Source organism: Capricornis sumatraensis, chromosome 23, assembly GCF_032405125.1.
Source record: "Capricornis sumatraensis isolate serow.1 chromosome 23, serow.2, whole genome shotgun sequence".
Classification (NCBI taxonomy): Eukaryota; Metazoa; Chordata; class Mammalia; order Artiodactyla; family Bovidae; genus Capricornis; species Capricornis sumatraensis.
The window spans coordinates 17,321,814-17,532,863 of record NC_091091.1 but is presented as its reverse complement, the minus strand read 5'-3'; the positions used below and the strand labels follow the sequence as shown (position 1 = coordinate 17,532,863).

At 45.8% G+C, this 211,050-nt stretch overlaps 1 protein-coding gene and 1 non-coding gene across 2 annotated transcripts; both read left to right on the top strand.

Annotated features, from left to right (window-relative positions):
* Window positions 1–39,329: 39,329 nt before the first annotated feature.
* Window positions 39,330–210,619, top strand: SORBS1 (sorbin and SH3 domain containing 1). Its single transcript, XM_068961240.1, has 28 exons — window positions 39,330–39,404; window positions 88,611–88,660; window positions 96,924–96,992; window positions 102,301–102,429; window positions 112,667–112,779; window positions 122,979–123,123; window positions 127,023–127,052; window positions 133,456–133,628; window positions 135,222–135,285; window positions 148,361–148,408; window positions 148,527–148,656; window positions 150,780–150,894; window positions 157,188–157,271; window positions 161,763–161,828; window positions 162,422–162,523; window positions 166,630–166,679; window positions 173,896–174,068; window positions 174,628–176,094; window positions 176,756–176,841; window positions 179,894–180,061; window positions 184,013–184,059; window positions 186,004–186,118; window positions 186,261–186,386; window positions 188,014–188,208; window positions 189,800–190,576; window positions 201,796–201,986; window positions 205,466–205,578; window positions 207,349–210,619. The coding sequence occupies exons 2-28, from the start codon at window positions 88,651–88,653 to the stop codon at window positions 207,414–207,416; spliced, it is 4,854 nt and encodes a 1,617-aa protein (XP_068817341.1). The 5' UTR covers window positions 39,330–39,404; window positions 88,611–88,650; the 3' UTR covers window positions 207,417–210,619.
* On the top strand, window positions 49,526–49,598 carry TRNAR-UCU (transfer RNA arginine (anticodon UCU)). Its single transcript has one exon. It is a non-coding gene; the product is annotated as a tRNA-Arg (tRNA).
* Window positions 210,620–211,050: the final 431 nt, after the last annotated feature.

The window sequence follows — 211,050 nt, the reverse complement described above, 5'->3', positions numbered from 1 at the left end:
TGGTCTGACCCAAAAGGAACTGGGACTTCGAGTTTGCCTGTGTGCCTAGCCCTGCTCTGCGTGTCTAACATTCCATTAGAGCAGTAGTTCTTCCAATTTGGGGAGCATCATGATCCCTTGGGGGTTCTTGTTAAAAATGCATATTCCTCCCCAGGGGGGGACCCCAGGAATCTGTATTTTCCACTCTGTCCCCTAGGTTTGTACAGGTTCTCTGAATATTTTCAGCTGCAAGTTACAAACTCCAACTCACACTGGCCAGCAGTAGGGAAACTCATTGTCTCTCAGACAGGAGGGGGTGCTCCACACAGCTGCGTGACCCGCTGTTCACATGGCCTGCAGTGTGACTATGCCCCCCTCCCCTGAGCTGTGCTGTGGGGCGATTCTGAATCCAGAGGTGGGGTGGGCCTTGGAGTTGACTCAGGGGCTCCGTGATGTCAACAGGGCCCCAGGTTCTTCCCATCTCTGCCATCTTGGATGCTGGTTTCATCTGCTGGCTGTGGCATCTCCAAAGGTTTTAGTCGGACACAGCCACATCCAGAGGACGAACGAGGACACAGGTCGACTCCTGGCTCCCCCAGCTCTTTTCCACCATGCCGCCTTGGCTGGAGTGGGCCAGTCACTGTTCACTGGGGGTGACCACACTCCTGGAGCCATCTGGAGCAGTGGTGGGAATCCGGATACAGCAGAGTCTCCGGTAGGAAGGAAGAAGGACTAGGGGCTGGGGAGGAGTCCATCAGCGCCCAGCACACAGGTGGTTTGCAGATCACAGACTGAGAAACACTGCCTCCCATCACCCTGAAGGGCTCGGGCTGTGGGTAAGGTTATCTCTGTCTTGCAGATGAGGAAATGAGACTCAGCTGAGCTCCAGTGACTTGTACATAACACACCGCCAGAAGGTTGTGGGCTGGGAGTGAGGGAGCTGGGGTGTTTGTGAGGGCTTTTTAGCCCTAGGAGAGTACGTAATCATCCTATTTTGCCTTCCTGAAGTGTCAAAGCAGCCCTCTTCATTTCTGATTTCTCCTCCGACGGCAATTACACGTGGCAGGGGGCCTGTAGGAAGAATTCTCTGGGCACCAGGAAAACTGTATATTGTGCTTCCCCCACGTCCTCGTGGGCAGTGCCTGAAAGCAGTTGAAAAAATAATCTCAGCTCCAGTTATGGGGGGCTATGCCTGTCAGTCCCTGTGCTGGGTATAGTGGCTACATCATCTTGAATTTTGGCAGCAACTTCGTCAGTTAGGTTGTGTTATCTGTGTGTTTCTGGCTGGGGACCCTGAGGCTCAGGAAGGTGAAGCTGGTGGGTCCTAGCGGTGGTGGTGGCAGAGCCAGGACAGTGAACACCCAGCGTCAGAGCAAGTGCTCCTGCTCCACGCTGCGGCTTATCAGCAGCCGCCAGCCCTGTTACGTCCCTGAAGGCAAGTTCTCAGGGAAAGGGGTTTCAGAGTCCAGACAGCTTCAGAGGAGCCGAATGTTTCCTTCAGGAATAATTCTCAGGGCATTAGGAAAAATATCCTGAGCATAATAAACACAAGAAAGAAACAGGAAATCTGGTTTTGTTGTATAGCCACTAAAATGAGAATAGGATAAACTCTCCAAAGAACCCAAAGGCTTGTTGGATTTGAAAATGGAAGGCTTTAGGGACTTCCCGGGCAGTTCAGTGGTTAAGACTCCACTCTTCCAGGGCAGGGGCATGGGTTCAATCCCTGGTTGGGGAACTAAGATCCCACAGGCCACGTGGTACAGTCAAAAAAAAAGAAAAAGGAAGGTCCTGACTGAGAGGGTAGGAGAACCACCCCGGCTTCAGGAGATGGTGTGTCAGTGGTGGTCAGTGTGGCAGCAAGGAGAGCTGGCTGCAGGGTCTGAGTGTAAACGCCTTGCTTTCCCCCCGTCTTGCTTTCATGCTGTGTGACCTTGGGCAAGTCACTTAGCCTCTCAGAGCAAGATGGGGTCCTAGCTGCAGCTCCCCAGGCCGAGGGAGCAGAGAGGTAAAGGGTGGGGCAAGCCTTGCCAGCTGGGCTTGTGAAGGTGAGAGTGTCAGGGTGTCAGAACAGAGTAGAGCTTGAAGTTTTAACCTTAGTGCTGCTTTAAGGTGGTGAACTGTTAGTCACATCCAGCACAGGGATGCCTCACAGCGGGGGGAGGGAAAGTGTCTGGCTGTGGCCTCATTTCAAGGAGAGATCAGCTTTGCCTGAAAAGCCTCCCTTTTAAGCTCTGGATGTTTGGAGTCCCTCCAAGGGTGTGTTGCCTGGCCTGTGCCTTGGGGAGTATTGCCCACAGCTGTCTGGGAGGAGAGGGCAGCAGGACCAAGTGGGCAGAGGTGAGTGCCCCAAGCTCTGTCCAGAAGGTACAGACCATGAGTGGTGCAGGAGGACCCTGGGGTCTCTGGAAGCCATGGATACACTGGGAGGAGGGAGCTGACTGTGTGTTGAGGATGGACCACAGGTGTGTGTGGGATTGGGAGAATCGACAGGTGAGGCTCTTTCCCAGTGCAGCCACCACGCCTCTCTGATGGTGGTGGCACTGGAGAGACAGTGACTTGACTTTTCAAATATGAACAGAGGAAATAATAGGGATTTTTTTTCATTTTCCCATGGAAGTACATCTGCAACTTTGTAGGGTTTTGAGTCTGCAGCGAAGTATTTCAGATTCCTTTCTCCCTCTCATCCTTCCGGCCCCTCCTCCTTTGTTGACACCGTCTAAACATTTGTTTAGAACATCTTATGCTTGGCAAGCTGAGCTTGGGGCCCAGGTTTCAAAGACCAAAATCATTGCCCTTGAGGAGTCTCCTAGGTAAACAAAGGTGATTACAAACCTGGGTGCTAATGGGCATCACAGGGTCCTCTGGGAGAGGTAGGAGGAAAGGACAGTTACTTCTCAGAGGCTGTGATACCAGAAAGGGGCTGAAAGCTGGGCAGGACATGTGCCAGGTGGCCCAGCCCTTTGGAAGGCATTCTAGGCCGAGGTGGGTAATAGCATTCGTCTGACAGTAACCAAGCTCATAACCAAGTTCACCCTATTTAAGAGGGTGATGCACAAGTGGAAGAGACTCAGTCCCTGCCCTGCAGGTGCTCACAGGAAATGACCACGCAGGTGACGGGACAGAGTCCTGTGGGAAGATAGGCCCTCAGTCATATAACTCAGCTGGATCTGCCTATCAGTCTTCCTGCCGGGGGTCTCTTGGCAGGTTCTTTCATAACTTCTCACCAGTGAAAGGCTCTGTTTAAGAAACTAGCTTGCTGCCTGCTACCCTCAGGGTTGACTGTACCCTTTCACAACTTGTGGCATCTCTTTGTACTTACGGATCTGTTCCTGGTGGAGCCAGCCCTGTATTTAGGAAGTTGGACTTGGGCAAGGTACTTCACCTCTCTGAGCTTTACTTTCGCTTATTTAAAAAAAAACAAAGAAACAGCAGTTGGATTAGGTCAGGTTTTCCATGCAGCAGCCTAGGGATCACCTACCTTAGAATGTTAGGGTGCTCCTTGACATACCAAGTCCTGGGGGGTGGGGGTAGCGCCTCTCCCCATTCATACAGTCAGACTCTTGAGAGTGGGGCCTGGGATTCTGCTGTTAACAGGCTCTGCAGGTGATGCCTGGACATCTTAAAGTTTGAGGAGCTGGGCTCCATGACTTCAGCCTCTATTCTTTCCAGCCCTAAGCTCCTCAGCCATAGGTATGGCCACAGGAACAGGAAAAATAAAATGTTAGTTCTCTGGATGTTTTATCCTAGCTCTGATGCCTTCAGCAAACTGCTGCATAGTTTAGGTGTCCCGAGTCTTGACGGCGTGTGCTTGTGAGTGGATCAGCAGGCTGGCCTTGATATTCCTTGAGGAAGAAAAGCCCTATTGACATGCACCTGAACGTGGCTGTCAGAATCTGTTTATGAGCTGAATCATTACAGTAAACACCCACCTTAACTTTTCATCTCTGGCTTTGGAGTGTTTGCCCGGCTTCCCTCTTCTGAGTCATTCTCCCTTGGCTCCTGCCTTCTGACGGGGTCGTTCGCATTGTCTAACTTGGAGCCAAAGGCTTCATCCTCTGTTTGACAAATGACATTCTGCTCTGGGTCGCCTCCGATCATCTTTGGAGGTTTTTAAGGGAGGGTCACACGGCTTTAATAGCAGTCCTCATTCTTCTGGTGATGTATCTGAAAACACAGTTTTTAGTGTTCAAAGCCAGTAACTAAGGGCTAGTAATAGATGTCTGCTGGGAGTCTCCCCCGTTTTCTTATCCTTTCCCCGTAGAAATCTCCTAAAAGCCCCTAGGATGTCACAGTGTTGGTAATTTTGAGAAGCTGCTTCCTGAAGACATTCTCAGCCTGACTGCTTCATATCACTCAGATGTGAATACAGTGGTCTTAAGTGAGGACATTGTATTTTATTCCATCATAAAGATGAAACCTTGACACCTAGTATTTTAGGTCTTAAAAAATTAAAAGCTTCCCTCTGGATCTTAGTTCATTTCTCATCTTGTTATTCTGTGCTGTGGTTTTCTTTGTCAAAATTGATCTGTAAACACAGAATTTTACACTAGTAAATTATGGTGACGCCCTCCACACAACCCAGCTGGGAGAAATGCAGAGCTGTCTTGAAACTATGAAAGGAGGTGGATGTAGGCGTGTACCCCAGAAGGCAGGGCTGGTGTGACTCTTTCCTGTGTTCCCCAAGGGTCTTGCACAATTCTTGGCCCACAGTGGATGTCCAATAGGTGGCTGCTGGAAGAATGGATTTAAAAAATATAATAGATCAGTTGTTAAACTGACAAAGGCATGGAATTCAAAGGCAGGGGGAATCAGTTTGATTTTGAATTTGCCCTTGGTTCTTTGTGAAGTTTAATTTTCATGGAAATACCAATTAGATGCCAGATTAGTTGCAGTGCAGAATGGCGGAGAGAAGAGGCAGACGTTGTATGCATTCTAAGTACTTTGGTACATCTGTTCATTGTCTATTATTTGCCAGTCTTTTTGTTAGATCATGCTGAGGGACTGACTGACACACCCCTTCATTTTGTGTCCAGGGAAACTGAGGCACAGGAGTGAAGTGACTTCCCTAAATTTACATAGTATAGCTGTTGGCAGGCTGCTGCTACTAAGTCGCTTCAGTCATGTCTGAGTCTGTGTGACCCCATAGATGGCAGTCCACCAGGCTCCGCTGTCCCTGGGATTCTCCAGGCAAAAGCACTGGTGTGGGTTGCCATTTCCTTCTCCAATGCATGAAAGTGAAAAGTGAAAGTGAAGTTGCTCAGTCGTGTCTGACTCTTGGCGACCCCATGGACTGCAGCCCACCAGGCTCCTCTGTCCATGGGATTTTCCAGGCAAGAGTACTGGAGTGGGGTGCCATTGCCTTCTCCGGTTGACAGGCTAGTTGACCCATAATCAAGAAGGATTTGGAGAGCTTCCCTGGTGGTCCAGTGATTAAGAATTCCCCTCGCAATGCAAGGGACACCGATTTGATCCCTGGTCCGGGAAAATTCCCCATGCCTCGGAGCAGCTAAGCCCGTGTGCCACAATTACTGAGCTCAGGCTCTACAGCCCGTGCTCCTCAACAAAAGAAGCCACTGCAGTGAAAAGTCCGTGCATCGCAACGAAGAGCAGACCCCTCACACCACAATTAGGAAAAGCTTGAGTGTAGCAATGAAGACCCAGTGTAGCTAAAAATAAATAAAGAAATACATTTTTTTTTAAAGAAGGATTTAGAGGGTACCTCTTCTTTGCTGGAATGCACCAGAATCAAAATTTAGCTTTACAAAAGTTGTTAGAGATCAAGGGGGTCGCCTTGGAGTGTAGAGTTGCTTTGTGACATTTCTGTGCCTTGGCCTTTTGGTTTCTGCTGGTCTCTCTGAGGATGGGGAGTTCACTGTTCACTGAGGCACTTCATTTAATTTTTGAATACTTCTAATTATTAGAATTCTTTAATATGAGCTGTCATCAACTTGTCTCATAATTTTCTTGTTTGGGCACCATATCTCAGTGTACCTACACACCGTGATTCATTACTTCATTCATTCAGGCATATGTGTTGAGCACTAGCATGGTTTCAGGTTCAGAAATAAGAGTAAACAAGAGGTTGGGACTTCCCTGGCGGTCCAGTGGCTTAAGACCCCACACTTCCAATGCAGGGGGCATGGCTTCAATCCCAGGTCAGGGAACTAGATTCCACATTTGGCAACTAAAGATCCCGCATGCTGCAACTAAGATCCACTGTAGCCAAATAAATCAGTAATTTAAAAAATCATTTTTTTAAAAAAAGAGTAAACAAGAGACAAGGTTCTTACCTCCTGGAGTCTGATGTTAGTGTAGTAGAAGGATCATTAAACTAAATGTCAGCAAGTCAAGGCAGAGACATTTACTTAAAACAAAAAGGAATGAAAGTTTTGTATCACTTGCAACCTGTATGAACTTGGCTAAGACACTTGAGCATCTGTTCTCACTTCATCTTGCAGAGAATATTATCCCATTGGACCTTCCGAAACAGTGGAAGTTCACTGGGGTGATGGTGTCCTGTAAAATGTTAATTGCTGTCTATTACTAAGAGCAGTGGTAGCTCTTGCTTCTAGAGCAGCAGTTCTCAAAGCACTGGTCCTCCGGCCAGCAGCATCAGCATCACTGGGAACTTGCTAGAGCTGCAAACTCCCCAGCACCGCCCCAGACCTGCTGATTCTGAAACTCAGGGCGGGTGGGGCCTGAGTTTTTATGAGGGCTCCAGGGGAGTCCGATGCCCGCCCCCGTTGAAGAGCTACTGTAGACTAGGGCAGTGGTTCTTAGTCTTGACTGCGCAGTGGAGTCACCTGAGAGGAGGGCATTTAAGCCTGTACGTTCTGTGTCCTGACAAGTCAGGTCAGAATCTGGGCAGGGCTCCTGTGGAAGCCACTCGTGTGATTCACTTGTGCAGCTGGAGCTGGAGGAGCCAGAGGTTGGGAGGGTGAGGAGCACGGATGGGGGAGCTGCCCAGTTTGGTGTGAGTGCCCGATCTGCCCCTTGCCGGCTCTGTGGCTTTTGGCAAGAGGACTCTGGCCTCAGTTTCCTCGTTTTCATAATAAGGATAGAAATGCTTATCTCTCAGGGTTGTAACAGTCAAGCGAGATGATGTGTGTTAAGTCCCCGAGGACCTGTTCGGGCTGTGGTAAGTGAGCTAGGTTGGAATTTCTTGGTGGTGGCCTTGGGTTTTTGAAGCTGATGGTACTCATCTCTCTGCACTAAGCCTCTTTACCTCTTGCTACATAATTTCCAGCCCCCTCTTTTGGAAAACTCCATTTTGTCCATGACTCTCTTTAAAAAGCAATGTCCCATATTCCAGCTTTTGAGATTCAACTTTGACACCAACCAATATTTTCTCCATACCATAAATACTCAATAAATCTTGCAGCTACTCAAAAAGATTTTTTAAATTAATTAATTTATTTTAATTGGAGGCTAATTACTTTGCAATATTGTGGTGGTTTTTGCCATACATTGACATGAATCAGCCATGGGGGTACATGTATTCCCCATCCTGAACCGCCCTCCCACCTCCCTCCCCACTCAAAAAGATTTTATAAATTAAGAGGGAGGGAATATACTTAGAGCTGATTCATGTTGTTGTACAACAGAAACCAGTACAATATTGCAAAGTAATTATCCTCCAATTAAAAATAAAATTTTAAAAAGATAAAAAAAAAAGCAGTGTCCCATTTGACTATATCCATCACAATTAAAAATGCATCCACTTTTTGTTCTTGTAATTCCAATTCTTTGTTCTATGACTATGTCCGCATAAGTGAGAAATGATGTTTGTTTCTTACAGTGTGGTTTACAGTGGCCCAAGGCTGGGATAACGTAAATGCTCATCAGGCTAGGGTCTCCAAGCAGGTGAATCCTGTGCAGCCACAGAAGAGAGTGAGACTGCTTCTCAGGTAATTGCCGTAAAACTATGTAGGATATATGTGTATATATATAATATATATGTGTATATATATAATTAAGTATCTTTAATATCTTCATTTTTTTATTTTTGGTTGTGCTGGGTCTTTGTTGCTGTGTGTGGGCTTTCTTTAGTTGCTGTGAGCAGGGGATGCTCTTCATGGTGGTGTGCAGGCTTCTCATTGCAGTGGCTTCTCGTTGGAAGCACAGGCTCTAGGCATGTGGGCTCAATAGTTGCTGGTGCACAGGCTTTGTTGCCCCTTGGTATGTGGGATCTTCCTGAACCAGGGATCAAACCCACATCCCCTGCATTGGCAGGCAGACTCTTATCCACTATGCCACCAGGGAAGCCCTAGAATATGTTTTTTTTAAGTGAAAAAGGCAGTGTATGGAGCAGCATATATGGGGTGCTGCCATTTGTGCAAAAAGAGGAGGGTATGTTTATTTGCTTACATGTGGATGCTGTGTGTTTGGAGTACAGAAGAAATGGGTAATGTTGGTTGTCTCTGAGGAGGACACTAGGGGACTGCTGGGCTGGGTGGAATAGAGAGTTTGCATGATAAACCATTGGGTGCTTTTCAAATTATGTGATTTTAAACCATTAAAGAGTATCATTAAAAGTGTGACATCTTGAGCTTAATCCTGCACTTGAGCCTGACCACTGTGGGGTACAGTGGGAGTATTACCATTTTTCCGTGAATTGGACACTGGCCTACTTTTGATGCCATTTAAGATTGCATTACTCTTGGCACTGTGGGCTCCGATGAACCTTACAGTCAGAGACGGCACCAGCTCTGTTTCACATGGATGGTTGCCCGGGCAGGTCTCATGGATGCGAGGAAGTTTCAAAGTGCCCCCACCCAGCCTGGACTGGCACAACCGGCTTTGTTTTTGGCCCAGAATGCTGGGCTGTCAGGATCGTTTGAATCTTGATTCTGCCATCTATATAGCATTAACTCTTTTTTCCTGTCCTGGGCTGTCTGGGGCATTGATGAACCTGCCTCTTGGGTCTATCTTTAGTCAAGTCATTGCTGAGAAGACATGGACAAGGTGTGGAGAAGAATAAAACACTGTGTTGTGCTGACAGCTTGTTTCTCCAGATTATTATCAAGCCTTTGGAGACACCAGGGTACACATCTACAGAGTGCTGCTGCCGCCAAGTCGCTTCAGTCGTGTCCGACTCTGTGCGACCCCATAGACGGCAGCCCACCAGGCGCCACCATCCCTGGGATTCTCCAGGCAAGAACACTGGAGTGGGTTGCCATTTCCTTCTCCAATGCATGAAACTGAAAAGTGAAAGTGCAGTCGCTCAGTCGTGTCCGACTCTTAGCGACCCCATAGACGGCAGCCTACCAGGCTCCTCCATCCATGGGATTTTCCAGGCAAGAGTACTGGAGTGGGGTGCCATTGCCTTCTCTGATAGAGTGCTGACCCCAGGGCTAATAGGAAGAGAGACCAGGAGCTCATCCAGGTGTAGTAAGTGCTGTGAGACATACACAAAGTACAGTGACAGCCCAAAGAGAGAGTGATGAACATTCTGTTGGGGTAGTTGTTCAGCTGAATGAATGGTCAAGATGCTTGACTATTTCACTAACTTAGCCACAAGTGAATCATGGGACTTTTTTAAGATGCTTTGCTGAAATTAAAATATATATATATATAAAATCTCATTTCACCTGATCTGTGAGCTTGGTAATCACAAGAAACAACTGGTTGCATTTTGATATAGCTTGGTCATTTGGGCATTGTGGACCCATAGACCCATAGTACCTTTTCCCAAAGTTCATTCCTTTCTAAAAGCCCTCAAACCATTTGTTCTGTAGTTGTGCCAGAAGTCATTCTTGGTTTGTAGTTACCAGGGCCTTTTATTTGTAGGTGTCAGCATCGCCTTCCTTCTTGCTTTGAAATCGGGACATTTGCCCATGTCTCATGGCATCTGGGCCCTTTCTCCTTTGTCTGATTTTGAAGTTTATCAGTTGTGGTTCTAAGAAAGTTTTATAGTCAGTTAAATATGCATGAAAGAAATTATATGTTATCTAAGGGAAATTTGGAACCACATCAAAAAATGGAAAGAATGCTAAAACAAATCGGTCATGGCACGACCCTGCAGCTCAGCCCCTGTTAACATTTTGGTGGTGTTTCTTCCAACTATGTGAAAAATAATCAAAGCTTACAGTCACACTGCTTGAAATGACTATGTGGTTTATAGGGGGAGCCTGATGTGTAAGCTCGTTAGTAAAATTTTAGAGGAATGTGACTCAGGTGTGTTCAGAGGGTAGTGGAAGCATCGAAAGAAAGGGATCAGCTTCACCTGGGCAAGGGGATGGCTAGGAAAGGCTAAACAGAACAGGGGACCCTTGATAGTTAAGCAGAAGTGGTGGTAGGTGGAGAAACAAGCAACAGAATTTTATGTAAGCTACAGTCAGAACCATGTGCTAAATGTAGATGAAAAAAGCTGCCAGGAAATGTCCCCAAATAATACCACGATAGGAAAGTTGGTTTTATTTTCTCTGGTTTCTCAAATGGGAGTATATTGCCTCTTGTTAGTATTTTTTTTAACACCATGCACATGTGCGCAGTCTTCAGCAACTCAGGGTTGTAGAACTTGGCTAGAGACCTGCTGCAGAGTCAAAAGCTGGGAGTCAGGCTGACAGCGCTCCTGCAGCTCTGTCGTTTCCATCGGTGGGACCTGAGGTTGAAGTAGAGAAGCTAATAATGCAAGGTCAGCCCTTGCTTCTCTGTGCCGAAGTTTTACAAAGCAAGTTACTTTCAGGATGTTCTAGTGTTAAAGCTTGAGATAAGTGGGGAGGTAAATGACGTCACTGGGGGCACAGAGAATGTTTCCATGCAGATTTCTCCTTTTCTCCTTCCCTCACTCAAAAATCATGAAAATCGAACAGGTATTTACTGCTGTCATTTCCCTTGATATTTCTAGCATGCAGATTTCCCACCCCCAGCATTGATTTCCACTGACGAGACCCACACACAGGAGGGAGGGGCCCCCAGAACTGGGAAGGGTCTTGCCACATGTCCTCCAGACATTGAGTCCTGTCTGATTTTTCTCCGTCACCAGGAAGAGAAGAATTGTCGGACTGTCCTGCATTCACATTTTGGCTTCTCTTCTTACTGGCTGTGAAACTGTAAGCAAGGTCTTTGAGCTCAGCTTTTCATCATTAAACTGGGCTGATAAAGTTGACCTCACAGTTGTAAGGATTGAACCAGGTACTTAAGCACTGGTCTAATGCTTGACCTACGAGCAGGTGTTGATACATGGTGGCTGCTCTTATTCATTATTATTATTTGATTGCCAGGCACTCAGGTGTGTCCTGTATGTGGTCATGCAGAAAAAACCCCGGGCCTACGCTCATTATCAGCACTTTGCACCCACGATTCTGAATATTGACATAAAGTTGGCAGGGAGTGGGGTGCTAGTAGTTGTGGTCCAACATAAAATAGTGTTTGGCACAATTTCACTTCAGAGGTCAATTTTTTTTAAACAAAAGATTTTCTACAAGATCCCCCAGGGGCGACTTCACGATGTTTCAGGTGTTCCCTTTACATCAATAAAAGCTGTGTTAAAATGGGAAATGTGCATGTTTAAGCCTCAAGAACTATGTGTTGCTTGATTAGAAAAAGAAAAACGAAAAGGGGAATAATTAGCAATAGAAAAGGGAGAAAAGGAGGCCCCCGTGGGTTGGATCTTGGGACATGGAAAAGATTCCTCCTTCCTTGCTGTCTCTCTGAGCTGCCACCGCATTGCGACCTGGCTCTAAGCTTTGAGGACTGGAAGCTTGTCTTGAAGTTAGTGATATGACTTCACACTCTTTACTGGATCAGCCCCAGTTTTCACTTTTCTGACACCGAGGTCCTGCTGAATTCCAGAATCAGTGTTTCTGGTGACCAGAAAGAAGATAAAACTAGGGAAGGAAGGTGTGCCCTTCATCAGGAGAACCTGAGAAGAAGATTGGCTCAGAAGCTGCCAGAGAAAGGATGATGGAAGAGTTAACTCATCTCTGTTTGTCTTTCTTTTAAGATGAAAAAGTCATCTCTAAATTAGGGCTGACCTATTCAGTCGCTGGAGCTCTGCGTTTGCCTTCTACCTCTGCCTGCTGTTAAATATCAGCTGTATCTGAAGGCGTGGTGTGACCTTCAGCCCTCTCCCTCCATTCTTACTCCTTGGAGACTGGGAAAATAAGGGGTCAAGCAAAAGGGGGAATTTTAGCTCTGAGGTCTGGCACACAATAGCTGTTTAATAAACATCTTCTGTCTCATCCAGTGCAGGACCCATCTGCGGTGAGTACATCAGATTCAGGGTGTGGATAGAACTGGAACCATCCTTTTTGTTTGTGTCTTTTTTAACAGAGTAGGTGGTATTTGGAGTATTAAGGTTAGTGTGTGTGTATATATATATACACACATATATATACATACACATAAACACGTATATATACATATAAACAAACATGATCTTTTTGTAGAAATGTCAATTTTAACACATTTTACAAAGAATGAACTATCTGGTCTCGGTTTAGCTGCCTACTACCCTTTCTCTTAATTTGCAGAATCATATCTTTAGATCTCATAAATTAGATCTATCCTCAGTCTTACTGCAGTCTCTTAAACCTTCCAGCATTTATTGCAAAATGCTTTTTGCTTTTTCATACTCTTCACTGTGCAAACATAATGCTTCATTTGTTTTTAAATAACTTAAAGTGTTTGTTTTATAAATCAAGGTGTATTTTATCATTCCATTTGAAAGGTTTTGCCTAAGTCTTTGTGACCCCATGGACTGTCCAGTCCATGGAATTCTCTAGGCCACAATACTGGAGTGGGTAGACTTTCCCTTCTCTAGGGGATCTTACTGATCCAGGAATTGAACTGGGGTCTCCTGCATTGCAGGCGGATTCTTTACCAACTGAGCTATCAGGGAAGCCCTTGCCTAAGTATATTTAGGCATCTAAAAGCTTGTTTTAGATGCTAAAAATGTCTTGGAACTCTGTGTCTGGTATCTTCCTGGGTGGTGGGTCTGCTCAATGTTTGTCAGTTTGCTTTTCTTATTTTGCGGGAGATTGGGTGCTGATGTCATGGAGTTGGTTGGTTAGGTTTGTTATGTCTTTGATGTCTGCTGTTTGGCAGCAAGGCTGAGGGCAATCACACACTGCTCTCTTGAACAGCCTTGGTAAGTAGGGCTAGGGGAGCAAGACCAAGGCTACCGAGGCAGCGTCAGGTGGGGGCAACTTGACACTAGGCTTCCTGTTACCATCATTCTCCTCTTTACTTTTTATTCTCTCTCTCTGTGTTTTTTTTTGGTTGCATGGTTTTCAGGATCTTAATTCCCCAGCCAGGGATTGATCCCAGGCCCTTGGCAGCAAAAGCGCAGAGTCCTAACTGTGGACCTCCAGGGAACACCCCTTTCTCCTTTGTTCTTGCTGTGTGTCCCTTGTTTCTCCTACTTTTCCAGCCGCTGCAATACTTTGTATACATTATTGGACTTCGTGCACCTAGGCTTGTGGTAAAGAAGGGGGCTGTGCCTGCTTTCACTCCCCCTTCTGCTCCTCCTCATAGCTCAGACTTTATTTTGATGAACATTTTAGATAATGTCCTTGGCCGTTTCCCCATGTCTTGCCATACATGTAGAAGTCAGTATGGGTTTTGCAAAGAGGGTGATGGCTCAGGGGTCAGCAGCCTTCCCCAGGATGGATGCCAGCTGCTTGTGACTCCTATTTTGGTGCTGGGAGGTGACTGTGCTCACCCTTGGCGGGGACCGGCCAGGGGGTGGTGACTTTCACCAGGGCGGGCAGCAGCACAGGCTCGAGTGCCGCTGAAGCCTGGCCAGCTGGGCTCCTTGGCTCCCGCTGTGTCCACCGCTGACTTCACCTTCAGCTCTTGTATTTTGGCTCCTGGAGTGTCGTTCGTACTGGCCATTTAGTCTGTGCTGTTCCACAGCCTTTTCATCATTGGAATTATGCAGCTTGAACATTTTTGACCTTGTAAGGCTCTGTAGAAGAGACTGTAAATTCCAGATCACTCTCTACGGCCGGGGCCGACGCTAGGGAGTGAGGTGGCTTGGGTGGATGGCCTTGGTCTCTGAACGCTGTTCTGCAGTAGGTCTTGAGTGTATGTTGAACACATCTCAGAGGGAGCTGATGCTGCATGGAAAACTGGTGGGTTTGAGCCCAAGGGAAGCTTGGGGATATATACCTGCTTTTTTCACAGCATTTTTTTTTTTCCCTCAATTTCCTGCTGGTTCCAGTGATTCTGGCTTAATTAAGTGTATGGTAAACAGTCTCCTTTAGCTTGTTGCTTGAAAGTGAAAAGAAAGTGTTTCTGGCTTTGGTTTGTGTCCAACTCTGCTGCCCCATGGACTGTACCTGCCAGGCTTCTCTGTCCATGGAATTCTCCAGGCAAGAATACTGGAGTGGGTAGCTGTTCCCTTCTCCAGGGGATCTTCCTGACCCAGGGATCGAACCTGGCTTTCCTGCATTACAGGCCGATTCTTTACTATCTGAGCTACCAGGGAAGCCCCAGAGTCCCAGCTTGTTGCTTATCCTTGCTTTATTCCAAGTCAGTTTCAGGGGACCTAGTAGGAAAGTCTGTGGCCTGTCATTCCTTCCATCCCCACCTGAAACCTCAAAGTCTCTAGTTAACCTTCATTTTGGGTGATGGAGGGCTGAGCCACAGCATGGTGGGCTCGTGGCAGGGGCCAGGCAGATGTGATTTTGTGATAGGTTTTGACTGATAGGCATGGTTATGTGCTCAGTGGGTCTCCTCTTGTAATGACCATCCAGCCCACTTCAATATTACTGGGGAAACAGCTTCTCTGGGGCCCAGGCAGGTGAAGGACTTATCCTGGGTTGTATAGTCATGAAAGAACCCACAACAGTTGTCTTTCTGCAAGTGTATTTTAACCATGTTGCATTGACTCACCAAAGCCTGTATACCCTTCAGTCTGGAGAAACTTACACTCAGTGTGGGGAGAGGAACCTGAATATGGCTAATAGCAGACCCTTTGCAATCTAATTTGGGTTCTGATTCTAGCTCTGGTACTTATTAACTATGTGATCATGGTGTGTGCCTGACAGACGAGGGTCTGTTTCCTCACCTGCAGAGTGGGACCCATACCTGCTCCATTAGGTTTTGAGGGTCACCCTGGACTGTTCCTGGATGTAGCCACTGGGTACACTGCAGCTCACAGCAGCATTTCCCATGCCTTCAGAGTTCAAGCTAGGATGAGGTTGGAGTCATCTGTCCCTCTTTCACTGATCCTGAGGAAGGAAGAGCCCCAACAAATTCCAAACCTGCCTGGATCTTGACTTCATTTAGCACTTGCCCTGTGAACAAAGCAAGGCCCTGGGAGATCTGTGCCCATTGGAAGAGGATGCCTGTGGGTTTAAGAGCATTGTAGGTTTTATAATCAGCCTTTATTAGCCAATTGATTTGGCAGAGGCAGATAGATTTTTTTTTTTTTTTTCTTTTAACTGGGGCCGAAAGAGTTGTATGCTTTTCAGGTAACCGAGTCAAGACCTTGTGACTTATCTGTTCATGTGCACAGCCAGCTGAACATAGACTGGTATGATTCATTTCTCAAATATTTGAGTGCCCAGTGTATTCCAGACACAGGACGGAGTATCAGGGAGACACTGGGGAGCAGAAACAGACCTGGGCCTTGACTCCATGGGCTTTATGTGGTTATGGGGAAGACAGGCTGTAAGAAAGACTTCTTCATTGCCTTACAGTGATTAGAACTTTACCCTTACAGTCTAGATACACTGGAGAGAGTTAACCCAGACTGGGAGGCCAGTAAAGGTTCACAAAGAAGTGACAATTGAACTGAGCTGAAAAAAGACTAGGGGAGTGGATGGGATTGGTGATCTGACCTTCTGTGACACCCTCTGAGCCTGTCACCCTCCCTTTTTCCGTTGGTCTTTTAGGAGGCAGTTAATCCTCCCACAGTCAGTCCTACTGTAATTTCAAATGTATGCTATATATATTTATATTTTTGGCCACATCTCTTAGCTTGCAGAATCTTAGTTCCCTGACCAGGGATTGAACCCACGGCCCTGGCAGTGAAAGCACGGAGTCTTAACCAGTATATTGCTAGGGAAGTCCCAAATGTATGCGTATTTTTAAAAATTGCATAGTTTTCAGGACAATGATATAGTATGGCTACTGGTTTAGGAGTTAATATAATCTTCAGGCATTTGTTACATGTCTGCTCTGTGGCATGCATATGATCTACTCTGTGGTTTACAAACATTGTCATCTAATCCTCTGACCAACCCTGCCAGGCGAGTCTTATGACTTATGGGTGAAGAAATGGAGGCCTAGAAAGGCTCAGTGACTTGGGGTTTGTCTCCTTTTGGTCAGTGATGGGAAAACTGGGGTTTAAACCTTCTGGCCTCCTCCCAGATCTGCTTGTGTGCTCTTCTGCCTCTCCCTCTGTGGATGGACTTTGGTGATTCCATCTTGAGGATCCAACTCCATCTCTGCAATCTGGATTCCAGCCTTCCAGTCCGTACAGGAACTTTTGGTGCATGGTCCACTTACCAGTTGAGGATTGCTGTCTGTGTCAGGTCAGCACTGAGACTAAGTGAATTTGGCTTGTGGTGTTTTTAAAATTGCTTTTTGAGTTCAAATCCAGAATGAATGGAGGGAGGTCATAGAAATAGTCACTTGAAGTAAGTGACAGTGGACTGGATAAAAAGTAATGTCGATATCACTCCTGCTGCCAGCAGTGTCCCTGTGGGCCATGGGAAGAAAAATTGGTGTGGGCTGGTAACTCTTAATTACTTAGAGGTGAATCTTGGTGACTTCCCGGTGACTCGTCAGTGAGGGCTCTGGGTAAGGTAATCTGTCAGTCACCCCATCTCTCAACCTGAATCCTTTTGCCTGTAAAATGAGATACTAATTCTGCTTTATCTACCTCAGCACTGCTATGAAATTCAAATGAATTATAGGATCTTAGGATTAGAGGAGAGCAGCCCTAAGATACCACATTTGAAAGTGTTCTGTAGGCTTAAGTAAATGAATGTCACTTTTGTTGACTCACCATTATGCTTCATGTTAATAGCATACCATACTTGTTCTCAAACTTTAGCTATATTAGAATCACCTTCAGGGCTCATTAAGCTACAGATTGCTAGGCTCCTTCTCCAGAATTTCTGATTTACTAGCTCTCTCTCGGGTGGGGCTAGAGGATTTGTATATCTAGTACGTCCCCACACGATGCTGATGTTGCCATACTGGTGACCACACTTTGAGACCCACTGGCACATACCGCCCAGACCTGGAGCTGCTTAGCTCTGCCACTGCCTCAGGGCTGTCACCTCATGGCAAATAGATGGGGAAATAGCCGCAGACTTTATTTTTTGGGCCTCCAAAATCACTGCAGATGGTGACTGCAGCCATGAAATTAAAAGACGCTTACTCTTTGGAAGGAAAGTTATGACCAGTCTAGACAGCATATTAAAAAGCAGAGACATTACTTTGCCAACAAAGGTCTGTCTAATCAAGGCTATGGTTTTTCCAGTGGTCATGTATGGATGTAAGAGTTGGACTATAAAGAAAGCTGAGCGCTGAAGAATTGATGCTTTTGAACTGTGGTGTTGGAGAAGACTCTTGAGAGTCCCTTGGACTGCAAGGAGATCCAGCCAGTCCATCCTAAAGGAAATCAGTCCTGAATAGTCATTGGAAGGACTGATGTTGAAGCTGAAACTCTAATACTTTGGCCATCTGAGGCGAAGAGCTGACTCATTGGAAAAGACCCTGATGCTGGGAAAGATTGAAGGCAGGAGGAGAAGGGGATGACAGAGGATGAAATGGTTGGATGTCATCATCGACTCAATGGAAATGAGTTTGGGTGGACTCCGGAAGTTGGTGAGCGACAGGGAGGCCTGGTGTGCTGCAGTCCATGGGGTCGCAAAGAGTCAGACACGAGTGAACAACTGAACTGAACAGAGAGAGAGATGGGAAATGGTGAGTGTAGCTGTCAGTTCCAGGCCGTGTGGTAGCCAGAGCTAAGTGGGCATTGGCAGGTGGCTGTGATGTGTGGAGTTGGGTGGAAGCAACTTCACTGTTCCCTTGGATCCCTTTGGACTTGGCAGTTATGCTTCTCAGGACTGCGGTGTGTGGGGCAAAAGGTACTTAGTGCAGCGTGCTTTGGGCCTAACTTGGACAGTCCCATCCACATTGGTGAGCTCCTCCATTCTTGAGGCTGGCCCAGACCCACCCACACTCCAGCCCTTTTTGGTGCCTGCAAAGAAATCACCTTCTTTCTTATGATCTTCCAAGGTTGCAGGGGAGGGAGAGTCTCCCTGCTGGGCTTTATGGCTCATCAGCACATTCTCTCTCTGTCCCTCTAAGAGATTCTGATTGTTCCAGCCTCTTCCCTCCCTTCACATGTGTGGTTTCTGTTTAAACCGCTTTCCTAACTGAAGCACCCAGCCTTTTCCTAAATTACTCCCATGTCAGAAGAGGACAGGCTGGAATAGGCTAGCAGTAGTTCTCACACTTTGTGGGCCATGTTGAGTGTCTGGTTAAAAACGATTCCCTGGCCACGCCCTCAGAGACTTTGATTTCTCAGGTCTAGAGAGATTCCAGGGATTCTGATGCTTGCATTGAAGAATGATACTTAAGGAAATAACTAAAGAGATTTTAACCTGCTTTTTAGTCTGCTAACGTGTGGTGGGCACCATTTTTATTCTAATCACCCCAGAGTGCTGCTTGGCCATCTGTCCTCCTTAAAGTCTCCCGCTTTTAAATCTGTATTCTAGCTCCAGGAGACACTTGCATCTAGAAGGGGATGCGGTTTGCTTAATGGTTTCTTTCTTGGTCGACCAGCAGATGACCTGGGCTGTAGCTTCTTGGAGTAGAAGAAAACCTCAGAATATTGGTTTTGTCCTCTTAAGAGAGGTCTGTTTAGTTCAGTCGCTCAGTCATGTCCAGCCCTTAGTGGCCCCATGGACTGCAGCATGCCAGGCCTCCCTGTCCATCACTGACTCCCAGACCTTGCTCAAACTCATGTCCATTGAGTCAGGGATACCATCCAACTATCTCATCCTCTGTTGTCCCCTTCCCTTCTGCCTTCAATCTTTCCCAGCATCAGGGTCTTTTCTAATGATTCAGTTCTTCGAATCAGGTAGCCAAAGTATTGGAGCTTCAGCTTCAACATCAGTCTTTCTGGTGAATATTCAGGGCTTATTTGGAGTGTATTTCTTAGTGCAAAGTCTGCTGCTGCTGTTAAGTCGCTTTAGTCGTGTCCGACTCTGTGCGACCCCAGAGACGGCAGCCCACCAGGCTCCGCCGTCCCTGGGATTCTCCAGGCAAGAACACTGGAGTGGGGTGCCATTTCCATCTCCAGTGCATGAAAGTGAAAAGTAAAAGTGAAGTCGCTCAGTCATGTCTGAGTCTTCACGACCCCATGGACTGCAGATCACCAGGCTTCTCTGTCCATGGGATTTTCCAGGCAAGAGTATGGAGTAGGGTTGCCATTGCCTTCTCTGAGTGCAAAGTCTGGGTGACCTTTGTAGCCCACATTTGCTCCATTCTCACAACTTTTTGTGACTCATAATGGGTTTTTAAGTTTTTCTTTATATGGCTGTCTGATGAGCTGTCACTGGACTGATTTTTATCTCAAACTATAAGCCTCTTAGAAGCTATGATGTGTGCATAGTGATGGGCATACAGACATTTAATCAATGGTGGGGTAGGTAGCTTTTCCATGATGTTTTTGGGCTGGTCACCCCTTGATCCTTACATTCAGCTCGTAACCATGGCAATAAGGGTCTAGAATTGCCTTGATCTCCACAGTGCCTCTTAGCTGGAAAGCCATTTTTAGTACAGGCTCTTGAGGATTGCTGTCATCAAATAGTATTTCCAAGGAGGGAGCCTCAGGCAAGTCTGGTCCCTAACTGAAGACGAAGTTTTTAACCAAAAATAGACTAGCATCAGAAAGGGAGCTGGACAGACAACTCTTCCACTGCACCACTTGTTGGCAGAGGCTGCTGGCTATGACAAAGCTTGCCGGGCATCCACCATGGCAGTAGATTACTCATAAGGCTGGTTGAGTATGAGTTGTTGTGTATGAGGGAGAAAGAGAAAAAGTCCTTAATTCAAACAGCATTCTTCCTGTGTCTCCCAAGGATATATTTTTGTCCTCTTAAATGTTTGTTTCTCTTTTCCACATAATAGTCAGTGTTCAAGATTGTGGAGAGGAAATTCAGGAAATGTCCCAAGAACCCAGTTTTCAAAAGGGCCTGGGCAAAGTCTCAGCATTTTCTAAAGGGCTCTTTCTCCTCCGGATCCCTTCTGTGGTGGCGTGCCAGCTCCCTCCAGCAAGATGGCCGGTGCTTGGCCCATTATTTGCTCTCAGTCTAAAGTAACTTTTTGGTTCACTCTAGTCTTTTTTAATTTGTAGCTTATTGCATCTGGGTTACTAAATTTATAGTGAGACCATGGCAGCAATTCAGTACAACCACAGACCCAACGACAGAGCTGTGAGAGTCCCTTGTGGGTAAACCTGGCTAGCCCACAGAGATCTTGCAACCACGTGCTGCCAGGGTCTTAAGCCCAAGTCTGAATTTAATATTCTTCCTCCTGCCCTGAAACTGCCATTGCAAAGCTCCTGGTTTTCCTCTGCTACTCCACACGGCCAAACTGAGGTGTGGCTAGTAGAGAGAGAAGGGTTTCCAGGGCCGAGGTGGATGGAACCATTTAAGTTCAAGGAGACTGATGAGGAAAGGGGTGGTGTTCTGATTGCATTTTTAAATGGGTTGGGAATAACACTGGCTGGGAAAACATTATCAAAAATCTGCAAAATCAACATTCTTTCTTCCTGATAAATATGAAAGCTCGGCAGCTGCACCTCCCTCTCATGTGTTTGGCCAACTGCTGTTTGGGACATTGTGCCTCCCTTGGCGGTGTATGGGGGCTGATTGGAGCCAGGGTTGGCATCCCAGCTCTTTGCTGGATGGATCAGGGTGTTTCAATGCTCTCAAAAGCTAGACAAGCTCAGGTTGTCACTGGACTTAAGGGGAGGCTAGGGAGCGGGGGACAACATCCATCCATCCATCCAGGGCTACACAGACCCTTTGATATCCCTCCACATTGCTAACCAGGTTTTTCGAGTTGAGACACAATGCAGGCATGAGGTGATCTTATTTAAAGTCAGAGGTGATTCGTGGGTGACTTCCTTTCCATCAGGATCTTCACCCTTTTAATCACCCCATAACCTCTGTTATACAAGAGGATTTTGTTTATTTCAGAGAATCGGCCCACACACAGGTTTGAAGCAAGTCCAAAAGGATCATTTGCCACCGTATAAAAACTTGTCTCGCTGCCCTTTGAGAACCGAACTACCTCCTCTGGTCGCCCCTCTGAGCCCCTCCCCCAGTTTCCGGCTTCATTTGCCAAAAACTCACGGTATGGGAATTACTGGTATACCTCTCAGAACAGGAGCCTTTTTTCAGGAAATACTTGGGGGAAAGCAGAACTGCCCCATTTATGTTCCTTTCTTTCTTTAAAATATGTTCATATATCTTCACAAGGAAATGGCTTGGAACTGTTACCAGGAAGAATGCAGCAGTGACTAAGAACCATTCTGATACTAGAGTGCAAGCCTGTCAAATGGAATCTATCCCTTTCTTGACATGGACTCAGGGACCTGCAGTAGATGCTATAACTACTGTGTATGTGACCCATGTCTGAGCTCAGTGAAGGGGAAGGATCCCATTAGGAGCCTAAAACTAAAATGGAAAGTGAGGGCCGGATGATAAAGCTGCAGGTGAATTCACTGCTGGCGGGGTTATCAGATCAGATTTGTATTTTCTATGGGAGGCCGTCCTAGGATTGTGCCTGGTCAATATTCTTTTTCATCAGACCCTTGCAGCTGTTGAAGTCAGCTGTGTGAAGTATGCAGTTCTCTTAGGGCTGGAAGAGAGAACTTACAGTTTTTCAGATTAATCTGAACCAGAAAGTTCTTTTAAGATGTATCCAACATCTGAGTTACAAAAGCCCTATATGTATAGGATGAGGGTAACCTGACTTTAGAAGAAGCTCTTGTAGGGGAGAAAAGACTTAAAACGTTTTGGATGATCAGAGAAACATGCAGGTCCTTCTCAGAGGGATGGAGGAGTAGGTGGTTCTTTAGCTCGATACCCTGATGGTTTTAGGTTTGCCTTTGGGTGGTAGTTTAGTTGCTAAGTCATGTACGACTCCGGCGACCATATGGGCCATAGCCTGCCAGGCTCCTCTGTCAGTGGGTTTCTCCAGGCAAGAACACTGGAATGGGTTGCCATTTCCTTCTCTAGGGGATCTTCCCCACCCAGGGATTGAACCCAAGTCTCCTGCATTGCAGATGATTCTTTACCACTGAGTCACCAGGGAAGCCCAGGTTTGCCTTCTGGATCTATTGATGTCCTCACAGGGGGTGGTGCTGGGTGGGGGAGCCTGGCCCTTCCTCTTGCAGGTCCCCAGGGGAAGTGTGAGCTGACTCTGACTTTAGTCCCCCTCCCTGGCTTCTCTGGGAAACTCCCTTGCCCACACAAGGCCCGTTCTGTGCCTACACTGGCTTTCCCAGAGAAAGGGTCAAAGCTCTTATTTCTGAGGGTTTTCTAGTCAGACTTACAGCTGCTTTTGTTCAAAAAAAGGAACAAAAAAGGCAGCAGGGACCTTAGAAAATGGATGAATGGAATGTTTTATGTTACTGTTTTAAACTTAAAGACAATTCTGCAAATGCAAAAAGTAAGAAGAATATGACTTCAGGTCCGTATTCCGTCAGGTTTAGGGTGTCGGGGAGAATGGTATAGGTGTGAGACGGATGAAACAGGAAAGTGGTGTGGAGTAGGGAGGAGAGCTAGTGACCGTGGGCAGGGAGAGAGAAGCAAGGCATGCACGGGAAGAAACCAGGCACACGGGCAGAGAGCTGGAAAACCCTTTGAGGTGAAACCAGTTTTCAGTAAGGCTTTCACCCCACTGCTGCAATTTGATGTCTAAGAATTCTGAAAGTTGCCACACTGCTATCCAGAAAGTGCTTTTTTTTTTCTTTGTTAATGCACCCTGTAGTCAAAATATGACAACCTGGCATGCCTGTCCTTAAAATCTTAATTTTGACTAATAAAAGAAGCAAAGGCCTAAGTTACTTAATGCTTTAAAAAATAAAATGTTCTTTCTCCAAAATAAAACGAAAACTTTATGGTCATTGGATAACTCCAGAGAGTTAAAGCAAATTCTCTTTTTACTGATATATGTACCTATAGACATGTATAAAAAGAAACTACCTCCAAATCATCCAGTAATTCTCTCTGGAGAATGATTGTATAATTATTTTTCCTCCTTCTCCACTTTTGGGAGGGGGTGTTACTTTCCAAGTTTTTCTTACAATGAACAATATTTCTTTAATCAAGAAAAAGTTACTAGAATATAATATTCTGGTTAGTAAATATGGAGAAACAACAGTTAAGTGTTGTTTCCCTTACTAGAATATAATATTCTGGTTAGTAAATATGGAGAAACAACAGTTAAGTGTTGTTTCCCTAAAGTATTTAAGTTGGGAAATACATGCATCCAAGGTACCGTAGTCCCACCCCCATTTTCTTCTTTTTATAACTTGTAGTTTTGTCAAAGAGTGGAAAAGACTCTGATGCTGGGAGGGATTGGGGGCAGGAGGAGAAGGGGACAACAGAGGATGAGATGGCTGGATGGCATCACTGACTCGATGGACATGAGTCTGAGTGAACTCCGGGAGTTGGTGATGGACAGGGAGGCCTGGCGTGCTGCAGTTCATGGGGTCGCAAAGAGTCGGACACAACTGAGCGACTGAACTGAACTGAACTGACACATGCATATGGTTTCATTTGTGCTTCCCAGGTGGCACAGTGGTGAAGAACCCACCTGCCAATGCAGGAGATGTAAGAGATCTGGGTTTGATCCCTGGGTCTAGAAGATCCCTTGGAGAAGGGCATGGCAACCCACTCCAGTATTCTTGCCTGGCGAATCCCAGGGACACAGGAACCAGATGGGCTATAGTCCAGGGGGTTGCAAAGAGTTGGACACGACTGGAGCGACTAAACACACGTGTGTGCGTGCATGGTTTCAGGAACCAGATGGGTCTTACAGAACTATTTACTGCCTCACTTTCACCTGCCACGGCCCAATGGCATCACTTAAAAGTCGTAGCCACTGTCTTTTGGTATTCCATGTTTTTAATAGCTTGCATGTTTTGCTACTTCAAGGTATTATCTGTTGACTCCTCCTGAGGATTTTGCTCTTCTTCTCCACCCTGTGTGCTTTGCCCCATGCACTTTAGTTTCAGAGGAAAAATTCCTGTCTTCTCCAAAAGTCACAAGTGTCATACCTTATTCTAAGGGACATGGAGGGTCCTTACATGGAATAACACGCAAACCTTTTGGCCTTATATGATTTTGCCAATGAAACTTTAAAGTTTGTCCAAAATTCTAAGTTTTAGGTTTTAATTGGGCCATGTGTTGTTACTAGGTCCGTGGATCAACTGTAACCAAGGGCCAAGAAGCTGGGTTGAATTAGGCTGTCTTCTGGATGTGGTTTTTTTGGACCAATAACTATTTTGTTACTCTTTGTTTTTACTGTAGATTATAGAGAAAACACACCATCCCAGTTAATTGCAGGTCATTGTTTGCTGGGCCTGGTTATTTTGGGGGTCTTAGGAGGCAACTTTCTTGAGCTCTGAGCTTCTGGACATTCTCAAGGAAGTGACTTCTGCCTATATTTGGTGATGTCTGGGGTTTGTGGGGCAATGGCAGAGCTGCCTGTGTCCTGGGGACCCAGAGCGATCTGTATTAAGTGCTGAAAGTGCTGCCTTTTCCGGAAAAGCTGTTGCATATGGCTTGTGGACTCCCAAGTCTTGGCATTCCACTCTGTTTCCAGAGCCACCCACAGACACCTCTGAATTCTTTGTTCATTCTTAGAGACCATTCTTCTGGGCCAGCCTGTCTCCTCCAGGCTGGGAAGTGACCCCCGCCTCTTGTCCTTGTCTGTCTCTGAGGCCCTTCTGAGTTCTGGAAAAGACCACTGGAATCCATGCTAGTGATCTTGCCATCTTTCTCCTTAATGTGGAATGAGGGAAGGCCACAGGGCAGTGCCCTCTGAAATGAAGACCGAATCTTAAAGTTGCGAGGGACCTTGGAAGCCACGTGGTTTGTACAACTCTGCTTACAGCCTGCAGCAGTGAGAAGCTTGCTCACTCAAGGAGCTGCCCTGTTCCAAAACTCGGCGCTCATCTATTGCAAAGTCCTTTCCTGCTGAGCTAACAACCTCGTCTGAGATGCCCCTCCAATAAACAAATGGGGGCAACCTTGAAACTTGTCAACAAATTATTCTTCCTATTTTTTTGGCATAAGTGATATTGGAAGTGGTTTTAAGAGGGCAGCCATGAAAGATGCTGGTAAAAACATGTTTTCTAAGCACTGAGTGTGTTTGCCAGAGAGGTTCAGTTTTGTTTTTCTTTATTGTTATGATTTTGATTTATTTGCGTCTGATAGAATGGTATCAGTGTCATGAGGAATAATTACATATCTTTTGAAATTCTAGCCTGGAACCCCACCAGGAACTGACTCAGATTTGTGCCAAGGAACACATCCTAGGTTTTGGGTTTTTTTTTTTTTTCCAATGTGTATTTAAAAAACACTTGTTTGAAATGCTAGACTTTTTGATACTTAAAGAGCATTGTTTTAGTGGGTGGAGTTCTTGTTTGATCCTCTGAGTTTAAACTTCTTAGCTCAGGGGTGGCCACAGCGACCATCCTGTGTTGTAAGCTCGAGAGATCTCTGAGAGGCAGGTCTTACACGTGTGTGTGCGTGTGTGCACGTGTCTTGTGTCCCTTTTGTCAACTAGTTCTAAACTTTTCTTGATTCTTACAGCTTTTACTGATCTGCAGACGTGCTGGCTATCTTAGGAAAGCCATAGAATATCATTCTTTGAAAAAGATTTGACTTTGAGAAACAGGCAGTGATAAATCAACATGGTAATGCTGGGGGTTGGATTATCATTTCCTTTGAGATTTCCTTTGTTTTCCCAGCTTTATAGGATAAACATGTATTGCTTTTATATTGGAGGAAATTATTTGGGAAGGCATGGTTGCTTCCAAACTTACTCCTTGTCTGCCAGCAAGGTAGCAAGGTAGAGAACTCAGGAAGGATGACAGATTGGAACACAGAGATGGTGGGAGCCGGGGCTGCCCTGGGAACTGATATCCCCCAGTCTTTCTTACTGTCAAAAAAGTGCCTCTTTTATTTTTACATGTATTTAGTTTTCTTCTAAATGTCCCTTGCTTTAAAAGATTTCATCTAAGCCAGTGTCGTGTTTGTTAAATAGTAATTCCCTCATTGTTGATCAAAGACTAAATGCCTATTAGTGAGTTACTGGGTTATTTTGTGAAGTGGTGCTGTTCCCACTGAGGGTAAAGCGTGATGTTTGAGGCCCTTCGTTAGGCACTGTGTTCTCCACCTTCATTATTACCCAAGGTGGGCTGGGGTTCTGCAGTTAGAGCTCTTCTGTATTTTGGGTTCAGGACCCTGTGTGTCCCTCTGGTACTGGTAGTTCTCCCCCCACAAGCCGGCCTTGATTTTGTATTTAATACAACATGTGAACAACAGTAGGACAGTGAGAGTTCGTGGCCGTGCTCACCTTTGTCTGCCTCCGCCTTCATCATCCTCATCCTCCTCACGGTCATCAAGCTGAGTGAGCACTTCCAGTGTGCCGGATGTGTGTTAAGTGTCTGCACTGATGACTTCATTTGACCCTCATAACGCCTCTGAAGCAAGGATTGTTAATTAGCACCACCCCCTCCATTTTATTGACAGGGAAGCTGAGACTCAGAGGTTGAGTAACATGTCCAAGGTTGTGAGACCAGAGAGCTGCCAAGCCTGGACCCGAGTAGCTTCCGGTCTCTCACACTTTCCTTTCATCTCTTTCCTCCTCAAACTTTTCTTTCTCGGCTAGGGCCTCAGCTTCGGATCTTCTTGGCGTCCCATCACCTTGGGGGAAGTATATCATCTTGTTGCGTACCTGGAGTTAGTGGTTTCTCTCTTCACAGCTCCCTAGCAGGGGGTATAGGAAAAATGGCCAGACATCTGGGATGGAGGGGGGCCTGGGCCACAGCACCTGTAGCCCTCCTCCTGCACCCCAGTGGGTCAGGACAGAGTGGGCTTATTCCCAGCTGTGTAGAAACTGGAGTTGGGGTCTGGTCTTGTCCTTTTTAATTTCCCACTGTTAGGGTGGGGCCTTAGGGTCCGAGGAGGCATTTCCCAGCCACAGAAATGCTTATTCAGTTCACCAGAGTTCTTTTTCTCCTGCTCTCCACGAGTAGGAAGCATAGAAAGCCTTGCATCCCTTCCTTCTGGAGCAGTGAGGAAGCCTTAGGAAGCTAGGGGAGAAACTTCCCACAGGATGACCTCGGTTCCGTTCCAAGGATAGCACATGGAAGAGGGCTGATGTTAATTTTTATTGGGTCTGAGAAGCTGATGAAAACTTTGTGGACTCTTCCCCAGAAAAAGTACAGTGATAATAACTGTAACATTTATGTGGTTGTAGGCATTGTGCTAAGCACTTACGTGTATCACCTCCTCGAATCCTTCTCATAACCCTGTGAGGTGTAGAGTTCTATTATCCCTATTCTACAGATGAGGAGACTGAGGCCCTGAGATGTTTAATGACTTGCCCACGTATGTGCATTTAGAAAGTGGTCAGATTTGCATAGGATTTCAGTGGGACCCCAGGATCTGGGGTACCTCAGTCTAGAGTACAAGTCACCACGTGCATTGCTGAAAGACGGGATATGTATACACATGTAACGGGATATGAGATGGATACCGACCCCTGCAGCTGGTGATGACCCTGCTTGTCAAGGAGATGGAGGAAGGAGAGGCGGCTCCTGGCTCCGCCTTTACAGGATCCCCCCCACCCTCTTAGGCCAGTCAGGTGCGTCTGCGTGGAGTTTCTAAGTGTCCATGCTTTGCAGGGCTCCCACGCAGTTTACTTACTGGCATTTAACAGTAGGTGTGGAGTCAGACAATCTGGGCTTCTCTCCTGGTTCTGCCTCTCCAAGCTCAGTGACTTGTGGGGAGGCATTCTGCTCATTTGCCAACTAGGGAGCTTGATGAACTCTGACTTTCATTAGGACAAGGAAGGGTCTCACCCCTGTGGGAGGAAGGCAGTGCTCTTAATGTGTCTTCAGTGTGGCCCATTAGCAAGCAGCCTACTCAAGGTACAGTGCGCATGTTGTTCTGGCATTATGGGGCTAGAAGCGGACCTGTGACTCTGACCACGCTTGTAGCTCTAGAAGGTACAGTGAGTATTTTCGCAGAGTGACAGTGATCCTGGTAATTCAGATTTTTGGAATCGTTTGTACTCCTTGTCCTGCCTGCTGTGCTGTTCTGTTCTCCACCTGTTCATGACCCACATGGCAGGTATCCTTAAAATCAGAGAACTGTGGAACATCAGTGCTGGAAAGGAACACTGATCGCCTACGGCCAGTCTTCTCATTTTGCAGGCGTGGAAATAGACTAAGAGAGGTATAGGAAGTTGCCCAAGGCCACACAGCGAATCCTTAGCAGAGCCAGGCTGTAGGTTGGCATTCTTTCAGTTGTGCCTGCCCAACAGCTGTCCTATCTCTCTTCTTACCTTGTTCATGAGCAGACATAACTCTTCATCAGTTTTGACCTTGTATAGCTCTTATCCCCTCTGGTTGTTTCCTTGAAAGCAGAGGCTGGGTCATTCTCATCATAGTTTCTCCGTCTTCCACCTTGCTGCGTCTGATGCTGCCTCTGTGCATGGTGAATGAAGGCACAAAGCTGTTGCATAAACAGAGCTATCTCTGAAGTCCTTTATATGGTGCTCGGCCCCCTGTTCCACACATTCAGGTCATGGTAACTTCTCCAAGCACCAGGATGACTCTCTGCTGAAGGCAGAGACCTCAGAACTCCCCCTCTCCATTTGCTCCTTTTTCCCATTCATATAATGATGGATATACACAGTCAACATGTGCTGGAAGCTTTTAGAGGTCAGGGTGGGCTGGCTTCTTCATGGCTGTGCTGGGCTGTCTTTCCAACAGAGGTATTAGTATAATCTGGGTGTCAATAAAGAGCATCTTCTCTGAAATTGGGCTGGCTGGTTTAAGGAGTAACATTTAACACTCCTTGGCCACATGCCACTGTCAGTGTTCATGGACTTTCTCTTCTCTCTGCTAAACAAAATTGTTGTCTATTACTCAGCCTTCCCAGTTACTCTACCTTTTAAGGAAAATTTTCTCCTGGTTAGCTCAGTTCCTGGGCCTTTTTCATGTAGAGTGGAGGCTGTGCTGGAGATGGGTCAGTCAGAGTTTGTGTGAGTGTGTATGTGTGAATGTGTGCGAGGAGGGCTTGTATTTGTGTCTGAAAAGGCCCAATACTTGTGGTGAGAAGAAGAAACAGAGGCTAGAGAAAAAGAGAGGGAAAGTGTGTACGAGTTGGGGGTTGGAGGGAGATGAAGAGGAGAATCTCTAGAAGGGTGGCTACTGGCTGTGTATGGGATACTAAGTGGTAGAGAAGGAGAAGGGGTTTTAGAGATGTTTTCCAATGTATTAAGAATTGCATTCCCTCCCACTGGCATTCAAGAGATCAATAACATTTTGAATTTTGTTTGGGCTGGATTGTAATTATGATTATGTGATTGTGAGTATGACTCCCAAGTGAGACAAGGCTGCATGGAGACAGTTACGTTCATGCTACTCCGGCACGTTCTGTCTGGGAGAGGGAGGCTAGCTATGGAGCAGAGGAATGTGGGGAGCAGACTTGGGGGAAGTGATCTAGGAAAATGCTCTGTGGTTTGGGTGCAGGGGCTTAGGGCTGATGTGCCAGAGTCAATGTGTAGTTTGTATTACAGTGAACAAACCCCGGATCATTTTTCTGCATTGAAAAATTTAAAAATGTATCCGAGTTTTCAGATTTGGTGCTTATTCACTTTGTACCCTATTTCCAAAAAAAAATATGAGACTCAGTGGGGAAAATGTAGTGATTCATTCACATAGTATTTTTCCCCCCTATAGAGAGATTTGCCCTAAGAAGGAAGAACAGGTTGAGTTTCATGGTCATATTTTACTGACAGAAATACTGGGAAGGATATTTAAATTTTTGTTCTTCAAGAATTACTCTTTTGTGCTGGTTTGAGACAGAGATGGCTTAGCACAGGGGAGGTTTTTAATCCAAGGGAAGGAGCAGTGACTGTTTGGTTGAGATAAGGTGCTGTCTTCTGCCAGAGCCCCTCCCGGGTTGAATTGATCCATGTGCTCTGCTGTCTAGTGTTTCTGTTCATTAGGATGACTTCTTCCAGTGACTGAAGGTATCAGAAGAATAAAAAGGCTGCTGGAACTTGCAGGTTTGTGCATGGGCATCCTGGCGCCTTTCTGGGCTCCTAGGAACACGGGAGAAACACTTCTGCAGAAAAGCATGAAGGGTTGGCCTGACATCCGAAGGTTCTAGGAAACATTGGTGTTTTGGGGACCAGGCAAGGACAGAAAGAAGACCTGCCCTGGTCCCTCTTGTATGTTGCTGGTGGAAGAAGGGCACAAGTGTTGAGTACCAGCTTCAGGAAGACATCAGTCTGATGCTTCCAGATACTCTTATTTTACTTCCCTGGGCCCAGCGTGCTGGGTGTTCTCATGCCTGTATCTGGGGAGGAACTGAGCTTCAGAGACGTCGAGAACCTGCTGAGTATCATGTACTTGGTAGGCCTTGACAGGCCTGACCAGAGCCCTCATTTTTTTCCATTAGGATTCTAATCCCCACCCTAGAACGTTGAGTGTCTCCTCAAGTGTGGCTGTGTAATAGATGTGAACTGTGTGTGCCATTTAATGTTTTCTATTCCTCCAATTAAAAAATAAATTAAAAAATGTTCTAGTAGCCACACTATAAAGGTAAAAAGAAATAAAATTAATTTTAACTGTATACTTGTAAATCTGGGTTTCCCAGGTGGTGCTAGTGGTAAAGAACCCTCCTGCCAATGTAGGAGACATAAGAGACACAGGTTCCATCCCTAGGTTGGGAAGACCCCCTGGAGAAGGGCATAGCAACCCACTCCAGTTTTCTTGCCTAGAGAATCCCATGGTCAGAGGAGTCTGGTGGGCTGCAGTTTATGAGGTCGCACAGAATCAGACATGACTGAAGTGACTTACCATGCATGCTTGTTTTAACCCAGTGTATTTAAACATTATTTCAATATATAATCAGTACTTTTAAAAATCAGTGAGCTATTTTATGTTCTTTTTCCATACCAAGTCTTCAAAATCCAGTGTGTAGGTTTCTTTTACGTCTTAGGTCACACCAGCCACATTTCAAGGGCTCAGTGGCCATGTATGCCTAGTGACTGCCTTACAGGGCCACACAGCTCTGGCATCTCTTGGCTGGAGAGGTGTGTTCTGCCCTGGTGCCCAGGTTAGTGAGGGGTTTTTCTAAAATAATAGTTTCAAAACACCAAGGGATGAATCAGTGCTGTGCCTGTCTGCAAGAGTGTCACCTGAGGAGCATCGTCTAGAGCCCCAGGTGACTCTCTAGCCTGACTGGAAACGGCTGCTCTGAAAACATTCACTGGGCAGTTCACCGGGGCTCTGTGCCTTGGCCCCACCCCCTTTCAGGGACACTTGCATTCCAAGCACGTTCCTTTTGGGAGGTGGTGGTGGAGGTGTGATGGGAAAGGTGGGGGAAAGGCATGCCCCAAGGGCCTTTTCCCTCCCCTGCTGAACAGAACTGCCATTTCAGTGGAAAAACAAAATCCTGCTTATATATCTGGGTGTGATTATGCATAAGAGGTAGAACCTTCTTTTTTGGTGGCTGAGGGCAGCATCTTGTGTTCTCAGGAAAGGTGAGATGAGAGAACCAAAATATTGATATTTAGGGCAAAAGGGGATACTGTGTATTTAAACTGCGTTCTTTTCCAGTGGTTTGGTTTTTAAATTTATTTGCTGACTTACAGTAAAAACTTTGATCCTAGAAAGTTACAGTCCAGGGTCCAAACCTCAAGTGCCTCAGGCCGGGCAGGTAACATGCCATGAAGGGTGGAGGGGTTTCAAATCCAAACTTACGGGGATGTTTTTCACCAAAATGTGGCAGTCTCTCTTTTTTCTGGGAGTAGAAGACCCTATTGGCCTTTCATTTCCCTACTTTTGATAGAGAAATATTTCTAGGAGAAAATGCAGTGCAGGCACCCCGAGGAATAGCAGCTGACACTTGGCTTTGGTGTTTGGGGAGAGGAATCTGAGAGCTCTGCCCATCTAAGGGAGGACAGTCACTGCACAGCCCCGTCTGCCGTTGTCTTGAAACCTAGTATCACCAGATCGTGCCATTTTTAAGGAGAAACCACAAAGCTAGGGTATGTAAAAGGTAAAAAATTGTTGAGGGTTTTAAAAGAATTTTAAAACTTAGAAATACAGACTCATAGGAAGTTCCCCCTCCTCCCCACTGCAAAAGATGCAGGGTTCCCGTGTGCCCTTCCGCCTAGTGGTAGCATCTTACATAACTAGTACAGCATCCAGACCAGGAAGTGGGCACTGCTGCAGTCTGCCCTCCTTATTCAGATCTCACCAGTTTATAGAGGCACTCATTTATGTGTGTGTGTGCGAGGTGATTTAATTTGGTGCACCTTGACTAAGTGCCACCCATGTGCCAGGTTTAAGGCCAACAGGGATGAGTTAGATTGGACCCCAGTGATCAGGGGACAGTCGGTCGGGGGAAACAGACTAAAGGATTTCAGGATATATCACCCTGGGATAGAGGGGAAGGGCACTGGGCACAACCAAAGGGACCTTGAGGGACAAGAGGGAGCTAACAGCTGCTAAGGCAGCAGAGTTTGCCTGAACAAAGGTTTCTTTATTTAAAAAAATTTTTATTTAGCTATTTTTGGCTGTGCTGGGTCTTTGTTGCTGCGTGCCGGCTTTTTCTAGTTGCAGTATGCAGGCTTCTCATTGCACTGGCTTCTCTTGTTGCTGAGCGTGGGCTCTGGGACCCATGGGCTTCAGTAGTTCCGGCACGTGGGCTCTAGAGCCTGGGCTCAGTAATTGCAGTGCAGTGGGCTTAGTTGCTCCGCATCATGTGGGATCTTAGTTCCTAGACCAGGGATTGAACCCACATTCCCTGCATTTCAAGGTGGATTCTTAACTACTGTACCACCAGGGAAGCCCTTGAGCCAAGGTTTATTAGACTGAGCTTAGTGGTCTTGTGGAGGTGCATGGAAAGCTGGGTACTGGAGAGACGAGCTGGAAGCGTCTCCTTGTAGGTGGCCCAAGGCTCGTTTCCTGTGAGTCTCTACATTTGCTCCTCCTGTCTGCAAAGCTCTTTACCTGTCTCTTATTGTGGCTGGGATTTTTCTCACCAGGGAGATCTCAGGTCAAATATCGCTTCTTAACTAAGCCTAGCCCTGACTTGGAGAAGGCAATGGCAACCCACTCCAGTACTCTTGCCTGGAAAATCCCATGGACGGAGGAGCCTGGTAGGCTGCAGTCCATGGGGTCCTGAAGAGTTGGACACGACTGAGCGACTTCACTTTCACTTTTCACTTTCATGCCTTGGAGAAGGAAATGGCAACCCAGTCCAATGTTCTTGCCTGGAGAATCCCAGGGATGGCGGAGCCTGGTGGGCTGCTATCTATGGGGTTGCGCAGAGTCGGACACGACTGATGCAACTTAGCAGCAGCAGCAGCCCTGACTACCTAACTTCAATCCTACCAGCAAAAACTACTTTCAATCCATAATTATCTTATTTATCACATCCTGGGAGCAGGAATATTGCCTGACTTGTTCATTGTCAAGATTTTCCCTGGGAGCCCCCAAATCCGAACAAGTGTCTTGTGGAGATATCTTATCTTAGGAGTGGATGGGAAGAAAGGAGGGTCCCACCACCTTTGGGAGGAAGGAGAGCATATCCCAGTGGAAGAAAGTATGAAGTCACTGTGAGTCATTTAAATAAAGTAGGTGTGCTGTTTTTTTTTAAAGGGAGCTAAAAATCATTTTGCTATTTTTTGACTAATTTTATTCTACTTTAAGAGCTTTGTGTCATTCAGAGGACTTGGAAACTTCATTCTCCTTCCTACTGAATCTGTGGAGTAGGTGGGAGAGCTATAAAAAGCTCCCAAAGATCTCTTTCTTCTGCCACTGGGTGTGGAAGGGGGACAGTTGGGCAATAAGACCAGAGGTGAGCAGGGTTTGGGAGATAGGAGCCAGCTGAGTACTGAGCATCTTGGAAGCTTCAGTGGCACTCAGGTCCTGAGGGTGTGGCCCTGGACCCAGTGGGATTTGCTTTGAGAAGTAGGGAAGAGCTTTCAGAGGTCAAAACAGTTCGTTCCGTATATGTTAAAGACATCTTAAAGTAATAAATACAATATGATTTTTTAAATCTGCATAAAAAGGAAAGATAACCATTGTGGTTTGTTTCTTTCCTGAACTGGTCAGCCTCAAGGCCAGCTGGGGATTGATTTGTCTCGCCTGGACCATCTGGGTTTATTGATGGAGGAGTTGGAGTTTGTGAGGGTGGAGAGTCTCCCATGAGCTTGGGAAGAAAGTTGGGCCTTGGAGTTCGAGTTACCTTCAGTGGACACTCCTGTGTGCCAGGCTTTGGAGGGGTGTGTGCAGAGGGGGTAGAGCCAGGATCTGGGTGAATGTCATGGGCAGGATGCCTCAAGGTCAGGTGGAGTTAGGACACACACGAATGAAGTAGCAGGGTTGGGGAGGGCATGAAACCAGAATTCCAGGCAATGGTCAGGGACCCAGAAGTTCACAGGAGCTGAAGAGTAACAGGAAACAGTTCTGGCAATCGAGCAGTCCCAGAACTTTGAAGCTGTGTCATATCATGCCTCATAGCCAGAATTATGATCAGATTCCTGGTGGGAGATAGGAGCCAGGCCCCACCATCCCTCTAAGGCAGAGGACAGGTGCTTTCAGCATCAGGTTGAGGGTTAGGATCCATTAGGAACCTCAGATTGCATGTCTTGACTCTTCTCTCCTCATCACTTGGTAAACCTTTCCCTGCTGACTTCATTCAGCCTTTGCAGTTGAACTTGACCTTGGGAATACAACTGGATTAGTACTTTACCAATCCTACATTGACCTTCTGAGCAAGGTCCTCCCTAGTCTACTGAATTAGTGGACTAACTGATGGATGTGACTAATTAGATTCCGGAGGCCAGACTCAGCGGTTAGGGAATGGATTGACTTGGTCATCCTTTAGTTGGAAGGCATGAAATTTGTGGTATACATTGAAGGAACCTAGAGAGTTTGAAGTCACTTGGGATACAGAGATCACCAGTCAAACAAACAAAAGAGCTTAAACAACAACACAAAGACAAAACAGACAGCAGCATGGATCCTTATCCATATGTTAGTGGGAAAACAATATAAAAATAAATGATTTGTGCTCTGAAGGAGACATATGCGGTAGTTATGAATGTGTCCAGAGAGGCTTTTGTTGGTCCAGAGTTGGTTGGACGGTCTGGATTGGTGTTGAGTAGGAATGAAGGTGGCCAGGGTGACTTTCCCAACATCCAGGATTGTTTAATGTTCTTGGGTTGGGCTAGAGATGGGGATATAGATGAGGGAGCTGATGGTTCAGGGTATTTGGCAGGGCTTTGGGCAACTCTTGTGGTGTCTTTTGGAGGGTTAGGTCAGAGAAAGCTCTTGTTTTATGCAAGGATATAAGGTACTGCAAGAAATTTTGGATTGCTTATCCCCCCAGAAGCATCTGGTGCTTTTGCCAGACTTCCTGCCCCACTGGGCCCTTCCAGATTTGCATTATGGCCAGAGAGGAGAGCCCTTAGACTGAAGGGGCTGCTTGTCTCCTTGTTTTGGTAAAGGATACGATGGATTGCTGCTGGGCCTTGCAGCCAGGGAGACTGACCTTGGTCAGCTGTGGTTTTCTCCAGTGCTGGGCTGTTTGAAGGTCACCCAGTAGCATCTGTTGATGTCAGGGAAGAGATCTGTCTAGGCTGGTCCATTCAGGAAACAGGCTTCCTCCGATCTGTCATCCTTGTGGTACACAGCATTTACTTTGCCATTCTTGGCTTGAGATTGTTCAGGCCGTTTCTTGACCGCAAGTGGGAATCTGGGAAGAGAAGTGCTGGGCCAGCTTGGCAGGTTTCCAGGCATTTCATTGATCTGCAGTGTCCTGCTCTTTGGTGGGCAGTAGGGACCTGATCAGAGTACTGTGTGCCTTGGAGCTGTTCTTCAAAGGCCATGTTGGTGATCAGATGCTCCCAGACCCTTTGCTCTGTCAGGGTGAGCCGACACAGGTGTAAAAGGGCTCAGATTTGCTGAGACTGGACAATTCCAGTAGTCTGGGTGCCCTGGCATTGGGTCATGGTATACAGGGATTAGGGCAGAGAGGGAGGCTGGCTTCATTTACCCAGCTGCCATCCTGGCTGCTGCCATTCTATTTTTATTTAAAGTAAAGAGGAGTTAAGTGGTCGTGGTGACAGTATGCGATAGGGATAGTAATAAACAGACTAAGGATGTACAACTCCCCCCAAGCCTGCATTCTTGAATCCTGCCAGAAAGATGCTCAGCTAATGCCCTTGACATTGTTCTGAAGGGTGAAAGGTTGTTCTGGAAAAAGGTGAGAGGCAACCCTTTTCTAAATGAGTATCAGAATCTGGGCATCAGAATCACCTATATAATTCCTAGACCTCCAAACCAAAGATTCTGATTTGATAGGTCTGAGGCCCAAGAAGCTGTTTTCATTTTCTAAGTGATTCTAATTTTCAGCCAGATTTGGGAACCTGCCCAGCAGGTACAGATCCAGAGATGCGTCCTTGTTTCCTTGTACCGACCTTGACCCTGAACCCTAACCATCGCCGTGTGTTTGGCCTTCACTCCTCTTTATGTCCCTTTCCCAAAGCTTGTCTTTTGGGGATGCTGCCCTGGCTTTGCCACACCTGGATCAGGGCTAGCGGCTCCTCTCTTTCTTATCTGTGAAGAAAGGGGGACCTCCACTTGGGCATTTTTTTCTTCTTTTTTTTCATTGGAGGATAATTGCTTTACAATATTGTGTTGGCCTCTGCCATACATCAGCATGAATTGGCCATAGGCACTCCTGTGTCCCTTCCCTCCTGAACTCCCCTCCCATGGCCCTCCCCATCCCTCCCCTCTAGGCTGGTTGAGCTCCCTGTGTCGCATGGCAAATTCCCGCTGGCTATCTGTTATAACATGGTGAGGCATATGTCTCCGTGCTCTTCTCTCAAATCATCCCACCCTCTCCTTCCTGCACTGTGTTCACAAGTCTGTTCTCTATGTCTCCATTGCTGCCCTGCAAATACTTGGGCATTTTGATGGGCAAATATTTGGGAACGTTTTCTCACAAAACTTGCTGCCTGAGTCTCGACTGCATAGTCGATTCTGGCTGTAGAAATCCAGGTCTCGAGGTAGAAACAGGACCATCCTGTGAAGGCACAGGGAAAAATCTGTTTACTGTCTTCTCAGACATCATGGAGGTTCTGGAAATACAGGAGGGTTGAGTGTTTCGACCCCTTTACTTCTAGGGTCCTGCAGACTCTGGGACAGCATTGATTGCCCTGAGGGAGTGACAGAGGGCATTGCCTGGCAGCAGGGCTGAAACTAGTGGCATTTTTGATCTGGGCACTTGGCAAGGTCAGCTTTCAAGAGAGCACATGTGGGCTGTGCATTAAGTCTTGATAGATGCTGCTGGGTCAGGTGGCGTAAGGTGGAGTGTTTTAAGACCTGTAAGATAATACAAGGTCTGGACAGTATAAATCGAAGGGGCTTTCATAAGTTTTGCTCCAGCCCACACTGTCCCTGTCATTCCCACCTCCCCTTGATTAGCCAGCCCCCTGCCTGCCGCACTCCCATTCCTGCTTCAGGCTTTCCTCTGACCCCTGGCCATGTTAGGGTGCGTCTCTCCCCCTCCGTTGCGCTCGGAGCCCCTACTCAGGGCTCCCGTGGCACCTGCACCTGCCCAGATCTTTACATCCGCCTGTTGTTGTAGAAGTCTCTGAGTGTCTGAATCTCTTGCCCAAAGAGAGCCTTTTCATGTATCCATCACCTCGCCTGCTGCCTGGCGTGTAATAGGATTCAGTAAATACCTGCTGAGTGAGAGAATCAATACATTCTTTGAGGGGAATGATATAAATAACTCCCTGACCTTATAGTTGAACACTGTTCATTTATTACAGTGCTTGTACCTGTATATAAGCTTATGGATAGCCTTGCATTCTAGATGCATATTCAGGGACATTTTTCTAGCATAAAGAGTGTTTCAGACAGTTTGGAATGTTAACCGAGCACTTTTGAAGTAGCCGGTTCATGGTATTTGTGAGAACTACTTCTGTACTTAAAGCAGCACAATTGTATTGAAAATGTCACAGTAGGAAACAGGCCCATAGGGAATCTGATATAACTTACTCTTACATTCTTTGGCAAATGAAGGTATGGCAAGCGTTTTAGTACAGAGTAGATTGGCTACTTCAACTGTGTTTCCTTGAATTGAGTATTTAGCTTTGAGAGAAACACACACATACCCCTGTGTGTATATGTATATATATAAAATTGACTTTTTGCTTTGTAATAGAAGATGCTATGCAGGGGGGCATACTGAAAGAGTCCTGGGTTGAACTTTAGTTCTAGAGACAGAGCCAGTTCTAACTGTAGGAGTAGGTAAGTCAGTTTCCTCCTTTCACTTATGTAAAATGGGAGTGATATTCTTGTTCAGGGGTTGCAAATGTCTACAGAAATGAGGTCACTAACTTAAGTTGCTATATGTGCTTATACCTTTTTTCCCCCTCTTAGAGCTCAACCCTTTAGAACAAAATTTTCCACTTTTGTTAGAATCATAGGGAGAGGGAAATATTTCTGTATCTCAAACAAAATAACACAAGGACAGTGATCACCACAGCTTTTCTCTGTGTTGAGACGATGGGGAGCGATAGGGACTGTGGCATATTGGAATAGCCAAGCCTGGCTGTGAAGGGCAGCTGTTTCTTAGCACCAGCTGATTATTTTCAGACATGAACAGGGGCCATGTTGACAGATTCTCTCTTTTTTTGAAAAGAGAAGCCAGAAGTCTGGGATTTTATATGACAGTTCTTGATTTTTGAATTTTTGGCTCAAATTTTCTAAACATATCCTGCAGATTACTATAATACGTCTACAGGCTAGAGGTGACCCACTTGGCACCTGTCATAGATGGTCTCAGGCGCTTCCTTCTGCCTGAGATCCATCGATTCTCGCAGGACCTTTTCAGCCAGTGAACTAAAGATTCGGCTTCTACCAGGGGAGGTCAGGGTGAGAAGGAAGTGGGGCTGGAAGATGAGGAGGGAGGTTTTGAGTCTAAACAGAGTGCCTAGCCACTGGTATTTAGAAGGCCTCCTTGGAGAGAGGCCACAGGGCGCCTGCTTCAGGTGTCTTTTATGCTTGTCATTGCAGGAGTGGCATTTGCTGGAAGAGTTTGTGAGACCTTCTCCCTGCCCAGAGCCCCAGGACCGATGCACCTTTCCAGCACCTTACACCACTGGTAAATATGTGTTTTATTTTATTTGTTGCTGCCGCTGCTACAACGGAGGCCCATATTTTCAGTGGACTATGGAATGGGATTTTCAGAGAACCACACTGCGTTTTCTGTCATAGAAGGAAGGAAACTGGGGCTGGCCTAGGCATATATGAGTTCTGCTACCTCCTTGGTTCTGCTGTTTTTTGTGGGTTCTTAGGTGCAGTTTTTTGTTTTTTGTTTTTAACCTCCCTGGGCCTGCAGACAGTGAAATGACTCCTGCTCTGCTGAAAGATTATATGAAAATGCTTCCGAGGGAATCAAATGCTGAGCAAATACGGAGTAATCCTGTTTGGTTCTGAGATGTAGAGCCGGGTGATTCTGTGCTAACAAGTTGAGAAGTAAACGCGTATGTTAGAAACATGGATTTTGAAATACGTATTTCAAGTCCTCCAGAGTGGTTCTTCAAGGGATTTGCATTTTCGTTTTTTTCCTTCCTACCACTCCAGCTGCCATCTTTTAGAAAGATAAATTAACTCTGTTTCACAATTAGCTTCATTTTTATTTGCCATCAGATAATTTCACAGTTAACAAATGGTCTTCCGCTTTCCAAAAGAAACTTAATTACTCATCACAGCAGGTAAATGTCTTGCATCTGTGGCAGCTGAAAGAGGCAGAAATATGTCCTTAACACCAGTGGGTTCTAATGCTAAGAGTGCTTGGAGGCATACTAGCTAGTTGATGGTGAAGGTCTCACGTGAGTTCTGAGCTGGGGGGACCATGAGCCAGGAAGGCAGTATGACCCATGTGTCTTGATTCCAGGCATTCTTTATTGATTGAGAGAAGCTGATTTGTTTGCTGCTGACTACCTGGTCCACTCCTAACTAGGTGAATCAGATGCTCTTACGACCCAGTGAGACGTGACCTGGAGGCATGGCCACCTGGGGAGTATGCAGGTTGCTGGGGTGGGGTGGGAAACAAGGGCAGTTGGTCAGGCCCAAGGTTAGGGACCCAACTGAAACATGGGAAGCTGACTGTCCCCATTATGTGCCTAAAGGGACACAGTGGACATTCTGGCTTCCTCAGAGTCCCATCTTTGAGGAAGAGGTCTATGGTGGAGTCTTCGGGGAAGCAGGTGGTCTCAGGTGGGTGGGACACTTCCTCCGTTCAGTAAACATACATGAATGCCCACTCTGTGCCAAGGCACTGCTCTGGGCACTGGGGACTCAGTGGACTGACGCTTGGATTTGAGTGGGGTGACAAGAACGTGACCTCCATGAGGGCAGGGGTCTTTACTTATTCACTGCTCTCTACCCAGCTCCTAAAAGAGCACCTTGTACATGGTGGTGGGTGCTCATGACATAAGTGTTTTATGAATGAAGGAAATAACTAAATAGATAATAAAACTTCAGGGAGTGATAAGTGCGATAAAAGAAGTGTGGAGTTCTTTTTAACACCAGAAGCATTTTGTATTGGGGTATAGCCAATGAACAGGTTTGTGATGGTTCCAGGTGAGTAGTGAAGGGACTCAGCCATACATGTGCATGTATCCATTCTGCCCCAAACCTGAGGGGTTCCTTTTGAAAGAGGTCTAAGAAGGTCTTTGTTTGGAGAGGGGTGGGTAGAAATTGTGTGCAGAGATCTGAATGTAGTGAAGGAATCTGGGGAGAAGTGGTTAGCAGGGGAAACAGAAGGCAAAAAGAAAGGCCTTGGTGTAGGCTGAGCTTGGCAGGATAGAGGGGCAGGAAGGCAGCCAGTCTGGCTGGCCTTGAGCTGGGGAGTGGTTCTAGGGAGCAGAGTGATATGAAATGAGGTCAGTGGTAGATCTTATAGGCATGATAAGGAGTTGAGATTTACTCTAAAACCTTGTGTGTGATTGGATACCTTTTGAGAAGTTTGAGTTAAATAGTGATATGATCTTCTTTGAGCTTTAAAATTATTTCTCTGGGTTCTGAATGGGCAAGAATAGAATCAGTAGGTGGCCCTTGTGGTCTAGGCAAGAGATAAGGGCATGGCTTGGATTAACATGGTGAATATACAATGATGTGATCTGGTCAAGCTCAGTATATTTTGAAGATAGAACTTGCTGGATTGAGTGTGTGGTATGAGCAAAAAGGAAAGTGGGTAAGTCCAGTGTTTTTGGCTAGGTGAATGGTGGTGTTATTTACTAAGATGGGAAACAGAGAAGGAGGTTTGGGGAGGACCCTGAGAGTTCCATTTGGGCATTTTAAGTTTGAAATGCCCATTCAATAGTCATTTAGAGATTTAGAAATTCAGAGTTGGCTGGAGCTGGAAATGGTACCTTTGAGAGTCATCAGTATGTAGATGGTATTTTAAGTTATGAGACTGGAGATGATGATTCAGGGAGAGAAGGAAGGGATAGGTAGAATTTGGACAAAGAAAAGAAAGGCAAAGGGTCGATTTCCCATATAAAATTCCTACTAAGAGGTGAATGAAGACACATCCCTAATGAATAAGGGATTTGTTCAGTCACCAAGTGGTGTCTGACTGTTAGCTACCCCATGGGGTGCAGCACACCGGGCTTCCCTGTCCTGCCCCGCACCATCTCCCAGAATTTGCCCAAGTTCGTGTCCATTTAACTGGTGATGCCATCCAACCTTATCCTCTGTCACCCTCTTCTCCTTCTGCTTTCAGTCTTTGCCAGCATCAGGGTGTAAACTGCTGAATAAGGGATAAGTTCATGTAATACAAATAAAAATGATTCAAGTGAGATGACATGAAAATAGTAATAAAGCCTCACCGTATGTTTTTTTAAAAAATGGAAATACAGTGACTCCTCCAAATCAAGAAAATTAGTTTTAGAATTGCATGATTTAAAATCTGGCCAGCTGAGTGAATTATAAACTGCATTTATGCAATTGGCACATGGCTGTCTTTGGCTGGCAAGCAGAAGGATCCAGCATCCTTTGCCAATAATAGCCTGTAAGTTACACTGTTCTTTATATGCACTAGAACTTCGACAAGCCATTTTGATGAAGTTTAATTCACTGTTAGTTAATACATCGCAGATTTTTTTCATTCTCTGATCACAAAATTTCATTAAATGAAGGTTTGTTAAATGGAAAGCAGTCCCTGAAAATCAGTAATTTGGTGGTGAAAGTTGTGATATAATTTTATGAAAAAGCCAAACAGACAATCTTGATTTGCAGGACCATAATTTATGAAATATTTTGATATCTTTGAAATACCAAAGATAAATGCTACAAGATAATTGCCTTCTCTGCTACAAGATAATAAAGCAGCAAAAATCGACAGTGATGGTTATAGTAGATGTATGTGTTTCAGGACCACCCATACACCTTTAATCGTCAGCCACTGATATGAGAAGATCATTTTTTGAGCAAACACATTTTCCATTTTCATCTATTTGTGGGTTTCTGGCACAGAAGACAGCTCTATATTGTTTTTGTCCTCTTCCCAGAGAAAACACCCCACTGAGCTTCCTGCATATTCTCCCTGGGCTCCTTGGTTTTTCTATTCCCACATTACCTGGGAAATCTCTAGTCTGGTTATCTCCAGACCCCAGAGACACTTTTGCCCCCTTTCCAAAGTTACCAGCTCAAAGCCTGTCTGCCTCCTCCCTCTCCCAGGTTTAGAGTCCCACCATCTCTGGCTGCCCTGTGAGCCTCAGGTTAGCCCTCCCCAGACGTTCTTGGATATCTTCAAGATTCTCTTCTTTGAAACATTTCCACTTTTTCTCCAGGCTTGGCTTTATTTTTTTTTTATTGGCTTTTTGTGCAAATGACAAAAGCATGGAAAACTGTGCAGCTGTTGAGGGCAGTGGGCTAAGCAGCATGCTGAAATGTGCTGTTTCCAATTGCCCAGGGTGCCTTCACTTGCATCTCAAGACCCTTGTGTTTCAGTGAAAATACTCTCAGTGAGCCTTAGGGAGTATCTAATCTCTGGAAAATGAGCACTTATTGGGTAGCGTTCTATGTCTGAAACCACTGATTTCTGGCAAAAAGAAGGTTTCAGTGGAATGTTCATGACGATTGACAGCAACCCTGGTTTTCACTCGTCATCTTTTCTCAGAGTGGAACCTAAATAACATTAAAAAGAATGAAACCTACTGGCAGTCATAGGGTGACGAGTTCCCCTGTTTCCTTTTCAGTAAGTGGTTTTAGGAATGAGGGGAAAAAAGTGTTTTTGGTACCTTCCCATGCCCCCAGAGACTTGAGTGGTGGGACATTTAAAAATGGTACTATCTGCCTTATGGTTTTTTAAAAAAGCCAGGTGTGCAGAATAGGGCTTCATTGCTCATGTGCACGTGGGCCATCTTAGGAGGAGCTGCTGGAGATGAGTAACCTTGGAGGAGGGCAGTGGTATGTGAAGGGAACTTACTTTTCAATCTCCACCCTTTTGGTTTATGTATTACCTTTCAAAAGAATAATAGTACCTCTTCTGGGCTTAACAAATGACCTCGACAAATCTAAAGTTCCTTCACTACTTGTTTTTATCGGGACTCTTGCTTGATGTGTATGTTGACCAAGGTCACTGCTGGTTCAATCTCCACTGCCTTTATTTGTTGTAACGCTTCATGTCATCATCAGCAACTTGGTGTGAGGCTTTGGGAAGAAATTTTCCTTTACTATTCTAGGTCCTTCTGACTGGTCTAAGATTTGAACTGACATCAGACAGATTAACAGGAGAAAACTAAACAAAAGTGTAACAACCTGTATGCAAGGGAGAAACCCAGGAAAACTCAAGTTAACTCCCCTAATTGTCCAGTACTCTAGCTTTCGATACTGTCCTTAGCTAAAGATAAAAGAGGATGAGAGTCAGTTATGGGAGTTGACTGTAAGCTAAGGTAAGGTTGTTACGTAGATTAGTCATCATCTGATCCATTGATAAGAGTTTCTAGAGGTCTGATCATCCTCCTCTACCTGGTACAGCAGGGAGACACCCTTACAAATGAAGATTTACCTGTAAATGTTTCTTCTAAAAGGGTCACTTCTGTTTGGTTTTCAGAATTTTTCCCATGTCTGTTGTTTCTTGGAAACTATAACTGGGTTAAAATAATTAATATGCCAAAGAGATATGTTTTGGGGTGGCAAATTCTGTTCCCCTACAGCCTCTTTAACTTGACCTTCACATTTCTGTGTGGTACAAAAATGTCAATCAGGCCAATTTCATTTCCTCTTTCCCTCTTTCAGAAAGGAATCAAGGCTGTTTCTGGCTAATATTTTACTCAGCCACCTTAGACAAATGTGAATTCAAATGGGGTGTCGTTGCCATGAGTTGAGGCACAAATTATACTCGTTTCAGTGGGCCATCTCCCTGCTGCCCTGTAGAGCAAAGTCTTACTATTGCTTTGTGGATCAGAACATGGGATTTGGAATCTGTTGTGGTTGATAGTTCCTAACCCCAGAGTTCATTCAAAATGATCTTCCCAAACTCATTTTCCTTGTTTTACACATCTCAGTACCTGTCAGAAAATGTCAGTAATTTGCCCAAGTTATAACTTTTTTTGAAAGCAGAGACTGAATCCAATGTCTAGGACTAATGAGTGGATTGCCACACTGGAGTGTGTGATCTTTCGGGGTCCGTTTCTACAGGGGTCATTGTCTAAAAGTATCTTCCTGGGCTACCATGTTCGTTTGTGTTCCCAGAGGTTCATGAAACTGTTTTCCGGCCAACGTTTTTGTGTCCTACAGAGCCATGACATTCGTTCCGTGCAGCAGCCACATTTCTTAGGTGTTGATGTTTCTCCAAGAGATTCACACATTTGATTTTATACTTTTAAAACAAACAGGGAGTTGTATCATGTTTGCCAGCCAACCATGTGTAAAAACAAGATACTTTCTCCTTTTCTATCTAGTCACTACAAATAGTGAGATATTTTTCAGTCCCTCATCCTCCTCACCAGATTTGGGGAATAAAATGTTAGATTGTGCTTGGGGATGCCACTGAGATAAGGCCATCAACATCACCTCCAGTGATCACTGAATGTCACGGAAAGAAATGATCTTGATTGCTCCACTGACTAATTTAGACTAGCCACCACCTGATACCTGCTTCACAGCAGTGCCCTCGTCCTGCAGTCTCTTATCAGCATAGAGATGACTCACTCTGTTTTCCTCAGTAAGAGAGATTTTCTCCGGTCTGCTGATTCCATCAGTGATTTAAAAGTAAAAAAAAAAAGGTTCCTGCAGGAGTGTGTTTGAAAAAAAAAAAAAGACTACATTATTTGTGCTTGAACTTGCACAATTGAACTTTCACTTTTCTAATCAGGTATTGATTCTTAGGCTCTTTTGTGAGAGGAAAGGTCAAGAACACCCCCCCCCCACCCCACCCCAGATGCACATGTACCAACATAATTTGCATAGATAGTACTTTCACATTTTAAATAGATGACATTCCCCCATCTGGTTATCATGCCTTTTAACTTACTCACATAAACTATTAGCATACCATTATAAAAATGGCTGCCTCTGGGTGGCATTTCTGATTAGACAAAAAGTTTAGGGAAAATTGCTATGTTCAAGGCAGCCTGACTCTGATGAAATGTGCAACTTCTGGAATTGTCCCAACATGGACTCAAAAGCTGAAAATACTCTTAAATGAATTTCTGTTGTTTTAATTAAAGAAGGAAGTAAAGGTATCTTTACCCTTCTTGTTTTCTAACAGCTAATTTCAATCTTTTCCCTCAAATTTATGTATTCTCCCATCCTCATTCCCCTTGGGCAAGAGAAAAGCTATTATAAGGGAATAATATAGGTTTAAAGAGCATATTAAAAAAAAACAGTGATATGAATCCATTCTTCATTTTCCAATAAATTTGTGTTTCTAGACACTGAATTTGCTTCCGTGAATTAATCATATTTATAGCATTTTGTCCTTCAAACTAACTGTCTATGCTGCTGCTGCTGCTAAGTCGCTTCAGTTGTGTCTGACTCTGTGCAACCCCATAGACAGCAGCCCACCAGGCGCCGCCATCCCTGGGATTCTCCAGGCAAGAACACTGGAGTGGGTTGCCATTTCCTTCTCCAATGCATGAAACTAAAAAGTGAAAGTGCAGTCGCTCAGTCGTGTCCAACTCTTCGCGACCCCATGGACTGCAGCCCACCAGGCTCCTCCATCCATGGGATTTTCCAGGCAAGAGTACTGGAGTGGGGGTGCAACTGTCTATAAAACACCAGTATTTAAAAAATTTTTAAAGTTAAGTGACCAGAATTTTCAAAGTTGGGGAAGTTTCACATGATTGGGTTTCTAGCTGCTGTGCACAATGAGAATATCTAACAGTGCTGCGCCGTATTCTTACATGGAACAGTATGGGCTGGAGTGGAACAACCATTGACCCATCATGTGAGAGCGTCTGAGTCCCAATTTGTTGCAGTCCCCAGACCATCTTCTGTTATCTGGTTAGCCCTCTCAGCCTGTATAACTCCAGCCTTTGTAACTCCTTACTTTCAGTATCAGTTTAAAATCTTATCTTGACAGATCAAAGGATCTTGAGGTTCAGCAAAGAATCATTTTGGTATCCCCCTTTTTAAATGTGGAAACTACATTTACAGTGATAGAAAAATAGTTGTCTGTGGAGTGAAACATGTTTTTTTGTTTGTTTGTTTCCTTGAAGAGATTTATGCCTTTTTAAATAAGAGGGGAAGGAAAGACAGCAATAATGTAATTTTTCAGTATTCTTTACAGATATGCAATCATTATATTAATTTTGAAACATATCATGTACTCTGTATAATGTGGTTTGCTCATAAAATTACCATGTTGGAAACATTTATACAAATCTACTAATTATATTTACTCTTAAATAGTTCCAGTTTTTATTTTTTCTTTCTTTCAAATGGAGCTGAACTACTGAACTTGAAGGAACTTGAACATTTCTTAGTTTCCCTTTTTATAATGAGCAGACAAAAATATAAAAATGGATGACAGAAGTCCCTGATGTTTTGGTGAAGCAGAGCTGTTCGGTTTTTGGTCCCTGGTACCTTATAGGAAAGGAGTGTCATACAAACAAAAGCCAACAAGCAATCCTAACACTTTAATAACCATGTGAATTTAATCTAAATCATTCCCATTTTACAAGCTATTGTGATCAGTCTGTTTCTAATAACACCCTTTTCCTCCTAAAATTATTCCTGTAAACTTCCGAAAACTAAATGCTAGCCAGAATGGAGATAGCCTCTCAATCCTTTTTCATTTTTAGCTGCTTGGCTTTGGGTGAAAGCTCTTCGGACACTGTTGGTCTGCTGGACTGGTCAAGGAAGAGACAGTAGTTCTCATTCTGGTAACCTCCTGGGCCCTTACTGGCCATCTACCCTGGGACAACCCACCCTTCCTAGGCTTTGTTTCGTATATGTAATGAGACTGTGTTTGAATTTCACTCAAACCCCAACAGTCTAGAATTATCATGTTCTGTCATGTGCCCACACACGCAGAGCTGCACATGAGTTCTGGGAAACTCTGGGGACCAACTACATAACCAGTTCTAGGGGGTTAGAGGACCAACATCTCAATGTGAAACCATTAGGTGGTGTTTCAGAAAGTGCTGAGGAGCTCCAGTTCTTTATGTCTCAGCGCAGAAAGAATTCAATGAGAAGCAAAGTGGTAGATAAGAAATGAATAGCATGTTCATGTAACTTACAAGCCATCAAGGTGAGAGAGTGCCACACCCTGAAAACTTTCCTTTATAATCAAAGGAAAAGCAGGGAGGGGGAGAAGACCACCTTCTTTCTCATTCTTGAGTAGACATCACACTTTCATCATTAGCTCCTCCTCCAGGTTGAGCAGGGGAGTTTTCTTGTCTCTATATGGTCAAGCTGATACTATCCTGGCTGTGGACAGGGTCTTTCACGCTGAAATGTCACCTTTCCATAAATTTGGTTTTCATGTGTGCAGCAGCATGATTTGGAGTCATTAACTTACTGAGCTCACTGGGCAGGATGTGGGGCTCATGCCACCATTGTTTTTGGGCATGTCTTTTGCTTCTGTTGCATGGTTTTGTTGCTAAGCAACCCTGCTTTTGGAGAAGGCAATGACGACCCACTCCAGTACTCTTGCCTGGAGAATCCCAGGGATGGCGGAGCCTGGTGGGCTGCCGTCTATGGGGTCGCACAGAGTCGGACATGGCTGAAGTAACTTAGCGGCAGCAGCAGCAACCCTGCTTTCCTGAGTGTTCATTAACTTCAGGGGTCTCCCATATATTTTATATATATATATATATATATATTTTTTTTTTTAAATTTTCAATTCCTTAGTGGAATTAACTATTTAATCACCTATTTTGTCCCTTAACTCTGTCCCTGTAAAATGGAGGAGGATTCCTAATGCCATTTCTTCCTCGTGGTTACCTGGAATAAACACGAGAGAACAATGTATAAGGAGCTCTGTACTCAGGAGCTCACAGTGTCACCCTGAGCTTGCAAGAGAGTTCTCTAGCTCTGTTTAGTAGATGGTGTGGGCAGATGGATTTATCTTCCTGGCATTCTATAGAGTATTTCCATTGATCAGCTCCCAGCCTGTAAGCTGACCCATGTTAACTGGTCAGTCTCTTGGACACTTGAATTTACCAATCCTGAGTGATGCTTTTCCTTTATTTCATGTTAGCAGGTCCAATACCAGTTGCGAACCATCTGTTGGCCATTATGAGTCAAAATTGTTGACCAGAACAAAAAAATAAACGAGTGACAGACAGATGTTAGTGGGGTAAACATGTTAACACAGGGCGATGCCCTAGAGGCCGCTAGGGTGTTTTGCTTGGGGCTGGATCAGCAGTTGGCTCAGGCCGTGCTATGCTGTCCATTGGCTGAGAGCTTATGCTGGCACCAAGAACATGGAAAAATAAATAACTATACACACAGTTTAGTCTAATATACATACAATATATGGAACCTATAGGAGTATGCTTTTTATATTACAAGCATTTATATTGTGTTTTTAGGAAATTTATTTCAGAACTAAGTGGCACTACCATGATTCAGTGCTGCTTGGGTTGGCATTAAATGGACTGTGTGTGTAGGAACAAAGCAGGGACCAGCTGGTGAAGGCCTTGGCATTGTGTTAATACAAAGGATCTTTTTGGCAGAGTCCTAGGCTATGTTCTTGGTTCACATGACTGGAGATACTGTGTATTTGCAACTCAACATCTAAATCTGTTTACTTGTTTGGGGACTTCTCTGGTGGTTCAGTGGTTAGAACTCTGTGCTTCTGCTGCAGGGGGCATAGGTTCAATCCCTGGTCAGGGAACTAAGATCCCACATGCTGAATGGTGCTGCCCCCCACCACCCCCAAAAAAAGTGAGCAAAATCTTGTTTACTTGTTTCTTCAAGCAATGGTTATGGAGTAGTTAATAATATTTGCATAAAACCTTTTGGCATGTGGGTACACACACAGACCTCATCCCACTTAGGTGTGCTGTTTCAGAGTCCAGTCAGAAGCATGGGCAACAGCCTGCATGAATGGATGACTGTGGTTTCTATTTCCTTTTACTTTCTTCTGTATTGATGAGCAGAGGTCCCCACAGCTTGGCCCAGGCTATGTAGGAAGGAGCTGAGACAGGTGGGCAGAAAGGCTGCTACAGAGCAGTGCTTGGACAGGCGTTCCCAGGAGCAGAGGAGGTGGGGAGGGTGGTCTGCTGAGCATGAGTGGGGTGGGTGGGCTGCGGCCGTGGCTCTGAGGAAGATGGAAACTATTTGGAACAGCTGCTGTGGGTTGGGCACCAGGGACCGAGCAGGAGTTGAAAGCAAGGCCTGCTGTGTGACAGGGAGGAAGCCTGTGTGTGAAGCAGGTGTGGCTTGGCCATGTGACTCAGGGGAAGAGGGACAGGCTGGGGGCAGGAGTTGGATGGTTGCTTGGTGGACTGGCCTTGTGTTGGCATGCGCTGACCCTGAGAGTGTGGCTGTATAGGGAGGTGTTAGGATGAACGGCAGAGGGCTGTAGGAGCTCTGGGGTGCTGACGGTAGCTTTTCTTACTACTTTATCTCTGAACTCCCATCATGCGTGCCCTATTGGGCCATTCCTCTCTGGGGATCATTTTGTACATAAGAGTCCTTTTTCCCTTTCCTTTGGTCTATCAACTACTGGGCTGGGCATCACTTCTGGGAAGCTGTTCCTGATTGCCCTCTTTCTATGCTGGGTCAGCTGACTCTTTGCCCTGTCCACATGTCTCTCCCTGCATACTGTAGAAGCTTGTTTACAGGCTGCTGGCATAAGTGATTGGATGGTTCCTTGAGTGCAAGACTGTTCTAGTACTCAGCAGAGCACTGGACATACAGAAGGATTCAGTAGAAGGGGACATGACTGGTTGAGCGGCAGTATTTAGTATAATAGTATAATGGAATGTTAGAACTGGAAGAAAACTATGATGGCAGCTAGTCTAACTCTTTCATTTAATTCTGTTTTCTTATATACATATATTCTTTCCCATCCAGGATATTGAGTATAGTTGCCTGTGCTGCATATACAGTAGTACTTTGTCGTTTATCCATCCTATATATAATAGTTTACATCTGCAATCCCCAAATTCCAATCCTTCCCTCCCTCCACCTCCTGTTTCTATTCCATAGATAGGTTCATTTGTTTCGTGTTTTAGAATCCACATATCATATGGTATTTGTCTTTCTCTTCCTGAGTTACTTTGTTTAGTGTGATAATCTCTAGTTGCATCCGTGTTGCAGCAAATGGCATTTCATTCTTTAAGACTGGGTAATGTTTCATCGTATGTCTACACCACGTCTTCTTTTTGCACTTATCTGTTGATGGACATTGAGGTTGTTTGCATGTCTTGGCTATTGTAAATCTACTCCTTCATTTTACAGTTTGAGTGCCAGGCTTGATGTCACACAGCTTTGCTGGAGGCAGAGCCGGGACTCAGTCACCTCTTCCGACTTCACATGCTACGTTCTTTCCGCTCTAACATAGCAACCTCCAAATTGTCTGCGGATGACTTTCCAGGGTGTGAAGGTGGTGAGTCTCTGCGTCTGCTTCGCGCCCGGGTGCAGCCTCTAATCACTATTCATAGCAGTCATCTCATTCTTCTTGTCGGCAGGAAGACTGCGTCCTGACAGCGCTTTTCCTCCGCGTGCTGCCAGCTTTACGGCAGCTCTTACCTCACTGCTTCCCCTTCCCTTTCCGGGTTTGTCCTTGTTTATCTTTGGGGTGAGCATCAGCAACTGTTTCTAAGTAAACAGAGGAACTGCAGATTCAGGGCTTGTGGTTTCAAATACTCAGTGCTTTTGCTTCAGCCTGTCCCTCCTGGCTGTTGTCAATCCTGCGCCTGACTCCAGATTGCCCTCAACGCGTGTTGAAGACGGGTAGTACCGGGTGGAAGTTTCCTTCTTGGAGCAAGCAGAACCGTCAGGGCACTGAAAGGAGGCGCCTTGGGGGAAAGAGAGAAAGTTACCTCTCAGTTTCCAGACCCATCCCTGGAGTATGGGATACCAGGTGGAGTGTCTAGAAATGCTTGTTTGTATATTTTCCATCTCCAAAATGTGTCTCTGAGCTTTTGGACGGTATCAGAGATTTAGAATGTTCTTTTTAGGGTTAAAGTCTCGGAGCGACAGAGGGTGGGGTGTGGCTAGTTCCCTTACTGCCTGTTCATGAATGATGCAGTTTTGTGAGCTCAGTTTCAGTTCACTGCAGATCGGCTGAACTCTCTGCCCATCTCCCGTGGTCCAAAGTATCTCAGGGTCAGTTCCAGGAATGGAAGGTCCAGTCATTGAGCACAAGGGATGGGTTGACCGGTTTGAACCTTTTGGTTCCTCTGTTAACTAACCAAATAGTATATGATGAAAAAAAAAATGCTCATTTTTGAAAAGTACTCTGAAGACCAGGGTCTTCAAATTCATTACTTTAGGGAACTCTCCAGCACTGCCTTCCACAAGCACCTCCATATTCTACCCCCCCACTTTTAATAGTAAGAGCTAGATGGTGTCCAATGCCCCCTTTAGCCCACTTCAGCTCAAAGGTTCTTTGGCTTCAGATGAGCCCAGCGTCTTTGATATTAGAGGTTTATGAAGTCACTTTAGACCTTCTTGGCTCCCAGCCACTTGGGAGTCTGTTTCGGATTCCCTCTGGGTTGGTCTTGAGTTCCAGGTATTGAACTGAAAGTACATCAGCCAAGGGTTTGGACTGCGTCAGAAGTATTTTGATTTGCTGTATTCTCTGCTTAGCATCTACTCATTTCCTTTAGGGACGTCCCCTTCCTTGGAATAAATGACTCCCGAGGTGCTTGTCTCACTGAGCTAAGAAGACATTCCAACCAGGCGTTTCCATTCAGGGATCTTGGCTTGTCAGTCAGGGTCACTGGGTGAGAAGGACGTCACCAAATTTGCAACGCTCCTGACACTCACTCCTCCCTCTCCCATCCCCTCATCAGCAGTGGTCCTTATGCTGGCCAGTTTTGAGAATGACCACCTTGAGACAGAACCAGCCTTGACGATAGCAGGTGTCAATTGGCAGGTGTTTCTAAGGTGTCAGTGTCTCACTGCAGCATCTCATCTTACCTGAAGGTGTATCCTAAGAGGTATCTCAAGTGGGGGCCTCTCTGTAGCCCCAGCCAGAGCTGAGCTCTCCTCCAAGAACTCCCTAAATGAGAAGGGGCTCTCTTGCAGTTCCAGAGCTGTGTTGGTTGCTGAAGCCAAAGGACCTCCTACCCAGAGGCTCTCTGGGGTTCATCATAAGGACCCTGAGATAGCCAAGACTTGGCTGCCAGTTTTGGTAACCACTTCAGGCTCTTGGTCACATGAAGCATATGGTCAGCCAAAGTACTGCCCCGTCTCCAGTTTCCTCCAAAGAGATGTAGCCTTCACGTTTTCACCTTAATTTCATTTTGTTAGATTTGATTCATTTTATAACCTATGAGCAATTTTATCGTCTTACAAGGTGATGGTCCCTCCCTCATTTGTGTCACCTCCAGATGCATGTTCTTGACCAAAATGAAGAGGGTCGGGCTAAATCCACATGCGGGTGACCTGGTGGCTCAGTTGTCTCTATATAAACCCGCCTAGTTGCTCACATTTCTTTGATGGTATTTGCAAGGACATTATGGGACTCAAGTGAAGTTACACTCAACTGAACTATGAGTCTAATCTAATCTAAAAGGGAATGGTTAATTTGGTTTTTATTCCTAGTGACCCTGTCAGATCTTGTGATGTCTCCAGGCTAGAGATTCTCTGGGTATCTTCTAGAACCTTCCTCTTGTTAATCACTTCCTCATCTTTTAACACCATTCCTTTCTCAGAGGTTTCTGAAGGATTAAGTGATTCATGTCTGACATCTGCTGATACTTCGACTGTGGCTGTCGGTTCTGTGGCTCTGATTCATCTGAGCCTGAAGACCTGATTTGACTTAAAGTGGCTGTGGCTGTGCTCCTGGCTCCACGCCTGTCTTCAGTTTTCAGTCGTTCTTACCAGAGGTGCTTCTTCCTGGATGAGGAACCACCTCTCAGATGGAGGAGGTGTGCAGTACCGGTCGGCAGCTGTTTCTCTGCCTGCTGTCGCATTACAGTAGCTTCCCTAAGCAGGCCTGTTACTTCTTTGCTTTGCTTCTGGCTCTGATCATAAGTTTAAAAAAAAAGGAAAGGAAAAAAACCAAAAACCCACCCTTCACAGTTATTCACATTTCTCCTGTGTTTTAAGTCATTCCAGACATTAGCCTCTGGACTTATCTTCTGACAAATAGTACCATCCTTTTGTTCAGTGTCTAAGCGTTCCCTCCTCCTGTGGCCCAGACATGGAAATTGAGCATTCCCAGTGCTTTGCAGCCCTTTAAAGAACTTTCCGGGGCTTTCCTGACTCCAGTCCTCCCCACCCTTTGGGACTGCAGGAGTTTTCCCTCCGAGCTCAGGTAGCCGACCGCTGCCTTCCCTGTGTGCCCTCCTGAGAAGTTTGCTTCTTGCTGTCACATTCTCTCTAATTTTAAGTGGTGACTGGCTGCCTGGGCTGCCTGGTATAACTGTACAGGGCTGGGTTAGTGACTCACGACAGGGTTCAGTCCTGCTGACCACCCAGAACTTTTATTCCCACCCTGACTCCCCAAGAGACGAACTTTTTGGAACACCCACCCAGGGCTGGGCTGGCCTGGGCTGGGTCCACGGAGCCCTCTGCCAGGGTTGAATTCTCAAGGAGCATCTGGGCCTCTCCTTGAGCTAAGGCACAGAACCAAAGCTGCCAAGCCCCTGGGTCAGAACCAAAGGAAGGGAACAGACCAGGGATGGGCCAGCAGAGAGAATGGACTGCCTGAGCTTGTAGCAGGGCATTTGAGGAAGGGAACAGAAGGGGAGGTTGGAAAGTTTGCTTGTGATAACTTTGAGGGCTCTCTAATCCAGGGGGATGCAGGTAGGGGGGGCATGTCACTTTTCTGGAACTGGGTATTGGAAGAGTGCTCTGAGGCGCATGCTATTTTGGGATGAGTAAGTCAAGGAGCAGCTCTGTCCTGGCGCCTGTAAATGTCTCCCCCTTCCTCATTTTAGGCTTGTCATTCCTGTAAAGAAAAGCACCTTAACTCCATTATTACAGATTCAAGCTAGATTGAAGTTTCTCTTTACTATCTATGTAAAAGGATTTACAGAAAAATCTCAGGGATGTCAACCTAGGGGAGAGCTCTTTTAAGGGCTTGTTTAAAAAAAATAAAGGGCTCGTTTTTTTTTTTTTTTAGGAATGTACATTTGCATACAAACAATGAAAGTGCTAATTAAAATGATTCTCACATAGTCCTTTTGCCGTGTGGGAACTGCTGCTTGGCAACTCTTGTGGAGTGCGAGTGCGTTGGGAGTAATAAAACACTGCTCCTTCCATGCATCTGATCCACAGTGTGAGTGAGTGCCTTTTATTTGCAAGCACCTGTGCTGGAACCAGGGGTGTCGGGGTGGAAGGCCAACCTGATATTTACCCCTCCAGGGTGACATGAGCCCACTGGGGAAGTCCAGGGAGAATCAGGATGAGTTGGTCAGCCGGCTTCTGCAGCTGAAAGCTGAGTAGGAATTAACAAAGTACCTACAAAGTTCCCACCTGTTAGCTTGGTCACACCTGTTCATCTTAATAACTGTCAGCATTCTGACCTGTAGGGCTTTTTCCCCTCCAGGTTGAGGAGTCTAATTCCCCTTTGAAACTATATGCCAACACTTGAAATACTCCTGTCATCATCTTCATCCTCAGTGGCATCAGCTATCGCTGGGCACCTGCTGTGAGCAGCATCTGGACTTGGTGAGCGTGGGTGGGGCTAGTTTAGTACTAGGTGATAACAAAAGCCTTTTGGTTCCACCACCACGTCCTTACCATTTTAAAGAAGTGTGTTAGAACACAGGAGTTGCAGAATAAATATTTGTGGATTGAAATTTTTTAACTTCAGTAAGAGTGCAGAGTCTGGGGAATATCCTGACAGTCCAGTGGTTAGGACTGTGAGCTTCTGTTGCAGGGGGCACAGGTTTGATCCCTGCTCCAGGAACCAAGATCTCCTTACCTTGTGGCATAAAAAGAAAAAAAAGAAAGTGCAGGGTCCGGAGAGGCACAGACCCAATTTCAAATCCTGGCTCCTTGCCATGCATTCTTTATGATCTTGGCTTGCTTGTGACTTAACCTCTGAGCATTCTTTTCCTCATTTGTGAAACTGGGATTAAGGGAAGGAATTCATGATAATTATGATGGGCTACATAGTACGGTGTATAGCAGCACGTACTAGAGACTCAGGCTGCATGTGTGTGCTCAGTTGCTGAATCATGTCTGACTCTTTGCGACCCCGTGGACTGTAGCCTGCCAGGCTCCTATGCCCATGGGACTTTCCAGGCAAGAATACTGGAGTGGGTTGCCATTTCCTCCTCCAGGGGTCTTCCTGACTCAGGGATCGAACTCACGTCTCCTGCATTGGCAGGCAGATTCTTCACCACTGAGCTACCTGTGGAGCCCTCACCTGGAAAGAGTTAGTCTGCCAGAGCTCAGATCCCACCTCCTAGTTGTGCAACCAGAAGCACATTATTGAGCCTCTGTTTTCTTATCCTTAAAACAGGGATAATAACAGTACCTGTGTCAGCAGTCTGTTAAAAGTAAGAATTGTCCAGCACCTTGTGCCTGGCATATAGGGTCATATAAATGTTTGGTGAATTTTAAAAAACTGTAAAACTATTTCACTTGAGTTCTTATAGAATTCCTGTGAGGTTAGACAGGGCACGTATCATTCCCTGTTGCTTATTTGGTTTTTTAGTTATGTTTGAGGGGAAAAAATGAAATTCTTTTGGGTTAAAAGCGAATCTGGCTGGTAAATATCAAAACTGGAACCCACGGTCTTTGCCATAAAAGAGCTTATGGTACATCTATATGTATTTGTCAAGGACACATGGATGTACATGCAAATTTAATACTTCAGTATAATTTCTAGACAGGTGAATAGCAGCTATCCCTCTGCTGCACCTCCTGGCCTCACTCAAACATGCTGTGGTTCCTGCCATGCTGATGTTCTCTGTGAATTACAGCATTGAGCCTCCAGTTTGTTTCTGGGACTTAATGTTGCCCATTTAAACCTCTTCCGGATGCTCACTGCCTTACTGTTGCCTGCTCCCTGGCTGGGCTCCTTTTGGAGATCCTACTGTATTTATGTACCTGATTTCATGAGCCATTTCATTCAGCAGAAGCCCTGGCTAAATAGGAACACTCCCCCTTCCCTTCCCTTTATATTTGCTGTTGAAACTCTTCATTCTTTGTGAGAAACTTAATTATGAAAGCCGTGGATCAGGGAATGTAAAAATAGCTTTAAAATGCTCACATTTGCCAATCTCTTGTCAATCTGTAGGCAGAGAGCTTTAGATTGAAATGTTTTCATGTCTGTTCACAAGCATGAGCACTTCTTAGAACTGCCACAGTGGAAGGGGTTAAAACATAAATAGGATCCTGTATGAGCACTGAAAGGTGCTTTAATACTCAAGTCCTATTTTTGACCTCTGGAATTCAGTTCCTTCCTGTTGCCAGCTGAACCTGGGACTGATGTATTAGATGAAAATATATTCCTATCTTCAAACATAGACAACAGGACATTCTGTCCTCCAAATTTCAGGGTTTGAGTTGGGTGTTGCAGGAAACTTGGCACCCTTTCTTTCTTTTCAAAATAATAAACAGAGATGATGTCGCCTCAGGTTTCATGTGATGGGGCTTAGATACGATTGCCTCATAAAGGCTGATTCATAGACAAATGTGAACTAATTATAGTAACTTAAAAATAATGTCCCTGGTTAAATTTGGCAAAGCAAGATGCCTTGCATGCTTTGTAGGACATGAGCGACTCCGCTTCTTTAGTGGCATGGAGGTGACATGCCCACTTCTATTTTGGCCACACCACAGTTGTGCTGGGTCTCTACCTGTGTCATCTTTATTTTTTAGGGATTTCTCACATGCTCTTATGCACACCCCAAGCCCAAGCATTGAAACACCTTTTATTGCCAGCTACACAAAGAATTCTTTATTGCTACATGTCCACTGCATTTTTAAGAAACAAATGTCTGAGTTGAAGAAAGTGAATGGTGTAATTTTTTTTTTTCTTTCTTAGTTCTAAGCATTTCAGAATCTCTATTATGAAAAATTGGAGGAAGTTATTCACTTCTCTCTATGGAATGAATAGAAAATTGTCAGAAAGACTGTTCTGATCCCTTTTTGTTTACTCACCCTTCCTTCCTTTCTTTTTCTTTTTTAGTTTTAAGATGACTTATTTAAAAAATTTTAATTTTATTGAAGTATATGGTTGATTTACAATGTTGTGTCAGTTAGTTTCAGGTGTACTGCAAAGTGATTCAGTTATACATATACATGTATTCATCCTTTTTTAGATTCTTTTCTCATATAGTTTATCCCAGAATATTCTACTTACCCTTTCTACTGGGAATTAGGTTGGAAACCGTTTCACCATGATTCTCTTCAAATGATCTTTGTTTTTGAGTTTGCCTTAAAAACATAGATATGACCATGTTCAGAATTCAAAAATTAGAAAAAGATTTGTAGTAAAAAGCGAATCTTCCATCTCTTCCATTGTTGTTTCAGCATCAGTTGTGGGCACCAGTTTCTTGTGTACTATTGTGGAAATGTTCTCTGTGTTTTAAATATGTATGTATGTATATTTTCCTCCTACAAAGGACAACATACTGTCCACGGGGTTTTGAACTTGGCTTTTCTATTTAATCATCATCTCAGAAATCATTCCATCTTGTATTTTGAGCTACTTCATGATCTGTTATTTCCATTGAATAGATGTCATAACACACCAACAGTGGCCTGGGAATGTCGTTTCGGTTGTTTTAATCCTTTGCCGGTGAAATCATGGAATAGCGTTATCTCGTACATCTGCTGTAGGATAGGCAACCTGTCTCAGTGCTGATAAGTGTGGGCACTGAAGCCCAAAGGCCTGGATTTAAATCCTCCTTTCTCCATTTACTGTTGAACTATTTTGTCTTGGTTACTTTATCCTTCTGTGCCCCATTTCTAAGAGAGTATTTATCTCATAGGTAGGAGGTAATGATTAAAGACACTGATTTATGTAAAGCTTACAGACCAGTGCTGGGCATGTAGACAGGTCTGTATTTAGTAATGTTAGTCATTTTGAGTGATGTGGGAACACATGGATCCTGTACTTACCTCTGCATGTTTCTGAACCACTCCTAGTGGCTTTCAGAAGCATAATATAGTTTTTGAATCTGTGGGTTCCTTCTCTCCTAAGTATACTGAAATGTTCACCCTTCCCTCCCTCTATTCTGTGTTGCTTTTGTGTAGTATCCTGGAGGAGAAAACAGAAGATTATATTTCAGGCTGTTGTACTAATATGTCCAAACCCCTTCAAAGGCATAAAGTGTATTGCCAGTGGTGATAATTTTTAACAAATGGTCCAAACTTTCCCCTCATACATATCTAATGTAGAGCTTAACGAATACTTACATTTTACATTTAGGCAAATATATAGCTTGTGTGTGTCTATGTCTGTCTGACTCAAATTTATTTAATTTCAGTGTATTTTAAATTATAAGTCCAATCTTTGGCAAAGACTGGAGCATATACTTACTCTGTTTTAGTTGACTTTGGAAGTCACAGGGTCTGTGTTACCTGTACATCTTACATCATCGAAGGCCACCACTTTTGGATTCAGACAAGCCAGAGCTAAAACCCCCATGTTGGCGTGTGACCTGGGGCAAGTCACTTGTTTCCTTCTCTGTAAATGGAAGCATTGATCCACCATAGAGGACGTTATGAGGGTGACAGAGAGTGGGCAGGTGCTCATGAACCATCTGCCATCCTACCATCCCCTCCTGCATCCCTCTTCTCACTCCCCTGGAAATCACCACCTCCACCCTCAGCTCTTCATCTTCACTCTCCTCAGGACTTGCCCTCTGATTTATCCCGTGTTTTCTCTGCCTTAACTGGAAGGGCAGTTCGTGTCTCAATTGGCGTCCCTTGCATCCTGTCTTAGGTTCACTGAATGTTAGGAGGGAAAGGCCGTCTTGCTGCATCTCTACCCCAGTGAGGGCATTACTGTTTCACTGGAAGCAGCAGCTAGGGACAGCATCGCAAGACCGGAGTTAGGGGCCACATGGACCTGATCACAGAGGATGGCATTTTCACTCTTGCACATTCCTTGGAGCAACTTTGCTTTAGCCAAGTTCGGAAGCTTATATTCCCAGATAGTCTTTTATTGGAAGGGTGGGGGGTGAAGAAAATGTCTAGAAACTTGCATGTCCTCAAAGCCCCATTAGAACGGCACTTGCAGCAGTTTTGACTGTTTCACACCCTCTAAGAAAAGAATGAGCTTGCAGTCGTAGTGGCCAGCTGACCTTGGGCTTTGCTTTAATGTCCTGGCGGTGGGCTGCTGGGTACCAGGTGAGAGGATGAGCACGGTGAGTGAGCGGGAAGACCTTTGCTGGGTCCTCCAAATCACTTACTTGGAGGGGAGCTTCTCTATCTGTGTTAAGTGTTTTGCTGTGGATTTTTTAAATAGCAGTCACACCCATATTCAAATATAAGAACCAGGGTGCTCTCCAGAGATATGAGACCAGGTCCCTTCCAGCTACGAAAGGCTGTGACTCTACAAACAAATATTTGGGCAGTACCAACTATCGTTGCCACTTGGAATGCTCCCCTCCTCCTTTTTCACTTGGGCCTTCCTGTCCTTTAAGGTCTAGTTTAGCTCCCAATGTCCAGTTTTTCAGTCTGGACTCTGGGCTGTTGGATTTGCTGTATGGGTTAGACGTAGCCTTGTGTGCTGAGCTGTTAGCTATTAACCTTGTGGCCGTTTAGGCGTTTTCCTGTGTTTATGCCCTGGCTTCCCCACTAGGTCCTCAGTCTCTGGGCCAAGGCCCTCTTCACCCTTGTACCACTACGGGTGGGTGTAGTGCAGGGGTTCTCACTGCTTCGAGCATTGCCTGAAAGCTACTTGGAAACCCATACCAACCTCGCTGAATTAGAAATTCTAAGTGGGATTCGGCCATCTGCAGTTTAACAAGCACACCTGGTGATTCTGCTGGGCAGTGAACTTAGCGAGCCTCAGCTGTAGTGGGAGGAGCAGAGGTTTGGGGTCTGAGGCGTGGGTTTGAAGCCAGCTCTGCCCTTTATAACTGACCTGTTTTTAGGAAAGTGAATTTTTCCTCTTTCCCCATCCTGGGGTGTTTTTCAGAAATCTGTTCTGCACGATGTTAATGGATGCTCTAAGAATAAGAATGGGCAAGGGGTTCTGTGGCCAGATAAGTTGGTGAAATGCTGTTTTAGTGAATTTCAACAGGATTCTTTATGACAGTGCTTCTCAGATGCCTAAGTGTCATTGAGGGTCACATGGAAAGTTGTTGCAAACTTGTTAGATTCTGTAATACCTTTTCTTTTACATACCTGCTAACTTCTCTGGCAGTGGCGTTTTGTGGGACACGTTTTGGGAGATGCTGGTCTAGGTGATCTATACCTCAAGGCTGGAGATTTTATGGCCCTGCCGATCTGTGAGGAATTCAGAAGCTTGAAATAGGGGTCAAGCTGGCCATGATGACAACTTATGGTTTGAGTCAACCAGACTTACATATCATGTCAGTGTTCAAGGTGTTGTGTAACTACATGTTGAAGAATACAGGGTTGTATATTTTTTTAAAGCAGCAAGTTCTTCTCAGGGTAGAAAGCCAGATATCAGGGGAGAGCAAGGGAAGACGAATTAAGGAAAATGTCACTTACTGAGCATATTGGAGTCCTGGCAGGAAACACACCACAGTCAAATCGGGTAATTTAAGAAGATCTAAATAAGTGAACTATTTATAAAAGGTGTGGGCAGAGTTTGGGAAAAGCGGCTTTGGTCAGTGCAGGACTTGGATTCCTCTGTGTATGCAAGGTTTATGTATGTTGCATTTAGTCCTCATACTGATCTCAAGGATAAGTTCCTATTATTTCACACTTTGCAGAGGAGGAAAGTGAAGCTCATAAAGGCAAGGCATATTACCCGGAGGTAGCAGCTGGGAAATGGAGGCAAACTTCACACTGCCCTGCCAGCCTCTCAGCCCCCGGGTTCCGCTCCACGCTTCTGTAGGCAGAATATCCCCTGTGTCGTCAGTCTTTCTGCATGTGGGGAAGCTGATGACACTGCTCTCTGAAGCTCATGTTCTGAGCTAGAACCAGCAGACGGGAGAAAATAGTGCTTTGGACAAATATATAAATTAATAAGAAAAGTATGCAGATTACATATATGGGCAAGAAAGATGTAAACCTGTAGTTTCCACGTCTAGGTGGGTTGGGGCTATGGAAGTCTGTCTTCCATCCTTTTGGGGGATCCGTCCCATTCTAGAAAATGTTTTGGGGGGATATGGGAACCATTGGAAGGGCATGAATGAGACAGCTTAGCTTGAAGGGGCTAGGAGGAGGTAGAGGAACGTTCAGACATATGGCACAGCTTGGGAAAGGCTTGGCTGTGGGAGTGGAAAGAAAGGGCGCTCTATTCATAGGTGCCTTATCCAAATGGAGATGGTGCCAGTGGTGGGAGGTGGGCAAGTGGTTGGGAGAAGCAAGAGATGTCATGAGGGCCTCTCAGGGTGCCCCTGGCTCCAGTTTTCATATTGGGGTCACACTGGTCCAGTGAAGTCTCTTTAGTCTAATACCTTTGTTAGAAGATTGTAAAGGTTGACTTTTCTAAGAACTGACCTTTTACTTCCTTCAGGAAGTTTCAGAGTACGTGAATGTCTCATGTCTCTAATGCCCGAATAAAATATAAAAGTCATGTCTCTGAGGAGGTTCCTTTCTTCCCTGTCGCTTTGAATTTGGGCTGGTTTTTAATGCTTAACCAGAATATAGCTTATGATCAAGTCCCCTTTATTCCAGAAAACAAAACCACCTCTCAAATAGTGTGCACAACACATCTGGTAAAAATAACAAGTCAGTTGGAAAACTGTGATTCTCAGATGCGCCCTCCGCCCCTGCATTAGCAGGGAGTCACTGGAGTAAACCTTTATTTCCTGTTGCTTCCACACAGCAGTCCTTCACGGAAATATTTCGCATGTTTCCTTAGGCAGCAGGGAACCTTGAAGGGCAAACAGTGCTGAGGCCCCAGATAGGAATGGAGATGCTGTTTGCCCAACAGCACCTCAGGTTGTAAAGAGAGCCTGCCCAGGCCTCAGAGCTTTGAAGCAGCGCCAGGCTTCTGGCTCCAGAACTGCTAAAATCTTCAACTCTCCCCCAGGCATGAACGAGGCTGAAACCTGCCGCACCTCCGGCTCCTCTTACAAGAGAGATGTTTTAAAATGGTCTTAAATGTCAGATGTATTTTTTTTTAACAACATGGCACAGACTTCTCATAAATTATTCCTCAGTAAAATTTTAATAGGAATGCTTAGGAAATTCTGAGTTCTAGTCAATGGAGTTGTTGGTAACTTGGACAACTGTTAGCCCCAGATCTTCCCACTTTTTCTACCCCAGAACTCACTGAAGAAAGTTAGTATGAAATAATCTTCCTGAAACCATACTTGAGGGTTTCAGGAAAATTATTTCTTGATGATCGAGATCTTGGGTTCTATCCTTATAATGCCATATGTTAGATCAGTGTGATAATCCAATACTTGACTATTTTTGAATTAAAAGAGCCATTGAAATGGTTCAGTTTGGTAATCATAGAAAGTGTAGCAGCTGGAGTTCAGTGTTTTCTGACTTCAAAAAAAATATCTAGAAACAATTTTTTTAAAGAAATCCGTGATACCTTGTCATTTGCTTCTTTCTCATGGAAATAGGTAATTAAAGATTCTGCTTGGGGAATCTACATTGCTGCTCAAGCTGGGTCTGCTGTCACCTTGGGTGTACATGGAGGGCTTTGACAGATAATGTGTTGCAACTACAGCCGTCCACAGGCTCGGTTCTAAGTTCATGGGTGGATGCTGCTGGGAGTGAGCTTGTGAGCTTTCTCTTTATGGGTTCCCCATTGTTTAAATCTTATGTTTATTTTTAATTAAAATGCTTAACTGATTTCATTTAGTTACTAAAAACTGGAATCTGGGTGGACCTTTACATTGTGAGTTGGTACAAAGAGAAGATTGCGGACTGTGCTGTCCTAAGAGTCTGGAACATATGACACAAGCCAGGATTGTCATCATCGCCTAAAGTAATGCTCTCTAGATACCTTCTGGCCCATAGAAAGGAAATTGTACTGAGGATGCCAGAGTATTTAATTTCATAATATTTCTTATTCTTCAAAAGTTGGACTTCTTCATCTTCTTAGGCTGCTGTAACAAAGTGCCACAGGCTGGGTGACTTATAAACAGCAGACACTTACCTCTTACAGTTCTGGAGACTAGGAACTTCAAGGTCAAGGTTCCAGCAAGGTCTTCCACCTGGAAGAGGGCCCTCACCTCTTCCAGGTTGCCTGCTTCTTGTTATTGCCTCACATGGCAGAAGGGCTGGGTGCTCTCTGGGGCCTCTTTTATAAGGGGATTAATCTCATTCATTAAGGCTCTGCCCTGAATCTAAGCACTTTCCAAAGGCGGCACCTCCTAATATCATCACCTTGGGTGTGAAGTTTTCAACATGTGACTTTTGCAGGGAAACAGAACATTGCAAATCTTAGCAATCAGTATATTTCACTATCTAGAGCATTCTGTTATTTCTTTGTATATAGAAAGTTAGTATCATGAAGAATTTTTCATAGTGAGGATATATTTCTTAGTATCATTTGCATTTTTTTTTGGCTGCATCACACGCAACATGCAAGGTCTTAATTCCCCCACCAGGGATTGAACCCGGGCCCTGGCAGTGAACGCGCCTGGACCATCAGGGAATTCCCAGAATTTTGCTTCTCTTGAAACGTGACATTAGCATGACACTGAGCTTACCGTTTGGTCTGTAGAACGGTAAAGCAGGTTAGCTGTGGTTTGACTCGGGGCAGTATCTTTCGGGGGAAGCAGTGCTGAAGTGGGAGTTAAAAGCCCGAGTTTCATTCCTGTCTGGGTCACAGACTCACTCTGACATCATGGGCAGCCTTCTCTTTCCCCACCAAAACTGTTTTCTCATCTAATACAGTAAAGATTATTTCCAAAGATTCTAAGGTCCTTCATAGCAAAACAGACCCGATGATGATTTTTACTGAATGCTTTACACTATGTAAGGTACTGAGAGAATTCCAAATAAGTGTGAGTCTGCTGAGAGTTTTAAAAGGTTCTTCCTTGTTAGATAAAGCAAAAACTCAAAACATCTGTTGACCATCCTGCAAGAGGAGATCCCTGCAAAGAGCAGAGAAAACGCCAGAATGTGTATAGTTCTCACCTCTCCCCCTTCAGAGAGTCATCTCTGCTTTACAGAGGAATAAACGATACAGGAGCTGTCACGTGAGTGGGAGAAAGAGTGGACAAGACTGTGGGTGCCCTGATTCCCGAGGGACCATGGTCATTGATCAAGCCTGTGCACTGTGCCTGGCTTTGTGCCAAGGGCTTCACCTGTATTATCCCAATCAAGTCTTGTGGTAGCCACTTGCGATCACCCCGTTTTGAGATGAGGAACCCAGGTAACTTGCCCACGGTTGCACATCCACTAAGTGGAAATGATAATTGTCATTAAGCCTATATTCTTTTTTAAAAAGATTTAATTGATGTATAGTTGATTTATAGTGTGTTAATTTCTGCTGTATAGCAAAGGGATTCAGTTATACAGTAGGACCTTCTTGTTCATTCTCCGTATAGCAGTTTGCATCTGCTAATCCAGACTCCCAGTCCATCCTACCTCATGCTCCCTCCTCCCTTGGCAACCACATGTCTGTTCACGATGTCTGAGTCTGTTTCTGTTTTGTAGATAAGTTTATTTGTGTTGTATTTTAGATTCCACATATAAGTGATGTGTTTGTCTTTCTGAGTTCACTTACTGTGTCATCTCTTGGTCCATCCATGTTACTGCACATCGAGGCTGCATTCTTAATCAGTGCCTCTGAGGGAAGGCAGGGGCGTGGGTAGAGAGGCAACAGGCTTCTCATTAAAGAGAAGCATGGAATTGCCAAGAGTTAGTGGTGGGAGGAAATGGGACGTTTATGACCATGGGCTACCTACACTGACCTATTACGTTAGGGTCCTCTTCCCTTGATAACTGGTAACTGCCTTGCTGGGCTGTAGGGAATACTGCCCCTGTGAAGGCTGTAGCCTAAGCTTGACCACGGACACTCCTTCCAGTCCCCCTCCAGCACTTCTGCCAGCATGAGAATGAGCCATGTGTTTACTGGAACTTGCGATAATAGCCACTTGAGTTGACAAGAGTCAAGGGAGTAAACAGCAGGTCTGTTTGGGATTTGATGACGATGCCAGCATCGTAACTATGAACAGGTTTAAAATTTTTTCTTCAAATGTCCACAAACTTGATTTAACCTTAATATTTTCCTTTTAGTATCTCCCTTCTAGCACTGATCCAGGCTCTCAATCTGCTTGTGGCTAGGAATTTGCAGAGACAAACAATTCTAGTTTTGGAATTGGTGCCGAGAAAGGCTCAGAGTGAACACTGTGAAGAGTCCTTAATTAACTCTCAGTTCGTGTCGTGGACCAAAGGGGTCCCTTGTCTCTGCTCACAAGCCTCAGTCCAGGCTTCTGTTCACTGTCACACTCTCAGCAGCCAGCAGTGGACCAAGGCCAAGCATCACGTGGCTTAAAAAAAAAAACACAACAAACCAACCCAAACCCTGTCCTGCTTTTTGCAAGCCCCTCGAGGGCAGCGCCTCTGTTCCTGTCTGCAGCTGGCCTGAGCACAGTGTGGGGATGAAGCAGACACTTGGGAAAGGCAGGGTGATTGTGCAGAATGCCGTTGAGCAGTTTCAAGTCATTACTACAAAAGCGAGTGTACTAGGAAGGCACCCTTAAAATGAGCAGAGCAGTGTAGACACACCTTTACAGAGTGAGGTCGTAGAAAAGAGCCTGGAATTTAAGGTCAGGTGGGGTTTTCTGTCATGACTCCACCACATCCTGGTTATGTGACCCCAGAGAAGACACTGGGCCTTTGCCTGCTTTCGCAGTTGGCAGCACAGTCCATATATCATAAGGTTAGCGGGTTAAATGAGCCCTTGTATGTAACATGTGAAGCATAGTGCCCGTGCTAAGAGGGGGCTCTTGGTGATAACATTAGTTGTGTTTAATTTATTACTAAGGAAAAAGGATCAGACTGGGCTAAAAAGAAATGTGAAGCAGAGCTTGAATATATGCTCCCCATCCCCAAATTTTACTTTTTTTTTTTTTTTTGGCCAAGCTTCAAAGCTTACATGATTTTGGTTCTCTGACCAGAGATTGAACCTGGGCCCTTGTCAGTGAGAGGGCAGAGTCCTAACCACTGGACCGCCAGGGAATCCCTCTTACCCCCAAATTAAAGTTTATGTGTTACAGAGGTATAGTCCTGAATACCTAGCAGTTACCTGGATCAGAAACAAGTTCACCCGGGTATGAGTGATATTTGTGGCAGTTTGGTCCTACAGATTAAGAGGTTGTGCTGGGTGCTGACATTTTGGATCTTTAATGTTCAGATGTTTAGTTCTGTGCTTATATTTCTTTCATGTTTTAAAAAATGAACTTGATAAATCTAAAAAAAAAATTACTCTTGAAATGAGATGAAAAGGGAATTCTTCTTAAAAAGCTTAGTACTCAAACAACCACTTTTGATTTTTTGGGGGGGTTTTAATTGCTTTCTGTAAGAAACTTTCCTGTTGCTGTATAATTAATAAGACTGTATTTAGTGGAAACACATTAGAAGTTGGGAGTTTGAGTCTGATATAAGGGGAGAACTGTCCCCTAACAATAGCATGATAGAATAAATTATTAATGGACTATTAGAAATCAAAGCCTGTCGAATTAAAAAATAAACATTTGCTCTTTAGATGTGTTGCTGGATGTGTCCAAATACATCTTTTTCTAGGTTAGAGTCATTTTATGAGTTATGGTATGAAATCATCCTACCTTTGTGTACAATTGAATTCTTTGCTTTCTCAGACATCCAGTTTAGGAATATTTAAGCTAATAGACTCGTGTACTCAGAGCTGCTTCCTCATTCGGAAACCCCGTGCCAGACTGTGTACAGATGGGGAGCAGTCATGCCTGGCAGGCCCTGCAAGTGGAATTACATTTGCACATTGTTTTATTCACTGTGAACATTTTGCAGGGAAAAAATGAAAAACTGTCACCCTGCTTAAGTGAAGTTCTGACACAATCAGTACAAATTATAAATTATGTTTAAAGTGATGTAACATGCTCATGGTAGTTTTCGGCTTTGTGGTCAGCTCTGTGCGAGAGCTGTGGGAGTCTCATACTTGGTGATACAGTTGTTGTTCAGTCGCTCAGTGGTGTCCGACTCTTTGCGACCCCGTGGACTGCAGCACACCAGGCCTCCCTGTCCTTCACCATTTCTCGGAGCTTGCTCAAACTCATGTCCATTGAATCGGTGATGCCATCCAACCATCTCATCCTCTGCTGCCCCCTTCTGCCCCTGCCCTCAATCTTGCCCACCATCAGGGTCTTTTCCAATGGGTCAGTGCTTCACATCAGGTGGCCAGAGTGTTGGAGCTTCAGCTGGGCACATTGACCAGTGTTTCTCAAATGATGGTCTGAAACTGTATGTCAGAAAAGCAGATTCTGGGGCCTTCTTGGAACTTCTCAGTCAACATATCTGAGAGCAGAACCTACAGTCTCCATTTTAAACAGGTACCTCCCCTGTTTATCAACCTATGGCAGTATTGAGACCTGCAAAAATTATTTTAGTTACCAGAATTGAAAATGGTTTAAAATCTGGATAATTCAAATTTATAATGAAAATTAAAATACAAATTAAAAATTTGGTGGAAAGGCACATATGAGAAACAATTTTTAAATACCTCCTGCTTTTTTCTGAATTCTCCAATTCATTGAGTTGACTGGGAATAGCATTGCAAGTTGGACTTTAAAATACTTTCTCAATAGCCATAAGAAGAAAACTTACATTTAAGAAAATCGTTGGTTATTAAGTCACTTGTGAATTTATAAAAGTATCTTTGGAGGAAATTACTGAATTTGGAGGAAATTGCTACCTCATATCAATCAAAAGCTAAAACCAGTATTTTATTTAATTTAGGGATAGACGAGAAGAGACAGTTCTCCACAAAAAAGGCAATGATTGTTCTATTAGGGGTCTTCCAACCACATAGTTACACAAAACAGCATTTTTGGCTTCTATAGTAATGAAATGAAAGCCAAAAGATGTCAGTTTTTGTCTTGCCATACTTGGTTACAGATCTATCTTTATTTTAAAAGGAAAAAAAAAAGATCAAGACATAAGAGCAGCTATCACTTAGATTATCTTAAAGTTCTTTGACTTCAGAATGATTTCACATGTCTATATTTCAATATAATTTCGTACTGTCATTTGTGTAGACTTCAAAGATAGGCAAAACAAATGAAATAAAGATTTAAATACAACTTAACCTCTGTTTAGAAAGACAAAGATGATATCACTTAATATGTGAAATCCAAAAAAAATTATACAAATGGATCTATTTACAGAACAGAAACAGATCCAAAGACATAGAAAACAAACTTATAGAAACCAAAGGGGAACGGGAGGAGGAGGATAAATTAGGGGTGTGAGATGAACGGATACAAGCTACTATACATAAAACAGATAAGCAACAGGGGTTTACTGTAGAGCACAGGGAGCTATATTCAATGTCTTGTTCAGTCGTGTCCGACTCTGCGACCCCATGAACCACAGCACGCCAGGCCTCCCTGTCCATCACCAACGCCCGGAGTTCACCCAAACTCATGTCTGTTGAGTCGGTGATGCCATCCAACCATCTCATCCTCTGTTGTCCCCTATCTCCTGCCCCCAGTCCCTCCCAGCATCAGGGTCTTTTCAAATGAGTCAGCTCTTCGCATCAGGTGGCCAAAGTATTGGAGTTTCAGCTTCAGCATCAGTCCTTCCAAAGAACACCCAGGACTGATCTCCTTTAGGATGGACTGGTTCGATCTTCTTGCAGTCCAAGGGACTCTCGAATCTTCTCCAATGCCACAGTTCAAAAGCATCAATTCTTCGGCGCTCAGCTTTCTTTATAGTCCAACTCTCACATCCATACATGACCACTGGAAAAACCATAGCCTTGACTAGATGGATCTTTGTTGACAATATCTTGTAATAACCTATAATTGAAAATAATCTGAAAAAGATGTATAAATATATATATATATAACTGAATCACTTTGCTATTCACCTGAAACTAACACAATATTGTAAATCAACTGTCCATCAATTAAAAAGAAAGTCAGACTTTTGGAAGCAGTGGGAAAATGAGTGGGTTGACCTGAGAGAACAGCACCAAAACATACACATTATCATATGTGAAACAGATAGCCGGGGGAGTTTGATGTATGACGCAGGGGACCTAAAGCCAGTGCCCTGTGACAACCTGGAGGGATGGGGAGGGGAAGTGAGGAGTGGTGGTGGGGGACACATGTATGGGGACACGTGTGTGCCTATGGCCTAGTCATGTTGATGTATGGCAGAGGCCATCACAGTATTGTAAAGTAATTATCCTCCAGTTAAATGAATAAATTTTTAAAAGTCAGCGGTAAAGAATCTACCTGCAATGCAGGAGACTTGGGTTCAATCCCTGGGTCAGGGAAGCTCCCTGGAGAAGGAAATGGCAACCCTCTCTGGTATTCTTGCCTAGAGAAGGAGCCTGGTGGGCTGTAGTCCATGGGGTTGCAAAGAGTTGGGCATGACTTAGTGACTAAACATCCAACGTCCGATAGAGTATCAAAAAGAAAAAGGCTGCAAGGATCAAAAAACCCACAAAAACAAATAGTAAACAAGCCCTTCTACTTAGTGAAGAATTCTGTGTATATTTCTGTCTATATAATGTAAATAATTCTTGTAGAGAATTGATCTTTTTTTCCCCTGTTAAAATACTGCCTGGCTGGTCTGTTCATCTGCCTCATTTTATTCATCTTTGGGTTTTCCCTGCCCCTCTTCCTCCATCTGTCCTTCTTCCCTGATGACAGTGAGGCTGAAGTGGACTGGCATGTGGACCCAACACATTCTATGGAGAACCACACTTTATTTCCAGCCAGGAGCAGAGCAGAACTCTGAGGATGGTTTCCTTATCTTCTGTAAGCCGGCCTGAAATCTCCCTTCTAGCACTGATCCAGGCACTCAATCTACTCTTGGCTAGGAATTTCCAGAGCCTTGGCGGGGTCACCCTTTGCCTTTCCCGGCAGCTGGTTTCACTCTGAATTTAATGAGGGAGCTGAGCTGAGTGGCCAGAGAAGGGTTTCCCGCCTGGCATTTCATTGGAAGGGCTCGGGCACTTACTTGTCCATGTTAAGTGAGTAAATGCTGATTGCTGGGAGACTCCCAAGAAAGGACCTTCCCAGCCAGTTCTCCTCTGCTCAGCGTCTCGGGCACATTCCTGAGCCCTCCTGCTCCTCCCTCCTCTCTCTTTGGACTTCGGTGTTCCCGGCAATGAAGTAGGAGTGTGAGTATTTTCAATTCCACGTATATGTAACTGGGATTTTCTGTCCCTGTTCAACTGGTTGGACTTGACAATTTAGCAAAGCCTTGTCAGAGAACTTTGTGTCGTCCTGGATTTTGTGCTTCCCAAGATCTCACTGCACCAGCTTTCTCTGTGTTTAAATTTGCCGGCTAGTTTTTTGAGCTGTGATGTTAGCAGATGGGAATTAGAAATGCTTCATACCATGCTGAGAGTTCAAGTATTTCTCATTTTTGTTTCAAGAGTTTTAGCTTACCTTTTAGTTTCCCCCCCTCCCCCCTTATAATCTAGTGTGTTTAGCTTGGCTTTACATTTTTACATAAGAGAAAACTTATTTATCTTTGCACTTTTATTATTAGATAAGAAGAGTCTATAATTATATGGTTCTTAAACTAGATTCCCTTCAGACGTGTAATTATATTCACCAATGTATTATATTCTCAGTCCCCCAAAAGGGAGCTTTGGTATTTGTGGAAACCAACCCAAGAGTTCTAAAGTTACATATTTATGAAAGACTTTTGTTGCATATTTAAAGGGTGGGAGTGATTTCTGCATGGGGCCTTTATCCTTTCTCCCATCTCTGCAGTCTTCTTAAAATGCCCTCTGTTTAGAATTTTGAGGGATTGATTTCCAGACATGTAAGACTTACTGTAAATTTAAAATAGAAGAACCACACTATTCAGTGCCTCGCATTAGTGAACTTTTATTGAATGAAATAATGGGTTCAGAAACACCAAAGGGCATTTGATGGCAGATTTGCCTTAATGATTTATTTTTTTTTGCGAAGAGAAAGCTATTATTTCCTAGCCTTGTACTTGTATATAAGATTTTTTTTACTTTAGTTTGAGACATTGGACTTACTATAAATGTTATGAAACTTTAGATGTTAATTTTGTACTGCTGCTTTTTCAGAGGGAAGAGCAAAGTGAAATTTTAAGAAGGAATTTAAAATAATATTGTTGTATCCTCCTGACTTACAGACTCATGTGGTAACAGATGCCTAGCTTCAGGGAGCTTAGCTTCTAGAGAGCACAGTGGGACCACGGGCATAGAAGCTGTGACTCGTATGGCTGGCTTGGCTCTCCCCTGTGTCCTCTTGAAAGGGCTTGGCAGGGTGGAGATTCTTTGTTTCAGGGAGCGTGTGTGACTGGTTGTAGTATTCTCTCATCTTGATGGATTGGTCTGGACTTCAAGACTCATAACATTTGGAAATTGTGGTCCTTTCCAGCCCTGAAATTCTGTGATGCTCTGAGTCCCTCGGCCCCATGAAACCTTGTTAAAGACAGATCATATTGCATTCCCACCCACCCACTCTTTTTTTATTTATTTGTTTATTTAAAAGATTGTAGGTGGCCAAGGCCACCGCTCGCACTGATGTCCTGTAACCTGCAAAGTTTTATGAAAAAGTAGGGTGCTGGGTGGGGCTGCCACACGTTTTATGCTTTCTGTTCAAGGCACAAAGCCTCATTTCTTGGCATTGCCGTCCCCACTTCAAGCAGAATCCCAGTAGACAAACTGTTACAGTAAAGTAGTGACTAGTTAAAGCCTTTTATTAAACCATATTTCTACTCACCTCCAATTCTCCGAATATTGGGAGAATGAGACAGATGGGAAATAGACCAATTATGTCAATGTGACCATTTATTGAGTTCTCACTGTGCTATGTGGGTAATGCACAGGAGGGAAATTAATCCTTATAGGAGGCGAGTTAGTGCTATTTTAATCCCTGTTTTGCATGTGGCAGAAAGCTGAGGTTCATAATGTTAAAGTCACTGCCTGAACACCTAGAACTTTTTGCTGATAGTTGACTGAGGGATTTAATGTTCTCTTAGGAGCTCAGCATCATCATCTCATTCTCCTGTCCCCAGTCCTACGATGAGTGTGATTGAATACCTCGTTCTTTTCTTCCAGTGTCTTATTTATACATTATGTTATGTGAGTTGTGAAGGCAAGGTCATTTTGTGTTGAGAACTGTTCTCTTTGACATTTGTTTGAAAATGAACTCTTAAGCACCCCAGTCATCTTTTATTTTCGTGGTTGCTGTTGTGTCCCTATTTGGTTAGCAAGCTGGTCTGAGTTCTAAAAGGATTTTTGACATCTTTTACTTTTTGATAATTCTATGTTGTCAGCCACCAAAGCAATTGAGCAGAAAAAAGAAACTTTGCTGTGGGCAAATGTGGCAGAATGACATGTAAGGAGTAAGCTCAGAAAATCAAATTCTCTGCAGTTATTGCTGCAGATACACAAGACAAGATGAATGTGGAAGTTGCTACCTGTGATTGGTGTGACCAAAGCCTCCATGGAGCTTTGTTGCCCAGCTAGATGAGCAAAACAAGTTCTCTGGGAGTGACTTTCCTGGGTAGAGAGGGTGTACACGGTGGAGGGAAACTTTTTTTGGAGGGGGCTGGCTTATAAAAAAATCACTGATGTCACTGTCCCCTCCCTTGGCTTGACCTCAGCTCACAGAAGTCAGCCCCCATATTCTCCCCCCACACTCCCCCACTTCTGTGGTTCATCCTGCATGCCTCAGTCAGGTTAATCATTAAAATTTTTTTTTTAATTTTAATTTTTTATTTTGCATTGGAGTATAGCCAATTAACAATGTTGTCATAGTTTCAGGTGGACATACATACACATGTATTCATTCTCCCCCAGTCACCCTACCCATCCAGGCAGATTAATCTTGAATTAGGAAACTGCCAAAGAATTTATTTTGCATTCTGTGTCCTGGAAGAGACCAGCAAAGATGCCATTGCCTGCACTCAAGGCCATTTTGTGGTTGAGGCACACTGCCAACCCGGGGTTCTTTCCATATACTTTTCTGTGTACATTCAGTGCTGGGTACCAAATGCTACCCAGCCCACCTTGGAATCTCCACCTTAGGAACTTCGTGAGTAAAACAGCCTTGTGAGTAGCAGAAGACATGGAAGATGATCATTTTTATATGGAAATTAAGTGATCCCTAGGCAGTAACATAACTATCCATGAGAATTTACTATTTGGAGAAAAGGTAGGCTACTACTTTGTTTCTTATGGGAAGCTGAGGTGTTGAGATTTGTGATGTTGGGAAAAGACAGGCCAGGCAACTTCAGGAGGGACAGAAGAGCATACAGTGAGCTGAGTCTTGAAAGGAGAACTGGGTGAGACTCATTTAAATTAACTTGAAGAGTCTAATCTACCTGCAGTTGAAAAGAGAACATCAGCTCCTACTCAGAGAAACCAAGTGGTTTTGATCCTCAGATACCTGGATGATGCTCATCCTCCTGAAAGAAGCTCAAATTTGTTGAACACTTTGAACACTGTGATCATCGCTTTATGTGTCTGACCTCATTTAATGCTCACCATGAGCCTCTGAGGCTGATGGCTATTATTCCTGTTTTATAGATGAGCAGACTGAGTCTTACCAAGGTTAGCTGACAGAAGTCGGCTGGAGCATCTAGTTAAGTGGCAGAGCAGCAGCTGAAAGCCAGGTTGTTTATTCTAGAGTCCCTCTAAGTCTTTACAGGTGTGTGTGGGTAAGGGGGTGTTGATGGGTGCCATTGCTTCCTAAAGGCTGCCAGCAAGTACTGTGTGTGATCTAATCTCCCCAGTGAACCCTCTCCAGAGAAGTTAATATTGTAAGAACTACAAGGATATTTTAAACAGTCAGAGGGTGGCTTTGTCAGCATGTCCCCTGGTCTTTCCCAGGTGAGTCTTGAAGCTTGGCATTCTCTTGGCTGGCATTTGGCTGGCATATTCCTACAGTGGAGGGCAGTCCAGAAATGCTCCTTCATGCTGTCTTTAGTGCCTCGTCAGGGTTTCAGGGCTGTTAGTCTTCTCAACTAGAATGTAAGCTCTCTGAGGGCAGGCACCGTCTCTTATCTTGGTTGATAAATTTTGATTACCACAGCTGGGTAAAAATGCCCCCTGAAAATTATGCATCTCTTTTGAAGGCATGTCAGATCTCTGAACAGCCTTCACACAAGGGCATCTTGCTTTTGGCAGGGACTGTGTCGTGCCTCTTTGGGTGAGGATCATGGGTTGGAAAGAAGCCAGGCTTGGGGACCAGTGCCAGGATCTTACTTACTTCTGCAAGATTTTTCAATGAGTCTTTTCATATCTGTTGAGGCTCAGTTTCTTCATTTGCAAAAAGGGTTTGGAAACCTTATAAGGGGTTCTTAAGAGTAGAACTGATGTACAGAAGGGTCTGGCTCACAGTTGGCATTTAGGAAATGAAGAGATGGTTCATCTGTCCATTCTGAAGCATGTGCAGAAGGCCTGCAGAGTATGCGTGCACAGTAAATGGGTCTTGAAATAACGGTGTGGCTCCCTGAGACCCGACCTTAGAGAGCAACTCTGAAGTATCTTGAAATATGATGCTTTTGTCCAGAGTGTCCTTCATTGCCTGACTTTGCATAGGAAGGCAGAACCAGAGATGAATTTCTTGGTTCTTGGATGCTACTTCAGTATATAAAGCCTGATGCTTTATATGATCAAGTACTGAAAATAACTTTGTGATAAGATATTCATCCATCTCTTAAAGCAATAATGGATAACAGGACTAGATTGGCATCTCTTCATCAGAATATTTTTCCTTTTGTAACAGCACTTTACAGTATTTCATATAGCTTTTACAATTTAGAAACTCCTTATGAAATTAGCTTTTATTTGCTTCTTTTTGTAGGTGAGTAAACTGAGGCTGATAGAGTTTGGGTTTAATTCCAGTTCTTTTAACTTTTTTTTTTTCTGTGTGTGTGGTTGTTTTGCATAGCCACTAAACACATATAGAAACTGTTAACACAATATATTTTTCTTCATCTGTTTGCTTTTAATCTGTGTCTTAATAATTCAAGTGGCTTTCTTACAGCACATAGTTGGGTCTTGTTGTTTGATCCACTCCAATAATCTCTTTTGGGCTTCCCATGTGGCTCAAACGGTGAAGACCCCACCTGCAATGCAGGACTCCCTGGCTGGAAAGATACCCCAGAATGGAACAGCTACCCACTCCAGTATTCTCTGCCTGGTGAATCCATGGGACAGAGGAGCCTGGGGTCGCAGAGTTGGATGTGACTAAGCATGCAATAATCTCTTTTAATTGATGCATTTAGAACATTGATATTCAAAGTGACTATTGATATAGTTGGATACACATAGAACAACTGAAGTCATAAATGTGTGTGTATATATGCATACATATGTTTATTAATATATAAATGTATAATAGGTACCAACTGATTTCCAGGTAATCTGGTCTGAGAAATAACATAGGTTAAAAAAAAAAAAAACACCGAAAACTTTTTATTGAATGTTTGCTATGACCTTGACACTATATTGAATATTTTTAGTGATTTTAGCTTAGTTGGAGGAAAACTCGTTTCAGAAATTTACACTGTATTCTCAAATGCTTGGATGTAGCTTTTATACCTGATAAACTAAAAATTTGTCTAAAATTAGTTCAGAATGCAATTAAAAAAGAAAAACAGCCAAAGTACTGCAGTTCACCGCATGATGAATGGAAATCAGCACCTCACATATATTATTGTTCGGCACCAAGGGTCTGATGCAGTCCTCAGCCTCCAAGGCTTGGGTTCAGGGGTTATTGATTCTGGTCAGACTATGTGTTCCACCTCAGTTATTAGACAAATGCTGCTGAGAGGTTTTCTCAGAAAATATGATGTTTTCAGTGTTTCTACTGGGTTTTTGCTAGGTTAGTGTACTGTGAGTAAAATTTCAGAACACCTAAAGAAAACAAACAATTTCTGAATAAGCCAGTATTATGAATTGAGGTATTTAAGTTATGTATTTGCAAAAGACCCAGAGTCTTTTTACTGAATGGAACTTCTGTTCCCTCATTCCTGAGCGTGGTATGGGCCTGCACTGCAGATGTCTGTATGATATATGATGTGGTGAATACGTAGCCTTAGGAATTTTGTGGTTTAAAAGAGAGGTTGAGTGGGAATTAGGGATTAAGAGTGGACACCTCTCCTGCCATATCAAACTCACCCTTCTTTCTCGTTCTCAACCTCTAAAAGACCCCCTTTCAGCTGTTTTAAATTGTTTTTCAGCCACACACAGTAACTTCTTAGTCTCTCTACCTATAGCCTGTGGTTCAACCTTCACTCTCCTGAGAATTCAAAATGCTTTCATTTGTGCAGTCTCCTCAGGGAGACATTGTGTAGTGCCGACTTCTGAAGAAAGGTGTCATTTATATCCTGGGCTTGACTCTATTAGTTTGAAGTTATGTATTTACAATTTAAGCAGAGCTAAGATATTTTGCTGTTATCTAACGAATTTGGGAGTCTGCCCTTGTTTCAATTATCTAGATCTCCTAAGTGGAAGTTTTCGAGTGTACTGGATGCTGCAATGAGACAGCTTTGTTTTGGGTCTGTACACGCAGCCATATTTGGGAAACACAAATGGGCCAGTTTTTGTATTTAAGACTTGTCTCGGTGAACAATGCATGCTTCAGAAATGGTGTGTGCCCAGAGTTGTACATATAAAGAGTTTGAGGAGCTCGGGGCTCTGGAATGCCACGGACTCAAGTTAGGAGTCGGGAATTGGCAGCGAGGAGGAGCCATGGGCTGCTGTGCGTGTTGTCACCTGGCAGTCTCTGTGGACTATTTTAAGATAAAATATTTTGGAACCATTGCTTCTTTAGGAAATCTGGCTGAATGTTGTAGTCATTTTATTGCCCCTCTTGTCCTCATAAGGAACTGCGTGAGAGTAGTTTGGCTTCATTAACGCAAACACTGGCAATTAATGCTGTAATTCCATATTTGGGGTGTTTGTTATGGGTTGTGAGAAAAGATTACATCATGTGGGGCTGCCATGTTCTAGTGGACAAGATTGTTGGTGGCCTTTTTTTTTTTTTTTTTTTTAGCTTGTCTGCTAGAATTTGCTCTTTAAAGTTCTAAAGATGACACAATTGCATATCAAATGCCAGGGATGAGATTGAAAAACAATTTCCCGTCATGAAAGAAGAAGTGTTTTATAACCACATTATCTACTGTTCGGAAAATAGAAATGAAATTTCAAAGTTGCCTGTAACTCTACTCTACCACATCACTGTTAGAGTTTGGCCATATTTTCTTTGTAGTATGTGCATGTGTTTTGATTTTTACATGTTTATAGTCAGAAATGTCATGTAGACCTATTATTGCTTTTTATTCACCTAATCTTTTTTAAATTAATTAATTTATTTGAATTGGAGGCTAATTACTTTATAATATTGTGGCATTCACCTGATATTATAAGAAGTGTTTTCCCATGTTGTATGTTCTACATAACCATTATTTTCTTAATGGTTCAGTCCACCTAGGAGGTGAGTGGCTGTTGTAATTGGCTCCCTGTTACTGAACACAGCAGTGTTTCTAGGTTTTCATGATTAATAAAGCTGTAGTAAACATTTCTGTCTACGTAGCTTTATTGTCATTTGGCGTTCTTTCTCTGAGCTGCTGCTAAGTCGCTTCAGCTGTGTCTGACTCTGTGCGACCCCATAGACGGCAGCCTACCAGGCTCCCACATCGCTGGGATTCTCCAGGCAAGAACACTGGAGTGGGTTGCCATTTCCCTCTCCAGTGCATGAAAGTGAAAAGTGAAAGTGAAGTCCCTCAGTTGTGTCTGACTCTTTGCGACCCCATGGACTGCAGCCTACCAGGCTCCTCCGTCAATGGGATTTTCCAGGCAAGAGTACTGGAGTGGGTTGCCACTGCCTTCTCCATTCTCTGAGCTAGGTTCCCCTAAAGCACAAAGGATGTGAGCTACATAAAGTCTTGATGTTCTATGCTGAAAACAATGGTAACAGTTTACAGTGTCACTGACTGTAGGAAAATGTCAGTGGCTTTGCATTTGTTCACACTGAGCATTAATGTTTTTAAACTTGTGGACTGATTTAAGAAGTGGAAAAAATGGTTAGTCATATTTTTTCCTTGGAATTTCTTCATGCCTTTAACAATTTTTCTTGCAATAAGTATTGACTACATTGTAAAACAAGGATATTAAACCACTCTATTATGTTTATTTTAAACCATCCGTTGTATTACATAACTTGTAATCATGTATTACCTCCTAAATTCTGTTGTCTAAAGATGAAATAATTTTACATGTATAAGACTTGAAACTCTTTTGGGCTCTTTTGCTTATTGCCAATTTTGTTGGCAGAATCAACTTTGCATATTTACTGAAAGACTTCATATAAGTATAAAAGGGAAAACAGTAATTGCAGATTTATCGGCAGCTACCTTTCCAACTCCAGATCTTGCTTGATCTTACCTCTGGCAAGGGCCTGGGATGAAAGTGTGATGAATTTAGTGGGAACTTGAGCATGGGATTTCTGAATTCCAAGATTATTAAACAAGTCTTATTAAATGAATTCCTTATCATCATGACTCTCTTAATAGTGACTAAAAATGGAAGACTAAAGCCAAAATTAAAATCTTCCATTTTTGTTGGGTCAGTGCATCTGGCAACTAGAATTGGTCTGAATGTTTGGGGAAATGAGGGAGCAGGCTTTAGTGGGAAGCAACAATGAGATTAACGATTTGGAAATGGGAAATCTCATTCAGGATTCCATGGGAATGACGAATATTATACACGTGGAGTTTAGGGCTTATTGAGTACTTGGGGGAGATGAGACTAGAAAAGTCATTGGGACTTCATCTTACAGAGCCTTACGGTAGGTTAAGGAATTTGGACATTTAGACCAATGTTTCCCAAAGTGTGGCATTTCAGGTGATTTTAGAATATGTGCCATTGGACATTTAAACATTTTAGTATTTATCATTCCTTGATTCTTTCTCCTTACAGAATTTATTCCTCTTCTTTCTATGTTCCTGTAGCACTTGGGTCAGATCACTAGCAGAGCGTTACCCATCTTATATTAAATGGGACATATCTGTTTTCTTGCAACTCCATGATGGCCTCAGGGACAGCAACTGTCTGACTCACATTGGTCTCCTGTCGGCTCGGCACTATTTTGGATGCACAGTAGGTGTAAAGAAACGCTGTTGGATGGTATCATCTGGCCTGCGTTTTAGATAAACATTTTTCTTCCCTAGGAGGTTCACTGCCTTTTTTCCTTTTGCCCTGTCCTGTCCAACGAGCCCCTCTGAGCTTATAGACCCCCCATGGATTTTTTTTTTCCCCCCTCCAATGGGCTATACGGTGATTCTGAGGCTTATGGGCAAACAGTGGAAACAGTGTCAGACTTTATTTTTGGGGGCTCCAAAATCACTGCAGATGGTGACTGCAGCCATGAAATTAAAAGACACTTACTCCTTGGAAGAAAAGTTATGACCAACCTAGACAGCATATTCAAAAGCAGAGACATTACTTTGCCAATGAAGGTCCATCTAGTCAAGGCTATGGTTTTTCCTGTGGTCATGTATGGATGTGAGAGTTGGACTGTGAAGAAGGCTGAGGGCCGAAGAATTGATGCGTTTGAACTGTGGTGTTGGAGAAGACTCTTTTTCTTTTTCTATTTTAAATTTTTATTTTTACTTTATTTTGCTTTACAATACTGTATTGGTTTTGCCATACATTGACATGAATCCACCACGGGTGTACATGAGTTCCCAATCCTGAACCCCCCTCCCACCTCCCACCCCATATCATCTCTCTGGATCTTCCCCGTGCAGCAGCCCCAAGCATCCTGTATCCTGTATCAAACATAGACTGGCGATTCGTTTCTTACATGATAGTATACATGTTTCAGTGCCATTGGAGAAGACTCTTGAGAGTCCCTTGGACTGCAAGGAGATCCAACCAGTCCATTCTGAAGGAGATCAGCCCTGGGATTTCTTTGGAGGGAATGATGCTAAAGCTGAAACTCCAGTACTTTGGCCACCTCATGCGAAGAGTTGACTCATTGGAAAAGACTCTGATGCTGGGAGGGATTGGGGGCAGGAGGAGAAGGGGATGACAGAGATGAGATGGCTGGATGGCATCACTGACTCGATGGACGAGAGTCTGAGTGAACTCCGGGAGTTGGTGATGGACAGGGAGGCCTGGCGTGCTGCGATTCATGGGGTCGCAAAGAGTCAGACACGACTGAGTGACTGAACTGAACTGAATGGTCTGGGAATGAGGCAGTGGACTGGAATGGTGAGTGTGAGGATGGAAAAGCAGAGGTGGCTGGGGAGCATGAGTCATGAGGACAGAAGAATTGACGAGACAGTGCAGCAGGTGCGGGATGGAAGGCCAGGGGGAGGGAGAGAAAGCAGTGCACTCAGGCCTGCACAAGGGACGTTCACCCCACCCACACTAATGCGTGCCTGCTCTGAGCTAGGCATCATGCTGGACGTTAGGAGACAGAGATGAGCAAGACCCTGCCCTGCTGGAGGGGCCTCACTGTCCAGAGGGCTTGATTGGAGGAGTGGAGACTGGGAAGGCAGGGTGGGAAAAGATGAGTAACAGCCTTGGCCAGTTTTTGTAACTGATTACCAGGACACGTTGCACGTTTGGTGAACATTTAGTACACAGTACACAGGACACGTTTGGTGAGTGATATCAGAAGTTATAAGGGGAAAAGGGCACTGACCAGTTCATGCATTAGCTGTGGAGGGTTGATTCTCCTCTGGAATTCAGTGTCCATTGCCAGGAGACCAAAGGTGCCCTGAGGAGGAAGAAGGGTATGAGGCTAAGTAATACTCCATTGCGTATATGTACCACATTTTTATCCATTCGTCTGTCGATGGACATTTAGGTTGCTCCCATGTCCTGACTATCGTAAATAGTGCTGCAATGGAATAATGCCGCTTGCAGCAACAGAGGCGGCCTGGAGATCATCATGCTGAGAGAAGTAAGTCAGGTAGAGAAAGACAAATATCGCATGATATCCCTTATAGGTGGAGTCTAAAGCAACACAAATGAACTTATTTATGAAACAGAAACAGACTCACAGACATAGGAAACAAACTTATGGCTACCTGGGGGAAGTGGGGGTGGGGGGAGTAAACTGTGAGATTGGAACTAACATATACACACTACTGTATATAAAATAAATACAAATATGAAATATATAACTAATAGAGACCTGCTATATACCCCAGGGAACTCTACTGAATACTCTGTAGTGGCCTATATGGAAAAAAATCTAAAAAACAGTGGATATCTGTATGTGTGTAACTGATTCACTTTGCTGTATAGCAGAAGCTAACACAACATTGTAAATCAGCTATGAATGAATGAGTGAAGTCGCTCAGTCGTGTCCGACTCTTTGCGACCCCATGGACTGTAGCCTACCAGGCTCCTCTGTCCATGGAATTTTCCAGGCAGTGGTACTGGAGTGGATTGCCATTTCCTTCTCCAGCGGATCTTCCCAATCCGGGGATCGAACCTGGGTCTCCCGCGTTGTAGACAGACGCTTTACCGTCTGAGCCACCAGGGAAGTCTAAATCAACTGTACTCCAGTAAAAATTCAAAAGAAAAAAAGAGGAGTAGGAGGGAAACAAGGGCTTAGTAGATGGAATGAAGAGCAAGACTATGGGAGACTTTTTCTGAATCTGTTTTTGCACCGAAATAATGAGGGCGTGTGTTAGATTTCTGTTTCTTTAGTAGCCGTAGAGCCCATTCATCCAAGGAAAGCTCAGCAAGAGTAAATGAATGAAATCCATAATCGCACTGTTATCCTAGTAGCCTGAGGGGCTCATGGAATTTTCTTCCAAAACAGGTGGAAAACCAGGCAAAGGGGCTAGGTAACTTGCACGGATCCTTCTGGTTCTAACAGTCCATGTGAAATCCTCCAGGAAGTGAGCATGTAGTTGGAAAGGAATGAGGACACAGCCCAGGGTCCTCTAGATCTTTAAACTCCTAGAAGAACTACAGAGGTCCCATTCTATTGTAGAAGGAAGCCTCATGACTCAGTGTAAATTGGTACCAGAAAGTGCTTGGGGGAGGAGGAAGGAGTTAACTCTGTTAAATTCAGTGGAAAGGTTAGTGAGTCCCCGACCACTGCAGAAACTGTTGGGCTTGGCCGTGTGTGTGCGCTGGAAACCTTTCTGAAGGCCATTTTAGATAATTGGTTAGAACGGAAACCATATTGGAGGGTTTCCAGGAGGAAATGGGAGGATGGGGGGGATGGCCTTTCTGATGTGTTTTCCTATTGCTCTCTCTCCAGAAGCATCAGTCTTTTCACAGAAACCATGCGCTTGTTGTGTTCTGAGCCCCCTACCGTGTCATGGAATTCCAGGCTGAAGTTAATGTCAGGGTCGAGTTTATCCTAACTTCCTCCCCTTGAAAGGAAGCGTTAGCAACTCATTGTTTATCCTTTCTGGCTTTCTGAAGAGTCTCTGTACCCTCTCTAATAATGTCAAGAATACATTTGAAGAGAAATGACTCAACTAGAGATTGAGAAGAGGATGAACTGTCAAATTGGAGAAACATGGCTTTGCTGGTGGGTCAGCAAGTATAAAAGCAGTAAGGTCAAGCATGTATTGTGGGCTTTGTGAGCTGTCTATATTATTCTTTTCAAGCCATTGGAACTACCTGCAAACATAGTTATAGATAGATAGTTCTAGATAAATAACTATCAGTATAGATATGAAGTCCCAGATTGGATTTCAAAGCTGGAATATTATCATAGTTTGGTTGAATGGGAAACTAGTTTCTTGTAGCCATGCTATAGTGGAGTTAAAGACAGTCTTTGATTATTTTGAACATAAGACTTGAAAGTTAGGTTCTGAAGACTAAATAGAGATGGGGACAAAGTTCATAACTGAACAGTAAATGCTCAGTTCCGAGGATGACACAGTGTCACCCTTCTAGTATCTTGCAGTTGTGTGTGTGTGTGTGTGTGTGTGTGTGTAAAGAAGCAATGGAGACAAAACACCAAAAGTCATAGGGAGCATGCTGTGTGAGAGGTCACCCAGGGGCTCATTGTCTTCCAAGAATCTTTGCTGGACCTTGAATTCATTTTTACAGACAAACTCAACTCCTCCCTTGTTATATATTCCTGAATCATCCATATAAGGAAGGACCTTTTTTCCTTTCCCAATAAACAGTCCATATTTAGTTATTGGATTCTGCTTCAGCTGGAAACATGAGCATAACTTGTGCTTTTTAGTAATTATTCACTGTGTCATTAAGACTTATCTCAGAATTATAGGGTTGTGGAATCAGACTGATGGGATGCATTCTTAACAAGACTGGCTACTTCACATCTTGTTCTTTTGGTGGAATGTCTGTGTTGATGTGTGGTGTTTTGACCAAGTACAGATGTCCCGGCAGTCCAAGGGGTGGAATGGTGGCTTGACCCTACCTGGCCCACCCAAGCTGAGACACTCCCCCAGGGGATTGCTGCTCCCTTGCAATGGTCCAGTTTTGCCACTAGGCAGCACTGTTCATCTTTTTGGCTTTTACCCAAAGGCTCTCTGCCTCTTTTGGAGGGGACTTGGGGGAGAAATTCCAAAGATGTGCCATCATGTTCTCAAACCCTTTACAGCTTCATTTTTAAATAAACAGTAAGTGTCAGAGGTTTTTATGTAAAGTAAACTCTCACATTCTACATGTGATGGTAATACTCGGACTATCTCTAAATAAACTGCCTGGATTAGACTGAGGCTTCCAAAGCCTTCAGTGTTCTGCTCAGCCTCAGTTTGTGCAGCTTCCTGATTGCATCCCCACCGCCCTGACTCTGAGCTCTTCAGGCCATAGGGACAAAACCGATTGCTGAGCTTCTTGGGGTTCAGCTGTGGATGGCCTTACTCAGGAGAGAGGAATGATGCCTCACTTCTCTAGCAAAACCTTGGGGGCCCCCTCCTCCCCCTCATCTTGCGCTGCTTGGGTTGCAAACATCCAAACATTGCCTCTGGCTAACTCCGACTGAAAGGGGGATTTATTGGCAAGATCTCAGGTAGTTTGGAGTTAGCCAGAAGCAGGAGAATCACCCTCAGAACAGGGGCAGAAATTCAGAGAGGCTGAGCTGGTGGACTCAGAGCCAACGCAAGGCCCTAGAATAGCCTGGGTGGGGTGTTGTTGCTGTTGCAGCCACTGCCGGGGACGGGATACCAGGCACCACCCTTGGTGCTACTGCCGCTGCTGCAGGTTTTATTTTAAACTAGCCCCTGCTTCGCGTCACCTGCTGCCTGTGTAAACAGCCAAGTGAGAGCGCAGAGCAGAATCTGCTGCCCCCACAGTCTCTGTGCGGAGCTGGTAACTACCTAGACATTGCCATCACCGCCTCCCACTGTCGTACAAGTTCCTAAGGTACTGGAATTGTGTCCTATCACCCTGGGCCCATTCTCTTTCCATCTTCTTGCCATCCAGCCACTAAACTGTAAGCGCTTGGCCTGGGGAGGGCCCCCCTCCCCGCACCGAGGGCGCTACACCTGGCATCTACTCTGATTGGTAGATGTTTGAGGTAGTATTCGGGATTTTGTCCCTGCCCATATGTACTTTAGACCACTTTTTAAATAAGGGTTGGGCTGACATGTAGAAGCTACTGGAATCTGTACTAAGAAATATAAAATGTACAAAGGGTGACCCACATATAACAGATGGTCAAGACTCAACACGTATGAGTTGCTGCTGCTGCTGCTAAGTCGCGTCAGTCGTGTCCAACTCTGTGCGGCCCCAGAGACGGCAGCCCAACAGGCTCCTCTGTCCCTTTTTATTTGCTTTATAAGACGTTTCCATTTCTCCAGTTTTCCAATTGGAGAATCTCCAGTTCTCCAATTTTTCTCCAGCCTAAGAATGCTATTGTGCTATGTACTTCTGAAAAAAAAAAAAATTGAACTGTAGTTGATTTCCAGTATTGTTAGTTTCAGGTGTACAGCAGAATGATTCGGTTTTATGGGTATATTGTGTGTATATGTAGTTCTCTGTATTATACAGTAGATTCCTATTGTTTATTTCATATATAGTAGTATGTTGTCTGTTAATCACAAATTAATTTATTCTCTCCTCCCTACTTACCCCTTTGGTAACCATAAGTTTGTTTTCTATGTCTGTGAGGCTATTTCTGTTTTGTAAATAAGCTCATTTGTATCATTTTTTAGATGCCACATAAAATTAATACCATATGATATTTGTCTTTGTCAGATTTACTTTGCTCAATATGATGCTGTCATATGGCATTATTTCATTCTTTTTATAGCTGAGTAGTATTCCATTTATGTATTTATTTAAAAAATTTAAACAAACTGTACAGAGGGAGTTGATAAATGAACTATGGAATGTTATAGCCATTAAAATGATGAATATGACTGTAAAAATCCAGAAAACTATTCATGAAATATTTGAGAACTGGAACACAAAGCTGTCCAGACATAGCTTACAACTATGTAAATACTATTTATACAGATAAAGGTTAGAAAGGATTGTAAAAGAAAAATACTCTCTGTTAAGATAACTGCATGGTTGAAACAAAAATGTTTCTTCAGTTGTGCTTTAAATGTTAAATAAAACCGTAGCATAATTATTACAATTATATAAAAAGTAAAGCATTTGGATGATATCCTGACATCCTTTTTGGCCCTGGGAAGCAAATGGAGGTGTCATAACCAAGATTGGAAACCACCCGAGCATGCAGAACACAGCAGGCTGTGTTCTTAACTGAAAGAGTGAATGGTTCCACAGCTTAGAGAACAATCGGAGGGGCAGTTGAAGGTCACGGGCAGTCCCAGGTGTACTTGACAGTGACAGAGGCAGAATTACTGCTCTTTTGAGCTGAGATGGACTTAGAATGATTTCCCTTATGCCCCCAGGTTCTATGCAGTCAATTCCAAGGGCAGTGAACCAGGTAACTGCCCAGAAAGGAAACCAGTGCCTGACTTCAGTGTTAAAAGAGGAAATTAAAGCATGTCCCTTGGTGCAGACCCTGGGACCATACCATGACCTTATTACAGAATTCATGAACTGGGAAGCTGATGGCCTCTATACCATCATGTCTCACATTTGAAAGTACAGAGAGACCTGCTGGAGATCTTGTTAAAATGCAGGTTCTGATGCAGCTGATGAAGGGTTTGATTTCTAACTTTCTCAATTTTTCAGTAAGTTCCCAGCTGATGTTGGTGCTGCTGGTCTGCAGACCACATATTAAATAGCAAGGTTCTTCATTTCTTGAAGACTTGTTTTTCAGATTGTCCTTCAGATGTGTTCAGCTAGACATTGTATTCAAAATAAGTGTGAGACCTGTACCTTGAAAACTGCAAAACACTGCTGAGGGAAATTAAAGGAGATCTGCATAAAAGGAGAGAGTCTATTCTCATGAACTGGAAAATTTAATATTGTTAAAACGTTAATTTTCCCTAGATTGATATACAGGCTCAGCATGTTCTCATTCAGAATTCCAGCAGGCTCTTTGTAGGTTTCGTTTTTGGTGAGAATTGATATGATGGCTCTAAAATTTTTATGAAAATGTGAAGGACCTAGAAGAACCAAAATGGTTTTGAAGAAGAATGAAACTGGAAGACTCACATTACCTGATTTCAAGACTTACTATAAAGCTCTTGTCATCAAGACATGGATTAGATAAAGACAGATCCATGGAACAGAGTCCAGAGATAGACCCACATGTGTATGGCCAGTTGCTAAATTGTTTTATGCTAAATGAGAGAGGCCAAGTACAGAAGGTTACATATACTATGAAACCATTTAGATAAGATTCTAGAAGAGGTGCAACTATAGTGACAGCAGCCCAGTGGTTTGGGGGGACTTCGGATGGGACCGTATTAAATGAGAGGGTTATCAGTGAGTAAGTGGACTGCATTCCCACCTCAAGGCAGTAGTGTCTTTCCTACGTGCCTGGGCCTTCAGGTCAGGCTCTCTGGATTCCAGAAGCAGCTGTCACATGGGCAGCAAGCTGTTCACCTCTGTATGCTTTGGTTTCCTCATCTCTGTAAACTAATACAATGCTAGTACTTACCTTGTAGAGTCTTTGTGAGGATCAAGTGAATTAATGTAATTAAGGCACCTACAGCATTTCTTTGAGCATAGTAAGCAATATATAATCTTATTATTAGTCCCCAATAACCAGTTTGTGTCGTGACTTTACTTCTCTGTCCTGAAAGTTTGTCCTTTCCTCACCCTCTCCTCGATCCACAGGGACTTGTGTAACTTGAGGTTTTTAATAGAATGTTAGAGGTGGAATGGATTCTTGGATAGTATCAAAACCAAGTATGGGTGATGAAACAGAGGTCAAGGAGGTTGTGTGATGTGTCCAAGGTCATGTCAGTACACAGACAGTTAAGAACCAGAAGCCTGGCTAAGTGACTCCTGGCTCAGCCCCCTGGTTTTATCAAGGCGTATATATGGTGTTTGCATTTTTTAAAGTGAACCACTTTATCTCGAACCTGCCATTCATCAATTCCATTGTATGTTTGTATTTTTATGCAGAGCGGTACAGAGCCCCAGTTGCGGAAGACTTGTCACCACCATGAGCTCTGGTAAGTCATTTAAAATCCTGTCTGTCTCTTCTTGACAAATCTACAAAGCTGGACCATTTGCTCAGAATTCTCACTTACTCTTAAGGCCCCAACTGTGTTTCATTTTTTTATTTTTTGAGTCCTGGGAAGGTGCTAGAGCTTTGTTATAAATTGTCATCATCAGCTTTATTAGTAATGATTTACTGAGTACCTACTGTATATTAAGAACTACACTCTACGCTTTACATGTACTATGTTCTCATCTTTATAATGGGTTCCCTTTCCCCCTATTTGAGAACTTTATTGAGATATAATTGATACACAATAAACTTCATAGAACCGTTCAGCTTCTTCAGCATTACTGGTTGGGGCATAGACTTGGATTACTGTGATATTGAGTGGTTTGCCTTGGAAACAAATAGAGATCATCCTGTCGTCTTTGAGAATGCACCCGAGAACTGCATTTTGGACTCTTCTGTTGACTATTAGGGCTACTCGATTTCTTCTAAGGGATTCTTGTGCACAGTAGTAGAAATAATGGTCATCTGAGTTAAATTCGCCCATTCTAGTCCATTTGAGTTCACTGATTCTTAAAATGTTGATGTTCACTTTTGCCATCCCCTGTTTGACCACTTCCAATTTACCTTGATTCGTGGACCTAACATTCCAGGTTCCTATGCGATATTGTTCTTTACAGCATTGAACTTTACTTCCATCATCAGTACAGTTCCATAGAACGGTTCTATGAAGACCTACAAGACCTTCTAAAGTAACACCCAAAAAAGATGTCCTTTTCATTATAGGGGACTGGAATGCAAAAGTAGGAAGTCAAGAGATACCTGGAGTAACAGGCAAGTTTGGCTTTGGAGTACAAAATGAAGCAGGGCAAAAGCTAGCAGAATTTTGCCAAGAGAATGCACTGATCATAGCAAACATCCTCTTCCAGCGATGCAAGAGATACTCTACACATGGACATCACCAAATAGTCAATACCAAAGTCAGATTGATTATATTCTTTGCAGCCAAAGATGGAGAAGCTCTATACAGTCAGCAAAAGCAAGACTGGGAGCTGACTCTGGCTCAAATCATGAACTCTTTATTGCAAAATTTAGACTTAGATTGAGGAAAGTAGAGAAAACCACTGGACCATTCAGGTATGACCAAAATCATCCGTTACAATTATACAGTGGAAGTGACAAATAGATTCAAGGGAGTGGATCTGATAGAGTGCCTGAAGAACTATGGATGGAGGTTTGTGACATTGTATAGGAGGCAGTGATCAAGACCATCCCCAAGAGAAAGAAATGCAAAGAGGCAAAATGGTTGTCTGAGGAGGGCTTACCAATAGCTGAGAAAAAAAAAGAGACGCTAAAGGCAAAGGAGAAAAGGAAAGATATACCCATTTGAATGCAGAGTTCCAAAGAATAGCAAGGAGAGATAAGAAAGCCTTCCTCGGTGATTAGTGCAAAGAAATAGAGGAAAACAATAGAATGGGAATGATTAGAGATCTCTTCAAGAAAATTAGAGATACCAGGGGAACATTTCATGCAAAAATGGGCTCAATAAAGGACAGAAACAGTATGGACCTAACAGAAGCAGAAGATATTAAGAAGAGGTGTCAAGAATACGCAGAAGAAATGTACAAAAAAGATCTTCATCACCCAGATAACCACGATAATGTGATCACTCACTCAGAGCCAGACATCCTGGAATGCAAAGTCAAGTAGGCCTTAGGAGGCATCACTATGAACAAAGCTAGTGGAGGTGATAGAATTCCAGCTGAGCTATTTCAAATCCTTAAAGATAATGCTGTGAAAGTACTGCACTCAACATGCCGGCAAATTTGGAAAACTCAGCAGTGGCCACAGGCCTGGAAAAGGTCAGTTTTCATTCCAATCCCAAAGAAAGGCAATGCCAAAGAATGCTCAAACTACCGCACAATTGCACTCATCTCACACGCTACAAAGTAATGATCAAAATTCTCCAAGCCAGGCTTCAACAGTACATGAACTGTGAACTCCCAGATGTTCAAGGTGGTTTTAGAAAAGGCAGAGGAACCAGAGATCAAATTTCTAACATCCGCTAGATCATTGAGAAAGCAAGAGAGTTCCAGAAAAACATGTACTTCTGCTACATTAGCTACGCCAAAGCCTTTGACTGTGTGGATCACAACTAATTGTGGAAAATTCTTCAAGAGATGGGAATACCAGACCACCTGATCTGCCTCCTGAGAAGTCTGTATGCACGTCAGGAAGCAACAGTTAGAACTGGACATGAAACAACAGACTGGTTCTAAATCGGGAAAGGAGTACGTCAAGGCTGTATATTGTCACCCTGCTTATTTAACTTATATGCAGAATACATCATGAGAAATGCCAGGCTGGATTAAGCACAAGCTGAAATCAAGATTGCTGGGAGAAATATCAATAACCTCAGATATGCAAATGATACCACCCTTATGGCAGAAAGTGAAGAAGAACTGAAGAGCCTCTTGATGAAAATGAAAGAGGAGAGTGAAAAAGTTGGCTTAAAACTCAACATTCAGAAAACTAAGATCATGGCATCCAGTCCTATCACTTCATGTGAAATAATGGAAACAGTGACAAACTTTATTTTCTTGTGCCCCAAAGTCACTGCAGATGGCGACTGCAGCCATGAAATTAAAAGACATTTGCTCCTTGGAAAAAAAGCTATGACCAACGTAGACAGAATATTTAAAAGCAGAGACATTACTTTGCCAACAAAGGTCTATCTAGTCAAAGCTTTGGTTTTTCTAGTGGTCATGTATGGATGTGTGAGTTGGACAATAAAGAAAGCTAAGCAGTGAAGAATTGATGCTTTTGAACTGTGGTGTTGGAGAAGACTCTTGAGAGTCCCTTGGACTGCAAGGAGATCCAACCAGTCCATCCTAAAGGAAATCAGGCCTGAATAGTCATTGGAAGGACTGATGCTGAAGCTGAAACTCCAATATTTTGGCCACCTGATGGGAAGAACTGATTCCTTAGAAAAGACCCAGATACTGGGAAAGATTGAAGGCAGGAGGAGAAGGGGATGACAGAGGATGAAATGGTTGAATGGAATCACCGTGTCGATAGACATGAATTTGAGCAAGTTCTGGAAGCTGGTGATGGACAGGGAGGCCTGGCGTGCTGCAGTCCATGGGGTCACAAAGAGTTGGACACAACTGAGCGACTGAACTGAGCTGACAGTAAACTTGGTATTTTAAGTGTGTGTGTGTGTGTTCAGTCACTCAGTTGTGCCCGACTCTGCGACCCCGTGGACTGTAGCCCAGCAGGCTCCTATTTGATCAATGCTGACATGTGTATACACCTGATGGCATTTCTTAATCTGAGTGACTGTAGCAAAAGTAAACGTATTGACCATAATTGCCCCAAGGAATGAGCTAATCCATCGCTTCCTTTATCAGGGCAAAACCACCCTTTTGCTATGTTTCTGGTAGCAAAAATCAAAACCTACACTGAGCAGTTTTTAATTTAAAGTTGGGGCGGAACACCTGGGCTAGGGAAGACAGAAGGGAATAGGTAGGTCCCTGCTTTGGTGCAGCCAAGAGCTGTCAGCTTTCCAGCCAGGATGTGTGGCAGAGAAGTTTCCATCTGGAGATCGAGGCCCACCTTGGCTACTGTGGGCTCCCTGGCACCTCCCGAGGCCTGCAGGCCGGGTGGGCCACAGGCTGACCTAGTGGATAGCTTGCTTAGGCGCTTCCGAATCCTGCAATGTCTCCAGAGTGTTATCAGAGACCTCTGGAGGTGAAAACCAATCCTTCCGTGTATTCACATTCACACGCCCTTTCAGCTGAATCCCAACCCTTGCCGGACAGCGTGGGCTTATTGGGAGGAGAAGGGCCCCGGGTGGGTCAGCTCAGGGCCACAAGTACCACCCTGCAGGCTTTGGCTTGTGGTGAACCCTTCTGTAAGATGGCCATCAGGAAAGGATCGCCTAATGGGGGTTTGTGAGGATTAAGTGAGGCAACACTTCTGACGTGCTGAGCTCTGTGCTGCCCAAGGCCTGACCAGTGTCCCATCTGTGGGTCATCAGCCCAGCTTCCAGCCTTGCAAGGAGCAGGACTGGGCTGGTCCTTGACTCCGTGATGTTTCTGCTTCATGAAAAGGCTGCACCCCTTCCTTTCCCCTCCACAGGGGCTCGGGCATTACCAGTAGCCCCTGCTCTGTAACTCAGTTTTTCTTCTCGTTGGGCTTTTTGTTCTTGCTGTAATTTAAAATAGGCTAGCACTTCCCCCCAACACCCAGAGTTTCTTGTCTTTCTAATATCAGGATTAACCTGAACTGGCATCACCATTCCTGGCAGAAATAAGGGCAGAAGAGGTGGGCAGGGAGGGGCCGTGGAGGATGAGGAGATGCCCTTGGGACTTCTCCCCAGGTTTTCCCTTAGGCGTGGTCCTGAAAGGAGGCATTTCCTAGGCAGAGTCCAAGAAATCTGGACCCTTTGACACGATAATTCCCCTCTTGGGAATGTCTGTATTAATTTGAAGGAAACAAAAACATCACCCCCGTGAAGGTGGGGAATGAGCAGATTCATTTTGTGTGTTTACTTGATGGGAGATTATACCACTCATAAAAATGATCATCAGGGAAAAGGCAGCTATGCAGAAAATACTTGTTCTTAACCTTTGATGGAAAGGGCAGCATGAAGACAATGCATTGTCTTTATTCCTAGTTTGAGCTGAGCTGCCAGTCATCAGGGCAGGGCTTTACCTGCTCATCTCCTTTTGTTCTCCTGCAGATCCACAAAAGTGGGCATGGCTTACCACTCCCATTCTAGAGATGGGGAAACTGAGGCCCTGTGTGGCAATGATTTGTCTGGGGTCATCCAGCTAGTGACTGCTGAGGCAACCAACTCCAGGCGGCTGGTCACCAGCACACTGTGCTGCAGAAGTGAGAGTCTGTGGTGATGGAATTATTTTTCCAAATTTCTTCAAGTTTGGTTGTTTGAGTTTAAGGGGGGAAGAAAAAAACAGGAAAGGAAGAACATGGGTCTGGGCCTTGTGGAACCTCTGAGGCGGCTGGCTTGGGGATGCGCGTCCCATTTTGTTCTTTGTCCCACACCCTGGGGCTACTTCAGCCAGATAGGGAGGCTCAAAGCCAGGCCTGCAGTCCTACGAAGGAGACCATCAGGAGAAATGAGGGCAGGTGCATGGGGCTGGGATCATTGTTCAGTCACTTAGTCATGTCCAGCTCTTTGTGACCCCGCGGACTGCAGCATGCCAGGCTTCCCTGTCCTTCACCTTCTGGAGCTTGCTCAAATTCATGTCTAGTGAGTCGGTGATGCCATCCAACCATCTCATCCTCTCTCCCCCTTCTCATGCCCTCAAATCTGTCCCAGCATCAGGGTCTTTCCCAATGACTGGCTCTTAGCATCAGGTGACCAAAGTATTGGAGCTTTAGCATCGTCCTTCCAATGAATATGCAGGGTTGATTTCCTTGAGAATTGACTCGTTTGATCTCCTTGCAGTCCAAAGGATTCTCAGGAGTCTTCTCTAGCAATTTGAAAGCATCAGTTCTTTGTCACTCAACTTTCTTTATGATCCAACTCTCACATCTGTACATGACTACTGGAAAAACCATAGCTTTGACCATATGGACTTTTGTTGGCGAAGTGATGTCTCTGCTTTTTAATACGCTATCTAGGTTTGTCATAGCTTTTCTTCCAAGGAGCAAGCCATCTTTTAATTTCATGGTTTCAGTCACTTTCTGCAGTGATTTTGGAGCCCAAGAAAATAGTCAGAGAGAAAAGATGGGGAAGGAAAATTGATGATATTTCTTTGACTTTTATTTCTGGCTTTCTGCCAACACCCTCTTTCCATCCATCCCAGAAATGTAGGTGCAAAGGGAACTTTGGAGAACTAACCTTCTGTAGGTGAATTGGGGGCAGTGAACAGGACTGGCCTGTGGGGCCAGTATCAGGTGGTCCTGGCTGCTATGGTTGGAGGGGGTGGGAGAGGGCAGCGGCCTTGTTTGCCTCTGGATCCAGGAGTACCCAGGCTGACCTGTTGGTGTAGTTGATGTCACAGAGGCTGATTATTAAGAGCCCAGGTAGGATGACTGAGTCTCAGCCAAATTCGCTACTGGGATTTGGGGCATTTGGGGAAATAGAATTTATATAAGCCATTATTAGAGTATATCTGATTTGTATATAGAGAGTATTCTATATATAAAAGCCATTTTTTATTTTAAAAATAAATGTTCATCCTAGCTGGGTACAAAGAAGATAAGTCATGGGATGGACCAGAACAGACTTCAAATCCCCTCTTAGTGATCTTAGAGCCTGCCATCCTTTCTGAGCTTTAGATTTCTTACCTATAAAATTAGAGTTCTTAACTCCTAGCTCTAGGGGCTTGGATATTAAGGATAAAAATCAGGTGTTAATTATGGAATGATTAGCAAGGGCCCTTAGATCAGGCAAATAAAGGCTTTATAAAACCATGGCTGTTATATCTGTGGCTTGGTTGGCTCTTGGCTGCTTCCCTGGTATCTCAGACAGTTAAGAATCTGCCTGCAATGTGGGAGACCCAGGTTCTATCCCTGGGTCAGAAAGATTCCCTGGAGAAGGGAATGGCAACCCACTCCAGTATTCTTGCCTGGAGAATTCCATGGACAGAGGAACCTGGTGAGGTACAGCCCGTGGGGCTGCAAAGAGTCAGACATGATTGGGCAGCTAACACTTTTGGCTCTTGGCTGCAGCGGAGTCACCCCAACTTTGCTGATCACATGTCCTGCCCCTTGTCTTCTCCGGGCTTCCACCATTAGTTCCGGGATGGGGAACTGGGTGGCGCTCAGGCTGCCAGTGGGCAGTGAGGGTCTCGGTGTCTTCAGCTGAGCAGAACTTTGAAAGGTCTCCACCGACAACGAGGTGACATTCAAGGTAAACCTTGAGGTACAGGGGGTTTCCCCAAGGTAGAAGAGGAAGCGCAGGCCTTCCTGGCTGAGGGCCTCTCAAGATCCAAGGCCTGAAGATCAGAAAGCATCTGATTTACTGAAGAGGTTGTGAGGAGACCGTCACGGTGGGCAGGCGCAGGAGGGAATTGCTGCCGGAAAAGGGCTGGGACCAGTGGCTAAAGGGCGTAGAGTCTGGGGTGAGTACCCAGGCTTTGTCCCTGGGTAGCTGTTGGCCCCTGGGTCTTGCATGTCAGTTTGCTTTTAATCATCACGAAGGTCAATTTGTTAATTTGAATATAACCACTTATGCCAATATACAGGCCATCTCACTTACTAAAAGAATTATATTCCGAACAATCATTTGTACGTTTGGGGGAACTTGATTCCAAGTTCAATTTTTTTTTCCTCGTAGAAATGATAATGTAAATGATTGACTTCCCAGGGGACTTGCCTGGTGGTCCAGTGGCTAAGACTCTGAGCTCCCAATGCAGGGGGCCTGGGTTCCATCCCTGTTTGGGAAACTCGATCCCACGTGCCAGGATCGAGAGAGTTCGAATGTCGCAACTGAACATCCTTAGTTGTGTGCCACAACTAAGACCCAGTGCAGCCCAATGAATTAAAAAAAAAAAAAAAAAAGATTTACTTCCCAACTCTAGACTCCAGTAGTATTTTTATTTTCAAATTAGAAGTGAAATGCAGTACATTTAAAATGGAGGGTCTTAGAAAATCACAGTGCTTTGTCCCATCTTGTTTCGTCCTGCACCCCGGGGATTTTCAGCCCTGTGGGGTATAGGTGGTGGTCTTAGTGATGCAGACTGAGGGCTGGGGTGGAGAAAGGGGCAGGACGGAGCCAGGGAGAGCGGTCAGGGAGCCAGGTCATCTCCACAACCAGAACACAAGAGCTGTGGCTGGGGACTGTGGGCGGGGGGCTGGGCCAGCGTGGCTTCCCTGCCTGTAGGTGTGGGGTGGGGTGGAGGGAAGTGTCACAGAGCCTGAGGTTCTATCCTGACTGTCCGACAGCTTTCAGGATTCACAGGGATGCTTTTGAGCAGCCTTGGAATGGTGGATAAGCCTTTGCCAGGCAGGAGATGCCACTTTGAGGGAATTAAGATTTTTTTTTTTAAATATCAGAAGTGAAACCAAGCCAGGAGACCAGAAAATATTAATCACAACACACATCCCATCCAAACAGCTTTTGCATCCTCCCTGGTTCAAGCCACAAAGCATCCTCAGAGCTCTCCCGTGATGCTCCGGGGCCCCTTTCCAGGCCTGAGAGAGCCCCTGGGACCCAGAACTTTTCCCTGGCGGGACTCACAAAGGGTGGGAGATGTGATCACAAGCCTCATGCTCTTATTCTTTCTTTCTTGCAGAATGTGACGTGGGTGCTTCCAAAGCCGTGGTGAATGGGTTGGCACCGGGCAGCAATGGGCAAGATAAAGGTAAGGCTCTCGAAGGGAAGCCTGGCATTTTTAGAAAGAGCTGGGCCCAGGGCCACCTGCCTGGTGGGAACAGTCACTGGTCTAGTTAGGCTATGACCTGAAGACCTGTTCCCAGGCTTTCTGAGACTTGAGTCTGAGGCTGCCGTTTCCCACTGTGAGATGACATGTTAAACTGTTCCCAGCTCACAGGATGCTGCGAACCACCCACCAAATCACAGAGGCCTCATGTATATGGTGTTTATCATCCCGCAGTGTCTCTTACCTGGCATCTTACCTTCACCGGTGATAAATAGTGACATATTCAGCATCCTGACCCTGAGGCTGGAGCCTAAATAGCTGAAATAAATCATTTTGGTGACATTCGTTTCATGGGCATCCTCCCAGGTTTTGAATTTTTAAAATTTTAGGACAAAAGATGCAAATGTGAAAGAAATGATGGATAGGATGACCTTTGAGGTCCCGTCTGTCATCCTATCTCTCATCCTGAACAGCCAAGCAGCGGGATTCCCACGTCACTCTGCAGTGAGAGGAGGCAGGGGTTCGAGTCCTGGCCTGCCGCTCAGAAACAGAACACCTCTCGGGAGGCCCATTGTCTTTATGGCTATGAGTTTCCTTATCTAGAAAATGAAGAAATTTGATGATCTGTAGTATTTTTCCCTTCTTGAAACACAGGTTCCAGTGACTCTATCATCCCGTATGTCTTATGGTATCAGAGAGGGAGGGTAGAAGTCCTGTCATCGGGCTTTTGAGTCACAATGCACCCTCTCTCAGAGTACGTTTATAGTTTGACATGTTTGGACTTTGTCTGTAATTACTGTCTGGGTCAGCCAAGTATTGCCTTTGAGAGAGGGTGAAGTGGAAAGTCAGAAAGAGCAGTCAAGAGTGAAGGCGTGGAGACAGGAGGGGTGGGGAGCCTGGGCCGGTGAGTTAGGGGTCCCTGTGCAGGAGGGGTCCTGTTGTCCTGCCCTTTGTGCCTCCCTGCCTGGCTGCCCTCCTCCTTACCTGGTGTGGGGCAGTGTTCCCAACCTGGGCCAGGTTGCTAAGGGGATGTTGAAGGGCGGTACCCTTAGGGGAGTGTTTAAGCATCTTTTGAGGAAAGCAGGGAGACGTGGGTATCTTATGCTCACTGTCAACTCCAGCCCTGTGAATCCGTCAGGAGACTTCGGGGGTGTACGGCAGGGTGGCAAGTGGAGGTGCGCTCCACTCTACTCTCTCCTCGCTAAGACCCACCTTTGGTCGGAAAGTCAAGGCAGATGCACCCTGGAGCCATCAGGGCGGCCTGGGGTAGGTAGTCGCTGTCGGGCTCTGGTCTCGCTCTCTTCCTTCAGCACTGGTTGACTCCGAGCAGCAGTCTTGCCTCTTCCTCTGAAAATGGAAACAAACCTCCCACCCAGCCTCCCAGGTGGCCCAGGGAGCAGTCGGTAGGATTGCTGTGAAAGCATGTTTGTATCTGAACACATGCAGGATTGTTGTTGTCACTTCAATTCTTGGCGGCAGATGACTGCCATGCGCCTCGTGGAATGGCAGCCTGGTGGACTGGAAGGTGAACTGCCCATTGCAGGGGTCCCTCCTTCCTCCCGTCCCCTTGGCAAGCCCGTCAGCATAATACTGATGCAGCCGTGACAGGCTTGGCTCCCAAACAGCCCAACCACCCCCTCCTCAGTTATGATGTGGATCTGGGGCCCGGAGGCCTCTGGGTGTTGCCTGTTGGTGTGATGTTGGTCCATAGCATGTGAACGTCCACCTCTCTTTATTTGCTGCCGTTGGGACGGAAGGAGGTCTCACAACATGCTTGTTGTGAGAAGGCGGGTTTGGGAAAATGCCCACCATTGTGATTCCAGAACCTGGGGAGGCAGGGGGCTCAGGGAGGTCTGAGCACCTGGATTTGAGGTCAGCAGCCTCTGCCCGCATACCAGGCAGTACCCCAGCTCAGGGAGCTCAGCTGCTGTCAGCGTCCTGGGCCAGACACGTGGGCACTGCCCAGAGTCTTAAGTGTGCATTCGGACACTTTGGCAAACTCTTGCCCAGGAAGGGGTGGGTTTAAGTAGACCATCTGCTGCCCAAGAGATGGCCATTCTGATTTGTCTGGGGCCAGAGGGCTATGATTGTCAGAGCAGGCCCAAGACCCCAGGAGTTAAGATCCTGGAGTAGCAACTATGAGGGCTGAAAGGACCAGGCGACTCTCAGACTTGTCCTTCCTCCACTCCTCTGGGGCCCGTGAGCTGTAACTCTCCTCCAAGGAGCCTTCTCCCAACACAGACAGCCCAGCGGTCTCCCAGGGGCCCCGTGGGCCCCACTTGGTCTCCCCTTCCTGTGGGCCAGGCCGTCTGCATCTCTGTAAGTCCATTTGCCCAGAGCCTTGGCAGGTTCCTGGTGTGCCAGGCGGCACAGGCACTGGCCAGCTGCATTTGGGGTACAGCGGCGGGAGGGTTCTGCCCACCCGGGCGCGGGACTGAAGAGCGAAAGCGGGCTATTTCAAGTTCCTGCGTCCACTGCTCTTCCCGTTGTCCTCTGCGGGCGACTTCCTCCTATTGTCCCTGCCGGTTCCTCCGCTGCCTGAGGGTTTCCCAAATGGTTTTTTTTCTGGATGCACCGTTTACCCTTTTGTGTTTTCAGCAACTGCCGACCCTTTACGTGCACGCTCTATTTCTGCTGTTAAAATAATCCCTGTGAAGACAGTGAAACACTCTGCAGGCCTAGTACTCCCTCCAGGTATCTCTCCTTGGGTTGGTTTCTTTTTTATTTTTATTTTTTCATTGTTAGCAGATCATGCATGATCTTCTTTCCTTCTAACAAAGACTTGGAGGCTTAATTCTTGCATGTTTAGGAGCCATTCCCTCTCACTTCTCTGGCTGGTTTCCTTTCGTGTGTGTGTGTGTGTGTGTGTGTCTGTGTCTGTGTCTGTGTGTGTGTGTGTCTGTCTGTGTGTGTGTCTGTGTGTGTGTTTCTGTGAGCCGCGGGCAAATGTGGAAAGGGGCTGACAGGTGCTTTGCCCTTCCCCGCTTAGGGAGAAGGTCAGTCCAGAGGCTGAACGTTGATTCCAGCTGGTACAGGTCTGAGCCCCTTGGACGACTTAGGTTCTTCTTAGAGGTGCCAGCTCCCCAGAGTTTATTTAAAATTCCACTGTCCCCAGGAACTAACGTGGCTGCCCAGGGCATTTCTGAATTGGGCTGGACTTGAAGCTGCTGCCTGATCAGGCTGTGTCTCTGGGATGCTGGCAGGGCCTTTTCCCTGAGCACTCCCTCCCCCGCCCCCAGTTCCCCGCCCCCCTCCCCCCCCCCCCCCCCCCGTGGAGCCGGTACAGTTCGGAGCTGGTAGAGTTCAGATGTCAGGTCGTAGCTCATAGCTCATAGTGTTGTAGCCACGCATTTCGGGAAACAAACTCACTCAGAAGGACAGTGCAGATAGTGGAGTGCAGTTTATTACACCGGCGGGCCCAAGGCAGAGTCTCCTCTTAACCAAGGACCCCGACCAGTTTTTGTGAAAACCTTATATACCCTAAGTGTACTTGCTTAAACCCACCTCCCCAAATTCCTTGAAACTAGTCTGAACAAAGGAAGAGAAAGATACAATCAAAGTTAACCCGTGATTCATACGCCTTAAGCCCAGGTAGTTAACAGTGGACAATTATCCATAGGCCTGTGGTCATACCCCACTAAGCATAATAGAATGTATAATTCTATTTGGTTACACAGATAATCAGGGTATTCTTTTAGGCAATGGAGAATCTAGGTATGGGCCCTGGGGCTCTTCCATCTGAGGGGCCTGGTTTTCTAGTTGGTATGTTGTTCCCATAGATTCTGGGCATATAGCTCAAAGTCCGGTCAGGCCCAAGGTGCAGTCCTGCTTTCCAAATGGAGCCTGTTATGTCTCTTTCCTCCTTCAGTAGCTTCCTCCTGCACAGCATGGGACAAGTGAGGCCCAGGTGGCTCTATTCCCAGCGGTGGTGCTTTCAGGAGTTGGGCCCACCTGGCTGTGTACACAGGACCCTGTGGATGGGCTGGCTTTGTCACTGTGCCCCTCACCCTTTTGAAAAGCCCATGAATCACTTTTCCCAGTATTTCCCTGACATTGGTCACTTATCCTGGTAGGATTGGACAAGTCAAATGCTCTTCAAGGCCGCTGCCTGCTCTGCTGAATGTGTATTTTGTGCAAGAGGTGCTGATGGAGCTGATCAATCCATTTTGTGACTAATGATCGTTCTGTTTATGCTGTCGGAAAGGGGGCTGCTGAGTGGGAAGGAGGAGCCAAGAGACTTGGTATTTCTCAGCCATGGCACAGGAACGGGGAGGAGGTGGACGTCTGAGCCCACATCCTGCCTGCTGCCCACCTTTAACTTTCCCCACAATCCCACTCATGACAGTTTTAGGCCTGAGATCCAGGCTGGGCCTTAAGAACTTGGAAAACTGGAATTCAGCTCCACTCACCCTCACGGAGAGAAACGGTCAGCACGTGTGCCTCCCAGCTGTGTGGTCTGCTGGCTTTCTTGCCTCCTCCTCACTGATTTTCCTGGAGGGTGAACAGCCTGTTTTGAAGCCTATTTTGAAATCCTCAGTGCAGTTCTGAAAGATGACCTGGGTCTGCTGTGAGGCCACTGTGAACTGTAGGAGGGGTCAGGGCCCAGGGAAGGCTCGGCTGGAAGTGCCACAAGCACTGTTCCTCGAAGGGTTTAGCGTTTCTAGCCGTTTTCTTTGGTGCGAATTTTCTTCATTAAGTTTGGAATGTGAAGTTCCGGGCCTCGTGATCTTTCTCCCCAGGCAGCACATCCTGTCTCACCCCTGCAGGGGGGCTTGGCTTGCTGGCACAAGGAGATTGTCTTGCTTTTTCCGCTGAGGGACTGCTCTGAGCAATGATTGTCTGTTGAACCTTCACCGAATGCCCTGTGCTGTCAACTTGCTCTTTTATTAGAAGGATGGTGTGGGAACTTGAGATATCTTTTATAAATTCTTACTTGAACTGTGCCTTACTAATTGGTCAGAAATCTGCTCACCAAACTAAACTTCATTTAATAAAAGAAATCAACCCGCTTTGGTCTGGAAATATTCCCAGCCGACATTGTAACGCATCCATTGACTCAGAACTCACTGTGCCTCCATTCACTCCTAACCTCATGATGGGTGGGAAACCCTGAAAATATGATTTGTCCCTCTCCACCATCCACAGATTAATTTTCATTGACTGCAAGACTCTGCCTGTTTGTAACCAGGTTCATCTCATTCCCCAGCTGGACCAAATTGCTGGCTGATTATAGGTTTAATTCTTCAGGCGCCCTGGATTCAGTCTCCCCTTTTGGATCTTTCCTTTTCAGACATGGATCCGACAAGAATCTGCACTGGGAAGGGAGCGGTGACTCTCCGGGCCTCATCCTCCTACAGGGAGATCCCAAGCAGTAGCCCTGTGAGCCCCCAGGAGACCCCGAAGCAGGAGAGGAAAACAGGTGCGCTGCTTTGGAGACCCAGGGGTGGGGGTGGGAGGGCGCGGAATCCATCGGCTGCCTCCTGATTCTCAGGGGCCCCTGCACAGTCTGCTCCTGTCCCTGCCGTGGTGGGTGATGATCACTGCCCTAAATGAACAGGTACTCACTGGCTTCAGGCAAAGGCATGGCAGCGACCACTGTCTTCTAGCTTTTGATGGAAAGTGGGCAGTCTGCGGCTCTGCAGACTGTGTTCAGGAGGACAGAGAAGGCTTAGGGGTCTCGGGAGGGAGTGCTGAGATAGCCTCCAGGTTAGGCTTCTCGGAGCCCATCCCCACTTCTGGGAGCTCAGCTGTGACCATCCAGGTGGGGCTGGGGCAGAATCCCAGGGAGACTGAGAAGTGCAGGTGGCTTTCTGGCCTCATTAGCTCCCAAGAAGACAGGGAGGTGACCTGAGGCAGCAGGTCTGCAGAGCATGTCTAAGGCCAGTGCAGACCAGGAACCGAGGGAGGAGACAAACGAAGCCCCCTCCCTGCCCCATCCCATCTCTCAGGAAACCCGGGTGCCTAGATCTCCACATTGTGGTGGAGACCTGGGACTTTGGATTGGTTATTTTTAAGAAACAGTAGACAAGTGCATGCATGCTAAGTCACTTCAGTCGAGTCTGGCTCTTTGAGACCCCATGGACTGTAGGCCACCGGGCTCCTCTGTCTATGGGATTCTCCAGGCAAGAATACTGGAGGGGGTTGCCATGCCCTTCTCAGGAGCTCTTCCCAACCCAGGGATCAAACCCAGGTCTCCTGCATTGCAGGCAGATACTTTACCATCTGAGCCACTGCCCAGATCTGGGATTTTGGAACATTATAGATGGGATTCATGTCCTGCCTCCGCCCCCTGTTGGCTATTCAGCCATGGATGAGATAGGTGGTCTCTCTTAACTCTGGTGAACCCATCTGAAAAATGGGGTTGAGAACTATACCTGCCTCCCAGCATTGTTGTGAGGATGAAGTGTGTAAAGCGTTTCGTGCCACACCTGGTGGCATGAGATGAGCTGGCAGACCTTAACCTGCTCTTAGCAGGTTATGATGGTTTAGAACTCTCTGGGGAGCCCTTTCTGCAGCCCAGGTGTTTCTGGGAGTTGGGAAAGGCTGACTTTGAGGTTCCCCAGGCACTGTTACCTTAGGCTGGGGCAGCCCCTTTCCAACCTGAAGGGCAGTATTTCTCATACTTCAGCCGATCGTATCAGAATCACCTTGAGTGGAGAGCCAAGTTCCCAGAACCTAGCTCAGAGTGCTAGGCTTTATGATTCCTACCTGTATGCCTGAGGTGGGGTCCGAGGTTTTGCCATCAGGTCATGCTGATGCTGCTGGTCCCGGGACCACATCTGAGAACTCTCACTATAGGGGATGGGTGTTTTCTCCCATCTTGAAGGAAGGAAATGCAGAGAGAAAATGAATTGGGGTGATGACCACTTCCTTGGGGCCAGAGACATGCAGACTCTCTTGGTATGGTGGGGAATGGTGTGCTGTGATAGATGGAATTATATAGGATGAAGATGGTTAGTGCCCAGCATCCTGGAAACCTGACTTTCTGTCCATCCCAGCCCATGGAACAGGTACCAAAGCAGATATCCAAGGACAAGTCCAGGCTGAGTACAAGCCCTATTCTGGTGTGTTGGTCCCCATGGAAAGCTGCTTTATCCCTAGGCTCAGGGGAAGGTGTAAGTGGCCTCCAGCACTAGGCTGACAGCAGCTTCTTGACTGTATTCCTAAACCTAACTCTTGCCCTCCTGAACCTAACTCTTGCCCCACTACAGCTTGCCATTCTGGTCTCAGGAAAGGTGGTGACATTGGGAAGATCCAGCTCCCAAGCTGGAGGACCTCTGGGGAAGAGAGAACCCTAAGGGATAATTTAAAGAGAAAGAACATACTGCAGCCCCATGTTCTGATAAAATAACCAATCAACTGCCTGGCCCTTCCTCTGGTGGTGAATGGGACGAGAAGGGGCCTTGAGCTCCCCCTGGTGGTCACAGTGTGGCACAACACAGAGCCCCGATACCCTGCCTTGCCATCTGTAGGCTTGCACTCCAGTACTATGCAGTGATTTGGGCACTTTAGGAAGCTCTCTCTAGTCCCCAGATAATTCTATATCTTGCAGATTTGTAACAGCTAATTTGAATTTTAAAGGATCTTGTTTTTAAAATGGAAATACCTTGAAGGATTAGGGGATGGCTATCAGTCATTCACATGAAAGTGAAGATGTTAGGCCCTCAGTCATGTCTGGCTCTTTGCAACCCCGTGAAATTCTCCGGGCAAGAATACTGGAGTGGGTAGCCATTCCCTTCTCCAGGGGATGTTCCCAATCCAGGGATCAAATTCAGGTCTCCTGCATTGCAGGTGGATTCTTTACTATCTGAGCCACCAGGTCTCCCACATTGCAGGCAGATTCTCTACCAGCTGAGCCACAAGGGAAGCCCAAGAGTCCTGGAGTGGGTAGCCTATTCCTTCTCCAGCAGATCTTCCTGACCCAGCAATTGAACCGGGGTCTCCTGCACTGCAGGCCGATTCTTTACCAACTGAGCTATCAGGGAAGCCATATCTTACACTAAATTTAATCTTTGTAGATTATTTTCTGCCAGATAACAGAGATCATTAAATCCAAATCAGCAGACATTCATTCTGCAGCATATAGGAGCTAAACATCACCAGGAGTCACCAGGAATTGTGATGAGAAAGGGAGAAAAGGGAAAAAATTTTAGGTGCATTATGCGAGCACAAAAAGCAGTTTATTCCAACAGGAGAATCAGGTGTGGGCCCCTGCTTCACTGTTTTCTGACCATGCATAATGTCACATGTTTGAAAGACGAATGAAGGGTGAAGGTTCAATGGTTTCTAAGCCTTTCTAGTTCCAAAATATTTTGTAAATTTAGAAGTTTGGAAATTAAACTGATACAGGGTCTTCTTCACTGGAGACAAATTCAGGGTTGTATACCAGGCCAGTTTGGGTGGAAAGGAAAAAGCTGGGGTTGAGTGGGAGGCCAGGGAAATACACTGATTGGGTGTCCAACAGCAATAAGTTAGCACTGGAGGTGAGTTTAAAAGAGGATGCAGCTCCAGTGAGCCTTTAAGGACTGGCGGGACATTCTTGTTCTCTTGTCCTTCGGGTCCTTGGTGAGCATCCTACTGTCTCTTGACTCTGCTGGGTGTGTGTGGCTCTCCAGCCCTACTCACCCCTGCCTACTCCCTTCACCTGAGCCTCTGAATGACAACTTGCTGGCCCACACCAAGCCATTGGGCCTTGAATCGCCTCATGAAAACAGTTCTCAGCTGTGCTTGCAGGCAGCCATGCCAGCCTGGACTGGGAGCCCAAGCATGAGGCAGGACGCCTTGCCTGGCTCTTGCTAAGGATCAGGTGTGCTTCCTGTTGCTGGTGTCTTTACAGATAGCGCATGTCAGATACCAGCTGCTCCGCCTGCACCACCAGGCCCAGCGTGTGTGCCCCAGCCTCTCGGTCTGTTTCTCTCTGCCTTCCTCCTTGGCTTTACCACCGTCTTCCATCCCTGCCAGTCTCCAAGATGTTGATCCTTTGCCTGGACTAGAAGCTTTGTTCTCACGCAGTAGCCCCCTGTGGCCTGATTTCCTTCTCTGTATGGCCCCTTGACATCCACATTTCAGGGATGTCCCCTATTCCCTGTCCTTGCTCCGCTTCCCTTGTCCTGTGAGAGGGGGTCTAGTTCTCAAATCACACAGTCCTCTCTTAAGGCTCATCTCTGCTACTTACCAGTTAACCTTGGGGAGCTTCCGTTTCCCATCTGTAAAGTGGAGATGAACTTCATAGGGCTGTTGGGATTCCGCAGACTCATCCATATCAGGACGCAGCCCAGAGCCAGGCACGCACAAGGAGCTCTTGGATGGGAACCAGTCTAGTTACTAAACATCAGGAGCCCACTGCAGAAAGACCTACAGTAATTCCTGTGAGAGACTCTGAGGGTCTAGACCAGTGTGGTGATGGGGGGCAGGCGAGGCGTTTATTTGGAAGAGTGGAGTGGCAGGGCTGGCACAATGTCTCGGGAGCCTGGAGAGGTGGGACTCCGTGCCGAGCAGGAGGCGCCTTCCCTGGTTGACCAGGAGAATAAATGTACTCATGGAGATGCTGGGTATAGGGGAGTCGGAAGGACTGTTGAATTCCATTCCTTGATGTATTGAGTTTCTTGGCAAGAGAAGGACTTCTAGGAGGAAGTTTCTAATAGGCATTTGGAAATTTGGAGTCTAAGTTGCAGACTTGGGAGCCGTTGGCATCCACGTAAACACTGGGAGGGTGGAGATGCTCTCTGAGGTAGAGTGACAGATGGAGCCCTCAGAGTTGCCCAGGTTAAACTCAGCCTCCATGTTTGAGGCCCTCAGTTCTGTTCCTGGCACCTCTGCCAAAAAAAACAAAACACAACAACCTAAAAAACCAAACAAAAAACTCAGCCTCCAGACTCCTGCTTTCAGTGGCAGCTTGACTCTGGATCCTTGACCACCCTCCTAGTCTTTGAATGTAGACCTTGGTTTTGGATCAGAACCATCTGGAAAGGACTATAGTAATCTTAATGCTGATTTTCTGCCTCCAAGAGAAGCTTCTTCCTGCTTGCTGGTGTGATATCCTGGCTGGGTTTGGGTAATGGCCCTGTTGGTTCAGGTGTGGCTCCTCCTGTGTCCCCAGGTCAGGGTGGTTTTACTCAAGAGGAGATGGGGAGCCTGAACTGGTGGTGGGCGTGATGCCAGTCTTCCTGTCTGGTATGGCCTGGAGACCATCAATCCCTTTGTTCTGACTCAGAAGCCAAGCTTCAGTTCGACCCTTATCCTTTATTCTGTGCCTGTTGGCTCTCATCCTTTCTGTCTGATTCTTGACTGCAAAGTTAGCTTTGGATGTAGAGATTCTTGGACCTGTAACCAGCTCATTTCCTCGCATTTGCTCTCCAGAAATAGCAGTAGCAAGGAGATAAGAAAATTGACATTGAAATAGTTAGACATTCCTTACCCCCATTAACTAAGAGTCTTTTTCATGAGCTCATATGTGATAAAAGGGGCCAGATGAGAAGTCAGTGGAGGCCAAAGTCCTGACAAGGGAAGACTCTCACTGTGGTGCCAACTGCAAGGTCAGGGCATTCCCAAAACCACCCTCAGGTTTGATAATTTGGTAGCAGGACTCAAAGAACTCATTTGAAAGCTGTTGTACTCACAGTTCTGGTGAACAGTGAGAGGCTGCAGATGAAAATCAGCGAAAAGAAGGAGCGTATAGGGTGGAGTCTGGGGGAGAAGGACGCATGGCTTTGGCGGGGTTCTTGCCTGTGAAGTCAGGATGCGTCAGTTCCTAGCATTGCGTGTGAGAACGTACTCAGAGCGGTGGTGATCAGGAAGGTCATCCAGGCTGTGGTGTCCCTGGTTTTTATTGGGGCTCTTTTACATTGGGGTTTCCCTGGTGGTTCAGATGGTAAAGAGTCTGCCTGCAATGCGTAAGGTTGGATCCCTGGGTTGGGAAGATCCCTTGGAGAAGGTAATGGCAACCCACTCCAGTATTCTTGCCTGGAGGATCCCATGGACGGAGGAGACTGGTGGGCTCCAGGCCATGGGGTCATAAAGAGCTGGACACAACTGAGCGACTAACACGCAACACATCCACTGCCCAAGTGGTTCGCTTCACTCTCCAGTCCTTTAGCTGTGGACTCAAAAGTCCCCCAACCTCAGTCATGCTGTTGGCATAGCATAGACACAGTCCTGCGAAGATGACATCCCAGGCTCTTAGAGATTGACTCCTGGAAGCCAGAGAGCAAAGGCCAGCCCTCCTTTTGGAGAGGGGTAAATTCTTTACCACACAGCATTAATAAAAATTAAATAAGATTTGGAACACTCTTAGACCCACTTTTAACACCTTTTCCTCTAACTCTTGGATACCCTACTGGGAAACAGAACTAACTCAATGAAAAATGCCCTGAGATCCCGAGAAATGATCAGCCAAACAACCTTAAAAGAGACCAAAATGAAATTAGCACAGAATGAGAGAAAGGAAAATAAGCAAGCTGTGGCCACGGACCAGAAAAGATTGTGTATCAAGAACAGATGGAGGGAAAGATAAAGCAAAATAAATTGAACTTTTCTCATGAAAAGGCTTGGTCTCCTCAGAGCTGCAAAGCCTACTGAGGATCCAGCATTCTAAGCCCCTCCTCCACCTCGGAACTCTGAGCCAACGTTTATTGAGAGAAGCATTTTTTACAGTATACCTAACCAGGAGTTAATAATTGATGACCATGTATATAAAATTTCACCTGTCGCACTTAGACGCAAATGGCCCTGGGCTGCTACCAGCTTTGAAGGTTCAGAGGCCTAGGTACCAGATGAAGGCTGATGAAACGTCAGGAACGCAGCTCTTTTAAGGAAGAAAAGAATGTTCCTTAGGGTCCTGGGAACTGCCTTTTTGGGGATGGAGATAGGAGAACAGTCTTAAAGACTTGGAATGGAAAAAAAAAAAAGTGGGTTGATCCCTGAGGATATTATGTTCTTATGACTACCTATCAAATGGTGGAAGTCAACCACTCTAATTTCTATGTCTGGGAAATTTCTTTTCCCTTATATTTTGGATTCCAATCTTACTAAGCACACACTTAATGCCAGATACTTCCATTCAGTCCTTGTGACTCAAGAGATAGATAGGGCTTCCCTGGTGGTCCAGTGGATAAGAATCCTCCTGCCAATGCGGGGGACAGGGGTTCGATCCCCCATCCAGAAAGATCCCACGTGCCTCGGGGCAACTAAGCCTGTGCACCAGAACTACTAAGCTTGTGCTCCAGAGCCTGGGGGGTTGCAACCACTGAAGCGCTTGTGCCCTAGAGCCTGTACTCTGCAACAAGAGAAGTCACCACAGTGAGAAGCCTGTGCACTGAAAATGGAGGGTAACCCTGCCGCAACTAGAGAAAAGTCCCCCAGTAGCAGGGAAGACCCAGTGCAGCCAAAATACAATCAGTAAATATTTAAAAGAGATCATCTCCCATTTCACATAGGAGGCTCTGTCCCTTGCTTCAGGATATGAAGTGAGCAAAACAGGACTCAAACAAGGCTGTCTGATTCAACAGTGATGGTCCCTTTATGATAACTAGGGGTTTGGAAGAGCAGACTTACCTTGGCTTTCCATGACACCTCTGTGTGCCAGCATCACCTGAACAGAGCCAACCAACCAACCAACCAACCACAGAGCAGACAAAATAACCTACCCCTGCATCCATGTACAAAGTTCACATCCTTTATTGATAGCCCATCTTCAGAATCTATTGACACTTAATGTGTGTGTCAATCTGATAGATTTGGTAGAATGACCTAACAAAACCTGACTAGAAATAACCTAGAAAGGAAGAATAAGGTAGTAAAAATGACAGGTACAGGGGTGGAGGGAGAACCATTGCCACAACGTGTCCTCTGATGTTTGAAGGCCTTTGTGTGCAAGGAAATCTTGGGGCCAGAGATCTGGATGGATACACCAGTGAGTGTTAAAAATGGTCACTTTTAAAACATGTCACGTCCCTGACCTCAGCAACCCTGTGAGGTGTGCCAGGCGGTGAGGATTATATTTGGCCTTGATCACACAAGTCTGTATGTTGCAGTAACATGAGTAAAAATCAAGTCCTATAAATTTCCCAGCTACGTGTTTGGGACAAGAAGACAGATATCTAGGAATTGTCCCTAAGGCAGTGGCAGAAATGTGACAGGCCATCTGCTCAAAAAATAATTCAGTTGGAACAGTTATAAAAGCTTTGTTTCAGAGGAGGAAGAAATTTGCAAAAATAACCATTTCCCCAGTATAAGGATGTTTTTGAATATATATTATTATAGCACTGATTCTCAAAGGGAGCTCTGGGCTGTGGACCAGTGGCCTTAATAGAACCTGGAGACCTGTTGGAAATGTAAATTCTCAAGCCTGACTTCTCATCTGAGTCAAAAACTCTGGGCCCCGTGAAGTGTATTTTAACAGGCACTCCTGGTTGTTCTTGATGCAGCTAGACTGCTGTACGCGGATGCAAACCACTAGAAACCCTTCTCCTGCCCAGCCTTTTGTCCGGACACCCTTTGGCTTCCACCACCTCCCTGGAATGCAGGCTTTGCTTTGTGGCAGATGGTGGGACTGGTGGCTGTGGGTGGCGGACAGAGTGCCGCGCTTGATTCTAGAGACCGGAGCCGACTGCTTTGTCACTTCCTGGCTCTGTGACTTTGGGCAAGTCACTTGGCCTCTCTGTTTCTTTATCCATGAAGTAGAGTGGTTACCTACCTCACAGACTTGTGTACACTGAATTAAATACTAATATGTGTAAAAGTGGCCAACAGCATCTGACACTTAGAAAGGTGTTCAATAAATAGCTTTTTAAAATCTCAGCTAGACATCCAGAAGACATATCTCTAGTCCCTGAGGGACCCATGTTGAAATGGGGCCATGGGCTGTGAGAGCTGCAGTCTATTATTCCCCTCTTTATATAGGATGAGATAAGAGGTGGCAGCCAGGAGGAGGAGCCTGAGGGATTGAGTCCATGAAGGGTTGGCAAACTGGTGGTTGGGCCTAATCTGGCCTATGCTTGTTTTTGTACAGCTGGTAAACCTGGAATGGGGTGTGTGTGTGTGTGTGTGTATTTTTATTTTTTGGCTTGCCTTTAATTAGACTGAACTCTTGCAGTTTTAAAAGTGAAATCAGTCAGAAGGCATGGGTATCGGGAAGTAATTTTCCAATACTTGTAAACTCAAATTCTTCTTTGGAGTAAAGCAGGCTTTTGTTTACTGATCAGAGGGTTACTTCTGAGTTGCAAAAAAAAAAAAAGTTCCTATTCAAACCGGGCTGCCACAATTGGACAGAAAGTATATGCATATTTTTTCCTTGCATCTGGGTTTTTATATTTTTAGGGGTTAAAGAAAAATCAAAGAATGGGCTATGTGAAAATTATATGAAATTCAAATTCCAGCTTCCATAAATGAAGGTTTATTGGAGCACAGCCACCCCATTCACTTGATACTGTCTGTGGCTGCTTTTGTACTAGAGCAGCGGAGTTGAATGGTTGTGACTGAGCCCGTGTAGCCATCAAAGCCTAAAGTATTTGCTATCTGGCCCTTTATAGAAAAGGTTTGCTGACCCCTGGGCTGCATAGAAGATAGAGAATAGACGCAAGAGATGATGCGGAAGATGGAGATAATAACACACATTGCTGAGCTCTGCCAGGCACTGTGCTAAGCACTTTGCACCTTATACCATTTAATTCTTAACACAAGTATATCATTATCCCCATTTTTCAGGTGGGAAAACTGAGGCTTATAACTTGCTCAGGGCCACGGAACCTATAGGCAGAGGAGCCAGGATTTGAATTGAGGTCCAGTTGCCTTCCCAGCCAAGCTTGGAACCACTGTGCTCTCCTGCCTTGCGGGGTTAAGTGGGTCAGGTTAGAAGAGACTTAGGGTCTCTGAGCTGTGCCAGGCGATAGATGGAGGGCAGGTTGGTAGCTGGCTGACGGGAGACAGGGGTGCCTTGTAGTCTGATGAAAACTCAGGATGACTAGATTTTGAAATGTTTATGGGGTTTGTTTAATGGAAAGAAGAGGGGCAGGCAGGGAGAGAGAAGCCCTTATCACAGCAGATACCTCTGGGCTTAAATCACGTTCTTCCCGACCCGTAGCGCCAGCAGCCGTGGAAAAAGTGCTTATGGACGTCTCCCTCTCCAGGTCTGTTCATTAGCCCAGCCTGCTAATGAGGGGAGGTCATTCTGAGCCCACATCAGGCTTAAAAACAGGGGAGCGCAAGTCAGTGAGTCAGAACTGGACAGGAGAGTTCTGTGGCCTTTTTGTCTGTAAAGTAAGAATGTCAAGAACAATTGTTTCTTCATTACTGTGAATGTGAGCCTTGTGTTTTCAAAGGTCAGCGCCTGTGAGCACATCATGGTTTAGAGTGGGTTCCTATGGTAATTAGGCCATCGTGACTGAGGGCATTTTGTGTCAGGCAACGGGGTGCTGGATTTTCGTCTTTCTGGGCACAGCGTGCTTGTTTCCTGCAAATGTAACCATTTCTGTTTTCCCTCTTTTCTGCCTGTTTGCCTCCTTTCTGTGCCGCACGTAGTTCTGGAGTCAGAGAATTCCTCAGGTATGGTTTCTCTTGTATCTGTTCTATCCCTGCCTTCCACTGGGAACCCTTCAATCAGAGGGACCCAAGGAATGTTCCTGAGAGTGAAGGGTTCTTTTTTTTTTCTCATCCCTCAGATGAGTGGAAGCTTTCTTCCAATGCCGATGCCAATGGAAATGCCCAGCCCTCTTCACTCGCTGCCAAGGGCTACCGAAGTGTGCATCCCAGCCTTCCCTCCAGCAAGCCCCAGGTAGGCATGTGCCCAAGGGCAGGATGGGGACCACTCTTGAGCCGGATAGCTTACACTTGTGCCTGCCCGCTCACTCGGCTGGATGATGGACTGGGTTCTGAGTCGCACTTTTGATCAACTCTGGGAAAGCCCCAGGAGGACCAGAGTTAGACAGGAGTTGGGGTCAAGGAAAACGGAAGCATAGGGTGAGGCTGGTCTGTACCGAGCATCAGAAATATCAGCCTAGTGTTTCCTAGGTTTGAAACGTGTATGGAAATGATCTGAAAGAGAGAATGCCAAGCCAGGAAAAAGGTCTGAACCTATTTTATAACAACTCTTTAGAGTATAATATTCAAAAAGAGAGTCCACTCCTGTGTTTAGTCCATTAATTTGCTAGAGTTGGAACTGTAAGAGTTCCAGCAACTCTGTCCTTATGGCTTTTAGATTAGGGAGCTGCGGCCAGCGCTTAATCTAGCAACCTAGAAGCAGCAGACGGAAGTTCAAATGGCTTTAAACTGCCTAGCACTACCCCACTAAAGAAAATCCCCCACATGGTACACATGGGAGGAGGGATAATTTTGCTGAAGTTTTCCTCCCAAGTTGTTTTCCTGATCTTTCTTACTTCCCCTCCCTGTTGCTACTTTGCCAGCTTGACGAAAGGAATAGACCCTGTTGTAATTCAGGCAATCCGTAAAGAGTGTTTTTACATAGCGGAGTAACAGCCATCGAACGGAGCAATCCATTCTTTTAAAAAGAGCTGTGCTGCTCAAAAACAGCAGAAATGTGTTCCTGACGCAGTCCGCCTCCCCACGCCCGCCTTCTGTGCATGTACTCCCAGAACTCCCCAGGAACCCAGGGAATCCACGTGCCTTCCTACTTCCCACCCTGCTTTTCCAGTGATTCTCTGTGTTCTGCTCGTGGGGACATAAAATTACACTCGTCCCTGGAGTGAAATTGAGTCGGAAATGATGCCTTCCCTCCCCTCTGCAGACCCCATCTCCACAGGCTTAAAGGAGGTTTCTGAGTTGTGTGCAGCCTCGCTCAGCACCCCGTTCCCTGATCAAAGTCCCCCCTGTACCCCCACCCCTGGTGCAGGGCCACTGATGAGATCCAGGAGCTGCAAATGGGCCTGGCCTCCTGAAGGCCTCATTAGATTCGGGATGTGGGAGCTCCCTAGTCCAGCAAATGATGTGCCATCGTTTCTAAGCCCTTTCCCAGCATCTAAGTCTGCTGCTGGTGGCGGGCACCGTTCCTTCTAAGCACTCTTCAGGTTGGCTACAGTTGGCTCTGTACCTGGGGTAGGAGATTGTGCTGATTAACCCCGGGCACATGTGGAAGCACAGCCTCTTCCACTGTCAGTGACTTAGCCCCAAGGGTAGCTCACTAAGTCCTTTTGGCTTCTAAAACAGTTCTTCTATAGAGAGGATTTTAAGAGCATGTCAAGTGAACAAAAATCCCCTTTAAATACACTTACTGATGGCAACTTTGTCGAGCATTTGTTGAATTCAGATCACTGTGTGAAACATTGCCCTCAAGGAGTTTGTGAGGGTGAGCCTCAAAGCAAGGATGACCATTCTGTAACAGTGCCTACGAATTGTGTACGCATCTTCTCATCTCTTACTGTCTGAGAAGTTTCTTTGTAGTGGGGTGTCTGAAACGATACCTGGCAGGTTGCTGAGATAAGAGGTTTTCTGTATGTTCAGTGTAAAGTTGACCGTCCAGCTTTCAAGAGCCTTTAGGTCATAGGTTTGTTTTCTGAATGCAAAAATGACTTCTTGTTTCCGTAGCCATGGCCAGAGCTAATAGAGTATGCTGATTTAGATGGAGCTTGGGTAATTGGGCTGCTGACTGCCCTGGCTTGGTTTCAGACGAAGACAGCTCTCAGACCCCTGCAGACCTAGCATCTCTTCCTAAGGAAGAGTCCAGGGACTCATGGGCCAGAGGGGAATCCTGTGTCCTGCTGCTCCCACCTCTGCCTTTCCTCCCACTGCCCTGCTCACCTTACCCCCGGGGACAGGCAACCAGGGCTTTCCCACCTCTGACAGCATCACTGTAGCGGGCCCCAATGGAGCAGGGACTGGTAGTTTCTGAAACTGTATACACTAGGATCATGGCAGATTCTTCAAGCAGCCTCATGGTTTTCACTGTCCCATCTTCTAAAAAGATAAATGGAATTTCATTAGTAGCTAGCTGGGGAGAAGTGCCAACTGCCTAGGTGGTTCCCACCGTGTTTACGATAAAAGAGAAAGTAGTTCCTTCCATGTAAAGCGACTGTGCCTACCCTCCTCCTTCTCAGAGCTAAAAGGAGCCCCAGGACAGGAAGGCCTTGGCTCCAAGAACGTTGTCAGCACTCTGGGGAAGCATCCTCTCTACAGGGTCAGGGCCCTGGGAAGCTTCAGCCCTGATGTAATTCAGCCCTGGCCCCTTATATGGCCACAGCCACATTAAGTTAAAAACTCACTGAAACCAATTGCTATCTTTGGACCAGAAGGAATCGCATGGGGGACACTTGAGCTCAAAATAATTCTGAACCTCACTCAAAATTGCCTTTTACTGACCTCCCTAACCACCAACATCAGCTCGCCTTGGTGCATGCTCGTTCAAGTGTTTTGTTTCTAGAGAGCATTGTTTTAGTCCAATAGCACACCCCAACTTCCAGCCTAAGTTCACCAAGAGGGTGTACACCTGGAAGGTTCTGCTCCTGCCGGTGGCTGAAAATACATTTTGTATTTTTGGTTGGTGGATATATGGCCACATTCGACGGGCACGGTCCTGGGCTCCCTGTGGAGAGACTAGGCATCTAGTTAGCCTAAGGGGTGGATTGTTTACTGTCTCCCGGTTGATAGTATAGTTCAGACCCATTCTTTATTTCGCGTATTCACCCTCACTAACATCTGCTCCCCTGCTGCCTGCACTCTGCAAAAAAATAAAAAGGAAATGCAAAATAACCCCCAAATAGACCACACCCTTCCACTCTCCCAGTTTAGGGTTATAGTCCATTGACCATCCAAACTCTGCCTCACCTGTGCAGTTTAGTGGAAGGTTCTGGTTTTCTTCTCATAGTGGGTGATCTTTAAAGATGGGGGCCAGTGGAGAAAGTCTGGGTGTCTTAAGTTGCTGTAAAAAAATAACAAAGGCAGGTGATTCGATGAGCAGACATTTATTTGTCACATGTCTGGAGGCTGGGAAGTCCAAGGTCAGGCATTTGTCCGTTAGGTTTCTGGTTAGGGCTCTCTTCCTGAAGTGCAGACGGCCCCCTTCTCCTGTGACCTCACCTGATGGAAGGAGAGGGCGCTGGTCTCTCTGGCTCATCCTATAAGGATGCCAGTCCCATCACAGGGTCTCACCCTCACGACATCACCTAACCCTCACAACCACCCACAGGCCCCACCTCCAAATGCCATCCCTTGGGATTTGGGATTCAACTTGTGAATTTTGTGGGGACACACATCCAGGAAATAAACTTTCCTTATGGCCTAATTCCCAGCTGAACTACAGGTTCATAGATGGCTCTCCTTGACATGAAGATCATCTGGAGATTTATCCCTTTCCCCGACCCTCTGCCCCACTGAACCCCAGGAGGAGCTAGGGGCCGTGTTGAGGGAGAGGAAATGAGATGAGGGCTGCAGTTTTCTAGCTCTGAGCCTGGAACCAGAGCTTTTCACAGAAACCATGAGCCTGAGGCTGATCACCCTTTTCTAGGATTCTCTGTGCCTTGTGGCCGGATGGGGATGGGGAATGGGCTGAAATCAGGTAAACCAGGCACCGTCAGACGCCAATCCAGCCAGCCAGTCAGTTGCTTCATGGCCTGCCCCTTTGTTCTGGGTGCATCGAAAATAGAAGACAACGTGCTTTCAATCTCATGACTGTCTTCCGTCTAATAAGTGGTTCCATCAAATTGTTTCCTAGGAGACAAGAGCACTCTTGTCTTTAGCAGTCTCTTCTTGGTAGGCTTTAACTTATTTTGCTGTGGGATTGAGTGCTAAATCTTAGGGACTCAATTGAGACTTTGCCTCTGGTGAACACAGCTCTGAATGATTCTTCCGGTCCTACATTTCCTAAGGGAAAAGAATGAAACACGCTCAAGAATTTGAGGGAACTCAAAGCTTGGAAGCCAAAGGCATGGAGTGGAAAGTCTTTGAGGAAAGGAGATGGGAGAAGGCTGGGAGCTCGTAGGCTTCTTCCACTGGCACTTAGCCCTTGGGCACCCTTGTTGGGTCAGGAGGTCTCAGGGGGTGCAGGTCAGTCCAGAACTAGTGTCAGACTGACTTAGCACTTGGGCCGAGCTCAGCGTCGTGTGATGTAGGGGGGAGCCAGCCTGCCTCTTCAGGTGAGTATGATCCAGTTCTTGACTTTATCATGAGGAGAAATGAACAAGCCAGGAGGAGTCTAAGCTGAGGGTTTGCTTACAGTCATGTCGGGAATTGTTTTTTCTTCAGATCATGTTGTGCTGCTGTTTCTAATGGTCATCCTTCTTCCCGTTTCCCCTCCTCTTTCTTTCTTTTTACTGTGTCTCAAAAATACTACGAAGGTCCTCTCTCCCCCACGCCCTCCTTTCCGCAAAGAGGACCGCTTTGCATGGCAGCCCCCCAGCACCCGCAGTCCCTCCAGGGACTCACTCTACCTGAGCTCACCAAAGCCTTACCTCCCACCTGGCACCCTCAGCCAGCAGAGCCCCTCACTACCCCGGCCCATCTCTGTACCCCTGGCAGCCGGATCAGCCCCTCGAGGTGTGCCATGTCCTGGGCCCCCGCTTCCAGGTTCCACATTCCCTGGCACTTGGTCCCAACCCCAGCAGCGCTGTGCAGCCGCCAGGGCAGTCGATAGAGAGAATGTGAGCTCTAACCCACATCATGAGGCAGTTGGGAATAAAAAGGTCAGCAGCTTATATGTACCTTGTTTATCCCGTAACGTTTGCCCGGTGGCATCGGAAAACCTCTCTGGTGTTGCACGTGACCCAGCCAAAGGCACTGAAGCTGCAGGCACTCGGGCACCGGCTCCCACCATTGTCTCCCGCATAGCCGGCACAGGGACGCCACCCTCTGCTGCTCCTCCCAACCCTCCCAAGCTATCCTTTGACATCCGTAAAGATGCCGTTGGCTGTGGCCAGAGTCTTTCCCTGGGGCCTTGGCCTTCGTTCCCAGACGCAGTGAGAGCACCTGGGCTAGGCCCCCAGGTTACCTCTGATCCCGAAAACCGGAAGAAAAAAGAACCTTACCTTTTGCAGCCGTGTTATCCAGCCAAGGCAAGAAATTAGGAATGTGTGTGTGTCTTCTCCACCGTCTCTTCTCAAAACTCATGTGAGCAGCTCTTTTTTGTTTACTGGGCCACCCTACCCTCCCTCTCCTTGTTAATAATGCTGCAGCTTGATCCCAAGTTCTTCTCTCTAAACATCTCAGCACAGTCCTCTCGATCTCCCTGCCTCTTTCCTGTAGATATGTAAGTATGCTGGAGCGTGGAATCCGTAGACTAATAACATGGTGAGATATTATATGTTTTATGCATTTTGTATCAAGATGCCGGAGAAATGGTCTTCACTCCCAAGCTTTCAGGCTCTGCAAGCCATTTTGGGGGTTAAACACAGCCTGCCTGCCTGTTGTTCTCTTTCTCTCTCTCTCTCAAGTGTTAAAAGGATTCAAAAATAGATGGATGGAAAGTAAAGTTGGATGGGGTTCCCTCTGTGTCACAGAGTGTCAGGAGGCCAGCTGGCTAGCGCTGACTGTCTCGTGTACTCGGAGGAAAGGGCACTGATTAAATATTTCTCAGAGTACCTCACTGCATGTCCACTCTCGACTGTTTAAATATGGAATTCCTTCTTCCCCGCGCTTCCCCTTCACGTAACGACCCCCTTGTTTCCCACAGGACGCCACTTCCTCCAGCCCAGCCCCGCCTGAGGTAATAGTTGTCCCTCTCTACCGGGTTAATACCGACAGAGGGCACGAAGGCACTGACAGACCTCCAGCATCTCTGGGGCCCCACGGCCCCCCGGTCCCGGCGGCTGCCCCTGCCGGCTCACCTCTGACCTTCCCGACTCTAGACGATTTCATTCCCCCTCATCTGCAGAGGCGGTCCCACCACAGCCAGCCAGCCAGCGCCCCTGGCTCCCTCCCCCCAGCTAGCCAGACTCCACCGTCCTTCTCACCGCCGCCTCCGCTGGTCCCTCCGGTCCCCGAGGGCCTCCGCAGAGTCTCGGAGCCTGACCTCACGGGAGCTGTTTCAAGTACCGTAAGCCTTGCGGGATCCCCTTTCTCCCAGCTTTCCTGAATGTCTGCTCCCGGCAGTCAGAAAACAGCAAACCAACCCCAACCCCTTTCTCACTGAAGCACTAAGTTCTGAGAGCGACGTCGGCCGCCCTGTGTTTGTGTGATGACCGGGCCCGTGTTTGCTTTCACGAGCGCATGCCTCCCCTGTGTGTTCCATGGGCCCCCGTGGCTGTTCACCAGTCTGTCTAGACGCTCTTCCTCTCTGTCCTGTTTGGAATGCACATCTTCCTGCAGAGAAAACCACTTCCGTGGCCTTTCCTTGGACTAGCTGTGCTCTTTGGGGGGCCGGGCAGATGTAGTATGGAGAGCTGAGGAGAGCTGCAGAATTGCGTGCAAAAGCCAGCAGCAGGCCCGGTGCTCAGCGTTTCTCTAGCAGGGAGCAGGGAGGTTCTAGGGAAGGCAGAGATTCACTCTTGTTGATTCTGCAAGCTAGCAGGCTTTCTTTTATATACAGCAATGGCAGAGACTGGGTTTTACAAAAGGAGTTTAATTGAGTATGTGGCGAGACAAGCCTGGTACAAGTGTTAGCACTGTTTCCTCAAAAGGAAGAACGTTGTTGAGGCCCCTGCATAGTGGCCACCAGGGAATTTTGAGGCAAAACAGTGCTCCAGCGGTCATGGGAAGTTAAGTGTCCTGACACTTCAGGTCCTGATCTGCGAGGGACGCGTCCCATCGTAGTGGGAAAGCCAAGAGCTTTAGAGGAAAGACTGAGTCAAAGGACTAAGTCTGTTCTCTCCTCAGGAGCCCTGGGAACCGAGAGGCTGAAAGAGCCTCAGTGTGAGTCATAAAATGGGGACGCATGATCTGCTGGGGCTGTGGGTGCAGTGGGACCAAGTACAGAGAAGTTTCTCTTTCAGGGCTTGGCACAGAGAGGGTGCTCAGCAAATGTCGGCTTTGGTGCTGAGGGCGTGCCCTAGCAAACGAGCCAGAGCCCCTCAAAAATAAGTATCTGGCTAGTTAACCATTCATTGAGTTCCAGTTGTGTTCTAGGTATTCTGCTAAATGCTGCAGGCACAACCATGAACAGGATTTATCTGAGTGGTATGTAGGTGCTCAAGTATAGTGCTCATGGGGTCCTCTGAGGTTATACTCCTAGAGTTTCTGATTGAGTGGGTCTGGGGAGGGGCTGAGGACTGAGGCTTGGTAATAGGCACTGGGGGGAATTCTGATGCTGAGGATCTGTGGACCACATTTTAAGATGTAGTGACCTTGTGGGTCATGCAATTGGCTGATGTAACTAAATGTTCCTTAAAGAGGTGTGCCTACAAAACTGGCTCCAGTGGCTCATGAAACATCAGCCAGTCATGCAGAGAGCTGGGAGTAAACTTGTTTTTTTGGCTTGTAAGAGAAATTACAGTGAGCTATCAGGTAAAAAGCTGAGAAAGGCTACATCCCAGGCTTGGTCCTCTGCTCAGACCTCTAGATACAGTGTGATGCAGTTAAATGGAAAATGTGAGTCACTCAGTCGTGTCCGACTCTGCAACGCTATGGACTATAGCCTGCTGGGCTCCTCCATCCATGGAATTTCCAGGCAAAAATTCTGGAGTGGGTAGCCATTCCCTTCTCCAGGGGATCTTCGCAACCCAAGGATCAAACCCGAGTCTCCCGAATCGCAGGCATTCTTTACCCTCTGAGCCACCAGGGAAACCCAATGGTTAGGTGAGGACCTGGCCAAATGTGGCCCAGGGGCTTAGATATCCTAGCTTCGAGCCTTGCCCCTCAGCTCTGTTGGAGAAAGGTGCTAGATTATTCACTGATGCGCTTTCCTCACCCCAGCTCAACTTAGAGATGAATTTAGAAGCCACTCTTGTTTTGGAAAGTACAGGCAGGGAATGTTTCTTTGGAGCAGCGTGTAAAGCCAGTCTTGTTTTTATGGCGCCAGAGTATCATCATGAGTAGCGCTGTTGTGTATTCTACACTTTGGGCTTCCCTGGTGGCTCAGCGGTAAAAGAATTTGTAACAGAAGAGACATAGGGGATGTGGGTTTGGTCCCTGGGTTGGGAAGATGCCCTGCAGGAGGGCATGGCAACCCACTCCAGTGTTCTTGCCTGGGGAATCCCATGAACAGAGGAGCCTGGTGGGCTACAATCCGTAGGGTCACAAAGAGGTCACATGACTGCAGTGACAAAGGTGACTCTACCTTTGTCCTTGGCTTAGATCTAGATTTTCATATTGAGTTTTTTTTCAGATGTGCCAGGAAAGATTAGTTGGGCCAGTATCTTCAGTTTCTCAAACTTGTCTGGTCAGCCTGGTGTGGACTTCCTTTGGCCTGATAACTTCTGGTTTGGCCTTGGGTACAGAGTAACAGGTGAAAAAGGAAACTGGTCAGATTCCTGCATTGAGTGAGAATTATCAAGAGAACCAGGAGCTCCTGTGGATGGTGGGCAAACCGTGAGTTTATATCTGCTCCATTTGCAGTGATTGAAGAGTAAGAAGGAAGAAAATTTCATGTTAATCGATCCAAGTTCTTTTAGCCAATAATCATTTTTGTGATGTTCCAGAAATAAGATTTATGCCAGAGTAAAATCTAGGAGATGCTTAATGTTCATGTGATCCACCCAGGCACTTACACTTTAAAGAGCTGTATGCCTGACTTTATATGTGTTTCTTGGGTGCATTGTGGCAGAGTTTTGACACCCCTATGTCATTTATCTTTATTACATCACTTTGGAAGTAAATGAGTACAAGTGTAGTTGTTTTTGAGGCACTTTTGTCCAAGAACATATTTTGTCTCTCGAGTCTTGGAGAAAAGTTTTATTCACTAAATTGAGCTGCCACTCATAACTAACAGCTGTTAAAAGGTGGGCTGATCAAGCCGGTATTTCTAAGGAAGCCCCTACTGTGTGTCAGGTGCTGTCCTGGGTGCTGACATGCACATCCTCTCTTTTGATGGGGTTCCTTTGCTACAGAAGTTGTAGCTGGTAGATGTCTCCTGTCATTCCTGTGGCGTTTACTGAGCGCTAGGATCTGCAGGTCATTGTGGTAGGTGCAGGGGGAAGATAAGGAAGGGAGGCGGGGCCCCCGTCCCGCAGGTGCTTATAGAGTCCTTGGTCTCTGGTGGAGCATACTGATTGCTTTGAGCTATACTTTTATCTGGAAAAGTGGAAGGTAACTATCAGTCTTGTTCTTCAAAACTTTTATTCTGGCTTCAGGGTCTGTAAGCTTCAAAATAGAAACTTGGCAAAATTTATAGGAGTGATAGAGGAAACTACATATCCTTACTACATTTTGAGATCTTATTTTCATGTCTCTAAAAAGACCGATATGATTCCCATTATGCAGATTGTAATAGTAGTAGTAATAATTTTATTGGTACTTCTGGCAGACACCTCAGACTCTCAAAATCAGGATTTTCATAAGTCTTCAGAGATCTTTGTGACTCAGTATTGGCGTGAAAAAATGCCGCAGTAGGAATAGATAATGTCCTAGCAGTGAGTGCTGGTAGGGTTGTTCAGCAGTACAGATGAGAACAGCTTTCCAAGAGCTCCAATACTTAACTCTTCCCTGTTCTTATTAATACGTCGATGGCTTCTCGTCCTCACAGCGTCTCAGTGTTTCTTTACATAAGTACTAAACTTTCCTGATTTTCCCCCAATTAAACCAGCTCTCATTCTCAAATTGCATTGTGGATTGCATGAGTTTCGCATGTTATGCTACTTTGATTTAAATTTGCTTTTTCAGTAACCGGATTGAGCCACAGTTTTGACCAGATGAAAATAATGAATGATGTTGCTGAGACTTCGAGTAACATTCACCTTCCTTCTCTCCCCTTACTAATCCCAACAAAAAGAATAAACATTCCACATTAAACTCCTAACTGGAACCAACATGTCTCACTGGTTACATTTCTTTTTATATTTAAGGTCCTTGTAAAGCTTGAAATCTCTTCTTTTTAGAAAGCCTTATCTCTCGGTTTCATGTAGTTGCACTGAGTGACAATGATTGCTTCCTTTTCAGGACTCGAGCCCTCTATTAAATGAAGTTTCTTCATCCCACGCTGGAACTGATTCCCAGACCTTTGCATCAGTTAGCAAGCCATCATCTGCCTACCCCTCCACGACAATTGTCAATCCCACTATTGTGCTCTTGCAACACAATCGAGGTAAGGGGTCTGCGAGGTGCACCCCGCCCCCAGCTGGCCAGAATCAGCCTAGCTGTCCTGTGATGTCTGCGGCAAGGATTCTGCCATTCCACAGAATTTTTCACAAATCCCATTCTTCCCCCAAGGCCGCCTGCCCCAGCTCACTTCCTCAATGACCCACAAAGTAGATCGCAACAGCAGACAGAGGCCCCCGTATGGGGATGAGGCCAGGTGTCTGAATAAGCAGGTGACGTGTGTCCCAAAGCCTGGGTATTCAGTTTTCCTCAGATGGGAGCTCCAAAAAGAGAGAAAAGACAGAAAGGACAATGTCTGCCCCTTAATTCCTCTCATGGAAATTCTAGTCAGAGCTTTGCTGGGAAAATCTTGGTGCCGTCATCTCTTTAGAAGTACCATTCTAAATCCTGAAGTTCTGTGACATGGAATTTCTAGAAAGCAAAATTTTGAACACCAAAATTAAAAATAAAACCTACCGCGGATGGGAAATTTTCTAAAATAGAAACTGCTTTTGTATCTCTACAACAGAAGTTTTTGAACTTTCTCTTAGTGACTCATGGGCTCCATTCTCCAGAAGTCACTGCACTGGGCGCCCACTCAGCAGCGCCCTCTGGGGACTTGGGCCTGGGGTGATTCTTTGTCCCTTATGCTAAGTGGCCCCAGACAGCGCTGCTGAGGGCTTTCCTGTTTGTTCTCTAGAGTTTCTCTGACTGCTTCTGGTTGGTTCTTCCCCTTCTCTGAAGGGGTGTCTTAGGGGAAACAAGAGGTAAGGTAATCATTGAGGTAATCATTGTATATGTTGACCTTTCTGCTTTAAAATTTCAGAAGATGATTCTAAGTCCCAAGTTTTCCTTTTTGTAAAAGTTTAATTTAGTTATTTGGCTGCACTGGGTTTTGGTTGCAGCATGCTGGGATTTGTTTCTCTGACCAGGGAACAAACCTGGGCCCCCTGCGCTGGGAGCACAGAATTCTAGCCACTGGTTACCTAGGAGGTCCTGAAAGTTTTCATTTTTGAAATTCCATGCAGGAATGAACTTTCCCTTCACAAAAGTCCTTTTCACTGTAAAATGTAAAGTTTTAAAGCGGTTTCCTAATGTAAAGGGGGCTCTTGAGTCTGAATTTCAAAGCACAGTGGAGGTTTAATCGTTGTATTCAGAGCTCTGCTCAGTGCCGAATCTTCCTTGACTGCCTGCTCACCCACTTCATAATTTTCCTCCCTGCCCCTCCCTCTCTGTGTTCACTTGGATGAAAATCGACTGGAGTCTATTTTTAATTGTTTTCCATGTTAAATGGAGTTCTTCTGTTTCCTGTCTCTAACTGGAAAAGCAGATGAATGAAACATTTTCTCTCACTTAAAATCTTCCCACTCGAATCTTAGTTATTTTAGTAATCCTGTTTTTTCATTTTGTGGGGCTCTGCTATTAATTTTCACCCATGAATCTGTGTCCTTCAAAAGATGAAGAGTCCCAACCCCACACTAAGCTACAGAAGAGCCCATTTTCCTTCCAGCAGTGGGATACCCCTTACTGGCAGTAGCTTTTTCTGCCCAGAAAGTGTCCGTTATGCAGGACAAAGTGAAAGTTTGGTTCTCTATGAACTTCTTTATGACTCATCTTTTTAAACAAAAAACAAAACTCACTCAAAAAGAAGCAACTTAGTTCCCAGAAGGAAAGGCATTTTCTCTAAAGACAAGATTTATTCCCAAGGCAACTTGGTTTTTGGGAAATGCCAAGTGTAATGCCAGCTGCCTCTGATGACACCTAGTGAGACGTTTCTGGGCACAGTGGTGCCTGCAGTTCCTTTTTGTTTCTTCCCTGAACAAATGGAATCTTCTTGTTTACTCAGATGCCTTTGGTTCTTGCCTTTCTCTTTTGTCCCATGTCCTGCCTTGGGGCTTAAACATCAGAACCTTGCAGCCTGAATCACACGTCCTTCCGAAAAGGGTTCAAATACCTTCATTGTTTGGAATTAAAAGGTAACTTCCCATAAAGAGTAAACCGTAACCTCCTTAAGGAGGCGAGAAGAGTGCAGGAGAATGGAAGCCCCTAGTGGGAGTCATCAGCTTGCTTTAGGTCAGGCGTTTTGGGCTTTGCTTTGGAATGTACCCGGCCTGGCAGCCCTGCTTTGCCCCATCAACAGAACCCGTGAAAGCAGTTTAACCATTGCAGAGTCTCCTGAGGGAATGATAACTCTGATCCACTTGTAGAGTTCTGGTGTGGTCATCGTAGAAAACGCTCCCTTTGTTCCTGCCCAGGGGCACAATGTGACAGTAACCCCAGCTGCACCTCTGGCTCGGCTCTCACAGTTGTGTAAACGTCGCCCCCATCACTCCCTCTGGAGTTTCCCATCCCACATGTGTCAGAGGGCAGATGGCTTACCATCAGTCTGGGGAGGAAAGTTTGAACTGGAAAACCCTGAGGACTGAGAGAGGGTCTGGGTGCCTGGGAGGCTCTTAGTCACAGTGCACACAGAATTCTGGGAGTTGGATTCAGAAGGTCTTTGATGTGTGACGGGGGAGGGTTTGGGGAGAAGTTCTGCATATTTTAGCAAGCTTGCAAGACATATCCATGGACCACACTGGGGGACAGGAGCTTGGTGGTCCCAGATTTCTGGATCTCATGGTCACGTGAAACAGTCTGGGGACCACCCTAGGATTGCTCATTTCTAACTTTGCCCTAAATAACACTCCTGAAAAGCAACTGCTGTGATCCACATTGCACACATCTCCTCCTTGGAAAGAAAGGCTCTCCCACACCTCAGAGGCAGGACACCACGTCATCTCATCAGTTGAGTAAACATCCTCTTGATTGCTGGGGAAGGCCTTGCCTGCAGCTTGGAGACCAGCATTCGGGAACCATAGATTCAATGAGCACTTTAACAGACAAGGAAACTGAGGCTGAGGCATCACGTGATTGGTCAGTGCCATCTGACAGGTTGCCAGCAGAGCTGAGCTGGGGCTCTGCTGAGCTTCTGTGGTTCAGCCGGTGCAAACCTCGTCCGTGTGCCTGACACGAACACGGCGGCTTCCACCGGCCGCGAGCTCCCCTGCTGCTCTGTTTACTTCTTGCCACGCTGGTTCTGGAAGGAGGGTGGGGACGCAGCCAAGAGGGATGATGACAGCACCCAGGGGCTGGCAAGTGTTCTATTTTTATACTTGTGGCTGCTTTATATTTAGCATCTGTAGAAGGTAAAGGTCATTTCTGTGCTTATCCCAAAGCACGTACACACCAAACTCTCCAGAGGAGATGCTGGCTCCCCCTCTGTGAGGGTGCTGGGAGGATGGGAAAACCGATGGACCTCTGATGTTAAGAAATAGCCGGGCCTGGTGATTAGAGAGTTGAAAAGAAACCTGGAGACCCAGGTTCTAGACACGGCTCTGATTTTCAGCGTCATCTTGGGCAGTTTGTGCCTCGTGACTGAGGTCTCTCAGCCAGTGCTGACCTACCTGCTAGGATTATTGTGAAGATTAAAACCCTTAACATGAGTGAAAGCTCTGGAAACAGTGTCTGGCGTGTAGAGGCCCTCAGATGGTAGCTGCCATGGTTATGATTCCATTTCCTCAGAGGCACCAAGACTGGGATGCATAAGGTCCTGCTCTCTTGAGACCAGGGGAGCTGAGGGTCTCCTTCAGTGATCAGACCATCTTAATACAGGATGTAAACAACCAGAAAACAGTGACAGTTCTCTGAGTCCTGGTGGGGGAGGGACAGGAGACAGTACACCCAGATGATGGAGCCACATTAATACCCCTGTATTCAGCTGGACTACACACCAGTTTAGCATCTAAGCTCAAAGGACAGTGAGAAACAGATTTGGGGATCCTAATGAGTTGTGCCAGGACTTCTTGGTCTTACTGTGTCTGTGTAAATCTCACTTACACTGTGTATTTTTTTGTTTTATCACAGAACAGCAGAAACGACTCAGTAGCCTTTCAGGTAGGTAAGAAATATTTATTTACACATTAACACGTGTTCCTGCTAAAGCCATCTTCTGCCCACCACCTGATGTGTGCAGTCAGTGAAGTCTCGCGAGCTTCTCTGATGTGCTGGGAACTCAGCTTATTGCTGGCTGCAAGGGTGATCAAAACAGGCATGGTTGCTGCCTCCCTGGAACTTGCAGATTGGTAGCTGTACCCTAATGGTACAAACTGGTACATGTGTCCCGCGGGGCTGTGACAAACACCTTGATGGGTAAGAACATTCTATTCTGAATGAAAGCAATAAGGAACTGTGCTTTAGATGGAGTGCTCCTGGCCAGTGTCATTGAAGAAGGCACCTTCCTATTGCTTCTGTCTGTCTTCTAGGATGTGACAGGTTTGGGACTGGGGAATGTGGGTAAGTCCTCTTCTTTTTGGCTGGCAACCCCAAGTGCTAGTAGGTGACCCTGGGATGATGGACCTAGGGGAGAGCCTCCAGACAAGCAGTGCCTAGAAGAGGGCAGAAGAGAAGGGCCTCTTGAACTTGAGGGGGCATCAGACCCTCCTGGGAGAGCTGGCCAAATCCTGGATTCCTGGGCCACCCCTCCAGAGATTGGGTGTCATGGGTGTAGACAAGAAGTTGCATTTCTCACTGCCCGGTGGCCCTAGAGCTGCCCTCTGTACTGACTGTACCAGTGTTGCAAGTGTCTTCAAGGGTCAACAGTGGCAGGGAGTGACTGCAAGTATAATGTATCAGGGCTCACTCTGATAAGTGTGCAGAATTGGGGCATGGTTGGGGTGGGGAGGGAACCCAGGAATGGGAATGTTTTAGGCATTTCCTTCCGACTTTGCCTAGCCAGAATCCTGGTTCTCCCACTTACTGATGGTGTGACCTTAGGCAGGTTCCTGATGATCTAAACTATGAAATCAGTTTTTATCTGCTGAATAGGGAAAGCAGTAGTGCCCCTGGGTTCTGCTTGTCAACAGCTTAGCACTGGTGCTCGAAAGTGCTTGATAGATGCGAGTTACTGTTGTCAGTCGGTTGGTTCACTTGTTATTGTATTGAGCGCCTCGGCGTCAGGCACCAAGCCAGGATCTGGGGCTATATCAGGAAACTGTGCTTCCCTGGAGCAGCTTATGGTGTGGGATCATGGCTTGTAACCTTGGTCATAGACTCATTTGGAGGCTCTAAACAAGGTAGTAGATTCAGTCTCAAGGAAAAACCACGTGTATGCAGACATGACATGTGGTGGATTTGCAGATGCTCATGAACTCAGGGCTTGAGGATCCTGATCTGGTGGATAACAGAAGCACTGTTTTCTTGAGCAGCTGCTCCGTGAGTTCTGGGTCCCTTCCTCCCACTGCAGTCCTTGTGATTCGTGGAGAGCCCAGTGGAGAAGATACAGGGTTCTCACACCCTCTCCACTTTATCGGTACTTGGCTGCAGGGTTAGGACAAGCTGTGGCTGAGCTCAGGTGCCCTTTGTGGCCCCTCCAGGAGCTGCCTTGCTCCAGCCCACTTCATTCCCTGGCTTCAGCCCAGGTGGCTGAGAATAGGGTGGCTCTGAAAAGGAGCTCCTTTGGGCACCCTCCTGCCTCTGGGAGTCTGAAAGGGCACCTCAACACAAGGTAGGGACACAGAATTTGGTCCTTACTCTTCCTTCTTTTATAGTAGCTGTTTGCCCCTGGGGAAGTGACTTTACCTCTCTGAACCAGTTTTCTCGTCTGGGAAATAGGCTTGGTAATCCTCGCTCCTGCCTCAGAGAGTCACTGTGGGGCTTCCCAAGTGGCTCAGTGGTAGAGAATCCACCTGCCAGTTCAGGAGACGTGGGTTTGATCTCTGGGTCAGGAAGATCGCCTGAGGAAGGAAATGGCAGCCACTCCAGTATTCTTGCCTGGAGAACTCTGTGGACAGAGGAGCCTCGTGGGCTATACTCCACAGTGTCACAAAGAGTCAGACACAACTGAGTGACTCAACAGCAACAATAAGGGCTCCTGTGTGATAGGAGGGGGTCATGTGCTTTGCACCCCGGAAGATGCTTTGTGAATATCACGGCTTCTCTTTAATGTTCGTAGACTCAGGCCACTTCCTCTGATCTAAAATAAGCCCAGTGCTTCCATCCTTTAGTTTTGGGACAGACCCACCAATCGTGTTTGATAGCATGGGACGTGACGTAGGTACTCACTAAAAGTAGTTTTGTTTAAAAAGAAAAAGCACTGTCTTGTTCAGAAGCTCCTGCAGGAGAGAGGGCTGGTGGGGCTCGTGCTCTGGAGTAAGGAGAGTGGGGCTTTGCCCCTCGCCTCAGTGGTGATGGGCCCTGAAAGGCCCACCAGCCTCCCTCTCATAACAGATTTTGTATTGAACCTCTAAGGGGGGTCATGTTCAATGAGATTCATCCTGGAATGAGACCTGGCCTCACGAAGCTCTTGTCCACTGTAGAAAGACCAGAAAACAAAGGCTGGGACAGAGGGGCCAGCATAGGGTACAGAGAGATCCCCGTCCCTTCCCCGAGGAAAGTGCAAGTGTGGCTGTGTTCCTCAGTCACTTTGGGTGTGAAGAATAGAAATGCTTTTCCATTTCTCACAGACACAGATGCCCTGTCCAGCTTGTCAGCAGCATCCTTCACTTAGTGGCCCTTTCCAGGACATGCCTTTGAAAGCACAGTAGAAAACGAGAAGGAAGTGCTCCAGGATGTCATGTGTTTGCCTAGTGAGAAAAAGCAGCAAGACTTCACTGTAACCCCTAAGATGTCAGAGGGTGGCCCTGTTACCTGCGTGGTACAGTGAAGTGCCACCTTGGATTTCCACTGTATAAAGAAACATTTCTTTAGAGGCTGCAGTTCAGCCCTCTGTGTATTGAAACCCAGTCAGTCACGAGTCGCATGATCACAGGCTTCTAAAATAAAATCATTCAGAGCTAATTTTTGTAGATCAAAAGGATGCTGGCAGCTTGGGAGCAAATCCACGGACTGTCAGCCTGAGTTTTTGCAATTAAGTGATTGTTGCTCAAACCACCTGCCCTAACAGTTTCTTAAAGAGTCATTCTGGGTCCGGAAATGCCGAGACTGGCATATCTGTGATCTTTCCCTGAAAAGGTGACAGTAGAGGGTCAGACTGTGAGCGTCTCTAAGCCTGAAATCAGCCTCATCTGTGTTGCCTGATCACACTTAGACAAAGCTTTTCCAGGGAGGGGAGGCGAGTGTTCAGCAGAGCCATGTTAAGGGTGAACTCTGGTAAGTCAATATCCACCCACCCTGACATCCCCCCACCATCCCAGGCCTCCTGCCAAATCCTTGAGACCTCCTATTAGAATTTCCTGGGAGCCTGAGAATTCATCCCATAAAACCAGTCTGATCTTAGCATCCTTTAAAGCATAAGGTGGTGATGTCAGAGATACAACAAACTGGTGAATAAAGCAAGAAAGAAGCAGACTCAGAGAAGCAGAGAACCCACTAGTGGTGACCTGGGAGGAGAAGAGCAAGTGGGAGACACAAACTGCCGGGGGTAAGATAGGCTCCAAGGAGGGATCACACCATATTTTGTAGTAACTAAAAATGGGGGGCACAGCAACCCACTCCAGTATTCTTGCCTAGAGAATCTCATGGACAGATGAGCCTAGCGAGTTATAGTCCAAGGGTTGCAAAGAGTCGGACACAACTGAAGTGACTCAGCACACGTAAATGGAGTATAACCTTTGAAAATTGTATAAAAAATTTAAAAAATCAGTGCTATGAGAAATCATTTTAATGAATGAAAATCCCTATATCTTAAAAAAAAAAAAAAAAGATGATGGGGTTTTCTGAAGCACTCGCAAAGCTGTCTCACACAGAGCATTTAGAAATTTCTCTGTGGCCCCAGAATGAGTATTTGTTTTAGAAGCTTGTTGGAGATTGGGCGGATCCTGACATACTCCTTCCTTCCATGCTCCTACTTACTGCCCACTTCCTGCTTACAGATTCCTCCCTTTCCCTGCCACCTGGCATCCCCCTCACTCCTCCTGAAATGTGCTCCAGAGTGATCCTGTGACTCTCTTTTTGCCTAAGGTAATGCTGCCGCCTCAGCTTTATTTTTCTTTTTTCCTCTGACGCATTTAACATCCCACTTCTTGGAACTCTGTCTTCTCTGGTTTCGGTGACACTTGCTTGTTCCTCTCTGGTTTCATCTCCTATCCCTCCAGTGACTCCTGCAGGCTTCTGGGATGCCTTGTTTTTGCTTTTCATCCTGTAACCATGACATTCTTCAGTGTGACTTTGGCCCTTGACTCTGCTCTTCTCTCCTCTGCTGACCTCACCCATCTCTTTACCTTCAGCCATCACTTTTCGTGCTGATGGCTCCATAATCACCCTCTGCTGGGACCTCTTCCTGGGCTTTGCTCTCATGCTTCTTCAGGGTCTCCATGGCCTTTCTACTCTGTCGAAAAGAGTGGAGGTAGCCGTCTCCCTGCCTTCTCCAGCCCATTTCCCTCTCCCAACTTCTCTGTTTAGATCAGGTCAGTCTCTCAAGTGCAAAACCTTGGTCCCCTCTTTGAGCAAAGCCAGACAGGATGTGGCTCAGAGAGGACCGCTGAAGTCAGGTGGACATGAGGCCAAATCCCAGCTTGACCACATGCTGCCGTGTGACTTCAGGAAGGCAGCTTGACTTCTCTGTGCTTGGTTCCCCTTACCTGTAGATGGAGGGATGATGGTAGTTTCTTCCACACAGGGTTATTGGAAGGATGAGACGAGATTATGAACCTGAAGAGCTTAACACAATGCCTGGCACAGGATAAGCTCAGAGGAGGAGTTCAGGGGCCCCTGGCATTTGCTTACACTGTTCCCTCTGCCGGGAGCACTGTTCCCCTCCTGTATGTGTCTGACTGAGCCCTCCTCTGAGAGGTGGCCCTGAACCCCAGTTCCTTGGCTGACCTGGGTGCAGACTCCTCTGTCAGCCCTGGTCGCCTCTGTTCTCATTGCTGGCTGCCCTGCTCTTTCTGCCTGCCCATGAGCTCCTTGAAGGCCAGGCTAGGAAAGGTACACCTGCTATGAATGCATAGCATCCACAGTGCATGTGAACACATAGCTCCTGGCAGGTGCTTACTTAGTAAATGCCCTCTGTAAATAAATAACGTGCCTTGGAATAACAGAATACACTAAGTTTATAATCTATAGACCACACATGCTATGTTTATTAGGTCTCTGCAACTTCTGCTCCTGAATTGGATTAAATAAACCTTAATGTCCTTTTAGCAGTTTACTGTTTTCTGAGCACTTGGTAGATGCTGTCTTATTAGGGCCTTCCCACATGGATGTGAGCTGGCCAGTTGAAGTGTTATCCCCATATCTGGTTGGGAAAACAGAGGGACAGAAAAGTTAAGCGACTTCCTCTAGGTGAAACAAGAACTTCCAAGTAGTGTTTGGCCACCCTCTTGTGGGTTTACCTGTTCCCTGACTTCCTAGAAGAATCAGAACTACCTGGATTTCTAGAGCACCAGGTACAAACCACTGTAGGGCACTTACCACACTGTCTACATATTTTTTTTAAAGGGTCAAATGGATGAAACATGGTATGGAGGTTTCTTGGAAAAGCTAAACAATAGATCTACCCCATGACCCAGAAATTCCATTCTTGGGTATATGGCTGAAGGAAAAAAACACAAAAAAACACACCAATTCAGAAAGATACTTACACCTCAGCGTTTATAGCAGCGTTATTTACAGTTGCCAAGGTATGGAAGCAGTGTGAGTGTCCATCAACAGATGAATGGATAAGGAAGATGTGGCGTGCGCCTGCAGTGGAATACTACTCAGCCAGAAAAAGTGAAAATTCGCAGTAACATTCGTGGAGGTGGACGGCACGGTGCTAAATGAAATAAGTCAGAGAAAGGCAAATGCTGATGATATCACTTACATGTGGACTCTAAAAAATACAACAAACTAGTGAAAAAAACAGAGCAAACAGATGCAGAGAATAAGCTAGTGGTTACCAGTATGGGGAGGGGCAGAATTTAAGGGCAGGGGGAAAAAAGAGTTATGGGATTATATGAAATCATGTGTGTGAAACTTTAAAAATTTGTAAAACACTGCAGAATCTAAAGAATCTTTCATTCAATAAATAAAGAATAAATACCAAAAAAAAAAAAGGGGAGCCAGATGGTAAGCATGTTAGGCTTCGCAGGCCATATGGTTTCTGTCGCAGCTACTCTGATCTGCCGTTGTAGCTCCAGAGCAGCCATAAATAATGTATTGGCGCAGGCTGTGTCTATGTTCTAATAAAACTTTATTTACAGAAGCCAGGGGCTGAGCCCTGGTGTGCTGGTGTGCTCAAAGCACAGCTCCTTCCAGTTGCAAATTGGCAAACACACTCTCCCCCAGCTGGATTGTTTGGGGGGAATTTGCTTTGGCACTACCACAAGAGCTTCAGCTAATGGTTGCTTTTCTCTTTTAGATCCTGTCTTGGAAAGAAGAGTGGGAGAGCAGGACTCGGCACCAGCTCAGGAAAAACCCACCTCCCCTAGCAGGGCAGCTGAGAGGAAGGTGAAGGATGACAGCCGGCGGGTGGCCAAGAGCACTCAGGACCTAAGCGATGTTTGCATGGATGAAGTGGGCATCCCACTCCGGGTATGAGTGTGGACCTGGAAGTCCTTCCTAGGCTTTGTCCTAAGCTGGTGACAGGTGTACACTCCTGAGTCCATGTGAATTCCCTCTGTGGGTGGCAGAGACCCCAAAAGGAGGATCCTCACCACTGTCCCCTCTCCAAGCCCACGGAGGCCGGTGGAGACTCTAAGAGCTTGGCGACAGCTTTTCCCAAGGCATATGTTAGCTGTTACTGAATCCAGGAGAACAGGCTTTTGTGGTCAGATGAATGTGGGGAGAAGCTGGTGGAACAATGGCAGAGCAGTTTCTATGCCATAGAACAGAAAGGCTATTTGTTTGTTGAGAGGCTGCAGGCACATGCATGTTCAAGAGGAGAAGGTTGTGGGCCCTTTTTCCTGTCTCCTTTATCATCATTTTGTGGTCCAAGCTTAGAGAACCCTGGGCAGGGTGTGAGGCTTAGTGTCCCTGCTGCAGCAGGTTCAGGAAGAAGTTCCCCTAGTGGAGAGGTGGGAGATAACCTCGTCATCCGGGAAAGTAGGAAACTCTCGAGTGACTCACAGGGTGCATTCCCCTTGCAGGGCCTCGGACAGGGTGGGTCTCTTAGCAGCCCTGCCCCAGCCCTCCCCTCCCTGCAGATCCACCAGCCTCCTGCAGGCCTGGGCTCCCAGGAATGCCTCACTTTTGAAGCTGGATTGGGGTGAATCCCATCCCTCTCCATGTGCCAGGACGAGACCACTGCCTGGAGTGTGTTTCTCTGTGATTTCCATTGAGCAAAGGACAGGTTTTTTTGTCCCTTGCGGGGGAGGCTGATAGAAACAGTAGTGGACTAAGCCTCAAAAGAACCGTTATATGGGACTTCCCTGGTGTTCCAGCGGTTAAAACTCATTACTTCCAATACAGGGGGCATAGGTTCAATCCCTGGTTGAGAAACAAAAGATTCCACAAGCCATGCACCACAGGGAGGGGGGAAAATGTTATGTGTTCCTAAGAAATAATAATAATAAGTGGTAGGAAGACTTGTTACTACTAATGATTGCATCTTCCACTTTCAAATGCACTGTCTCATTTAAGCATGATTCACCATACAAGGTAGATACTAATATCATTCCCATTTTATAGATAAGGAAATGGGAACTAAGGAAGGATGACTTGCCCCAATTGCACAACTGAGCAGACCCTTCCTTCTAACCCTTGTGTTGGGCAGCCTTCCCGCTGACCAACTCACCTGCTCTGTGACTTCAGGCAATCGCTTTGACTTTATCACATTTTCTCATCTGTTAAGTGGAAGTGAAGGTATTTGATCTAACCACCTATCTGTCTCTTTCCTTGTTTTATTTTTATCTTAAAAACTACCCAGCTTTGTGGTTAAGGGTGGAAATTCTCCAGCACTGGATGCTGTAAGGGATTAGGTCTTGATGTATGGATTCTATACCTGGCCCTATGGAGGTGGCTTGAATACACTTTTCCAGAAAGGTTTAAACGAGAGATCACAAAGATGTGTAGACTTACATGCATTTTGACTTGAGACGTTGTCATTTTGCATTTTGCTTCTATAATCCCGAAAGTTCTGAAATGTGCTGAGATTCTCATTTTATTTTACTCTTTGTTTTTCTCCAGAACACTGAGAGATCAAAAGACTGGTACAAGACCATGTTTAAACAGATCCACAAACTAAACAGAGGTACTGATTTTCATTTGTAGAAACTGTGCTGTGCCCATATGTTGACTATTGCAGTGAGGACCTAGACTCACTTGGCTGGCAGACTGGGCCCTGTGGCTTGACCTCATTAGGCCCTGACCTGCCTGAACCCAGCCGTGCACCTTCAGGACAGAGGGGGCAGAAGAACTTGTGTGCCTGCCCCACGTGTGGGAGGAGCTGAGGGCAGCTCGCAGGTCCTCCCTCCCGGATGTTGGGGACGCAGCAGGCCGAGCTCAGCATCCTGCGTGTGCTCTTCAGCATCTGCCTGCCTGGGCTGCAAGCAGCTTCGACTCCCACCCGCTTCTGGCTTTAGGTGAACCTCCCAGTGTCAGCCCATGACTGCCTTGTAGGCAGAGCGAGCTGAGAAGGCATGAACTGGGAGTCAAAGATGTTCTCATCTGGGTTTAGTTCCCCAAGTACTCAGGTGACCTTGGACCAGTCGTGTTCCCCTCTCTGTGTGTTGACCCCTTTGCTGCCTCCCTCTGAGGGAAGCTGCAAGGTCTGAATGAGAGCAGATTCTGCCTTGTGAAGTAGGATGTATGGTGGTGTTAAGATGAAAAATCAGCTTCCTCAGCTGGGAGCCAGAACTTGGCAGGTAACCCCAAGAGACAGTCAAGAGCTGACACTACAAAACTGCTTATGCTGGGGGAGTAGTGCTTCTAATCAGGGGCCTGCCGGGCTGCCAGCAGGGGACCCAGCATGGTGGGAGAACCCCAGGTCAGCGCTCCCACACAGCTCCCATCCTCCTATGTGCCAGTCAGCTGCTGGGCAGGGATGCAGCTGTGCCATGGGAAGGGTACCACTGCTCCAGTGGGCAGAGCATCCTGTCCTTCCCTGTGGCCAAATCCAGTCTGGCCGCCTGGCACAGATGACACATGAAGGCAGAGGAAAAGCCTCTGGCCAGGGTCTGGTCAGCCTGTGCTGCAGACAATTGGTCTCTCTGGTTAACTGTGGATGCCAGCTCCTACAGTGTTCAGAACAAAACTGGTGGTGCCCCTCTTCAAACTGTTTTGTAAATATTGAGATGCTCAGTATTTAGTGTTTCTGAGCCAGGAGTAAATTCATTCTTTTTTGAGGTAGATGAGCTCAGTCATGGTGGAGATGCTACATGCTGGCTCTCAGATGATGCCCATTCTACTGGTCACTTGGAGAAGCCAACATCCATTTCCTCCAGCACTCTGTGTCTCTCTCACATTTAGACCCAGCTTTGGTGACCCGAATACTGAGACACAGGTGCCTATGTGAAAAATATGTATTTCTGCTCCTCTGGCAGCATTGGTCTTCTCATATATTACAGCTTTTAACTCAACCTAAATTACAGATTCTGAGCAAAACTACCTGCCCTAGGCAGAGAGGTGCTTGAAACATTAAGGATCCACTTATTTGCCCCGATTCTAATATCTATGGCACAAGCTTTGATTCTTTTTAAACAAAAATCATTTGATGATAGTGTTTTCTTTACACACTGTTTATTAGCATATTTCCTTTTTTTGCCTATAAAAAGGGAAAGTTTGAAATTTTGTACTGAATGCCTCTTCCCTTTTGGAACCTGTATATATTCTTTGTCTAAGAAGAGAAGTGATGTTGTGTCTTTAAAGGTGTCTCAGTAATTCAGGCAAAAGGACTGGATTTTTAAAAGCAGTTTGAGTTTCTTCCGTCACTGGTGAAGCTTAGTATGCTCCAGAATTCCAGGAGCCTGAATTGTGTGTGGATTTCTGTTTGTTCATTCTCTCCATTTGTGTCTTCCTCTATTCTCTCTCCCAAACCCTCTCCTCTCCCTAGACACTCCTGAAGAAAACCCTTATTTCCCTACGTACAAATTCCCTGAACTTCCTGAAATCCAGCAAAATTCTGAAGGTACCATGAACTTAGAGAGTGTATCTAGCCTTAAATTCTTATAGTTCCATTTTAGGAATAAGATTTGGCTTTTAGATTTTGTTTTTTCTAGTCGTTTTTGGTTGGCAGAAATTTTACTTCACTCATTTGCATGATGTGCCGTATGAAAATAACCAAATCCTTTCTAATTCATTAATCTCTTTTCAAGTGTGATGCCGTGTGCTTTAATAACACTAAAATAGGTAATCGGTCATTTGAAAGAGTCAATTGGAGATGTGTTACTTCCTCCACTGGGTGGTGGATAGTTTCAAAATCCACTGCTTTTCTCTGCTACAGAGGACAACCCTTACACTCCTACCTACCAGTTTCCTGCATCTACTCCTAGTCCTAAATCTGAAGGTAATTAAAGGAAGATCACGTGCCTCTCTCCGTAGCAGTGCTATCACTTTCTTTTTCACCGTGGGGCTCTTGCTGGGGGCTGAGAGCTGTCTCCCCCTCGTTTGCCTCCCTGTAACCATGTGTTTTGTGGTGTTCTCAAGTCCTCGCTAACTGTGTGACTGGAGTCTGTCCAGATGGTATTTTAATCCTGTTCCCTTGAAGTGGACATGATTAATGGGGTAACCAATGTGGCTTCGTTGTAATGCTTTGAACATTAGGGCTCTGGGAAAAGCTGGCTGCGCCCAGCTACCCAGGGCTTTGTATCTGGGGTGGTCACGTGGTGCTGGTGGCTGGGCAGTGACTCAGGGAAGCTGAGTCATTAGGGTTCATGGGCGGGAGTTGGACGAGCCAGCATCTGCAAGAGAAACATCACCGGGTTCCCATAAGTGCAGCTCCCTCTCCACTGGGCCTCTCTTGTCCTCAGTGTATCTCCAGGTATATTTCCTTGGTAGAGAATTCCCCAAGAGGTATCCAGGTATGGAATTCAGCCATGGTGGGAGATGATATCCCTTGAAAAATAATAAGGGTTTTGGCCAAGCTAGAAACCTTTTAATGAAAGAGCTGGCTAGGAATTTGGACCTGCTAGGGGAGAATGGCTACACTTGTATCTAGAAAATATTCTTTTCTGGAGGATATAGTCTTAAGTGTCAAAGAAGTTTCTGAAAGGTGAGTGAAGGGCAACATTCTGAGAATTATTCTGGTCTCCAGGATTGTCTGCTCTTCAGATGAGTGACCCAGAAAAGGGGGAGTGGGTGGAGTAGGCAGGAGGAACTTTGACTGTGTTCTCTTCTAGGATAAGATGTTGAATGCTCTGAGCTTCATCCAATCAAGTAGTTATGAGCACTTGTGTGTGCCAGACACTGTCCTGGGAACTGAGGATTAGTGCTATGAATAAGATATGTCATCTGTCCTCCAAAGTTCACATCGGGCAGGGAGTTAGACAAGGCTCCTTCATGGTACCAGGTCCAGCGTAGTGGCAGTTGCAAGACCACGTGTCCAGAAGGCCACAGAAAATCTTGTGGGCACACAGTGGGTCCTGAGTACCTGCCTGGAGAATATTGGTGAGTGAAGGCTTTGGACCACAGAATCTGAGTTCTTTCCTAAGGATGAAGCCCAGTGCTGCCCCCTCCCCAGTTCATCTGTGTTCTAATTAGCTCAGCATGTCACCCTGCTCAACCCTTCTCATCTTTGGTGAAGTCGTCTGTTCGATCATTCACCAAACTTTTATCGATCACTTAATGCACATGAGACGATCTGCTGAGCTGTATTAGATACAACTTTAGTTAAAATATTATATTCCATTTCGGTCTCCCTGTGGTGTGCACATCAGTGGTTTCCAGCACTTTCACACCTGGGGCCTATTTTGAACAAAAAGAAAAGTCTGCCAAAGGAATCAATACTTAAAAAATTTAAAGCTGATGATTTCATTTTAATCAGTGACCTCCTTATTTTCAGCAAGAGCCTCTAGTGTGGGATAACCTAGTCTTTTGCTTTGGGGTGCTGATTCTAGCGAAAACATTGCTTCAGAAACAGTGGGCTGAACAGGATGAGTGGGAAATTCTTTTAGGGTACTTTTAATCAACTGCAGTTTTTGATTTGTGCTTTTTTGGACATGAGTACCCAACCCTCTCATAAGATAGGATTCCTTTCTAGGGAAGATGGCCAGCACACAGCATGCCTGAAGGTGCAAAATCCCATAGACATGGGCAGGGGAAGGCCACCTGGAGGAGGCCTGTGGAGAAAAACAGTGACTCCCGTTGGCCTGGAAGAATGCCTTAGCTTGTCGCAGGCAGTGCCAGCAGTGTCCAGGCAGCCTGGCTGTTGAGCTGCAGGCAGAGTTTTGCCTTCTAGCTTCACACCAGAGCTGCCATGTCATCAACTGCCACACCTAGCAAACCTGGCTGACAATGATGTCTGTTTGGTGGCTCACGTCAAGTCGGGTACAGGAGAGAGAGTGGGGCTTATTTTACCATGAGGTATAAACAGGGATGACATGATAACTTTTCATGTATAATTTATGAAGCAGACCTTACTAGTTTTTATTTTCAAAGACCCACAAGGAAGAAATCATCTTAAAGAATAAAGAGGAAAAAGTTAGATTGGATATAAAAGATTCATAATAACCAAGATGATTAGATTTTAACGCAAGTTTCTCAGAAGTCTTCTTGCCTGGAGATTTTTTTTAAAAACAGAGTTGGTTGTGTCTCGCCCCCGCTCTTGCCTGGAAGACAAAGCCAGACTTAGATCACAGATGTATTCAATTAGATGAAGACTTTTTTACAAACGAGTGCATTGTTTGAGCTATCCCACTGTAAAGTTTTCGTTTTAATTTTTTGTTAAGTAATGAGAGAGCTTCTGGTTTGTGGTTTTGATGTCTGTGAGTTTCGGCAGGTCCTCATCAGCCCTTTCCTTAGTACCTTTCCAGCTCTGTGCGGCCAGTCAGTGACCCTGGGATCTGCACACCCTTCTTAATATGGGAAAGATTTATACCTTTCTAAGAAGAGTGTCAAAGACAGATTAGCACCTAACTGAGGTGGCGTTAGTGGTAAAGAACCTGCCTGCCAAAGCTGAGACATAAGGGGCACAGGTTCGATCCCTGGGTCGGGAAGATCCCCTGGAGAAGGGAATGACAACCCACTCCAGTATTCTTGCCTGGAGAATCCAATGAATAGACGAGCGTGGTGGGCTACGGTCCATGGGGTCACAAAGAGTCAACACGACTGAAGCGACTTAGCACAGTGCAGTGCCTAATCAAGGCAGGCTCTACTCGTGGATTTTAATGAACATTGAAATTGAAAATTGCTCAGTCGTGTCCAATTCTTTGAGACCTCACGGACTATCCAGTCCATGGAATTCTCCAGGCCAGAATACTGGAATGGGTAGTCTTTCCCTTCTCCAGGGGCTCTTCCCAACCCAGGGTTTGAACCCAGGGCTCCTGCTTTGCAGGCGGATTCTTTACCAGCTGAGCCACAAGGGCAGCCTTTTTAAACAAACATTTAAAAAACAGATTTACTGAGAAATGTGAGCTGTCATTCTGAGTCTGTCCCCTGAGGGAAGAAGACTGTTGCTGCTTTTTTTGTTTTGTTTGAATGCAGAATTTGAAACTAGAATTATATGCAATAAACCTATCAAAACCTAGCCTAAGGGCTACTGCTTTTTTTTTTTTTCCTAAATTCTAGTTGATTATACAGTATAAAAGACATTTCTAAGTGTCTCAAAGCTGATTCTCCAAAATAGTAAAGGACTATGTGAAAGTTTATGTCAAGCTTAGCCACTCCATCCTTCCCTCAAGCTAGAGTGAAAAAGTAAACTTCTGGCTGGACTTTACAGAGGATAAGTAGAATCATCATGTCTTAATCAATGAGATTTAAAATGTACTTTTAAAAAGCCGTAAATCCCACCAAGGAGCAGTCAGTCACTTGTAATCATTTTCTAATCTTTCAGACCACTCTATGGGAAAGGAACAATGTTACATTCTTTATTTCAAGGGGGTAGCTGGGAGGGGTTGAGGCTGGGAAATTTGGGAAGAGTAGAATGAATTCAGGAGACTTATTTCTTATAATTTCTCTAAAATACCCTGGTCCCTAGAAAGCTTACAAAAATAAAAATAATTTACCAGAAATCCTTTGGGAATAACCCTGAAGTAAGGCTAATAAGCAAATGAGTTTTGCTTCCCTTTTCTTTTAAACCTTCACCTGACCCACTCTCCCCTGCCTATGAGCTACTTGCCTATGAATTACCTACCATCCAGCCTCTCCCTTAAAGGGCTTCCCAGGTGGCTCAATAGTAAAGAATCTGCCTACCAGTGTCAGAGATGTGAAAGACCTGGATTCAGTCCCTGGGTAGGAGAAGGAGATGGCAGCCCACTCCAGTATTCTTGCCTGGAGAATCCCATGGACAGAGGAGCCTGGTGGGCTACAGTCCATGTGGTCACAAAGAGAGTCCTTGGGGTCACAGTCGGAGGATAGGACTAAGTGAGCGTGCAGCATACTCTCTCTCTTAAAGGCACATGTCCTTTCCTAGCATCTGAGATGCTACTAGGTCTTTTGATTGTGAGAGCGGAGAGAGGGAATGTTGACAGAGACCAGAGCCAGCACTACCCACCGTTGCACCCAGACCACAGAGGGTCTGCTAGACTGAGTCTTTGGACATCCTGCCCACATTTTCCTCCTGAAGTGGAAGCCACAGGAACATGCTGTAGAGAAACCACTTCAGAAGCCCCGCCACTGCCTCCTGCTTTAGGAAACGGCAGTGTGGTGGCCAGTACCTCTGCGTCTCACACTCATAATCCTATTAATAATAATAATAGCACAGCCACCGCAGTAACTGCTGCCACTGCCATTTATTGAGCCCTTCCCTGGCTCACGCTGTAAAAGACTCTGCCTGCACTGTGGGAGACCTGGGTTCGATCCTTGGGTCGGGAAGATCCCTCGGAGAAGGCAATGGCAACCCACTCTAGTATTCTTGCCTGGAGAATCCCCATGGACAAAGGAGCCTGGCAGGCTCCAGTCCTTGGGGTCGCAAAGAGTTGGACATGACTGAGCAACTAACACTTCCGTTTTCACTTACTGAATACAAGGCTGCATGCTGACTGCATCACAATTGTTATCTCGTATTCATCTTCCCAGCAGCTCCGTGAGCTAAGTCCTCATTTTTGTGAGGGCGTGAGGCTCAGAAAGGTTAAGCAATTTGTGAAAGATCTCACAGCAAGTGGCAAAGTGAGGAATTCAACCCAGGTCTCTGGGGCCCCCCAGATATGGGTGTTTATTCACTCTGTGGATTCCTTCCCCTTTCCTGTTGCACTCTGTGTTCTTGGCTGTCGCCTTCGCCAGGACCCTCCGATGCCTAACTCAGGCATCCAACTGGCCTGCTTCTTAGTCAGTCATGCTCCACTTGGCTGAGCCAGCAGCTCCAGGGGTGGTGTCTGGGAATATGAGGTTAGGAGAGCTCCCCGAGTGATTTGGCACGTGGTCAGGACTGGGGACCATTGCAGTGGAGGATCCCCTCACCCTTTTCCACCCTCTACAAAAGGAAGCACATACTTGCCAGTGCAGTTTGGGGGGTTTGAATACAGAATAAGAGTGGGGAATACAGATTGAAAAGAACTAGCCTGTCTGCTCTGAATGTAGCCAGATGATGTTGGCTTTCTTGACATGCTTCATGTCAAGAAGATGGGAGATATTTTCAAATGATGCCTCCAGATCAGCAAAACCAAGTACCTGAAATGTTAGCATGTGGTCCATGGCCAGTGAGAACCCGTCTGACCATGTCAGCGTAAGGGCTGTCATAGCAGCCAAGGGTGAAGTCCCAGAGACCAACGTTTTCCCCTTGCTTGTGGATGCGTCTTCAGGCTGTCAGGCTGATGGTGGTCACTGCCATCTCCTGGTGAAGTGACTCCAGACCCCACTTCAAGGCATCCTCAGGTTGTGGGGACTTGTCACGTCACAGTCATCCATCTCACTGACCTTTTCCCCATTCTTAGATGAGGATGCATTCAGGCAAGGATTTAGGAGGCTTATTTTCTTAGGCATATCTATAGCTGAGTTAAAATAATCCTCCACTGGCCTTTCAGGATTTCTTAGGATAGCCTTATTTTGCTTGAGTTCGAGCAAATGGTTCTGTTGTGAGGGTGGCTGGCCAGGATCCTCTGTGCAAGCTCCAGTGAGTACTGCCCAGAGGCGGAGCTGAGTGCTCGCAGCGGTCACCTTTGGTCCCCTAACTAGAGCTGCCCAGAAGGCCTCCACCGAGTAAGTGCAGAAGTCTGACCTGTGAGATAGCGGAGCGAGGTGACCGTTAGTCCCTTTCCATCTTCCAGGGAGGAACGAATGCCGTAAGAGATGAGGCCGGTGAGTCGTCTTCTAGCCCTCTGGCCCTTTCAGACTCCTGTTCTGGCTGCTCCTGTCCTGTTCTAGCTCATTCTCTTCACTCCTTCACATTCAATTTTTTTTTTCCCCTAAGTTTGTCTTCTGTAGCTACTCTGTATCCTATATTGATCTTTTTTCATTATTTAGAATTTGATTGTGTCTAACCAGAACTTGGGTCTTCCCAGATGGTGCTAGTGGTAAAGAACTTGCCTGCCGATGCAGGAAATGTAAGAGACTCGGCTTTGATTCCTGGTCAGGAAGATCCTCTGGAGGAGGACATGGCAACCCACTCCAGTATTCTTAACCCGGAGAACCTCATGGACAGAGGAGCCTGGCGGGCTACAGTCTATAAGGTCGCAAAGAGTCAGACACGACTGAAGTCACTTAGCACACTCACATACACTCAGAGCATAGACAGCTTTGGGGCTCTTTCCCAAGCCCCCTGGACTCTTCCTGACCATCCTGCCCTACTCCTCCTTTTTCTTATTCTTCCTCTCCAGTCCCACCCAGACTATATACCTGCCTCTCTATATGCTTTTCTTTGACCATTTTGTTTGTTGGGTGGGTGCGTTGGGTCTATCTTGACTCCTTTCTCCTTCCTTTTAAGTGTGTGGGGTAAAGCAGGAAAAAGAATTAACTTGAGCTGTGGGAAAAGATTGAGTTAAAAATGAACCACTGATAATTGGAAAAATAATTTTAAGTTTAAAGCCTAAAAAATGCATAAAATTGAAATTTAATTGATATAGGCAAGCGATTATGCAAATAGTGCTTTTTGCCCATCATCTCATTTTGGTCAATTACATACTTTTTTAAATAGAACAACCAGCATTTTCTCCAGTGTCTTTAAGATTATTATAAATTCTTGAAAAAATAGACAGAGGAAATCTTTTTTAGTCTATTTAAAGTACTGTGGTTGAAAAGGCAGTTATGTGCCTCCTGGCAGTTTTAGGAGAGTAGCTATCCCCAAATGGAGCCTCCAAGGACAACTGCCAAAGCCCAGAGGGAAACCAAGCAGGGGTCTTCAGGGCCCTGGGGTGAGTTGTTCACACCCAGTAAATACTGCTTGGTGGTAGAGTTTTCTGCAAGTCACTGGCACAGGAAGTTCTGGTGTCGCTGCCAGGATTTGCTGCTTGCTGCTTGGGGCTCTAGGGGACACAGCATGTGGCTCCAACCTCTAGCAGGAATCACAAGATCCAGCTCCGCTGGGCCCACTGGGACTTTCTTTGAAAGGACTCGGAGAAATAGTGAAAGCAGGATTTCACACATAGACAATATCTGTGTTCATAAACAACTGGAGAAACATTTCGTTTAGTGTGTCTTAACTATGGTTAAATACACACACATTTGGCTGGCTCTTTCGTCTAGTGTGTGTTAACTGTGGTTAAACACACACACATTTGGCTGGCTCCGGTGTATAGCAATGCAGAAGGTGAGCCTTATACCCAGTTGCATCCTCATCTGTCCCAGCACAGACATAGCCTGCCAGGAGAAGGTACAAGAAGCAGCAAGTGGAAGATGTAGCAAGCGTGACTCAGTTTTACCCATTTCCCAGAGAAGAGCAGGAAGAAAGCTAGACGGGTGGTGGGCTAACTCAAACAACTTGCCCAAGTGTCACCAGGGAAGGGGTGATGTGGAAAATATAAGAGCAAAGGCCTCCAGGGCTAGAAGTCACCCAGGCCAGCACTGCAGCGTATGACTTTCACAACACCCTCCCCTGCCTCCTGCTCAATACAGAGTCTATTCTGTTACAGTGGAATAGCTACAGTTCTCCCTGCAATCAGGCAGATGAGGCTGGGCTGAAGGTTACAACAGAGTCTGATCATCTCAGGGCTGAGGAGCAGCAGAGGTAGGGAAGTGGGGTTGGAAAGACCTGAATGCATTCTTGCTTTGTCTTCCACGCTGTGCTAGGGGCAAATTTTCATAATCTCCCTGGGCCCTAATTTCCTTGTCTCTGAGATATATACTTACATACCTCCAGGAGTTTTTCCAAGGATTGAGTGAGGCAGTATTAGTAAATGACCAGTTACTATTAGGCATTTAATAATGGCAGCACCTATTATTTTTATTCATAAACATACGTAAAGTTTTCTTCCGTTAGATTTGCAAGACAGAAATTCAAGGAATAAATTATGCACCCCCCTGGCACTAGTCCAAATTACTAATGTTCAGATGAATCTGGGCAACTTGAGTTTGCCCACCTGAAAGTCAGTGAACTGAAATCCACATGTCAGAGGTGGATCCCATGGACACTGGGAAAAATGAAACGCTTGTTCATGGAGATGCCCCTGTCCTGTGCTACCTTGAGATGGAGGAGATTTCTTTTTCCGCTTATACCAGATAAAGAAATTGCTCTAAGAATGTTCAGGCATTCACACTTCTCTCTTGTCTTCACCCCCTTCCACCCCTCTTCTTTCCTACTTCTCTTTCCGGCCTTGCTCTGCAGCTTGTGGGATTTTAGTTACCTGGCCAGGCATTGAACCCAGGGTTTTGGCAACGATAACACTGAGTCCTAACTGCTGGACCACCAGGGAAATCCCCTTCCTCCATATTCACACTATCAAAATACACAGATTAACTCCCCCAGCCATGCTGTCTTTTGTTTTTGTTTTTTGTTTTCCATCTCAGAACTATTTCTCACTTTCTTTTAACAAGTGTTCTAGAATTCCACATTAGAAAGCTCTAGGGAGCAAAAATCTTTAAAAAGCTGAGAATTAAAAAAAAGAAAAAGCCTTGAATATTTAAATGCTGTTTTTCCCCCGTGAAAACTCTGCTTTTACCTTTAGAACCAAATAATAGTTATAAATTAACCCTTACCTTATCATCTGTTGCTAGGTTGTAACTTCTCCATGATTCAAAGATAGACAGGGTTTTGAGCTAGAGTGCTAGGCTGGATTTTAAACAATACCTACATTGGTTCCTAACTAAGCTAATTTCTCATTTGGCAGGCACCATTTTTCCAATCAAATCACTACAGTCAAAGCTAATTTTTAGTTTTCTTTGATGCTGTGGCCTCTTATCTGTATAATAATCAGAAGCTCTATTGAAAAACAAGAGCAGCAGAACAAACAAGAGCAGGCAACACAGAAGTCTTCAGGAGAGTACTCCGAAACATCCATTTCTGGATCCCACTTTATCTCTTCTGCCCTATTTTCAAAAGTTAAATAAGCTCTCATGTTCAGTTTATAGCAGGGAAAGGCTTAGCTATATTGGTAGAAGAACCTTAAGCTCTGTTCAACTTTAAGGATAAGAATTAGCCAATATCAAAGCAAAAAGGAGGAGGAAGGGAGGGAGGAGAAAAGATATCTCAGTACCCAAAACCTTTCCATTTTTGGAGCTGGAAAACCTGGGACAGATACAATAGTGAGAGGGGAGGGGAGGTAGGAGGGGAAATAGAGATCCTGTTTTTGAATAATACTGGAAAGAATAGCAGTGTTAGCTTTATGTACATTTTATAAAATATTCTTGCCTTTTTGGCTTTGAAACTTAATATGGAGACAAGGACTGGCCATCAACATATTATATTGGGTTCTCTGACTTGTCTTTGCAAGCTAGTTCTCGTGCTTTGTTATTTAAAGCTGTACTGATTTTAAGAGGAGTTGGGTCTTTATTCCACATTCATGAATTCTGAATTCAGGTTAGTGCGCTATTAGAAAATGCAAGAGGCTATTTCAGCCTAACTCTTGTTGGAGAAATGCTTTGGAGGGGTTATCATGGATATAGTGACTAAATATCCTGGGTTTCCAGGGCAGTCCCAGCTGAAAAACCTGTTCCAGTGAGAGTACCCGTGGTCTCGTTTTTAGTTCCGCGCAGCCATGTCCGCGAAGGGTTCAAGTCTTGATTCTGCAAGTCTTAGTGCCCGGGTCGGTGTTCAGCTTATTTGGAGACCTGTGCTTACAGTGGCACTCGTGGTAAAGAACCCACCTGCCAATGCAGGAGACGTAAGAGATATGGGTTCAGTCCCTGGGTCAGAAAGATCCCCTGGAAGAGGGCATGACAACCCACTCCAGTATTCTTACCTGGAGGATTCCATGGACAGAGGAGCCTGGTGGGCTAAAGTCCATAGGGTGACTTAACAGATACACACACACACCCCACCCCACCCCCACCCTTGGAGAGCCATCTCCCACCGCAGAAACCTGCGTGAGTTTGACTCAATCCAGAGTCACAATTTAGACACTGACCCCAAGTGGCACTTTTGCAGAGCAGATTATGCGAGGATCTGCCAAGGGCATGTGGGGTTCCAAGGAAGGAAGGCTATTCGAGGGACTCGTTTACAGTGGAATCAAAACAAATGATGACAGGGGGTTTCTCAAACTGTTTTCTTAGCTGCACTATCACTTTGCTAAATGATTTTGTTTTGGGTTGGCCCCAGAGTTCATTCAGGTTTTCCCATAAGCTGTTATGGAAGAAACAACGAACTTTGGGGCCAACTCAATATATGGAACCTTAGCATATGAACTGAGTCACAGCTGAGCCAGGCAACTAGAAACCGCACCTGGGGCCTCCCCATCCCACCGGGCAGGCCTGGGGACTCTGAAACTCAGCAGCATAGACCAGAGGCAGTGCCAACACCCAGGCATCCATCTCAGCCTGTTTCCCACTCAGCAGGCTAGGGACCAGCTTTGCTTGTGGAAATTCTCTCGAGAGGACCTTTGGCTCTTTGTTCCCATGCGTTTCTGGGTGTCAGGGGCAGTCCTCCCCCAGGATTTGTGAGTGTACCTTTCTGACTACGGGTCTGTTCTGTTGGGTGGGTTTTCCAAACCCAGCTCTGAACTGTGTGGTTTGCCATGGTGTAGCTTCTGGTGCTTGGCTCCTTCTCTGGGCTCCCAGGTGTGGCTGGACAACGGTTGGTGTAGGATGGTGGCACTTCTCTAACCTGAGCCGGATGTCTCCTGATTACGTTTTGTTTTGTTCGCTAGATGATGACTCAGATCTGTACTCTCCTCGATATTCCTTTTCTGAAGACAGTAAGTGGCTTAGAATTTCTTGGTTGTGGGGGTGGAAGGGAGGGTGGTGGACGAGGGAAGGATCTTCCTGTTTTCATCCATTTTAAAAGTCTTTTGCACCCACTTTTTCATTCTCCAGCCAAATCTCCCCTTTCTGTGCCTCGCTCAAAAAGTGAGATGAGCTGCATTGATGGTGAGAAGGTAGTTAAGAGGTCGGCCACACTTCCCCTCCCGACCCGCTCTTCCTCGCTAAAATCAAGCCCAGAGAGGTAAGTGTTCTCATAAGCTCCATGATTTTAGGCTCTAATACACAATCTCTTTCTCTAAGGCAGGCAGCGTTGGAGCCAGGCATCAAGCAGACCTGAGTTCGAATCCCTGCTCTATCACTTATTAGCAGTGATTTATTTTTTTGACTCTCAATATTCTCATCCGTAAAAAGGGGAAACATTTTACATTCCTCTGGATACTGCAAGGATAAAACAAGATAATGCATGTAACATATCCTGTAGTCCTGGCTCATCAGATGGGCTTAAATAATGTTGACAATAATTATCATCACTCTTTCCCTCTTCACAAGAGGAATATTGAACTATAAGACTTGTCATGTGTTTTAATACTCTCTATGCATACTGATGGGGCCCATAGCAGAGAATATAATTTTAAAATGAAGCTACACTTTTTAGTATCTCTTTATTTCAACACATTATCAAAACATAAGGCTTGACGGTTGAAATGATATTTGTCATTTGTTAATGCCCACACTAAATGACCCAGTTGTCTTTTACTGAGTCTTATTTATGCCCTTGGGCGGAGAAGGCAATGGCACCCCACTCCAGTACTCTTGCCTGGAAAATCCCATGGATGGAGGACCCTGGTGGGCTGCAGTCCATGGGGTCCTTAAGAGTCGGACATGACTGAGCGACTTCACTTTCACTTTTCACTTTCATACACTGGAGAAGGAAATGGCAACCCACTCCAGTGTTCTCGCCTGGAGAATCCCAGGGACGGAGGAGCCTGGTGGGCTGCCATCTATGGGGTCGCATAGAGTCGGACAGGACTGATGCGACTTAGCAGCAGCATACCCTTGGGAACAGCCTCCAGGGTATCTGGACCAGTGTCCCAGGCATCTCCCAGCTCCATTTTATAACACTTCTTAACCCAAAATAGGTTCTGGCTAAACAAAATTATTTTCCCTTTAAATATACACTGTTTCATACCTCCAAACTTTTTCCATCTTCATGACAAATGAATGGCTATTTTTGAAATCCCACATGTATGTACGTGACATCTGCCTCAGAGTTTGATAACTAATCTGAAAGGAAGGCTGGGTGTACCTGCAAATCCTTACAAGTGCATTCATTAAGCATCTACTGGGTGCATTCTGTGTGCGATTGAACAAGATGCTATGGAGGCACATTGCACACATAATCATTGTCCCTGCCTTCAAGAAGTTTGTAGCCTTGCAGGAAAAACTGATTATAATCACAATGCAAAATGCAATTATGTGCCTACATGAAAATTTTGCAAGTAATTTCTAAGGCTTCATGTATCCTCTGAAATCCCCCACTGGATCAGGTTAAGTACCTGTGCCAAAGGCTGCATTTTGGGTGATTACCAGGGTAGGGTGTGGAATAGGGAAGAAGAACATGGTTATAAAAACAAGTAACGTTTCGAACTTCTGTGGCAGCTCAGTGGTGAAGACTCCATGCTTCCAGTGCGGAGGTCGCACGTTCAATCCCTGATCGGAGAACTAAGATCCCACATGCCACACGGTGCGCCCGAAAACAAACAAAACCAAACCAAAGTGTTTATAGAGTGGTTACTGTGGGCCTGGTCTATTGCAAAGTGATTTACATGCTGAGACATACTGTCTTATTAATCCTTGCAACAACCGCACTTAGCAGCTGAGTAAACTGAGTTCAGTAGAGGCTGAGTGCTTGGCCCAGAAGAGCCAGCTAGCAAGGGCTGTAGTAGGGTTGGAACCACAGCTGCCTGGCTCCGGGTCCTGCATTCTCTCTCACTGCACCAGCCTGAGTGGGAAGTACAGGCATGTCTGGGAGGTGATAAGCCCCTGAGAGCAGAGCAAGGTGAAGGATTTTTTCCAGAGCACACTTTGCAGCTACAGCTGCTGCTTTTCTTCCCTTTCTTGTCTCCCTGCTTCCCGGTGCCTGGTTGTGAGTACAGGACACCTCAAGCCTTTTGTGAAGCAAACACAGGGATCTAACTGGTTATTTGAAGAAGGAAAGCAGCACAACTGAACGCTTTGCGCAGAGTCCCATTTTGTGCCTCGGATATAAAAATTCCTTGATTAAACTACAGTCGGCCAAAGTCGTCAGAACAGTTGGATGCCAGTTTTCATGAGAATAGCTCTAATAGGATTTTCTTTCTACAGGACTGACTGGGAGCCCCCAGATAAAAAAGTGGATACAAGAAAATACCGCGCAGAGCCCAGAAGCATTTACGAGTATCAGCCGGGCAAGTCCTCTGTTCTGACCAACGAAAAGATGGTAATGTGCATATTAAAGTGCTTTTGTCTCGCCCTGCCCGAGTTCTTTAATCCGGATGCATTGTGCGCTTGGATTACATTCTTTCTCCATTGAGATAGACTTGCTTTGTTTAGAAGACAGTGGCAATATGAAGTATTTTTACTCTTTTCATTTGGCAGGTGTTCACAAAATAAGTGCTGAGAGTCTGCATTGAAAGAATCCTCTCATTGTGGCTTTGTTGCTCTTTTTGTGCGTGATTTTCACTAATTTTAAGTCTGCTAGTGTAAAGGTTGATTTTGCTGCTTTTTTAAAAAACATCTAACCATTCGTTTATCAGGCTTATTACTAACCGGACTAAAATTGTAGTTTTAGAGGTGACTCTTACTTGAACATGCATACATTTTGTTGAAGTTACAAGTACATCATTAAAAACCAGATAATTAATATGATGATGTTACTTGGGGGGAGAAAAGCCCCAGGCTGTTAGACTGTGGCTTTTAGGTCTTCCTTTTCTGACAAGTTCAGTAGAGAGGACACATTGCATGTTCCATCTGATTTGTGGTTTCCTACACAAGTTCACATCTCCAAGCAGTTATCAGTAGGGAGAATGGCCTGTATGGGCATAGGAGGCCACCCTGTAAAGACAAGGGAGAATTTTTACAGACTGATGGGTTTCATATCTGCCCGTCACACTTCCTTTTATTCACCCTTCATTAGAACAAGCTGGTTTCAGAATTCTGATCATGGTTAAAGGGACCTCCAAGGCTCCATAAACCCTGCAGCCCTCCGGCCTTTCTAGCAGGAGGGAATTGTCATGCTGGGAACTGATTCTCATTAAAATGCGGTTATCACACTGAGTCCAGAATAAGAAGGCCCCTGAAATGTGGGTTCAAATTCTTCTCCCTCCGCCTCTTTTGCTCTACATGTTTTTAAGGAATAATTGATTTGACTTTTACTAAAATACAAAGGTGACATCTTTAAAAGCACAAAGGGGTAAGTAATTTTAGTTAGGAAAAAAGGTTCAACAGTTCACCAAAGTGCTTCAGAGTTGTCATTCTCCAGCATTTACTGTGCACCAAAGTTATTTTAAGCAAAAAGTTCTGAGAGGAGTAGAGAATTTTGCCTCTGTCTCCTCCCTTCACTGCAGGTTCTCTCTCTGTGAGAAGGTAATAAACACGGAAGGTAACCTTCCACACAGGTCTTCCTAGAAAGAAAGTTATGTCCTTTGAGTATGTTCCTGATACTTGAATAACAAGCAAGGGACATATATCACGTATCCGTACACTTCCGTGCTTCCAGACTCTGTAGGCCCCTGTGTGCTTTTGTTTTGGCGATATTATTATTAATTTCTCCTTTGTTTCCTCTCCCTTTCCTTGGTTCCTAGTAATTTGACCACTACTCAAAACTAGGGGGGAAAAAAACCCCAAATCCATAATTTTGTGCTCATTGATACCACAGCAGTCACAGTATCCTCCATCTCATAGTCCTTGGGAGCATTTATATTGTTTTCACAAACCCTGAGAAGTAGCTCACTCGCCCACGGGCCCCACTTTGGAGAGCTGTGATGACCCTACGCGTAGATGGTCAAGCACCCTCTGGCTGTTCCCACACAGGAAGCCCCTCCGGCTGTACCAGGGCCTGGGCCAACCAGTTAGGACGTAACCCCCAAGGCCGGCCGCAGAGGAACATTGCTGTCCAGCTGTTTCTTCCCAAAGAGCAGTTTTTCATCTTAGAGAGAATCTTCATCTTTTCATAGGCTGTTCTTCACAGAGGTGGCATCAGTCCGTCATCTTTGAATTTTTCTTCCTGCTGTTTTTGCCACGTGAACAGGAAAGCTGGAATGGGAGTTTCAGTGTGAGTCCCGCCTCTTGGTTTCAGTGTTTGGTTTGCCAGAATTTGAGGGGCCCCTTCTTCCCCAACCACCACCACCACATTCACACACATGAGCACACGCACACGTTTTTGTGGTGGTTAGCTGTGAATAAGTGTACCAACTAGAGACAGATAGAGGATCTAAATTTTCTCCCAGAAAGGCACGTCTTTTGCTTATGGGGGAGAATCCCTATTTCCCCCGAGTGTTTTTCCAGCTGGAGGTGCTTGTGTCTGCTTAAGCCTGGCAATTTGAACTGGGACGTCACAGGCACGTCTGTCCTGTTCGCACAGAGGGCTGAAGGGTAGACTCTGAAGATTGCCTTAGCATTCATCTTGTCCCTGCAGCAAACCCACAGAATCCCAGACAAACACTGTGCTACCTTCAGGAGATTCGCAGCCGTGGTGACCTGTTCAGCTATTTGACAAACTCATATGAAGTTCTTTGTTACTGTTTGGCCTCCCTCTTATTGTCGTATGAGCCCATTTTCTTCTGGTCTTGGAGTTGGAGAGCTACTGGTTGGTCCCTGCTTTGTCAGAAATAGGTGTTTTTCAGGCTGTGGCCCTTCTACATACTTCCCTCCCAAGTCCCTTACAGAACTGAACCTCAGCTCAATTCAATAAGTATGTACAGTTGACCTTTGAACAACACAGATTTGAATTGCACAGGCTTATGCAGACACAAGCACCTCCAGCTGGAAAAATTGCACAGTCAACCTAATTGTGGATTCTTTTCAGTAGTAAATGTTCTAGCCCTGCACAACTGCAGTTGGTTGAGTTTGTGGATGTGGAGGAAGCCTGGATACTAAGGGCTAGTAAGTTATACTGTAATTATACTGTAAATTACACTCGGATTTTCAACTGCATGCATCCCTGAGGCCCAGGTTGTTCAAGGGTCCGCTTGTAGAATTAACATTTATGTCCCAAGCCCTGGGTTAGATGTTGGGGTTCCTGCTCCCATAGGGATAACGTGAGAAGGACAAATGTAAAAATCATTATTATAAACACAGTATTTATTTGGAAGTGTAAAACCTGGGGATTTACCCAGCTTAGTTTCTTCCCAGTTCAGAGTCACCTTGGGCTCCTTCCTGACTTTTCAAGTCTGTCCCTTGCCCTTATGTTAGCTTGGTATCATCTGTAAACTCAGCAGCCCCACCCCCTTCTCCTGGGGAGGATGAGAAAGGTAAGCAGCACTGGACTAGGAATTGGAAGGTTTCTGAGTTCCAAGTTCAAATTCGGACACTGCCTTATGTCTGGAGGCATCACTTAACTTTTCTGAACAACCACAGTGTTTTCACCTGTAAAATGGAATTATTATCTGGCCTGCCAACCTCACCGGAGCATTGAGTGAGAGGGTCACATGTGATAATGTGGGTAAAAAAGATCTGTGAGTATAACAAAGTGCCATGTAAATGAACACGCCACATTCAGATTCTTTAATTACAGTCTGAAGCTAGTCTCCAGCTCCCATCCAAGCAGCAGAACTATTCTTCTGAGCGATCAGGCATTTTCCTCCTGAGTCCTCTGCCTTTTCTGAGCATTTTGCCAAGCTGGGAAAAGATAGCTCCCTGTCGCAGAGACCTCAGCCTGGCTTTGTGAAATCTGCTCTGCCTGCCAGAACAGATAGCCTGCTCTCCATCCAGAAGTTCAGTTCAGTTCAGTTCAGTCGCTCAGTCGTGTCCGACTCTTTGCGACCCCATGAATCGCAGCACGCCAGGCCTCCCTGTCCATCACCATCTCCCGGAGTTCACTCAGACTCACGTCCATCGAGTCTGTGATGCCATCCAGCCATCTCATCATGGGTCGTCCCCTTCTCCTCCTGCCCCCAATCCCTCCCAGCATCAGAGTCTTTTCCAATGAGTCAGCTTTTCACATGAGGTGTCCAAAGTACTGGAGCTTCAGCTTTAGCGTCATTGCTTCCAAAGAAATCCCAGGGTTGGTCTCCTTCAGAATGGACTGGTTGGATCTCCTTGCAGTCCAAGGGACCCTCAAGAGTATTCTCCAACACCACAGTTCAAAAGCATCAATTCTTCGGCGCTCAGCCTTCTTCACAGTCCAACTCTTACATCCATACATGACCACAGGAAAAACCATAGCCTTGACTAGACGGACCTTAGTCGGCAAAGTAATGTCTCTGCTTTTGAATATACTATCTAGGTTGGTCATAACTTTTCTTCCAAGGAGTAAGCGTCTTTTAATTTCATGGCTGCAATCACCATCTGCAGTGATTTTGGAGCCTCCAAAAAAAAGTCTGACACTGTTTCTACTGTTTCCCCATCTATTTCCCATGAAGTGATGGGACCATCCAGAAGGACAGTCCCCTATTTGTCCATTCTGTGCTTGGACCTAGAAAGGAGTTTTCAGTGCAGAATCAAGTGCTGGGTGGTATTTATTACCTCTTCAGCTTTCTCGCTGGGCAGCTCCAAGGGCTAAGGTTGGCTGCTCTGGGTGCAAGCTGGTTGACATGCCTCCTGATTCAATTCAACCCATCATTAACCTTGGTAATAAAACAATCTGTGAACAACCTTTGACAATAAAATGGGTTGATTCTTTCAGAATTGAGTACCAGGACATTCAGGCAATTTTCTGAAAAAGTTGGTACATTTTATTTTTAAAAAATTGAAAAAAACAAAAACCAAAAAAACACCAAATTATTCCCAGGGAGCAGTTCGTAAGTAGTCTTTTAAAGTAATAAACATGAAATAGGTTTCACGAAGCCCCATCATACAAGGACCTAGGGTGTCCCCATGTCTAACCTGACCCTCCTAAATGGTGGTGTCCTTGTCAGTATTGCACCTCATTTCGCTGAATAAATATAGATTCCAGTATTTTACAGAATTACAGAATCCACTGAGATGGAACACACATTCTCCAGATTTTAAGCTCCTCTGCCCCTAAAGACAGTTGGAAGAAGGTTTAGTCTGGATGCAAGAGGACAGAATGTTTCAATACACATTTTCCTTTGATTTCAACTAACTTCTATTCAGTTAACTTCAGTTAAGGAAAAGTTATCTATCAGATCTTCCTCGGTTTAAAGCAAAAGTAGAAATAATAGTAAAAATCTTTATTAGGGATCTTAGAGACTGGTGAAGGTTGCTAAGAAAGTTTACAGCCATTTCAACAAGCTGCAAAAGCCCCGTTACCTGAATGTTAAGAAAAATGTGTCCAGAGGAACTGCTTTGTGAAGGAGTCACTTGGAGATGTGTCCACAGGACGTGCGATTTCCTTTCTATGTGTTGTGGCCCCGAGGGCATGTTTCTTACGATGTTTTCAATCTCAATGGGAAATGTATATTTTCTATTTCATATTGTCAGGATATCACCATTTCTCTCTTCTGTGACTATTAAGCTTTTTTGAAACATATACACATAAGAATTAAGCCTTGAGCCTCTAACACTTTCATCTGATGTGATCATATCTCCAGTTTATTAAAGGGAAACTGATTTGCTTTCCAGGCACTCATTTTCCAACTAATTATTTCTAGAAACATATGCTCTTCCACAGAGCAAGGTACCAGAACTTTATAAATATTTGACGAAACATGAAATCCCAAGGAATCAAATTATCAGTCTGTGAATTACCTCTTAGAGCTGTATAAAATGAGAAAGCTAACTTATTTTTGTAACATAACCCAGAAGTTTCTCCCCCGTGTTGTACTGTTATCTGTCTTGTTCAGCTTTTTCCTTTTTTCCCCCCCAGTTCTTTAACATTTATCTCTTAAAGCACAAGGTATATCTGTCTGTGTTCATCCCCCATGGATGCTTGTTTAAAATGTTTTTTCACTGGTGTCTTCTGTTTTTACTTCCATCATCGTTCACTTTACTCTGTGTGGGACTGGTTTCTCACCTACTCATGTGCCATTAAAGATGCAGTATTAACAAATTGGCTTTTATAAAAGTGTCAGTATTTGCTGTTGATTTTTGAAAACCTGAAGACAGCCTTGCAAATAAGCACTAAAACCGTACTAGCCCATAAAAAGTGTTTGCTCTACTCATCTGGCGTAGATGGCTAAATGTTTGGTGTGTTCACCAGGTTATTTGCTTGTAACTCTTAGCTCTTTGGAAAGAGGAAAGAGGGGCTCTCTTTTCTCCCACCGCTCTGACAATTAAGGAAAACTGTCATGCCCGTGTTCAGATGTGTTGAGAGGGCAGCCGTGGGGTACAGTGCTCTCCATATGCGTCCCTCTGCCTGGGGACGAGTGAACAATTCCTTCACTGCTGCCTACCTCAGTGTGCCTGTTTTCATAAACACATCCTTTCCTGCCCGTTTCAGCTCCTGATTTTGCTCATGTCTGTTTAAAAAAAAAAAAAAAAAGATTGCTGCTGTTGAATGCAGGTGCTATATATTTCTGGAAACCACTGCATCTCTACTGGCCGGTTCCTATGTAATCTCTGCATAATGTTATCCTTCTCTTTCTTCCATTTCCCTGTCACCAACCCCTATAGAGTCGGGATATAAGCCCAGAAGAGATAGATTTAAAGAATGAACCTTGGTATAAATTCTTTTCGGAATTGGAGTTTGGGAAACCGGTAAGTTTAATAGCTTCAGTGGTTATAGACACCTTTTTAAATAATGCTGTTGATGCATTGTTGCTGCCAAAGAACCAGATCTGTTTGTAAAGAGTTCAGGAAGTGGGAAACAGTTTTGTTGGCTGTCAGTGGTGGGATTGGCTGTTCTCACTACAACCTGTGAGCTTTCCACTGCTTTACTTCACCAAGAAGGGACAGTGAGCTCTGGGAAGTGTTTCTTGCTAGAAGATGTCAGGGAGACACGGCTAAATCATTGCTTGTCTTAGGACCTCTCACCACTAGCAACAAATGTCACACACCTTGTAGACTGCATTATTTCAGGCTTCGGCTCAGTCCCTTGAACAAAGGCTTCACAGTGTGCTGAAGACAAGCAGGAAAAAGCGTATACACTGAGAAAGGCCAGCAGTGTCCCTGTTTTAAATAGAAATTTTAGAAACACACATGTAACAGAAGTGACAAAGCAAAAGGAAAAGGGCTTTTCTGTGCACAGGTGGTCTGAGAATTGCTCCCCTGTTTCAGACAACTTTTAAGGAATGATCTCTATGAGGTAGGGATACTATTTCCCAAAATTATACGTGCGAGTTAGGAATTCTAGCAAACTTAGTATTCAGCCCAATAGCCTACAAATTCCCTGTGATGGATCTGAGTTGGCTTTAATACAAATTGATTTTTGGCACTTCAAGGAGGATTTTCTTGGCCTTGCACCCAAAGGAGTATCAAACAGAAGGGAGAACTGAGCTCATTTTTCCACTGGACATGACTGGAAACTGACTTTAAGATTTCAATTACTTTAAAGTCTCAATTATGACAGCTGCAGAAAGAATTTACAGGTAGAGAGATTAAGTGTATAAAAATAAAACATTTTATTAGATGTTTATATGAGACTTTAAGCATTGAATCTGGCATTTGAATCACATGATTTTGAATAATGTGGTTTTTTTTTTTAGTAGATAGCAATAACTTTATAGTTCAAGAAAATGTTAAATTTCATAGTATACTTTTCATGAAGATGAAGACAGAGGAATTTAGCTGGTGCTCTGAAGTTGCTCATTTGATTTAGCCATGATGAGCTTTGTTGGAATGTTCAGGCGTTTTCAGAGTGAGGAGCACCTGACTTGTAAACACTCCATTTGTAGGAACAGGCAGTCCTACTTTGTCTTCTCTGTCACCTACTATCAGCCAGGCAGCCTTGGGTGAACAGTGCCACCTAGTGGTCAGAAGCGAGGGACGCATCCAACCCAAAGCGTGCCCAGTCTCCTCCCCTCCGCACAGCTTTGGTGCACACCTCACTTCTCCGTTCTCCGTTTTTTCTCTGCTGTCCGCCATTAACACACCAGTGAAGTCGACCTCTCACAGTCTTTTCCACGTGCAGAACTTTAGCAATATCCTAATCTTTTTCTTAAAACCTGCTCAGTTGTCTCACAATAGAAAAAACCTTTGGAAATGTGTTCCCCCCCACCCCAAAAGACGATGATTAGTACATGCCATAATAATGCCATACTTTCATCAGAGAAATAAAGTGATATTAGCTTTATTATTTTTTTCAAAAATCCAATTTATTATCCAGGATTAGCTATAACTAACAATTTTTCATAAACTCCAGTTATAGGTATTTTTTTCCCTGAGGGAAACCAGAATTTTAAGTCTTTGGTGAGGCTATAATTAAACAGTATATTTTAAGTCAAAGAAGAGGAATCATCACACATGTACAACACCTAGTAGCAGCGGAAACCAAGACTAATTTATATTACAAAGTAAAAAATGCCAAATATTAAGAGAAAGTCATAGCATTAAATTGTTGATAATAAGGAGCCTGTACCATTGATTTTTTAAACCCTGTTGAGAATCTTTAATTTCTAGCCATCTCCTCATTTGCCAGATAACTAGTTTTACTGAAATCTTAACTTTTAGGGAAAGATATGAAGCTGGAATCTGTCACTGTAATTAATACTCTTTCTGTTAGCAATTGACAGCATTTCAGCCACAGTGTGCCTAGATAGGCTCTGTGAATAGCTCAGTGAATTAATTGTCTCTATGGGAAATGGTAGTCTGAACACCACACAGCCAATCCAGACAAATGTTGAGAAAACAGTCCATCTGTGTACTGGGACCTTCCTGTAATTTGTGTTCCTACCCTGTTGTCCCAACTGACTTTTAATTATTTAAAGACTTAGAGATACTTTTCTCCAAAATGCCATTTTCTCTGAAGCCAGAATGTTCCTTACATAGACCTTAGAGTTCTTAAACGGGACTGCTACTTCTTGTGTAAGTCTTCTAAAGTCATAAAAGATGATACTTTTGAAGACTTGCCAGAAGAGCTTAATCAGTGCCCATATCCTGAGGAATATCATTGAGATGAACAGGTCCTTATGGTGTGAGGCATAAGGGTAAGCTTGTTACCTGGTTGAACCAGATTGATGACTGGATAGTACTCCCAGGGCTTGGGAGGAAGGTGTGATGGGGAGCATTTGTTTTCTTCTCTTCACTTCTCCTACCCCAACCAACTCTGAGCCATTAAGAGATAGAAATAAGAGGGGTATAAACCATGGAAGGTTTTTCAGTCAGTTGGGGGCAGAATGAAATTAAAACTCCAGGCAAATCGTGTGGATCATCGTTTCTCCTTTTTATTCCACGTGAACCTAGGACACACTTCCCAGCAGTGTCCCTACCCTGCAGTCCCAGCCAGCCAGAACTGTAGATGTTTACCCTGCACTCCTTTTTTCCTCAGCCCCTTCACTTAAAGCCACCCTGATTTAGTGAGCTGAAGCTTCAGTAAACCCTGACTATAATACCTTTTAGGCTAACAAATTGTAGAGTATCGGCTGATTTAGACTTCAGGGACCATTCGGGGAAGATGATTTAAAACTAATTTTATTTGTAAGCACTGTCTAATATTTTGCAGGAAGTAAATGAGTAGGGCTACCATCAGTGACTTGAAAAAGTCTCCATCCCCAATAAGATTCAAGTGTATTAAGTGCTTAAAGATGAGTGATAATTGTCAGTGGCACTTACTCTACAAATACTGACCTGCTGATGTTAGTGGTGAAGGCGCCTTGGAATCAGGTTACTTTTCATCTATAAATTCATTACAAAGGGCCTGGGTGTCAGCCTTTTCTTCTTCCTCCCTCCCCCCTAAAATTTTGACAAAATTGATGTGATTTCTGTAAGTATTCTCAAGGTGAAATTTAAAACTAATTTGAATGCTGCCACAGAGTTGTTTATGATGAAATTTGTGCAGAATGATAGGAGTTACTAATGAACTCGTGTCCTCAGAGGTCATTGTGTAAGAAATTTCAAGTCTATAAACAGGCAGAACAAAAAGGTGTACAGAGTGGGAAAGAGATTGCAGGTTTAGAAGTACCTTGTAACTTCCAGATGTCCTCTCCTCTGGATCCCTCTTGGGCTTCCTGGTAGCTCAGCTGGTAAAGAATCCACTTGCAATGCAGGAGACCCCGGTTCGATTCCTGGGTTAGGAAGATTCCCTGAAGAAGGGATAGGCTACCGACTCCAATATTTTTGGGCTTCCCTGGTGGCTCAGATGGTAGAGAATCCACCTGCAATGCGGGAGACCTGGGTTCAATCCCTGGGTTGGGAAGATCCCTGGAGGAGTGCTTGGCTACCCACTCCAGTATTCTTGCCTGGAGAATCCTGCTGGACAGAGGAGCCTGGTGGGCTTCAGTCTGTGGAGCTGCAAAGAGTCGAACACAACTAAGCAACTAAGTGCCCACACTAAATCCCCCTTAAAACAAATCTTCTGGCAGATTGTTACTTTGGGAATACAGCTCATTCTAAGGAGAGTGAAAGGAGACAACGAAAATAACCTTACAGTGCACTGTTTAAATTCAAAGTATAAATTCTTTCTTCTAATAGAGATGGAAGGTCTGATTCTACCGTCAGCAATGTTATCAAGTCTTGTTAAACTGTAAGAGATTTAAAAAATTATCTAATGAAATTGTCTAGTTATACAGCACAACATTTAACATCCGTTTTATGCATGGATTTCCTTGCCGCAAATCACAGAAAGCACATTTAGCAGCATTTACCAACCCTTGGTTAGATCTCCAAATTCACACATTTGTGAAGACATGATAAAGTTTACAGCGGGAAAGACTGCCTCCAAAGTGTAGGCTCACAGTGTCAGTCTTAGTTGGAAAAGAACAATGTGGAATTGAAATGGTTCTGTTTTCATTCAAATTGGTGTTAATGCTTTTTCTTTGTTCTTTTAAAAGTTTTCATTATTTCGTATCCAACAGTGATTTCCCTGAGACCTAGATGTAGAAACAAACCTCCCACTTCACGTTTCCGGCTCCCAAGAGTTCCGTGGGGTCCCCAGGCAGCCTCGGGAGGCAGAGGGCCTGCTCCTTCTGCTCTTACCCGTTTCTGTGTTGAGACAGTTCTCCTGGCGTTGCCCCTCTTTGTTTGAGCCGGTCTCCATGCTTGTCTTGATGTCTGTATGCTCATTTCTTCATCTCCTCCTCTGCTTCCCGTCAGCCTCCCAAAAAGATATGGGATTATACTCCTGGAGACTGCTCTATCCTTCCTAGAGAGGATAGAAAGGTAATTCCGCTGCGCTCCTCCTGCGGGCTGTGTGTATGCTCTGGCCTGACTAGTGTGAGTGTGTTGTGGGGTGTTCTTCTTTTAATAAATCCCCTCCTCCCCCCACCCCCCGTTGTTTTTTTTTTTTTGGGAAAAAAAAAAAACTTGATTATAACTTTTTGTTTTTTGCTTGGGATAAAACAGTTTAACAAAGTCTCTAAGACTTATACTAATATGTAGAGGTTTTAAAAGCAATTACTTATTCTACTGACATACAGTATGTGTCATAGTCACCATACTCTGAAAAGAGAGAAAAATAGGTGTTTTCCTCAAAGGTAGGTTTTTGTGGAATGTGTAGTTCCTCTCTTGAGCAAGTAGAGTAGCGTTTGGAGCTCTGATTGCCACAGGATTTGCATTCTCGCTGCCTAATGCTGCCTTCTCGGTTTTCCTGCCTTTAACTCCTTTCTAGTAAGCTCTTGTATTTCAGTTGTGCCCATCTTTGCCTTATTAATGTATGACGCTAAACAAACTCATTTTTCTAATGTAATCTTCCATGCTGTCTGCCTTTCCTCCGAACTAAAACGCTCTTTCCCATCTTTTCTTTCTTGAACCAGACTAATCTAGAAACTGATCTCAACCTCTGCCAGACAGAATTAGAGGCAGATTTAGAAAAAATGGAGACGCTTAATAACGCACCCAGTACAAACCTGTCACAGGTATTTCTGAGTTTTTCTCATGCCCTCGGTTCCCTTGGCTCTCTTCTTTGTTCTGTGGTTTCTGATGTAGTCGGGGTGATGAATGGTTGTGCTGGTTATTTTTAAGCTGCGTGGCTCTCTGAGTCCTGGTTTAGATCCCCCTTACCCCCAACTTAATTTTTGCTTGGATTTTTTTTTTTTTTTTTGAGCTTGGCATTTTCCTTATAGGGGATTTTTCAGATATATATATATATGCAGGCTGGCTGGTGATTTAACTGCTCCCCTGCTCTTACCATCCTCTTTCTTTGCTTTCAAGAGGTCACCCTTACAGCTCCCCTCTGCCTTCTTGGGTGTATACCTTCTCTGAATTTTCAGGGAGCCTTTTGTGGGCAACTTCCGTATATTTTTTGCAGCCCTGGGAGAAAGAAACCTCAGAGATTATTTTGAAAAACATAGCCGCTGTGGATCGAGTGCCTCTTATGTGGACGGCACCGTCAGAGTAGTAGTATTTGTAATTTGCAAGGTCAGAAAGTTCTTAATGAAAAAATGTACTCTGGAGGCCAGACAGCCTGGCCACATGCATTTGAAACTCAGCTTGCATTGATATTTTTACAGGGAGCTATGTCCCAGTGTGGTTTATTAAAGGATGTGTCAGAGAGAAAAGAGAGTGCAAGGTAAATGGGCTCCCAAGGGAAAGAAAAATACCAAATGTTTGGAGAACGGCTCCCCATGGCTGCCTGACAAAACAAAGGAGACTCTTACCAGGAAAGGGTATCTTTACAGAAAATAAAAAAGGAATGCGAACACTGCTGAAGAAGCTAGGACATCCACAGACTATGGCAAGAGACATGGAAAATGCTTGTGGACCACGTTATTCTTAAACAGAACTGAGACAAGGAGGGTCAGGCCACCAGTATAGGTTACTTGGGTGTGAAGTCACGTAGAGCCAGAGACTCAAACTGGTGATTATGTCTACAGCCAAGGGGACCAGGATAAGAGAGGGAAGGGACTGTGAGCAAATGCAGAGGAGTTAGCTTTGGGGAGTCCAGAGTCCCCAGAGGAAGAGTTAGCCTGCAGGGACCAGGGGTTAGGCCCAGGGGAACGCAGAAGATGGGCAACAGTGCTCGCAACAGGGCGGATAGGTGACCGAGCTGGGGGCGCGGCACGGTAGGGGGCTGAGTCTCCACCCAGGGCAAAGACTGGCAGCAGCTGTCGCTCTTGTGGGAATGGAGGTCTGAGCTGGTTCTGAACAATTGTGGCTGTAGGTAAGTCCTGAAGCGAGTCAAGAGGCAGGATGGGAGCCCCAGCCAGTCAAAGTAGCCTAGGGAGAGTGGTTCTGCAACGGGTGCCAGGATGGACAGCAGCCAAAGGTTACTGAGCTCATGGCAGCCTCCCTTGGGTAGAGATGGCGTCTGGTACCCACAGCTCTGCCTGTGGCTAGGTGGGCCTGAAGAGGTTGCATGGATGGGTCATCTTGACACTGATTCAGTTATGTGTTACCCACGGCCCTTAGCTAAGGCATGTGAGACGTGCTGAGAGAGGTTCTAAGTCAGCACAAGAGTGGACGCATTGCCTTCAGGAACATGGCAGCTAGCCACACTCATAAATAAAAGAGCTCCAGTAATACATAGCAGTACCTGGTAAGAGCTGAATGACCACTGTGGGCTCTAAAGGCTCAGGAGAGGGGGAAATCTTCCAGAAAATTAAGGGAGACTTCTCAGGAGTTGGGCCCGATCTTAAGGAATGGATGGAATTTAGGTACCTGGTGAAAGTAGGGGCCATCCTTTGGAGGCATGATAGAAGGCACAAAATAAACATATTTAATATAGATTCAGGAATAAAGTAGATGAATTCAGCTATAATAGAACATTTTGGGTGATAATAGTGGGAGGCAGGTTTGGGAAAAGAGGGTTGACCCTGGGTTATAGAGGCTCAGAAAATATGGTTAAGAGGATGATTGATTTTGCCTTCCAGCCAATGATGTAATTGAGGAAGTGTTTTAGGAAGCTTAGTGTCCTCACTCTCAAGAGGCTGAATTGAAGGGAAAACCTCCAGTTGGAGGTTGAGAGGACAAGGAGACTGCTACAGTGATCTGGGCATGCAGGGGCGAGAGCCTCTACTCCACTGGCACCAGCGTGAAGCAAGGGGGAGGGTGGATATGAGAGAGAACTCACAGACGAAATTGCAGTGAGAACTTTTTAGAAAGAATTATTTAGCCAATGCCTTATTTTAATTTTTTTTTTAAACTTCCTTTATTTCTCTTTCTTTTCTTTTCTTTTTTTTTTATTAATGGGGGCACACAGCATGTGGAATCTTAGTCCCCAGATCAGGGATTGAACCCTTGCCCCCTGCATTGGAAGCACAGAGTCTGAAGAGTCTGAACCACTGGACCACCAGGGAAGTCCCACAGTGAGACATTTTAACTAATTGGTGTAAAGAACAAAGAACTGAGGGTAGGGATAGGAGACACAAGTGTAGGGTTTGGGGGAGGAAGCAGGAGGGATGGGGATGTCAGTATGTCACATAAGAAAGATGGGGAGAAAGTCAGTGCAGAAGGAAGATGAAGGAGGTAGTTTCAGGTATTTCTGAGGTGTTGACTGTGGATCATATGGGGGTTATCCAGGCAACAGTTGGAAATGGGTGAGAGGCAGGGGCGTTGAAAGTCAGTCAGAGTCACCCGAAGAGAAGTGCTGGTTGAAGGCCTGGGAGCGGAGCAAGGATTGAAGGAAGGGAGAGGGTGGGGGACCAGTAGCCCCCCGTGCGGATCTTGTCTGACACAGAACAGAGGAGGATCAGAGCAAAACAGAGCAAGGAGGAAAAGTGAAAGGTGGGGCGAATGTGAGCGCTAACTGAGGGGTCCCCCCAGAATAGACTCTGAGGGAGGGTCAGTGCATCTGATAACCAAGCAGGCTTCTAAACACTTTAGAGGTTGCTGGGAAAGTAGCTGATGGGAGCTAGAGTTACGTGGTAAAGAATCAGGGGAGCCCCCAGAGGTATAGCGCTGGCTGACAAGCTGTGATGGGGGAAGGCAGGAAGCGGGTGCTTCCAGAGGACCCAGCGGGGTTGTGCCGAAGCTCTTCCACGATGGAAATTTAGCATGGGTGGGTGCTGAGGGAGGCGGCGGGAGAGGCCAGTGTGGGCACCGGGGCTGGACGTGGAGGGGAGAGCAGTGGTTTCCCAGGAGCACTGGGGGTAAGGGCTGGAGGACAGCCGGCGTGAGCCCCCAAAGAAGGCTGCCTCCCGTCCCACCATCTCCGCCTCCTTTCCCAGCATCTTCCTTCTCCTCCTCCTGCTGTTTCCTTTCTCTCCTTTCCCCAAGTGCCTCTTCTCTTCCAGAGAGCTTGTTCTCCTTGAAGTGGTCATTAGCAGACATCGGAGCATCTTTCAAAGTGAAGCTGTACATGGACTTATTCAGCTACCATGTTATTTTTAAAAGCAAATATATCACACCCTTTGCCTTTCCTTCTCCAAGATGATAGACACCCCAAACTCTGTAATTATGCTGCTTTTTATCTGCATAGAGCTCTTGGTTTTCTCCCTTTTGCATAGTGGCCTGTCATTTGATAACACGCTCTCCTACTTGGTGAAACAGGCATTAAGAGGTTTTGTGAAACTGCATTGCTCCCCATTTCCAGGGGTAAATGAATGATCTAGAAGTATGGTCTTTTAAAATGCTTTTCTTTTTGTATGTTATGTACCTGATGAAGTGTTGGGTGACACTCTCTGGTTGTGGCATTTGGGTGCATGACGGAGCCTGGTGGCTTGGCAAGGGGTCCGAGGGCTGGGGATAAGCTGGTGCAAGGTGCTGTCCATATCACTAATGCATGTTGCGAAGTGGTGGGCCATCCACCCAGCGGGCCTGCGACTGGAGATACACATGAGGAGTGGGCATCTCCTGACCCACGCAGAGAGCCTTGGGTGCAGCCCCTGGGAGGCAAAAGCCCAGAAATCCTCCTCCCAGAGAAAGAACACCACCGTCCACCTGCACTGAGCCCTTTCCAGCTCAGTTTGGCTCCCTGCCTCCCGGAGGGCTTCATCTAAACTAGGACAAGAAAGGAACTTCTCTGTTTTCCCCTTGGCTTGAAATAACTGAGTCAAAGTAATTTTTTTTTTTTTAATGTTTACAGAGTTCAGCAGTCAGCCCGACTCCAGAAATTTCTTCAGAGCCTCCTGGATAGTAAGTTATCGTTTACATGGCTTGATGTATGAAATGTCCATGATGGGGAAGGCTTGTGTTTCGTTTGTTTTAGTCTAGCGGCTTCGAATGATGTACAGTTTGGTGATAAGTAGCAATTATAGTCTTAAAATTATTTTTTTCTCTTCCTTTTCAAAATTAATGTTGTGATGATTCATCTTACCTCTGATAAGCCTTTCCCTGTGTTGGCTTCTTTACCTTTGGCTGTAAGTGTATTTGTCTGAATTGAGAAGCTGATTCCGGGGGTGGGGGGGGGAAGGGTGTGTGACTGAGGTTCATCTGGTACAAAGGTGAGTGGGATGAGGGGGTGAAGTCTTCAGGCTGGACCTGTCACAAGGAAAGATGGGGCCAACTTGTCTCATTCGCAGAGATCCGGGTTTATTCCCCTATACCAGTTCTTGGAATTCTGCCTGGCTGGTGAATGCACACCCCATGCGCTTCCACGTAGGGTAACTACAGCCTCTCCTCCCCTCCCCCAAGCCAGCCTACATCCTCTCCAAGGTTTCTTGTCTCCATACTTTGCTATGCAGCTGTCAACCCAGCTGGAAATGTTTCATTGTTGCCCCACCCCCTTACAAACGTGTCGGTACCTCTTATTGGCACTTCCTTCTGTGCCTGTATACCTGACTGGTGCTCTTGTATTTTTGTGACTACAATAAACTTTGAACCCCAGGAGGCTAAGGACTGCATACCCGAAAAGTAGATTTGGGGACTGTTCTGGTAGAAGCAGCTTCTCATCACCATGAGATTATAATCTGTATCTCACTCTGAAATATGACGGGGAGGAAAGGCCCACTATTATTCCCTGTTCCATTTGGGTTGGGTAACTCTGCACAAAGCAAAGTTTAGCTGTGCAGATAGAAGTCTGACTTGGTGAGAATGCTGAGTTTATGGATTTGGGGGTCAAATATTACAGTCACTTGGGCATATCCAGTCTATCATATCTGGCCAGGGAAGACATTTTGCAAGAGTAGTTTCATTTGAAAGCCAACCATCTGGGATTAGGGTGTGTTGGTGAGAGTGTTTCAGGTGGCTGGCTGAGTGAATTTCTAATGGATCTAAGGCTTTATGCCAGGTATTCTGATAGAAGCATAACATATAGCCCCCTAATAGTTTCAGGGGCAAAACATGCCAAAATAAATAAATAAATAAATGAAAAGGCAACTGTGGCAACTGAATAAAATAGATTGTAGAGGTTAAAAGTATTCAGAAGGCAGCTCCCACAGGCTGTCAGTGTTAAGAACACAGATCTTGAATGAAGAGGTCTTGAATGAAAGAATTTGAATGGTTGTTTGCACACTTAACTGTGTGCCAAGGCTTGTGCTTAGCATTGTATTATACTTTACCTCAAATAGTCCTCAGCATTCTAGCATCAGTTGTTATTTTTATTCTGCATTTTATCGGTGAGGAGACAGGCATGTGAAGGTAGTGTGTGCCTGGCTTCCAGAGCTGTGCGTGGCAGAGCCACCACCAGAGTAGGAGCAATGACATGCTAGGCCAGGGAACTGCTGAGGTCTACTGGTGCCATCTATAAACTCTCATCTGCACCAATATCAATTCAAAATTGGGTGTTAAATTAACCAAAGAAAGGCATGCTAGAGTTTACTGTTTTGAGTGACTAAAGAAAGAAAAAACAAGGAACCATTCGTGTAATAGTATGTGAGCAGGATTGAGGGCATAAAGAATGTTTTTTTGGCTGTGCCCTATGGCATGCGGGATCTTAGTTTCCCAACCAGGGATCAAACCCACATCCCCTGCAGTGGAAGCACAGAGTCTTAACCACTGGACCACCAGGGAAGTTTCCATGCAGACTTTTTAAATATATATAATTTTTTAAATTTATTTATTGACTGTGCTGGGTCTGTTACTACACAGACTTTTCTCCAGTTGCGGCCAGCAGGGGCTGCTCTCCAGCTGTGGCTTGCAGGCTTCTCACTGCGGTACACTCTCTTGTTGCAGAGGCCAGCAGGGGCTGCTCTCCAGCTGTGGTTTGCAGGCTTCTCATTGCGGTACACTCTCTTGTTGCAGAGGCCAGCAGGGGCTGCTCTCCAGCTGTGGCTTGCAGGCTTCTCACTGCGGTACACTCTCTTGTTGCAGAGGCCAGCAGGGGCTGCTCTCCAGCTGTGGCTTGCAGGCTTCTCACTGCGGTACACTCTCTTGTTGCAGAGGCCAGGCTCTAGGCACATGGGCTAGCAGCTGTAGTTCCTAGGCTGTAGAGCATAGGCTCGATAGTTGTGGCACACCTCAGCATGTGGGATCCTCTTGGACCAGCGATTGAACCTGTGTCTCCTGCATTGGTGGGTGGATTCTTTACCACTGAGCTACCAGGGAATCCCCTCCATGCAGGCTTTTTAAAAGAGCAAGTTGCTGTCAGACACTCCGAGTACTTGCGTACATGAAGCTATTTGATGTGTTACTTTATCAAGTACTCTGTTCTTGTGCTTCCCTGGTGGCTCAGCTGGTAAAGAATCTGCCTGCAATACAGGAGACCTGGGTTCCATCCCTGGGTTGGGAAGATCCCCTGGAGAGGGCAAAGGCTACCCACCCCAGTATTCTGGCCTAGTGAATTCCATGGCCTACATGGGGTTGCAAAGAGTTGGACACGACTGAGCCACTTTCACTTTCTGTCTGTATCATGGAAATGGGTCTCTGGAGACCTCTGTTTTTCAGTCATAGCCCAGTTCTCATCTTGACAGAAATAGATGAGCTTTTCCCTCCTGCTGTTCTTCCTTGTGGGGACTTTTCAGTAATTCAGGCTTGATTCTCTCCCAGTTTGTTCAAATGAGTAAGATTTTTCGGTGTTTGCAGTTGGGGTGAATCAGCCTGAGTGCAGGGCCTGACATGTAGGAAAATGTACAGTAAGCGTTTGCTGAATAAATGAATGCACCTATAAATCTCAGTTAATTGGAATCCAGCTTGCTTAGCACTGAGGCAGGCAGCTTGTGAATGCGAATCACATGTGAAAGAAATGTCAAGACTTGACTTAACCTAAGCACCAGAGAAAGACAAGTCACCGAATGGCCCAGAATCAAAAATTCTGTGGTCAGTCTGTAAGAAGTGATGGTGTTGTCTTAAATCCACTTTCACATCGTGAGCAGACTGCAGTTTAAAATTTTATCAGCGTGATTCCTTATCACAATGTGAAAAGAACCTGGGAAGAGAGAGAAAGAAATTCACCCATGGTCCCAATATCCTAATACAGCTGTCAGTCTTTCATCTCAAAAAGTATCTTTCATACTTGTGACCATAGTGTATATCCCATTTTGAATTTGATTTCCCTGGAGTTGTCAGATCTGTAAGTCAACAGTGTAGACTACTCATTATTTTGGAGAAGGCAATGGCACCCCACTCGAGTACTCTTGCCTAGAAAATCCCATGGATGGAGGAGCTTGGTGGGCTGCAGTCCATGGGGTCGCTAAGAGTCGGGCCCGACTGAGCAACTTCACTTTCACTTTTCACTTTCATGCATTGGAGAAGGAAATGGCAACCCACTCCAGTGTTCTTGCCTGGAGAATCCCAGGGACGGGGGAGCCTGGTGGGCTGCCATCTATGGGGTCGCACAGAGTTGGACACGACTGAAGCGACGTAGCAGCAGCAGCACTCATTATTTTCATCATGACAGCATTTTGGCACGAATATGTTTTTTTTTGCCTAGCCAAAGAGCTTTATTTTATTTGGCCAGCAGGTGGCACTCAAGAACAAGCTGCTCTTTCCTCAATAGTGATGGTCTACTAGAGAAATCACTTTTCCCCCTTAATCTGATTTTAGATCAAAACACAAATCATTAGGGTAGATTTACATGAGTGATTAGAAACTCCCCTGGGCGTTAAGAATGTCATAAATCTGTGTGCATGTTGGCATTTAACTCCATTGAATCATTTATTCCACCAATGTATATTTATTGAACAACGGTGCTAGACACCCGACATGCAAAGATTCCTAAGATAAACTGCCTGGCCTCAAGGAAAAGTGTCATTGGAAAATTACATGATCGTACATGACAATCAGAATGCAGTGTGGTAAATTCAGAGATGGAACCAAGGAAGTGTTTGAGGGGAAAATCAAAGGAAGGTTTTATCGTGCAGCAGCAAATAAAACGTGAATGATAGGGACTTCCCTGGTGGTTCAATGGCTAAAACTTGATGCTCCCGATGCAGGAGACCTGGCATCAATCCCTGGTCAGGGAACTGGATCTCACACGCACAACTGAGTTCACCTGTGGCAACTAAGATCCTACATGCAGCAACTAAGGCCCAGCACAGCCAAATAGATAAAAGTTTTAAAAATATTGTAAAAAAGTGAATGACAGTAGCATTATATTATAAATACAAAAAGTTTTTTTTTCATGCAGTACTCTAAGATTGTCTGAAAGTTGAGTCTGACTCTTTGTGATCCCATGGACTGTATAGTCCATGTAATTCTCCAGGCCAGAATCTTGGAGTGGGTAGTCTTTCCCTTCTCCAGGAGATCTTACCAACCCAGGGATCAAGCCCAGGTCTCCTGCACTGCAAGCAGATTTTTTACTAGCTGAGCTAAAAGGGAGGTGCCTAAGATAGTCTAGATTCCCCAAAGTCTAGAGACAGTTTTTTTTTTTTTTTCCCCTGAAAACACTAAATGGTTTTGAACACTGTGGCAGGAAATCTTTGTTTTGTCCTCTGTTTACTTTCAACCTAGGAGAATGATTGACTTTTAGTAGGTGCTCAGTAAATATTTGTAGAGTGAGTAAAATGAGCAGTGGAATGACAAATGGAGATCTTCTCTTGAAATATCATTGGCAGTGATTTGCAGAGATGACTGGAGGAAGTGCGGACTGGAGACTTGGGCAGTGTACTTCCTGCAGAGGTGTAGTGGAGCAGTCGTGGGCAGTCCCAGGGGGGAAGAGAGCAGAAGGATTCATGTGACTGTGTCCAGGACAGGGCATAAGCAGGGCTTGGGATTACTTAGGTCTGGGGAGGGAAAAGGAGGATGATTCTACTGGCTTTCTGGCTTGGGTGAAGGAAGACGGAGGGACAGAGCTAGGTTTGGTTTGGAACAGACTGGGTTCAAGATGTCTGAGGATCATGCGGTAGGGGATGTGTAGAAGATAGCTGAATGTGTCTGGAGCTCAAAAGAAATGTCTGTATAGATAACGGATCTGAAGGTGGCTTTTGTGGACAGTCTCATTACACCTACTAGTTTTGCAGATGAAAGAAACTGAGGCTGAGAGAAACAGATTGTTTCCAAGTTTTTAAAGACAGCAGGCTTGCCTCAGCTGATCACTTTCCTCATGGGAGCCAGGCTGGACTCGCAGCCTGCCAGGACCCAACCTGCCTCCTCCAGAGCACGCCTGGTGGCACATTTGGAAACAGTTGCCCTGAGATGATTGCTCTGTTCTCTCACTTTATCCTTCGAGTGAGTGTTTTTGTTGAATCCCTCTTGAAGCTCAGCAGTCAGCTCTGCATCTTAGCCAGGGGGTGAGTTCCCCATGCTGTCTCCTCCTGGCTTGTTCTTTCCGAACCGAAAGTGGCTCAACTCAGACTACCAAGGGCTAAGCTTCTTTTTTTTGGTCTTATCATATACCATGAAAGATCTTAGTTCCCTGACCAAGGATCGAACCCCAGGCCTCAGCAGTGAAGTCACCAAGTCTTAACCACTGGATACCAGAAGATTCCTCTGAGCTTCTGAATTTGACTTTTTTGTTGAGTAATCTGTGGGTGCTAGTCCTGACTGGCCCTTTCTTGATCAGTCTGACTGGTTTCCCCATCCTCTCTGATCTGTTGGAACACAGCGAGATCCAACAACTCTGTGACCGTCCACAAATACATTTACCCCTCTGGTCCTCGGTTTTCCCTTGGAGAAAGTGGGTCAGATGATATGCCCTTCCAACGTTAGGAGATCTAATAGAGATGATATATTTTAAAACACTGTTCAAGAGCTTTTAGATATTATTTTTAAACAACGAGCCCCTCAGTAGCAAAGTGTACACATCTGGAAAAAGCATGTTGGCTTTGGTATCAGAAGGAAAACAATTGGCTAGAGCAGATCCATTCTGAGAGGTTTCCTGAGTACTGGTTTGTTGTTCTGGTGGAAGCAGGAAAAAATGGTGATAACAGCTGGATAACGGCCAAAGGTGAGGTGGCTGTGGGTAGGGGGTGGGTCCTGATAACTGGTGAGGTAGAGGGGGTGTGAGGTCAGGCAGCTGGTTATGGCTGATAATAAATAAAATATTGGAATGAATCAATGTTATCAAGCTGTTTATATCTTTCAGCTGAAAAATCCATATTGATACCGGTAAATAGAATTCGGTAGGACAGAAAAACAGCCTAGGGAGAGCCTGAGTGCTTTTGTGGGAGAAAGGGGGTCACCCCTGATCTGAGTGTGTGTGCACACATGTGTGAGTATGCCCACATGTCAGTGTGTCTGTGGGTGAAGGCATAGAAAACTGGAATTAGGGGGAGGGGAGGGTTCAGTGAGTAAGTGCTCTTAATTTTTTCTGTGCCCCACCTCATTCCATAAAGGATTCGTGGTAACTTGCAAAAACACCTAGACTTTGAACAAGATAAATATAAATGAGCAATATAAACAAGTGATAGTTGATACTCCATAATGCATGTCCTAAGGTGGTGTTACAGATTTTGAAAGCAATGGATGGCATAAGTGCACAAAGAATGCCAGTTTCCGGTTGCACTTGGTGATTTTCCTGGAGACCCAAGACAGCTGGGCAACTACCTTTTGTTGTTCAATTTAATGCTCCGTTGGTCAAAGCACTTGTGAGGAACAACCTAGAAAGGTTATGCAGGTGCTGGACTTGAAATGGCCCACTCTGGCTGGTGGCATGTTAGAAGCGCCACTTATGTCCTTGGCTGTCTCATCTTGTGTGCAGTCATTGGGCCCCAGAACCCCTTGCTGTCTGACCCCGCTCTGTGCCCAGGCAGTGTTTCTCAGTTATTCTTTTAAAGCACAAATGCAGTCATCTCAGAGCACCTTGCTGTTGGGACACAATTCCTGAACATTCTGGGGCCCCTGAGGGCCTGCTTTGTCTGTCAAGCTCTGTGGCTAAATAAGAATGCCCTTTAGGAAGGACTGTGCTTGGTGAGGATTCCAGGAGCTATGTTTCCTTATCCTCAGCTAGTAGTGTGCTTTTTAGAAAACTGTTAAAAATACTAACTGCTGGTTTTTTTCTTTCTTCTTCTCTTTTTAAAAATTTCATTGTTCTCAGTGTATATTCTTCCAACTTCCATGCGGTGAAGAGGGAATCCGATGGGGCTCCCGGGGATCTCACCAGCTTGGAGAATGAGAGGCAGATTTATAAAAGTGTCCTGGAAGGAGGAGACATCCCCCTCCAGGGCCTGAGTGGGCTCAAGCGGCCATCCAGCTCGGCCTCCACTAAAGGTAACGAGGTGTAGCCTGCAAGACTCTGGCCCATCTACAGTGTTATCGGGGTGTCTCTTGGCCATCTGTACCTGTTCCTAGGGTGATGGCAGTGAGAGTAAACCTCCAGCTACTGGGATCAGTGTTGACTTGTTCAGATCCATTTCCAGGCCACTGAGCCTTCCCGGCCCCCTTCCTGAGTTTCTCACCGGCCATTTTTCTTTCTGGTATTAATAGTTCCCTTCCTTTGAATCCCCACCTTGCTCTCCCTGAAGCATCTCTCTCTCTCTCTCTCTTTTTTGTTCTGGTTCCCTTTTCTTAGAAATTAGCTGAGCTTTTCCTAATTCTAACAGGGTGGCCATTTTTTGTTGCATCTTTGCACCTGCTTTGCAGCACAGATTATTTTGCTTCCGGACATCGACTGGAAATTAAAACAAAAGAAACAAAAAAAAAAAAAAACCACCACCACCAAAACCCTCTGACAAATAAGCATGTTCCCTCTCCCCCTTTCTTTTTTTTTTGGTAGCAGCTTTCAGCTTTAACCTAATGGGTCTGTTTATTTTATTCTGCATGCTTCCAGTGGATCGTAAAGGTGGGAATGCTCACATGATTTCTTCATCTTCAGCTCATAGCCGAGTAGTTCACAGTAGCAGTGCGTTAGGCCCTGGGTGTAAGCACAAGAAGCCCCTGTCCGCCGCGAAAGCCTGCATTTCGGAAATCCTACCCTCCAAATTCAAACCCAGGCTCTCTGCTCCCAGCGCTCTCTTGCAGGATCGGAAGAGCATCCTTCTGCCGTCAGAAAAGGCTCAGAGCTGCGAAAATCTTTGTGTCTCGGGTTCTCTGAACGACTCCAGAAGAGGCCTCCCACTGCCAGTGGGGGGCAGCGTGGAAAATCTGCTCATGCGCTCGCGGCGGGACTACGACAGCCGCTCGAGCAGCACGCTGAGCCTGCAGGAGTTCGGCGCCGCTGCCAGGAGGCCCTGTCCACTCTCGAGGAAGGCCGGCCCGCAGTTTACCATGCTCTACCGCGACATGCACCACATCAACCGGGCCGGACTCTTCCTGGGGTCCGGCTCCGCCTCCAGCGTGCGGGATCTGGCCTCCCACTTCGAGAGGAGCGGCCTGGCGTTGGCCCGGGGCGAGCTGGGCCCCAGCCAGGAGGGCTCGGAGCACATTCCCAAGCACACTGTCTCCTCCCGCATCACGGCTTTCGAGCAGCTGATTCAGCGATCCCGGTCCATGCCGTCCCTGGATCTGTCCGGCAGGCTAAGCAAGTCCCCTACACCCGTGCTGGCCCGGAGCGGCCTCATGTCCGCCCGCTCGGCCGAGTCCCTCCTGGAGTCAACCAAGCTCCGGCCCCGGGAGGTAGATGGGCTGAGCTCCGGGAGCATCATCTATGCCTCCCCGACGTGTAGGCGGATGGCGGACTCCGCCTTGGGCTTCCGGGGCCTTGTGCCTTCTGAGCCCCTCTCCGCCTGCTCAGATGAGCTGGACCGCTGCTCCAACGTGTCCAGCGACAGCCGAGAGGGCAGCAGCGGCAGCGTTCACGGGGACTTCCCCAAACACCGCCTCAACAAGTGCAAGGGCACCTGCCCGGCCTCCTACACCCGCTTCACCACCATCCGCAGGCACGAGCAGCAGCAGGCCTCCCGGCGGCCCGACTGGCGCCCGGATCCCCGGGGGGACAAGGGCACGCTCCTCAGGAACATCTACCTAATGAGCCCCCTCCCCTTTCGCTTGAAAAAGCCCCTCCAGCACCCTCTCAGACAGCCTGGCCCCGGGGACTTCTCGGGCCAGAAGCCAGAGCCCCCCAGTCAGCCTCATCGGGACGAACCTCCCTGCGAGGGGAGGCCCTCGGTGCCCAAACGCCTGTCCTCCCGGCTCACCATGGCCCGGCTGAGCCGGATCTCAGAGCCCCCTCAGGAGAGACCCGCGACCCCGGAGCTCTGCCCGCGGGCCTTTAGTAACGGGAACTCTGTGCCGTACTCAGACCAGGGCCTGGACAAGAACAACAACCCCCGCGGGGAACTGGGGGCGCCCCTCGGAGGTGGCCTTCTGTGTGTCTGACCAGTCTCACCTCACCCGTCCCTCCATTCTGCTTGCTGTGTTCCCTCCTCCCCTGTGCCCTTGGTGCTCATTTTCTGGTCCGTCCTTTGTTTTCTGTTTGTTTTGCTTGGCAATTAATCATGGCTCGTAGTGGCTGCTCTTCTTTAAAAACAGATTCCCCATGTCATTGAGACTAACCACCAAACTCTGTTTCGAAAGAAAAATTGGCCGTTTAGCTCATCTGAGAAATTTGTTGATTTGAACTCCTGAACCCCTTGCAGTTCACACCAATCCTGACTCACGCTGAGGTTTTTTGAGAGGCAGCCTCTCTCGGTGGCCGTGTGTGTGTGTGTGTGTGAGTGTACAGTGTGTGTCCTGTAAGACCCTGCACGCCTTATTAATAGGGACGCCTCTCTAAGACGGTCCTCTCTTTGCTCGCTTTTGGCCTCTCGTTAGTTTTCTGTGTACGAAACTAGTTCACAGGTAGATCCAAGAAGCAGGAGGGAGGGGGTTTGGGTTTTTTCCTTTAGAATTTGGATACTGATCACCAAACGACAATGGTAAAAACTTGATATTTATCATGGATGAAAGGTGAAATCTTTTCCCAATCTGGTTTCCCACTAAATCTTTGCCTGTTTTAATTCTGCTTTATTGTTTTGAAGATTCAGAGTCACCAAGGCATTTTATACCAGCTGATTACTTGGAATCCACGGAAGAATTTATTCGACGGCGTCATGATGATAAAGAGGTAATCGCCACCTTTGAACTCTCTAAGCTCTTGTGCAGACAAAAATATTTAGGGAGGTGACATGACCTAGCAGTTAGAATCAAACATAGGGATTTTCACAGGTGACTTTTTATATGACACAGGCTCGATCACTCCTTTTTTACTCCACTTCTCCCAAAAGTAGGACTGATTTTTTTCAAGACACTAACTTCCAAAGGCCACGTCCAGCCAGTCTACTGCCCAGGAGGTTCAGAAAGAGGTTGCCCACCTCTGCATTCAGTGCCTCGAAAGGGGAGCACCCTCACCCCCACTTAATTATTCTCCAAGGAAACTCACCCTCTATTGCACAAAGCACAGTTCATATTGTGAGAAGAATGCAATAGGAGAAAGAGGAAACGTAAAAAGAATAATGACCATGATAAAGACACTTTATAAAAACATTTGGAAGAAGTTGCCTTTAACTCAGAGATACCCCAATAAACAGTGACAGTGCCCCACCCCAAGAACTTCAGGATCAGCCTTTGTCTTGCAGCTGCTAAAACATGTGCACAGCAGTGATCTGACTGGTGGGGCCAGGAAAGGGGCACATTCTCTTGGGATTTAGGAAGAGGTGGTTCTGTATATCAGCTAAATGGGCAGAATCACAAGCTGCTGTTGTGATGAAGTGTTATTACAAGATGTGCTTTCTAGACTTCACATTCCCAGAAGAAAGGGTCCTATTGATTAAACAAGCTCTGAGGACCATTTTCCTGCAGTGAAAAGACGGAAGAATTGTTTCGAGGCTGGTGGCAGTAGGGGAAGGTGGTCATGTGTACCCAACTCTGTCCCCTTCCCTGTAAAGTCCAAAGCCCTTTTCCTATGTTCTGTTTCGTTGGGGGTGGTTTCAGAGTCTAAGGGGATTTTTATTAAGAATTTAGGGTCGGCTGACATTGAAGAGAGCTGGAGGGTAACAGTCATGCTGTCAGCTGGAGAGACAAAGGACAAAAAAGACCACAGTTCTGCCCTTCTCCGGGCACCATACAGACGGCACTCAGTAAGACATTTGCACCTGTCTGTGAAAAGATACTCAAGAAAGCATTTGATGAACAGAATTATTTGTGATAACAATGTGAAAATGTCACAATGCATGTCCATTAGGCCACAGAACAGACTTCTGTTTGTCACTGTCACTGAGATATGAGATTCCACTTATTGACACCTGGCCTACTATGATGAAGGGAGGTGACATTCCGTTTCAGGAGTATAAACCCTAGCATCCAACATGGGAGGTTTTGTGATAGAATTCTCACCTACCATTTGGGAGGCAGGTTTTTCTTTGCTGATGTAGCGATTCAGAGGATGAGCGGCTTGTTTCCTGAATATACTGGCTCACAGATCCTGATGTCCTTATACCTGGGTTTTGGCTTATATGTTTAAACTATGGAAATGATGGATTTACTGAGGTCAGATTCAAGCTGGGAGGGGAGCTCTGCTCCATTTGCACTCACTCATATTATTATTAGGCCACGCCATGCAGCATGTGGAATATTAGTTCCCCATCCAGGAATGGCTTGTGCCCCCTGCGTTGGGAGCATGGAGTCTTAACCACTAGACTGCCAGGAAAGTCCCACAAGTGGCTTATTATTAACATTGATGATAATGCAGTTCAGAAAACAAGAACCTGTCAGTCCTGGAAGGGACATTGGTGTCATCCAGCCAATTCCCTTGTTTTATCCAGGAAAGGACTGCCATAGGGTACTGGCTAGCCCCAGACCACATAGAAAGTTACCTTGTAACAGAGGCAGGGCTGGAAACCAGGGCCCTATGGTGTTTCACAAAGCACTTTCTCATGTCTTTTCTCACTGAATCTTTACCACAACTTAACCTGCGCACTGGAAATCCCATAGCTATTTGACAAGTTACTGCTTTATCATAGGTAGACCCTGGAGAAGAATAGAAAGATGGGCCCACCCTCCTTTGGAGCCAGGTGTCACTTAAGGCATTTTACTACCTGCTAGGAGAAGGCTAATGCTTTACTGAGAATGCTCAAAATGATCAGTTCTAATTAATGCCTTCCTGCAAGCAATATTAATTCTGGGAATGCATTAATGAATGCATTAATGAATAATTAATTCTGGGATTGGTTTAGAATAAGAAAACATTAAAATTCTCTTCTGTAGGGTCCTTTCAGTAGTCAGTGAGGACATTTAGTTAAATGTAATATTGTTTACTTATTTTAAAAAGCCTTTAAAAACAGAAATGAATGACTGTTTCCTTAATTTAGGAGAGAATATTTCTTCTAAACTCAGGTACCTTATTCTTAGTTTATCTCCTATATGTATAGTCTATAGCACTCCCTTAAACTCAGCTTCATTTCTCTAAGGAAGAAGTAGTTGAGTAAAAAGTACATTAGGATACTAAATGATGCTTTCTGTCCATCACGTAAATAGGTTTTGGTGCACATGCTGAAGCCTCCTAAAATTGTACTCAGAGGAGGGGTTGGCTGGCCTAGGAGGAAGGGTGCCATATTTTCTGAAATGGGTATTTCTACTCTCTTGAGCATATTCAAATAGCAGCAATAGGAAGCACAAAATGACCTGCTTGCCAGAGAACTCCTTAGTAAAAGCCCACAGCAGTTTTAACAGGCCAGATGTGGGCAGGAGGAAGAGCCCGCCATGGTTCTACTGTGGGAATACGTTATGGGAGCTCATCACTGGCTAAGTGAGGTAAGGATAGCACCTCCGGCCTCCTGCCATGCTCCATGCTCATGAATGCTCCAGAAGGATCCCTGGATGATGTGGCCTTGGCTGCCTTGTATCTGGAGGCAGGACGCTGTCAGCTGAGCCGACGGATAGTCTGCAGACAGTGTAACCACATGGGACCAGCCTTTAGTGCTGCCTAGATTTCTTCTGCAGTGCCAGCTCCTCCCCACACAGAGCACACAGGGGGTGGTTACAGTGGGAACATAAAGCCCCTCCAACATCTGTTTCCTCTCTATTGACCCAGCACCTTTTTCCTTAGTTGTTTTTGTTGGCAGTTTTCCAATGCCCTGGACCAGATGATTCACTGCCCATTTTATGCAATTTCACGGCAGAAACTTTTAGCGGACCAGAGACGACTTAAACGCGAGCAAGAAGAAGCCGATATCGCAGCTCGACGCCACACGGGCGTCATTCCAACGCACCATCAATTTATCACTAATGAGCGCTTTGGGGACCTCCTCAATATAGACGATACGGCAAAAAGGAAAACTGGGTCAGAGGTCTGTTTTGGTCACCTCGATTTGCTGCTTGACCCAAAGCAATAGTTGCCTCCCCTCAGCATTGCCCTCTGCAGGCCACATTAGTTCTCCAAGCAGCATCTGTCATCCTGGCTTCCCTTAGGCTTGCTTTGGCCCTTCTCTGGCTGCGCGGAGGACATGATTCCCGTAATGTCCTGTGCTCTGTATGTCCAAGCATGCCTGGCTGCGGGACTGGGATCCACTGGTGCACACTCCGAATGCATGCCTTAGAGCATCGGCTGCCTTCATGAGTCCCGTCTCCTCCATCCGCATTTTACCATGATACTGTGTTGCCTGTGTGTCCTGCTTAGAAACCTGTACCTTAGTTCATATGCATTAGTGGCCATGGTGTGGACAATTACAAGCTTCTTCTTGGAAGAGATGGTTTAGTGAAACTTGTATTACATGCAGTACTGCTGCTTGGTATCCTACAATGATATAATTGAAGTGTTCAAGAGAACTGAAACCTCACTGAGGAATTTTGAAAGCCAGAGAGTTTTGCAGTTAGGGCAAGCCATGGAGGGTAAGAACTCTCTGAGAGCCATTTCCTCCATTCCCTTAATTTGGACATTTCTCAGCTGAGATTATGAAACTTAATATTATACAAGGAACAAAGAGGCACAAGCCTTTAAAGTGATATTATCTGGACCTTGGCCTTCTGTGCAAAGGTCAGCATGTTGAAATTCTCATGCCGGCCAAATGCTGCATTTTGTGTCAGAGTTTGTTTTGCCACATGACCCTTAAGTAGCCCTGCCTAAGATTAGCTCCTTTTGGGGAAGTGTGTGTGTCTGGGGCTTGGGGGGTGGGGGTGGAGGAATGGGGGAGGGACACCAAAGTGTATCCAGTTTTATAGTCATTCAGTGTAACAGCTGATTAATATTCATGTTTCTGTCTTTCGAGTGACAGAGGCACCATTGGTTATTCTTCAAATGGTTTGGGTTTTGTTTTTTTTCTTTTTTAAAGGAATAGAAGGTGACTGTGACAGAGAAGAAGGGAACCAGGTGAACAGGAAAGCTGGGGAGGGGAAAGTGGCTCTAAGGTGATAGAGAAAAATAAAATGTAATTTAAAAAAAGGCAGAAGTTATCAAGAGTAACTCAGATGCAAGGAAAAGACAGCTCCCAGCCCTCAGCATTCCAGTTCCTCCATACCACTCTGCTCTGAAGGTTCTGGTGATGGGTTATCCTTGTTCCCGGACCTACCGGGTTGTGAGTGATGGAGGAGATGGGAACACACAGAGGCAACCTAGGGCTGCCTACTCCTTGTAGATAATACATGCAAATGAGGTGCAACCAGGACACAGTAACCATAGACAGAGGCAGGTGAACTCTGCCTAACCCACCTTGCATCCCTTCTAGAGCAGAGGTTCTCAAACTTGCAAGCGTCAGAATCCCCTCAAGGCTTGTTAAAATACAGGTTGCTGGTCCCCATCCACCAAGTTTCTGATTCTGGGGTATGATCTGAGAATTTGCGTTTTTGAGCAGTTCAGGGACTGCATGTTGAGAATCCGTGCCCTAGATGCTGACTGACAGACGTCGGAAGACAAAGACCAATGAGTCCTGGCGTTCCAGACCCTGTAGATGTGCTTCTGTCCCATTACCATTGTGTCCCAGTGTACTAGGCTGTGTAGGTGAACTCTGTCCCATTCAGTAGAGTTTGGGTGACCACTAATCCTGTCCAGGACCCTATGAAGGGACAGAAACAAGACTCAGACTGTGCTCTGGGGAAGCGGGCAGTCTAGTGGAAGAGGCACCCTTGGAACAGTTACCTCTGTTGTAGTAAGTAACACGATGCCTTGGGAACGGAGGAAAAGATAGATTCAGCCTCAAGGGGATGGAGGAAGATAAAGAGGGAAATGATGCTTTATATAGGCAATGATGACTTATATCTTATGTTTGATGGAATCAGTGTTTCTCAGTCTTAAATAACGTATGGGTTCCCTTTAAAGACAAATTTTCACCAACCCAACTGTGTTGACCTAAGCCAATTTACAGATTAAATAGTAAACTATACACCTATACAGTTTTTATTTGATAATTATTAATTTAATTGAGAGCTGGTTAATATTCATGTCTCAATCTTTTGAGTGACAGAAGGTACCACTGACTGTTCACCACATGGCTTGGGTTTTACTAATTTAATTGATAGCTGATATAATTTCCCTGAATTCAGTTGTCATTCAGTATGAATATCATGCTATTTTGGTATAAATATGTTTTTAATTTCACACAGCTCTGCAGTTGGCTGTCATGAGGTAACCAGCACCCCCTCCCCTTTTAAAAATGGAAACCACTGTGACATTTGTGTCCTTAAAATGTTGGTCATTTGGCCTTCTCTGTGAACTTGTCGTTTGTAAATAACTCCATGATTGTTCTCTTCTTATTTGCTTATAGTGGTTAAATTATGCTCTTTAGTCATAAGAGATACAGATGCAGACATTGAAATTCTGACATTGATTCTAAGGTTGGCATTTAGCTGAATTCTAGTATGTATCGGAGATAGAAACAGCACGTAAAAATGCAAAAATAAAAAATTCCTGCAGAGAATTCATGGCCTTAAAAAGGTCCCTACAAGACCCCAGCTCGAGGAGCCTGATAATGTGGGGGTATTTCACTGAGGGATCAGGATCTAAAACTAAGTTTGATGAAGCTTCTGAAAGTGATTTTTTTTCTCACCGATATTCCCCTCTGCTTTGTCCATGCCTTCTAATATTGAAGTAGGAAGTACTAACTTAATTTTCATCACATTGTTTCCCTAGACCAAAAAGTCATAGCATTTGAGTAGGTTGGAGCTGCTCGTGGCTGGGGCAGAATTATACTGGCAGCTATGCACAGCTTGCTCACTTGATTTTTCCCCTCTGTCTTTAAAAAAAAAAAAAAAAGTAACTACTCTTAGTGGTGGGGAAGAAAAATGTGCAAGTAAACATGGTAAGTAAAGAAGAACCTTTTCCTCTCTTTGCTGGAATTGGTGATGAAGAAATTCCAGACACGGGTGCTGAGACAAGATGCAGCAAATAGACTTGCCTGATTGGGACAGGAAGAGTGTCCTAGGAGATAAGGCAGTTAGGTATGAGTGGGGAGAAGTTACCCAGAGACCTTAACCCACCTCAGGCATTGAGAGTTGACCTGAAGGACAGTTGAGAGACTCAGCCAACTTCAGGGTGAGGCAGTGATGTGATGGAGGCATTTGAGGAATGTTATTTGTGCCTCTGAGTGACAGCAGATTAGAGCAAAGAGAACTGAAGTCAAAGGAAGCTTTGTGCTTGTGGGGACCAGAGGTCGAACCTGAGAGGGGTTGTGGAGGGGACGGAGGGAGAGTTGGCGTGACTTAATGACAGGCTCGATGAGAAAGTGGAGGCGGGGCTGCGGATGACTTCCAGGCTTGGGAGACTAGGAGGAGAGGGCTCCCCGACAAGAATGGGAGCCTTTGAGGAAGAGCATGAGCTCAGGGCTCGTATATCTGGCTTTTTGGATGATTTCACAGACGTTGAGAAATATATGGAGTTGGAGGTGATGTGAGAAGTCAGTCAGGGTTCATCTACTTGCAGGGCATAATTTAAGTCATGCAAACAGAATGTGTTCCCCAAAGAGGAAGACAGTAGATAAGGAATGTCTCAGGACTTCCAGCTGGTTTTTTGTTTGTTTTTTTAATAACGGTGTCAGCTTTGAGAACCAGCATTTCAGCTTTAGGACTTTTCTAACCATCTCTTCCCCAAATCTGGCCCTCCGTAGGGAGATCCTCGCGCGTGGCATAGCTGACTGAATATTCATCTAGTGCTGTGCTAAGGTCAGACAAGTGGAATTCTACCCATATTTCAATACCAGAGTAAACTGGTTAGGGTGGATTTTTCTGCTTTGCTTTCTGAAACTTGTAAACGTGTTCTTTTCATTGTACATGAATTGCGATTTTAACTTGTCACTGTTTCTTGTGTTTAGATGAGACCTGCCAGAGCCAAGTTTGACTTTAAAGCTCAGACACTAAAGTAAGTGCCATTTATCCACCTTGTTTCTTTTTGGGGACAGGGTGCCTTCCTCCTGACCCTGTGCTTTCATTGTACCATGTTGCTTCCCCAAAAAACTTAATAATAACTTTTTAAAGAGAAAATGAGAGATCCATAGACTTGAATATGTTAAACACCTCCAGTCACTGGGTTCTGTTTTCCCCCATAAATGTTACTCAAGAAAGTGTTCTGTGGAAGCACTTGATTCAACCAAGTTAAACAGATTTCTGTCCCACAGGACTTCCTCCAGGGTGCCAGGGTGCTGAAGTGCATGATGAGTCTCCAGAAAAGATCTAAAGTGTATCACATTATCATTTTGCAAATCTTGTTACTATCAGACCTTGCCACTGGTTCCTTGAGGATGGGGTGTGGTCCATGGAGCAGGAAGGAGGCATCCTCAGCCCCCAACGATACATGACCTCTCAGCCTCTCATGAGTGTCCCCCTCCTCCTTGCTTACCTGATGTGGCAGTATTGTGGGGGGTGGGAATCACAGCTCCCACCCACCTCCATACCTGCGATCACTTAGAGTAGCAGAGTTTAGAAGCTGTAGCTCTCCGGCAGGGGTGGGTATTCTGAGGATTCTGCTCATCTGTGTGTCCATAGTTGAGGGTAAATGGAGGGGGGATATTCAGAACTCCCCTGAGAGGGGCTATGGCAAAAAATTGATGAAAGACGTTCTTTTTCCAGAGACAAACGCCCTGGATTCCCTTCACAGGCCTCTTTAGGTTTAGAATTCTGCCTGCTGGTGCGAGACCCACACAGGCAGCCTTATTCTTTGATCCAGCACAGGGCTGACTCTGTGTGAGGTTTTCTGGATGTGACCCGTTGTCTAGCCAGTACCCTTTTATGTGCCGTGGGACCACCTGGCACACCACAAAGCAGGCATGCCCCCTCCACACTGCAGTCAGAGAGCTGTCTTTCCATGCTGTTTGTTTGATGCACGTGGAAAAGATCAGGTCATTTTTTCTAATTCAAGAAAATTTCAAGTTGCAGTTTTTGTTTTGCTTAAAATGTATCTATTATCTTTCTGTCTCACTTTTAAAAATGGAGTCCTGGCTAGAGATTAACATGTTATTGAGGCAAACAAAGGGATGTATATGGAAAAGTTGAAAATGGGCATGAAGAGGGAAAATCCACTTTTCTTTCCAAGATCCCTTTTCTGTGTTGAAAAGGAAGTGAACTAACATTTACTGACTGTTAACATTATCACAGGCACTAGGCTAGGTCTTCTATTTGTAGTTTGTTGCTGATTTCTCCAAAAGCTCTGAGTTAGCTCCTGTTTTCAGATAAAGTATCGGGTTGGCCAGAAAGCCAGTACAGTCGTTTGGGCTTTTCCATAAAATGTTTCTTGGCTTCCCTGGTGGCTCAACTGGTAAGGAATCTACCTGCAGGGCAGGAGACCTGGGTTCAGTCCCTGGGTTGGTAAGATCCCCAGAGAAGGGAAAGGCTACCCACTCCAGTAATCTGGCCTAAAGAAATCCATGGACTGTATAGTCCATGGGATCACAAAGAGTCAGACATGACTGAGAGACTTTCACACACACACATAAGATGTTTCTGGCCAACTCAATATCTCAGAGGAATTAAGTATCTTGCCCAAGGTACCAGAGCTAGCAAATGAAATAACTGGGTTTTGAACCCAGATCTGCCTAATTTCAGAGCCTTTCTACCGCATGATGCTAGAAGAGTGTATGTATGGATGGATGGATGGATAATGAGATTGGCGGGTGGATGGATAATGAAATGAGTGGGTAGGTGGATGGCTAAATGGATAGAATGATAAAAGGATATCAGGATGTCACAAACACTGATGTAACTTGCCCCCTTTGACCTCACTCAGAGTCTTCTTTTGCTAAAACACCGAGCATCTCAGTCTTACACTCATTGGAACATCTCCTAAAATGCTGTGACCCTCTGTCCACAGGGAGCTTCCTCTGCAGAAGGGAGACATCGTTTACATTTATAAGCAAATCGATCAGAACTGGTACGAAGGAGAGCATCACGGCCGGGTGGGGATCTTCCCCCGCACCTACATCGAGGTACCCTGGCTCTGTCTCTTTCTCAGGAAAAACCCAGACATGCCCAGAGCACCATTATCTAACTTGTGTTTTGTTTCCTCATTTCCTTGCCTTCTGCTCTTTTCTGTTCTCCTTTGCCTCTTTTTCCCCCCCTCTTTCTTAGCTTCTTCCTCCTGCTGAGAAGGCTCAACCCAAAAAACTGACACCAGTACAGGTTCTGGAATATGGTGAAGCCATCGCCAAGTTTAATTTTAATGGTGATACCCAAGTAGAGATGTCCTTCAGAAAGGTAAGCTGCCCTCTCATACTGCACCAGGGGACCCCCCACTTGGGGGGTGCTGTCATTGTGGGGATGGGGTATTGCGGTGCCGGCCAGTCTGGTGGGGACTGTTGCATACCCAAGAGCTGTGCCCCATGAAGAACTGCATTGAAGGCATTTGGGGGATTTCTACAGTGAAGTATTAAAGAACAGACCATACACTGGATTTACTGATGAAAGGTAGTATTTCTGAAATCATAGACCCACCTCTTTCATAAACTGTATTCAGTGTTTATTGAGTACCTAGTAATGTGAGAAGCGCTGTGTTGCCAACTAGGTTATACAACATTAACGTGGAGAAGGGGACGTCCTGGGACACCAGAAGTCTGAAAAACTTCGAAGCCAAGAGTCATAGGTTATCAGGCATGCAGCTTTTGGGGAGTTAAATAATTTTTCAGAGGTGTGATTTCCTCCTATGCTAAGTGAAGATAAATGGTCCTCTCCCTGAGCCACCAGGAGCAGATTAAATGAAGCAGCCTCAGGGAAGCCCCCAGTGTGACACGGGGCACTTAGTTGGCCCTCAGCGAGCAGGAGATGACAATGTTATCATTGCCTTCAAGGTGGTTGTACTTATTTTGAACACAATTAAGCCAGGCAGAGAGACTGTTCTTCCCAGGAATTCAGAAACTCTGTATATGTCAAAATTCTCTGGCTGGCTGAAGGTACTAAAGTTAAGAATTTTACTGAGGGTTGAGGGAAGTGAGGTATGCCTTGAAAAAAGATGAACCACGTTACAGAAAAGAGAAACAGTGGAAGCAACCTAGTTGCCCTACATCAGGAGACCAATAATTAAACCATTATATGTATGTACAATTGAATATCTGCAGTGGGCCATTAAGCTGTGCACCGGTAGGAAAAACAGAATTATATTTCTTGATAAAGAAGGATATGTACTGTATGTTATTCAGTACCAAAAAAGCAAATTACAAAAGGGAATACAGTGCATATTGTTTTTATAAGAAAAAATATATGCAAGTCTAATTCACATGGAATTATCTGTACCAAAATATTACCAGGGGTGACCCTCAAGTGATAATATTATGGGTAGTGATTATTTTCTGCCTTATGTTTATGTTTTAATTTTCCTATAATGATACAGGAAAAATACAATTACATTATAAAAGAAAAAGAATCCCCAAAACCTTTACCTTAAAGAAGAAGATTGGATGTCTGTCTGTTTTGCGTTAAGCAAGTCAAAACCACTAGATTTGGGGAATTCCCTGGTGGTCTAGTGGTTAGGACTATGCTGTCACTGCCAAGGGTCCAGATTCAGTCTCCATTCAGGGAACTATTTTCTACAAGCTTTGTGATGCAGCCCAAAAAGAAAAGACATTACATTTTCCTGTTAGCTTGGGTGAATGAGTCTGACCTTCTTTAGTGAAATATGTAAAGGCCAAGCTTAACAGACTCCCAGCAGTTCTAACTGCTGTTAGCATCTCCATCTCAGTGATGATTAATTTCATCCAGGATGAGCATGGAAGGTTTTTCTGATCGAAGAATGTGACAAGCAATGCAGGAGAGCACCGGGGACAGGCAGCGGCCTCAGACGTGCTGAGGTCTGCTAGGGCAAGGACCACTGCCTCACTGTGTCTTGCAGGGCGAGAGGATCACACTGCTTCGACAGGTGGACGAGAACTGGTATGAAGGGAGGATCCCAGGCACGTCGCGGCAAGGCATCTTCCCCATCACCTATGTGGATGTGATCAAACGGCCACTGGTGAAAAATCCCACAGATTACATCGACCTGCCTTTCTCCTCCTCCCCAAGTCGTAGCTCCACTGCAAGCCCTCAGGTACCTAAGCTTCTCGTCTCTGCTTTTCACACTCAGCACGACAAATCTAAGCGCGAATGGCACACAGCCCCTCTTGGGTGGGTCTGCAGCAGTGCAGGTAGTATGCATGCCAGGGTTTGTTTTCATGTGTACAACGGCATTTTTCAAGAATTTGCTGAGAGAAATATTATCTGAGGGAAAAGGAAGCACTTAGGGTGATTGCTTTGGGACAAGATGATTAGGGAGAGAAATAACTGTCATTATCAGATGGTCCAAAACTCTGTTCTGGCAGCATCCCATGTTGACCAAAGCTGGATGTCTGGGTACCGCCGCTGTCCCATACATACCATGGCCAGGATGGTTTTCTTAGTCATCTTACTGGTCAAGATTGGCCTGCAGAACACAAAGACTGAAAGAATTCCACGTCCTCATCCTCAGACACATAGACCAGATTCAGAGTATTCTTTGCAGTCAAGAACCGGGTTGCAAAAGGAATTTACAGCATCTCTGTCTATACTAGGCTGAAAGGAAGTAGATTTATAAGCATAATATGGTCTTTGCTTCCTAAACATTAATTATGAACCAACTTATTTTAAACTATAAATTATTTCAAACCCATCCCCACTGTCCAAAGCCAAGGAAAAGAACTAAACCTTGGGTTCAGGAGAGGCACAGTGGGGTGACTTCTGTGAAAGACTGACCGTAAATGGTAAGTTACAGGGAGGATGGTCAGGGGAACAAGAGCAGGACCCGGGGGCCCAGGATGCCACTTGGAGGGGGCCTCTTTTCTCTCATCGTCCTCTCTCACTTGCCATTCCCGACCCCAGGAGATGGTTCTTGGCTGAAAGCATGAGGCAGGCTGACCCAAGGATTCTTTGCATGGCGAGATCTAGATCCCGTGATCTCCCAGGGAGAGTGTGGGCCGGGCATAGGGCATTCTGCTTCGTCACAGCATGAGGAACACAGCTAGATTTTACGCTTGACTGTAGCCAAGTGCAACTAAGAAACAAGATGGCTACACTGCTCCTATACCTCTCTGGAAGGCTCTTCGCTGATCCCCCTAGAGAGAATAAATGCCCAAGAAGGGCCAGAGTGGTGGCAGACCTTTTTAAACTCTCTTTACTCAAGTATGGTTGACGTACACTGTTATTTTCGTCTCAGTGTACAACATAGTGGTTCAGGAGGCCACCTTTCTCTCCTCATGGCTCCGGATCAGGGTTCATTGCAGAGGCAGTCGGATGGGGTGGGGGTAGGGAGCTCCCAGTGTGTCCCTTTAAATCTGATTCTGCAGACCAGCCAGCAGCATCTGTTCCTGTCCTGATGGGACCCTTTCTCTCATCTCCATGCCACCTGCTTCTCCATTCTCCCCCACCTGCACACACCCATGCATTCACATGCACGCACCCGCATCCACACACACGCACCCGCATCCACATCCAGGTTCTCTCCCAGCCCGACCAGATGATTTCCTTTCTGGACTCCAGCGTGCCCTGCTCATCCTCTCCATTTCGGTCCTCTCCGGACATCCCGTGTGATTATTTTCCTCCTTTATTCTCTGTGCTGACACTTGTGCCTTTTACTTCTTTTGTTTTCTTCTCCTTCTCTTTTGAAGTTTCCCAGTCACAGCAAGCTCCTCATGCCAGCCCCCTCATCTCTGCCCCACCCCCGCCGAGCCCTGTCCCCGGAGATGCATGCTGTCACCTCTGAGTGGATCTCGTTGACTGTAGGGGTCCCGAGCAGGCGTCCTCTGGCCCTGACCCCACCCTTGCCTCCCCTGCCCGAGGCTTCTATCTACAGCAGTGACCCTGTGGCCTTGTTTGCAAGGCCCAGCTCCTCGCTGCCCCTTAACCTTCCCCATTCGGGCTGGTCGGACCGGTCCACCCCACACTCAGTGGTCTCCCCACTGGCCCTGCCACCTCCACACAAAGCCCACTCCCCAGTGCCCGGGGCCCAGGCCTCCTTCCACGTCAATGGAGACAGTGGTACCTATGTGCCATCTCCGGGGGTCCTCCAGGATAGCTTTTCCCAGCCGTGGCTTGGGCGATCTGACAGGGTCATCTCGGAGCTTAGCGACGCCTTTAGCAGCCAGGGTAAGCGGCAGCCATGGCGAGATGGAAATGGAGCGCGTGAGAGGAAAGCAGAGAGGGAGGCGGGTGAGAGATGCCCAGGTGGACCCGCCATCTCTAAGAAGAGCTGCTTGAGGCCGTCAGACGTGGTCAGGTGCCTGAGCACGGAACAGAGACTCACAGAGCTCCACACCCCAGAGGAGAGCCGGCCCCGCCAGCAGCCCCCGGGGGGCCCTTTCTCGGGAAGGGAGGCTGAGCGCTCAGAGCTGCAGAGAGGTGGTGAGCCGGCCGAGAGGAAGGCCGCTCGGACGGGTGCGAGCCAGGTAGGCCTGCAGCATGACCGTGTGTGCCCAGGTATCTCGGGCAGCGGGGGCCTCACCCACAGCCGAGAGGATGCCCGCAAGACCCGTTTGCTTGTTTGGAAACAAAAATACGACCCAGGAGGGAATGGAGGGGTCATCCATTAGGTTGTCAGGGCTGAAACAGCTGGAGGCCTGGGACAGTCTGTATTCTAGTCTCTCGAAGTGATTCCAAAGTAAGCCACACTGTTGGGTACCTCCTGGCCTGGTGCGAAAACTCACAAGAAGGCAGGCCTTCCTCCTGGCCCAGTCGCGCTGGGGAGAGGACCCTTGGTTTGCTCTAACACAGCTGAGAACACCAGGCTTCAGTTTGGCTCCGTGTGGTTTGGTTTGTGTGCTGCGCTGTGTTTCCATAACCCCTGGCGCTCTGCCTGCCAGCGCTTAGCCCCACTGGGTCTCTGTCCTGTCTTGTGTTTGTGTGGGAGCTGAGCTGCTCGCTGATGGGCACATATGTTTTAGTTTTGGGGGGATCAACCCAGTGCTGGGATCCTTGAAGGACAGGCCAGGTTTTTAGGCAACTGTCCCATTGTCTGTCTGGGACGACTACAAAGATTTTGGGGTTTGGACCGAGGTGGCCCTAGGATGTTTTGAGGGCTTAGAAATTGGGAGCAGGTGGTGGGGAGGTGAACGTGGCAATTAGATCATAGTTCTAATACTGGCTATGTTGTTTAATACCCCGGAATTCAGAGCCTTTGGGCAGCTTCTCCAAAGTAGCCAAGTCTGAATACCTGCTCTCCTCTACCCTCTAGTGATTTGGAATTGAGTTACTTTCCCCTTCTCAGCCTCAGTTTCCTCATCTGTAAAATGGAGATAACAACTACCTCACAGTCTGGTTGAGAGGATTTCACGAATTGATGCATGTTAAGTGTTAAGCATAGGGGCTGGGAATGGAACACATCAGCACTTTATAAATGGAAGCTCTCCACCTTGGAGCTTCTAGAGCTGAGAACATTCTAGAATGTCTTGAACCAAATGGAATTCTTAAAGATGTCTCCAAGCCATTTATTATCTATTGTGCACAATGCCCATGGTAGATGATGATGTTTAATCTCAGTTTCCCTTTAAAGTGTCATTTACTCAATAGATACTCATTTGAGGCTTGTAGACACCTACCTCTGGGCAGGATACAGGGTTTCCCATTCTGCCTTTGAGGAGCCCTGTGCTTCAGGGAGACTGGCACACACAGCTGCAGAGGTTTGCCTGGAGGCTGCAGGAGCCTGTGGCCTAAAGCACAGATTTGGCCACACCTGCGGCCCCAGCCTGATGATGGGGATTGGAGCGTCACTGCTGCGGGGAAGGACAGTGTGTGATAATGGTCAGTAGTCAGGCTCTACCTCCCACTGGCTTTCTGCTGTCCAAAGTAGGAGTGGAATTTGTCTCTCACTCACAGGACAGTGTAAGGATTAAAGGAGATAGGTGTGGTGCCTGGCAGGCTGGAAGGCTCCCTGAAGCAGGATGTTGCTCCCTCTGAGGCCAGTGCTGAGGAAATAGCCATACCTGGGGAAGGCTTTGCCTGGGCAGGTGTTCCTGGAAGGCATGTTCTGTGAGGAGAGAAGGGTGTGTCCAGTCAAGGAAAGAAATAATTTGCTGGGGGAGAGGCGGTGAAGTGACTGATGGAAAAGAAGTCAATTTCTCAACACAGGAACAGTTCTGGAAAGGCTCTACGTCAGCCCTTGGGGTCTGGAGACCTCCTCGTGGTTGGCGGTGAGTCACTGCGGCCCAATGCCAGGACCCAGTGTACACAGGAAACACACGCGGTGCTTGGAGAGGCTGGGGGTGCACACTTCCCACTTCCTAACTAGGAGAGGAGGCAGCATGCTGGCAATACAGAAAGCCAAGCTTGTTGAAAACTGGTTTTCATTTCCTGATGGGCCTCCAGGCCCCAGGTGCAGCCCTTCCCATGCCCTCCCTCCTGCTCTCCCGGCAAAAAGCTGGGCCTTGGCCTTGCTCCATGTTGAGAGCCGGGGGGTTATGTGAAAATGGCTGCTGCCCACCCACTCCCTCACCAGCTCCTTCACCTTCCCCTCCTAGGACTGGGACCTGGAAGTCAGCTTGGGAAATGAGGTCCTTCCAAGGAAGCTTTCTGCCTCTCTTGAGGCCCTCTTGGGCTGACAGAGCCCAAGTTGGGAAGGGCTTGAATGACAGGTATTCTCTGTTGACCCAGTGACCTCAGTCTGTGTCACTTATTTGAACAAATGCATTCCAGACCTGCTTGTATTATCAGAAAAACTGTCAGCTGCTCTTGTCCTTGCTGGGGGCGAGGAGCTGAACCAATAATTCAACTTTATTATCAGTGTTGGGAACCTAGGTAGATATTCTGATCTATAAGTGAAGGGAATCTAACCGGAGAGCAAGAAAAGACACTCGGAAGTGTTTTGACCATTTCCTCTTCTATTTGAGTGTCTAGGATGTTCCGGGCACTGTGTGGAGTGCTGCAAAAGGCAGAGAGGGGTGAGCATTGTCAGGGGCCCCCCTGCTCTCAGGGAAGTCTCTCCTCCTTCCTGGGCTTAGAAGGCCTCATGGAACTGGCTGTTTTGACAGCTAGGCCAGCCTCACCCTCCCAAGTCTCCCCTGCTTGTGCATCTGGAAAATTTCCACCCGTCCTTTACTTCTCCACTCCTTCCCGGAAGCCTTTCCTGCCCACTTTCCCCTCCCCCTGCAAGACTAGACTAAGTGCTGGACTTTGTGCTTTCGCAGCCCCCAGCACCTGATCTAAGGGGCACTTATCACCTCGATTGTGTTTGTCCCTTTGTCTGTCACCGCCAGAGCGCAAGGGACCAGGACACCTGATAGGAGGGAGGTGCTCAACAAGTATTTGTTGAGTGAAAGCAGAGATACAATATGAGTGATCCCAAGTAATGGAGCGTAGGTCTCTCCTGGGGGATAAGCATGTTCACAAAAACAAGTATAAGGTAGACCAGGAAGGAGGGTCACAGACAGTTTCCTTGGGGAGTTCAAGATGAGAATAAGCAGGGCGGTGGGGGGCGGCGAGTGTAGGGTGAGGTGGACAGATTTCAAGAGAAAAGTGACTTTTGATTTGGAGCTTAAGGAACTGGGAGTTTTATGATAGGTGAACAGCAGGAGGGTAGCATTCGAAGCAAGCAAATAGCCTAGCTAAGCCCCAGGGGTAGGAATGTGAAAGGGCAGGTGAGTTCTGGTTTGGGTGGGGCTTCTGGGTCCACAGGTGGGTAGAAGGGGCTGTGAGCAAAGCTTGGAGGGCTGGTCGGTGCACATGGATACTGGTCAGCACCTCCTCACAGTGTCTGGCCATCCTCTACAGGTCCTGCGACCCTTGCTAACTGGTCATCTGCATTCCCTACTCGGTGCTCGTCCCTGTTCTGCTGCTTTCTTTCTCCTGAGTCACCTGTCCAGCCCATCCCACGACCCAAACTCTGCAGCCGTGTGTCTTTCTCCTGAGTCACCTGTCCAGCCCATCCCACGACCCCCAACTCTGCAGCCGTGTGTCTTTCTCCTGAGTCACCTGTCCAGCCCATCCCACGACCCCCAATTCTGTAGCCGTGTGTCTTTCTCCTGAGTCACCTGTCCAGCCCATCCCACGACCCCCAACTCTGCAGACATGTGAGCACTTCCTTGTGAAAGGGTTTGACTTTTCACTCCTTTGTAGACTCCCAGCCTGATGTGACATTGGGTCGGTTGCACATGTTTTTAACTAGGAATTCTCTGAACAGCAGAAGGGAGTGAATGAGGGGCAAGGGGCATTTAGGGGAAGCCAGGATCGGTGGGAAGAGAGCTGCATTCAAAGTTAGGGTTCCTGGGCTCTATCTCCTGCCTTGCCATGAGCCTGCTATGTGTCTCTGGGTGAGTCTCTTCCCTTCTCTGACTTCACCATCCATAGACAAAAGATCCAGACAAAGCTGACTTCTTGTTAGTTTTGATCATCTCTGATTAACTAAAAACCCTGTGTGAATTTCAGTTACAAGGAAAGAGAAGAAAAAATACAAAATTTTAAGGAAGGGGGTTTATAATAGACCTGTGCACCTTCATAGTGGAAAAATAAGTGTTTTCCTTTGTTTTTTGAGGGACGACTAATTGGACAAAAATATACAAAATGCCCAAGAGTTTGGAATTATCAACCAAGTTCTTGGGTTTTGTTGAGCATAATTTTGGCTAGGAAGATTTAGGACAGTTGGTCAAGAAAGTGAAGGGGAAGATGGTCTTGGGATTCTCCAGCATTCATCAGTATTTTCTGAGCCTTCCCCAAGAGAGAAGTACTGTTCTCTGACTAGCCTCCAGACTTGGTTGTTAGGAGCTTCTAGAACTGGTGTAAGAGATCTTCAAAGAATTTTTGACTTTAAAAGAAAATCTTTAAAGTCGCTCTAGTGACTTGTAACGTTTTCTGGATCACAAAACTTTTGAGAATCTGAGGTTAGCTGAGTCTAGGCCAGGGGTTTGGGAAGGAGGGTGGCACACACACAATTTTGCCTAATTATCACAGTATAATCTGGGGGAATAATTTTTAAATAAAAGTATTCAGGAAAGTTCTGTGTCCTCAGAGCTTCTGAGAAGCACAAGAACAACACTACAGCCTTAGAGAAAGGAGAGCGGGAAGGGAAACAGGACAGAAAATTTGTGCTTTGGTGAACTCAGAGGGAACAGCCCTTACCACATGGAAACTAGGTGAGTTCCCTGAACTAAGATAAGAAAAAAGGTGTAGGCCTGCCTTGAGCATAGAAATCAGAAATAAAAGGGAAAGCACGTGATACAACTTGCAAGAATGAAAAGGAAATTTAAATGTTAAAACACCTACCTAATAAGGGGAAACATTTTCCTTTGACTCACTGAGAAGGGAAATCTCTAAATATACACAGAGTGTTCAACAATGTACAGGGTGGGGAGAGACGCTGGTTGCAGTTCTTAGAAAAATCACCAGCAGGTATGTATACGTTCAGTAGTCAAGGCCCAGGGAACTAAGACCTGAAGTTTTAATATCCACCCCTAAAAGAGGTGTTAGGAGACAAGTGGAGGATTTCAGTAGAAACCCAGCTCATGCCAGCTGCAGAGCACGGGGTGAGCTAAGGTGGCCTCTTGATCAGCACATCCATCCAGCTATTCGGATATCTCCCTCCAGCAGAGCATAGCCTGGCAGATCAAGCGTGATGGGAGGCATGGGACCCGGAGTCAGAGAGACCAGGGTCCAAATTCTGGCTCTTCACTTCCCAATTCAGACACACTGGGTCTTAGTTGTATAAGATGAGGTAAATATCGACCACTTTATTGAGTTATTATGAGGAGTTCATTTATTGAGTTTATTGAGTTAAATGAGGTTTTCCGGAGATGAGCATGTAATTGGGGCTCATTACGTATTGTGTGATATCGAGGTAACAGGGAAAAGAAAAGTAGTTTATCCTCCTTACTCCATTTCACCTAAGAGAGGAAGATGGGGTTGGAGGAGAGAAGAAAGTAGAAGATGGAAGAATCCTTTTACTGGATTGTTGTCGTTGTTCGGTTGCTCAGTCGTGTCTGGCTCTGAGACCCCGTGGACTGCAGCATGCCAGGCTTCCCTGTCCTTCACTGTCTCCTGGAGTTTGCTCTAACTTATATCCATTGAGTCAGTGATGCCATCCAACCATCTCATCCTCTGTTGCCCCCTTCTCCTCTTGCCTTCAGTCTTTTCCAGCATCAGGGTCTTTTGCAATGAGTCGGGTCTTCACATCAGGTGACCAAAGTATTGGAGCTTCAGCTTCAGCATCAGTCCTTCCAATGAATATTCAGGGTTGATTTCCTTAAGGATGTGCTGGATTACTCACACAAATCCAGAGTTTAGCAGACTTAGAATTTGCACCCTGTACATTAGTGCTTCTTCTTATTCTCTCACCTCGAGTACAAGGGCATCCTCTTGCAAAGTTTTGGTGTCTCCGTACTTGGATACACATTTGGCATCAGTTGTCTCATTGTCTTAGGAAAGAAACAGACCCCGCCACAGACTGTATGAGAAGGTTAAGCATGGAAGTGTAGTGCTGGCATCAGGTTCAAATTACATCAGAGCTTGTCTGTGGACTGATCTGCAAGGAGACTGAGTCTAGGTGGTGAGCAGTTGAACCGATTGGTTATCGTTTGTTTTGTTTGTAAGCTGGGTTCTTTTTCGTAGTACACCCAAGAGAAGGGCTCAGGGGAGGCAGACTATTCTGCAGATCTGCCGAGGTTTCCTAGAGCCAGGAGCCCGAATCACTCAGGTCTCCTTGCCTCCTCTGGCAGAGTCTGCCTGTGGTCCTCAGGAGCTGTGGCTCTTTCTCTGCCATCAGGGCAGCCCCTCACCTCCCACAAAGCCAGAAGGGAACCCTCCAGACACCCTGGAGGCTGCAGTCAGAGCTGCCCTCCACCCCGTCTCCAGTGAGCAGTGAGGAAGTGCTGCTCCTTGTAAACCAGGTCAGCCTGGCCCAGTCTTTGTTCTCAGTTCATGGGATGCATGCACACTAATGACTACATGAGAACTTCAGAGCCAAAGAGGATATTTATGTAAATCATGCCCAAGCCTCTTATATTACTGAGAACGTGAAATCCAAAGAAGTGAAGTATTTTGCTCAAGTGACAATGAATTAGTGTGACAGTCTGTCCTGGAACCCTCCCTTCCAGTCCGGTGTCCCCTGGGAGGCCAGCGTTGGTCACCAGAGAGTTAGGGTCTGAGGAAAGGAGACCGTTTGGAGCGGCTCACCACCTCTGAGACTCGTGACACTCCTAGAAGGGCTCTAGGCCATGTGGAGGTGGGGCTTCTCTGTCCTGCCCACAGCTCCAGGACTTCCTGCTGGCCTCCAGCCTGTGGACATTTTATTTTGGGCTTCAAGGCTTTGGCAAATACCCAGAGCTGGAAGAGAATGCTTAGTAACTCACAGGAGCACCAGGTGCTTTTTTGTGGATCCAGAGGGATTAACAGCCCCCAGAGACCAGTGTCGGGTTTCTGAGGGACTGCTCGCTGTGAACTGGAGGTGGAAGGGCAGCAGGGACACACACAAGGTTGCTCTCTTGGACGAATGAGACACAAGCTCCAGGCCAAGAGGGCCAACTTGTGTGTGTCTGCGCAAACATGGAAGCAAAGCAGTTTCACAATCAGTAGCTATCACCTGCTTACTGTTGATGGGGCTATGCAGGGTGCGCTGGGGTGGAGGGGGTGGTGGTTCTTTTTCTAAACATGTGAAAAACTGGGATGTATTTCCAAGAGTCTGAAATGTCCTTAGCATGAGATAATAGTCCTTTTATCCCTAGCCCTGGCTGAGATTGTGATTAGAACTTTGTCTGCTTTGGGGCTTAAAGAAGGGTGTACACTGAGACCCAGGGAGGGTTTAGAGCAGCACTGGCCAGCAGGAATATAACATCATGTATGTAATTTAAAATTTTCTGGTAGTAAAATGGAGTGAGTGAAATTAATTTTAGTAGTATATTTGACTTATTGACCCAACGTATCTAAAATAGTATCATTTTAATATATAATCAGGATAATTGTTGAGATATTTTAAATTATTTATACTAAGTTTTGAAATAACTTTGTAAAAAAAAAAAAGTCTGAAAGTCAACAGCCTTGAAAATAAAGGGGAAGTCCCTATGGTGGATATCCGTGGTTTCTATCTCCAACAAGGATCCACATGCCATACCCACTCACCCCCTCAAAAACTGGTTTAAATTTCAGCTCTGTGAGATGTTTAGTTTAAATCTCAGGAATGCATTTAAAATAGGGAGAAACTGAATCTTAGCTAACAGGATAAATATTTACCTCACCTTCTTCCTTCATTTATTCCACAGACATTAAGTAGGGAACCAGTCACCTCTAAGGGAGGAGTTCAGTTTGTACTAGATGGTGTGTCCAGATGTGAAGGCTGCAGTGATGATTATCCTCTGGTTTGGCTGTGACCTGAGTCCAAGGAACGTACTAGCTGGGTCAGGATCCCTTTTCAGTACTATTGGATCCTTGAGTTAATGACTGGATGATACCATTACTACACACTGCACCTTTTACACAAAGTATTCAAGGAAAGTTTCAGAAGTGGGAGAAGCTGGGTGTTGCTATCATTCTTACCCCAGCCCTCCCATTACCAGCTAAGAGGGAGGTGGTGTATGGCGATTAGACCCTAGAGTTTCAGTGCCCCATGGCTCTGGCACCTTGTGAAAATCTTCAGACTTCCCTGAACCTTAAACTTTCCTCTTCTGCCCACCCCCGCCTCCCCCCCCCCCAAGTCCAAGGGTGAGTATGAAAGTCAGGTTAGGTAATGGCCCTCTATGTGCTTTGAAAGCAACTTTAAAAAAATTTAAAAGATGCTTTACAAAAGAAAGGGATAGTAAGCTATCAGGTTCTTCATAATATATCTGATTCACCAAACCTCTTTTAAATTAAAGTATGAAATACTTGCTGTGTGGTTGATCCCAGTCATTCCTTTGGGCTTAAAACTGATGCTACAGTGCTTCGGTAAAGAGGAGGTCATGTCAGTAGAGTGCACTACACTTGACCTGAGGTTGGTAGGCCACCAGCTGGAGTTTGGAAATTTTTTTTTATGAGAACTTTTATTTTCATGAGGTGTGATCCAGACCAACCAGTCTTAGCTCAGTGTAGCTAAGGAACCTCAGTGTTAGACACATGAAATGCTCCAGAGCCTTGCTCCCCAAAGTTGTCTGTGGACCAGCAGTATGGGCATCCCCACGTAGAAATGAACACCCCAGACATGTCAGACCAGAATCTGCATTTTAACAGGATCCCAGGGCACTCTGACAGTGCTCTACAGCTTCCCCTGTGGCAGTTATCAATGCAACCTCAGCTTGAACAGCTGCTGGGACCGACAACCGCTTCCTCTCAAGGCAGCCCTTTCTATTGGACAGCTCTCACTTTTAGAAAGTTTTCCCTTCTGTCAAGTCAAAATCTGCCTGTAGAGATCACCCACTCAGGGATGCCACATAGAAGCTCACATCGTAGATGCTTGGGAGTGTCATTGTGTTACACGGAAGCCTTGATCCAGAGGCTGGATGGGCAGTGAGGTCAGCTCCCAGTCATCTGGCAAAGGCCTGCAGGTTCTGAGACATCTAAGGAGCAAACCCCTTGCAGTTCTCTTTTTAATTGAGTTCTGTCTCTTCTCTTAATCCTGCCAGAGACCAGGGAGGCTGGTTTAAGGGACTGAGGTTTGGAGGGGTTTGGAGAACTTGAAGCAGTTTTTCAAAGAACAAGAGTATGGAAGCGATGTCTGGAATGGAAGTTGGCCCCACAGGGCATGCAAGTGGATGGGACATTTACAGCAGAGGGGAATGGGAAGGGATGGTGTGGTGGAGCCGTGTTAGCTCTTGCAGGCTGTATGACATTGAGGAATGCACTAAACCCCTCTGAGCATCAGCTTCTTAGGATTTAAAAGAATATGGGATGATAACCCTGTCTTGCCAGTCTCCAGGGTTTCTGTGGGACTCACTGAATATAATGTCAATGGAGGCAATTAATAATGTGGGAAATGGTTCAAGGATGAAAGAGAAAGTCCAACGAGATAGTAGATGAATCCAGGAGACAGGGCTTCTGCTAACTTGTTGGATGAGCTCAGGGAAAGTCCTCAGTGTCTCTGGGCCTTCCTGGGAAACAAATGGTCACACACTAAAGATCTGAATGCTCTTCTAGAAGGCCCTGGGGTTGCTGTGGCCCATCAGTATTATTGCACGTAACCTGGAGGGTTTCTCCAAAGATGGCTCTTCAAATGTTCAATTAGGGAGACTTTAAGAGTTGGAATTGAATATTCTCTGGGGTAAATAATTCCCAACACTCTTCCAGTGAAGGGTGGCCAGCTCTACTATAGGATTGTTACTTAAAAGACAGGTCTGCTTGGCCTGATTGCACCTCATTTTCATGTCATCATGTAGTACCTGAGCTGGTGAATGAAGAGTGATGGTTTCTACTGCTGTGTCAGGACACACGGTCCTGTTTCTGTGAGCAAGCCCTACTCTATGAGATATCAGAACTCATCGATCTCATACTTAGCTGGAATGTATCATTTACAAGTTTTTCCTGGGAGAACAGCCTTGTTTGATACATCACATACTACCAGGGAGTTTTTCAAAATGTTACTCTCTTGTTTGGTTTTTACAAGTACAAGAAAATGGCATACCTGATAGTTTTATGAGCCTGCTTTGCCAGAGGAGGCTCCCTGTCAACAAAATAACTGGAATGGGCTTTCAGTACATTAGTCCTTTCGTAGATGCTTACCGCTAAGAGTGAGGGGACCGGCGTGCGTGCTCACAGAGGGACACGACTGTCCTTAAGGCAGCCCTTCTGTGTCTCTTCCCTGCCAGTCTGGAGTCCCTGTGTTGTTCATTCTCACCTCACTGCAGCCATGCTCCCAACTGCCCATCTCATTGCCCGGATGCTTGCTTCTAACTCTGTACATTGCGTTTTCTCCTCTGCACCCACCGTGTTGTCATGGAAACTCGGTGGCCATAGGCCACGAGTATCCGGTGTCATCGAGTGTGATGGTGTGGTATGTGTATTTGCTCACACTTTTATTTTTAATCCTTTTCAATGTGACATCTGCTAAAATGTCTCCCTTATAATTTGCTTGGTGATCACAGCCTTCTCATCATTCATTGAGAGCAGGACCTGATCTCACAGAATCTGAAAAGAGCTATGTGGTAAGATGCCTATTGAATATGACTGTAGCTTTTCTAAAGAGAATTCTGACTGATTTCTAGAGTCTAGACTGGAGTAGACTGGTTGACTCACAGAGCCATTATTTTTAAGAATTTTATGGCTATTGTAGTAGAGAGAGCGATGCTAGGCTACCCTCTCCCCTCTCAAAAAAAGGCAGAGGAATTTAGAGACTATTCCTACTCTGCCTACATGTGGGATTAATATTTTAGTGCATGACTGGGGATACATACTTGCATCTCTATCCTGAAATTACTCCATTTGTAACGGTTACTCACTAATTACAGGCCTTTATGCTGCTGCCTTTTTAATTTAATATTCATACTAAATCCCAAATTCTTCTGTATCTTACCTGTTTTTTCCATGCTTTCGCCTGGATCCCTCCTGCACTCCACTACTGGAATATCTATTTTTTTTAAACTGGATCTTCAACTCTGTTGTTTCCTTGGACTTATGTGCTTCGTCTGGAATGTTACATCTCTTCCTCTCTTTCTTTTTTCTTTTTTGTCCCCATGTTGACTGTTTTATGGGGGTTTCTGGATATCTCGGGGCCACCTCACAGGAAGCAGTTTGCAATGAGATCATAAACATTGCCGAAAAATCTGTTCATTACTGCAGCACTGTTTCTCATCCCCTTGACTTTCATCACAAGGTATCCCCTTCTGACAATAAATCATCTTTAATCATTTCTCAGCAACCTCAAGCCCAGCAGCGAAGAGTCGCCCCAGACAGGAGTCAAACCTCCCAGGATTTGTAAGTACACGTGGCGAGCCTCAGTTCTTGCATTGTCCGTAGTCTGTTGGCCTTAGGAAGTGGGTCATTGACTGGCTGTGGGAGCAGCCATTTAGGGAAAGTGAACCCATCACTCCCAGCTTCTCTGAGGGCTTCTAGGTACCGCTGTTTCCCAACAGCCAATGTGAAAATAGGTGGGGGGTGAATCAAGGCAGTCAGGGCCTCTATGGGGAGGGGAGAGGCGGTAAGGAAGTGTGACTGCCATACAGGGCAAAGGGGAGCTGGGCTAACTGGTTTCATTCCTAGTGTCGTGAGAGTACAGAGGAAGCAGTGTTAATCCTGACTGGAGATGAATGAATAGGGTTGATCCATTCCTTAAAAAAGGAGAGTATTGGATATCTCCTATATTCCATGCACAATGGAGTAAGCTCCATCCACAGGGGAAGGGGGTTTGGGAATAAGCATTGAAAGACAAGTTGGATTTGAGAGTAAGAGCAAAGATGTAAAAGTCTTCCTAGCTGAGGAATCCAAATGTACAAAGACCCAGGGTAGGTGTTGTGTTTGGAGAACACCAAGAGACCCCTGTAGCCACAGGATACCGTTCAGGGAGGAAATGGAGGTGAAGTTCAAGGTGCAGGTTAGGACCAGACTGTAGAAGCCAGAATGCAATAGAAATACATTTGGATGTTAGTCTGTATCCACTCAGGAGCCAATGAAGGATTTTAAAATAAGGAACATACTTGGAGTTCCCTGGCTATCCAGTTGTTAGGACTTGGTGCTTCCCTGCCAGGTCACTGGGTTCAATCCCTGGTCAGGGAACTAAGATCTCACAGGCTGCACAGCATGGCCCAAAAATATGTGTGGAACACGTATCTGATTGGATTTCGTTTTGGGGAGATAACTTGGACAATAGAATGGAGGGTGGATTTCAGAGACAAAGGACAAAGATAGTAGTTTGGAGATATGAGTACAGCAAAAAAGTGGTGCGGGGCTGAGCTTGGACAGAGTGGGCACCTTGTGCTTGGAAGTATACAAGATTCCCCAAGGAGAACAGGGGTAAAGCGAGAAGAGAACTGAGGATGGATCCTTGGGGAACCAGCCTTTAAGGCCACAGAGTAGCAGCCAGCAAGGGACACTGAGGCGGAGCAGCAAGAGACACAGGTGAGGGTTTAGGAGTGTTCACTGGTACTGAACAGAGCAAGAAGGGTGTGGTCAGGGGTGCTCCTGCCTCAGAGAGGCCGAGGAGGGTAAGAAATGAGAAACGTCCTCTAGGTGGCAAGTTGGAACAGTTGTTGGTGATCTTTGCAGTGACAGTGTTGGGTGTAGGCAGATACTCTGTTAGAAAAGGGCTGATGAGTCAGTGTGATGCTGAGTGGAAAGAGCTAGGGGATGGGGGGCTAGAGAGTCAGGGAGTAGAACAGGGCAGGGGAGGTGTTTACAGGATGCAGAGGCTCAAGCACTTGAGGAGGAGTTGACAGAATCAAAGATATAAGAGAGAAGATGTAAGTCAAGGAGATAGCCCAGGGGAGGGAGCTTAGCCTGGCCAGGAGCAGGGACCCTTCCTTACACATGGAAACAGGGGCAGGAGGCGAGGAAAATTAAAGTTCTGCTCAGAGTCGGGCACCAGAATTGGCAGAGGAAGTGAGGGAAGGATTCTATAGGACTGTGTCCCTGTTAGCATGGGGCCTGTCCAAAATCAGAGCCCACTAGGGACCCAAGCCGCAAGGTCATGGGACTGTGTGCAGCCAGTCTCCTGCTATCTGGGGTGAGAACAGAGAGGCAGGTAACAGGACTAACCTCGCGGAAATGAGGCAGGCAAGGAAGTCACAACAGTTGAAGGGGCTGAGGCACCGTCAGGAGACCAGTTTGGGCAAGAGACAGCAGGCAAATACAGGAACACTGAAGTGTATTCAGTTACCAAATGGAAGTTCATCAGAGCCACTTCTTCCGCATTAGAGACCTTACTTCTGGCAGACAGATGCATCTACCAAAGTCTCACGATATCTGGATAAATATGGAAAATTAAATTGCCCCTTTGGCTTGCTAGCAGAGGACAACGAACCTCTTGTTTCTGGAAACTGATTCTGCTTATTTCTAATCCCTCTCACCCACACCCTGGAATTCACTGATATCCCCTGAAAGTGGTAGAGGATTGGCTCATTTGGAAGTTTTGTCTGCTACTGTTACGTTTCAAAGTATCAGGTAAATAGAATTGTGAACTGCTAGGTGTTTCTTAGTGAAAGTGTGATAGTCGCTCAGTTGTGTACAATTCTTTGCAACCCTATGGATTATAACCCGCCAGGCTCCTCTGTCCCTGGAATTCTCCAGGCAAGAATACTGGAGTCAGTTGCCATTCCCTTCTACAGGGGAAATTCCTGACCTACAGGGGATCGAACCCACATCTCTTGCACCTCCTGCATTGCAGGAGGATTCTTTACCATCTGAGCCACGAGGGAAGTCCCAGTAGGTGCTTCTTAAGCATTTGTCAAAAGAATAAATGAAAACAAGGCTTTATTTGTTGCCAAAGCAGATATCAATTTCACAAGTAGTCCAGCTTTGTCTGCTGCTGCTAAGTCACTTCAGTTGTGTCTGACTCTGTGCGACCCCATAGACGGCAGCCCACCAGGCTCCCCCGTCCCTGGGATTCTCCAGGCAAGAACACTGGAGTGGGTTGCCATTTCCTTCTCCAATGCATGAAAGTGAAAAGTGAGAGTGAAGTCGCTCAGTCATGTCCCTTAGCGACCCCATGGACTGCAGCCTACCAGGCTCCTGTGTCCATGGGATTTTCCAGGCAAGAGTACTGGAGTGGGGTGCCATTGTCTTCTCTGCCAGCTTTGTCTGGAGCCTGTCAGAACAGCACAGACTACATTGCCTTAGGCCAACTAGCAAGTAAATAAAAATTTTAACCCCAGACAGTACTGGGATAGATATGCCTTCAGGAGTTTTAGAAAAATGGCATCCACATTTCAAAGCAATTAATAAAATATGTGTTGGCATGTAAAGAAACTCAAGGTAGTATTGCTAAACAGTGAGGTAACTGGATATACTTTAAAAAAATTATATATACACATGACAATTGCTTCATGCTCTCCAGTGTATGTGACTAGGATATAATCTCTGTCTCTGGACCTAAGTAACTTCTGATTATCCTTGACAATCTACGCATGTTATCTTGTGTTAAGAACTTGATTAACTTTCAAGGGGGAGCATCTAGATAAAAAAAAAGCTGGGCTAAAGCAACCAGGTGAAACTAAATGAAAGCACCAATCGTGACTCGCTTCTCAGATTCTCCATCCCTCTGAATCTTAATTTACTTATCAATGTTGAATGGATCTCCCCTAATGCTAAGTTATTAGAGAAAGAGCCAATAAAATACTTTTTTCCCCACTGGTGAGTAGGAAACACTACCCAAATGTTGATTTAACTGAAACAGGTTTTTAAAACTCATTTAATGCCGTCAGCATTTGAGTCACCTACTAATCATTTTTTTGAATTTACAGATTTAGCTACCAAGCATTGTATAGCTATATACCACAGAATGATGATGAATTGGAACTCCGAGATGGTGATATTGTTGATGTCATGGAAAAATGTGATGATGGGTGGTTTGTTGGTAAGTGATATCGCGTTTTTCTTATCTGTTGTGTACTGAAGGAAAAACCTGGAGTGATGAGTCACAAAAAGAGCACTGTTCTCTGCACAGAAGGAGAGCCGTCTCAGTCCTATACCACTGTCAGAAATGCTGGGCCACCCAGTATAGGTTTGTTCTCAAATCAGTGTGGATGATAGTAACTATGAACCTGAAGACCAAATATGCCAACATCGACTGCACAGAAGGCCAGTTGCCAGTTGCATTTATTGAGTTCTATTTGTATTTTTTGGGGTGGAGGGGGGCACTGCCTGGCTTGTGGGATCTTAGTTCCCAGACCAGGGCTTGAACCTGGACCCCAGCAATGAAAGAGCCAAATACTAACCACTGGACTGCCAGGGGATTCACTGTTTCTATTTCTGTTGTGCATCTGTCTGTCCTACATTTGGAAATTTTAATTTTTAAAACTCCTGTGGAACAACACAAGAACATGTGCATGTAGGTTTCTGCCATGAAGTGCAAGCATGTACGTAGAGAGTCTGAAGACCTCATTTACTCCAGGCTTCTAGTAACTTTAACCAGAGCAATACCTGATGAATTAAAGGAGTCAACTTTATAGGGTAGAGCAGAGAAAGATCAGAATTTGAGATTCTGTAACAAAATAGATGCTTAATAATACTTTCTTACTGAAGTTCTTTCAACAAACAGCCTGTAAGACAAAAATAGTCCTCTTTTCACAGATTCAAAATCTTTACCATCTCAGTTCCCTGCAGCCTCCCTGACCATTGCCCTGGGGCTTCAGCTGTTCTAAATGGCCTTAGAATCCCAGGGACGGCGGAGCTTGGTGGGCTGCCATCTATGGGGTTGCACAGAGTCAGACACGACTGAAGTGACTTAGCAGCAGCAGCAGCAGCTTTGACACATTCTTTTAGGTATTTTAGTTTGTGCAACAACTCCAACCCAGTGGTAGTGGCTGCTTGAAATGTGTTCAAAGGATTCTGAAGCCCTATCCAAGCCAACTGGGGAAAGGATGCAATGATCAAATTATGCTGTCTGCTGATAAGAGTAATGATGATGCAACATCTGTCTGCTGCCCCACCCTCCAGCTTTAGGGAAAGTCCAGTTTCTAAGACTCTGTGCTCCCAATGTAGAGGGCCCAGGTTTGATCCCTGATTAGGGAACTAGATCCTGCATGCTGCAGCTAAGACCTGGAGCAGTCAAATAAATTAATTTTTAAAAGTTGATTACTTGAAAAAAAATTCCAAGGGAAGGAGCTCGATTAGGGGCCCAGCAACAGTCCAGGAAGGGCTTTGTGGTAGCTCAATGTTCTGGAATCCTAGATGAGGTTGGTAGCAAAGACGTGGAGTCAATTTGGGGCATAGGCACGGGCTTAGGAGAGACATTTCCTTTCACTGTGTGCTCATATCAGAGGACTTTCAGAAATGCCACAGTTTCTATGTCTAAGTCCCCCTAACCTTGATGAGTTGGATAGCTGTGTTCATTCTTCCAGAAAAGAGAAGTCCTGGAAGAGCCATGGGCCGGGAGTCTGAAGCCCTGGGTTTAAAGTCTGCCTCTCAGAGTTTGGGCTTCCTCATCTGAAAAAAATGGGAGTGTTAAATAAATGTCTTGCTTATCACCCAGCTATTCTGCAGCCTAAACGAGATAAGAAAGGGCAAAGTGATTTAGAAACCTATGTCCTTCTACAAGCTTTGGGATTGTTTTCAAGGACTCTCTCTCTGAACTCAGTTCTGAGTCAGCCTTCTCATTGTGTCTGTGTTTTTTTGTTTTTAATAGGTACTTCAAGAAGGACAAGGCAGTTTGGTACTTTCCCAGGCAACTATGTAAAGCCTTTGTATCTATAAGAAGACTGAAAACCACAGAGATGATTTTTATTGGAGGACGAAGCATAATTCATGAATTGGTCTCTATTTAAATGTTGAGTCAGTAGGAAAACTAATGCAGTGGATAAAGTAAGAAGCAAAAGAGGACAGAGAAGTGTTGTATTTAAAACCTGAGCCTGTCGAAGCTTACTGCGTGTATCGGACAGGGCTGAACCATGCAAAAAAGAAATGAAGCAAGTCGGTATTTACTTAGCTGCTTCTGGGAGCCATGCCAGCCCTGCCCTCCTCTTCCCAGCTTGGGTAACCTGACTGGCAGCATGGTCCCAGAGAGCAGTTAAGCCAGAACTGCCTCATGCTGCTTCAGGCTTGACAAGCTTTGGCTCAAAAGGGTCATTTAGCCTGCAGGTGCTCTCGGAGCACCAGGCAGATCCCCAGCCATCCTCTAAGGTTCCACACAGACTCCCCCAGTTGCCCTGGAGCCTCCTGGTCCCCTAACATTGCTACAGATCAGTTGGGGCCACCGAGGCAATCCCTAAACAGTCATGGAGACCCCAAACAACCCAAGGCCAAGTCCACCACTGGAGGTAGGTGGGGAAGTAGAGGTCAAAGTAGGCGCCCCATGCACTCAGCATGCATGCAGCTTTACCATTGACACCCCTGATGTTCAGACAGAAAAGCACACAAGGCTTGCCCCCGGAGCAGGGTGGTCAGGCAGATAGTTCCATTTGTATTTCCAGGTGATTAAGGCGAGAAGCCTGTAGCTCTTGAGGTCCCCTGCCATATGGCTCCTTCCATATCACTGGCTTGTATAAGCAGTCACTTTCAGGGCAGCATAGTGTCATTTACAGAATGCCATTTCTACCCTTGCTTTTCTGGATTGTTTTAGGCCAGGACAGTTGGGGGTTGATAGGCTTATTCTTAGAACAAGGGATGGTGTTCAGTGACTCAATGTAATACACACTGACGTATACTGGATGCCTGGGGCCACCAACGAGCAAGGCGTGCTCCAGGCCTTAGAAAGGGTTCACCACGTCTCCATTTTCACCATGTCTCCCCCGAGGAGCCCAAGGACCCACAGAATGTAGGAATCCAGGGTTCTGAATCCTGACACACCCTGTGAGGCTTCTCTTTAGAAGGTGCAGCTGCAGTGGCCCTACATTTGAGGCTGTAATTCTGCTACTTTCAGGAGGCCTGTCTTTTGTAGAGGGGCCAGAGCCAAGGAGGGAGGCCTCTGTGATGCCTAGGGTGTACAGTCACAACTTTATCCAATTCAAGGATGTTTATCGACCTCTGTTAGACACCTTGGAGAGAAAAAGATAGAAATGACCCATTTTCCTGCCTGCTGGGAACTCAGAGGTGATTGGAGAGACAGACACACAAAAATACTGAATCAAGAGAGACTGCGATATGTGCTAAGAAGGGTGTGAGAGGAAGAGATGAATTTTCTCGGTAGGGATCCTAGAAAGCATTGTCATATTTCTGTCTCCATTAGCTCACTTTTGAACAACTAGGATGCTGGAAGAACCTTTGTCCGAGGGTAGTTTGTGGCTGGAAATATTCAGACCTGCTTCCAGGGTCTTTTAACTCTGATCCTCCCCACAAATCCACAGGAGAAGCAGTTCCAGGTTGGTAGGGTTGTGTACAGGACTCCTGGCTCTCCGCAGGTAGCTCAGAATTGGCCTGAGGTCCCAAAGTCTGGAATCTTTCCAAGTGGGCAAAGTTCATCTTCAGTGCCTCAGCTTCTGTCTCCACTACTCATCTTAGAACCTCTGATCAGCTGACTACCCTTCAGACAGCCACAGTATCCTCACTCCCTCTCCTTCAAATCCTGCTCTCAGGAAAGCAACTGCCACTGACTTCTTCACACTGAAGTGTAAATGACAGATGAGAAGAATGTGTTACTTCTTCCCAGAAACATTGGTTTTTAACTAGAACAGATCACAGAGCCTTAATTCCAAGGGGAAAGGCTGTGGAAGCAGTGGTGGAGGGTGGGGCTGGGGAGTGCAGGTAAGGGTGGATGAGCTTCCTGTGTAGAAAGGGACTTCTTGCTATTCCTTAAGTAAGACTCATTGCTTTGGAAGGTCCACCTCACCATGCAAGGGCACTCTGTTTCTGTCCTCCCCCTTCGAATATAGAGCCCGTGCATATCCACATACACTTTGCACAGCAGCGTTTCACATGTTTTGGAATGTAATTCTTATATTGGCTAATGTGTTTCCTAGTCTTTCTTAGATGCAAACCATAACACAACCTTATCTGTTTTTTGAGGGGGTGCTTACTAAGTAGCTTATTAATTTTGAACACCTCTTTAAATACAGCTAGAAAATAAACCAATTTGTAAAGCCACATTTGCATATGACGCCAGCCTCCCAACTTTGTATATCTCCGGAATCCCAGGTATGCCTCACCAGTTTGCCCATCTTTAATAAACTCATCTGTTAAAATCTGCATCAAACTTCAGCTGCCTACATACGACAAAACAAGGAACAAAGGGTTCCAACTGCTCCTTTGTCTTCACACATTTAGTAATACAAAATACCTATTTTTATGCTGAGATATTTATACAGGTTTATTAATCGCAAGTGTAACTAACTGGCGGCATGCCCTGCAACACATTTTAATAGCTTAGCCATGCTTCTGGGTAAAAGCAAGCCCCACACTACTTACCTTTTGCAGTCTCTCTGGGATCAGTAAGAGAAAAAAATCACATGCTTAAGAAGTGGGACTGTAAATATGTACATTTAACTTTGTATAGCCCATGTACCTACTTTGTATAGAAAAATAATTTTAAAAATCTGAACTGAAGGGGAGGGGGGGTATAATAAGGAAGTCATGAAGTTTTTTGCATATTTAAATGAAGGAATTCCAAAAAACTTACCTGCAGATTTTTGGCACAAAAATACCATTGTAAAGTGTTATAATTTTAAATAATCATTCTTTCTGGGAGAGAAAGTAACTGTTTTCTCAGTTATAGTGATTTTTTCTTATTTTTGATTTTTTTTTTTAGCAGTCCTATTTATCTGCAGTAGTATTAAGTCCTATTGCTAGGTTACTACAAAAAAGATTATATTCTGAAAGAAAAATAACTGACATTATATATAACCAATTAATTTAAAGTATTGCCATTTAAATTACACACCAAGAGCATGTACCATGCAGACACAGATTTTTCTGTTCATCTATTTTTCTTTATGCAGTGGATCAATTTGACAAATAGATGTTGAATTACTACATTGGCTGTACATAATATTTAATAAACTTCATTCAAAATTGTGTGGCATATGCATATTCTTACCATTTATTGTTTCTTCCCTTCCCTTTCAAGTTTCTCAAATGAAGCTTATATTCACTGCTTCAAAGGTGCACACTCATACCTGGCTTCCCCCGCGAAGGCAGTAAAGAATCTGCCTGCAATGCAGGAGACCTGGGTTTGATCCCTGGGTTGGGAAGATTCCCCTGGAGAAGGGAAAGGCTACCCACTCCAGTATTCTGGCCTGGAGAATTCCATGAACTGTATAGTCCATGGGGTCGCAAAGGGTCAGACACAACTGAGCAACTTTCATTTTCACTCCCCCTCTGAAGACACCACTTATTCTACTCTTAAGAGGCTAAAACTCCATTTTGCCATTCTTTATAAAATTTTGTTCTGATCATA

Excerpts from the sequence above, each read along its gene's own strand:
- SORBS1 (XM_068961240.1), top strand. Across the intron at positions 148,657-150,779 it reads CTAAAATCAAGCCCAGAGAG|GACTGACTGGGAGCCCCCAG; the intron begins GTAAGTGTTCTC and ends TTCTTTCTACAG. Across the intron at positions 176,095-176,755 it reads ACTGGGGGCGCCCCTCGGAG|ATTCAGAGTCACCAAGGCAT; the intron begins GTGGCCTTCTGT and ends ATTGTTTTGAAG.